At 31.7% G+C, this 288358-nt stretch overlaps 11 protein-coding genes across 25 annotated transcripts in view; 4 read left to right on the top strand and 7 right to left on the bottom strand.

Moving 5' to 3' along the window:
• The window catches only part of LOC139521066 (bifunctional peptidase and arginyl-hydroxylase JMJD5-like), a 10449-nt gene extending 7964 nt beyond the window's left edge, over positions 1-2485 (top strand). The window contains exons 5-7 of the mRNA XM_071314317.1: positions 1-162; positions 908-1019; positions 1881-2485. The exon at positions 1-162 is cut by the window's left edge and continues 18 nt beyond it. Coding sequence (XP_071170418.1) covers positions 1-162; positions 908-1019; positions 1881-2198 — 592 coding nt within the window. The 3' untranslated portion in view covers positions 2199-2485. The remainder of the gene's footprint in view (positions 163-907; positions 1020-1880) is intronic.
• A 4214-nt stretch (positions 2486-6699) lies between these two features.
• LOC139518566 (protein lin-31-like) lies at positions 6700-8060 on the bottom strand. The gene has a single exon (XM_071310052.1). The coding sequence runs from the start codon at positions 7929-7931 to the stop codon at positions 6933-6935; it is 999 nt and encodes a 332-aa protein (XP_071166153.1). The 5' UTR covers positions 7932-8060; the 3' UTR covers positions 6700-6932.
• Positions 8061-28542: 20482 nt separating this feature from the next.
• On the top strand, positions 28543-35808 carry LOC139521061 (universal stress protein in QAH/OAS sulfhydrylase 3'region-like). 2 transcript variants are annotated; one of them, XM_071314308.1, is made up of 5 exons: positions 28543-28606; positions 30887-30974; positions 33797-33880; positions 34857-34969; positions 35370-35808. In XM_071314308.1, the coding sequence occupies exons 2-5, from the start codon at positions 30896-30898 to the stop codon at positions 35562-35564; spliced, it is 471 nt and encodes a 156-aa protein (XP_071170409.1). In that variant the 5' UTR covers positions 28543-28606; positions 30887-30895; the 3' UTR covers positions 35565-35808. The 2 variants fall into 2 exon arrangements, with proteins under 2 accessions (XP_071170409.1, XP_071170408.1); XM_071314307.1 differs by lacking the exon at positions 28543-28606 and having other exon boundaries at positions 30836-30974.
• A 3634-nt stretch (positions 35809-39442) lies between these two features.
• Positions 39443-43801, bottom strand: LOC139521060 (uncharacterized). Its single transcript, XM_071314306.1, has 3 exons — positions 43481-43801; positions 42464-42610; positions 39443-40612 (listed from the first exon to the last, which is right to left on the bottom strand). The coding sequence occupies exons 1-3, from the start codon at positions 43692-43694 to the stop codon at positions 40200-40202; spliced, it is 774 nt and encodes a 257-aa protein (XP_071170407.1). The 5' UTR covers positions 43695-43801; the 3' UTR covers positions 39443-40199.
• A 2001-nt stretch (positions 43802-45802) lies between these two features.
• LOC139521059 (uncharacterized) lies at positions 45803-48974 on the bottom strand. The gene is made up of 3 exons (XM_071314304.1): positions 48577-48974; positions 47284-47430; positions 45803-46212 (listed from the first exon to the last, which is right to left on the bottom strand). The coding sequence occupies exons 1-3, from the start codon at positions 48794-48796 to the stop codon at positions 45863-45865; spliced, it is 717 nt and encodes a 238-aa protein (XP_071170405.1). The 5' UTR covers positions 48797-48974; the 3' UTR covers positions 45803-45862.
• A 3165-nt stretch (positions 48975-52139) lies between these two features.
• Positions 52140-65041, bottom strand: LOC139521058 (neuroplastin-like). The gene is made up of 5 exons (XM_071314303.1): positions 64442-65041; positions 61693-61980; positions 58114-58413; positions 57050-57155; positions 52140-54674 (listed from the first exon to the last, which is right to left on the bottom strand). The coding sequence occupies exons 1-5, from the start codon at positions 64500-64502 to the stop codon at positions 54599-54601; spliced, it is 831 nt and encodes a 276-aa protein (XP_071170404.1). The 5' UTR covers positions 64503-65041; the 3' UTR covers positions 52140-54598.
• A 16514-nt stretch (positions 65042-81555) lies between these two features.
• LOC139521056 (transient receptor potential cation channel subfamily M member 3-like) lies at positions 81556-200950 on the top strand. Of its 10 annotated transcripts, XM_071314295.1 has the most exons (28): positions 81577-81737; positions 89928-90005; positions 112002-112094; positions 134122-134201; positions 146104-146269; positions 148327-148543; positions 150746-150870; positions 152609-152780; positions 161102-161285; positions 163753-163876; positions 164992-165061; positions 167902-168002; positions 168871-169005; positions 171017-171067; positions 171412-171543; positions 172112-172126; positions 173208-173384; positions 174244-174341; positions 174637-174865; positions 176460-176621; positions 178271-178501; positions 178904-179032; positions 192142-192390; positions 193189-193363; positions 195756-195882; positions 196263-196453; positions 197185-197317; positions 198335-200950. In XM_071314295.1, exons 3-28 carry the CDS (start codon positions 112017-112019, stop codon positions 199734-199736), a joined length of 4953 nt encoding a protein of 1650 aa, XP_071170396.1. In that variant the 5' UTR covers positions 81577-81737; positions 89928-90005; positions 112002-112016; the 3' UTR covers positions 199737-200950. The 10 variants fall into 10 exon arrangements, with proteins under 10 accessions (XP_071170394.1, XP_071170399.1, XP_071170396.1 ...); XM_071314293.1 differs by lacking the exon at positions 89928-90005 and having other exon boundaries at positions 81556-81737; XM_071314294.1 differs by lacking the exons at positions 81577-81737; positions 89928-90005 and adding an exon at positions 97474-97593.
• Positions 185269-189951, bottom strand: LOC139521057 (probable G-protein coupled receptor 139). The gene has a single exon (XM_071314302.1). The coding sequence runs from the start codon at positions 188802-188804 to the stop codon at positions 187560-187562; it is 1245 nt and encodes a 414-aa protein (XP_071170403.1). The 5' UTR covers positions 188805-189951; the 3' UTR covers positions 185269-187559.
• Positions 200951-208416: 7466 nt separating the features above from the next.
• LOC139521065 (anoctamin-8-like) lies at positions 208417-250219 on the bottom strand. Of its 4 annotated transcripts, XM_071314312.1 has the most exons (15): positions 250048-250209; positions 248527-248556; positions 232260-232509; positions 228454-228686; positions 227385-227501; positions 224543-224670; positions 223357-223518; positions 222667-222955; positions 221696-221751; positions 215211-215285; positions 213852-214181; positions 213162-213359; positions 212534-212665; positions 211676-211786; positions 208417-210490 (listed from the first exon to the last, which is right to left on the bottom strand). In XM_071314312.1, exons 1-15 carry the CDS (start codon positions 250151-250153, stop codon positions 209672-209674), a joined length of 3036 nt encoding a protein of 1011 aa, XP_071170413.1. In that variant the 5' UTR covers positions 250154-250209; the 3' UTR covers positions 208417-209671. The 4 variants fall into 4 exon arrangements, with proteins under 4 accessions (XP_071170413.1, XP_071170414.1, XP_071170417.1 ...); XM_071314313.1 differs by lacking the exon at positions 248527-248556 and having other exon boundaries at positions 250048-250219; XM_071314316.1 differs by lacking the exons at positions 248527-248556; positions 250048-250209 and adding an exon at positions 240995-241156.
• A 9512-nt stretch (positions 250220-259731) lies between these two features.
• LOC139521064 (proteasome subunit alpha type-4-like) lies at positions 259732-268967 on the bottom strand. The gene is made up of 9 exons (XM_071314311.1): positions 268882-268967; positions 266716-266758; positions 266310-266472; positions 265798-265875; positions 264737-264825; positions 262386-262516; positions 261687-261810; positions 260627-260773; positions 259732-259865 (listed from the first exon to the last, which is right to left on the bottom strand). Exons 1-8 carry the CDS (start codon positions 268882-268884, stop codon positions 260634-260636), a joined length of 771 nt encoding a protein of 256 aa, XP_071170412.1. The 5' UTR covers positions 268885-268967; the 3' UTR covers positions 259732-259865; positions 260627-260633.
• A 6672-nt stretch (positions 268968-275639) lies between these two features.
• Positions 275640-278278, top strand: LOC139521055 (serine-aspartate repeat-containing protein E-like). Of its 2 annotated transcripts, XM_071314290.1 has the most exons (3): positions 275640-277285; positions 277667-277744; positions 278186-278278. In XM_071314290.1, exon 1 carries the CDS (start codon positions 275641-275643, stop codon positions 276667-276669), a length of 1029 nt encoding a protein of 342 aa, XP_071170391.1. In that variant the 5' UTR covers position 275640; the 3' UTR covers positions 276670-277285; positions 277667-277744; positions 278186-278278. The 2 variants fall into 2 exon arrangements, with proteins under 2 accessions (XP_071170391.1, XP_071170390.1); XM_071314289.1 differs by lacking the exon at positions 278186-278278 and having other exon boundaries at positions 277667-278134.
• Positions 278279-288358: the final 10080 nt, after the last annotated feature.

The following is a 288358-nucleotide window of genomic DNA, read 5'->3' as shown; positions in this document are numbered from 1 at the left end:
TTCTCATTCCGGGCGTAATTTGGCTGTGAACATTTGGTCTAACCATCTTCGTTGGTTTGACAAAACTGTATGCAAAGAAAGTGAAGACAAACTGAAGCCAAAATCATTGAAGAATACAGAGTTAAAGAATGACGAAGAATCATCTCTAGACGACGAATTACGGTGAGTGAACTGATTGATATAATGTTGTTTAATTCTTGTTTAATATATGCATTCGTATTTTGGATGTGAAGAAAACTTTATTAGTTATATCAAGAATTTATTTGGTATACAAATCCTTGGTAATATATTATGGGCCGTTAAAATGACAGCGTTAAAAAGAATAAAACTAAAAGAATTAGATAAACATTGAAAATTATTGAATTTCAAAAGTAGAGACTTCATCTGCCCACTCGAAGTTCCGACAAAATCTAGAGACCAAAACTGTGACATACAGTCCCAGGATTTAGCAAACGACTCGCTTCTAGTATACTAGTACATATAAGCTTCTGTTCTAAATTTTTAAAAAGTGTGACTAGCGTGTTTAATTTTCGTCCAACAAATATGAAATTTGAACTTAAAATCCAATCTTGTTTAGTGGAAAAGTAAGCAGTTTCTCTTTTGTTAAAAATGATGTAATTTGAGACTGCTTCTTTTATTCTTATAGCATCACGTAACGTTTGAATCTCATTTAAAAGATAGAGCTTTGATTTCGAGTACGCAAATTCATATAGATCCAATTTTTTATCAGATTTCATGACTAAAGCCTCCATGGCCTACATTTCATATACTTTAAACTTCTATAGATATATATATATAAATACAAATTTGAAAAATACCGCATCCAACCCTAAAATATTACTAACAAGTTCACATTAACGGTAAAGGAAAATGCACATTTACTTAACAAACTTCCCGCCTTTTTCAGAGATTTTTTTTTGGATGCATTGGATGAACTAACAAATGTCAATTTTGGAGAATTTGCAGGTCGTATCAGAAAGATTGCTGTAAACGAAATACCAGATGATGCCCTTACTAAGGTTAGAATAACCAAATAACTAGATATAAGAAAATGTGCCAATCAGACAACTCACCATCTACAAGTAACAATTTGTAAAAATAACATATATTGCACTAGATAAATAAATTTTCATTTTTATGGAATTTAAGATGAAGTTTAAACATGATTTCTTTGATAGAGGGTTAATGCTTCAAATGAAGCTATTGAAACAAGGAATCCGGGTTGTAAAGCTGAATTCATCCTTCGAAAGTTCTACGGTCGATCGTTAAGGAACACATTTTACCTTAGCTTTATCTCAATTTTCATAGATCCTTCCTCTTATCCTTTGTAATGTTTACCAGCCATTAGCAACTCAGCTAATGGGTCAGGATATAACTACCCGCTCGGAACAAGGATCACCCCCCCCCCCCCCCAACCCAACCCAACCCCACACCCCGGTGTATAGTTTGGTTCGTGTTGTTCGTTCTTTCGTTTTTGCCGTCCGCCTAGACGATTTGTATCTTAAGCCTCAAAATTCATATACAACATTATGGAAGCCCAGCGACGATATGATATATTCGCATTTTACCACGTTGCATATATACCAAAAGCAAACGCATGACTTTAGAAGTTGGTTTAACCACACCACGATTTCAGCATATCATTACCATTTTTGTTTGTCGGTGTTTGTATATTAGTTTTGTAGGTGCACTAAGCGCTTTATATTTTCAACCAAATTTCACATTCCGGTTATGCTTACACCGATGGCTGTCACTTTTGTCACGTTTTCGACGAATCAACGAATACACGTTTTTAAAGCACATCTTAAAAACTGTCACCATGACAATATTTTTTATATTTTTCTATTTGGGATGAATAGTGTCTTTTTTTGTAATTTCAGATGTTTGATATAATCGACAATGATAAGAATGGTATGTTAACGATGGGTGAATTTCACACCTGTGATTATGCTGAGATGTTTGAGCAAATACCAGACTTTGAATCCTTTTTTACGAACAATGATCAAGATGCTGTGGACGATAAAAATGACCAGCCTGACAACAACTATTACACTAAACAACCAATGAGGATAGAGATGGAAGATGACGTCAGTTTCCTTTTAAATCCTAAAAAGTCACTAGAACTAACATTGAATGACGAAAATATCCAAGAAGAAACAAATGATCAAATTAAAAATACGGTTAGAGAAGAACTATAACAGAAAGACAACTTCTAACTATTCGATTTAATGGTTAAATCAGAGACAATTGTATTATATGTCTCTGGTTAAATAAACATTTCCTTTTCATAAAAGTGTCGAATTATTCCATTTTTCCTTTTTATAAAAGTCGCTGAAGCGAGACTTACTTTGTCTACGGAATAAGCATGTACAACTGCCATAGTTTGTGATTGGGTCACAAAGGCGAGCCATAAATCCATGTGCTAACTTTATTTAATAACAAACATATTTATTCTTAACCTAACTTATTAAAATCGTCATCTTTATCATGTTTTATTAGTTATTTCAGCATTTTCCGCTGACATTATGATTGATTTAGTTATCATATTTCTCCAGTATTTTTTGTTTATCGTTAAAACTAAATGGAAGTATAAAAAACTCATATTTAAACTTCATGGTATTTATTTGGGGTAGAACGGCGGGTGTTGGAACGGGTGGTTCTAGCTGTATCTGTGCAATGACTTGAGAACCGTTAAACCAATGCTTTTACAAATAACTAGTGTAAAACCATTAAAACGGGAAAACCAACGGTCTAATCTGCATAAAAACGAGAAACACTTATGAACCACATAAACTGACGACAACCACTGAACATCAGATTCCTGACTTAGGACAGGTGCAAAAATCCTTTCTTGAGTAATGGTCGTTGATTGATTGGGATTTGGTATCTTAAGATGTTTTCGTTCACATCTTGAGAACTGTTAAACACATGCTCTTTAGTTCATTGTGTTGTTGCTGGTGCAAAAAAGGAGGCCAAATTCCATATCAACAATTTTCACTTTTGTTGTTGAAATTGGAGGTATGCTCCTTGGCTGGTATTTATATTGTTTTCCATACGACGAATTGACAACGTTCATCCAATTTCTCTTCAAATTCTAATCTGTCATTTTTCGGATGACAAAATGTAGTTCAATAGTTCAAGATATGTTTTGACGATTTATTACTTTGATGTTCAGGTTTCTAGCCCTTCGTTGCGTGTACAAATGTAAGATTACACCTATAAATTTCTTTCTGTTAAACAGCCTCTTCTTATTTATTTTGTTGATCGGATAAAGAAAGATTGGTAAATTCTCTTCTATTCAATAATGATCATTTACAACAACTTTATAACACATTGGAGTTTCAGAGTAAGGAAGCGGAGAGATAGTTGAGTTTAGAGCAACTAAAAATACCACAACATTTTGTCAAGCTTTAAAGTGATAAATGATACCTTTTGTGCTTCTAACGTTCTCTAAAATAAATGATCTATATCCATGAAACTGAAACCGATTTGAGAGGGTTTTTCTCTCCGGCAATGGAATACTCCGAATAGTCTGATCATTCCAAGAATTCCTTGATCATTGTATATATGATACTGATTTCAATCCTCACGCCACTTATTTCTTAACTAGTCTTCATCAGGAACCATAGAGACCAAAAGTTTTTGAAACCAGTAAAATATACTACATAAAACATCAAAATAAAAAAGGAAAGGTTTTTAAATAGTATAATGGACATATTAGGCTTACAAGCAGTTATGGGCAACTTTTTATCGGCTTTTTTTAATACAAAAATATGAATAGTGTTTTTCGCTTTATAAAACATATACTTTCTTCAATTGCTCAAAATGAACTTAATAAAGTTATCTGTGGTTTAATGGCTATCAATACACTGCAATTAACCTGGCATTCTAGCCGACTATATGGTTATGAGTTTTCTCATTGTTAAAGTCCTTGGATATTGTAATGTTTTGCCACAACTAAGGTATTTAAGCAGTAGATGTTTTATCTAGTCGTGATTTTTTCATTTGATATCTGTTTGGTTTTTTTTCTTCAAATCAAATGTTTGTATGATCTTCAGAACTGTAACACTTTTGTATGTGGATTTTTTTTTATTTCCCAATAGACATTTGAAATCATTTATCGAAATTAGGTCTATTATTCAAAAATTGAAAATGTATATTTTGAACTTTTAAACGCATTTTTGTTAATGAATAAAATCATTAGGGACATTTTTATGGCGTAAATGCATGCACAAATGAATACATTGTATTACTAGACTTTGGATAAGAGGCATTAAAAACAAACTTTTTTTCAGTCATAGCCGTTTCTGTCCAGATATTCATTAAAAATACATTTAATATCGTCACGTATTATACTTATATTACCCAATTAAAAGTAACATTTCCCGTAAATAGCTTTATAGATTCATAAGTTACTTTCGTCCTATAGCAGTATACTAATTTCAATCATTTTAGTTTTCTCTTTATAAGTCTGTATCTATGTTTCACAATAAGATAACATTCATTGTAGGGCACGGTAATAAAGTCTTGTTGTGGCCTAGAAACAATTACATGCAATGTGAAATATTGACGATTTTTTGGCAATGGAGTGGCTGCAATGATAAACTTGTGTAAGAACATTGACGCCCAATGATCATAGGCATTTAAAAAATTTGGCTTTGAGTTTTCCTATTGAAGGAAAATTCATAAGAGCGCTTCAGACACTGAATAGATGAATTGTTGTTTTCACTGCTTGTTGGGTTTTTATCACTGGGTCGATACCACTGCTGGTGGCTGGTGGACTCTCAGTTCTCCGAGGGGTTCATCATAAATAAATAAGGGTTGTTACTTCTCAATTGTTCGTATACTTTCTTCGCTTTCGATTATTTGGCAATTCACATTGGTAGATTAATCTATAAAATGTGTTTTAGCTAGAATTGGACTTTATTTGAAATCTCAGTAACCGTGAGTACATCTTGGATGCATAAATCAATACTTTGTGCTCTTAATTTATAAGAGGTTTTGTTTTAATCATGGTTAAAGCCGTGTGCTGAACTGTAGTTGTTTAATAGTCATTTATCATTTAGTTTTTTGATGAAGTATTGTTTCATTGGCAAAAACGATATTTTTACAAAATTAAACAGCAAGTTGCATAATCTTTTTTTTTTTTTTTAGATTGGACTCATTTTCATTTATTCTACGCAATTCCGTAGGACATAAATTCAATCAGATTTTCATCTTGAACAAATTATCAAGTATGATCAAGCTAACCGTGAAAAGGAACTGTTTTTCATTCACACAACACTGTATTGCTGTATACATGGAAACAGTGTACATATATCGTTATTTCATTTTCCAATACTTGATATTCTATTCTCTAAACTGGAATTGGTATACATTTACGCTACGCTCGATGGAAAAAGTGTAGTAGTCAAACGATAACCCGTTTACTCTATATATACTATGTAGCTACTGATAGTACCAGAGGTAATTGTCCTCCCGATTTTCATAGAAAATACTTTTCCTCTTTTACTTTTTTTCGTCGTTTTCTTTTTTAAGTTTTCCTTGTGTCTGTTTCTATAAATTCACTTTTTTTATTTGTATTTTTGTTGTAATTTTCTTTTCATTTTTTATTGCTTTTTGTCGCTTTTTTTCCCTCTTTATCAAGTTTTACTTTTCACGGTCTGCTTTAATAGATTCCAGCTTTTGTAGTCCTTTTGTAAATAAACAAATTTATTTAGTTTTTTGTTGGCAGTATTTAGTTTTCCTTTTGTCTGTTTTTAGAGTCCTGCTTTTATGAATTTACTTTATTTGTTTTATGTTGTAATTTACTTTTCCTTTTTTATTGTTTCTCGTCGCTTTTTTCAATTTGTATAAGTTTAGCTTTTGTCTGTTTTTTTAACTTTTATAAATTCACCCTTTTATTTTGTTTATGATTTTAATTTCTTTCCTTTTTTTATTGCTTTTTACGCTTGTTTTCCTTTTATTATCTTTTTGTTTGGTTTGTTTTTATATACAGTCCAGCTTTTGTAAATTCACCAATTTTTATATATTTTTTTGTTGGAATTTAATTCTCCTTATGTATTGATTTTCATTTTCCTCCCTTTTATTTGGTTTCCTTTTGTCTTTTTTTTAAGGTTCTAATGAAATGGTGTGTTATTTATTTGGTAACGGTATCGTATTCAGTATATCACCAGAGACATATTTTACATGTATTATATGTCTCTTGTATACCATTATATAATACTGTATACCATACTGTGTTTTTGTTAATTTATTATTGTAACGGCTTTAAATACGACACTCACTCATTTGTACCAGAGAAGCAAAAACAAAAGATCATTTGAACCAAATGATGAAATAAACCAAAAACCATGAAACCATATAGTAACCTCATGCAACTGAAATTTGAGAGTCCTCATTCAGATTTGAAGTTTTTATGTGAACACAGGACTTCTTATTGATTTCCAGAACCAACGAACAACATGTGAACGATTCCATGTCAATGAAATCATTTTAAAAAAATTGTCTTAAGTATAGATACATGTTCACTTGTAACATATTACAATTTTGGTAAATTATTTCAATTCTTAATCATCCTTGAAATATTTTTGAATATTTTTAAACAGTTTTCCTTGAAGCTTCCAATCTTTTTTAATGAACCTATGTATCTACACTCTAGACAATTTTCTGTATAATTTAAAATACATAAAATGAAAATACTGTGAAAATACCATTTATTAAAATTACAGCGAATTTTCTCGCCATCTATGCTATTTTACAATATATTATATTTACATATAAAACTTTCAACAAAAATAATCAACATTTAGCACATAAAAAAATAAATATTAAACAATATAAATACGCGAACAAAGTTCTTGCAAAGATTTACCTTGAGTTCTGAGACAGTTTGATAAACACACACGATAAGTTATAATGTTATTGTCCTATTATGTTGCTTGAAGCCGTAATTGTCCTGGATATTGCGGTGCACAGTAAGGATTCTGCTGTAATGATGAGTAGTTCGGCAAATTGTTGGTAAAACTACTTGTTAATGCATTGTTCGATGGTGGTACGGAATGAACGTTTGTACCAGACAGATAACCTCCTCCTAGAGAACCTGTCAGAGAGGAACCAAATGAAGATCCAAAAGAATTGGTGATGTTACCGGTATTGTAGTAAGATGAGTAAGCGGACGTTGATGGAGCATTCCAAGCTTCAGATTTGGGCGGAAGTCCATACTGCTGTGTTTGATGAAGGCCCTGTGGAAATGATGGCAATGCTGGCAATGGGTACGGTTTGTATCCCGATGGTGGTCCACCATACAGATTAAAATGTCCATATGAACTGACGTGTTGAATATGTGCCTGTTCTTCTTGTTGTTGTCTCTTTAGTTTAAATCGTTTGGCTCTTCTCAAAAAGCTCCCATTTCCAAACATGTCTCCACATCCGGGATGTAATGCCCAATAGTTTCCTTTACCAGGACGCCCTGGTGCTCGGGGAATTTTCAAAAAACAGTCATTCAAAGATAAATTATGACGGATAGAATTTTGCCATCTTTGTTGGTTTTCTTTGAAATACGGAAAACGGTTCATAATGAAGCTGTAGATTTCGTTCAAGGTCATCATTCCAGAAGTTGAACTTTCTATTGCCATGGTAATTAAAGCTATGTATGAATAAGGTGGTTTAACATCAGCAAATCGTCTCTTATGTTGCGACATGGTTGAAGTTCCAGAAAATTGTCCATTACTTTCATCATCCTCTTCATCAGAAGAATTTATTGGAGAAGAGTCATTCTTTTGTTGATAAATATCCTCGCTGCTTGTATCACAACTTCTGTCTGGAACTTCTGGTCGGGATGTTGAATGTAAGAAGCTGGAATCAGATAACATACAAGCTGGATTTTCGTCGTTCATGTCGAATTTTCTATGTAGATTTTCCATAACCATTCTGCACTATAAAGTTTTACTGGTTGCACTTCCAAAACGTAACTTCAATATTTTTTCAAATGTTCAAATATGTTTGTTCAACTCAAATCACTGAATTATAACAATAATGTTGTTTGGATAAGTAAAACTTTCGCTACTGAAAAAATATTTAGAAGAAGTTGTTTTAAGCTCGTTGGACAGAGGTCAGCGTGATTTTGATTGGTCGACAAGGTCGTTTTTGACTTTTTACAATTTGAATTGACTTGTAGATATTCTTTTGAATATTTTAATTACCTAATAATAGAGTTCATGAAGAGTAGCCAGTGGTCATTTGATTGACTAATCTAATCCCGCCCCTTTCTACACAACAATTGTCATGACATGTAACGGGACTTAATCCGTCCGCGGGCTATTTTGTAGGTGGACCAAGTTTTCTTCAACTTTGAGTCACAGAGTTATTGTTCCAGTTTACTTTTTAATTTTATATTATTTTCTTTATAAACATTTATTTTGCTTATTTTTCATGAAACAAATAACATTGACATTAATCATTCATTAATCATACTGAACACATTCTGTATTTATTTATTTTGAAATGAACACGGGTAAACATTAAAACAAATTGAAAAATATTTGAATTACATGTAAAAATATTTCATGATTGTTTATAAAATATTTGTTCGGTTAGAAACGATTTAAAATTCAATATTAACACTACAACTCATATTTTAGAATACATTAATCATATGTGTAAAAAAAGATGACGGTTAGAAGTGCGCAATAATTCGTTATGCATTTTCCATAGGGAACCACTAGTGATTCATATTTTACATCTTGGACAATACACAAACAAGGAAAATTGGAAGCAGTTCCTTTTACTAGCAATGTTAGAGATGTATAACAGTTCAAAAATATGTATTGTCAGACGGCAAATGTTGACTCAAAAAGCAGTTGATTAAGACCTTCTATTTTTTCGCTATCTGAAAAAGGCATTTTTTTATGACCCGACGTACATGAATTGAAAATGTATCCTGTACTTTGTACAATATAATTTAAATTTTGTGTTGATCTTTGAAAATCTAGATGGATAAGCTTCCGATTGAAGTAATTCCACCCCCGTTCAAGATTCTATTCGGAGTTCCATCGTGGGAAAAAAGTTGCCGGTAAAAAATTATAATTGCCCCCTTGTTAACTATATGTCTCTAACAAATAAATAGTTCAGTCTCCTTTTATACTATTATCATCTTTCAAACCGTTAGAAAAAGATGGAAATTTTTCAACCGTTTTTGAAGTGTTTTCTTCTATATATCGTGCAAAATTGAACTTTGGTTAAAACACCAATTTGAAATGTAAAGAGTAATAGAGAGGACTGTTTATCAGAATCTGTCCAACATCTTGTAGTATGTTTTCTAAATGAAAAGCTAGGTAGTTATAAATATGCGACTCAAAGTGTCGGTCTTTTACAATATAGGTATTTTTATTTTACACTATTATGTGTTTCGTCTGAGAATATGCATGTAATTATATGTGTGACTGGACGTTCAGCAGCCTGCAGCCAACAAATATATCGAATTTATTAAATGTTACGAATGTGAACCTCAAGGAATTGCGAGGAAATAGGCTTATATAATATGTTTTAGTTCTCCATAATTTCCAAACGACTTTGAATCTTTAAGAAGAATTGCAGGATTAGATTATGCACTTTTAGTTCGAGAACATCATCCCGCACTTCCTAATATTTATTCGAATTTTAAATTCTTTACGATAACTTAAGCTTCATAAAATGTCCCATCAATTTGTTAAAACAACTAAAGTTTGATAAAAGGAAAATCTTATCTTGTCTAAGAACCAAGTTAGTCATTCGGTTCCAGATTTCACTCGATTTTGAAGATTTTACAAAAAAAATGAATTTGATTTGCGGGCTTCAATAATTTAAAATTAATACGTAAAAAATTACCATTTAAGACTTCAGACATTAATATTTTATTTATTTTTGTCTAGTTGCCATTTTTACTTTGAATGATACAAATACAGGGTATATTGAAGCCAGCTTTCCAATTTTCATCATTTTTCAAGAAAATGGTACTTTAAAATATTACTACGTCCGTAGCACTCATGCTGCGATACTGCTGAAGCCATATCGCGGATGGTTTATATTTGTTTATTCTGGCTGGTTTGAATTTAATTTCCCATAAATTGGGGGAAATATTTTTTTATTCGACTGTAGATTTTTCATAGCATTGTCATTCGAATCGGTAAACATCAAATATTTCAATAATCTTTTTTAAGTGTTTAATATTTTATAAATCCAATTACTTTTTATGAGATCAAGATTAAAGATATTGTTTACATGGTAAACAATTTACTAAATAATGCAAATACAAAAAAGGTACTTCAGATTAATTACGATCAGTCGGATTAGAAAAAAGTTAATTTGTATTATGAACTAACAAACAAATTGGATAGAGAATTATTGCGAGTAAATGTATATCTTAAGAGTTAAGTCCAACTTTTTACACATAGATGGAAGTCGGTTGCTTTTGGGTAACAGCTTACTCTAATGCCTCAAAGAGAAAAAACTTAAAACCACAGATTTAAAAGATTTTTGTATCTACACGAATTCTTAAGCAAACTTTTTTAACGCCGCTTTGAGAAGAGATAAATTTCCCTTAATTTTGTGTGGTATATTGCTGTGATATTATGACTGAAACATATCATTTGTCAATAGCATTATTTTTTCATATATTTTTTTTTATAGAACTGTACAATATTAAATGTTTTTTTAATGAATAAGGATCTATGTCTTCATAAAGAATATCGAATATCAAGCCTTTTTACATTTAATCTGTTTACCTCTATGATTCCGAAGACAATTGTTGTATATAGACGTAAATTGAACTATTCTACAGTAAAATCTTGATAAATGAACATGGAATGTGAACATCCCTTCTGAAAAATAATGAAATAAGATGTACATGTCGTGCTTTTATTACTGTAACAGTTATTTGTTTTGTTGGTAGATTAACAGTAGATATAAGAAGATGTGGAATGAGTGCCAATGAGACAAATCTCCATACAAGTCACAAGTTGAAAAGAAAAACCATTAATGGTCAAAGTACGGTCTTCACCAAGCATATTCTTGAACAAAAGTATTTCGTTGTCCATTTTCGCCTGTATATTGAAGCTCCGATGTTTGCTTTAAAAAATGTGGTGCTAGTAGTACATGTATATGTTTATAAAATGTCCAAATATTTTGTGAAACCCACATATCAAATCAAAACCAAGACTTCAGCTAATTTTTGCGTTATTTGGTCTCTTGTGGAGAGTATCTCATTGGCAATCATACCACATCTTCATTTTTATATTTAGCAGTGTGTTTATAAACCTTACACGTATCATAATCACAGTCTGTCAAGGAGTCTTTAATAAAAAAAAAAGTTGAAAAAGGTAGACGATATCTATTGACATCATCTTGCCTAAAATATAAATATTATTAGGTTTTGTACAAAATATGCACATTTCGAAATGTGTTATTAATTATTAGTCTTGGAACATACAAATAACATTAATTTCTATCTACTAAATTCAATTTCACCTACAAAACTTCATTATTTTAAAGTAAAAAAGGTACTATTTTTATTTATTGTTTTCGAACATTGATTAAACAAACTGAAATATGTTATATAAAGGTTATAAACAATAACAGTTACGGTAAGTACGTATTAATTATTAATACAGTTATTCAAATAAATATGTTTTAATGTAAATATATGTAAATATCAAATATAAGTAAAGATGGATTATTATAATCGTTACACGCTGTTTTTTATAATCGCATTTTTACGTCTTAATAATAAAATGTAAATGAAAATTCTAAGAATAAAAATTTGATTGCAGACACCTTATGTGTTGTAAGAACACTGTCTTACGAAAAATTATATATTTATTATTTTGATATGTTTACCGACAAAGAAATATTTAATTTTAATTGGATTATTTCGTTTTAATCATTACAGACATAGCTAGACAAATGTGATATACTGATTTTCCCATGCCGCTTTAATTTTTTTTTTTTTTCAAATTAATCTTATATTGTTGAAAAAAAAAAAAAATTGCAGAACCAAGGAGATTTCGAATTTACGAATTTTTTCGTATTTTCGAGTCTTCTAATAACAGGGAAGTAACTCGTGTATTGACACAGAAGAATTTCTAGAATGTCATGTCAGAATACATATAAAAAAGAAATGTCATCAGCGATCAGCTGACATATCACACCTGTAATTATTACCTATTAGCCTGTCTTACATTGCACCTTTGTGTTTTGGAAGACACGTGGTAAAAGTTGATAAAGCAATTACAGAAAACAAGAGAGCCTTGAGGGGCTACCTGAAAATGTCATTGACCGTGAAATTACTTTAATTGTAATTCTTAATTCAATATTAAGTCATATTATTTTGATGTTTATTTAGTGATGAGTTTACAAATTACAAGCTTAAACTGGAATTATGACATAAGTATTCTTCACTGTATTTTCACAACAATTTGATGTTTATTTTATACCACAGAAATGTCAGAAAATCAAGACAGTAAAATGACAATTGTAGAAATACTGGTAACGATACAAACAATAGAAGAGAGAAATCAGAATCAAAACAAAACAAAAACTTAATAAATACCCCATACAAAAGAAAGCAATTACAAAAAAAAAAAATAACTGACACCAAAAAAAGGAAAAAAATAAAAACGTGCAGGAAAAAGAAAATTACAATAGAAAAGTATGAAATGTTTTATTTTGTTGCGTATCATACTATATTAAAGTTGTTTCTTGTTTCTGCAAATCGCAGATGAAGTGTTTTGCTAAGGTACCAGTATTTTAAAATAAAAGCAGACCCTTTCAAGTTATCTTTAACAACCATCCGATGGTACCAGACAACACAGTAAAAAGATATTATTCATGAATGTGTGAAGTATGTGAAATGCTTTCTTGATTTAGATACAAGTTACTGTAATGACAAGTTTTTGGTAATGTTTTATTTTTTTAGTTTGACTCTAAATTTATATCAAGAAGCATTCCTCTTTTACTTTGATGAGATTTTGAAAATATAAAATTGTTTTCAACGAATAAAGACAGTCCTCTGGCATTTGAATGAAGTCTGCGAATCTGTTCTTTTGGATTTTAGACTAAGTGTTAAAACTGAACAACACAATGTTAGTTTGGTCGAAATTTGTCACATTTATTTTTAGTTCTTTGAGATTTTAACAAAAGTCAGAAGTTAGGTGACATATTTTGGATATTTGCTAAAGGAATCTGACCATTGTCCGAGTCTCTGGACAAATAAAGAGACCATACTTGTTACACTATCAATGCTAAAAATATTTACATTATTAATCAGAGTAGAATCGCTAAATCACAGATTGAGTACAAATATTTGTTCAACTTTTGAAGAAACTAAATAGAAAAATTTCAATTAGTTAAATCTATGTATCAATTTGACTATATATTGTTGTAACTGCTCGTTAAGGAGACGGGAGTGCTTGTTAATAATTTCATCTCTTCGGTTTCTGATCGTTCCCATGCCCAGGTGCGAGGTCCAAATGTGTATTTAAAATGACGAAGTTTTAAAAAATGGTCTTAAAATTTAAAAGTATGTTTGTTCAGTAAACATTGACATAATTTAAAACATCTGTGGCTTTATTGATTGTAATGCTGTTTTTGTATTTGGAGGAAATGCCTGTTTTTACGAATATCAAATACTTCCGACTTAATGTACTTTGGTGTATACAAAAATATGTTGTTTTTATTATATTTGTGTAAGGAAAAGAAAAAATCATAAACAATGGAACTAATGGTCATCTTTTTTTTTAAAGAAAAATAGCCTCATATACAATGATTAGTTTAAGTAGAAGACCCTCCCCCCACAATGTTTCCTGACAAACAAAGATAACACTAAATCTCAAACTGTGTGCTATAAGTGGAACATGAGCTGTTTACCCTTCCGCAGCACCTGATATCACCCCCGTGTTTTAATGGGTTTCGTGTTGCTCCGTCTAAGGAGTCCTATGTTGTGTTTTTGGATACTATTGTTTTGTCTATGGTTCTTTTCAGTTTTAGCAATAGCGTTGCCAGTTTATTTTAATAACATGTTTGATATCTTTCTTCTCTCTTTTAATTGTTATGTCTTATAATTTTAAAGACTAGTAACATTGATTCGCAAAAAATAATACAGGTGTCAACAGATTGTAGAGCCATGAATGTGTAGATGTATATAACAATAATATTTTATAGTTTGCTTTTAATTTACTGATAACAAAATCAATATTAATACCAATTAAAACAATATTCAAAGATATAATTATAGTGATGATTTGGTAACCTTTTGGAATAAGTTTATTCAAAGGATCGACGAGATTAACAGGATCGTTTCTAAATTTCCGGGCCCGGTAAACAAAATCTCCGAAGCGAGGATGTATTATATGTTATATGAATGTCTACCTATATCTTGGCATGACAAAAGGTTTTTCTCTGACTGTTTTTGACGTCTTTACACTATATACATATGATTTTTTATGTGTACTGATTGATAATTTTGTCTTATAGATGCATACTTTTATTGAATTTGTTATTGGTTTTGAACTAGCTGTCAGTAACTGCGAGTACTCTCAGGTCTGTCCTTAGTGTTTTTTTGCGTGTAAGAACCCGGTCACGCCCACTCTGTGTTTTTGTATTTCCACTGTATCCATCATATGAGTAAAATTTTAAATTTCACTTTGAAGCAAAAGTAGCTGTTATATCAAGCAGACGATGTAGTTCCGCCGCGGACTTCCCGATAAGGACTACATCATCAGCAAATAAAAGGCAATTCACTTGGTGTGAGGATAGTTCGGCACAAAAATTGTTGGCTTCAAGCATATTTATGAGATCATTCATTAGAACAGAAAAGAACCGAAGACAAGACAACCTTGTTTCAAGCCAAATTCTTGATCAAAGAAGCCTGTTTCACAACCACCAAACAAAACTTTGTTTGATACATTACTGTAAAGTGATTTGAGCAGTTTCCAACTCTTACCTTGAATACCAGTTTTCCACAATAAATAGAAAAGTCCATCACGCCAGACTCTATCGAAAGCTTTTGATAGATCTAGAAAAGCTAAACACGTTTTAAATTTTTTAGCTTTTCGAATAGAACAAATACCTTGTAGAGTAAAAATATGATCCTCTGTTTTTCTATTTTTTCTAAATGCCCCCTGAACTTCGCCTAAAATATTATTTTCTTCTAAGTAGGTCATTACAGATACCTCCAAAATTTTTCGAATATACCTTGTACACATTAGACGTTAAACTGAGTAATCCCCCCTATAGTTATCAATATCATAGACAGACCCAGCTTTGGGTAGGGGTTTGATGATGCCATTTTGCCAATCATCAGGTACAGCTTCAAGGTCAGTAATAATGGCGAAGAGATACACGTGCATCGCCACCTAACTTTAAACACTCATTGGGAATCTCATCGATACCACTAGCTTTGTGCGACTGAAGATTTCTTATAATTTTATCTACCTGCTCTCTGTCAATTTTTACTGAGATATGCGAGTCGGTAAAAACTTCATTTTTTTCTACACTTGAAAGAAATTCCTTAACATCATTTTGCATATTAAGTTTTAAGAAGAATCTCTGCCGAAAGAGTTAAAATAGTTACTCAAAACAGCATTTATGTCTTTTTCGTCCGTAAAAAAATCGGACTTATTCTTTGGGTTCATAATTTTGATTGGGGACAATACTCTAATTTTTGCCTTTTAAAAGGTCACAGAAGCCTTTAACTTTATTACAGATACCTCCAAAATTTTTCGAATATACCTTGTACACATTAGACGTTAAACTGAGTAATCCCCCTATAGTTATCAATATCATAGACAGACCCAGCTTTGGGTAGGGGTTTGATGATGCCATTTTGCCAATCATCAGGTACAGCTTCAAGGTCAGTAATAATGGCGAAGAGATACACGTGCATCGCCACCTAACTTTAAACACTCATTGGGAATCTCATCGATACCACTAGCTTTGTGCGACTGAAGATTTCTTATAATTTTATCTACCTGCTCTCTGTCAATTTTTACTGAGATATGCGAGTCGGTAAAATCTTCATTTTTTTCTACACTCGAAAGAAATTCCTTAACATCATTTTTCATATTAAGATTTAAGAAGAATCTCTGCCGAAAGAGTTAAAATGGTTACTCAAAACAGCATTTATGTCTTTTTCGTCCGTAAAAAAATCGGACTTATTCTTTGGGTTCATAATTTTGATTGGGGACAGTACTCTAATTTTTGCCTTTTAAAAGGTCACAGAAGCCTTTAACTTTATTGGAGAAGTCAACACATTTGTCATGAAATTGTTTTCAATTTCAGAGCGTTTTCCATCTTTTTAATAGCTTCCTGAACTTTGACTTTCCTGAGTTTATAAGTATTAGTTAAAAGATTGCCCGTCTCGCTATTACAGTCACGGGTTTTGTCGTGAATTCTTTAGACGGTTACTTTTTTTTCTGCTTTTAATCAAAAGGTCAAGTTCTTTGTCCTAGAATCTACGGTATTGCTTAGAATGATTTGCTTTTCCGATAGAAAAAATCAGCAGCATCATGAACGGAATTTTTCCGTTGACCCCAAACAGTATTGATATTAGATGTTATTTTCGTGATAGGCACTGATGCGCTGAAATTTTGTTTAGGGTTGACCGAAAAGTGTGCCAATCAGTATTATCGTTTATTTTCCAAATGAAAGCAGGTTTTTTTTTTAATTCTTTATACTACACATTTTTACATTTATTTCAGTCCGTATTATTACATGGTCACTATATATATATATATGTAGACCGAAACTATAATGACACGTGTAACGTTGCGACTAAGGGCTTCTGAAAGAAGAACAGTATATATAGTCTATCGCGGACCTCTGGTTGTTAAAAATACGCGTATACAATCCTTGGCAAATCGCGAGGCAATTATTAGCATATAGCTCACTTGCTTCTATAAACTGATGAAGCCTTTTACCATTATAAGATGCCAATTCACGCATGATATTAAAATTAGTAATTTGACACTTCTCGATACATTTTCCGTTAAAGTCACCCATAAGTAAAATTTCAAATATATTTCAATATACAAAAAGCGCAAATGTCCATATCTAAAAAGTGCAAATGTTCTAGGGATGGAAGCCCAAATGTCAATTTAAAAAAGCGCAAATGTAATATGAAAAAGCGCGAACGTCCTGTGCCGATATATATAAGCACAGGGTTAACACTTAAAATTTTCATTTCGATTTTCCAAATATAAAGCGCACGGCTTTAAACTTAACATTTTATTCTGAATTCCCATATATATGATGCCAACGGCCTTACATTATTTTATTTGAAGTCCCATCTATAAAGCACACAGCTCTAATTAAATATTTAAACAAGTAAATCATATATATCACCAGACTTGATTTCTTAATTTTATACGCACCAAGTGGCGTCGTCCTGGAAAGACAAAAATAAGTGAAAGATGTCAAGTTGGACCAAGACCGGTTGTAATCCACACATGCTTTTTGGGAAAATTAAACTAAGTTAATCGTCCAAAACCAATTTTGTGATATATGAACACTTATATGGATGGACAATGATAATACTTGATGCCTTGGCATTCTTAGGATATATAGATAGTCTACGCTGAAACCGCTGAAGTATCATGTAGTTTTAAAAAAAATCAAACTAGCCAAAACGAATATTTGATCGGATTAATGGAACTGTAGAAGTACAGGGAAGATTCCAGCGACAAATATTAGAACTACTATAGTGCTAGAAACATTATGATGTGTTAACGATACTATAGTACAATGTCTACGATACTATAGTACAATGTCTACGATACTATAGTACAATGTCTACGATACTATAGTACAATGTCTACGATACTATAGTACAAGGTCTATGATACTATAGTACAAGGTCTACGATACTATAGTACAAGGTCTACGATACTATAGTACAAGGTCTACGATAATATAGTACAATAACAAACATGTAACAGGTACTTCTATCAAACAAAGCAGTCGATTGACTATAGAGAGTATATAATGTTGGAAAATCTTGTCACAGCTGCAATCGTGTAGCAGATCCATTAGAAACCTGATGCTTTATATTATAACTTTATATCAAAATATCAATATTGTCAATTATTTGTGAAAATTGTTTTTCGTAGAAACATAAATATTGAGAGCAAATGAATGAATTAAAAAGAGCTACCTAAATGTTATACTCGGGAATTGGGGAAAATATTATTGGAGAAAGTAAAAATATTTTAGCATGTTTACACCTGATATACCTACAGACTTAAATCGATTCCAACTATAGAAGCAAAAATATTTTGAGGGCCAAACAAATTACTACATGAAGGCCAGAATTCGCTACAGGGGAGAAAATTTCGTGGGAATTCTTTGACATCCGATCAAGCAGAATAGTTTGAATTTATTAATCTCTTATTTGTTGATTTTTGTCAATTAAGAAATCTTAGGGTTTAATTCCCTGTGTCAATATATTCTTGTAACTTCATTTTATCCATTTCACTTTCAGTTTTAAATTATAAACGGTCATTTCCTTTTAAACAGGTGTCTCAAATTTAATTATTGTCTTCGGACTACTGGACTTAAGCTTCATTTATTAATTGTTTCTATTGGTGAACTATATGATTCTGTTGCCCAAAGGATTGTATTAGTCATAACAGAACCTTGGATTTATTTTTCTAATGTTACTAAATGCACATCATTTAAAACAACTGCTTGGCAGAACAGATACTTTTCATAAACCCAATATAAGGATAACTTTTAACATTCATAATGATGCCGCTACATACAATACAATATACAATATATAGGTGCATTGTCGACTCGGAAGCAGAACATCTTCGCTAGCCAAAAGTTACGATCAAATGGATCCAATGGATCGTAACTCTTGGCTAGCGAGGATGGAAGCTGATACGAAATAGAGAATATAAGAGGCTTTAAATGTGCAACTACAAAAGCAAAAAAAAATATTTCTGTATACATAATAAATATTTATTTAGTTATAAGCGAAACAAGTTACCAATATCAAAATATTACATTGCCACAATAAAATAACACCAGTGTGGACAGTTTTTACACTTGCTAAATATTTTAATACACCTTCCAGAATTTGTTTCTTTATATATTTAATGCATAAAAAAGTAAGTATGGGGGTGACATTACATATGAAAAAAATTTGGGCAACGAATTTCAAGGTAAAGTTCAAAAAGCACTTTATGCTCTATACAAGAAGATACAAAATATCTCACTCCCTATTGATTTACAGTTAAAATTATTTGATGCATTGGTGGTTCCTATTTTGACCTATTCCTCGGAAATATGGGGGTTTGAAAATAAAAATAACACTGAAAAATTACATCTACAGTTTTGTAAGCGCATTTTGGGGGTGCGATCCTCTACGCCAAATTTTATGGTGTATGGAGAACTTGGAAGATTTCCACTTGAACTGCAGATCAAGTTAAAAATGGTATGTTTTTGGCACAAGCTTGCAACAAACGATAAAAAAATTATCGGGTAAACTGTACAAGTTACTTTGGTACATGCATGAGCATGAAGGTTATAATTTCAAATGGTTTAACTATGTAAAATCCGTGTTTAATGACTGTGGCTTTTGTGAAGTATATAATATTCCGGAGCAAGTTGATTATAATTATATTAAAACTAATGTGAGGCAGCGTCTCCAGGACCAGTTTATTCAAAAATGGTTCTCTGATATAAATAACTCATCAAGGGGGGAATTTTATTTACACTTCAAAGAAGAGTTTTGCTTAGAACCATATCTGTTAAAATTGAGACGGGGTCATAGAGTTAATATATGTAAACTAAGGGTATGTAATACAAAGTTTCCCATTGAAACAGGAAGATGGAGAAATGTACCACGAAATGAGAGACTTTGTCCACTTTGTAAAGCTGGTCTTGGGGATGTGTACCACTATATATGTATATGTACCAATTGAGAAGTTAAAGATTTAAGGGGGAGGTTCATACCTCTATATTATTCAAAATATCCAAACGTTAAAAAAGTACTGGGTATGCTTAAATATTGTAATAATAATGTGCTGTCTAAGCTGTCAATTTTTATTCAAAAGGTAGAAAAGATGCTTGTCTGATTTAAAATTGCAATAAACAAAGATTTATTTCTGAAGATGTATATTTAAATATAAAAATGTATACTGAATGTATAATGAAATATGTTGTGATTTATATTGTGCATAATATGCTCCTGTTACGCAGTCTTCTGCGGCTGAGTTTTCTTTAATAAACTATGAAAACTATGGTAATGGTTTGGTCCAGTCACGTTGAAAACAATAAGTATATCTGAATCTGTCATGAACTGAATTACAGACAGGGGGTCTTTAATTCAGTTCATGACAGATTCAGATATACTAATTTTTTTCAACGTGACTGGACCAAACCATTACTTTACCTTGAAATTCGTTGCCCAAATTTTTTTCACATGTAATGTCACCCCCATACTTACTTTTTTATGCATTAAATATATAAAGAAACAAATTCTGGAAGGTGTATTTGAATTACAGACCCCCTTTGATAGATTAAAATTGTCCATATTTTGAGTTTTCTATAATTTTGACATCATTTGTCCCAATAGTAGTACACTTCACGTTAACAATCATTTTTGGAAAGAGCATGGGTGCATACTTTTCAATTTGCGTTTTTTGTCTATAAGAAAATACTACGAAATAACTGTTCTCGAACGTCGGGGTCATTTATCAAGACAGTGAAGCCTGCATGGATTGTATTCAGCGACACGTATATATATAACACATCCCCGGTTTGGACATCCTATATGCAGCTATTTATTCGATCACTGCAAACAGGAAAACACTTTTAGGTCAATCTCCCGTTTTCACCTTTTCATTATGTATTCAGTTATATACTGAAAGAAAATTTTTTAACACTACAGCAGTTGTTTATCTCTTCTTTTTTTTTGCACCTAAATGAGAAAGTGCATAGGTACATTGAAAGTGTGCAATTTTTAAACCCTTAACGCATTTAAATGGAATGCATCCTTATTTGCCGGTTTTAAATAAATTTTAATACGACCGACTATGTTAAAAAAAAGTGTTTACAAATAAAGTGCATATTTCAAATCAAAATTAAGGACAGAAAAATATAATATAAGTAATTATCAACAAAAAAGTTCCGAAAATGACACCGAACATATATAATCATAAATACAAAAAAAATGATCACGCTATAGTTGAAAATAAGATTATTTTGTATAGTTTTTCTAATAAGTAAATAATTACACAAACAGTCTGCTTTAGTCTCCCTATTCTACTAGCTCTTTATGTAAGCTTTGCTTGAATTTTTAAAAATATGCAAAATAAAGAAGTTTGTGATTTCTTTCTTCTCGTCCAAGTTTCACAGAAATTAAAATCTAATTATAATTTCTTAAGTCTGTGAAATTATTTAATCAACAAGGAAATATCTATGTGAGAATAAATGAGAGTATTTTTAAAATTTGTCATCGACGAAAAATTTGTAACAAATTCCTCTAGAAGACTTTTTGTGAAATATTAATTTGTGTAAATAAGATCATAAATACGTAGCACTTTTCTTTTCTTTCAAATGACCGTTAATTTCCATTAACAGTTATATTGCTATAAAAATATGATCATTGACCAATAAAAGTGTCAAAAGTTTTCACTTAGGTCAAGTGAAATATTTGACGCAATTTTTAACCGAAAATTACGAAACAATGAAAAACATTAAGAATAGCACTATATATAGTTGATTGGTTTTAGTTTGGTGTCGACGTGTTGTTTATACAGCTTGAAACTGACAAATGTAACACAAATGTACGGAATACTACTCCAGTCTTTTCTATGTGAGAAAATTGTATAACATCTTCAAATATACTAATGTATAATACTATTATATACTTCTTGTTTACGTGGATATTTTATAAATTTTATTTAGAACGTTTGTATTGCGAAACGTACATTCTAATATTTATTAAGAAAAACATATGATAAAATATTCAATTACAAAAACCTTTAATATTCAATTCATCTGAATATTTGAAATTGGCCTTAAATCAGAATCTGAAAGTTGATTTCAAATTGTTTTACGTATTTATTGTTAGTTTTGATATTTTTTCTGATATTTCTTCTTTCTTTTTATAAAATTGCAGTTTCAATAATATCCAAAATTTCTCTCCAAGGCTCTTCTGAAATCTAAAAGAATATCATTTCGTATGTAAAATGTCATAATTGGTTGCATCTGTCAGACAATTTATTTTGAATTATAATTTTCACCTGCATGAATTAAGTAATAAATATGTTTTTTCTAAAACTTTTATTGATAATTGTTATCAAATGTTTCAATTAAATATTTTTGTAGTTTAAACAATATTTCCGATCTTTTCAAACTTAGAAATCCTGATTTAAACTTAATAAAAATATTTTCAGTTCGATTCATTGCTTCAATTTCATTCAATACACAATAAAACATATTAATTACTTGAGTGTACATGTGCATTTGTGTTGGGAGCAGCTAAAACCCTTAAGTTAAATCTTATCTCATCATGTAAACATTGACATAGGATTAAAAGATCACCATAATTAGATAAAAGTGACACTATTTTGTGATGTATCCCTCCAGCAAAAAACATTCAACGATACGACCAGTCTTGTATAGGCAGATTCTTCGTTGAAATTGACTCTTTTCAATCTGGAAATGAAATCTTGATGACATAATTAAATTTACATAAGATATGATTTAATCCTTTAAATTCTGTCCTGTCACAAACTAATTGACAGCACGAGCCAGAAATGATGATTTCATCCCGTTAGCTATATTTCTGTCTCTGTTACCCGTGCCTTTTTCATTTTGTTTGTTTGTATTTTTATTTTTAAAAAACATCATAATTTAAAAAAAAAGTATAATGATATTTATTCTGTTAATCTCCCCCCTACCAACATTAAAAAAAAAATTACTGATGTATATTAATGGAAGTACATCAAAAGTTAATTTCAACAAAAGTTATTTTGCTTTAAGACGGATAGGAATGGAAAGACTTTTTATGGCTTGTAAAAACACCTCAGATTTTAAACGATAGTTCAGTATAGATGTTTGTATGTGCTACTTCTATATACTGCTCACTGCACAGATTTATTTGAAGTCTTAACTTTAATAATACTGTTTCTCAATACGCAAGTATATTCTGAAGGAAATCAGGAAGATGGTACTAAGGAGGCAATACAAATAACTTTATACTTAAGAGATCTGTTAATGATGAAATATTATTAATGTCTCTCAAAATGCTGAACACTATTATATTTTGCTTCGTTTACACATTTTAATTTTGGGCGACTAAATGTGTACGATTTTGTGACAATGTCAAAGACGTTTCTTATACATGCATATAGCTTTTTCCTACAATAATCACTACGGAAACCAAATAAATTGTTGACTCTTCAATCAGATTTTTAAAACTAACATGAATAGTTATTTACAAGGGAAAAAATCGAATCATATAACGATTAATAAAATATTATTATTGTTAATGAATTATTAAAATGTACATTTTTACTACTTCATTAAACTTTCGTCTTATCGAAGTTGTATCTACCAAATTCAAAATGTATTAATTAAAGTATTAATCGAATCCAATAAAATTTGTATAGAAGAACATTCCAAGGGTATTTACAGGCTTTGTCGGGAGTAATGGAATAGCGCCTAAGTATGGTGGTATTAGTCAAACATATTGTCAGTTATTGTAATTAAACTCTTCAATTGACCAATGCATTGAGGGCGAAATGGTAGCTTTTGTTCTCTTAAAACTGATTATCACAGCATTACATGCTTCGGTAATACGCAACGACACTTGTGATAATATTTTTGTTTCGCATTTAGGCGGTCCTTTTATTTAACTTTAGTCCACTAATGGGTTTTAAGGTAAACAATAACCATAATAAATTTGTTAAAATGTCCTTTTTGTATTGAGGAGTAAACACTCTTATGAGATAGGTAATGCATGCACAATTCTGTACATGTTGTTCACGGAAACGTCTTATGCATGAGATAGGTAATGCATGCACAATTCTATACATATGTTGTTCACGAAAACGTGTTATGAAATAGGCCAATGCATGCACAAACTCTGCACATGTGTTGTTCACGGAAACGTCTTATGAAATAGGCGAATACATGCATAACTCTGCACATATGTTGTTCACGGAAACGTCTATGAGATAGGTCAATGCATGCACAACTATGTACATGTGTTGTTCACGGAAACGTCTTATGCATGGGATAGGTAATGCATGCACAATTCTGTACATATGTTGTTCACGGAAACGTCTTATGAAATAGGTCAATGCATGCACAAACTCTGCACATGTTGTTCACGGAAACGTCTTATGAAATAGGTCAATGCATGCATAACTCTGCACATGTTGTTCACGGAAACGTCTTATGAGATAGGCCAATGCATGCACAAACTCTGTACATATATTGTTCACGGAAACGTCATATGAAATAGGTCAATGCATGCACAAACTCTGCACATATATGTTATATCGTTTGATTGAAGTGAAACAGTTCTGTTTAAAAAATCTAAACATTAAAATGGACAAATGGACAAACGTTTGTGTTGCAGCTGTTTATTTTATTTTCGAAATTGTTTGCATGCATCCAACCTAATAATGTTATACAGTCCAAGATTACCGCCAGTAAACTTCGAAAATAAAAAAAAACATAAAACGCTAGCAGTCGGGTACCATACATTTTCGTCCAGACGCACCAAGTTTATGTTATACAAAAAAGTTTTCATTTGTTTATGCAAAGCTCTGTTGAGATATAACAAAAAATATATTTTAAAATTACGTTCGTCAAAAGCGCCTTTCTATAGAAAAAAACCATATATAGAAAGTCGAAGATGTATATATAAATACATTAACACGTGAGGCGGCAAAGGACAAACTTTGCACAAGTTGGAACCTAAGATTCTAAAGTTCACTATTTCTAATCAACGTAGATTTCAAACCATTTTTTTTACATTTTTTAATACGTTTAGTTAAAGCTTTTCTACAAAAGAAAAAAAAAATGAAAAACAAAATTTGTTTACGAATCATACAATGGTTTTATCTGAGACTACGTGACAGGTTTTTAATCAAAAGTAAATCAGAAAATATAAGGAATGTGTATTCCTTTCAAAGTCACCCGGATATTTTCTTGAATAAATACAATATTTTCAAAGTTTTCGTTGTAATATATTCCAGATAGAAACATATTGACTTAATTTTATTCAAATATTTCATTTATTTGTGCAGTTAGGAGTTTATTTAGTTAAAGTATTTCAATTGCCCTTGATAATATTTACATATATTATTGTGTATTCAAAATGATAAATACCTTTAGTTCTTCAATTTGTAGCTTAATTTAATTTTTAGAGTCTATATAAAGGAGTTCGCAGTTCTTTAAATCAACGCCACATACAATCTACCAGTTAAACAACGTTTTGGTTTATATTACGTTTAAAAAGCAACAGAAACTAGACAGAAACTTTGTAATGTCTTGAAGGTGGTGCGAAACAAATAACGTTCAGCTGATTTTTACAGAGTTGTCTCCCTGTGGTGTTATGAACCACATTAAACAACGCAACGGTCAAGCTCCAAAAGTTAAATAAAAAATGACTTTTAAAACACAATGTCGAAACACTGCCCAACGTATTCTTTAAAAAAATGGCATATTTTTTCTGCAGAAAGTTCCAATGTATATTTGCTTTCCTTATGTACCATTAAACCTGAGGCACAATACGAATATGCAAATAATTATAGAATGAAATTCAAAACAGTGTGGCTGTGGCCATTCATTGACACATTAAATTCATCCATTGACTGGGACAATTTAGGTGAACGTTTGTATGTAACGACCACTGCTCACTATGTACTTTTTAAAGAAACTTAAACTATGGGGTCACTAAAGGTTCTCAACACCTTAATAAAGTAATTCGAAATATTAATCAGAAATAACACAATGTTTTGATTTATATCAATTATATAAATCAAAACATAAAGGTTATTCCTGATTAATTTTTCGAATTATTTTATAATTAAAGGCGTTAAGAAACCTTTGGTGACCCAACAGTTTAAATGTCTATAGTTGGTACGTCGTGAACAGTGGTCGTTACAGACAAACGTTCACGTAAATTGTCCCAGTCAATGGATGAATTTAATGTGTCAATCAATGGCCACAGCCACACTGTTTTGAATTTCATTCTATCGGTATTCAAAGCAACACCCATACTAGTATAGTCAAAGCAACACCCATACTAGTAAAGTAAAAAATAACAGGCCCAATCATGACAAAATGTAAAACATTTCAATAGAGTCTTATTAAGAAACAAAAACAAAAAACAAGAGTCTCGCAGTTACTGAAAGATAGGTCGAAACTAATTCCAACTAATGATAAATAAAACATGTTCTCCAGGACTATCAATTTTTTAAATTTGATCGACGGGTTGTGGGTATTACAATGGGCACTATTGGTCCCAAATTTAATACGCATTTCGGGACCAATAGTGCCCGTTATAATACCCACAACCCGTCGATCAAATTGTAAAGGCTTCACAAGACACAACAACAATGATAAAAGGGGATTAATATAAGTTGCAAAACTGTTTTCCAATCCACTATAAAGAAATATGTTTAAACTAATGATAAAAGAATCGAGTTTCATTGCCGTTGCACATATTTCATCTCTCCAAGATACAAGGGTAATAACTATAAAAATAGCCACTTTTTTCTGTAGCGCTAATGTGTCCATTTTCCATAAATTCATTGCTCTTTAAAAAAAAAAGTCGGTCGTCCACAATTGTAGAACTTGTCATAACCCATAGTATAAGTTTTATAAAAAAATATATCAAGAATTACCGGTATACCCGCGAGAGCGCTAACACGACCGGACGGATGGACGGATGGACTCCTGATATTTCCATGTGCCCCGCAACGCGTTGGGCGGTTGACAACAAAAATGTTCCACAAAACATAATTATTGACAACAAGAATCCCAGCGGAAACTCCAAGTAAACCGGATAAGTTATTAATTCTGCTTCACTAAGTGGCAGCCTATCTTATTTCTCATGACAATTAAAACCCAAAAGATACGTCGCATTTTGCAGTGTCATAAACGAGGAAAGGTCGACCGGCCGGTGTAAACATTTATAACGATAAACATATACAAGTTTAACAGATATCATATAGGGTATAGCTAGTCACATACTTTTCAGGCCGCTTGGCATTAGAAAAGATCCCTCCTTAAACATTCCTTTGCCAACAAAGGCCTCGATGTCATTGTCGTAAGCTTTGAAAGTATCCTTTACCACAATTTGTGTCAAACTAGTTCAATCGAAAATACAAATGATGACAAATGTACCTCCCTATACTACTTTAACAAAGATTATTCTGTACCTATCATTTCTTATACCTATACCATACTGATTACAACTCTCCAAAAATATATCACGTTTTTCAAAATCTAATTCCAAGAAAAATATAATCGTGTGTGAATCACATTACATAAACAGATTTATAACGGAATAAGGTATTGCTACTTCAAAATAAAACCCCACAACCTTGAATATTCAAAGGTCTGTTCATTTCGACAAAAGAGGAATAACTCGATTTCGCTTAACCTTATTGGATACTTTGATCACACAACGTTACATGCTAGGACCTCAAAGCAACCATTTAACTTCAAAAAGTGAGGGGTAATTTTTTCTAGTTTTTCGACACTGATAGTCAAATCATATTTTTTTTTAATTTATCACCGTATATGTTTTGGAGAAATCTGGATTCAGAATAATTTATTTGGTTTTCTGCTCGACCACAATATTTGTTTTCCATCAAATTGGGAATAAGATATTTTTTTTTTGGAAATGAAAACATACCCCCCCCCCTTTAAAGTTAATTGGTCGTTTCCTTAACATTTTGTTTTTTAATCCAAAGACCTCGAAGATATTTTGCCTCTTGTAATAGTATAAGACATTTAACTTTTCTACCATTCACACATGTATAGGTATTCAGATCCAGTCCAAACTAAAAAAAAATTGAATTTGGTCCTATAATACTTTGTTTCAAATAAAAAGTACGACCAACGTAGATCTATACATATACAATGTATCTTGTTTTTGTGAGGGATAAATCGTACTGTGTAAAAACAAACAAATCGTGTTCAAACCAACATGTGTGTGACGTTTGCAGAACGTGTTAAAAAAAAACAATCAGCATGAAACATGGGGACCCCAATTGTGTATCTCTTGATTCTTTGGAACTTGTTCCTTTATACATTTGAGCTGACTTCATACAGGAGTTTGTCTTCTCACTAATAAAATGTTTGGTGACTTATCTTAGTTGAATGGATCTATCCCATCGAACTTGAAATAAAATAAAGGACACAGCATGCAGATACAGTTAAGTCGGCCTCATGTCATGACTAACATTTAGAAATTGACAGTTAATGAGGATCAGTTGAGAACATAACTTCACGAAAAGAGAATTGACCTCGGCTTCAAAATTGTGAACGTTTCATTTCTATGCAGCAACATTTCAGCGCCTGTGAAGACCGGTCCTGTAAAGTGAGTATTAATATACCACCCAGTTGATACGATTTCCCAGAGCTTGCATTTTCTATCATGATTTCTTTGATATGTGATTGTTGATAACAATGGGCTATTAAATCAAAGGTTCAAAGTTGTGAAGATGAAGATACACTACCATTATCGTAACTACAATCCCGTTATATTTTCCTTTATTACAACATAAAATTGAGAATGGAAATAGGGAATGTGTCAAAGAGACAACAACCCGACCAAATAAAAAACAACAGCAGAGGGTCACCAACAGGTCTTCAATGTAGCGAGAAATTCCCGCACCCGGAGGCGTCCTTCAGCTGGCCCCATAACAAATATATACTAGTCCAGTGATAATGAACGCCATACTGATTTCCAAATTGTACACAAGAAACTAAAATTAAAATAATACAAGACTAACAAAGGCAAGAGGCTCCTGACTTGGGACAGGCGCAAAAATACGGCGGGGTTAAAGATGTTTGTGAGATCTCAACCCTCCCCCTATACCTCTAACCAATGTAGAAAAGTAAACGCATAACAATACGCACATTAAAATTCAGTTCAAGAGAAGTCCGAGTCTGATGTCAGAAGATGTAACCAAAGAAAATAAACAAAATGACAATAATACATAAATAACAACAGACTACTAGCAGTTAACTGACATGCCAACTCCAGACTTCAATTAAACTGACTGAAAGATTATGATTTCCTCATATGAACATCAGGCACAATCCTTCCCGTTCGGGGTTTAGTATCATACCATCATAACATATATGAGAAGAACATAACCCGTGTCATGTCAACAACTGTTTTTAGAATAAATGTGTTTAGTTCCGATGCAAAGACCTTATCAGTGATTCAATATTAACGCCAAAATATGCAATCTTTACCGGATAAGACTTATCAGCGACTTTGTACTCACAAGTAACATGACGGGATGCCGCATGTGGAGCAGGATCTACTTACATTCCATGCAGAGGACATGAGAATACCGCTGGGTTTTTTTGTGAGGATCTTTTTGCTCGGTCGTAAGTTTAATTGGTATATTTCGTCTCTCTGTATCTGATTTTATGCCCTTTATGGGCCTTGTAATTTGGGAAATAAAAATATATACATGGTTATCGGTTGAACATAAATTTTATAACGATCAACCAAATTATGATGACGTAGTAAAACTATCAAAGAAATGGTCTTAATTGTACCATTCAGAATCATTAGTGGGTCCAGTAGCTCCATTGTATAATTGTACCATTCAGAATCATTAGTGGGTCCAGTAGCTCCATTGTATAATTGTACCATTCAGAATCATTAGTGGGTCCAGTAGCTCCATTGTATAATTGTACCATTCAGAATCATTAGTGGGTCAAGTAGCTCCATTGTATAATTGTACCATTCAGAATCATTAGTGGGTCCAGTAGCTCCATTGTATAATTGTACCATTCAGAATCATTAGTGGGTCCAGTAGCTCCATTGTATAATTGTACCATTCAGAATCATTAGTGGGTCCAGTAGCTCCATTGTATAATTGTACCATTCAGAATCATTAGTGGGTCCAGTAGCTCCATTGTATAATTGTACCATTCAGAATCATTAGTGGGTCCAGTAGCTCCATTGTATAATTGTACCATTCAGAATCATTAGTGGGTCCAGTAGCTCCATTGTATAATTGTACCATTCAGAATCATTAGTGGGTCCAGTAGCTCCATTGTATAATTGTACCATTCAGAATCATTAGTGGGTCCAGTAGCTCCATTGTATAATTGTACCATTCAGAATCATTAGTGGGTCCAGTAGCTCCATTGTATAATTGTACCATTCAGAATCATTAGTGGGTCCAGTAGCTCCATTGTAAGCAGTATTAAAAACATCATTTCTTACTCATTGTTTTAAAGCGCATTTACGCTAAAATATGTTTCTATGTTACTGCATATTCTGCCCCATTTATGTTTTATTAAGATGAGGCCATATTGCAGAAAGACCTAGATTGCTGAAAGACGCATAAATTAATCAAAATCAGTCATTTTGCATTAACCGTACCATCTTGGTGTGATATTAGCGACCCCATACGGGTTAATAATCTCATCGGTGTATATAATGCATACAGATACTGTATAAGGAAAACGAATATGCGTGTTAACTTAACCTACTCAAAAAATAGGACACCAATAAAACTGTAAATCTCACTGAAGAATACACCTTTATATTTACACATAATTATATAATTTTTTTATCTGATAACATATTTTTATCAACGTTCAAGGTAATGTTTGATTGTTTATTTTATAGTCGTAAAAGATGGATACAGTGGAGAAGAAGCAAAGGATATGTGTCCTGGCTGTCGATGGAAGCAAACATTCAGATCTCGCTTTGAAATGTAAGTTATATCATGATATCGGATTAACCTATAGTCGCTGGAATTCATTCAGTCTAGTGTTTCAATTTATGTTGTGGTCATTCGTTGACTACATGACAAACTTGATCGTATGGTTGCAAACTGGGTTACTCTTTACCCATATAATATCCAAATACACCGACAAAATATAAGCAGGCACAATAGATTGAAATACTTGTAAAATACTGCTAAAAGATAATAAATTGTGTTTTAAAAACAAAAATTGACCAACGGAGGTACCGAAATTTTGTGTTTTAGGCATCGTTCAAATCATAATTCGTAGATTTCTTTGAAAAATGACATCGTTAAAGCCTCGGTCACACCTTACCGGATAGCTCGAACGGACGCCTAACGGATAACTTTTTTTCAATCCGTTCATGTCCGTTAGACGTCCGTTCTTATCCGTTAGACGTCCGTCCATATCCGTTGCATGTCCTTTAAGCGTACGTTTTATCCGTCGACGTCCGTTCTGTCCGGTGGAAAATTTTGAGCATGTTCAAAACTTTGAACGGACGTCCAACGGATTAAATGTCCGTTTGGTGTCCGTTTTGTACGGTACTCGTCCGTTTCGTTTCCGTTTTGTATCCGTTATACATCCGTTGGAGGTCTGAAAGATAAATTCACCACCGGACTTCTACCGGACGTTTAACGGATAAAACGGACGTTGAACGAATAAAAAACGGACTTCTACTGGACGTTTAACGGATAAAAAGGATGATGAACGGATCTGAAACGGATAAATGCCAATTGAAAAGTTCGCGTCAGAAATGCCAATTATTTGTATGTCAGATTTCTTAAGGTTCATGCATTCTTATTATTCATAACGTAAATGCACGTCTTCACAATCAACTTCAGCTCTTATTCTGGCCAGACACTGCCCTTTGGCGGCATTTTGAAGAACAAACCAAAACCAGTTACACAGAAACATTTTGAATATTTATGCGATTTACATGTATTATTATAGTCGCCTTTAATTTTTCCGTAGATCTTGTTCATTGTTCATTCGTTTTATCCGATCGCTTCCGTTATGTGTCCGTTTTATGCGGTACTCATCCGTTGGATGTACGTTCGACATCCGTTCTGTCCGGTACGTTATCGTTTCTCGTACGTTGCATATCCGGTGTGTGTCCGTTATGCATTCGTTACACATCCGTTTTATTCGGTCAGTACACTGAGACTATTGTAGTTCAGTTTGGGGAAATTTATTACAAAAAGATTCAGATAGAATCATAAAACTTCAAAAAAGAGTAGCAAGAATTATACTGGAATGCGATATTTCTATTCCATCTAATTTCATGTTTTCTTCTTTAAAATGGCTATCTTTGACCAAAAGAATAAAATACCAACAATCAATTCTAATGTCTAAAATTGTAAATGGGCTAACACCTGATTACTTAGCAATACTAAATATTGATGATGTCCAACGCCACAACTTACGATCTGTCTCTAATAATGATCTTTTTGTTCCAAGACCAAATACAAATTTTTATAAAAAATCTTTTCATTATTCTGCAACCAAAGTATGGAATAATTTACCACTCGAAATAAAAAAATGTCCTAATGTGGAATTATTCAAGAAACATAGTTATAATCATTTTCTTGAAAATTATATGCAAGTCAACTAATTTGTTTTCCTCTAACAAAACTATATCAAATATTGTCATTTATTACCCTTTTTATATTTCAATGATTGAATTGTGTATATACTAGTAATATATATTGTAAATTAATGTATGAATGTATGAAAGTTAACTGTATGCATGTATTTTGTTTGAGGGCCTCAATGAAAATTAGACTATTTCTAATTGAGTTACCCTCTTTAAATAAAGAATTTATTATTATTATTATTATTATTATTATTATTATTATTATTATTATTATTATTATTATTATTATTATTATTATTATTATTATTATTATTATTATTATTATTACCGAGGCTTAAGGTACTAATTATTTTACAACAAAACTTGGCATGTTTAACAAGATGGGGTTTTACTTCGCTCATCTATTTGTTCTTTAGTCCTAACTTTAATCATGGAAGTAAAATTATACTTCCATGCTTTGATCAACTTTATATAGTTTGAATGCCACTCTCGCTAACTTAAGGCCATTGGTTTTGATGATTTTAATCACACATTCAACCTAACTATAGTTGAATTTGAAACTCTTTGCTGCGAAGTAAAGAATGAAAAGCAATGATCAGACCACAGAAGAACAGCATTTGGGTATTAGTTAAGTGCAACAGTCCAAATTCAAAACGACATTACCAGGATGTCTGCATACATGAAATTCAAAACAGTGTAGCTGTGGCCATTGATTGACCCATCAAAATCATCCATTGACTGGGACAATTTACGTGAACGTTTGTCTGTAACAACCACTGTTCATGACGTACCTACGATAGACGTTTAAACTGTGGGGTCACCAAAGGTTTCTTAACGCCTTTAATTATAAAATAATTCGAAAAATTAATCAGGAATAAACTTTGTGTTTTGATTTATATAATTGATATAAATCAAAATATCGTGTTATTTCTGATTAATTTTTCGAATTACTTTATTTAGGTTTTGAGAACCTTCGGTGACTCCATAGTTTAAGTTTCTTTAAAAAGTACATAGTGAGCATTGGTCGTTACATACAAACGTTCACCTAAATTGTCCCAGTCAATGAATGATTTTAATGTGTCAATCAATGGCCACAGCTACACTGTTTTGAATTTCATACTATATATAATCAGTATCAAAACTTGACTTTGAAAACATTAATTTGCATAAATCAATAGTTGTGTATGTGTTTTACAGGGTATACTGAAAATGTTCACAAATCTGGGGACAAAGTTTTGCTAACACATTGTGTTGACCACAGAAAACATCTTACGTATGGATGTAAGTATCAATAGCATAATACTTTTTTATTAGTATAAGGGCGAAATGTGTATATTGACATAGAAGATAGCTTACAAGATGGGGCTTCACAAAACATGTTACATATTATTTTCAGTAATATTTTGGGACTCAGTGTTTTATGTACGTGTTAACTACACATAGGATCTTGCATAATGTGAGGACAATTGTGTCTTCTTATAAATATCATATATGCATATATACACGACCCAACTGAAAAAAACCCATAACTTTTCAAAACCATTAACGTATTATACATGTGGAAGAAACCCTCTTATATGATTCAAAAGAAGAAAAAAGCATGTGCCCTTTTCCCAACACCATAATTGCTCTGCTCTTCCGTGACTGGTGCCATGTTCTTTCTATTTCTTTTAGAGGCAGATAATTTGAACAAATGGTGGTGTAGCTATAGTGTGGTCTAAGTTCTATTAAAAGTTGGCTCTAATCATAGACTTAAAAATGTGTGTTTTTACTAAGCACACGGAACTTTTCAAACTAAAGCAATGACTGCACGGATCGGAGTCGAGTAAAATTTAACTGCATCTGGAAAATCGGTTGTGCACTCAGAAGTTGAGAAGAGTACATCTTATACAAAACTGCAGTTTATGTCTTTAGAAGGGTGACACTTGCACAACATTGTTTGTTGTTCAGTATGACCAAGTACATACACGTTAGATTGAGGAAAATAAGATGGAACCCTACGAAAACTAGATTTAGATAATATAGCAGACAATTTGATGTTCTCATAGTTGTTGAAAATTTTCAGTTGTGGTTGAAATGGTTATTAAAAACTTTTTCTGATCTTTGGTCGTGATGAAATGAAAGCAATATCGTTTTCAAAATGTAAGGATGTGCTTTGAATAAAGAGGGTCATAAGTATAACAATTCATTAAATGACAATACACAATTTTGAGGATGTATTGTCAAATTTTACAAAGCATATAATCTACCATTCCAGCTGTTTCCATGGTACCAGGTAACCCCGATTCTATCACTCACGCTTTCGCAGCAGAAGAAAAGAAAGCCAAAGAGCTGATGGAGAAGTATGTAGCGGATTGTAAAAAGCTTGGAGTGAGTATATGTGTGCACAAACTATAATAGTAGTACTCAACAATATGCAGACCTTTTCTGGGGCAAGAAATATTTCATAGTGGGTTATTCAGTGACGGATCCAGAAGTTTTCATAAGTGGGGGCCCACTAACCGCCTTAGAGGGGTCCGCTCTGGTCATGCTCCAGTGATTCCCTATAATTTCAACCAAATTATTCCAAGAAAAGGGGGGCCCGGGCCCACTCTAAATCCGCCTTTGAGTTATTTTATCAAAGTTTCCCTCTTTTTAACGAGGTCCTGCGTTTCTATTTGGCGATGGCGTTAATCTCTGTTAATTGGACTTGCGAGTCTATATCCCTTAGGTATATTTTAGTAAGTATTTTTAATTAATTTAACAATTCATTGAAATATCTATTTGACAGCTGCATGATGTAGATTTAGTGAAAGTAATCGGCGAACCAGGAGATGGGATCATAAAGGCTGCTGAAGAAAAGAAAGCGGACATGATAATCACAGGCTGTCGGGGTTTAGGACAGATCAGAAGAACAATGGTCGGCAGTGTCAGCGACTACATTTTACACCATTCGCATGTACCTGTCTTTGTTTGTAGACATTAACACTGCTAAAATATATATGTATGATCTCAAAATACAGGAAGATTGATATTAGGTCAATACTTTAAATTATTATGAAAATATATCATAAATGTAATGCCAAGTTATTGGGTAAACTATATTTATTCCATACCGTCAGTTTTGACGATATTTATACTGATATTTTAAAGTAAGATGCAATAAATATACCCGTTTTGATAATCGATTAAACTTTTTCTGTTCTTAAAAATAAATAGATACATTCAAATCAGTTCGTTATATTGTAAACATGTTTTTGGACCGGGAAAAATTTACCATTGTGCAGTAAAACAACTGATTGTCATCTTTAAGACAAAATTCCAAGACATATTCGCAAATTAAAACACGAATGCCTTATAGACTGGCACAGTTGGTTAAGACCTAATCTACGGATCGGTGTAAGCAATGATTTGTATCCCATGTGCAACTAACAGTTGCCAGAACCTTTAAGAAAACAAAAAAATCAATTATCACAATGATCTGAGTCAACAATGACTGAACAATCAACATTCCATAACTTAATTATTTTTCCTTTTACCGGGTAATTACCTACGTCACATGATCTTATACAGGTAGTTTTTAAATGTACAGGTATATATATTTATATTTCTCTCTAATAGAATGTGTTGGCGTAGTCGAGTGGTTACTTCGAAACTTATGTTTAAATCAGTAATTTAACACATCGCGGGATCGCATCCCGTAGAAACCACTGACGCTTTCCAGCATTTTTGCACCTCTTTCCGTGTGTTTTTTCTTGTATATTGTTGTCGTTTAGCATCGAATAATAAGTTAGATGGAATAAAGGAAGCGTATTAGTGTAAGGGATAAATTTGTCCTGGTAAAATATGTCTGGGCGGACAAATATTACTAGTATAAAAAGTCCATGGTTTCAGAATATACTAGTATATTTAGTCCGATGTTAGTAATATATGTCCCCAGACTAATTTTCCTAGGTAAGCATGTCCTATAAAATCCTATAATAAATTCAATTGCATTTAAATTTTTAAGAGTTGCATAGTTATATTTTTGATAAAATTTATGTCCCCAGACTAATCATAGTTTAGTTTAAACATATTTTATTGTCCAAAAAACATTGACAATAGGATTGGACACAAGTTTTGCAACTTAGAACGTCTTCTCCATTACATACAAATAATACATATCCGAACAAATATGAAATAAATAATAATAACATCATAAACAATATTAATATGAAGACACGAAATTAACAAGAATTTATACGACATGGTTCATCGATTCCTAAAAGTCGAGTTTACCGTAAATTTTTATGAAAGATAATAGGTTGTTTTAATCTTGGAATAAATATTCACTCAAAAGGTAAGTTTTTATTGTATTTTGAACAATTAAATTAAAGTGTTGTTGTCAACTGATGGACAATAAAATCAAATGGATGATCCATGTCTTAGGAAAAAATGAACAATTGCATTCGAAGTCGACAAAAAGTAATAACATTGTTATTGGTATATATTTAACCATAATGTTTATAAACTATGAAAAGCGATTGGTCTCTTTAATATAATTCTGCACTTTTATAAAAATTAGCGTGTTTATGTTCATATTAAACAAAGCATTGCCGTACATTAAATTTTCAAAGTCGGTAGGTATATTTTCTTTTCTAAGTTCAAAAAATATTTTTTTCCTTTGCACTGTATATTTTTTACAAGAGAGGAAATAATGTTGAGCATTTTCATATAAAAAACCACATTGACACATTGCGTTAGTTTTAATATTTGCGTGATACAGATCCATGTTCAGGGCACTGCATTTGTTTCTTAATCTTGCGTGTAAAACATTTAAATATCTATCGCCAATATTGAAATATGTAGGGGGTGATTTGTTTTTAAAATATTTCTGTTTAATTTTTAATTTAAACATATTTAAAGAAAGTTCATTTCTAATACTTAAATCGAGCGAATTCCACAGTTTGATACTAGATGGAATAAATGATTCCTGATAAAGAGACAGTCTGCTAGAGGTTTGGTATATATTTTGACTGCTTCGTAGATTGTAGTTGTTCGTTTCTGCAACTGTAGGGGGTATTAAATCTAATAAGTATTCTGGGGCGTCCTCTTTCATAATTTTGTAAAATAAAGTTAATTTCTTCACTTCCCGTCTTGTCTTTAATTTTTCCCATCCCGTCTCTAAATAAAGTGATTGAGTGCTAGCATAGCTTGTTAGACCAGTGACAATACGTGCTGCTTCCAGTTGTAATTTTTCTAATCTTTCAGAATTCAACTGACCACAATTATCCCAAACTTCAGAAGAATATTCTAGAACAGGCCTTATAAAAGTTAAATATATTCTTTCTAAATATTCCCTTTTTAGTCGGAATTTCAAACGTCTAAGAACATTTAATTGTTTTGATACCTTTTCTATTAAACGGAATCAACATGCTTGGTCCACTTACAATCACTGCTAAAAAATATGCCTAAATGTTTATGACTAGTAACCGTATCTACCTGAACTCCGCCAAAATGAAAAATCAAGTTATATTTTTGAATTTTTGTTACTAAATAACATAATATTAGTTTTATTTGGATTGAATTTAACTAGCCAATCATTTGCCCAGGAATTAATAAATTTTTGTAAGATATTAGGCAAAAAAGCAAAATGAATATGGTTAAGATCGTCGTTAAAGGACAAACACTCTAATAAAGAGTCTTTTGACGATTTCGGCTAAGTTTACTTATTTGTCTTGCTGATCATTTTGCCTTTAAATTTTCTCTTTATCTTTTAAAGATTACAAGATGATAGGTAAACCGAATAGTAGAATTTGTCATTTTTAAAAGGGCACTATCTCATATAAGAAGTCGTCTGACAGTTTTGACGAAGAGAGACAAGTGGTAGAATTTTTGAACTGTCAGATTTTCTTTATTTATAGCGGCTTTCAAAATAGTAGACAAACTTTCATTTAACCGATATGTTCTATATTTAGCACTGTCGACCATTTTTTTGGCAGGCAGCGTCATCAGACATTTATTTAAATCAAGTTACACGATGATGATTGTGTCCATGTTTTGTAAAATGTGTCCAAGAAGTTTTAGAGAAGATTTTTGTAAAAGTAAACGGACGGACAGTTGATATAAATAAGGAGTCTCGTAGCAGTTAATGGCCTAAGGTAATTAAAAAGGAATACAATGCTAAATATAAAATCAAAATATTTTTATATCCTCGGGACAATATACAAGCGACACAAATACTGACCAACTTATCGCAAGACAATATTAATAGCAACACTAAAATACTTAGACTGACACCGGAATATGGGATTTCTTATATTCGAAGCCATTTTACGAACCATACAGATTGACTTCCCCTCTTTTAAGCACTTCGGTAATCAAGGTACAGTTTTTACAAAATGTCGGGAATGATTACTGTTAAAAGGGTGCCAAATGTGGTGTTAGGGGTGAGTATCTGATATGATACTTATAGGTGGTCATCGATAATTTTTTAATGAACTAAATAACTACCATATAAAAAGGAGATGTGGTTCGATTACCAATTTAAAACATCTTCAAAAAATACCAAGTGACACAGAAACCGACAACTATAGGTCAACATACGGCCTTCAACAATAAGCAAAGTCCATACAGCTGATAGTCAGCTATAAAAGGTCCCGAAATGGCAAATGTAAAACGGTAAAAAAAAACTAACGGCCTGATTCATGTACAAAATAATGAACGACATACAAATATGATACACAGCAACAAACGACCACCACTGAAACTATCATTTGCATCTGACATTTATATTATACAATTAATTTCATTGGATGAGGTTTTTTCACAATAAGGTGACGTGAACTAGTTAACTGACAACAGAAACGAATCGTGACAGTCAAATGATAGTTTTATAATATGTTTATTTAATGCAATTATACTTCAATAGGGTTGATAGCATATATGAAATTAACAATATAACACAATACACAATACATCACAAGAGTCATAAAAGTTAAAGATATAATATACGTTTTAAAATGTTTTTCTTTAGTATAACTGAGCAATGTGTCTAATCTGTAGAGGGACGACTTATAAGAATCTTTGCATTTGATGATAAACTGAAAAGTAAGATCATAGAACTGATCAACATTTTACATATATATGTAATGATAATACAAAAGTACATCAATGTTCTGAGATTAAAACACAGGTCCTCGTACATTCATATGTTGTGTTCAAATCGTAATTATGCATGTAAAATTTGTAATTTGTACACTTTATAGTACAATATCAGAGTTTTTCATAAACTCGTAGCATATTAAAAGAACCAATTCAATTTGCATTGATTTGCCGTCTTATCATTATCATGCTTAAAGGGCTACATTCTACAGTCTTGTACTTATACAAAGTTTTTATGACACTAAACGATGAATTGAGTGCTTAGTGCTTAGTGGTATGATATGTTTCGTATATCGAATCTACCCAGTTAGTCGTCATTTGCAGCTTTATTCCTCAAAGGGGACAGTGCGTTTAAATGGTATATTTTGGGAATAGAATGGCGGTGAAAGAAGGCGGATATCGGAATACTGATAACTTGTACAAAAATTCTGTAAATATCGTAAGTTGCACTTGAACATAGTATATCCAGTAACTGATATTAGTATTTTGTTGAAAATGGATTTTGCTTCAGAAAATCATATCTCGGTGGTCTAGATGGAGTTACCATTAGGGCTTTTCTATCTATTTCATCATCCATGTAAGTATCTTTCATCGAATATGGATCTTTCCGGTGAGGTTTTCGTTTCGGTTCTCTGTCAATCTTGTCTTTGTCCACATACGTGTTCTTTTTAGTATCGTATTTCCGATACTGCATATCATCAAAGAAATTGTCCGTTGGAACGATCGCCATTTTGTTGTAGTATGGATATTCTTTTAAATCTGGAATCAAGCATAGCATTGAAAAAAATGCTAATCCTGTTGCTATCATGGACATTCCAGCCGACCACGCTAGGAAATATGGAAAATCTATCTGCAGGATCCATAATACAATTCCAGCAATCGGAAATAGTACTGTAACACAACAAACATATTTATTAATCTTCATAAAGATGATAATTTCTTAGAGATATCCATGACAGACTGTAACTTTCAGTATTTCAACCCTAGTCAGTATATTGGCAAGTCCCAGTAGTTCAAAAAAGCAAATTAATAAAAAAAAAAATACAATTGATTAAACACAATAACAATTTACAAGTAATGATTTAACAAAACACGTCAAAAAATCAGGTATGTCACACTAGGGACACAATGGATTTTTACCATTTGTTCCCCCATATCACGTGACAAATAACCGGGATATATGTGGTATGATTGCAAGCAAACTAATCACCAGAACCGATTTGTTGTGGATGTAAGGAGCCTGATTGTATTTACTGAGTAAGCAGTTAAAAGTCACTGTACGGCTTTTAGTAATAGCAAAACCCAAATCATGTAGTCAACTATAATGAAAAATGTGAAACAATTCAAACGAAAAACCAACGTACTGGTCTGATTTATAAAAAAAACAATATAAAATGAAAATAGATATGACAGACAGCAATGGACGTCAACCAATAAATACATAACAGGGTTATACCAGTTTAAAATAGATTAATTCAATATAGATTGAGGTACGACGCAACAAAAATAAAAAAAAAAATTGCACAAAAGCAAAACGTTCTTTGAGATATTCTTCCGCATACTTTAAGGTGTCATACCACCAATTAAAAGTCCCTATCTGTTCAACCAAATTTTGCAATTTTCACAGCTTTCTAAATATTTTACCTTAAGTTTAACTTCATAGAAACTAGGTATATCCTGAATTGTACAGGTGTCACCTTTCTGCATGCCAATTTTCAACATACATTCAAAATCATATAAGAAAGCAGAGAGCTTCCGAAAGGAGGTACCACTAAAAATAACCCCTGGTTTTCTGGAAATCTTAAATTAGTAGACTATGGAGCGCATTAATCCTCAATTTTTAATGCAAACTCATAGGCAGGTAAATTTTGGCTCAAAATGGTCTTAATATATTTCTCTTTCAACAAAGCTTTCATTTCTGCAAATTTGTTGGTTAGTTTAGGTGAACAATGACATCAAATGCACTTTTTTTTGTCCGAGTAGGCCTACTTTCACATACGTTCTAAATTTGAGGTAGTAATTGGTGGTATGACACCTTAACACAATTTTCCGGTACGTGTGCATTGATATTATCAATAATTTTTTACTTATGTATCCAACTACAAAACATTTTAATATTATTAATTTATGTTGTAAACAAAAATATTTCTATCAGTATTTATTGAAGAGATGTATTGATATCAAACGATAAGGAACGTTAACTTATTTTGCACTCGTTTATGTTCGCGTATTTATCATGCTTATAGATCAGTTACAAACCCAAAACTAATTTATATAATGGAAATCTAGGAATACATCGGAATGACCTCAAGGTCATCGCAATGTAAAATGTACGACCTGAGGCATAGCCAAACTTCACCTACATTGTGAGAGCTCTTAACTGTTTAGCAATACATATTTGCGTAGAGTTAATCTATTATTTTCAGTTTATCAAAATCAAGATCAATTTTAGTACCGATTAAAACATTATTCAAAGATTTTACTACGATTCCAGAATCCTATCCTAATAAGTCTGAAAATTTATCCAAAACACCGAAACAGTTTTTGACAACACAAAAATAAATAATCTATAATTATTTTCATACGCATTATTTCATAGGTGGCGATTCCAAATGAAACAACAACAAAACGGACAACCAAATTTTCAATGTGATCGCTATATTTGTAGTTAAAAAGATTTCGGAAACCGGCTTAGTTGCTAGTAATCATAATAATCTATTCGTTATATCAATATGTATGTACCCGATGTGACTAGTATAATAATCAAAGATATGGCTGTTGCCCTTGTTCTGCTTCTGTCTGCTAGCACGTAGAAGGCGTAAATCACAACAATGATGAAAAATAGTCCGATAGTTACACCTTCAAATATCTTGGTCAGGGTGAAGAATACTGAAAATAAATTAAAAAACAACAACTAATATTTGTACTAACAGAATATATTGCTTGATTGTCTCTTTTTTTTAAATGAGCGTACAAAAGGGAGGTCAAACTGAAGTTGTACAATTTCTAAAGAAATAGACAATATATTTTTTTCTATAGTATGTTATAGCAGCGGAAGAAGTACGGTGACTCTATCTTTTTTTTTAGATGTATATTTTGAAAACATTTTCATAAGAGTTATCTTCTCGTATTTATTTTTCACTGTTCAATCATTTAGTTTACCCTTCATTTTCAAAATACATGATGTTTCATTTTTAAAAACCTGTAGCTTGAAAAAACGATAAGTTACCTATCATTTTTATTATTATAATTTTTATCCAATCACAATAAAACTACATTTTCGAAAAGATTGAAAAAATTCTGTCAATTTTTGTTTATTCTCACATACCTCCTAATGAGCAAATTTTGCGGTGATTAGAAAACAAATAAAAAAAAGATCAGCAACAAAACTTAAAGCATAATAAAATAATTTTTAAAGGAACAGTATTAAGGAACAAATAAAGCATCAATAAAACTTAAAACTATTAATCTGTAAGATTTCTATTCTTTCGTTCACCTCATCTACGAATTGAACATCTTTACCAGTTGCTTTAGTAAGGGGGGTTATGACCTTTACCGGGACTTCGGGATCGGGTGTTTTTAAGCTCGGGATTTCAGGATTGGCCCTTTCGGGATCCGGGAATTCTTTTTTCGAATTTCGGCCGGGATGTCGGGATTTATTTTTTTTTAAATTCGGGACCTCGGGATTTCGGGATCAGGACCCCTCCTATCCTCCCTCTTCAGTTTGAATGAAGAAAAATAATCACAAATTCTACTTACACGAATGGTAACTGCTTGGAGTTGTAGAAGTAGCACAAGCAGACGTACAATTTGTGTACCAGAGTAACCCAACTCTAATATCAAACAGATCTTTAGCTGTGTTATACACCATCCAGTAGTTCGTCAGAAAAGCAGCTGACTGCAATCCAAACGCAAGGAAGATGCAGATGAAACCAACTTTAGCCCAACCGGAAGCATCGCCACAACATGCCATCACTTTGTTTTATGAGTCTTCGATTCTTATCAAATAGTCAAGACAGCCCCAGTAAGACAATAACTTCACTTATGAAATGTGTTTTGTCATAGCTTAATTGAAACAAAAAGAATGTTTCCATTCATGTGTTATGATTTAAGGAGTCTAGGGTGAGTTTGACCTAGATATCTATTGAAATAAATTATAAAGGTGAAATAAGATATATTACGGATGAATTATGACTGACACATTTAAAGGAAAGTAAAACAATTAACTATTCAATAACAATCAATGACATAAAAATGTCTTACTTATTTGGCTACAGAATTGATTTGTTAATAAATAGTTTAAAGTGCATTTTTATATACAAAATTGTTGTCAAGGTAAATTTAGAGTCATGTTGAAACTGAAACTGTAAGACCAATTAATCATCCCAACATTATATGAAATAGCTAGAATACCAGACCAGACTGCCTTCACCATTATATGAAATAGCTAGATGACCAGACCAGACTGCCTTCACCATTATATGAAATAGCTAGATGACCAGACCAGACTGCCTTCACCATTATATGAAATAGCTAGATGACCAGACCAGACTGCCTTCACCATTATGTCGTTGGATTTTTCCAACATCTACTTGATAACTTAATTCATCGGGATGTATCAGTGACATTTGAAATCATTTGCCAGTGAAATAAATGCCGGTAAGGTAGAGTCTTTAAGTAAGATAATTTTTCATGTCAAAATTGGTGTCCGTTCTTTAACTTGATTTTTTTCCAACTAAATACATGTATGATAAAACTTACACACAATGATTACCAACACAAAATATAGACCAAGATCAAAATTAGGTGGCGTCACTTTTAATGTACATGAATTATGCTCTTTTATAAATTCAAATTGTTGAAATCGTGGTTGAAATTTTAATTTCCTATCGTGATTTCAACTTTAATGCCTCACTCAAATGTTATGAAGCTTATTACCACTAAACATAGACCAAGTTTACATTTTCGGTTCTTGATTCATGTTCCTTTATAAAAGAGGGGGAAAAAATGTGACGTGCTCGCACTGTAACTTCAGTTTTCGCAACCAAATGTTATAAAACCTTATATCCAAACTCACAAGAATAAATGGATGGATCGATTGCTGTTTCACATCGATCAACATCTTAAATACTTATAAAAAACTGAAAGAGTCAAATCAATAAGATTAGAAATAAAAGAAGAAACTCGTAGGACTTACAACAAAGTTCAAATTGACAAGAATGAGCACAACTTACAGATTTTGCCATCTTGGATTGTAAAATATCAGATATAGTCTAATGAAAAGTGCATGTTTTTAGAGAAGTATGTCATTCACTTGTTTAGACTTTTCATTATATGAAGAAAATGATGTGTTTATATTTTTGCGACTGATTTTTACAAATACAGAATGAATTGTTTTTGATTCAATTTCTAAGGGGATATTACTCAGATAGCATATTCTTTTATACTGAAATGTGTTGTGAATTTACCTACTTGTATTTTGTTTTATTTTGTTGTATAGAAAGAAAACATTTAAAGTGGCGTGCCCAATTTTTGTTTGTATATATGAAAAAAGAAGATGCGGTATGATAGCCGATGAGACAACTCTCCACAAGAGACCAAATGACACAGAATTTAACAACTGTAGGTCACCGTTTGTTTGTTTGTATTTTGAAAGCCTATTGTGAGAGTTCTCTTCTCAGTTTTTATCTAAACATTCTATGGTTAGGTTTTCTTTTTATCACACAATATTGTGTTTTCCATGAACAACATATACAAAATCTGACAATTTTGCACATGTATATATATAGCTGAAATAAAATCCCCCTTTTATTGTATTTGAGAAAGCCAAGTAAAGTATCTACATTTTGGCAAATTGTTCAAAAAATCTCTGGATTTTAGTTTAGACTTCCAATCTACACTTACAGGAATAGAATATAATTATAAACACATAATATGTCGATGTATACTTTATTTAGACAGTAGATAAAACAGCCTGACATCTACTGATACCAGTATTAATCGCTACTGACCAATAGAGAATATAAAAAATCTGTGACAGGCGAAACTAATGGATTATGGCTGAAATATTTGTAACGAAAGTTTATTTGACGTCTTTATTTCATTTAGATGTTCATACAGTCAATCTAGAAAACGTCAATTTTAAACATAAAAGTCACGTGCACCATAATCGTATCCAAAGTCCCGACTGCTTTTGACATCTGCATATGAATTACGTTGTGTATAATCAGTGCCAAGTGAGCTCCCCTTCTTTTTGTCCGTACCATGTTTCGTGTACACCGTCTGTCTTTCAAGAGGCATAGGACGTTTATTGTTTGACGGCCTCTTGCGTAACTTTTCGTATGGATATTCCTTAAGATCTGGAACTAGGCAAAGCATTGCTATGAGTGCAAATGCAGTAGCTACAACTGAAAGTCCAGCTGACCATGCAACGTAGTAAGGAAAATCTATTTGTAAGACCCACAGTACCAATCCAGCTGCTGAACTACACACTGAAACAGAAAGAACAATTTACGTAAGAGATACAGTTTCTACATGGCAAGCAAACCAAACCTTTAAACTACTCGCATTAGGAAAATAGCTCTAAAATATATTGGCGATCTTATTGTTTGTTACATGGATTTCATTTGTTAGTTTGTTCTCTAGCAAAAATCGACTGTTTACATGTGATTTACAGGGCAGTAGTGTTGTGAATACTATCCAGTGAATGCATTTATATATTTTTTTTTATCTTAAAATAGAACGGTTTCTACGAAACTTTACGAATCTCACGTTTTGTGATGTTTAGGTTTATAGTACATCACCTAACGCCCCTAACACATACATCCCATTTGTTTGGTTGGGTTCGTTCTTTTATATCTCTTCCGAGTTGTGTTTTGTGGATTGTTGTTTATAAAAAAAAAGAAAGGGAAAGATGGGTGGGTTATACGTCAATCAGTCAACAATACAAAGACAATAGAATGAAATTCAAAACAGTGTAGCTGTGGCCATTGATTGACACATTAAAATCATCCATTGACTGGGACAATTTAGGTGAACGTTTGTATGTAACGACCAATGCTCACTATGTACTTTTTAAAGACACTTAAACTATGGGGTCACCAAAGGTTCTCAACACCTAAATAAAGTAATTCGAAAAATCAATCAGAAATAATACGATATTTTGATTTATATCAATTATATAAATCAAAACACAAAGGTTATTCCTGATTAGTTTTTCGAATTATTTTATAATTAAAGGCGTTAAGAAACCTTTGGTGACCCCACAGTTTAAATGTCTATCGTAGGTACGTCGTGAACAGTGGTCGTTACAGACAAACGTTCACGTAAATTGTCCCAGTCAATGGATGATTTTAATGTGTCAATCAATGGCCACAGCTACACTGTTTTGAATTTCATTCTACTTACCAATATCTATTTAGAGGCGAACAATGTTTAATAATAGGCAGACAGACTGGTAACTTTACAATATGCCAGGCAGACATAAGCCTTGACCTACCTTATCACCAATATATACATACATATTACGTAAAGATGTATGGGGAACAGAAGGATTTTAATACCTGCTAAGACAAGAAATATAATAATGGCAGCTGCCATTCCACGCCTTCTACTACAATCTGCCGCTACATAACACCAATACATGATCATCGCTACCAGTAGCAATCCAGCACATCCACCTTCAAATCCCACAGTCAATGTGAATGTTACTGTAAAAGTATGATATTAATTGTAACTTTTTTTTCTTTCAATTTCATGTGTATTTAATTGGTTTAAAGAAATATATAGATATAGAATTATGGAGATAGGATGTGGTTGCAAGAGAGACAATTTTAACAAAAGAGAGTGTTTCGAGATACAACACTAAATATATGTCATTATGTTATATTTCTATTTTAAATTAAAAAATACGTGGAACCACAAACGTCAAAATTATTTAAACACGTAGTGGAATGAACCAATTGTGGATTCTTATAAATTCTATAGAACTTTTGGACTATTTTTAATCTCGGTCTATTTCTGATTTAATTCTTAAATACTTTTGCTTTTTAACCCTGTATGCTAACATTGCCCATGTGAAATTTTAAAATTGTTTGTATAAACATTGAACGACAAAAATATGTGACGTATAAATTTTCTGACGTCAGACGTGCGAAATTGTTTCTTTTAAAATTGTAACACGATGATGACTGCTGTACCCATATTTTGACTATTTTATTCATTATGTCTGTTTAGTTCACGCATCATTGTAAATATAACGGAGTTTGATGAGACTGTCGTACAAAGTGAGAGGTTTAGCGCTATAAAACCAGGTTTAATCCACCATTTTCTACATTTGAAAATGCCTGTACCAAGTCAGGAATATGGCAGTTGTTGTCCATTCGTTTTTATGTATTTTTTCATTTGATTTTGCAATGTGATTAGGGACTTTCCGATTTGATTTTCCTCTGAGTTCAGTATTTTTGTGATTCAAATATATTTAAATATATACAAGATCAAAAGTTGTGAAAGGTATTGGCAGAAAATTAAAAAAATTCTTAACAAAATTTGGGTTGCTTTTCCAATATTGTCAATATAACGATACTATAAACAACTGTTATACAGTTGGGAGGTTCTGCTAGCTATAAAATCAGGAATTACAGGTTCAAACAGACTATTTTCTTCCGAAAATGTCTGTATCAAGTCTGGAATATGGCAGTTGTTTTTCACTTGTACCGTTGATCGATAGCGTTTGATTTTGTCAAGTTTTTTTTTGTACTTACCCTTTTTGAATTTGCCTTGGAGTTCAGTATGTTTGTTATACCAGTACTCTTTTACTTTTGATTCATTTAAAAAAGGTGAAATTTCATACTTACACGATTTATAGGAAGCCGGTGTAAGCACTGAAAAACAACTTATTTCAGCCGAACAGTTGGTAAACCACCATAACCCAACACGAAGATCATTAAGATCAAGTACTGTATTGTATACCATCCAATTATTTGTCACATAGCCAGCTGCCTGGAGCCCAAATGCACATACGGCGCATAGAAGTCCTATCTTGGACCAACCGGAAGCACCACTACAGCATCCCATGACTAATGTGAATTATATGGAAAAAAGTGAATCTCTTATTTAGGCCTCAATGTTTGAAGATTTCCAAATCGTAATCAATTCTAATGTTGCCGTTCCAGATATATAGGTTCACTGGGTTATTACATTTAAGAAGTCGTTGTAATATCAAATACTTTAACAATTAATGAATTTTGATAATAAATAACAATTCAGAGATACGCTTTTAACATTTGTAAGACGAAACGCCACACAATCCAATGATATGCTTTACCGTTGTAAAACAAACCGTCAAACGATTCACTGCACATCTGATTTAAACAAAGCATTGAAAATGTGAAGAATTATAATCCACCAATTTAGCGCCCAAAAAATTAAAATATTACCGTTAATACATCGATTTGCTGGTAGTGTGTTAGTTGAAATTTTGTATAGAATAATATTTAGAAACAGAATAGAACTATTCCATCCGCTGTCCACCTGATTTTTTTTCTTTTTTATAAAAAAAAACTACAATAGTGCAGAACAGCGCAATAGATAAAAAAAAAACATGCTTCATTGCGCGTAACTGAAATTTAGGATTTCTTAAATATAAGCGTAACTAGATTTTGGTGATACTCCTAATCGTCATTGGGATGTTTTAGAAAAAAAATGTTTTTACTTTAGACTATTTCGGTTGTCTTTCTGGTGAATTGAATACCACAAGGAGGAAGCTTTCAATAGTGCAGAACAGCACAGATAAAAATATGTACCATTGCTATTTATTGTTAAATGGTGTAAAGTCCGATTATTTGAACGGCGTAACTAAGCAATGCTTATCGAAATCTAAACAACATAACTATTAAGATGTTCTTCCTTTTTCAAAAGAAATGTCGTCCAAGCTAGGAATTAAATTTGTAATTCAGATGTTGTTGGTTATACATTGCTGTTGTTTTTCCATTGGTGTCGAACTTGGAAAGCAGGGTTCCTTTTCAGAATGTTTCCGAAGATGTCGAGCTTCACGAACAAAGGTCCTAATCAGATTGTCGAAATTGTTTTACTCGTAGTAATGTTCAGAATGTTTCTGGAGATGGCAAATACAAATACTATTCATAAGGTTTGTGATTATGGCGAACTTGGCAAACAGAGCTCCAATACAAATTGTCTCCGAAGATGGAGAAATTGGTGAATAAGGATATTGTTAACCATTTTTTTTTTAAAGATGACGAAGTACTGGTCAGAATATTCCTGAAGATGGAGAAATTGGTGAATAAGGATATTGCTAATCAATTTTTTTTTAAATGACGTAGTACTGGTCAGAATGTTCCCGAAGATGATTAGGGTCCTAACACGTACAATTCGGAAAGTTTCATAAGATGGCGAACTTTGTCACGAGTGTCCTATTCAGAATGTTTCATAAGATGGCGAACTTTGTCATGAGTGTCCTATTCAGAATGTTTCATAAGATGGCGAACTTTGTCATGAGTGTCATATTCAGAATGTTTCCGATGGTAAGATGTTTCAAGATGGCGAACTTTGTAATGAGGTTCCTATTCAGTCCTATTCAGAATTTTCCTTAAGATGGCGAACTTTGTGATGATGGTCCTATAGACTCCTATACATAATGTTTCATTCGATGGCGAACTTTGTAATGTGGTTCCTATTCAGTCCTGTGCAGATTTTTTCCCAAAATGGCGAACTTTGTGATAAGGTTACTATTCAGTCTGAATTAGAATTATTCCAGAGATGGCGTACTTTAAATTGAATGGCCTATTCAGAATGTTTCTGAAGATGGAGAACTTTGTGACTAGGGTTCTATGCATCTGTACTATAAAATCTATACTATAAAACTTTGTGTGTCGCTTCTCTTCTTTCCACAATAAATTAATTAACACGCCTCTGTGTCCTATAGGTACAGTGCATTGTCGCATTTGTCATCCATTCGTATAATTATTCTGATTGAGTTTTTTTTAGGAGAATAACGAGGAAAGGGGCATCCGGATATTGTCCCGTCATTGGACAAAATTTTAAGTCAGATTAGACTTCCGGTTTGCGCTTTTCTGTATACTTTGAACATACATGAGTCATACATTTACTACGAATAAAGTGTATTTTCAGAATTCTATCTGCTAATAGCCTATCATTTTCAAGTTTACTATCCACAGCGGTCACAGATTTTATTAAATAGAGAGGGTCTGTATACTATATCGATGACCACCATGGATCGATTAGCAAACTTAGAATTGAAAGTAAATACACTTTATTTATATAGTAATGAATGTTCATAATATACAGATAAGCGCTTAAATTATTCATGTCAACATTTGATACCTTTTCTGAAATTCTCCAGTCATTAAATCTTTTATAAAATTTATTGATTACAAAAAAAAAGAATATGTGGTATGATTGCCATGTTGAGACAACTCTCCAGAAGAGACCAAAATGACACAGAAATTAACAACTATAGGTCACCGAACAGCCTACAACAACGAGCAAAGCCCATACCACATAAGGTCACCGTACGGCCTTCATCAACGAGCAAAGCCCATACCGCATACTCAGCTTTAAAAGGCTCCGAAATGACAATGTAAAACAATTCAAACGAAAAAACTAGCGGCCTTATTTATGTACAACAAATGAATGAAAAACAAATATATAATTAACACATAAACAAACGACAACCACTGAATCACAGGCTCCTTACTTAAATGTTTATAACATACTAAATGTACGTTCATATTGAAATTGATAGAAAACCAAAAAGTCACATTATCTCATCACTTATGACTCACTGTCGTTTTTTGTTATATCATTATATTTGTTTTTCGTTTCTTGTTTTGTGCATTTCATTTGTCAATTCTGGGCTTTTTTTTTTATAAAGATTACTTTGCGAGCGGTATGGATTTTCCACCGTGATCGTAGCAGGCCGTACAGTAATCGTAAGTTCTCTTAACTTTGACGTCACCTTCTTAACTTTATATTATATATTTTTTACCTGGCTTTTTTTTTCTTTCTCTTTCATCTCCTTTTTCCATTTGATCGCGAAAAAGGGACACAATTATATGAACTACTGAATAAGCCTTTCTGAATTCTGTAATGGGAGACCTCTGGAGCTCCTGATATGGAATGTATAGTGTTTTGTAGATTATTTGTTATATTTTTGTGACTTATATTCCTGCAGCGATGGGCCGTCTATCCTTCGAAGTATGGTTGTTATTACTTCTATGATATATGTGTTATCACAGTATGATATATGCTTAATTTTGTTATTACTTCTATAATATATGCTTAATTTTGTTATTACTTCTGTGATATATGCTCTGAGTCAATTTTAATAGTATATGTCTACGATTATACATATTTCATCTAAAAATTGCAAAAAAACAAATAAATAAAATTTCTTTTTATTTGAGAAATAAAAACAGTATTAGTCTATTTTGCAATCAAAACGGGTAAAATGCATATACAAACATTTCTTACAATAAAAACAACTATTCATAATAAAATTTCTAACAATAAAGCTAAAACATGTTGCATCATTTCTTCGATATTGAAATACACAAAAAAATGACAAATGTAAAATGTTTCAACAAACTCTGCATATAAAACTTGAAACGAGTTGTTCTATAATTTACCTCAATATTTCCCTATATGACCTTTGATAATAGAAAGACCTCACCTGTAAATTTTAAACGTTTTAGCAAATTGGCTTGGACGTCAACATGTGTCATGAACATCTCTGTACATGTGGGCAATTGCAAAATTCATGTTTTCAAATATGTTACCGTCCATTTTTATTTACAAGAACACTTTCCAATAAAATGGATTTCTTGTTCAATATTTCAACTAGTAGTTGTTGTATTGTTAGGTTAAATAATCACAACTCGTACCCTGTATGTCGCTTAAAAACAGAGAGGTTTTTGTAACAACATATTTTTTCTAATAAAAGGGAGATAACTCTAATTTATAAAAAAGATTTCCCGCCACAAAATAAAAATACATTACTAGTAAGTCAGGTCTGATCTGCAAGTAGACATTTGAGTTTCTTTTCGGGGGATTTCAGTCATAATAAATTTCCAGTATTTTTCATACTATAAAAATAAAAATGGAGTGCAAATGAATAAATAAAATTAATAAATATCCCAACTACATCAGATAAACATTACAAGTTTCTTTCATTCACTGTCAGAGCATGTACAATAGAGACATAAACAAAATACTTAAGCAACAGCACTCTTAACAGTAAGAATTTCCACAATAGAAACAATAACTTAAGTATAAAATTCACATTACATATAACGTTTTCACATTTAGGTCTAAATGTTGACCAATCTGACTCTATGAAGACAAACCTTACATTGGTATCAAACATGTGTGTTATGCTGACTTTTTTAGCTTACAAGAAAGTCTTACTCTACCCCTATATGTTTCATATCGCGCATTCGTGTTTTCGTACACTCTACGTCTGTTCCCTTTATTGAAGATAAAACAAGTAAACACAACGGAGAAAATGTCACAAAATGTCAACAATCGATGTTTAAGTTACAACAGTAGCAACAGGGTTTTTTCCTTCAAAAAAGTAATTTCTAAAATGTCAAAAGTATATCAAAAATTTCTAATAAGAAATGCCACTAAATAACTAATATATATCACGTGTTCTTATAGTATTATTTATGATATAGAGTATTAGAAACCTATTATTTTCTAAAAATTTGGACAACTATTCCGTATATTTCTTGAATATTCAGTTTGGAAATCCAATATTTTATTAAATTTTTACAACGAAGACATTTTTTTGATATAAAAGAGTTATTTGAGATGCAGTGTACATTTTATTATTCTCGGATTACAGACACATAAACTTTAACTTCTAACAAACATGAAAATCAGCAGTTACAACAATACAAGAAATAAAATAAACATTTCACTCTCAATCAGCCGAATCACAAACTATGATGCAATAGCTGGTTTTTTTTTCACTACAAAAACATTTGTATATATACAACCGAGTCTGAATCAATTTGTACAGGCAAATGTAAAATAACTGTTTTCCAGTCCACTGATAGTTAACTCTTTTCCCAATCAATATGCATTCTGTGTATTGGAATAGAAGCAATATTCACACAGGCAAATTGTAAAGTAAAAGAATGTAATTCAATAAAAAATCCAATAATGTTGATCTTTCTGCTAGGATTTCCTTTGTAACAACATAGCCGTTCAAATGAATAACACATCCAATAGAAACCCTGAGATATTATCAGAGCTACATTTAGGTGTTACAAGTTACTTATTTCACTCTTAATTGAAGTACAATATGAAGTGTGTTCTGTTTCGTTCAGTTGAAATATTTACATGCTGCATGAAAGTGTTGATGACTTTTGTTCTCGTCGGCTCTTAATTATCTAGAGAAGTTTATGTTGTAATATTCATATCCCTTTTAGTACCTCAATTATGTCTTTAAAAAGAGGGGGATATGACTGCTGGATATATACATCAGACACATTCTCGTGGGTGTATTTATCAACAGTGTAATCTCGCTTACCCAAAGCTTGTTTCTCATATCTACACAATTCAAATGTTTGCGTTCATATTACAAATATATATGTTAAACTTATACCATTTAAAGAAAATCTCGTTCACATTACATGCATATTAAATTCATACCATTTAAAAAAAATCTCAGTGCCTCTATGATTATTGCTTTATAATAAATAACAGTATTGAAGTATTTAATAATAGTACAGTTTCTTTAATGATAGCTTTGTAACCAAATTATAAAAGTAAAAAGCTGAATCCCCATTCTTTAAAAACCCTCCCAATATTTTGTCATTTAAAACATAAATTAATTCACGTTGAGGTTGTGACGTATTTTCTACGATTTCCTCCTTTCTCGTTACTCTCAGAGGTAGATGGAGGTGGAGCTCTGAAAAAAGAGAATAAATAAACTCATCATAAATATCAGGATTGAAATTTTATATTTACGCCAGACGCGCGTTTCGTCTACATTTAGACTCATCATTGACACTCGAATAAACACATGTTAAAAAGGCAAAATAAAGTACAAAGTTGAAGAGCATTGATAAACAATTGCTAAAGGCATGATGCAGGTTATGTTCTTCTCATATATTTTATAAAACATTATTTCAATTTTGTCTGATTTTGAACTATAAGGATAACGAATCATACGGAGAACGTGATGGTCTGCATCTTATCTTAAACTAGAGGCTCTAAAGAGCCTGTGTCGCTCACCTGTATTTACTGATGCTTTGGAAATCGTGTAAAATAAGTTAAAATCATAATTTATAGTATAAGATATCATTAGATACTATAATAATATCTAAGATAATAGCAAAAAACTGCAAAATTTCCATAAAATTACTAACTCAGGGCCAGCAACCCAACACTTGGTTGTCTGATTTGTCTGAAAATTTCAGGGCAGATATATCTAAATCTGATGAACATTTCTGCCACCAGTCTGATTTGCTCTAAATGCTTCTGTTTCAGAGATAAACCAAAAACTGCATTTTATCCTATGTACTATTTTTAGCCATGTCTGCCATCTTTGTTCGTGGGCAGGGTCATCAGACATATTTTTTAAACTAGATACTCTTATGATGATTGTGGACAAGTTTGGTTACATTTTGTCTTAGTAGTTTCAGATGAGAAGATTTTTGTAAAAGATTACAAATTTACGAAAACAATTTAAAAATTGACTATAAAGGGCAATAACTCCTTAAGGGGTCAATTGACCATTTTGATCGTGAGACTTATTTGTAGATCTTACTTTGCTGAACATTCTTGCTGTTCACAGTTTACCTCTATCTATGATAATATTCAAGATAATAACCAAAAACGGCAAAAATTCCTTAAAATTACCAATTTAGAGGCAACAACCCATTAACGGGTTCTCCGATTCATCTGAAAATTTCAGAGCAGATAGATCTTGACCTAATAAACAATCCCCCCCCCCCCCCCATGTCAGATTTGCTCTAAATGCTTTGGTTTCAGAGATATAAGCAAAAATCTACATTTTACCCCTATGTTCTATTTTTAGCCGTGGCGGCCATCTTGGTTGGTTGGCCGGGCTACCGGACACATTTTTTAAACAAGATACCCGAATGATGACTGTGGCCAAGTTTGGTTAAATTTGGTCAAGTAGTTTCAGAGAAGGTTTTTGTAAAAGTTAACGACGACGGACGACGATGGACGCAGGACGCAAAGGGATGAGAAAAGCTCACTTGGCCCTTTGGGCCAGGTGAGCTAAAAAGTCACAATTATTATGCATGTTTATCTTCTTAGCAATAGATCTTCACAATTTTATGACAGAAACTTGTTACCCCATGCAAGTCCGAGTCGGATAAATCCATGTTTTGTATACGGACTTCACTCTGACATCCAAAGTCACAAACAATCTAATTAAAATATTGATCTCTGATTACGTTATACTACATATGAATTAAAATATTGATCTCTGATTACGTTATACTACATATGAAGTATGTAGTATAACGTAATCAGAGATCAATATTTTAATTAGATTTAACATATTGATCTCTGATTACGTTATACTACATATGAAGTATGTAGTATAACGTAATCAGAGATCAATATTTTAATTAGATTGAGTCACAAACTGCTATATATAATAGTCCACAAAATAGACGTCAGCCAAGGATATTTTTTCAAGAAACACGTTTGATACAGACAGTCTGAGTCGGCAATCTAACTTTTACGATTCAATCACGTTTTTATATTAACGTAAACGGTTCCATTTTTTTCTGCACTAGATGCGTACAGTACTTCGACAATTAATGTCTCTTCAGTGAAAGTAATACAGACGACGAAGAGTAGATAAAAACAATAAAAATAACAAGTGAAACTGTGAGCTTCTGCTCACTGATGATACCCCCGTCCAAATATGCATCTGGAGGCAACTGGATAATAATAATGTAAAATGGTAAGTGTTCGGTAAACAGGAAGTTATCGAGTGATGAATCTGAAAACGCATCACACAGTATAGCTGACTTATATCAAGCCTGAAACCAAATTTCAGAAATCCTGGTAGTGTAGTTCCTGAGAAAAATGTGACGAAAAATATTCATGGGACGGACTGACTGACAGACTGACGGACTGATGGACTGATGGACTGATGGACTGACGGACTGACGGAAGGACAGACAGAGGTAAAACAGTATACCCCCCTTTTTTCAAAGCGGGGGTATATAAATAAAATGGAATTAAAACCTGAACTATAAACAGGATGATTTACATGTGGAAGGCTACTTATAGATAACTTACAATGGTGCGGAGTCCTTTTTCTTCCTGCCACAAAGGATGATAATCAAAAATAAAGCTAAAACTTCCACTATTATACCGATGGCTGGCCATAAAGGTGCGAGTCGACCTGGAAGTAAAACAAATTACATGAAATATGGTAAACAGTCATCATAAAAAGATCATTTTTCATTAACTTTTATCGTCCTGAACATGCCGAAATATTTGTCACTGGACGTTATGCCACCAACAATCCACATATCATTAAGTTTTACTCTAAATTAGCTTTCAATTCATACCGATTGAAAATGCATTGGCAAAGTCGTTACAATCAGTAACACAAGTGTAATGAATATTCACAGATCATTTTGTTTCATATGAAATGCATACTTTATTAATATGCAACGAAGTCCGTATTATTTTCTTAAAACTTTAAAAAAATACTTACATACAAATTGAAAGAAAGCATATGCTTAACAACATGATAGTCTCATTCACAGGTAATGCGCAAGTTTAAATGTTTGAAAAAAAGACTAAAAATGGGTTAATATTGTTTTCTATAATTTTCTTTCAGTTTTTTTTTTACTGTTATTGAGGATTTGTTCCTCGTATCATCCAATCAAACAACGTTGCTGTAAATTAAAAATCCTTGTATCAAATACTTGAAAATTATCTATAACTAAAAAGGAAAAAAAATCCAATTTCCACAAAACGATCGGAACTTAACATGTGTGCCAATTACTCGAAAAAATTTCCATAGTTTATGATAAAAATTGAAAAAAAAAAGAATCCAATAAAACAAACTTGTTTAAACCCGCTGCATTTGTATGTCCTTAGTCGGGAACCTGATGTTCAGTGGTTGTCGTTTGTTAGATTGGTTCATATGTGTTTCTCGATTTTTATATAGATTATACCGTTGGTTTTCCCGTTTGGATTGTTTTACACTAGTCATTTTTTGGGCGCTTTATTGTTTGCTGTTCGGTGCGATCCGAGGCTGCGTGTTAAGGGCAATACTTTTACGAATTGTGACTTGGACGGAGAGTTGTCATAATTGGCATTCATGCCACATCTTATATCTATTGACTTACTTTTCACCCGAACTAAGTGTTTGAATGTAGCTTCTCCTGAGTACCATTTAGCTGTACACATATAATGTCCTCGGTCTTCTGGTATAAGATCTGTTATTGTTAATTTTCCATTTGTTGTTGTTGTACCATGCACAGAATAACTTGCCCGCTCAACCATATCCAATGCAGGAGTTACGTCTCTTGACCACGTGACGTTAGCCATCAATGCACTTAATATTGGACATACCAGTGTAAGTGTTTCTCCTTCTGTGTAAACACTAGAGGTCGTCTTGAAATTCTTTTGATCTTTTTCTTTCGTATCTGGAAATATATTATGATCATTTTATATAGAAATAAAATCTTGAATTATTTTAAGACTTGTAATTTCTAGAGTATTATATATTTTTTTACAGAAAAATATGATGTATTATTTAAAAAAATGTGACAACCAATTTACATATACAAATTCCAAGTTATGAGGTATTTCTCACAGAAACAAATGAATATAATTTTACAAAAACAAAAAAGAGTCGGACGGTAGATATCAAGGGGACATTTAAATCTCGCGGAAATCTCGCATGCATATCACAGAGAAACTGACACCGTTATGAAAACTCTATAGTCGAGGAAAAGACAAACAAGTTGACAAAACATTGTATAAAAATGCCGCCAAATAGAATAATGAACACAGGTAAAAAAAAACGGTTTTGTTGTAAGGTATACAGTAGGGGGAACGGAATTTTTTTTTTACAAAAATAAATAATTTTGTTTTTAATAGTACGAGAACAGATGTGAAAATGTATAGTCATACCAAACACTTATCAAAGCTGGTATATATTATAAATCGAGAAACGAGATATAACACTACATACGTTAACATGAAATAACAAAAAAGCTTTACAAATTGTATCAACACAGAAGTACGATTTGAGAGTAATCGCGGTTACTGAACCTCGACCAATATCACCCCTCGGGCTAACATTGGTGTCTCTGGACGATACGGAATGTGATACGGATTTCCCCATGTATTATTCTCTATATACTTAATATTGTTAAAAAATTTGAAGATAGACGGAGTCTAACAAGATTTCGCATATCTGCTCACCATTTACTTATAGAAAGAGGTAGATATAGTAATACTCCCCGACACAATAGAATTTGTAAGAGATGTTGTAGTAATGAGGTCGAAGATGAAACACATTTTCTTTTCAACTGTGATAGTTTATCAGACGAAAGGAAAGACATGATAACAATGATAAATAATTGCTGCAAGAATTTTAAAAATCTTGACCTTAACCAAAAACTGATATGGTTAATGAATAATGAAGATGAGAATTTATTATCAGAATTATGTATGTTCATTAAGAAATATGAAAAGTGTTAATGGGATTTATCTCCCTCTACTACTTGTAATTTGAACTTTATATTTTCTCTATAGTGAGTTCTAGAGCACCGTCCCTCGATGAATATTGCCCAGTAGCAATGTCAACACTTGCTGCTGTGCATTAATCATGAGGAGAATCACTATTGGAGTTATCTCATGTATCTGTAGCTAGTTCTGAAGGATCTCCCCTTGATGACCTTTGCATTGTTGTGATGTAAAAGTCCCTCACTGCTGTGCACTGGTAATGAGGAGAACTACTGCAGAATGAGATACTATATTCCTGGTTCTATTTTTACTTTTTGTTTCCGTATTAATAAACTTTATATCATATTCTTTTAATATTAAATCGACCTCGTTGCACTCAATGCCTCTTACCTTAATTATATCCTACATTGCTCATATCATCAATTTATTAGGTCTTTCCACTTTTTGTGGAAAGACCTTTTGCTTTTCTTCTGATTATTTTTTTTTTCTTCTGCCGTCTGAGATGCTTTTTTGTGTTACAACATATCGAATGGATTTTTTGGCCAATAATGTTGTACAGCAATGGGGGAATCAAAACTCACCCTGTGTGACCAAACACTTATTCTTATAGGAGTTATCTCCCCACGTCCCTTTTTTCTTGTTATCGCTATATCTCTAAAACCGTAAAAGATTTTAGCAAACTGTTTTCACCAAATTGTTCGTCTGCTCTTGAGAATGATTTGTTTTATTTTGACTTGAGTGATCGGAAGCCATCTTATGGGAGTTATTTCCCTTTGAAAATTTAAGATAGTCGATTTGTTGGATAAATTCATACGTTATAAGTCGTAGAGGCCTACAGTTTTTTAATATGAAATCCTTGGTCCATTTGAAGGAAATTGAGGTCAAGGTCAAAGGTCAAGGTCATGTTTTAAATTTTGAATTTTGCTTGTTATCGTTATTCCACAGAAACTGTGAAAGTAAATGATATGATGTGTTTGCCAAATAACTGTTTACAATAAGGCGCAACTTTAACCTATTTCAGTCAAAGTGTTTTGGTTAACCCTTATAGAAGTTTTCTCCCCTTATGTATTTCAAATCAGTATTTCTCCACAACCATACAAGTGATTGACCTCCGGTCTTCTGTTTTGAGTTCACTGACCTATGACCTTGAAATTGAGATCAAGGTCATGTTATAAATTTTGAATTTTGCTTGTTATCGTTATTCAAAAGAAACTGTTACAGTTAATGATATGATTTGTTTGTCAAATTACTGTTTACAAAAAGGCGCAACTTCAACCTATTTCAGTCGAAGTGTTTTGGTTAACCCTTATAGGAGTTTTCTCCCCTTATGAATTTCAAATCATTATTTCTTCACAACCATACAAATGATTGACCTGGGGTCTTTTGATTTGAGATCACTGACCTATGACCTTGTAATTGAGGTCAAGGTCAAAGGTCATTTTGACGTTCTAGATTTTGACCTTTGCTAAAAATTCTTTCTGGTTCATTATAAAACAATTAAAAGTCTTCTGCATAAACCTAATAATCTTATTTTTTTATATCAGTTTGATTTACCACATTACATCGTTTTTTAAATTTCATTCTTATTATCGAGGTGGAAAGACCTTCAATTGTTCTCTGAAGAATTGGTTTTTAATTATTTGTGTATTACTTATAATATTGTGTATTTCACTAATGTTTATATAATCATTGTATGATGTTTTTGTATCTTGCCCGACAAGGGCCCATGATTGGTTTAATAAAAATAATGTCTAATAATAATGTCTAATAATAATAATAATAATAATAATAATGTCTAATGTCTATACTAGACCGGTGAGGAGATTTGGTGTATTTCGAGACTTTTAAATATTCTATATGTGAAATAGCTGGTATTATACATAAAAAACACTAGTGGTGTGCTATGCGATCAACTCAAATCTAGAGGCGTTTAATCATATGTGAGATGAATGCAATTGTCGCTATTAATAAACACCAAGGCATATCAAATATGTTATCTGTAACAAATAAGTGGCAGATAATATACCTGATCACGCATATAAATATTTTCTCCTGGTTTATATGTTTACTTCTTAACATTTCAACAATAATGGTGACAGTTACTTAACATTTAAAATACATACTAAGATATATCTAATTTTATCTTAATCGAGATAAATCTAAAAACAACATTACAAAATTCATTTTCGATACTTCTCTAAATTTTGAGAAAATAACTATATACAGCTTACCTCGGAACACTTCAATGGATACGGATTGTTCATCTGGTGACCCATCAAATTTACAGGTGTACGTTCCGGTGTCTCCTTCCATAACTTTGTCTTTACTTATAACTAGAGTACTTAATCTAGTAATGCCATCAAAACTTCTGGTTTTGGTATAATTTGTGTCAGTTACACTTGGAATTGAGAACATCAGTTTGTTACTCATATCTGTGCTTGTGGAATGACTACATGTCAAATTGATGCCTGCACCTTCTAAAAACGTGCGCTTTCCCTGTATACCTTCAATTTCAACTCCTGAAAAGACAACAATAAACAATATATCAGTGAACAATATATAAGTCAATGGACAATATACCAATGAACAATATACCAATGAACAAATACACCAATGAACAAGATATCAATCAATTAACAATTTAGCAGTTGTTATCAAATAGTCCGTTTCTATGTATGTTGGTGTTTGTTTTTGTAGCAGTTCAGTGTTTCTGTTGTCCTGTTGTTTCCTTATAGTCGATGTGTTTTCCTCGGTTTTGCTTTGTGACCCGGATTGGTTTTCGCTTAATCGGTTTAAGACTATTGAGCAGCGGTATAATACTGTTGTCTTTATTAGGACAGGTATATAAAGAATGAAATTGGGTTTAACGTTGTTGATATCGCCCAACCTTCCAAGTTGGGGTTTTAAATCTATTGTCCATAAGACTAAAATGAATTATTGGAATTGTTTATGGTGTAAGTCCTCACTCTAGTCTTTGGTTGGTGATCAGATGTCCATCTTACATCGTTGTCAGAATTGTGTGTTTGAATATACCCACTTCCTATAACTGTTAAACCGTGCCTGTTTCCAATAATGGTGTCTTTATATAATTAATCTGTTTAATTCAGATTCATAGTCACTCATTCTCCCGTATGCGTATAACAAATTTAAAATCAGGGATCTGTGTTCTAAATAGTGTGCTAGATTATCTTATTTCATTGCGGTAGTGTTCAACACGTATTATGGTGCCGCGTAAGCCGTTTTGTCTGTTGTCTATAGCAATAGAGAAGACGCAAACAAGCCAAAGACGAAAAAGAAGAATATTTTTTTATTTTCAAACTGTGCACTAGTTCCACTAGGGGTTTGAAAATTTAATACGTCAACAAAAAGGTAAACTTTAATAGTTTAACGAGTAAAAAGTCTTTAAGACACATATGTCTGTTGATAAAGTAAAGGCGTTTATTATCATGCAGTTGTTTTGTGTAAAATACTGTTAAAACAAGGTCACATACTATAATTCAAAATACATGTTGTTTTATCAGCTAAAATGTTGTAGACGAATGACTGTATAAGGTGTAGCCATTTTTGCTTTATTATATTCTAAGAGTATAACCTGTGTATGCATGTATTATTATCTCTTGTAAGTCGGGTTTGTGTTGTTTGATCTTTTTTCTATGTTGTTTTTGTAAACTGTAAATTAAGCTGGGGTTTTTTTACGTTATAGTTATTGCCAGTTTGTCTTGACTTGTATGAGTTTGAATCTTACTGTGATATCTTACACCTGTCGTTTAGCTATGTTGGGTGCATGCTTTTGTCATGTAACATTGTAGTCCATCTGATGTGAATCTGTATTGTGTTCTCAAGCCACATGACATTAACTCGAGCCCCTAACTACATTTCATCATGTAAATAAACTCATCATAGATACTAGGACTAAATTTAGTATACGCCAGACGCGCGTTTCGTCTACAAAAGACTTATCAGTGACGCTCAAATCCTTAAATAACCTCAACATTTTCGCATAAGGTTACAAACTGGAAAAATATGAGGAGGTAAAAGTCATTGCTTCTCCAGATGTTTCGATCGCTGATCTTTTTTTCAGAAGTTTCTCAAAATAGAAAGTTAAAGACAAGTTTTAGGCTGACTGATGCCGTTAATCACTTTATTTAACGTTTGTTTCTGATCAGAATATTTCCCCCCTGTCTCGCTAATTGTAGCGAGTGGATAGATACTACTTTTTCCACTGAACAAACCTGCATGACGAGTGCTGTCAGACAGAATATTATATGATGTGTAATTAAGAGATTAGTTAATGACTACGTATGTACGTGTGTGGAATGTAAATTGATCAATATAAATAAATGTATATGTATACTATGTGCCGGTAGAAAATACAAGCCGCATTTTTCATCAACGGTAAAAACGTAATCCGAAAAGAATAGTCAGTCGTTAGACGATGTTTTGAGAATGTACATGTTTAAGAACGGCTCAGAAGAACGGTAAAATGAACGCTTAATCCTTTTGAAGTATTCTTATTTGACTTGTTATGACGGTCTATTGTATACGTACAAACATGAATTTATACAGATTTAACGAGAAGATTTCTCTATAAAATATTATATATCCGTACAACAGGTTGCCTAAAGAGAAAAATTTAAATGACGAAATATGATCTTGTTATGGGCTGTATACAATACATGTATCGGTTGATAAGTTTACTAAAGGGGAAAACCAAATATGGAATTTCTTAAGTATTTTAAACTGTTCTTCATAACGTAGTACATACAAATCAATCATTTGGCTTGCAAATGTTTAATATTCAAATCACTGCTACATATATGTACCATGTTTAATAATTATTGAATGTATATATTTAACTTATTATTCAAGGTCATTTATCAGATATTGAAAGCTTTGACCCTTTAATATATAAAAAGAAGTATTATATCTACCTGTAATTCATAAATCTATATAGCCATTTGATGTATAAATATAGCTTACCTGAAACTAGAGATATAGCCAAGATTCCAAATGTTACAAAAACATGATATTGGTAAAACATCTTCGTATTATTATTGAGTGATAAGAAAGCTACATTTACTTAGTGACGTCAAACTGTTCTTCCTCACTCTGTTTATATTTGATATCGACCGGCCGCTTAGTTCACTTTATCTCTCCTACATAACACACGGGTAATCCACAAAATTAATCAGGGGCGGTAACCCTAATCCAGTTTATTTTCGGGTGTGAAATGATCGCTGTATTTTTTTCTCTATGCGCATCAATCTATACACACTTAACACTTGCACATTTGCATGTGCACGTTATTGTACTTGTATTTTATACATGACAATTGATGTGTTTTTGATGACATCTGACCAATATAAAACACTACAGGCTATGTATTAAAAGTGACATTTACATGTAAGAGAAAACTTATTAATTTACAAGACAGTTATATATCGTCCCGTGTTATATATAAATCAACATCCAGTTAATATTGGATAGAACTGTATTGATTCGAGCTTAAAATATCCTATGAATGAGAGCAAATTAACGCAAACTGACACCATCGTGAATATCGATCGTAAACTTATCAATGGAAGAAAATTAATGTGTATTAATAACGATATCGCTGAAATCTGTAAACTACAATCGATTTGCACTGAAAATTCACATTTTTTTATGTCTTGCTTGATACAATAGTTGCAGTGGCGGATCCAGGGAGAAGGTTCAGAGGGTTGGAACCCCCCTTTTCCGGACGATCAATGCTTTTAATTGTAGTTGCAACACCCATCCCCTTCATCATGGGTTCGGACCCCCCTTTTGAAAATGGCTGGATCTGTCCCAGAATGTTATGTTTCGACACATTTTAGACATAAACATTGTGTTACATATGCACTGTCATAATTTGCCGAAATTTTTAATAGTTACCATTTCTTCCGAAGACAAAGTTTTTTTTTTCATGTTATGGTCTAATCACAATCAGGTTGTGTATATGTTAAATTTTTGAATTAAGGACATATATATGCGTTAATAGGGTTCCCTCTCGAACTATATTTGTTATGTTTTTATTTACGTGTTTGATTGATAACATTACACAAAGTCTGGCTATAGAATTATAATTTTCTATTTTGGACCTGTAATGTGTTAATTGAAAATCATGATACAAATATATAGAATATGCTCAAACAAGAATAGTAACACTACTCAAATCCTTGGCTGAAATAATTAATCAGTAATCCCATGGAATATCAAACGAAAGTTATATGTGAAAACTGTCACATGTCAAGTTTATTTTGAAATTTAAAGAAAATTTTAATCCAGTGGCTGCAACAAATGATTTATTGCGGATAATTATAACGTGTTCTGCCAGTTAATACCATAAACTCCCGATGGTTAGCAAAACTCTATATATGGATATATTGAAGTACTGTTGTAATGAGCAGGTTACCATTGTGTTCGACTAAAAGATGTTCCCAAACATCACTGGTGGTAAGCGGATGGTCGTAACTAAAAGTTACGACCATCCGGAGATGGGAGACAACTCTACGGCCAAGTTTTCTTTTCCGATTTTCGTGCGTTAAAAGGTTCGTTTGAGCCAAACCGCTTGTCTCATAAATACTATTCGGCAGTTCGGTGATATTTAAACCAACTTTGATGCATTAAAACATTCCATTTTTCGTAAAATAGTCATTCAAAAATTCAAGCATGATGGTCGTAACTAAAAAAACAAAAATGTTGAGGATGGTCGTAACGTAAATTTGTGATGGTCGTAACTCTGTTTTAACTAATGCCGAATATTATAAGGCAAGTCAAGAGTTTTAAACGTGTCTTTTATTATATGATGTATTTCTGAAGATTTATTTTTATTTTTATTTTTACATGTTACAACGTAAAATAAAGCAATTTCAATCCGTGTAACACTTATCAATTCAAATGATTAAAGTTTGATTTAAAAAATCCAATTTTTTAAATTGTTTTGGACCAAACAATTCAAGTCAAGAGTTTTAAACTTGTCTGTTGTGATATGAATATATTATACTATATATTTGTGAAGTTGTTTTCACCAAACAATAAAAACTAAAAAGGGTGCATGAAGAGTGCATGAAGAGAGGGGTACCTGTAAAGTGCGAAACGGAAAAAAATTGGAATGATTCGAACGAATTAATACAATATGAAATGAACAGTCATATATAGGAAAATATAATGTATAAAATTAACCAAGAGGCAAATAGTTGAATTAATGTAAGCGGTTACATTCATTAACAATGTAAATTTCTTAAAAGTGGAGAACTCGTTTTAAAACAAGAGGCACAGCTCTTGTTATGATAATTCTTGGTTAGAAATAAAAAGCACGAAATATATCAAAACATTTTTTAATTACAAAATAAATGATGTTAAGAAAAGGCATTTTTAATAAATTGGACATCACATGAAATAACAGTATTCTGTTTTTTATTTTTCTTCTTTAGATTTTGCATCTATTGAAAATATAAACTTTTGAGGATGTACCTTCTAGGTGTTTTTTTTTAATCTACAATTTAAGATTGATACATTAAAACGAAAAAGCATTAGTAAGGAGTCGAAATAAGCTAAAAATATTGATAGGTGATGAAGATCGTTATCGAGACTATACCATACCCGCGAATTCGCAGGTCCGTACTCGAGTTTAAAACATACGCTTTACTTTTAGCCTGGATTTTTAGAAGTCATATTGTTGTTTCGTGAAATCAAGCTGATAATAAGGAGCAAAGTTATGTCCAATGACGAAGTCCATGAGTAGCTGGTAGCCATTCATACAATATAAAAATATAACATACACATAATTTTTAACCTGCATACCGGGGTTTGTATGTGATAGTTGCCGCAGTACCTACGTCTTTGTAATATTATCCTGGCTACAAGCTTAAGCCTGGCTACACACTAGTATTTTATTAGATCACGTGACATGTAATGGACAGTCGAGGTTTTTAGTCGAGAGACTAAAATATGATTTTATATGTGAAATATGCCCAATAAGGGAAAGAAAAGAAACAATGTAAGTGACAATAGTGCTACAAATGATCCCGATGGAAAGAAACCAAAGAAAAAGAAGGCGAAACAAAAACAAAGTAAACCTCAATCAAAATATACTAAGGAAGGCGACAAAACAGGTGACATTACAAATGTAAACAAACAGTTAATCAGTACTCACTTGGATAACGGCGATTTAAAAAGTGTATTGCAAGAAAATATGATGAACAATATGAATCAGTCTAGCTTTTCACAAGACACTAACTTTTACTGCCCTAATCCAAATAATATGTTTCCAAGTCATAGTCAAAGTCACCAGATGTGTTCAACGCCAAACACTGGAATGATTCCTATGCCTATGCAACACGTCTCGCCCCAAATGCTTTCCACTATGCAACAAAGACCACAATGGGTAGACGAACTATTTAGTAGAATAGATAGATTTGAAAATAAGTTAGACCATTTGAATTCAAAAGTGACAAAATTAGAAAACACAACAAAGGCATTAGACGACCGTTTTTGTCAGATAGAGTCCAGTACACAGTATATCAGTAACGAATTTGAAACGCAAAAAACCTCTATATCAAATATTAAAACTGAAGTTGACAAATTAGCAAAGCAGTTAAAAAACAACCATGTGAATGATGAAAAGTTGAGCAAAACAATAGACCAAGTAAAAAAGGAAAATGACAGGTTACAAAATGAGTTAACTGATGTCCATATGAGTTCAATGAGAAATAATCTTATATTTTACAATATTCCGGAAAATGAAACAGACCTGTGTTCGGATGTGGTTTTGGAATTTTGTGGTAAATACTTAAAAATTGAAAACCCTGCAGATAAAATTACAATACTTGATTCGTTCAGATTGGGAAAAAAAGCTGAAAAAAAGAGACCAATCCTGGTAAAGTTTGCAAATTTTGAGATGCGGGATCTTGTAAAGAAAAGTTCAAAGAATTTGAAAGATTCACCTTTTGGAATTTCTGAACAATTACCATTAGAAATACAAAAACGTAGAAAAGAAAAATTACCACTACTGAAGGAACTGCGCTCCAGGGATATCAAGGCATATTTTGTGAAGGACAAACTTTTTGTGGGTGGTAAAGAGTATGTCCCATAGGGGCAGCACAGGGAACAATTGAACAATTTAAAATGTTTAAGTTGGAATGTACATGGTTTAAATTCTTGTTATGAAGACAATGGTTTTTTGAATTTTGTAAATACTTACGAAATTTTGTTTTTATGTGAAACTTGGTTACAAGAGAAAAATATTATAGAAATAGAAGGTTTTGTGAAACTTATATGTTTAAATAGAAATGTTAAAATTGGTACACGAAGTGAAGGCGGATTAGCTATTTTTTGTAAAACAAAGTTATCAGATGGTATTTCTATAGATAGAGAGATAGACTGTGGTATTGTTATAATTAAACTAAATCATGAATTTTTTAATACTGCAAATGATATCTACATATGTTTTTCTTATATTCCACATGAAAAATCAATTTTTTATAACAAATGTGATGTTGATTTTTATGATATTATAGAACGTGTTTGTTTAGAGTATAAAGAAAAAGGTTCATTTTTAGTGTGTGGCGACCTAAATAGTCGTATTGGTGAAATTGATGATGTTTTATCAAATGATAACTTAGATCTGTATTTAGAAAGTGTAGACCACGTGGAAACCCCGATTGTTCCGAAAAGGCACTCCGTAGACAAAACCGTTAACGCATTTGGTCGAAAACTTTTACAGTTATGTTATAATACTGAACTTACTATTGCTAATGGAAGACTCGGAAATCGTGTTGGAAAATTTACATTCTGTACAATGAATGGCAGGAGTGTCAACGACTACCTACTTGTTTCACCTAGCAATTATAAACTTATTAAGAATTTTGATGTGCTGAATTTCAACGAATTTTCTGATCACGCACCATTATTATTTGAACTTGAATTCCGAAATTTCAGACCGGAGTTATCGTTTCCAAAGATTCGCAATTACATAAAGTGGGATATAAAAAGATCTAATGAATATATAGATATTATACAACAAGAACAAAATAATTTATTGTCTTTAGTGAATAACATTACCAATACAAATAACTTAAATCATGCTGTTAAGGAATTTACAAACATCTTATTTGATAGTGCTCATAAAGTTTTTGGTAGATCCTTGTTAATTCACCAAGATGAAATTAAAGTTAGGCCGAACAACGAGTGGTTTGATAACAATTGTGCAATTGCACGTAAAGATTTTCATGTGGCTAGAAACTTTTTCCAACATCACCCGTCAGACGTCAACCGAAAGGCATACGTTATTTCACGAAACAACTATAATAAAATGAAACGAAAAGCACAATTTAAATACAAACGTCAAAAAGGTATCGAACTCTGCGACTTAGCTAGTACCGAACCGCGAAAGTTCTGGTCGTCGTTAAAACGAAAAGTGAACAACAAGTGTAAAATTGATAACGAAACCATGATGAAACATTTTGAGTCAATACTAGGAGATAATTCACAGGATCTATGTGAAGAAGTTCGTAATCTCATAGACAATACGGTATTTGGCGATATAAATGTTACACAATTAGACTCTGATATAACTGAAGACGAAGTCGTAGCATCAATAAAAAAAATGAAGTCCGGTAAAAGTTCAGGTAACGATGGACTAATAAGTGAAATGTTTTCTGCCTGTCCTGACGTATTTGCGCCAATATTAAAGACTCTATTTAATTACATTTATAGTTCGGGAATATACCCAGATTCATGGTCAGAATGTCTAGTAGTTGCTGTCCCAAAGAGTGGTGATCTATCCGATCCTAATAATTATCGTCCGATCGTATTGATCAGTGTTTTATCGAAGCTTTATACAACTATTTTGACAAATCGTTTACTCGGTTGGTCCGAAGAAGAAGACATATTGATCGATAACCAATTTGGATTTAGACCCGGCAAGTCAACTGTAGACGCTATATTTATTTTATTTGGAATAATTTCGCATACACTTCAAAATAAACAAAAACTTTATTGTTCGTTTGTGGATTTCCGTAAAGCGTTCGACAAAATTAGCAGGAGGATTCTCATTTATAAACTATTACAGAGTGGTGTTAGCTCAAAGTTTGTAACAATGGTTAGATCAGTATATTCATCTGTAAAAATGCGTGTCAAAACTGCCGATTTACTGTCCGACTCATTCGAAAATTTTCTTGGTGTAAAACAAGGGGAGCCCTTATCACCTCTACTGTTTTTATTTTTTATAAATGACTTGATTGAAGACATGAATATTAGTCCTTCAGCTGACATAGTTAATATTAATGAAGTTCTGATATACTTAATACTATTTGCAGACGATACTATATTATTTGGGAAATCTCCTGAAATTCTACAGGAACTACTTGATAAACTACTTATTTATTGTAATAAATGGAATATAGAAGTGAATATTAACAAAACGAAAGTTGTTGTATTCAAAAATGGCTGGCAACCCGTAACTGCAAAATTTTTCTACAACAACGAAGAACTAGAAATTGTCGATTCGTATATATATCTTGGTATGCTGATACACTGTAATGGAAAAATTTTAAAAACACAGAAGCGATTAGCCTTACAAGGTTCACGATCTTTGGCAGCTCTAAATAATTCTACAAATGGTTTATACTTGACGAAGAAAAAGAAATGTGATCTGTTCGATAGTATGGTTGCGTCTGTCATAAATTATGCTTCGGAAATTTGAGGTTTCCATCGTGGAAATGATGTTGAAATTATCCATAACCGTTTTTGTCGATCTATTTTGAAACTGGGTAAAAGTACGCCAAATGTATTTTTATATGGCGAACTAGGGCGTTTGCCAATGAATGTAATTAGAAAACAAAAAGTTTTAAAATACTGGTTAAAAATTGTAACTCATAAACCACTTATTGTGTATGATATTTATATATTGTTACTCAGAGATGCAAATACTGGTAAAACTAATTGGGTTTCTAATGTTCGTGACCTATTGTTTACTATTGGTTTAAACTTTGTATGGTACCAGCAGTCTGGTATAAATATATCATTAGATGTAATAAAAACTAGGTTAAAAGATCAATATATTCAAAGCTGGTCTCCATCTATACAGGATTGTGAGAAACTTACTATGTACAGAATTTTAAAATTAGATTTTTGTTTTGAAGATTACGTAGACTATAACTATAATTCACATTTTTTCACAAAGCTACGTAGTGGTACTATGAAGTTAAATGTTGAGGTGGGGCGTTATACAAATATACTAAGAGAAAACAGATTATGTACTTGCTGTAATATGAAAAGTGTTGAAGATGAGTACCATTTTACGTTAGTGTGTCCTGTGTATAGACATGTACGACTGCAGTTTTTACCAAATTATTACTGTTCGTGGCCAAATGTGACAAAACTTATGTATCTGTATCGAACAAAATCTAGATCTTTAGTTGGAAAATTATGTAATTATTTGAAATCTGCCTGGCAGATTAGATCACATCTACTAAGTTGATAATTTTTCTATTGTAATATCTTATTATATTGTTCTCTGTTGTTTATTGTGTGTCACAATGTAAATATGTTTGTGTTGCTATAGCATGTAACTACTGCTTTGCAAATAAAGAATTCATTCATTCATTCATTCATATTTTACTCTTAAATTCAGCGCGTGTAGCAGTGTAAAAATTCATATCAACAACATTCCTACTTTCGAGGTTAATATAATGTTCATTGCGACACCATGGATTCAGTTTTCTTTCCGTACCAATACTTAGAACTAAAAAACAAATATCAATGATATACCGCAATATATAATCGTTATGTTATCGATAAAATATCGATAAAAATAAAGACACCACGTTAAAAGATCCAGGGCTGAGTTCAATATCGTAGCTGCTACGTATAAAGTAGCGGCTACGTAGCTGCTATCAATATCTATGTATAGCAACTAGTCTATAGCTACACGTTCAATAGTCAAAATCTACGTAGCCCTACGTAGCTGCCACGATATTGAACTCAACCCAGGACTCCGAAGTCTCATTTGTGGATTTAATTTCCTCATGAACGACCAAAAGCCGAATATTTGAAGGCCAATAATTCATAAGAACTGCAATAGCTGATTAAAAATTAAAGATGATTGTTCAGAATTGTGCGTTTAATAATTTCATCTGCCGACATGATTGCAGATAAAAAAAAAAAAATCGTAAATAAAATAAAATTAAAAACACATTTGAGGGAATACACGTGCAATTAATAATTTTATGCCTTAATGTACAGTAAAAAATATATTAATACACAAGCCTAACATACTTTTGGGCTTAATATAAGTTGATTAGTTTTCACTGTTGCTCCTAAATAAATGAGCGTTTGGAATACATCCGAACTGTGTATGCTTAATAATTCATTGCTTAGTTTCTGCATACCATTATCAGAGTGACAAATAATATTGTTCAGTTGTAGCAAATCATATATGACATCTGAGTATATTACTTTTACTTTTAAAGTACATTGATAAAAGTTTGTCCAAATACTCGAGCTACGGTCATCTTTCGAAGTTACGACCATCTTGTGTCGGTTACGATCATCATCCAAAATACTATAGTTGAAGTTACGACCATCACACATTTAAAGTTACGACCATCATGCTCGAATTTTTGAATGACTATTTTACGGAAATTGGAATGATTTTATCTATCAAATTGGGTTTAAATATCAACGCACTCACGATAAGTGTATATGAGACAAGCGGTTTGGCTCAAATGAACCTTTTACTGCACGAAAATCGGAAAAGGAAAACTTATCCATAGAGTTGTCTCCCATCTCCGGATGGTCGTAACTTTTAGTTACGACCATCCGCTTACCACCAGTGAAACATAAATATATCGAGCCTGTAAAGCATTTGAATCCACCACATATTTAGAATGGCTAAAAAAAGACGCAACGTTTGAGATTTCTATGTTTAGATATTTTACTCCAAATATACAAATCATTTGAATTCCTTATGGTTATTTATATGCAAAAAAAGTCTTATTGCATAATATGTATTGTTATGACAAAATTATAAAAGTCGCATTGCGAGCACAGAGTTAGAATTTTTTGGGGTATTTTTATATGATTGACAGCGTTGTCACAGTGTAAAGATAGACAGCATTTGAGACTTTTTAGACATTTATAACATAATTTCGTAAAATCAGTGTTTTTCTTATATTTGCAATATTTCACTTACAGTGTTATTGTTTTATTGTGAAAGGTTTTATGTCAAGTTAAAAGATTAAGCTTATTCAATTTCATGTTTTAAGTAGTTTTTCAATTAGCGACATTTTACTTCATCTATTATTCGTATGTTTAATTCCATTATTAGGACTGTATAGGCTGTATGTTCTATTGTTAATTATTATCTATGTGCTATTTTTTTTCTGGAACCCGTTAATTGAATTTGTCACTCATTTAGAGAAATATTTGTCATAGCTTTTCAAGTAATTTTTGGTTTGTTATGAAAACTATTTTCTCATTTCCATATGGTAGATTAGATTTAATATTACACAGAGCAGTTCCAACTCTGTACAATTGTATTCCATGCTGAACTTATTAAAGTATACATCGAGCTAACCAGAGACCGTCGGTCGTCTTTTGTTGCAAGAGTTAGTCCCAGAGTCAGAGTCGGTGCAGACTAGTCGGTATTGATTATTGTGTGTGTGTGGTTTCAGGCCAACACATAACCCAGTTTCTGTTTGTGACAGATTTGACAAATATATATAAGGACGGAGTACATAATCTGTCAATATAGCCTAAATAGACAATATAACCCAGTACAAAATTCATATAGATGTTTTATTGACGTACAGTTATAATAACTAGAAGTCAATAAAAAATTCAAATAAACTGAAAAGGCAGTAAAACAAGAATTTATGTTCCGACTCTATGTGAACCGCGAAAACTGGGTCCAACCTCCCCCCCCCACCCATTCCCATTTTAAAAAGGAATCATCATTTTTAAATTAGTCTCGATACTCAACTATCTTGTGATTTTGTAATATCGAAGTTCTTAATAAAATTTTGACAACAATTTTTTTCTTACGGTCATGCCTGCATAATTTTGTTCTTTCCGAGACATACATATGGCTCGCCAGTCTTATTAAATAAGAAGATGTGATATGAAAACCAACAGGACAACAAAATGACGTATAAGAATAGCAACTATAGGTCACTGTACGCTAGAACACTTTCATAAAACTTACAAACGTTCCTTGCTAGTAGCTCAGCGTATGATTAATTACAAAAATTCAACACCATTTCTAGATACAGTAAGATTAAGTCTGTATCAAGCCAGTTGGTCTTTTGTAAGAATAGATTTCTAAATAGCTTGACTTTCAAATCCTAGAGGTGTCATATAGATCAATGGACTATTTATTTGTACCCAATTGATGGCAGATATAGTATACCAGTATAAGGAATAACCAAGGTATTACTTGCCTTCATTTCGTTTTTGTGTGTGTCTTTGATTTTGGTTACTTGTATGGTTTCATTTAATTTATATAAGATATCGCTCTTCCCTCTCAATTATAGTTAACTAGTATTGAATTAAAATAGTTTGCATAATTTACAGGTAAGTTCAATTGAAGATAAATCAGAATAGATATATAAAGAATATAAAGAATAGGGTGAACCCATAGGCGGAAACAGCCCCCCCCCCCCCCCCCCCCTGCTTTCATGGGAAAAATTGGTTGATTATATAGAGAATCACTGAAGCATGACTGGAGCGGCCCCCCTTATTTCACTCAGCGCCCCCCTTTATGACAAGTTCTGGATCCGCCTCTGGAACCCATTTATAAACAGTTTTAAAAACAAAATAGTTGCATACCTCCAAATACCAAATAAAACCAGTACTCAAAGGGAGATAATTCAATCAGCTATTCAAATGTATTTCCACATTTTCAGTTTCATTTAGAGATTTGATCGAAATTAAGTTAAATGAAAAAATACTGAAATATTGAATCATAGTGCTACAATACTATTTTATTTGTATGCAAGAGCTATCTATGGAAATATACAGTATATGTACATTGTCGGAAAATATAAATCAAAATTGAAAATGAAAATTGGGAATGTGTTAAAGAGACAACAACCCGTCCACAGAGAAGAAAACAGCCGAATGAAACCAAAGGGTCTACAAAACAACGAGGAAATTCCCGCAACATGAGGCGTGACGATATAGAGGGCAGATCATTGTTAGTATATAAGCTTTGTTTAAAGTCAGTTCAACTGGGTAAATCTCTTTAGTGGACATTCTGAAGTCGTCATTATTGAGAGCCAATATATCATTCAAATATTTAAAAGTGTTATTAAATTTTTGTATCAGATTTTGTTACGATGGGTCTTTGCTGATTTCAGTCACATATTGTAACTCATGACAATACAGACACAGGTACGCAAAAAATGGTGCACAGTTAGTCCCCATTGGAAGTCCGCCATGCTAATTTGACGATAGTTACCTTAGTCTTAGATCGGTACTTGTGCCTTTTGTATCTTATGTGTCTTTTTATTTTTGATATCTGTTTCGTGTCGATCTGATGAGTCAAAAGCGGTTTTATGTATTTCTCAGATACAATAAGCAATATAGGGCAATGTATTTGGTGTATGTTACCTTGGCCTCATTTTCAGGGTTTAATGCTTAACTTTTATTATTCTCGGTTGTCTATTTCTCAGATACTTTAAGCAAAAGTAGGGCCACTATATGAGCCTATACTAGGTTCATGGGATAATTGTATGGTGAGCATGTTTGTCTTGAAGAGTGAATTCATTTTCATAGTTCATTGGCCAATAAAACGTTTTAGTGTTTTTTGGTCAGATACTATAATCAGATACATATAATAAAATTGAATTATATTTCTCTGCTATAACAAACACGTCAACTTTATTAGGTGACATTTTGTTGTATGGACTGATTGTAACTGTGTATCATAGTATCTGTCTGTCTGGTAGGGTTTATGTTACCTTGTCCTATTTTTTCAGAACAATCATAATGTCTTGGTGATACCGTTTAACTCCTATATATCCAAAGTACACAAAGTAATGATATTTTCGAAAATATTAGATTGTTGAAAGTTCAGACACCATTTTTGTTATGCTTTTTACGTTTTGATTGGTTTAAAGCCGTAAAGTGGTGACCCGCTATGAATTTAACTAACCCTCTATGGATCCGTAGGGGGTCAGTAGCGAACCATATAACTTATCTATCAATGCCCATGCTACGTCAATTTTTAAAGACCCAAATGTTGCAAAACACCTATCGTACCTCCATGACAAATATGTTGTTGTCCCCGCAGATAAAGCCCCAAACAACATCGTTTTAGTGTGTAAAACTCATTACATTAACAGCTTGATAAACGAATTAGGTATTGACAATTCACTTGGAAACTCAACCTCACGACACTTACCAAAGAGAAAATCCTGGATAATCATAGGTCTGTTCTATGTTCCTTTGGAATTTCAACCAAAGATGAAGAACTGGAGCTTCCATCACTGTATTGGATACCTAAACTACATAAGTGTCCTTACAAACAACGGTATATTGCTGGGTCTTCCAAGTGTTCCACGAAACCGCTTTCTAAATTATTAACATCTATTTTATCAGCAATCAAAGACGGGCTTCAAAGTTATTGTGAAACTGCCTATTCTAGAGATGGCGTGAATCAGATGTGGATACTTAAAAATTCCAAAGATCTTTTAGAATACATACAATCTAACTGTCTTTCATCTTGTAACAGTATTAAAACATTTGACTTTTCTACTCTTTACACAAGTATTCCACATTCCAAACTAAAAGACAAATTGAAAGAGTTGGTATTGCTTTGCTTCATAAAAAAGAATGGCCAACGTAGAGACAAGTATCTTGTATCCTACTCTGTAAAGGATCACTCTGATTCAAACAATAAATTCTCTGAAACTGATATTATCAAGATGCTTGATTTCTTAATTGACAACATATTTGTAACGTTTGGAGGACGTGTTTTTCAACAGACTGTCGGCATCCCAATGAGAACAAACTGTGCCACTCTACTTGCCGACTTGTTTCTTTATTATTATGAGGCTGAATTCATACAGGAACTTCTTAGGAAGAAAGATAAGAAGTTAGCAATATCCTTTAACTCTACTTTCCGCTATATAGATGATGTTCTTTCACTAAATAATTCAAAATTTGGGGACTATGTGGAACGCATGATGCCATCTATACCATCGAACTAGATATAAAGGATACTACAGATATAGTTAAGTCGGCCTCATATCTTGACTTACATCTAGAAATTGACAATGAGGGTCGGTTGAAAAAAAAACTTTACGACAAAAGAGATGATTTCAGCTTTCCAATTGTGAACTTTCCATTTCTAAGTAGCAACATTCCAGCAGCACCTGCATACGGGGTATATATCTCTCAATTGACACGATATTCCCGTGCTTGCATTTCCTATCATGATTTTCTTGATAGAGGGTTGCTGCTCACAAGGAAGCTATTAAACCAAGAGTTCCAAATGGTGAAGTTGAAATCATCCCTTCGTAAATTTTACGGACACCATCACGAGTTGGTTGACCGTTATGGAATAACCGTTTCACAAATGATATCGGATATGTTCCTTACGTCGTAACTACAATCCCCTTCCCTTCCATGAATGTGAAAAACCGAATTAGACTATTTACCGGATTTGTTATCACATAAGCAACACGACTGGTGCCACATGTGGAGCAGGATCTGCTTACCCTTCCGGAGCACCTGAGATCACCCCTAGTTTTTGTTGGGGTTGGTGTTGTTTGTTCTTTAGTTTTCTATGTTGTGTCATGTGTACTATTGTTTGTCTGTTTGTCTTTTTCATTTTCAGCCATGGCGTTGTTAGTTTATATTTATGAGTTTGACTGTCCCTTTGGTATCTTTCGTCCCTCTTTTATAATGTTTGGTAATGTATGTAGAATTATACAATTAATTTGTTTTTTGTATATGTATGATAGTTTGTATTTGTTTATGTTTTATGTGATATTCCTCCTTGTTTCCTGTTACTGTTATGGGTGTTCTATGATTTCTAGTCATACTAAGGTTATGGTACATTTTCAAAATACTCTTGATTTTGTCTCTTGTCACTGCATATACATAGAAATATGTGGTGTGAGTGCCATGCATCAAGACTACACTCCATCCAAAATTTATAAAAGTGAACCATTATATTCTGTTCACAGACTATTATTTCAATTCAAAAGCAAACAAAAATTCAGCAACAATTTTTTTGTGATCACTCGTCAGCAATTTTGGGTTCGTGTATTGCTTTTCTTTTTTTAAAGCATTAAAACGGGTTAATTATCGGAGTCATTTGATCTTTCACAGGTAGGTTTATATAAGTAATATATATTAACAATCTTAATACTGTGTCGGCGTAGTCGAGTGGTTACTTCGTACAAATACAAATTTTCAAATTGATTGAGATTTAACGGGTCAAATCCCGTAGAAACCACTGACGCTTTCCGGTACTTTTGCTTCTTACTTCGTGTTTTTCTCTTTTATTTTATATTGTAATAATATTTTCCTCTTTTTTTTTTTTTAGAAAACTATCAAATTGTTGAAGTTCCGACAATATTTTTGGGTATGCTTTTTACCTATGTTTGGTAAAGATTTTTTTTATCTCAGGGAAATACTGTAAAAGAAGAAATATATTTCATTGTCAGTTTATTTTTTAACTTATTAATTTGAATGTTCCTTTGATATATTTCGTCCCTCTTTTTTTTCAAGTTAGAGTCCCAAAGGTCATACACATTAAAGTTAACATTCAGGTTTTTTTTCAGGGCTTAGCGTAATGTGTTAGTACTTGTATAAATATATGTTAAAAATTGTACAATTAATTTGTTTTTGGAATATCATTATTATTAAGAAAAACTATTGTATGATTGTAGGGATATGGAATAAATCAATAAAAATGGGTGTGGTCTAATTTTTGTTTGTTGTTGTTTATTTTTGTAAATGAATGTCAGGGATTGTTTTCCAAGTCAATAATACCTATTCGCCTCACCAAAAGACAAAAATTGTATAACACAGCTCCTGCCAGATGTATATACAGCCTAAAATTCAGAATGATCGATGACGTATAAAGGAGGGGCGAAAGATACCAAAGGGACAGTCAAACTCATAGATCGAAAATAAACTGAAAACGCCATGGCTAAAAAAGAAAAAAACAAGCAGACAAATAATAGTACACAAGACACAACATACTAGAAAACGAAAGACTAAGCAACACGAACCCACCAAAAACTGAGGTAGAACCTGGCTTAGGTGCTCCGGAAGGGTAAGCAAATCCTGCTTCACATGTGGCACCCGTCGTGTTGCTTATGTTATTGCAAATCCGGTAAATATTCTAAATAGGTAGATCACATTCGTGAAAAGGGAAGTACAAACTGCACATATCAGATACTCATCCAGAAAACATTTGGTCCTCTTTTAACAGTTACATTCCACACATTTTTTTAAAAGGGTACCTTGATTACAGGAGTGCTCAAAATGGTGTAAACCAGTCCGTATTGGGCTCAAAAAGCTTCAGCATTCAATTTTGAGAAATCCCATCTTCCGGTTAAGATTTTGTAACAAAAAAGTTCGTTTCGGCGTGACATTTGTTCCGATATATGTTCCACCAGAGTTTATATCTTATAACTTAAAAAAACTTAAATCAAATGCAATATAGGGGGAGTCCTTGTGGTCGATGCAGCAAAGACAGTTACAAATTTTCATTTTTCTGCCAAACTATAAAAGACTGGAACAAATTACCTGATCCAATAGCCTGCAGCACCACTACTGAGTGCTTCAAGGGGAAACTCACTAGAGAGATGCTCCTTGACACTTACAAACACCTACATGTTTAATATGTATCTTGTTTTTATCTTATACCAAAAATTAAAAATAAAAATTGAAAAATATTACTTACATATATACATTTGTATTATATAAAAATTGAAAAATTATTACGAAATCAAAAATATATATTTTTAATCATTAACAATATTGTTAAACCAGGCATGCGCCGGAAAGTAATCATAAACCAGTTGATGTTTTTCTGTATACAAAGAAGAAGGAGGTCACTGTACACCCTCCTGTTTGAGAACTTGGAAATGGTTGAGATTCCCACCCTTAAACCATAAAATTATATACTCATGTATTGTACTGTATAACAAATGAAATATAGGAGGAGTTCCCGTGTGTTCACCCTACCCACTCCTGTTTGATAACTTAGAAAAGGATGAGATCCCAACCCCTAAACATTACATACTCATGTATGGGACAATTTAACAAATGAAATGAAATATAGGGGGAGTCCCTGTGGTCACCATACCCACTCCTGTTTGAAAACTTGGAAACGGTCTAGATCCCAACCCCTAAACAATATATATTCATGTATGGGTCAATATAACGAATTAAATGAGATATAGGAGGAGTCCCTGGGGTCACCTTACCACTTCCTGTTTGAGAACTTTAAAACCGTCGAGATCCCCACATCTAAACCATATACATGATATATATTCATGTATGGGACAAAAAGTTAACAAATCATTTACATTTACTATGGGCAGGTCAGTCAGACCTCACCTTTGATCCCTGTAGTAGTGAAAATTTGTCTGATTTGTGTCTCGTAACTTTTGTACTATACAGTTTTCTTTCCAGGGAAACCAGTCCATTCAAACTATTATACATGTTTGTACTAAGTCAACTTGCACTACTAACAGTCATTCAAAACCATTTTACTACCAACTAGTACAACTAACGTTATTGCGAACTTGTACCACTGCAGACTCACCATAAAAAATATACATTGATATATGGATTGCTTTTGAAACCTTGATAACATATAAATTATTTGTCACTATTATATATGAATGTTTAGTGTTGAAGCAACATTGCCACAGTTTTCATAGCTACGTTTGCCTTGGTTTTTGGTTAACTGCCTTCAGTGCTTACAGCGCTTTGATTTATTTCGTCTATTATTCTGGTTATTTTGCAAATTATTTTTTTTATATCGCCAGAAACTGAAAGATGATGAAGAAAGGTCGGAACCAGTTTCCGAACTCGTTTTGCGATCTACAATATTTCAATAATACGACCTTCACCTTTTTAAACGTGGATTGAAACACAAAAAATTGGTTGAAAGAAAGATACTTTATCGATATTTTGTATTCCATGGAGAAACCTATGGTATTTTGTTCAAGTGGTTATAAAGTGGAATTCAGCACTGCGAAATTCACTCTCAGAACAGTTGTAACTGGTAAGAATCTGATTTCCAACTATTTTTCTTCTTTCAGACGTTTGGGATTCAGAGACTGAACTGTTGAACAAAAGCCATTTTCCGATTTGATATCTAATTTCACCAACACTCAATTTTCAACACCTTTGACGGTGATACAAGATCCCAAATTGAGTAGCTTATCCCTCCAACTTCATTATATTATTTACACAATATTATAGTCCATACCAGCATGCTACTACTAGTTTTATCCAGTTTAGATATACATGTAGACAAAGAAAAAAAGGTTTCTTGTTGAAAGCCAAAAATATTATCATTATGAGTTGATTTTTACAAACATGTTGCATTGGGTATAGGACATTTGGGCAGAATTAAGAAATGCACATATCATTCGATCTGACATCATAGTACATTTTAGCGTCTGAAACTAATTTTGTCTCGATTTTTAAATACATATATAGGATGTTTGGGCAAAATTTCCTGTGATTCTTTTATTAAGAAATTAAAATATTTTTAAAAAGTAAGAAAAAAAATAAAGTAATATCTTTTATTTGATTTTTTTTAGTAATTCAACTGGTTCTGGCTAGTTAACAGTAGTATAGACCCGAATTGATCCTTTCTTATCAATCAATTAGAAATACATGTACATTTATTCATTGGCAATGTAAATTTTTAATATTCATCAAATGAAATGTCCGTTCCTGTACATTAAAAACCACAGGGCCAACTTTAAACTTTTCTCATCACTTGCTGTCCATCCCCGTCGTGTATGGTTCTCTATTAATTTTTACAAAAAATTCTGCTCTGAAATTGCTGGCTAAATGTGTTGATTAAACTTTTCCTAAACAGTTGTTAAATGATGTTGTGGATGTGTTGTATCAAATGTTTGTTCTTTAAGAATCAGAAATTGTAAGTGAGGTCACATATGCTAGAAAATACTGGTAAACTAGTGTACAGGACGTCTAAAGATTCAATAGCAGAACATTTATGAAGATTTTGATAAAAAAAGGCTTTTCTTTTACTAAAAGGTTAAACATGTTTAACTACATACATGTAAGTACATGTACACTTGTTTAAACAGTTATAATAAAACTTAGCTAGCCATTCAAGTTCAATGTACTTTTTTAATTTGAAGAATCATTTGAAAACTGAAAATAAAATTTGCCAAAAGAACATGGACTGACAATGTCTATGTTTGAAAGAAATATAATTATATATACAAAAAAAATGAAATTAAATACATTTGTACATTAAGATTTAAATATAAGGGGTCCAAGCAATTTTTAACCGGATTTTTGTGACAAAAATGTCGGTTATTGATTTGGGGATGCTCGGCGGGCGGCCGGGCGGTCGGGCAGTCGGGCAGTTGGGCGGTCGGGCGGTCGGGCGGGCGGCAATCAAATGTTGTCCGTGCATTAACTCATGAACCGTTTGGCCAAAGCTTTTAAAATTTTAATATGTTGTTACTGACAACTAAATGAAGGTCAAGTTCAATAATGGCGATTTTGACTTTTACCGTTCAGGAGTTATGGTTCTTGAAAGATTGAAAAATGGAGTTTTCAATCGTGTCCGTGCATTTACGCATGAACTGTTCTACCAAAGCTTCCCAAATTTTAATATGTTGTTACTGATGACAAAATGGAGGTCAAGTTAAATAATGACGATTTTGACTTTTACCGTTCAGGAGTTATGGTTCTTGAAAGATTGAAAAATGGAGTTTTCAGTCGTGTCCGTGCATTTACGCATGAACTGTTCTACCAAAGCTTCCCAAATTTTAATATATTGTTACTGATGACAAAATGGAGGTCAAGTTAAATAATGACGATTTTGACTTTTACCGTTCAGGAGTTATGGTTCTTGAAAGATTGAAAAATGGAGTTTCCAGTTGTGTCCGTGCATTTATGCATGAACTGTTCTACCAAAGCTTCCCAAATTTTAATATGTTGTAACTGATGACAAAAGAGAAGTCAAGTTCAATAATGACGATTTTGACCTTTACCGTTCAGGAGTTATGGTTCTTGAAAGATTGAAAATGGTGTTTCCAGTCGTGTCCGTGCATTTTATCATGAACCATTCAACCAAAGCTTTTGAAATTTTTATATGTTGTTACTGATGACAAAATAGAGGTCAAGTTCAATAATGACGATTTTGACTTTTACCGTTCAGGCGTTATGGTTCTTGAAAGATTGTAAAATGGTGTTTCCATTCACGTTGTTGCATTTACTCATGAACCATTCAATCTAAGATTTCAAATTTTAATATGTTGATACTGATGACAAAATGGAGGTCAAATTTGATATTGACGATTTTCACTTTCACCATTCATCAGTAATGGTTCTTGTGATATTGCCAGGACACAAATAAATATTAATAAATCCGGTTTGCTGTCGTTGTGACAGCCTCTTGTTTAAAATTTCATGATGCATACATGTACATGTAGCTTCATTATGATTTTGCATAATCAGTCAGTTGATTTGCTATATTTTCATTTATGTTTATATTTATTCCATTGTACCATGTGTACCATTTGAACTTGGTTTAATTTTTATCAGAGTGACAATCAATCAGCACACTTAACTTTAATTTATATACCAGTTGATGTTTTAATTACATGTTAGACAGTTGTCTTGTGTGACAATTATGAGTAGTTACAAATGACATGTAATATTGTGACAACTGATACTTGTGGTAATTGTTTAAGATGTGAAAGCTGTATAAATTACTCAATCATGTACTAATGTACAATTATCAGATAAAAAGGAAAATAAACATGTGAAGCTGTACTGATTTTTGACTCCTTACAGAATGAGAGATAATGATGCTGATCCAGCAAACAAAGTGTCAACTACTTGTATAAAGTTTTATGCTTCTGAAGGTACAAGACCTGGCTACTTAATATCTTGTATACAAAAGCCTTCTGTTATGAGGTTTCAATCTGCCATATATCCTGCATTGTCCTTGACCTCATTTTCTAGGTTCAGGGATTGCTTAATAAGACATTTTTTTATCACATGATTTTTTCTCTCAGTACAATCCAGTTCAATATTGATTATTAAATAATAAAACATGTCAGATTTGGGTTTGATTTGGAACAAGATAAATATTATGTTAACATTCTGACTTATGAACAAATCAATTTCTCCATGAACAATGTATACATTATTCATGTGCTGCTTTTTTTTTTTTTTTTTTAAAGATTACCTATTGGTTTACTGTGTTAACACATGGTTGATAGTGATTTCAAACTGAAAAATTGCCGAATGGTTTATCTACATTTTTATTACATTGATATATATATATATGCAGGTTACATGTCTCTGTCTTAAACCAAATGGGAGGTAAAAGAACTTTTTACCACAATGATTTGTGGCTTAGAAGTTAATCATTAATTTAGCTTACATGTACATACATGTACATGAATAAATGAATCTTGTCGTTGAATTCTGAAAATAGCTGGTCCTTTGTATTATTTTTTATGCCATCGCTGTAGCAGAGCTGGCATTAAGTTTTACCCTTGTCTGTTGCAAATCCATATATACATGTACCTCCCTTAATTGGGATCTGCTCTTTTAACTTTAATGTGATGAAACTTGCAGTTGTATACACAATACAGTTATACTTATTACCACAAAACACAGATGAAGTTTGAATTTTGGTAGTGTCACTTTTACTGTTCTAGTGTTATTCCCCTTTACCAATGTAAAATTGGCTTATTTTTAGCTCACCTGGCCCAAAGGGCCAAGTGAACTTTTCTCATCACTTGGCGTCCGTCGTCGTCCATCGTCTGTCGTCCGTCATCGTTAACTTTTACAAAAATCTTCTCCTCTGATACTGCTGGGCCAAATTTAACCAAACTTGGCCACAATCATCATTGGGGTATCTAGTTTAAAAAATGTGTCCGATGACCCGGCCAACCAACCAAGATGGCCGCCACAGCTAAAAATAGAACATAGGGGTAAAATGCAGTTTTTGGCTAATAACTCAAAAACCAAAGCATTTAGAGCAAATCTGACATGGGATAAATGTTCATCAGGTCAAGATCTATCTGCCCTGCAATTTTCAGATGAATCGGACAACCATTTGTTAGGTTGCTGCCCCTGAATTGGTAATTTTAAGGAAATTTTGCTTATTTTGGTTATTATCTTGAATATTATTATAGACGGAGATAAACTGTAAACAGCAATAATGCTCAGCAAAGTAAGATTTACAAATAAGTCAACATGACCAAAATGGTCAGTTGACCCCTTTAGGAGTTATTGCCCTTTATAGTCAATTTTTAACCATTTTTCTTAAATCATAGTTATCTTTTAGAAAAATCTTCTCTGAAAATGTTTGGCCAACTTAAACCAAACTTAGCAACAATTATCATTGGTGTATCTAGTTTAAAAAATGTGTCCGGTAAGTCAGCCAACAAACCAAGATGACCACCATGGCTAAAAATAGAACATAGGGGTAAAATGCAGTTTTTGGCTAATAACTGAAAAAGCAAAGCATTTAGAGCAAATCTGATAGGGAGTGAAACTGTTGATCAGGTTAAGATATATCTGCCCTGGAATTTTCAGATGAGTCAGATAACCGGTTGTTAGGTTGCTGTCCCTGAATTGGTAATTTTAAGGAAATTTTGCTGTTTTTGGTTATTATCTTGAATATTATTATAGATAGAGATAAACTGTAAACAGCAATAATGTACAGCAAAGTAAGACCTGAAAATAAGTCAACATGACCAAAATGGTCAATTGACCTCCTAAGGAGTTATTACCCTTCCATAGTCAATATTTAACAATTTTCATAAAATTTGTAGATTTTCACTAACATTTTCCATAGATACTACTGGGCCAAGTTCATTATAGATAGCGATAATTGTAAGCAGCAAGAATGTTTAGTAAAGTAAGATCTACAAAAACATCACCATCACCATAACACAAATTTGTCATGAATCCATCTGTGTCCTTTGTTTAATATTCACATATACATGTACCAAGGTGAGCGACACAGGTTCTTTAGAGCCTCTAGTTTTATTTTCCATTCTCAACTCAAGTTTGCCTCAAAACCAATTGTTATAACTCTAATACACAATGCTTACTACCACAAAACACAGATAAAGTATGAATTTGTGTAATGTTCTTTAGTTACAATACATGTCACTTTATAATGTTATAAACAAGCAGCGACATCATCTGTGTCGCTTTGACACATTCCCTTTTTATTTACCCTATCTTGCTACTGCAGTTAACTTGTATCAAAATGCTGGATAGTTAATTTTAGGTTGTTTTTTTGCCTACTTAATTTCCCCAAATACCATTGTTTAAACATATTTTGATGTTGCCTGTAAGATTTAAGTTTATCACTCTACCCGTGAAATTTCCACTGTTAGTCAATGGGGTGAATGCCTAAGTTTTGTTTCCACTGTTAGTCAATGGAGTGAATGCGTAAGTTTTGTTTACACTGTTAGTCAATGGGGTGAATGCGTAAGTTTTGTTTCCACTGTAAGTCAATGGGGTGAATGCCTAAGTTTTGATTACATGCATCTCAAAATGCTGCAGAGTTCCTCATGATGACTTAGCCACTCATAGACCCAATTTTTGATTCAGGATTTTGTAAAAGCCCACCCCCACCCCTGGTAAGCCAACGTTTGCTCTGATGCTTGTATCAAGTATATGCATTTATCATAAATATGTAGTTCCATAAGGGGTTGGGACATAAATATGTAGTTCCATAAGGGGTTTGGACACAATACATTTATTATATTTTTTCTTCACTTTATTAATTTGAATTAAAGTCACTGCTTCAAAATGGACGTATTTTGGTGTTGTTTTACTTTGTCTGGATAAGTTTTAAAATTCCACAAGTCATGATGAATTACAAACAATGTATGCATGAAATTGTAACAACTTTCCTCTAAGTTTGAATAGTCACTATCTGTAGTGAAGTACTGTACACTCACAGTACAATTATAATAGTAGTCAGGTATTACAAATTTGTAAAGAAATTTTCCCACCATTTAAATTCATTGAAGAATATATGAATGACATTTTATAAAGGTGTGTTACAGTACAGAACAACAAAGGAATGATCATTTAGAATCACTCATGTTCTTAGGCCCATCAGAACTTAAAATGATACAATTTATATCTCTTTTCCTCATACAAAAAATGGTGACATTTCAGCATTGTTTGTCCTCTAAAAAGGAAAAACCCCAAAAGCTCAGATAAACCACCTTTACAGTTGTTTTAGACAGCTTTTATCTTATATACATTTATGGCTTAAAAACTTGTGAACAGTTATTTGATTTAACAAAGGGTAAGTCTTTTAAGGTTAGTTTATGGTAATTGCAATATATAAAATTTAAATACTTCATGTAATATCTGTATTTTCTTAGTTTTTTAATTAAATCTTTTTTGAGTTTACAACTTCTGTGTTTTTCATTTGGATTGGAGTAATTTGATAGATTAAAGATAATGTTGATAGTCATGATAGTAGGTGAAATATCCTCAGATGAACTGTTACATAAATAAGTTTGTTAGATTTCTCGTTTGAATTGTTTTACATTGTCATTTCGGGGCCTTTTATAGCTGACTATGCGGTATGGGCTTTGCTCATTGTTGAAGGCTGTAAGGTGACCTATAGTTGTTAATTTCTGTGTCATTTTGGTCTCTTGTGGACAGTTGTTTCATTGCATTGGCAATCATACCACATCTTCTTTTTTATGTTAAAACTAATAATTAGATTTTGCCTCACTGCATCAAAAGTTGCAGAAGGCGATGACACTAAATTTTAATAAGGGTTAAAATGATCAAATATCCTGATTCTTTTATTTTCATGGTAAAATAAATAATAGTTTCTACACTCACTTTTTGGTTTGGCCCTATCAGTTTTCTTTAGATAACCATTTTAATTACTTTAAATATTATTTACACTTACCGATAGGTTTACCAATAATTTGCATAATATTTAATCATATACATATTTGTTGTTAGAAAAATCCAGTTTCTCAGTAATAACATGTGATATAGATCAACTTACCACTGGTGACCTTGAGTCGATTTCTTCTCTTTGTTAGGTTATGTCTGTTAGAGGCATTCCCTGTTTCCATTCTCTATTCTACTATTTGAAATGTGGATGTATATATATGGATACATTGTACATGTTGTATGATAATTCATTGCAAGAGATATTTGTTCAACTGAGGAAGCTACATTGCCTTGGCTTTGTTGTCACACTTCAGGGTTTAAACAGGATTCTCCCCAGCTATTTCATAAAGCATCCTGGTAAGCGAAGAAATTTGAAATACCATCTTGTTTCTAAAAGTTATAGCATCACATCCATAACACAATCTATAAGAATATCAAATCAGATAGCATCACATTCAGAAATATAGCATCACATTACCATGATGCTAAAAGACCCTTGGAAGAATACTGGGTTAATTTCTTATAATAAGGGTATGCCTTTGTTTCCCTAAACAGAACCCTCATCACTTGAGATCAATAATCTGGAAAGCCAAAAAACTTTTTAGAGCATTAAAACCCAATATAGCTTTGATTTATATCTATATAACAATTATTAATGGTCATTTTCCTTTCAACATTATCTGGAAATGTTTGTCAATAAAGAAACACATTGTTTTCTATTTGCTTCTCAGCATTGCTCTTCACTGCAATGAACCAGTATTTTGCCAGTATACTTACCAAGTTAACAAGGGAAATAATTCATAATCAATTGTAATTTGAAAAAGCTTTAATAGAAGTCCTTCATGAAATGCAGATCAATGAATTTATAACATTACTGCAGACAGAATGATTGTATTGACATTTTGTGAAATCTCAAGAGGTTCAAATATTTATATTTAGAACATTAATCTCCTGATCCAGCGCTAGCTGACATTCAAGGAAAATGACAAAAGTATTATAAGCATAAGGGTGTCATATGCAGACATATTATGGTTGTAAATTACCAGATAGGTATATCTCAGCATATCAGTGGATATTTAGCAATATATTACAATGTCTAAAGATGTGCATTATTCATTTTATTTCAAAAGTTTTTTTGTGAAATATTATTTTGCTGTTAAATCTTACAATTGTTAACCTCATAAAAGAGTTATATTTCCTGCTTTACCTGTCTCATTCATAATTATTATTGTGTAGTCCCTACTTGAAAAGTTTCAATTCTGTAATTGTTTGTAAGCATGACCTACATTTTTACATACAGGTAATACTTCCTGGTCCGGTGGCAAATATTTCATTCCTGTTTAGGATTAGAAAAAAAAGGAAACAATACATTTAATAAGTAAGTATTGTAAAAATGTGTTGACCCAAATGTAATTTACTTCCTGGTTAGCACACATTACTGACATTTGTACTTTGACATATTATAGTTTTTCTAGGAAAATCTGCATTTAATATGTTTTAGCATTGTTGACATCTATAACAGTAAACTTTTGTAAATTATGTTACAACATAAATAACACACAGGCTGTCCTCTCTTTCTGCTCCATCAAAAGATTTTCAATCCATTGAGAACTCTTGACTTGGATGGGTAACAAATCAATAGCGCTTTACTGTTTCTCTATCATATGTGAATGAAGTAAGGGTCTTAGGTATCCTTTTTTAGCTCACCTGGCCCGAAGGGCCAAGTGAGCTTTTCCCATCACTTTGCGTCCGGCGTCCGTCGTCCGTCGTCCGTCGTCGTCCGTCGTCGTCGTCCGTCGTCGTTAACTTTTACAAAAATCTTCTCCTCTGAAACTACTGGGCCAAATTAAACCAAACTTGGCCACAATCATCATTGGGGTATGTAGTTTAAAAAATGTGTGGCGTGACCCGGCCAACCAACCAAGATGGCCGCCATGGCTAAAAATAGAACATAGGGGTAAAATGCATTTTTTGGCTTGTAACTCAAAAACCAAAGCATTTAGAGCAAATCTGACATGGGGTAAAATTGTTTAGCAGGTCAAGATCTATCTGCCCTGAAATTTTCAGATGAATCGGACAACCCGTTGTTGGGTTGCTGCCCCTGAATTGATAATTTTAAGGAAATTTTGCTGTTTTTGGTTATTATCTTGAATATTATTATAGATAGAGATAAACTGTAAACAGCAATAATGTTCAGCAAAGTAAGATTTACAAATAAGTCAACATGACCGAAATGGTCAGTTGACCCCTTTAGGAGTTATTGCCCTTTTTAGTCCATTTTTAACCATTTTTTGTAAATCTTAGGTATCTTTTACAAAAATCTTCTCCTCTGAAACTACTGGGACAAATTAATCCAAACTTGGCCACAATCATCATTGGGGTATGTAGTTTAAAAAATGTGTGGCGTGACCCGGCCAACCAACCAAGATGGCCGCCATGGCTAAAAATAGAACATAGGGGTAAAATGCAGTTTTTGGCTTATAACTCAAAATCAAAGCATTTAGAGCAAATCTGACAGGGTAAAATTGTTTACCAGGTCAAGATCTATCTGCCCTGAAATTTTCAGATGAATCGGACATTCTGTTGTTGGGTTACTGCCCCTGAAATGGTAATTTTAAGGAAATTTGGCTGTTTTTGGTTATTATCTTGAATATTTTTATAGATAGAGATAAACTGTAAACAGCAATAATGTTCAGCAAAGTAAGATCTACAAATAAGTCAACATGACCAAAATGGTCAGTTGACCACTTTGTGAGTTATTGCCCTTTATAGTCAATTTTTAACCATTTTTCGTAAATCTTAGTAATCTTTTAGAAAAATCTTCTCCTCTGAAACTACTGGGCCAAATTTAACCAAACTTAGCCATAATTGGGGTATGTAGTTAAAAAAATGTGTCCAGTAACTCGGCCAACAAACCAAGATGGCCGCCATGGCTAAAAATAGAACATGGGGGTAAAATGCAGTTTTTGGCTTATAACTCAAAAACCAAAGCATTAAGAGCAAATCTGACAGGAAGTAAAATTGTTGATCAGGTCACGATCTATCTGCCCTGGAATTTTCAGATGAATCGGATAATCGGTTGTTAGGTTGCTGCCCCTGAATTGGTAATTTTGAGGAAATTTTGCTGTTTTTTTTGTTATCTTGAATATTATTATAGATAGAGATAAACTGTTAACAGCAATAATGTACAGCAAAGTAAGAACTAAAAATAAGTCACTATGACCAAAATAGTCAATTGACCCCCTAAGGAGTTATTGCCCTTCATAGTCAATTTTTAACAATTTTGTTAAAATTTGAAGATTTTCAATAACATTTTCCACAGAAAGTACTGTTATAGATAGAGATAATTGTAAGCAGCAAGAATGTTTAGTAAAGTAAGATCTACAAACACATCACCATCACCAAAACACAATTTTGTCATGAATCCATCTGTGTCCATTGTTTAATATTCACAAAGACCAAGGTGAGCGACACAGGCTCTTTAGAGCCTCTAGTTTATGCCCCAACTAGGTTATACCTACATCTTAATGGAAAGGGTTATGCGCATGCCTCCATCTTAGTGGAAGGGGCATTAAGTTTTACCCCTGTCAGTCTGTACATATTTACGTCTGACAATACATACTTATGTACCAAAGTTAGTTACTGTTGTCTAACTTCATCATTGGGGTATGTAGTTTAAAAAATGTGTGGCGTGACCCGGCCAACCAACCAAGATGGCCGCCATGGCTAAAAATAGAACATAGGGGTAAAATGCATTTTTTGGCTTGTAACTCAAAAACCAAAGCATTTAGAGCAAATCTGACATGGGGTAAAATTGTTTAGCAGGTCAAGATCTATCTGCCCTGAAATTTTCAGATGAATCGGACAACCCGTTGTTGGGTTGCTGCCCCTGAATTGATAATTTTAAGGAAATTTTGCTGTTTTTGGTTATTATCTTGAATATTATTATAGATAGAGATAAACTGTAAACAGCAATAATGTTCAGCAAAGTAAGATTTACAAATAAGTCAACATGACCGAAATGGTCAGTTGACCCCTTTAGGAGTTATTGCCCTTTTTAGTCCATTTTTAACCATTTTTTGTAAATCTTAGGTATCTTTTACAAAAATCTTCTCCTCTGAAACTACTGGGACAAATTAATCCAAACTTGGCCACAATCATGTACAATTATGAACCAAAGTTAGTTACTGTTGTCTAACTTTAGTTTGCCTCAATCAAATGTTATGAAACTTATACCCAATTCTTATTACAAAAATGTACCACAAACCATACATTGTAGATAAAGTTTGAAATTTGGTGATGTCAATTTACTTTCTAATACGGAAATGGAAGTTTATTTGACTTGTCCTTACTGGTTTTTCTATTACATGAAAGAGGTTGGAACATTTTCTGGAAAGACAGACAAGTCAAGCATGTTATTTCTCATTTTCCATTCCTGTATTTTTTTAAATCAAGTCAAGTCTTGCCAAAAACTACCTGAGCATCTTGTTGGCATTTGGATGAATTGACTATTTGTATAAACATGTATCTGAACAGAGCTCAGAGAAATGTTAGTTTAGGTTACTTTTTGTTGTTTATACATTGCTGTCTTAATGATTTTTTACCTTACATGCATTAAGTCTTGTTAAACTGATAGATGTATTTATCATGTTATGATGTTGAGTAGAATATAATGATTACTTTCCTGGTAGTTTGTAGTCTGGGAATCATGATAAACTAGGCATTTGCCTGACCCATGTAATTCTACCTGTGATTTTAGAAAGTAATTTGCTGATGGGATAATTGTCTTCACAAGTCTTCATTTGATGAAATATCAATGAGATCATATGATTACTGTAAACCATTGTCAGTTACAGATCAAATCATTTACTCAGTCTAAGGTTGTGTCACCTTATGGGCAAGTAGGTAGTAAAAGTCATTTGATCTCAACAAGTATAGTTGAAAATGAATAAATAGTAATAGTGCTGTTTTTGCTATAAAATATTTGTACTTGGATGAAGGATTAGGATTTGTGATTGGATTGTAGATACAATTACAGACATTATCATTTGTAATGGTAAGAGTGGTAGTTCTAGCTGTAGTAGTATTTATTTTTCAGAGGGGGATTTAGTGGTGGGGATAGGGTAGATGACTTACCCCATTTTGTAGCTTTATATACATGTACATGTATGATAAATGCATATACCTTTGACAAGTATCACTTCAAAAATCACACATAAGCTTGCAAGCCGGCCCCCTCCCCCTTTTTCAAAATCCTGGATCTGCAACTGTATCCTTGTTTTTTTGCCCCTGCCATAGCAAAGGAGGCATTAAGTATTACCCTTGTTCGTCTATACGTACGTACCAAAAATGGTTGCCGACTTGCCGTTCTCTAACTTGAGTTTACCTCAACCAAATTTTAGGAAACTTATACACAATGCTAATTACCACAAAACACAGATCAAGTTTAAAATTTTGGTGGCATCACTTTAACTGTTGTAGAGTTATGCTCTTTTTTAAATGGAAAAACTGCATTTTTTTTAGTTTCTGTTCTCTAACTTAAGTTTGCCTCAACCAAACTTTATGAAACTGATACCCAATGCTTATTACCACATAATTCAGATCAAGCTTGAATTTTGGTGGCATCACTCTTACTGTTCTAGAGTTATGTCCCTTTATAAATGGAAAAATTACAATTTATTTAGTTTCTATTCTCTAACTTTTATTAAGTTTGCCTCAACCAAATGTTATCCAACTTATACACAATGCTTATTACCATGAAACACAAATCAAATTTGAATTTTGGTGGGTCACTTGAACCGTTCTAGTAGAGTTATATTTATGTCTCTTTATAAATTGGAAAAATGCCTCATGTTTAGTTTCCTTCCTCTAACTTAAGTTTGCCTCAAACAAATGTTATCCAACTTAAACACAATTTGTTATTTCCCGAAAGTACAGATCAAGTATGAATTTTGGTGGCGTCACTATCACCATTCTTGAGTTATGCCCCTTTATAAATGCAAAAAAAATGCAAAATTTTTAGTTTCCATTCTCTAACTTAAGTTGCCTCAACCAAACGTTCTTGAATAATGTCCCTTTATAATGTTGTATGTAAGCAGGGGCATCATCTGTGTCCATGGGGACGCATTCTCCATTTATTTTGTTTGTAATGGTAGGGTCAGATAAACCTTATAAATTTCACCCAGCAGTACTGATAATTACAAGCATCTGAAAGAAGTAGGTCCGGTAAGGACCGATTTTGGCCTCAAATTTCAGGTTCATCTGAAGAATGATGTTGACCACTTTTTAATCACTTAAGTGTCTATTTAATTTGATTCAATTAATTTATGTGAAAGATTTTAACTAATTTAGTCATTAAAATCGCTCCCATTCAAGCTCAAATATGAAAAATCTACCAAATATGCTGAAAAATGTCACTTTTAAGATGGTTTTTGTCAAAAATGAAAGTGGCCGCATCCGTGTTCATCCTCGACCTTTATATATGTTATGTATTATCATCAAATACAACTTACATTTAAATATTTTGGATGAACACGAATGCGGCCACTTTCGTTTTAAAAGGAAACCGTCTAAAATTTAACTAAAATGCTAGAATTGTGAAGATTTCAGTAATTTAGCATGACTTAATGGTGCTAGTACTCGATATATGTACATAGTATTGTCAAAAACAGCCCATATTTATGTAGCAGAAGCATTCTACTGTCCAATAAATAACTAAAAGTATACATTTTAACAATTTTGTAAAACTGCTATATTTTGGGGCCAAAAAGGGGTCTTACTGGACCTACTCCTTTGCAGAATAGTCACAAATGTCCTTTTTTTTCAGAAGATCAGTAGCATGAATTTGAAAGGAGTAGGTCCAGTAAGATACAATGCACATATATCGGGTTGTAGCGCCATTAAGTCATGCTAAATTACTGAAATCTTCAAAATTCTAGCATTTTAGTTAAATTTTAGACAGTTTCCGTGTAAAACGAAAGTGGCCGCATTCGTGTTCATCCTTAATATTGAAATGTAAGTTGTATTTTATGATAATACATAACATATATAAAGGTTATGGATGAACACGGATGCGGCCACTTTCATTTTTGACAAAAAACATCTGTAAAGTGACATTTTTCAGCATATTTGGTAGATTTTTCATATTTCAGCTGGAATCGGATTGTTTTTAATGACTAAATCAGTTAAAATCTTTCACATAAACTAATTGAATCAAGTAGAATAGACACTTAAGTGTTTAAAAAGTGGTCAAAATCTTTCGTCAGATGAAACTGAAATTTGAGGCCAAAATGAGTCTTTACCGGACTTTCTCCTTTGTTGCAAAGAAAAATAACCTGTTGTTTATTCAAGCACACAAATCTGCCAGCGGGGAAGGAGCATAAAGTTTTTGGAAAAAATAAAGACTCCTGTTTTCACATCAATAAGTTCCCAAAAAAGCTGTATGATGTCAGAGCAATCTCTGTCTTATTCAGGACCAGCTCTTAGAGAAAACTGTAGTTGCTTTCAATCTCTTAATTCCAGAATTGTAGATGTAACCCATTGTAAAGTACTTATGAAATTGCAATGATAAAGTAAATAAACAATAAACAGGAAATTAAATCATCAATACACTGATCGATATTGATTGCAGTAGATTTCATTCATACATGTGTTAATTGATGTCCTGTTGTTTTTAATCAGAAGATTATAGTTTTTATTGTCAACAATTGTGTATGGACTTTAAAGTTCATGTACTAAAAGTGGATTTGATTTTTACATTGATTGTGGTGTATTGTTGCAATTCACTTTGATTCTACTAAAATAACAAGTAAGGTTATGATGTACATGTAAACCTTTTCCAATTGTTGTTTGCATGTGATGTAGGGATTGAAACATATAAGCAATGACTGAATGAGGGGACAGTTGAGATCAGGTGGCTAAAAGGTGGGTTGGAACTGTACATTCCTAAGCCTTACTGAATGCTGATGACACTTACAAAATTGAATGTATGTGCAATGTAAGCATTAAATATTATCATTCCAAATTCAACAAAAGCAAATTTGTCCCAAATTCAGTTCGGCAAATGTTCATGGTTTTGATTGATCTAGTCATTACAAAGCTAAACTTTATCAAACTTTATTCAATTTTGACTCATATTCTCATATATGGTTATTTGGAGACCTCTTGAAAGAATTCTCATTGTGGACAGATTTGATGGCATTTATGGTGGCAATGATCACAAATAGTTTTCATTCAAGTCTTTATGAAGTGACATTTTCATCTTTTACTAACTAACCATGTATAAAGATTACAGTATTGTGGTAATTCATTGCATTGGGTGAAAAGCGAGGTGCATTTTTTTTTAGACCACCTTACGTTACTTATGTTGTGTTTACATTTGCACCTTGTCAACTCTCTTTATCCAGACATATATATCATGTTTTATTTTACTACTGTATTTTCTTTTCGTTGCATTGTTTTTCCTAAACATGCATGAAATATTTGCTGCTGGACATTAAGCAAAAACAATCAATCAATCTTTTGGTTTGCAATGTATTTCTGTATTAGTGTCTTTTAATAATTCAGAAATGTTTCCTAATAGAATTCTGTAGATTTTATTGATTCATATTCTGCTGTAGTTGATGGATGTCATTGTTTTAATAAGTTTGTTACTGTTGTTAATATCATATTGTTTTGAATACTCCAAATGTCATGACTATTTGTTTTGAAAGTGGTGTTCAGTAAAGTTAAATGTAGCTGCTCTTTGGTGACATATATACAGGAGACTGACTTATATATATATAAAAGGAAGGACTTATAAACAGGTAGTACATGTAAGTACATAGTATACTTCCTGTTGCATATTTGTGTGAGTTGTGGTGTAAAATATTGAGTAGATTGGATGTATGTATGATTTTTGTAAATTGTATGGTAGACAACAGATGCTACAAAAGTAAGAAGATTGGGATGTAACTTATCAATTCAAGGTAGTCTTACAACATAATAATCATTGAATTTAATAAATAATAACAGAATGTCTATAATGTTGGTCATCAAATTTACTTTAAATTTATAAATTTTTGCAATGTGTTATTGCAAAGGTCAGGATGGAAAGATTAAAATTGCAATCATTTCTGTTTAATTGATTTCATTATTATACCTATGTGGATACCTCTCGTGTTTCCATTCTCCAACTTAAGTTTACCTCAACCAAATGTTATGAAACTTATACATAATGCTTAGTAGTTTATGAAACTTATACATAATGCTTAGTAGTTTATGAAACTTATACATAATGCTTAGTAGTTTATGAAACTTATACATAATGCTTAGTAGTTTATGAAACTTATACATAATGCTTAGTAGTTTATGAAACTTATACATAATGCTTAGTAGTTTATGAAACTTATACATAATGCTTAGTAGTTTATGAAACTTATACATAATGCTTAGTAGTTTATGAAACTTATACATAATGCTTAGTAGTAAGTACAATGTACCTCAAAATACAGATCAAGTTTGAATTTTGGTGGTGTCGTGCTATTGTTTCAGAGTTATGCACCTTAAGTTTTTTCAAGGTTATATATACCAAAAACAATAAAAATTATGAAAAAATTTACAAAAATTTACTTTAGAAAACAAATATTATTGTTTATTTAAGGGGTCATAGCTTCAGAAGGCACCAAAAATATGATTTGTTTTGGTCTAAATAGTCTTATCACAAGTATTCTATGTGATATGTGTAAAATTTTGGTCTGATTTAATAAAAAAAAACAATCAAAATCTTAGGGCCAGTTCTAGCCCTTTGGCTTTGTGAACATCCACCTTTGGGTAGCATCACTTTTTACCATTGCTCAGTTATGTCCCTTTATAACTTTATATGATATGCTAGCAGGGACACCATCTGTGTCCTATGCACACATTCTACGTTTCTTTTACATGTTTGATTTTTGTCAAAAACTTAAATAGCAATGAAAATTTTATCTAATTGAAAATGAGATACCAAATGTTATGAGATGTGTGTCATGCACTGTGCATATTTATCAAGGTGAACTTCAAAGATATTTAAAAGAAATAGATCTTTTTGATGAATAGGATACAGTTTAACTACATACATGTATTATAGTGTAATAGAATCCCAGTTATAAGGTTACCAGTCCAGATACCCACATTTGTAGCTTGAAATGGAATATTGTATGAGTATAAAATTATGTAGGTAAAGATACTTAAATCTGTAGTATATTCAAAGGGTATTTATGAAACTTTCAATTTTTGTAAAATTTGAAGTGATTCTTAAATATACAGGGTGGATGATTGTCTGATTAAATTGTCCAAATTTTATTTTCAATTTGAACCAGGAAGTTACCCCTGTCTGAAATTCCGTCATTCCGCAACAAACCATTATACAATTTTTTTCTAAACGCCTTCAGATATTGGGCTGAATTTTGGTATGTGAGTTTACCATGATGAGTTACAGGTCAAGTGTAAGTTTCGTTCCTCTCCGCTAATTTTTGCAGAAATAACAGGCTTTGGACTTTGATAATTGTTGAAAATTACAGTTATACGAACTATTTTTCTAAACTCTTTCTGATATTGGGCTGATTCTTGGTGTGTGAGTTACTTGATCATGATGAGTTACAGATCAAGTTCAAGTTTTGTTCTGCTCCGCTAATATTTGCCAAAATTAAGGGTTTACAACTTTGAAAATTGTTGAAAATCACAGTTATACAGACTTCTTTTCTATAAGCCTCCAGATTTTTGATATGTGAGACTACCATCATGTTTGTGTCCACATGTGGTATTGAAATTGCAGATTTTAAAACTTTTTGAGAAGGGGCCATTCGTTTCGCTTTGACACATGTACATCTAGTTTTATTAATTTATCATTTGCATATTTCTAAAAAGGACTGTATTTGATATTTTGGAATAAAGATAGCACTACAGTCTGACTTCTCTGATTAACTCTGTTGACATGTGTATTTTTTCAAGCTCCAAAAAAGATTTTGTTTGTTTACATTTCTTATTAAAGGAATAAAATCCGGTCAAACTTGATAAAACCTGATCAACCTCTCAAAAAGAAATAAGCCCAACAGAATACTTTACCTGAATATCATTAGTGTGATAATAAGCTTTCTTTTACTTTGATATATTGATTGATATAAATTACTGTGGTTTATTTGAGCACTGTTCCTCACATGGTATATATAAACAATGTATTTATCATTTGATTTATCACTTGTGTATGTTAGAAAAATGGTAGGATTTTCATTGTTTAAATGGAGACTATATTTATACAATGTATATGTGAGCCAAAATTTGTTCCTGTGAAAAAAGTTCCAGTGGAACTTATTTCACAGGAAATATGTTCTGGGAGAACTTTTTTCACAGACAATATCTATATAATTTGTTCCATCTCTATGAAATAAGTTCCACACTTTACCTGGTGAAATAAGTTCTGGGTTGGTGAAATTTGTTCCTAACCATGTGAAATAAGTTCCATGTTTTTGAGATTTATTCCTTACCTGGTGAAATAAGTTCTGGATTTGTGAGATTTGTTCCTCACCTGGTGAAATAAGTTCCTTGTCTGTGAAATATGTTCCAATGGTTAAACAAGCTATCTTATATACTGAGCACTTGTCATCAGTGAGTTTCAAGTCATTATAAAAAACATGTATTACATTGATAATGATAAATAAAAAGTGTAATCATCCAATTTGAATCATTTGGAGTAAAGCAAAAGTTTAATAACATACTCAATTAATAATATAATAAAAAAGACAATTATGAACCAGGAAAGAGTAGAATAAGAAATAATAATATAAGTCATTCTAAAAAAAAAAGTATTATAGTTAAAGATGAACATTTGTACTTTTTTGAAAAGGACAAAGTGACTGATCAATTATATTAAAAGACATAAAGAAACAAAAGACACATTCTTTAAAAAAAACTGTGCAATGACCATAGCTAAGTACATGTATGATTAGAACACCCATGACAGATCAACAAGAAACAAGGAGGTCGAATACCACAATAAAACAGAGAAACAAATTATGATACATTATCATTGCTTTTATTTTTTATATTCATCCTACAGTCATGCCTTCAATTGCAAATTTACCCCATGCAAGCACAGTACTTATTTTCTTTGAAATAAGTTCGAGCAGAACATTTTCATTGATTTCTATAAAATACCTTTGTTCAAAACTAATATCACAGGAACTTATTTCACTTTTTTTTTATTTTAATGTTGGAACAAAACTCATGGTGCTGTGATTTTTGTTTCAGAACTTATTTCACACTTGGTTAAAAAAATAGTTCCGGAACAAATTTTATAGTGCTGGAACATATTTTCTTTGATATAAGTTCTGGTGGAACATATTTCCTATGAAATTTGTTCCGGTGGAACAAATGTCACGCCGGAACATATTTTTTGTTACATATATTAGTTCCGGATTTGAAAATTACAACATGCACTTTACATAGCTATATGTATTGCTGTTCTTCATATCCAAGTCACATAAAGAATGTCTTTAGATATGAAGAATTATGTACATTTCCAGTGACTGATTTCGGAAGGGGGATATTCCCCCCTTTTTTATAGATCAAACTTTTGAAATGGACATATGAAGCTGGTTGGATCCCATTTCAAAAATGGCTTGATCCGCCCTCAGTCCAATTACACCTAAAACAAAAGATGTAAGAATACAAAGATATGCATGAAATAAGATAATTTTATTTAGACAAGCATTTAAAGGGTTAATTGAGTATGAGGGCAACTGTTGACTTAGCAGTTATGTTTGTCTGTTTAGCAGGAAAACATAATTATTATTTATAGATCATAATACCTGGCATTAGTAGGTTAATTATGTCAACATTATTGTATTTATAGACTTGGGTACTTTTATATCTTCATTGACCTGGTTCAGAACAGGGGTATTGAGTTTTTATTCTACGTTGTATTCTAATTTCTACTTGAGATGACGTAGATGTTTGTTATAGAACCTAATGGAGCTTTGAAGCTTTATTGTTTAAAAAGAGAATACTGGAATCTCAGTTTAGTAATGATGTTACTGTAAATAATAGATGTATTACTTGATATTTATACCATTGAATCTGTTTTATTGTCTTGGAGGTGTCATAAAAGGATATTAATTCTGAGAATGTGAGATATATTGGTTCTTCTAGATTAGCCCTAACAGTTATTCCTTCCACCCACGATTTTATATACCTTGTGAATTGTAAAGTAAATTACGATAATTTGATTTTATTCTTTCTACTATAAATGGTCATATCAATAACAATGTTTCCATAAATTTATGGAATTTTTCTTTTCATAATTTGTGTTCTGTTTATGCTGCAGTGTATAACTGTTTTTGTTGCTGATGAAAACAACGTAGAAAAAGTGTTGAAGGACATAAACAACTGCTTCATTTATACATATATATCGCAATACAAAATGTGAAGTAGGGTATTGTTCTTTTATCATTACAGGAATAAAAAACCAAAACTGTAAGTACGTTTGTACTTGTGGATCTACAGTACTGTTTTTACTTGAAAAGACATATTTTTTCAGCTAAATTTAACAGGATATTTTTGTTTATACAAACAACTGTGAACGCTATGTACAGATGATGTAGTCATATCTACTCTTATCTATAGTATTTTCACTACTCTGAACCGGTTTTTACTTGACTGGAACAGTGCTAACGGTAAAAATAGATATTTTTGTCAGTTTAAACTTTGTTCAAGAAAGTCATTTCTACTATAAAGTGTACCGTACTATGTATTCTTTTGAAAATTGGATTATTAGACTGTAAAAATATAGGAAATGGTATCTTTCTTATGCAAAGGTATTGTTTATTGACCTGGCTAGTATATTTATCCAATTAACAGGATGAAAAGCTATTTTTGCCTTTCGTGCAGCCTTGACCTTCACATGCCTTTAGACTCCTAAGGGTAAAGCTATTGAAATTCATCATTCCCTGTCAGCCTTGTGAGTCCTGACTGGAAAATTATGGAGTGTTTTATGATATATACATTACTACAGAAAATATTCATAAGCCACAAGGACTGACAAACTCCAAATAAATTTCATCATCTCTGTGCCTCATATTTATTATAAAGCTCTGTAAAGGGACGTATTATGCTATACCATTGTCCGTCTGTCAGTTTAATGTTATGCGGTTTAATTCATTGAAAAAGGGTGGACTTTCCAATTTTCAGACAATAACTCAAAAATGCTTTAAACTATTTTCATAAAACTTTGATAAATTATTTATATCTATTGCAATGATTTGACTCCATTTATTGTTGAGCCTTCGACTTTAGTTGAAAAAGCGAGACATAGCGATCCTACATTCCGTCGGCGTCGGCGTAGGCGTAGGCGGCGTCCACAAATATTCACTCTGTGGTTAAAGTTTTTGAAATTTTAATAACTTTCTTAAACTATCCTTGAATTGTACGAAACTTGGACAGAAGCTTGTTTATGTTCATAAGATAGTATCCAGAAGTAAATTTTGTAAAAATAAAATTCCATTTTTCCCGTATTTTACTTATAAATGGACTTAGTTTTTCTTCCAGTTAACATTACATACAGTCTGCAGTTAAAGTATTTAAAACATTTTTAAGATTCTTAAACTAGCCTGGATTTTTACCAAACTTGGACAGAAGCTTCTGACAATCAAAAGATAGTATCGAGAGGAATAATTTTATTGATTTTTTCATCATTTTTGATGAGTGTGTGATTAACAGCAAAAGTAGGCGAGACACTGGGTTCCGAGGAACCCTTACAAATTTTATAAATTTTAGATTTTACCCCTCTGAGTTATGAGGTATTTTTTTCATTAAAAACAGGGGATTTTCCTGGTTTAGGACAAAAACTCAAAAGTGCTTCGAGCAGTTTTCCTGAGACATTCTGGTGAGTGCTTAATTTCTATTGACATCAGCTCCCTTTAGTTCTTTTATAAATTTGTGATATGACATTTAGGAGTTATGGAATGTTACACTTTGAAAAAACACTGGCCTATCATACGCTCATGGCGCAGCTGTTTATTACATTTCCTTATGAACTAGATAGAAGATAAAGAGATCCAGTGAACAGAAAAAATTATCAGCATCTCAAGAAAATTAAGTTTTTAGCATTGATTTATATTCTAGTGTATATTGTTGGAGAGTTGACATTGGGAAGGTACACATTGAATCAGTTGATCAACATTGGCTCTTCAGAGCCTCCAGTTAGCAAGATCTGTGTTCATGCTGTAAAATAATAATAAGATTAATATTACAGTGACTTGACTGTTAGTGTTGCTCTCAAACAATTGCAAATTAAATTGCAATTTGTTTTATAAATTCAAATTGTTCAACTGGTCAGAAATTTGAACTTACTGCTGTAGAAAACCACAGCCAAGTCACGAAAGTGCAAGGTGATAAAATAAAACATACCTACAATCCTTAAAGACTTTAACTCCACTTTAATGATGTGACAAAATCAGTCTATCAGTTTGTATAGGTATAGTATAGTCATTTCCATGCTGAAGGAACTGTTATTATTTTGAATTGCTTTAAAAATGTCCAAACTAAGCTTTCATATAGTTTTTCTTTCTAAAAGTATTCTATATTCATAAGAATCAGACATTATGTGAATTAAAACATTTCATATTCAGTAAAATATGTGTAAAATTGCAATATGTTTGTAGGAAGTTTCCATGGGGAGATAATCATTTTTTTTCAAAAAGTCTTTCTTCAAAAAAAATATTATTTTAGGTTATCTCCCCATGGAAACTTATCAATAGCATATTGTTATTTCACACATATTTTACTGAATATATGATGTTTTATTTAAAATGATATCTGATTCCTTTGAATATAGAATACTTTTAGTAAGAAAAACTATATGAAAGCTTAGTTTGAACATTTTTATAGCAATTCAAAATAATAACAGTTCCTTCTGCATGGAAATGACATATATACCTATACAAACTGATAGACTAAATTTGTCTCAACATCATTAATGTGGAGTTAAAGTCTTATAGGATTGTAAGAATGTTTTATTTTATCACCTTGCTCTTTTACATTTTGACTGAATAATTTGTTCAATATTCCGACCAGTTGAACAATTTGGTTTAATAAAACAAATTGCAATTTGGTCAAAATTTTGAATGAGTTGCAATTGGTGGAGATCAACACTAACAGTCAAGTCACTGTAACACTATTTTGAAATTGATTATTCTAGTGAAAGCAAAAGGTACAAATCATTTTGTTTTCCATTTGAGTTCTGAAATGTGTTGTGACAAAAGAGAGTAGTTTTATCTTTTTCCTATTTACATCTGTAAAAAAGATCTCTGGAGAATTTGAGATTTATCTCATTCTTCAGAGTTTTGGCATTGCAATATGTTTGTATAAGATATTGGTACATTGATACAATGGGAAAACCAAAGACAAAAAATTGTCACTCTTGGAAATGAAACTATTCTATGGTCTGGACTTATTCCTCAAGGGCACTATATTGATTATATGTTTGTTAGAAAATGTTCTGGGAAATAAAAATAATGAAAACAAATTTACAATAAAGACAGTGATATTATTATGTTGTATTGTTTTTCTTAAAATACAGCAAATAATGAAAACAGAATCGAAGACCATAGGAGTTTCTGTATAATTAGTTTTAGATGTTTCATTGTGAACAAATCTCACTTTGTTTCTCATATCACTGTATATATGAAACAAGAATAAAACAATTCTCGGTACACAAGAAGCTGGATCTGAAAAGTTAAAACGGAAAGGTCAACAAAATTAAATAAAATGCAGCAAAAATTAAAACTTAAATTAAAGTCACTAAGCAAATTGGAACAGATTTTATTCTTACAACATTGTTTTACATTTGTCATTTAAGGGCCTATTATAGCAGTCAGACTTATTGTTATATGGATTTTGCTCATTGTTGAAGGCTGTACAGTGGAACATAGTTGTTAATTTCTGTGTCATTCAGTCTCTTGTGTAGAGTTGTCTCATTGGCAATCATACCACATCTTCTTTTTGTCGAGCCTTCGACTTAAGTCGAAAAAGCGAGACTAAGCGATCCTACATTCCGTCGTCGTCGTCGGCGGCATCCACAAATATTCACTCTGTGGTTAAAGTTTTTGAAATTTTAATAACTTTCTTAAACTATACTGAATATCTACCAAACTTGGACAGAAGCTTGTTTATGATCATAAGAAAGTATCCAGAAGTAAATTTTGTAAAAATAAAATTCCATTTTTTCCGTATTTTACTTATAAATGGACTTAGTTATTCTGCGAGGAAACATTACATTCACTCTGTGGTTAAAGTTTTTAAAATTTTAATAACTTTCATAAACTATCCTTGATATGTACCAAACTAGGACAGAAGCTTGTTTATGATCATAAGATAGTATCAAGAAGAAAATGTTGTGAAAATAAATTTCCACTTTTCCGTATTTTACTTATAAATGGACTTAGTTTTTCTGCGAGGAAACATTACATTCACTCTGTGGTTAAAGTTTTTAAAATTTTAATAACTTTCATAAACTATCCTTGATTTGTACCAAACTTGGACAGAAGCTTGTTTATGATCTTAAGATAGTATCAAGAAGAAAATTTTGTAAAAATAAATTTCCACTTTTCCGTATTTTACTTATAAATGGACTTAGTTTTTCTGCAAGGAAACATTACATTCACTCTGTGGTTAAAGTTTTTAAAATTTTAATAACTTTCATAAACTATCCTTTATTTGTACCAAACTTGGACAGAAGCTTGTTTATGATCATAAGATAGTATCAAGAAGAAAATATTGTAAAAATAAATTTCCACTTTTCTGTATTTTACTTATAAATTGACTTAGTTTTTTTGCCAGAAACAAAACATTCACTCTGTGGTTTAAGTTTTTAAAATTTTTATAATGTTCTAAACTATCCTGGATTTTTTACCAAACTTAGACAAAAGCTTGTTTCTGATCATAAGATATTATTCAGAAGTATTTTTTGTGAAAAAAAAAAATTCACTTTTTCCGTATTTTACTTATAAATGGACTTAGTTTTTCTTTCAGTTAACATAACATACAGTCTGCAGTTAAAGTTTATAAAACATTTATTAGATTCATAAACTATCCTTGATTTTTTTTACCAAACTTGAAAGCTTCTTTCAATCAAAAGACAGTATCGAGAGGGAAATTTTTATTGATGTTTTTCCTCATTTTTGTTGAGTCTGCAATTAACAGCAAAAGTAGGCGAGACACTGGGTTCCGTGGAACCCTTACGAATTTTTTATATAAACAACTAATGCAAATAAATTGTAAATTGAGAAGACCTTACATATAGGTGCAAACATCTTTTTTAATACCCCCACCTTAGTGGAGGGGGCAATAAGTTTTACCCTTGTCCATCTAAACATGTGTATCTACATACACATGTATGTCCTGTTCATCCCAATGATGGTGAAAGATGTGACTACTTAAAAAATTATTTTGCTAAGAACTATAAGAAAAACCCTAAATATTGATTATTAAAAAAAACTTATACTGATTTGCTGTATTTTTTGTTGATTTTTGTCTTGCCTTGACGAAGTCAAAAAGTGAGACATAGATATGCTGTTTCCGGCGTCGGTGACGGCTGCAAAGGCGATGGCGTCAACAATGTATTAGTTTGTGATTATGTCTAGTTTATGGTAAACAGCAAGTGGTAGATTAATCATATTTGGTATTCAGTTGTATAAGCATTGGCACATCTCATTTCCATGGAGATCATTTGGCCCTGCCCCCTCAGTCATGGTCTATTGACTTCAAAACTTTTGCTTATTTTACATCTATTAGTTTGTGGGGAACTACAAGTGGTAGGTCAATGATATTTGGTATGCAGTTGTATAACCGTTGGCATATCTCGTTTCCATGGAGATAATTTGGCTCCGCTCCCTGAGTCATGGTCTATTGACTTTGAAAATTTTTCTAAGTAATCATGTATTAGTTTGTGATTAGGTCAGTTCAAGGGGAACCATTAGTGGTAGGCCAATGTTAATTGGTATTCAGTTGTATAAGCTTTGGCACATCTCATTTCCATGGAGAATATTTGGCCTTGTCCCTCAGTCACACTCTAATGACTTTGAAACTTATCTTAGTTTACATGTATTAGTTTGTGATTAGATCAGCTTAAAATGAACGGCTTATGTTAAGTCAATGATATTTGGTATGCAAATTTATTGGCATTTGCATGTATTGTTTCCATGGAGATTATATAGCCCATCTCTTTCTTCATGGTTCATTGACTTTGAAACTTTTACAAAGTTTACAAATTAATGTTTGTGTTTAGATTTGGGAACAACTTATAATAATTAAGTCAATGGTATTTGGTATGCAGTTGTATTAGCATTGGCACATTTCATTAACATGGAAATTGTTTAGCCATATAACTCAGTCATGGTTCATTGACTTTGAATATTTGCATAACTTGTGGAAGATGTTAGAGTATTGCTATTTGGATTTCAACATTTGCATACAATCAAAATTACAAAAAGGCGAGACATATCTCTTTGATAACAGTTTATTTGTAATGGTTTTATTAACCCTTTCCTCCATAATGACGCCATTTGACGCCACCCCCTTTACTCCATAATGCCGCCTTTTTACACCAGTGTAGTACCTCAGTTGAAACGCTATGTCTCCAAAATGTCTGCATCAGACTTAAAAAAAATTGTATCCAATATGAAAAGGAGATTCATGAGAATATCTGACTTCAATTTCATTGATGAAATATTAGTTTTCACAATGCATTAACACTTTAAACCTGATGATTTTTTTTACTGAAAAATATCCTATGCGAATCAAGTATTTAAAAATAAATATCCATGGAGTAAAGGGTTAATAAACTATCATTTAAATAACTGGTTACAGTTTTATTAATTAAGGATTGACTGTAATATATTTGTTGCAGAAAGCTCGACATAGGGATAGTGATCCGGCCGCGACAGCGGTGTTAGCTAACTTCTTAAAAGCTTTATATTTAAGAAGGTGGAAGATCTGGATGCTTCATACTTTGTATATGGATGCCTCATGTTACGAAGTTTCCGTCATTCACATGTCCAATGTCCTTGACCTCATTTTCCTGGTTCAGTGACTACTTGAAAAAAAAGTTTAGATTTTTGTAATGTTAAATTCTCTCTTATTATTAGTAATATGATAACTATATTTGGTATGTGTGTACCCAGCAAGGTCCTCATGCCGGTCAGACAGTTTTCACTTGACCTCAACCTCATTTCATGGATCAGTGAACAAGGTTAAGTTTTGGTGTTCAAGTCCATATCTCAAATACTTTAAACTATAGGTCTAGTATATTTGGTGTATGGAAGGACTGTAAGGTGTACATGTCCAACTGGCAGGTGTCATCTGACCTTGACCTCATTTTCATGGTTCAGTAGTCAAGTTAAGTTTTTGAGTTTTGGTCTTTTTTTCTAATACTAATTGCAATAAGTCAACTATATTTGGTGTATGGAAATATTTAATGATCTGTTTGTCAAAAGCGCAGGTTTTATTTGACTTTAACCTCATTTTCACGGTTGAACCGTTCATTGCTCAGTGTTAAGTTTTTGCGTTTTGGTCTGTTTTTCTTAAACTATAAGCAATAGGTCAACTTTATTTGTTGTATTGAAGAATTGTTAGCTGTACATGCCTGCCTGGCATGGTTCATCTGACATTGACCTCATTTTCATGGTTCATTGGTCAATGTTTAGCTTTCTTGGTTAATTAAGTTTATATGACAGAATTACTTTGTAATAAAGCTTTATATTTAGGACTATCAACATAATATCAATGATTTCAGCGTGTGCACTTTTGTTTCTGTCCATTATAGTATTAAACACATTTTTTCTAGAGGTTATTGATGTGTAAACCGGGGCGATTAACTCACAAACTTTTATGATGTTAAAATGTTAAGTTTGTGAGTAAGAGGTTTACACATCAATAACCTCTAGAAAAAATGTGTTTAATCCTTATGATTCTTCAGCCAAACATATGCCATTATTAATTCACATCATTTGTTTGCAGCTACTTTATTTACCATCAAAAGCATAATGGCATGTCGTAACTAAGGAGTACGCCGCCATCTTGACTTTCTAAAAACCATAAATGTCCGATAAATGCAACAGAATCTAAAATGAAATAGCACCTACCTCAAAAATTTCATTTTAATTAGATATTATCCGAATTTGAAGTGTACACATAACGAAATAAAGTTTCCCTAGTAAATTTTCATTCGTGTGATGTCGTGTTTTGCCATGACGTAAATTCGCCAAATCCTTCACGTCATTTCGAGGAATTTTATGAAAATTTGATTTTTATACATTTTCGAAGCTTTAGGGCATTTCTTTTTTTTCTTTTTTTGTTATATATGCATTAGAATAGAATAAACTGTTATGCAATTGTTTTATAATCTCAATTTGCAGAAAATCCCAGTATCCTTGCAAGAATATGTATCGTGCATGAATAGATTACGAAAGTAGTTTTGGAAACATGGTTTATCTAAGTGTAAACCAAGAGAAAATTTCTAATTTACCTTACCAATCCAATTCAAGTATTTATAGATATGCAAATGATATAAGAATTACGAAGAAATAACATATAAAAATGTGGTGCACACTGAATAAACTGTGTAGTGGGTTATTTTAAAGTGTGCACCACATTTTTTATGTTATTTCAAATAGACAGATAGATATCACAGTTATTTCCTACAATTTAATTCTAAATTCCATTTTAAACCGGAGTAAACCATGAAAAAAGGTTGATTACGTTATGGTCACATGACTAAATTATGTATATGGGCTGTTAAACAAAACAACATCAGCCAATCAGAAGAGGCTTTACATCCAAAATTAAATTATTAAGCTATCATTTAAATAACTGGTTACAAGATTCTCATGCAATTTCCTTGATCTTTAATGAAATTAAGACCCAAGTTCATTTGTATGTTCAGTTTCAACTTTTGTACTTTGGTATATATATATATATATTTCCTATAAAAACACTTTAAACTATTTTGATCTGAGCGTCACTGATGAGTCTTATGTAGACAAAATGCACGTCTGGCATATTAAATTATAATCCTGGTACCTTTGATAATTATTTAAAAAAAATCATATTGAAGACATTTATTGTTGGATTTATATATATTTATTATTGTGAAAATAGTGATAAATTACAAGTGAGGAATACTTTTGACTGTATTCTGTATAAATCAAAAGGTTAGATTGTGATTTCGGAATAACTTAGTAATCACTGTACATATGCTTACAGAAGTAAATCAAACTATTGATTTCCCACCATAATTACTTTCTAATGGTATTGACTCACAGGTTATTCCACTGGGTATCTGAGTGAATGCAACAAATAAACCAATTAACACTTTAAAGTTATTATCATTGACTCATTTTGTTAAAGGTGTCATACCACCAATTACTCCCTCAAATTTAGAACGTATGTGAAAGTAGGCCTACTCGGACAAAAAATAGTGCATTTGATGTCATTGTTCACCTAAACTAACCAACAAATTTGCAGAAATGAAACTTTTGTTGAAAGAGAAATATATTAAGACCATTTTGAGCCAAAATTTACCTGTCTATGAGTTTGCATTAAAAATTGAGGATTAATGCGCTCCATAGTATACTAATTTAAGATTTCCAGAAAACCAGGGGTTATTTTTAGTGGTACCTCCTTTCGGAAGCTCTCTTCTTTCTTATATGATTTTGAATGTATGTTGAAAATTGGCATGCAGAAAGGTGACACCTGTACTATTCAGGATATACCTAGTTTCTATGAAGTTAAACTTAAGGTAAAATATTTAGAAAGCTGTAAAATTGCAAAATTTGGTTGAACAGATAGGGACTTTTAATTGGTGGTATGACACCTAAAGTATATGGATAAACAGATTGCTACTGAATGATCTTCAGCTGATAATTATGGTCAGACTTATAAACTTGAAAATAGTACCAAAAATTTAACCAGAATGATTCCAAATGGTGCATGTGGCACTTCATTTTTAATAGATTAGTGTACATGTATTTCATTTGGAACCATTGGATGTATTTCCAATACCTGATGTTCTAAGTGGGAATGAACAAACCATTTTGTCGGTATATTGACTAGGTCATTTGATGACAAATTCTTCTCTTATGAAGCACCTATTTTATTTAATGTATCTGTTTGTTATATATACATGTATAAGCACATAGGTTGTATTTTCATGTCTACAAAGACCAAACTGTTTGTATAAAAACATGGTAGAACTGTCTGACATCATAGTACAGAGAGTAGACAATCGTGACTAGCGGTATGAATGGTGCAATGTTTTATGATGTTTGTTTAGTGTTTTTTTTAATCAAGTAGTTTATAATTTCAGATATGTTAGCCTGGCATGGCGTTATTCCGAACATCAACCCATAAAGACGCTCCTGAACAGGTATCCCTTGTACGTCAATCAAGTGTATATCAGGTAGGTACCAGGTGTTTAGCTGTCATGTGACAGTCATATTTATATTGTTGAATCATGTGTTAATTGACCATACAGATATTTTTCATTACATAAATGAAATTGCTTGTGCATATAAATAAGAAGAGGTGGTACGAGTGCCAATGAGACTAATCTATTTTCAAATCACAATGTATTAAAAGTTTACAATAGTTAGTACCGCCTTCATTACAGAGACTTGGCTCACACTGAAGGGCCACAATTTGCAAAAATAACTAGTTAAAACTAGTTAAAACAATTCAAACACGAAAACCAACTGTCAATCTATATAAAAAAAACAGAAACACCTATGAACCACATCAACAAATGTCATTCAAAAACTGTACAACAAGCTCCTGAATTAGGACAATGGCATACAAATAATCAGGATGCAGTCTTAGTAATCTCGCATATGATGCTTTTTGGAATCTGTATTAAGATTGTAATATAACACTATTTCTAAAATGTTCATCATGGTCAGATAATAAAAACAGACAAGGTACATAAGATTACTTTATATATTAATTTCAAGATAACTACGTGTATTATTACTGTATGTTATGAATACATCATTTACCGTAGATCCAAGTTGTCTCTTTATATGAACTTTTATGTAGATTAATTTATATTCATGGGTACTTATGTTGGCAGATCATTTAATGGATCAGAATGGATCACTAGGAAAGCACTTTTTTCATTAATACCATCTCATCCCAAAACCTTTTTGCACCTCAATTTGATTCATTGATGGTTTAATTATATTAATTATAAAATATGCAAGTCATTGAAATTTGTACATTTTGTGTATTTCGTTGGGTACTTATGATTTGTGAAAAGAAATAAAAAGAATGTTACCCCAATAATAATTATAATTTTGGAATAACAGAATACATTTTTTTGTGCATTTGAAAAGTCTTTAGCCTTTTGTGACATTTTTTGTTATCAAATACCATTAATATAGGATAGAATTAGACTATTTATAAGTTAAAAATTAAATTAGATTTTGATAGTTTGAGACAAGATAGAGTTGTCTCCATTTGTCTGCTTAGATGTAATTGTGGATAAATAGAAAGCTGATGATTAGGCCAATGATTTGTTCTTTTAAATTGTTTCACATTGGTTCTCCTGGGGCCTTTTAAAGCTTATTATATGGTATCAGTTTTCCCCATTATCAGAGGGTTTACAGTGACACATTGTTTAACATATGTGGTGGATAGTTGTATCCTAAGCAATCATAGCACATCTATTTTGTTTAAATTTTATAGGAATAGTTTAACTGTAATATGTATTTGAAAGTAATTAATTATTTAGAAAGTAGACAGAATGATTAAAGAATAATTAATTGTATAATTAATAATGACCACAGTTGAGGAATATGAATACAGTAGACCCCACCTAATCAGATAATGGCTAAACGAATATATGGGCTATTGTAATATTATTTCAAAACACCAAACCCTTCCCTATATGTTTAATGTTAATTTAATCATGTAATCAAATATGGGAAATAAGAATATATTGGCAAATGTGATAAGAATATTTAAGTAAATTTGTTCAAAACCATGCACAATGAGATATGTTCAATGTTTTTCTGACAGGAAATGGACCCAGAAGATATGAAATTATATAATCTTCCAGACAACTTGAATTGAACAGCAACCAAAAAACTAATTACAACAGATATTATTAGTTACATAGTGTGCTAGTGACCTAATACGGTATATATGGGGTCAGTAAATTCCATATGGGGTGAGAGCGAAGCTCGAATCCCCATATGGAATTTACTGACCCCATATATACCGTATTACGTCACTAGCACACTATGTAACGAATTTATCTTACCGACTATCTTAACGTGTGAAATTAAGACTAGTGATTCTCAAAATGAGAAAGTCTACTAAGAAAATACTTCCATTGATCCTACAAAAACAGATGCCAACAATAACGACTTGTAAGGTTTAATTGGGTTTATGAATTTTTTTCAATCTTAATCATCAATTTCTTCGTCTGTTGGAACTTTTAAGATTTTTTCTCAGTACTGTTTTGTTTTTTATAAAGGGACATAACACCTTTACTAACCGTGTATGAAATAAGCCCCGCCCCCTTCTTACCTAATAAGGAATATAAAGGGACGTAACTCCACTACTAACCGTGTATGAGATAAGCCCCGCCTCCCTACTAACCTAATATCAAATATACACGGTTTGCACGCGGACGCTTTTAACCAATCATATTCCTGGAAATGTATAGGAGGTAAGATAATAATGCATGCATTTATTATTGTAAAACTAATATGTGAGATTTAATTACCCACCGGTAATGCAATTGCTAAAAATTTGTTACAGCTTTTACATTAATGCTAGCAAGACAAATCTTTGTTTGGCTTGCTTGCTTTGTTTGTATCAATGTTTGCTCAAGCATGGTAATTAAGATAGGCGGGGCTTCAGCTTGTATACATCATACTTAAATTTTATTGGACGTTATGTTGGAGGTTAAGGACACTAAATTTTAAACATCACATGATACATATTCTCACATGTTTCCTTACCTGTAAATATACAATACAGACAGGATTCTACTTCGTCTAAATTATCTTCCTATTACACCAGTTCATTTTCACAATCGTAGAAACGGAAGACAATTTTTTTTTCAGAGATCCAACTTAAAGACTGTCGTCAAGCACTTTTAGTAAAATAGCTATTCGAACACACCTACTCTGATTTTGTGATCCATTGGATAGGTATTTCACTTGACCCTATATTTCATCTTTTAGTACTGTGATTTTTTTTATGTTATAAAGTCAACCTGTAGCTTTACTATATAAAATGATAGCGAGATGATGCATCAAATACTCTTGTTTTGTACATTTTCAAGACAAAATATTCATCTCAAACACACCCTAACATAAAAAAGGTGCACTCGATTTTCTCTTTTCGATACAATTGTTTCCCATTTTGGAATATTTTCTTGAGTTGCATAATCGAAGGACAGACATGGAAATAACTGACTAAACTAATAGATTGATATGTTATAAAAACAATATTAGGTCAATTAATGTTGAAGGCCAGTTTCTCAGCCTCATACAAGAAAAAAGTTTATATTTTTCTTTCATTGACAAATTATTGTATTTTTACAGGTGAGAAAACATGTGAGAAAATTTGTCAAGTGATGTTATAAAATTAAGTGTCCTTAACCTCAGACATAACGTCCAATACAATCTAAGTATGATGTATACAAGCTGAAGCCCCGCCTATCTTAATTACCATGCTTGAGCAAACACTGATACAAACAAAGCAAGCAAGCCAAACAAAGATTTGTCTTGCTAGCATTAATGTAAAAGCTGTAAAAGGAAAATCAGTACTGAAATGATGCATGGAAGTTTTTCTTTTTGTGAACCTAATACTGTTTTTCACATTAATAAAAACATTACAATATTTCTGAATAAACAGTATTCAGGGGTTTAATTAGTGAGCAGTGGTTGATAGTACAATTTGGTCTTAATGAAATGAATTCATCCATAATGAGTGCGCTTTTGGGATTAATAACCTGAATCTGTATTCACTTAGACCTAACATTTTGGAAAGTCAATGATCAAAGTATATACATAAATAGCTTGAAACATGACAAAAAAGTGCCTGAATATAGATACATGTAATATCGTTTATTTAGTCTAGTGGGAGTTGGAACCTGATGACAAACGAAACAACTCTGTATTCTTCAATGAAAGATGGAAGTGCATGTAAAGCTGCTGCAACCCCAAGGGCATGCTTTTTATTATATTTCAAATTTTTGTTTTTGTAGAATTTAGATGGACACTTATCTTTTATTTACTACTTTTGATGTCAGTTATATGAGTCTACTATGATGTGTTACAGATTTAGTTTACATTTAACTCCACTGTGCTGTGTTATGGGCTTTGAACTTGGAAAATTTAGCGAAAATAACCATAGTTCTCAAATTTCCATGTCTTAAAATGGCTTCATTCTTCTATTGCAAAGTCTATGAAATATTAACATTTACACATGTTCTGAAGGCATTTTATAGTTAAATTGGTTGTCAATATACATAATATTCCATATTAGTTTATATTATGCCTATCCATCCAGAAAAAAATGTCAAATTAAGTCCAAATACTGCCTTATTTTGAAAACTTTATTTAAGTACTTTGTGGTATTATTGATAGGAAAATTTATTTAGGAAATTACAATCCAACTTGGAATTAAATATATTTGACTTATGGAAGTTCTTGATTAGGCATGGCATATACAATCAGATTGTCCGAGATTTTCATTCTAAAGACTAGCTGTGGTTAAAGAAAGCTCATTACAAAGTATTACCCATTGATTTAGTGTCTTAATGACATATCAGGGATTGGCAGACTGTTGCTTCCAAGAATTTTGATCAAATTTACACATATGAAGTCCTTGTTTCTTTTCGTTTGTTAAATTGCATAAAGAAATCCGGTAATAATACGGTAGACTTGTAACGACAGTTGATTAAATAAGAAGTCAAGCTTATGGTTCTAAAGTCAAGGCCTGGTGGTAACTGAATACTTTCTCATTTATTATATGCTAATGCAATATACTCAATGGCTGTATCTCAATCTATGAATGTTGAACTTTTTAAGTCATACAATAATCACTATTGCATTGTTACAATAGATATTTTCTCTTACAATGTCAAAGTTTTACTGGAATGTCTGATGGCCAGCATTTGTCCTCTTTGTGTTTGTCTTATTAAAAAGGAGATATGGTATGGTATGGTATGATTGCCAATGAGACAATTCTTCACAAGACACCAAATTACACAGAAATTAACAACTATAGGTCACCATATGGCTTTCAACAATGAGAAAATCTGATACCGCATAGTCAGCTATATAAGTCTAAAAAATGACAAATGAAAAACAATTCAAATGAGAAAACTAAAGTCCTAATTTATGTACAAATAAATTGTCTTATTTATTAATTGTCTTGTTTGTGTCAGACTTGTCTTTTCCTGCAATTTATCTGGCAATTTATTTGAAAGTAGATTATTATGACAACAACAGGAAAAGAATATCTTTATATAAGGATTATGAGAGACTTATTTTCATTTCCTGTTAGTTTTTTTACTAATGAAATATATTGTTTTCTTGATGTCACCTTGAGTCTTTGAATTTGATATGAAAAGATTCACGAAGAATACAATGAAAAGATCATTTTGAAATATTTCAAGAATATGAAAATATTATGAGTTGTACTTCCAATGTTAAATATTGAATTGAATATCATTATTCTTTAGTAATAAATTTTAAATTGTTCTTTCAGTTAAGAAAAAAATGTTCTCATATTACAGTTGTCTGATTTTCCCTTGTTAAAGAACTATTAAGGCAGCAGTTTTCTGATGACCAATCAAAGTAGACACTCGGACCGGTGCAAACAAAAATAAGTTTTAAAAAATATGTCCACATCCATAGATCATAGCTGTGTTCCAGTTCATGTATAATAAGTTAACTATGATACTTAAAAAACATTTTTTGATGCCAACTTTTCAACAGGGTCACCATAAGACATTGAAGGTCATAGTCATTGCACAAATATCACCATACTTTTATTACCACAAAATTTTAATTTTGAGATGTAAAAAAATGATAGAAAGTATTCAGGGAGTTTACTAGATTTACTAAGCTATATGTTGGAAAAGTGTGAATTCAGCAGTCATGATTCTGTAGTCTATGATTCTGTACTCTGTATTCTGTAGACCTTGTTAGGGGACAACAATGGACAGCTGTCAATCAAACTTGGATGATATATAGTGGAAATCTATCACTCATTTATATTCATTAAGATGTCTTTTTTTGGCTGAAATGACAAGTTATTGGTGTTTGAATTAATTGGATGTAAATGTAATATTATATGACAATAAGATGATTTCAGATAGCCTAAGGTATATTTACAATAAAAAAGTGTCTTTAAATGTCTAAAATAAAGATAAAATTGTCACCTTATGAATTATTAAAATGTTGATATTTAGATCATAATATAAACTTCTTTCACTTGAGATGGTGTTTTAATATATGCAACATTTAAATAAATTTTACAAATAGGGTATATCATATATTGCAGTATTTTCGTCCTTTTCTAATGAATACATTTAAATTACTCAAATGACAACGAATTGATTTGTCTTGACTTTGAATCCTGCTTATGCTTTTCTGCACCATTGTGGGGAAAAATTGCTGTTGGCAGTGAAATATCAATGACTGGGCTCATTTTAACTACTAGTACCTTCTTCTTCAAATAATTTGCAGACTATTATCGCAAATGACTTTTTACACATTCAATATGTTCATTTTTGTTAAATATATCACTTGCCTAATATATCTGAACAAATTATTTTACTGGCAACGAGTCTGGTCATTTACATCTCCCTAGGTTTCTGTAATGTTTCCTTGCCAAAACATTTCCTTTGGATCAACTGATTTTTAAACCTGAAGAAACTGTTTCAATTGTTTGTGGTGTTGTTTGAACAGATTGAGAATCTACCTAATTAACCTCTGGGTGCAGGATTTGTTTGTAGCTTTGAAGACCCATTGATGGCTGAGTTGGGTTGTTTTGTATTATTTGGTCAGGATGTTGTCTCTTTGATATGTTTGCTGTATCCATTCTCTATTTTATACACTGACATACTTATCCATTGACCTGTAACCTTCAAGCAGGACAAGGTCATGTGCCACTAAATATATCTGTCAAACACATATCTAATTTGATTTAGCAGTGCCATTGGGGAACTTTGGCTGTAAAAAGGCAGCCTAACCTTGAAATATTACAAGTTCTGTGTATTTTATTATTGGTTATTGATTTATAGAGACAAATCTACCCATTCAATCATGTTACTAACAAACTATAGTCATATCAAGTAAAACAACTGTCGATTGTTAGTCACTTAATGTCCTGTGGCAAGTAGTACATGTATGATCAAGATGAGAACAAATTAGACAATAGATTATAAATCAAATAGATAAGTACACAGGAGGTGAAGGGTAATTTATTAAGGCTCATTTGATTTTTTTTTCATATTTAGAAATACTGGTACTTCAAATTTCTTCATAAAATGAGGGATATATATGAAAAAAACACTAAATGCAAGATTAGCAATTATTTCATGATACTCATGAACATGCAGCTTTAACGAATTAAGCACTGATTTTATGCAGTTTTGCATCTATATTTCTTTTAGGAAAAAACGTTTATTGAATTCAGCAAAATAACACGAAAAATGATATCAAAGAAGCTTTTCTTATATCTGTGTATTGTTCCAACTAAAACTAAAAAGTTCTTGTTTTTTATGTGCTCATACTTTTACCATCCAAAATATACTCTTAAAGATATAATCACAACAGGACAATTAAAGCTCAGATATCAAGTCAAAAGTTCATATAATTGTAACCTAATTTAGAAATAGCCAAACATTAATAGTGAGGAATTATTCTTAAAATGGGATAATCCTGACTATTTATTCCGTATCCAACAGTTTATAAACTGGAATTCAGTAATTTATTTGGCAGCTGTAGACACTGTTAATTAATTATAATAATAAGAATAATCATTGATGTAAGTCTTACAGTTGACTTATATATAAAATCAATGTCATTTATTTTGTCTGATTGTCTGGTCATGTTTCTTTTTTTTATGCAAATATTAAAACATGACTTAAATATATTGAAGTAGTGTAGGTCAGAATATTACATAGTTGGTAAAATACCATTTTGCACAGTAATCAAACTACACTATGGCCTTACAACTATACAACACTGACTTAAAAATAACAGGGAAAAAATCAGTGATAATCTCTAAACAACACTATTGTACTGACATAATCTCCAAACAACACTACAGCACTAACAACTATACAACAGAAAAACAGTGATAATCTCTAAACAACACTACAGCACTGACAACTATACAACAGGTAAAACATTGACAATCTCTAAGCAACACTTGTATTGACATGATCTCCAAACAACACTGCAGCACTGACAACTATAATTCAACAGAAAAACAGTGATAATCTCTAAACAACACTACAGCACTGATAACTATACTACAGGTAAAACGTTGACAATCTCTAAACAACACTATTGTATTGACATGATCTCCAAACAACACTGCAGCACTGACAACTATAATTCAACAGAAAAACAGTGATAATCTCTAAACAACACTACAGCACTGACAACTATACAACAGGTAAAACATTGACAATCTCTAAACAACACTTGTATTGACATGATCTCCAAACAACACTACAGCACTGACAACTATAATTCAACAGAAAAACAGTGATAATCTCTAAACAACACTACAGCACTGATAACTATACTACAGGTAAAACATTGACAATCTCTAAACAACACTATTGTATTGACATGATCTCCAAACAACACTGCAGCACTGACAACTATAATTCAACAGAAAAACAGTGATAATCTCCAAACAACACTACAGCACTGACAACTATACAACAGAAAAATCAGTGATAATTACTAAACAACACTACAACACTTACATAATCTCCAAACAACACTAAAACACTTAAAACTATACAACAGAAAAAATCATTGACAATCGCTGAACAACATTTTTTTACAGACATAATCTCTAAACAACACTACAGCACTTACAACTAGACAGCAGAAAAATCAGTGATAATCTCTAAACAGCACTTTTGTACTGACATAATTTCCAAACAACACTACAACACTTGCAACTATACAACAGACAAATCAGTGACAATCTCTAAACAACACTACAGCACTTACAACTAGACAACAGAAAAATCAGTGATGATCCCTTACCAACACTATTGTATTGATTATAATCTCCAAACTACACTACAACACTTCCAACTTTACACAGACTTAAATTCCTTAAAATAATAGGACACTGATAAATCTCTAAACAACATGTGTTTGCAAAGTGCTGATAAAAAATCTTGAGATAAACTTAAGATTCATTATTAGTTTGATACAAATTTTGAGGATTTAATTGGTATAGGTAAACCATACATTCTAATGCAACAACGTTTGTACCGTTCATTTTGATTGGATTACGTCACTTTTGTACATGGCATCAATTGACAATTGATGCTATTGGACGTACACGCAATCGCAGAAGGCATATGCAAGATTTTAATTACATGTTTTAATGTTGTTTTCTGACAGTTTCATTAGAATGGAGATAACAATATTGTATTTTAAGCTCCGACAGCATCAATTGGGGATTTGATGGTCGCAAATTACCCGTTTTCTGTCTCCGCTAACGCGTCGCCAGTAAACTTAATTCGCGACCATCAAATCCCCAGTTGATGCCGTCGGAACTTAAAATACAATACAGTTATATCCTAATTTGAATGTTCAACAAAGTATACATTTTCTATAGGCTTCTGTCCAAAGTCTGTAGAATTTGGGAAAATGAGCAATATCAAATAGCCACGAAAATAGATAGATCCTCTGACAGGTTTGTAGAACTTTAATTACTACCTAAGAACAATTGTGCAACTCTTAGTGCTAAAGGCCATTATATATTTTAATTGTTTGTCCAGCAAAACTTAGAGTGGAACCAGTAAAGAAAGATTACCTACTAATCAAAATGTTCATTGTAATGTCTTATACCCTCAAAGCACTTCTGCCTTGCAAGTAAAAACAATCTGTTGACAAAATTGTCTACAGAATGATAGCTATCCAAGGTTTGTTTTATTTTCCTTTGACATTGTTTGTCCTATTGGTTATTCATGGACTTACATATATATGTCAAACTTTGCATTCAGATGTTGTCTGAGAATTTTTTGTATTATACAATGATTCATGAGCAATTTAAGTGACGATCTTTAGGGACGGAAATTTAATCTCTTTAGAATTGTTGGAGATTAATCTGACTAAAAACTACTAATGCAATTTAATGGAACAGATCCAATTCATTACCAAGCCAATCCTTAATTACTCTAAAGAGAAATTACATTTTAAATATCTTGAAACTGAAATGCATACTGAAATTTAAAGTCTCAAACTGTACTGTTTCAAAACTATTTTAGTGAAAATGTTTGCCATGTGGATTAACAGTGAATCTATGGCTTTATGAGTGTTACATCGCTGAAAGCTGCTATACCTATTTATGAACGTTCCAGAATGCATAATACATGTTTTACCTTTTTTGTAAATCAAAGTTTGTTGTGCTTTCTATTGGAAGGCCCCAGTGGCTAGACAGTTCAACAATGTTCATTAATGCTTAGTTGTGTGATTAGGTTTGAAGAAGTTCTAATAGTAGCTATAGACCCTTTCAAGTTATAATATGCTATATCATTACAATATAGTTTGGGGCAATAAAATGAGTTGAACCCTTTTGCTTTATTCCAATGAGTTTGAAATATCAAAATTTTGTTTGAAGCTGCATGGTCATTTTATTTATGCTTTTTCCAGACACATGTACATTTCTCATCCTCATCTCATGGAAAGGCAACAATTTGTTTATTGCTTATTTACTGGGCTACATCAGTGACGTAATGCTGACCTTTTCCTACAGCTTACATCTTCTGTATGTGTATATTTACTGGGCTACATCAGTGACGTAATGCTGACCTTTTCCTACATCTTACATCTTCTGTATGTGTATGTTAGGCTGACCTTTTCCTACATCTTACATCTTCCGTATGTGTATGTTAGGCTATCCTTTTCTACCTGCTAACAGCTTCCATACATGTGTAATTTTCTGACCTTTGGCTTCTGCTTGCACCTTTTGTACATGTGTACTTCTCTGACCTTTTCCTTAATTAGCTGCTTACATATTCTGTATATGTGTAATTCTAACCAACCTTTTTCGAACTGCTAACAGCTTCCATACATGTGTAATTCTCTGACCTTTTCCTTCTGCTTACAGCTTCCATACATGTGTAATTCTAACCAACCTTTTTCTACTGCTTACATCTTCCATACCTGTGTAATTCTCTGACCTTTTCCTTCTGCTAACAGCTTCCATACATGTGTAATTCTCTGACCTTTTCCTTCTGCTTACAGCTTCCATACATGTGTAATTCTAACCAACCTTTTTCTACTGCTTACATCTTCCATACCTGTGTAATTCTCTGACCTTTTCCTTCTGCTAACAGCTTCCATACATGTGTAATTCTCTGACCTTTTCCTTCTGCTAACAGCTTCCATACATGTGTAATTCTCTGACCTTTTCCTTCTGCTTACGTCTTCCATACCTGTGTAATTCTCTGACCTTTTGCTAATATTGATATATCTATTAACCACCATTTTATTGTTAAATAAAGGATTTAATTAATAAATTCCATCATTACTAATATGTTGGATTAATTCTAAAGCCTATCAGTCAGGATATTTACCACATTATTTGAAATAATTGCTTTTTATAGAAAACTTTATTGGAACCTTAAATGTCTTCCATGCATGTTTCCTATCAAAGTTTTCAGATCACTGATTTACCACTGAAATAAATTGTGACAGCTACCAGAATACCATGAATTACATGTTTATTACATTCTGCACTTTTCCCTTCATCGCCATTGTCCAACTTTGTTGTATTGATGTGTTGATGATTCCATTGTATGGCTATATTTCATTTGCTTGAATTTATCATGACTTACGCCATTCTAAACAAAGAATTGCAATAGTTGTCTATGATTCTTTTCTCTTTTTTAATACAACAGTAAAGGTTACCTTTTATAGAGATGTGGTGTACTAGATTGGTCTTTAAGAATTGGATACAGGCTAAGAAAGATGTTTGTTTATTATAAAGTAATGCCATCATATGTTATTATTGATACTTATAAAGTAATGCCATCATATGTTATTATTGATACTTTTATATCAATACTTGATTACTCAGACTAAATAACACATGAGGTCTTTGTGTTTTACAGCAAACATAGCCATTTATCCTGTAATCAAGCATTTTACCATACAAATAAGGTTTACAGATAACCTTAAGTGATATATGTATAGTATAATATAGTACATTGTATCTTGTTACTGTGCTTCTATTGTAACCAAGCGGTTACATTCAAACACAGGTCAATTTCGCTACTCTTTTGAATTAAAGAACAAATGGCTGGGAAAGATTTAAACAAATAATGTTAAGTTGCAGGATTAAATAAAAACCTTTTCGACATACCCTGATCTTTTAGTGTATAAACGTGTCTATCATTGAATTCATTGTCCTCTATCATCTTTGTTGCTGGTCTTTTATGTAGAGGTTATTTTGCTGCAGTTCTTTGGTGTAGAGGTTATTTTGTTGCAGGTCTTTTGCGTAGAGGTTATTTTATAGCAGGTCTTTTGGTAGAGGTTATTTTGTTGCAGTTCTTTTGGGTAGAGATTTATTTGTTGCAGGTCTTTTCTGTAGAGGTTATTTTGTTGCAGGTCTTTTGTGTAGATGTTATTTTGTTGCAGGTCTTTTGTGTAGATGTTATTTTGTTGCAGGTCTTTTGGGTAGAGGTCATTTTGTTGCAGGTCTTTTGGTAGAGATTATTTTGTTGCAGGTCTTTTTGTAGAGGTTATTTTGTTGCAGGTCTTTTCTGTAGAGGTTATTTTGTTGCAGGTCTTTTGTGTAGAGGTTATTTTATTGCAGGTCTTTTGGTAGAGGTTATTTTGTTGCAGGATTTTTGTGTAGAGGTTATTTTGTTGCAGGTCTTTTGTGTAGAGGTTATTTTGTTGCAGGTCTTTTGGTAGAGGTTATTTTGTTGCAGGTCTTCTGGGTAGAGGTTATTTTGTTGCAGGTCTTTTGGGTAGAGGTCATTTTGTTGCAGGTCTTTTGGTAGAGGTTATTTTATTGCAGGTCTTTTGCCTAGAGGTTAATTTGTTGCATGTTTTTATGTGTAGGGGCTATTACTAGTAAAAAGTTAGCTAAAGAGGTCCAATTTAAAAAAAAAAAATGTAAATTGTAATAAGTAGTCTACACTCCTCTTTCCATTTTCATTGTAATGTATGTTGGTACCGTGTATAGATGTGGAACAAGTTTGATTTGAAATAAGTAGTCTACACTCCTCTTTCCATTTTCATTGTTATATGTTGGTACCGTGTATAGATGTGGAACAAGTTTGATTTGGAATGTTACTTCAGGGTTTAAACCTGAGGTTTAAACTTTTACGTTCAAATGTCAAACTGGTAATATTGATCTAGTTCCAGATTGATTGTTATTCTTATCATAATTAATAATTCTCTCAGGGGGTTCACTTTGGAATCTGTTGAAAAAATGTGACGACTATTTTTTACTTTTATCATTTAGATGATCCTGAGTGACTGACACTTTACAAGAACTCTGTTATGGAGTATATGTCATTTTAATACATTTATATCAATAAAATGCCCATATATTATATCATGATAATTTGTGTTTATTCTCACGGTTTGAATGATATATAACCCATAAAATGGCTAATACTTTCAAGTTGATTAGAAAGTACCAACTTGAGGAAAATTTGGATGTGAAATGGTTTTATTCTATATTAATATCATTAATAAATATATATATGACAGAACCATTCCTCCCTGATAACAGCTGGCCTTGATCTGGTTATCCATATATTGGAATATCACAATATAAGTCTGATAGTCAAGGCTAACAAGTTTTTTTTTAATCAAATAAACCATAAGGTATACATAATCATAAGTACTAGGATTATGGCTTCATTGAGACTTTTCATGTCCTAGTTGTGTGAACGCAAAATAAAGTAAAGGCCCTTCTAATATGTTTTATACTCGAATTTAACCTTTGATTTTAGTGACTAATACTGCCAGTTTCTCATGTGTTGAGATACCTGGTCAATATTATGACAATAGAACCTAAATAAACTTCTTAGTACAGTTTGAATTTTTTTAAATTAATTTTTTAAGGAAAATGGTGTTTTCAAAACCTTTTTTTTTAGGTTTTTGAATTACTGTGAAAGTACTTTAATTCGTGGGTATCAATTTTCGTGGTTTGAGAAATATTTACATGTTCGTGGGTTTTTAAATTCGTGGATTTTAGTTTTCTAAAAAAAAAAATGGAAAATTGAAGCTTTAGAAACGAAGGTTCCACATTGTCTTGATTGAGGAAAATTGCAAAGTAAACATTGACCCGGTAAAATGGTAAATCGTAGTGACAACACTAATTAACCCTAGATAAAGTGATCAACAGATTTAAGACCATCAAAGGTGTTAATTAGGCCATAAACATGTCACCTAAAAAAAACAGTACACAAAAACAAATGCTATAAACATATCTTAATGCTAAATAATTCTTATCAAAATTAAGCTCAGCATAAAATTATTATTTCCGATATGTACGAGAATTTTGAGGATATAAAATGAACACTTTATCATACAAGCATACCAATACCGGAAATCTGACTTTCATCGATCAAAAATATTTTTATGAGAATTAAAAGATCAAAAGTTGTACAGTTAATGTTCTGAAAGATTAAATGGGTATACTCCTTCATGGAGTTGTAGTTCATAGCGCGTTTGCCCTATGACTACTATGTAGCATTTTCAGATTTGGCGTTATTCAATATATTCTATAGATCATATCAGTAGTCAAACCTACATGGGATCTTTCCATGTCTTGATTTGGACAATGTTTGTTTTATTTCGTTGGACACTTAAATTCGTGGATAACGTCATCCACGAAAACCACGAAAATTGGTACCCCACGAATAAAAGTACTTTCACAGTATACATCATTAAAGTTTAAAATCGTTGTTTGAAGTCGAGGCTGGATAGAGGTTTATCAGGTGCAGTACTTTGGATGCACACCAACAGTATCATAGAGAACCTTGTTCTATCATAATAATGTCAACCTGTCGCACAATAAAGTCAATTTTGTTTTTTAAAATATAATTAGGTGCTTTTTAAGTCCTTGATAAACTTGCATTAATTAACACATTCAAACCTATATTACATATGTAGTTCAAACTGTATGTTTTGTGCATCACATGTAACAATTTAAAACTTTCATTACAAAAAAATGATAAGAATATCAAACTTGTTATCTTTTTGTCTGTAGATAAAGTTTTTCTAGAAAATTTACATAGAATAAAGATGGGTTTATAGAAAAATTGATTAATTAAAAAAATATGAACCCAGTGATTTTTTTACCTGTTAAATTGAAAAAAGATACTTTAGTTATAGGATTGATCTATTGGCATTTTAAAGACTTATATCCCTAACGATAGCTTGCAGGCTTCTGAAGGTATATACAAAGGACATTGTATTGTAACATGCATAATGATTAGTAAATTTCCATGTATGACATTTGGTGTTGTTTGATTGTCACTGTTACGATTGAGTGACAGCTCATGAAATCTTTTCAAGAAAAATGGTTTATATGGGATTCGACTGTCACAGTGTGAAGTACAGCCGTGTGGTAGATCTGTTCGTTTCTTGATAAATTTATTTATTGACAAGGCAATTAGGCCGTCCAGTGTCTCTCAATAGTTCTTACTTAGAGACTAGCTAATGGATAGAGGAATATAATTAACGTGGTGTTATTATTTAACACATTTTATTTTAATTTATCTGGGCCAGAGTTTTGTTTGATGAAAAAAGACAATTGTTATTAAATGATGCTCAAAGTAGAAAGTAAATTGGCCAACCGGTCACGGACAAGTATAACATCTATTTTAGAGGATTTTGTCAATTTACGACGGAAAAAAGAGTCGGATGCAGTGGTAAATATTTTATTATATATCTTAACAATTTACTTGCCTTAATAGCCTTAATAGATTTTTAAAACTAACAAATAATAATGGTTTATGCTAGAATTGAAGAAAAATTGATTTGTTGATTTGTTGATGTTCTGAAAAGTAGTTTGATATTTTTTATTCTTGAAAGGCTGTCTTATTTTTTTTCAAATTTTTCAAAGCTTTGTAATCTCTTTATGAAGCCAAGCATTTCTCTTTCAAAGAGCATTATATAAATTCCATGTAGAGAAGAAAAGTAGGTTTCTGCTGAAAAAAAGAACTTGTTGAAAGAAATTTTTTAATCCTCTGTCTTTAAACTTGAGGGAATAATTTTATTCTTTTTGTTAACTGTATGAAAAAGAAAACGGAAAGATATATAAAGTAGTAGAAACAATAAATTTATCAGAGTTGGCAGGAATTCTCTTGGGGTGCATTGGAATATATACATATAAAAATTCATTCAAGAAATTTGTTCGAAGATTAATTGTGTCCCTGAAGATTTTATTAAAGATGAAGGTGTTTTCCTAATTTTGTTTTTTTTAACCCTGTAATTTTAGCTTACCAGGATCAAAATGTTTATGTGAGCTTTTGCTTTTGCCTTTATTCTGTGTCAACATCGTGGGGTATCACTTTTTTATATTTTCCTTTGAAACTATTGGGTTGCAGGTTAACAAATTTGAACTGAACTGAATATTCCATAGGACCAGAGGTTCCAGAAAAATCATATTTGCCAGTCATGACCAATTAAAATTACAAATTGCGAAAAGAAATTCCTAATTTCTGTAAAAATTAATTAAAAAATTTACCAAGATGGGATAATTTCAAAGCCCATTAAAGCCCAATTTTGAAAATTTACCAAGATAAGATGTTTTCATTTTTTTAACCCATAAGCCCATTTTAAGAGAGTGGTTGTCCATCTTGAATTTCGATTTTTTATTTCAGTAATAAAACTGCCACTCTGTATTGGACAGTAATTTACAGGGCCCTCCGTTACTGTTTAAAAGCCTCAGGAGATATCAGATTAATAACAGATTATTACTTTAACCTGAGTTGACAATTGACAAGACAATTTATTAATCATGTTCAGACAATCAGATTTTTAGCAAAGACCATAATTTTAAAACTAAAAACCTTTTATTTAATTTTCTAGAAAAAAGAAAATTATTTTTCACAAGTCAAGCATTATCTTATTTACTTTGCAATATATATGTGTTATAGTGTCCACCTTTGGATAGTCAGAAGAAATCCCTTTTCTAAATCGTAGGTCTTCTTTACTTTATATAATCACATAAGAACTTATGATTTATATTTCTTTTCTCAAAATCTGAATTTGTTCGATTGATTCTTGGGGAAATTTCAATTTCAAGTCTTTAGAATTATCATTGCTCAGATGCATTCCGCAAATTACTCTTTAAAAAACTTGTACTAAATCTGGTGGGAAATTTCACATACCAGTAGTTCATGCTGTAAAAACTGTTGATGCACACTCATTTATCTTGTGACTTTTGGTATAAATTTAACAGTAAGAAAAGAGTTTTTTGACCAATTGTAAAGTCCTCAAAAAATATTTACAGCTAGCTAGCTAGACCCTTGCTTTTAAGGCATTTGAAAAGTGTATCCAGAATTTGTTCCATCAGCAAACATGGCTTCACTGTTGCTTAAATAGAATAGAGGGGCCATCATATGTTTGTGTTTTATATCTTAAAAGTTATGAGAGTTAAGTATTTATTTACTGTAATTTTGTTTCAACAAAGAAGTTTCCAATAACTTAACAGATTAAGTATTGAATTAATTAAGCAATTTAGCATTAAATAGGTCAGTTAAAATTGTTAAATATATTAAAGTCCACACTAGACTAGGAATCAAATTGTATGATAATGGCAAGAAAATTTCTAAATCAACTGTTAACTTATTTTAGTTGTCAAATTGTAGGATTAACATAGCGATTTCTTTGGTTTTAGGATGTGTCATAATCTTGACAGTATCAATAGTTACAAGTTATAGTTTTGATGGTTACAATCTCTGTAACAACACCATATGATGTAATACATATTGTTTCTTTCAGAATACTCAATTTATACCATATTCCTACAAATTGAATTTAGGAATACTCCAAAGCTTGTTATAATTAGTTTTACATAATGGCAAATTATCGTTGTTGTATCTTTGGAAGAGAATCTTATCAAATATGTTTTGCTGGTGGTGTTTCCATTTTTTTTTTGGTTGATTTGAAATAGATTGCACCATACATGTTCCGTAAAAGCCTCTTTCTGAATGATGAAATTATATAATTTTTAATTGAGACAGTCAGTCTCCACTGCTTACTAAGATATGACTTTACTGTGCACTTTACAAAGCATTTTACATGTTCTTGTTTCATGTTCACTGTCTAGCTGTTGTCATAAGTCCCTGTATTTTATCACACTCCCCCTCAAAAACATAGCTGACAAGTGTTCATAACCAATGATTACATCCTACAACAAGCTTCGAATCAAAGCAAAGTTTCTGTAGTTTAAGTTAGGGGATGCAAAATATAATTTGATGTTGCCTGAAACAGTTCAGAGGAGAGATTGCATTATTATTCAGTCTGGATGTTCATAGTTACAGTGTTGCCTGAGTATTCCAGCATCCCGCTTTAACCAACACCTTATTTTGGTAAAAAAATATGCCTATCCTTGGAAAAAAAAACCTGAATATCCAACACCCTGCTTAATCTGACACCCTGATTAAGCTGACATTTTTTCCTGGTCCCCCAGTGTGTCATATAACACAGATTTCACTGTATAATCAATATATTAAGAGTGATAAAGATATGATATTTGACCATTATCTGACCATATTAACCATTGAATTGGGAGTTCTGTTTCTGATTACAAATCTTAATTAACTATCTTTTTCAATAACGTCCATTCCTTTATAGTTTGAAAAAGTATCAAAAGGACACACATTATGTCCTCTATAATACAGTGGAAAAATCAATATACTAGTCAATTCAAAATCTTAAACTATCTGTATACTGTTTTCAGCTATCTCATATGCACATTAATCTAGTTCCAGTTTTCATTTTGTCTTGATTTATAGTTGCATACAACTTTGCAATTTTTTGTATATTTACCCCAAAATACGATGTCATGAAGGGTATACAATATATGCAGTGGAGGTAATAGTAATAGCCTTGCTAACATTAAGTGTTACTTTCAGGACGTCACACCATAACATATCACAAATGATGCATTTTTTGACTGAATTTAACCATAAGCTTGAAAACAGTATGCACATTACTTTTTTGTTTCGTTCACTTAAATTTTTGGTGTCATTTCACAAGGAATAAATAATTGATGTGTTTAGTATTAAGATTCAAACATTTGTTTTAAATTCAATTTAAAAAAAAAACCCAACAGATAGCTACTTATACAGACTTGGTCCTCTTTAACAGGTAACACCTGCCTCATATTATAGTGTGTGAAATTTGACAATATCATGAATATGAAAATGTATAAGTTGCCTTTAGGCGCTAGAGTTTTATGCAGTGCAAGAAGTGATATTTTGTGTTTTAAGAGTTTTAGTACTCTACGAGAACAATCTTATCTTATGAAATATTACGATCACGTCCTATCTTATATAATTTAATTACATAGTTTCTGACAGTTTCTCTTGTGATTTTCTGTAACAGTTGTCAGACCACTGACAAAAAACTGTAATAATCTTTTTAGATACTCCCTTAAATAGTATTTCCTGGTAATTAGATGCACATGGGTAACTTAAATATTCAAAACAATATCAAAATGCAAAGAAATAGTGTTGATTAAAATAAAGTTTATATACTAAGGGACCTACAAATGATATAACTTGATGTAAGAATGCATTTAGAGGAGAATAACTGTGCTCAAGCCAAAGTAGGTATTTATGACTAAAAATAAGAAGATGTGATATAATTACCAATGAGACAATTCTCCTCAAGAGACCAAATGACTACAGGTCACCCTACGTCCTTGAACAATGAGCAAAACCCATATTGCATAAGCTATAAGAGTCCCTGAAATGACAGATGTAGAATTATTATTGCTTGTTTTAATGTTGTGTAAAAAGGGATTATTTTAGCCTACCAAATAGGAAAAATTTCTGAATTATATATTTTTAAAAATATTTCCAACAAAAAAAAGCAAGTTACTCTGACCTATACATTGGGCCTTGTTGACTTCTTATATGAAAAAGTTTATCCCTAAAGATATATTATGCAACCTACAATCAAATTTATTGCTTGGCAAGTTACTTTAACAGCTTCCTATTAAAAGTAGGTCGCCCTGTCATCATTTACCCCCCAGTTCCTTATTGATAGTTAGTTTCATGTTTGAGGTCATTCTTGAATACTAAAACACCTTTTATTACACTTTGTTGGTGAAAGATCATCCAAAAACATTAAGGTACCGGTAACTCTGGCTGTATTTGAAGCAATGAAATGGGGGGAAAAAGGTTGAAAGTTATTTTAAAAGCTGATTGGTTAGATCTGTATATGAATTGTTGTTTAATTCTGCTGGTTGCAGATACTAACTAAACTTGAAACTTAGTACACATGTTCCCTATGATATTATCTTTCTAATTTTAATGCCTAATTATATTTTTTATCCAATGTCACGGTCCATTGAACATGGAAAATGATAGTGGGAGTGGGGCATCCGTGTACTTTGGACACATTCTTGTTTATTAAAACAAATAATTTCATTCATGAATAACAAAGCTGGGAGGTTATTGGCTCTGAAATGGCATTGTTTCTTAACGATTTTTTTTTTTATAAAAGTATGTGTCTTTTCTGTTGTAATGACATAAGTAATATAATAGCTGGCTTATAGAGGTTTTTTCTTATGTTTTATGACACATACAATATATAACTGACACTGGCTTATGGAAGTTTCTAATCTGTTTTATGACATATAATATTTAACTGGCTTATGAATGAAGGGGAAATGAAAAGTAAATGTGAATAAATATTTTGCAGAATTATAACTATATATTAAATAGGTCCATTTGTGTCCAAGCTTGTCGAAAGGATTGGTCAGAAGTCTGTAAAAAGGTCTGTAAATCACCTGTCAGACAAAGTGTAAAAAACGTTTGACAATACTTCAGTTGACTATGCAAAGCAGTGCCTAATATGTTATTTTGGTATATTGGTATTTTCGAGATAAGACATTTCTAAATTATAAGGTTTCAGTTCTACTGTGATAAGGTTAAACTATGTGATCAGCGGTTTATAGCACAAATAATTGTGGTCAAAATGTCATTGTTTCCTAAGATAATTACCTACCGCTATAGATAAAGTTACATTAACCATTCTTTGTTTTTAGTACTCACTTAATAGCAAATTGTCTGGTTTGTAATTCAGTTCTGATGGTCAAGGTTGCTTTTGCATCTTTCAGACAGAAAATTGAAACTCATAACTAATTGATTACATTCAGTATGTGTGTGTGAGTGTGGAGGGGGAGAGACATTCATTTGATCACATATGATATACTGATAACTCAATCCATATAAGATTCAACAAATAAGGTTTTAAGTTCACTTAAAGGGTATCTTTCTGTGAACTCCAAAAATTGAGGAGCCCATTGTAACTTTTAGATTGCATTACGAAGACAAGTGTTCATGTATATGGCACAAGTTTCAATGATTCAGCAATCCAAAAGCAAAAATTAAGTAAGATATAAGTCCAGATTTTGATCTAGTTTAAATTATTGTAATTCAATTTGGTAAATCTGGCAGAAATAGTTATTTTAAAAACTTTCCTTAAATTTTCTGATTTTTCATTCAAAATGTAGCATATGGGAATTGTTAATAAAAGTTTCTTGGATAGTGTTATTACATATTTGGATATATTGCCATTAAATTTACTAGCTACAAGCCAATAATCAAAGTTTTATAGAAAGCTGAAACTTGGATAATCTTAGTGAAGTTTATCAATAATCATCTAAAAAACAAACACTGATTACAACAAGGAAACAGTAGAAATTAACTTGATATGGATTGAAATTTGTTTTGCAAATGCTTCTGTTATGCTTTTCTATCTCTAGGGGATTACTATATCAAATTGTCTATATGGGTTTTATGTCAACGAAATACACTGCATACATATTAGATTCAAAATTTACTTGTCACAGAAACCATTACATGTTCTTGTACTTGCTGTATCCACTAGAATCTCAAAGTTTGTCATTACTCAAACGGAGCTGTTTATGAGTAGGCAAAAAGCAGATATCACATTTGTAATAATAATAAAATGAGTTTTAAACCTTTCTATTTTCAGGGCCAGAAATCATGGGTTGAAAGGACTTTTTTAAAGCGTGAATGCACCAAGTTTATTCCTAGTCCCAAAGATTCAGCAAAGTAAGTTATGAGATATGGTTTTCATGCTGTTTGCCTTATAGGCATGTATGAAGGAGTCAAACATTTGCTCTATCTGACTAGGGGCCAACATATCTGTATAGAGGACTGTCATCAGCAACTTAAACACATTAAATGACTATAATCAGACTCATTCTGATCAGTGATGGTATAATTTTTGACTAACATTAATTCTACCAAGCTACAGAGTACCACTATGACATCACAAGGGGTGCATGACACAATGTCTCTGTAAATGGGAAATTTTCGCCCTTGGGTTATATTTGTTTATTTGGCAATCTCATATGATGCACAAAGCCATCACTGGCATTAATAGTGGTATGGTGTGCAAGGGCTTCATCTTGTCAATTTATCCACAACAAGAAAAGATTACTGTATAATGAATGCATTGAAACAGTGAAAAAAATATGTTTTAAGAATGTTTTACCAACCAAAAGTTCATTGTTCTAAAACTATGAATTAGCTCATCAAAAAAATGTTTCTCATTTAATAGAAGGTTAAAAAAGTCTTGGTTTAAAAATAGGCAACAAAATACTTATCTGAAGGGAAATTGTACAGATAAAGTTAGAAGATTTTAGTTAAACTGACACTGCAGATTATAAAACATTTTCTTACAACACTCTTGGGATGATTCCTATTGATAAAATAGTTCTCAATGATAAACTTGGTAAGGACCATATGGATAATGTGATTTACAAAAAACTTTAGGAGAAAAATGGTCATATGGGAATATAAGAACTATTTGTAATACACCAGTTATTGAAGAAGTGAAGAAATTGTTTTCATTGTAGATTTCAGGTTCATTTCATGGTTATCTTTTGTATTTTAGTAATTTGTGCATATCTGCTCTCTAGTAGGATATCTGTTGTATTTTAGTAATTTGTGTATATCTGCTCTCTAGTAGGATTTTAGATATCAAATGACAATAAAAAAGTGACTCCAGGAAAAAATAAAAACACTGACACGGGTTATGTTCTTCTCATATATGTTATGATGGTATGATACTAAACCCCTAACGGGAAGGATTGTGCCTGATGTTCATATGATGAAATCATAATCTTTCAGTCAGTTTAATTGAAGTCTGGAGCTGGCATGTCAGTTAACTGCTAGTAGTCTGTTGTTTTTTTTTTTTTTTTTCATCCAGCATTTGTTTGACATGACCTCCCCTCGTTTCTATTCGAGTTATCAAGACCAAATATGGACCATCGGTAGACCTCATCATGAAGTATTACCAGATGAGGCTGTGTAGGATTTCATCATCCCCTATAGAAGTTATCTCCCTTTTATTGTTTTTTTTTCGATATGGCCCCCCACTCGTTGTTTTTAAAGATATCATGACCTTATTTGGAAAAAAGTTAGATCTCATCATGATGTGTTACCATATGAGGCTGCTAAGGATTTCATCATTCCCTATGAGAGTTACGTCACCTTGAAGCAATTTCTTTTTTTTACATTTTTCTCAAAAAGTATTCAAGATAGAATCGATTTGAAAACGGCAACATGTACAAGACCAGATGGCAATGATAATAAACATATACAATCATTTTGTTGTTAACCCGTATAAGGAGTTATTTCCCTTGAAAAAATATACACAATTTTTGAAAAATTGTATCTCGAGAACCGGAAGTCGTAAAGACTTGGGACCTACACCAATAATCTTAAGTTCATGTGACCTTTAATTTGCACCCAAGGTCAAAGGTCACCAAGTGCAAAAAAAAAATTACGCTGCAATTTCAAGCTTGCATATTAAGAAAACGATAAGAGTTTGCTGCATACTTACAGCGTATAAAATGTTCCTCTCGACGAGCTCTACATTTTATACACTGAGCTCAAAAGATTCCGACTGTCTGTACAAACGTTACGACGGGATGATTCTTAAAAGTATAGTATTGTGTGTATATCTTTTTAAAGGTAACAGATATCAACCTACTATAAACTGCAAAGATGATCAGTAGTTTAAGACCTTCAATTTGAGGTCAATGTCAGGTCATGATGAAATTTCACCTTGACCTTCACAGTATACTATGACCTTGACCTTGTGACATTTGAAAGGTCAAGTGGTCCTGAGTTGAATGGTGATAGTCCCATGTCTCCGGTTTTCAAGTTTTGTATTGCATCATATCTTTGATGATTAATTGTGATCTTGGTGAACTTTGAAATTGTCCCAATTCTTTTTCTATAATGTTGTCCTTTAACTGTAGATCATTTATCATTTAACAGATTTGAGATATCTATTGTCGTTTTAGAGAAAATGCAGTTTAAAGTTTTGCGAGCGGAGGCATGTATTTCTGAATCATCAAGAGCCTACCACTTAAAATGTTTTAGAAATTGAAGAAGTTGACATAGTTATATGTTTGACCAAATACCAAAAACATTCCATGGAAAAAAACACCAAAAAATCAATTTGAAATTTTCATGTTTTGCATTGACTTTGTAAGTTTCATAACTTCTATTTATATAGTTGATATTGCATCATTATTTGCACTTTGTCAAATGGGGTCATCTGATATATCAAATTGAAGGTCTTAATAAACTCTACTTAAAAATGAAAATTTTAAACCCCCTTTTCATCCCAGGGGGAAGGGTGGGGTCATTTAGTGCAAAAATTCAAATTCCTCAGATGGTAAGGTTGTCGCATATCAAATGAAAGAACATAAAGCGTACATTTCAAATTTCAAATTGACGTCCCCCAAATATTTGTTGGATGGGGTCATTGAGTGCAAAAAATAAAATTTCTTTTACGATAGGGTTGTTGTATATCAAATGAAAGGTCATGATGTATACATTTGAAATATCAAATTCCCAACCTCCAAAAATTGGTTGGATGGGGTTATTAAGTGCAAAACTCAAACTTTTTAAAACATGGCGTTGTCGCATATCAAATGAAAGCTCATCTATTCTGTGTTACATATATCATATTTCCGATCTCAAAAATGTGGGCGGATGAGGTCATTAAGTGCAAAAAGCGAAAAGTTTCAGAAGGTATACTTGTCGTATATCAAACGAAAGGTCGTACAAAGAACATTACGAAAACATCACTTTTACAGGAAAGACCTTTCAATTGTTTTACAAACAATTGAGATACTAGTGTTTTTTTTTTTTCTTTTTTTTCTTCCAACATTTTTTTGACATGCCCGCTTCTTGTTTCTGTTGAAGTTATTAACACCAAATATGGACCATCGCTAGACCTCACCAAGATGTATTACCAAATGACTCTGTTAAGGATTTCATCATCCCCTTTAGGAGTTATCTCCCTTTTATTGATTTTTTTCAACATGGTCCCCCCTCGTTAGTTTTAAAGATATCATGACCTTAATTAGACAAAATGTAGACCTTATTATGATGTATTACCATGTGAGGCTGAATAGGATTTCATCGTCCCCTATGAGAGTTATATCCCCTTGAAACAATTTCTTTCCTTTGCATTTTTCTCAAAAAGTATAAGAGATAGAATCGATTTGAAAACAGCAACATGTACAGGAACAGATGGCAATGTTAACGAACATGTACAATCATTTTGTTATTAACCCTTATAAGGAGTTATTCCCCTTGAAAAATTGTACATAATTTTAGAAAAATTGTATTTCCAAAACTGGAAGTCGTAGAGACTTGGGACCTTCACCAATTATCTTTAATTCATGTGACCTTCAATACGCACCCAAGGTCAAAGGTCACAGAGTGCAAAATAAAATTACGCTGTAATTTCAAGATGTCATATTAGGAAAACTATAAGACTTTGCTGCATACATACAGCGTATAAAATGTTCCTCTCGACGAGCTCTACATTTTATATAATAAGCCCAAAAATGTCCGACCGTCTGTTCAAAAGTTATAACGAGATGATTCTTAAAAGTATAGTATTTTGTGTATATCTTTTTAAAGGTAACAGATATCAATCTACTATAAACTGCAAAGATGATCAGTAATTCAAGACCTCCAATTTGAGGTCAATGTCAGGTCATGATGAAATTTCACCTTGACCTTCACATTATACTATGACCTTGACCTTGTGACATTTGAAAGGTCAAGTGGTCCTGAGTTGAATGGTGGTAATCCCATGTCTCTACGACTTCCGGTTCTCAAGTTTGGTATTGCATCATATATTTGATGATTAATTGTGATCTTGGTGAACTTTGAAATTGTCCCAATTCTTTTCTATAATGTTGTCATTTAACTGTAGATCATTTACCATTTAACAGATTTGAGATATCTATTGTCGTTTTAGAAATAATGCAGTTTGAAGTTTTCTGAGCGGAGGCATGTATTTCTGAATCATCAAGAGCTTACCACTTAAAATGTTTAAGAAATTGAAGAGGTTAACATAGTTATATGTTTGACCAAATACCAAAAACATTGCATTTAAAAAACCACCAAAAAATCATTTTGAAATTTTCATGTTTTGCATTGACTTTGTAAATTTCATAACTTTTATTTATATCGTTGATATTGCATCATATCTGCCACTTTGTCAAATGGGGTCATCTGATATATCAAATTGAAGGTCATAATAAACTCTACTAAAAAATGAAAATTTTAAGCCTCTTTTTCATCCCAGGCGGAAGGGTGGGGTCATTTAGTGCAAAAATTCAAATTTCTCAGATGGTAAGGTTGTCGCATATCAAATGAAAGAACATAAAGCGTACATTTCAAATTTCAAATTGACGTCCCCCAAAAATGGGTTGGATGGGGTCATTGAGTGCAAAAAATAAATTTTCTTTTACTATAGGGTTGTTGTATATCAAATGAAAGGTCATGATGTGTACATTTGAAATATCAAATTCCCAACCTCCAAAAATTGGTTGGATGGGGTCATTAAGTGCAAAAATCAAACTTTTTAGAACATGGCGTTGTCGCATATCAAATGAAAGCTCATCTACCCTGTGTTACATATATCATACTTCCGATCTCAAAAATGTAGGCGGATGAGGTCATTAAGTGTAAAAAGCGAAAAGTTTCAGAAGGTCTGCTTGTCGTATATCAAACGAAAGGTCGTACAAAGAACATTACGAAAACATCACTTTTACAGGAAAGACCTTTCAATTGTTTTACAAACAATTGAGATACTAGTTATTTATGTATTATTGTCATTTTGTTTTTTTCTTTGGTTACATCTTCTGACATCAGACTCGGACTTCTCTTGAACTGAATTTTAATGTGCGTATTGTTATGCGTTTACTTTTCTACATTGGCTAGAGGTATAGGGGGAGGGTTGAGATCTCAAAAACATGTTTAACCCGCCACATTTTTGCGCCTGTCCCAAGTCTGGAGCCTCTGGCCTTTGTTAGTCTTGTATTATTTTAATTTTAGTTTCTTGTGTACAATTTGGAAATTTTCTGCAGCAGTCCCTAAAGTGTTGTTGTTATAAGACTCTCTACATTTTATGTTTTTATCATAACGACCCTGCATACCCTCGGGTATCCACTTTATGGACTCTACCGTACTACAGACTCACCAGGCGTTGGTTCACTTTCGTTTGTAATTTGGAAATTAGTATGGCGTTCATTATCACTGAACTAGTATATATTTGTTTAGGGTCGGGTTGTTGTCTCTTTGGCACATTCCCCATTTCCATTCTCAATTTTACTAAAAATTTACAGTAAAAAGCTACCAATAAAAATAACATTGAACATAGGTAAAAGTTTTAAATACATATATAAACATTGAAAAATAAAGTGAGACAAATTCAGCAGTTATGGCAGTGCCGGATAAGATAGATTAATAACACTTATTTTTCATGTGTCCAAATAACTGACATTTTTATAAATCAGCAAGTTATCTCTCTTATTTGTTTTTGTGAGGTCATTAAATGAAGAAACTTTGTCATGACTTTAGTTTAAGTTTTAGTGCTATAGCACAATACTGCGCAATAGCAAGAAATCCCTAATTGCATAGTATTGAGCAATAGCAAGAAATATCCAATTGCACAGTATTGCGCAATAGCAAGAATCTTCAATTGAAAATTAAATACAAATATTTCAACTAATTTCAAACTTTTAAGATTACCACATTTATTTTGTGTCAGAATCCTATATTATCAAAAATGTTATCACAATTCAAATACAGACAGTATCAATCTTAAAAATTGTGTCCAAACTTGCACCAACTGTTCAGGGTCGACCTCTGCGGTGGTAAAAGGCTGCGCTCGGCCAAGCATTTTATTAGGACAAAAAAAAAAAGACTTGCAATTCTTTTATTTGTTTTGTTATTAATAAAAACAAATGGTTGAGTAAATGATTTAAAAAAAAAACAAAAAAAAGCAACGATAATCTAGCAGAGAAATTTTATTAATTGAAAAAGAAAACGGAGAGAAATCAATTGTCTAGAAAAGCTATTTGTAAATACAGCTGTTAATCAGAGTGATAGTAATTCCATCTTAAAACAGTATTTACAGTAAATTTCCTGTCTGACCCGAACAAATATGGGAAGGAATTTGCTAATTACCTGAAAATTAGGTAAAACAGAGAATTTTTCCGGTTCTTGTGGGAGGAAAATCCTGTGAAAGGCCCAATCATTTCAGAAATTGATTTCGATTTATAGTTCACATAAAAGGTTAATAGGACCATCATTTTTTCCTGTATTTATATTGTTGACGTTATTGATTATAAATATTTACCTGTGTTTCAATAATATATTCCTCTTCTTCACATACAATTTGTTATTCTTGCAGTAAAATATTATAAGCAGCTATAGATATATTATTATATTTGAGTGAAAGGACAAAAACGATAACCTAAAAACATTATATATTTTTGTGGCTGCTCCATGTTTGAGTTGTGGAAGAAGAAACAGATTTCAGATGTTGAGTTTATCTTAATCTTTTAATCTTATCATTCTCACTTTTCAGTTCACTCTCAAACATAAAACTGTAAAACGTAAAAATAAAATTCCCTTCATTTGATTTAATTTATAATATTGAAATATGATTTCATTAAAAATAAACCTCAGCTTCTGTAACTTGTGTAAATAAAATAAGCTAGAAGCAGAATAAATTTCTTGTAACCATTGTGTTATTAGCTTTTTGATTTTTTCATTAAAAGGATTTTACAAAATCAAGGAAGTTTTTTAGCCTTTGATCTTCGACTTTTATTGCTTCCATGATTCTTTTCATCTCTGAATTCAGTGATATTGATGGTTGGTAATTCGGAATTGGTAATATATCTATTTTCTTCAGCATGAATTTTTACATCATTTCTGCAGTTAATTAAAATATTTTATATATTAATTTCACATGATTGGAGATGACATTAATATAAAAATGCATGGTTTGTTTGAGAATAGAAATCTGTGGGACAGTAATCATAACAATTCATTATCCCCAGAGTACCCTCCCCTTTTGTCAATTTATAAGTTCATTCCTTCTCTATTTTGGGTTCTTAATATAAAAAATCAGGATCTAAGCAACTAAACTTTATAGAAGAATTATGTTTTTGTCATTTCATAAATCTTGTGCTTTGATAAAGGTCAACATTATGAATATGTGACATTGACCTTTATTTGACGCTTGACTGACTTTTATTAAATTTTCATTGAGGTCCAGATCTAAGCAACTGTAAATCATGGTGGGAATGATACTTTATGACTGTTGATACATCATATTCAATGATGAAGATGAACTCTGATATAAGGTTATCTTGACCTTCATCATCTTGACCTTCATGTAACTCATGAGTGGCACTAGTTAAAACTTGAGTAAAGGTTTATATCTAAGCAATTATAAATAAAGAAGAAATCATTTGTTCTCAATTGATTTATCATAATTAATGAAATAGGACCCCACTAAATTTAGATTACCTTGACCTCTATAAATGATTTGAATAATAATAAAAGGAAAATAAATATGTACATGAGACAATCATCCACCAGAGTTCAAATGAAGTTGATGTAAGCAATTATTAAGGCAACCCTATGACCTTCAACAATGAGGGAAAACCCCATACCATATAGTCTGCTATAAAATGACAATGACAAGAAAAATGTGACAGTGAAACATTTCCATCAAGAAAAATAACAACTTAATTTATAACAAAACAATTCACCGTAACCAAATATAACGGATATTAACCAATGACCACCACTGAAGTACAGGCTCCTGACATTGGACAGGCACACAGAGAATGTGGCAGGATTAAACATGTTTGTTAGAGTCAAACCCTCCCTCAACTTGGGAGAGTGTTGTAACAATATAACATAAGAACAAAATATAAAAATCAGTAGCAACTTGCTTTACCTAAAAGATTGATACCAGGCAACTAACTTAAAAGCAAATGACATCAAGCACTGAAATAAGAGTACTTGCAGTCATGAAAGCTTAGTTCAAAGCCAATTACAACTGTTTTGTTTGGTGCAATCAGCTGGCCATTTGTAACTTAGTAACTTAATCATACCTAGGTTCTGATGCCAGGATGATGACTCTGGCTGTGATGATTATATTGCTTAGCAAAGTCTTAACATAGTTCCTGTAATTATTTTCACTGTTGCAGGAAAAATAATTTCATTTGTAAAAATAAATAATTGCATTTCTTTGATATGACTTGTATTTTAAATATGAGTTCATGTGCAAATCCATTCTTCTCAGTTTTGAATAAACCTCATTGTTGTATGTTGAATATTGAGAAGGAAAAATAGCAATCAATAAACTACATATGGTAATGCTTTAAAACTAACAGAAAATAGACATTATCTTAAATGATGTTGGTGCATTAAGTCCTGTGGGCTTCAGTAAGATACTTGATACTTTAGAAAAAAAAAATTTCTGACAAATGCACATCGTCAGATAAGATGTAAGTGTTGAGAATCAAGATATATTACATATTCTGTCTGCAGCTATAATCTAGCTAAGTGTTAAGAATACACCACAGAAAACCATGCTGACAAATTATTTTCTATAGACTTCAGTTGATTCATAATTCTGATGTATAGCTTTTCATCTTGTTCAAAGATAGCAGCAGTTATGAACAACACTTTTTAAAATCATCAGAATAAAAATGGAAGTTTTTATTCTGAATTGATGCTATGATTTCTCTGTTTTACTTAGTTATTAATCCATTGTGTTTGATATTTTTATTTTCAAGGCAAAACATACTAAATATTTGCAATGAATTTACATTCAATAAATGTCTCAATCCCCTTAGTGTACATAATACAAGCTTATATTTACAAATAACCAAATATAACATGATATCTAGAACAATAACTTGGTTTAACTCGTGTATCATACTATTGATTGTGCCTATGCAACATTTTAGGGTTAATTCCTAGAAATCAAAAGTTGATCTACATTTATACTGTAAAATGATGCTTTAACAATAGAATAGAAGAAGTACATGGGTTTGGTTAGGAATTTGAAAGGACAAGCCTTTCGTGTTAATTGGTTTTAAATTAAATTTCATCATATTTATTTTGATATGGTATGATTGCCAATGAGACAATTTTCCACAAGAGACCAAATGACACAGAAATTAACAACTATAGGTCTCCATACCACCTACAACAATCAGCTATAAAAGGGCACCTAAATGACAAATATAAAACAAGTGCAAGTCGTTTGCTTGTTTACAAACAAAAAGGGAGGTTCATGGAAGAGCCTTCTCAAACGCTGTACACTTATACACATTGGACATACAAATTACCTTAATTGTCCTTATCAGAATCGAAAAGATGCAAGCTATTCTTGATTGTAGCTTTAACATGCGTAGGCATTATATTATTGTTATTTTAGCCCTCACTATTGCTCGGGCAAAAATAATTACGATTATAATGCCTAACCATGTTAAAACTACAATAAAGTACAGCTTGCATCAATTATTTTTTAAACAACAACCACTGAAATAGAGGCTCCTGTTTACTTATAAGAATTTAAGATCCATTATATTTATAGTTTATTTGAGAAATGTGTTCATGTATTATTTTATGCACTGGCATAGTTTTACTTTAACTCTTCTTCACTCCTTTCAAATTAAATTGATGGTATATTTAAGACACAGCAGAATCAGACAAAATTGAACTCAATGCATCTGTCTTCAAAGGTTTTGTTTATTGCTTAAAAAATATATAAGCAAATAAAGTTGATATCATTCTGCTTAGTAAAAACATTGCAGCCTTGACTATTTCTGGAGATCTGTATTTATCTGATGAGTTCACTTATCTCCTCCAATTAATAACTAATGAAAGGTTATTGTTCAGTTTTACCCATCCTGATAAAAGTTAATTACTAAGCTAAAAGAATATATAATGGAAATTCCTTCTTCAAGTTTTACCCATTATATGCAGATGACACTCGCACCTATAAGTGGCCAATACTTGTTTCTCACTGACTGAACTATTGAATTTGCTGAGAATTAGGATGATTTTTCTCACTAGATACAATCATGTATAAAGTTTTGGCAGAACACCGTCCTCTGAGATAGGATAATGTCCTCAATGATATTTTTATGCCCTCGTTGCATGGTGAAGGGTCCTCTGAGATAGGATAATGCCCTCAATGATATTTGTATGCCCTCGTTGCAAAGTGAAGGGTGCATTAAGTGTTATCTTTGACTGTCATTCTGTCCGTCCCATTTTCGTTTGAAAAGCAAGCTTAAGCGAATGCATTGATTCAATGTCCTAAGACACATTCAACTTTTATTTTATAATAAGTAAACTAACACAAACACACATGAAAAGGGAAAATGATAAAAAATAAAATCAAAATATATGTTTCTGAAGACACTTATTCGTAAATGATTAAATTAACTTGATGACTATCTTCAACTCATTTTCTCTCTATTATGTAATATCTATAGACATATTTAGTTTGAGATGTGAAATAAAAATATCCTGATGCACTAGCACTAATGGATTTTTAGCTTGATAATTTGAATTATGCAAAAAATTATTTAATGTTGACTTAATTTATGCAAATGTGCTTCCTCGTACTAGAATTATAGAAATATCACAAGATTCATAACCAAATTGAATCAGGTTTATTTTCATTGAGTTTTCTTAAAGAAAAAACCTAAAAAAATACAATCAAGTTTGTGATAGTCTTGTGGCTGTGCCATGTTATTAACTTGCGTGGTTGAGGAAGATCTGGAGATTGTTACTGTAAAAATGTTACTTTTATATCTCAGATAATTGGAATTTTTAAAGAGATGATAAAGGAAATGAGATCAACCAAAAAAAAAGAGTTTATGATACAATAAAGATAAACTTGGTATTACAAATCAGAGTGAGTTTACAGTAACTTGTGAGAGTTGGGTTCTATCAAGTAAGGAATCTGTTATGTCTTTTCCATTTAGGGAGTAGGCCTTTTGACAGTTTTTGCATTGAAGACCTGTTGGTGACCTTCTGCTGTTGTCTGCTCTATGGTCGGGTTGTTGTCTCTTTGGCACATTCCCCATTTCCATTCTCAGTTTTATGATTTGTATTGTAAAATGTCCATTAAAACAAATATTGTTTGCATTTTCAACGATTAAATAGATGAGCAAAAATCTTTGAACAGTAGCTTTGCTGCTTTGATTGAAAACTTATCATCCAAGTATAGGAGTCATATTCAGAAAATTCACTTCAGTAATTAATTCAGAAAATCATTTTAAGCCAATGACCATATATGGACATAAACACTAATTAGTTGCTGTAACTTGTTAGAACTGTGAACCATGTATTATATCTCTGGCACCCATCTGACCCTGCAAGACCCTCTGGGTAGTCAAGGTTGTTACCCCGCATCATCATCGTCTCTCTACCTTTAACCACTGCTGTGTGTAAACCAGAGGGGTGTTGGGAATGATGTGTGTATACTTTGCATGTAGAAAACTGTTTTATATTATAATACATGTACTATAAAACTGAAAAAAAATATTTGAAAATGGAAGTTGTTCTAAAATAAAATATTTTTATTTGCTAGGTGTTGTTGTGGAAGACTAGAGAATTGGCATGACACAGTCCCTAAACAGTTAGAGGTACCTCCTGGACCAGAAAGATGGCATCCATACGCACATACGGAATCCAAACCAACAGATGCCTATGGTACAATAGAATTTCAGGGAGCACCTCATCCCAGCAAGGCACAGGTTAGTTAAAAATAAAGAGTATGAAAAGTAGCAATATGTCTCGGAAAAGACAATAGAGAAAAGAAAAAATAATTTTTAAATGTACTACATCATAATAGAAAAACAAAGGATATGGGTTATCCATCCATGACACAAAATTAGAACATAGAAAAACAAAGGATAGGGGGTATCCATCCTTGACACAAAATCAGTACACAGAAAAACAAAGGATATGGGGCATCCATCCAAGACACAAAATTAGAACATAGAAAAACAAAGGATAGGGGGTATCCATCCTTGACACAAAATCAGTACACAGAAAAACAAAGGATATGGGGCATCCATCCAAGACACAAAATTAGAACATAGAAAAACAAAGGATAGGGGATATCCATCCATGACTCAAAATCAGAACATAGAAAAACAAAGGATATGGGGTATCCATCCTTGACACAAAATCAGTACACAGAAAAACAAAGGATATGGGGCATCCATCCAAGACACAAAATTAGAACATAGAAAAACAAAGGATATGGGGTATCCATCCTTGACACAAAATCAGTACACAGAAAAACAAAGGATATGGGGCATCCATCCAAGACACAAAATTAGAACATAGAAAAACAAAGGATAGGGGATATCCATCCATGACTCAAAATCAGAACATAGAAAAACAAAGGATATGGGGTATCCATCCTTGACACAAAATCAGTACACAGAAAAACAAAGGATATGGGGCATCCATCCAAGACACAAAATTAGAACATAGAAAAACAAAGGATATGGGGTATCCATCCATGACTCAAAATCAGAACATAGAAAAACAAAGGATAGGGGATATCCATCCATGACTCAAAATCAGAACATAGAAAAACAAAGGATATGGGGTATCCATCCTTGACACAAAATCAGTACACAGAAAAACAAAAGATATGGGGCATCCATCCAAGACTCAAAATCAGAACATAGAAAAACAAAGGATATGGGGTATCCATCCAAGACACAAAATCAGTACATAGAAAAACAAAAGATATGGGGTATCCATCCATGACACAAAATCAGAACATAGAAAAACAAAGGATATGGGGTATCCATTAATGACACAAAATCAGAATATAGAAAAACAAATCCATCGATGACACAAAATCAGAACATAGAAAAACAAAGGATAGGGGGTATCCATCCATGACACAAAATCAGAACATAGAAAAACAAAGGATATGGGGTATCCATCCATGACACAAAATCAGAACACAGAAAAACAAAGGATATGGGGTATCCATCCATGACACAAAATCAGAACATAAAAAAACAAAGGATAGGGGGTATCCATCCATGACACAAAATCAGAACATAGAAAAACAAAGGATATGGAGTATCCATCCATGACACAAAATCAGAACATAGAAAAACAAAGGATATGGAGTATCCATCCATGACACAAAATCAGAACATAGAAAAACAAAGGATATGGGATATCCATCGATGACACAAAATCAGAACATAGAAAAACAAAGGATATGGGGTATCCATCCATGACACAAAATCAGAACATAGAAAAACAAAGGATATGGGGTATCCAACCATGACACAAAATCAGAACATAGAAAAACAAAGGATAGGGGATATCCATCCATGACACAAAATCAGAACATAGAAAAACAAAGGATATGGGGCATCCATCCATGACACAAAATCAGAACTTAGTAAAACAAAGGATAGGGGATATCCATCCATGACACAAAATCAGAACATAGAAAAACAAAGGATATGGGATATCCATCCATGACTCAAAATCAGAACATAGAAAAACAAAAGATATGGGATATCCATCCATGACTCAAAATCAGAACATAGAAAAACAAAGGATAGGGGGTATCCATCCTTGACACAAAATCAGTACACAGAAAAACAAAGGATATGGGGCATCCATCCAAGACACAAAATCAGAACATAGAAAAACAAAGGATATGGGGTATCCATCCATGACACAAAATCAGAACATAGATAAACAAAGGATATGGGATATCCATCATGTACTTATATAATGTGCACTATATATTTGTTTATCTTTTCAGTATGTTAGATTGAGTAGCTTCGACAGTAAACCAGACCAAGTTTTACAGTTGTTACAAAAACACTGGGGACTAGCATTACCAAAGTTACTGATTACAGTTCATGGAGGAATATTGAACTTTGACCTTCAACCTAAGTTAAAGCGAGTATTCCGTAAAGGATTGTTGAAAGCTGCCAGAACTACAGGTGCTTGGATCATTACTGGAGGCACAAATACAGGTAGGGAATCAGTACAAATACATGTAGGGATCCAGTCTTTGAATCATCAACCTCTCAGAGAAGTTTGCATAGGGGAAATTTATGATCAAAAAGGGAAAATCTATGATCAGAAACATAGGGAAAATCTATGATCCCAAACATAGGGAAAATCTATGATCACAAACATAGGGAATATCTATGATCACAAACATAGGGAATATCTATGATCCCAAACATAGGGAATATCTATGATCCCAAACAAAGGGAATATCTATGATCACAAACATAGGGAATATCTATGATCACAAACATAGGGAATATCTATGATCACAAACATAGGGAATATCTATGATCACAAACATAGGGGAATATCTATGATCACAAACATAGGGAATATCTATGATCACAAACATAGGGAATATCTTTGATCACAAACATAAGGAAAAACCAAGGCAAAAGTCACTTTTGATCTACAAAAGAGGAATTTTGAGGATACATATTCAATTTTGTTTGCCACTGTTAAAATATTTGATGACCAGAATAATTAGCAAGCAAAAAACCATCAATCAATCATTTTGATAATTTATTTTAATAAGAAAGAAAGGTACACAGACACATAATTATAGAAGTAAAGATATACTGAAATTTACTCTATAGTATTTTGTTCCTCAGTAAAGTGAAATTAGGTTCATGTGGAGTATTTCTGTAAAAGAGTCATATTTAGACAGATAATTGAATACCACAGAAACACGGATGTTAATCAATTATACAAAGAGAATTAATCTCCCCGATAAGATCACTTGGAAGTCTAATTATAGCAAAGATAAATCTCTTTTAAATAGAATTGAGAGGTTTTTATTGTCAGTTATACAAATATCTGTCTGCTTATTGCATCATCCCAATCAATAAATTTTGACGTTCTATTAATTTTCTTGAATTTTTGTTCTTATTTTATAAAAGTACTTCATTAGAAAAACATGATTGATTGTGCTAGCTTTCATGAAATAATTAATATGTATGTGAAGATGTTCGAAGTTATTGTATAGGGAATTTCAGATTTGAAAGTGTTATGTCTGATTTGATAAATAATATCCATCAAGCATGTGAATTTGGAACTAAATCTCATGAACCTATGAATTTAACTAGGATAACTAAAGTATTTTCTCTGTAAATGAAATACTTAGCAATACCCTTAAGGGCATCCGATACAGTTTCTCGATATAGTCATTTTTATAATTTTGAAATATGTTGTAGGCCTTGGCGAGTTATAAAATAAAACACGAAATAAAACATAGGACACCGTGTTTGTTTTCGAGAAAATTGAGGCTGAAAATTGGGGATTTGTGCAATTTGTAAAAAAGTTAGTCAATGTTATAAAAATTTTGAAGCAAATATTCTTCGTCGTAAATTATTAAGATCGGGTTCAATCTGAAGCTGTGATAAGTGCCAATAAGGGAAAATATCAATCCTAACAAGAATGACTATATAATTGTTCAAGCCTTGCTTGTCATTGCGGACCAGGTGCTCAAAATGGTATTTTATGGAAATAAACTGTTTCTGAAAATGTCATTTTTATCATTTTTCTGCATAAACTACATTTTGTCATACTTTCTCCAAATCTCAAATAAAAAATATATGTCACCGTGCTGGATTCTATGATAAACGCGATATATCCTAAAAGTTGCGTCCCCCTTTTGTAACCCCAACGTTAGTGCTAAAGTGCATGACGTCGTTGGCAGACAATTTCGACGTTATCTCTGCAAATTACCGGCAACATTTTTGAGATGATAAAATCTCAGTTTTGAGAATGCTCACTAAACGATATTTTGTTGAAAATCTTACAGAAACAGTAATGTGTTTTTATTTTTTTATTTCTTATGATTTTATTGGACTGTTATTGTGTTAGAATCAAATGCACAGTCTAATATTAATGGTAGAAGTAAGCGTTAGAATTGGAAATTGGAACATCGAAAAATCCACATTACGTTTCTTATTACGGAAAATTACACACATTACGTCCCACAAAAAGTGACGTTTTGCGGGAATTCAAACGCTTAACGTGGCGCCAAGTGTTAACTCCCTTGAAACTGTATAGGATGCCCTTAAAGTACTCAAATCCGATATCCTTTGAAACTTATATATTAGATGCTAATATTCATAACATATATGAAATAAAATGTTTATGGATTTTGAAAATCCTTCAAATTGTTGATTTGATTTCAGGTGTTACCAGACATGTAGGAGAAGCTATTAGCGATAGAACAACCAAAACCAAGAACAAAGTTGTAGCTATTGGACTAGCACCGTGGGGAATTGTAGAAAATAAAGAAGATTTAGTCGGCAAAGATGTAGGTTTTATTGTCAGTTTTCATATGTAGACAAATTGATGCACTTTTATTTACTAAAGACATGCTAACAGAAATCATATATTAAACAAATAGTATGTAAGAAAGTTTTAAGTGCTATTTTTATACAGACAGTCCTTGCTTTATTTATGGACTGTTTTATCATTCTGTTTGACATAAAAAGTATAAATAACACAAAAAATATGTAAAATCAATATGCATGGTTCAAGTATAAACAGTTATGAATTGTTAAAATCTTAAGAAACTATTTTGAGATGAGAAAAAGTGAATCTGTATACTCTCTGTGCAAGAAAGATCGCAAAATGAAAATCATTCAAAATATAGAAAAGTAGAAACATAAAAAAAGAGGACTACTTGATGACTTTGAAATTAATTATTAAGTTTGAATTATATTATAATTGAGTTATACCACTGCAATTGTTATTATCCACAACAGATGAACAAATTGTCAGCTAGCTAATGACATTAAATGGTTCCTTTTACAATTATTAAGGTATATTAACTGTATACCACCATCTTTGAATGTAAACTAGCAGTTCACAATAGGTGTAGTTCTTTGGTCAAGTCTGCAAATTTTGACACAGACTGGCAATTAATGGGTTAGATTGTTTATTGGAATAAAGTAAAATAAGTGAATTGTTTCATTAGTCAACCTCATTTATCAAATACCAAATATTTGTGTTTGATCTAATGAAATTGTGAACTTACGTAGCCATTTAAGGGGAGATAATATAAATAGTAAATGTTTTACTTGTAGCAAGAAAAAAAGGTTGGTGACAGAATTTTATTTTTATTTACCTATCCTCTGGTATTTTATTTCAAAATTTTATCACATAGATTTCTTTTTATTTGCAAAATAAGTGCTTTTCATGAACAATATTTGTCAATTTATGCAATTTTGCACGACTTGTAGCTTGGAAAATAGCATGGTGTCCCATATTTTTTGTTACATTTAAAAAAAAGCTTGGACAAATCTGCATTCTCACAAATTATAAGAAATTTCTATCTTAGGAAATAAATACCAATGATAGGATCCTTCTAGTCTTCTTGAATAAGACAGGCTCAAAGAAATTATACTTATTATGATTTCAGTTTAATCTGTCATATTTATTTCAACATTGTTAATATAATTTAGACCACATAGAACTTCTATTTTGTTCTTACAATTTTCCTGCATCAATTTTTAATAAAAAGTATTCCCTAGCTACTTCTTGTTTGATGAAAACTCATATTCCACACCATTTTCAAACTCCAATGAAAACAGTCTTAATAAAATATAAATAATCAAGCATGTTAAAATATTCAGTCATGTTATGAAAATATGAATACTACATCATTTTTTTTAACCTGTCCAAGCTTCATATTATATCATTAACCCACTTTCACTTATTTATATTTTCATTTAACAGATAAATGTAGATAAAAGAAGGGTTTTTTTTTTTAACAAGAGGGCTTTCTCAGCTACAATTTCATTAAAGGGCTATAGCCCTGAAATAAGATTTGACAGAAAAACATACCGGAGCCTGAAAGACCATTTATAATCTATTTATCATTTTTTGCTGATGTGTGCCTTTCTTGCATTTAATTTGCTATCTTAAGCGAGGATATATACAAAATTATCGCTAAAAGATCAAAGGAAAAATACACGAAATATTGATAATACAATTTGTTTGCCTAATAAATATCATGTTTTATAGATTTATTTGAATTCTATTTGCAGCTAACTGTTCCTTACCATTGTGTTTCTGCAAATAAGTCCAATTATGCAGTTCTTAACAGATCACATTCTTACTTCCTGTTGGTGGACAATGGAACTGTTGGAAAATATGGTGGAGAAGTCATCTTTAGAAAGAGGCTGGAGAAATATATTGCACAACAAAAAATTTCAATTGGTAAATGAAATGATATGTTCGCACTATTCAAATGAATTTGATTGTTATGCCCCACCTACCACCTACAATAGTAGAGGGGCATTATGTTTTCTGGTCTGTTCGTCTGTGCGTTCGTTCGTCTGACCCGCTTCAGGTTAAAGTTTTTGATCAAGGTAGTTTTTGATTTAGCTGAAGTCCAATCAACTTCAAACTTAGTACACATGTTCCTTATGATAAGATCTTTTTATTTGAAAGCCAAATTAGACTTTTGACCCCAATTTCACGGTCCACTGAACATAGAAAATGAAAGTGCCAGTTTCAGGTTAAAGTTTTTGGTCAAGGTAGTTTTTGATGAAATTGAAGTTCAATGAACTTAAAACTTAGTACACATGTTCCTTATGGTATGATCTTTCTAATTTTATTGCCAAATTAGATTTTTTACCCAATTTCACGGTCCATTGAACATGGAAATTGATAGTTCGAGTGGGGCATCCGTGTACTATGGACACATTCTTGTTCAATGATTTTTCAAGCGTGTTTTTCATGGGCTTCTTTTGATTTAATTTCATCTAAATTCAGATTTTTTATCTCATAATATTTTGAAAAGGACTATGACATTTATGTTAAAGTACATTGGACTACAAAATGTATTTCAATAAATTGAGGTCAAAGCAATAATATAAGAAATCACTAGTTTATTTTGAGTCATTGTTGGTACTTAAATTGAAAATAGTAAAACCTCCTTGAAAATTTCCATATAACATTTTATGATCACAGGATATGCAATCAAACACATTATAAAACAAGTAACATAAACTAAACATGTTTTACGGGAGTTAGATGGTGTCAATTTGATTTTTACAAATTTTACTATATGAAACATGAATGAAAGTATCATATATACACTAAACTGTTTGATACTAATCATTTGAGCGTTTGATCTTTTATCCTAATTATCGATATTTAATATTCGAAATAATTATACATAAAGATCAAATTGTTTTTAATAGTTACATAACCAAAACTTGAAATTTACATCAAATGGAAAGGAAATGTATATTCAAAATGCAAAGATCTAGGTCAATACAAATTAAACATCTCTGTTTTACAATGTTTATCAGGTGTTTAAATTCAGGTCTCCAGAACTTCTCGTTTTGTTTACAACATGTGAGTTTGAATATTCTGTTGGTATCTTTTGCCTCTTTTTGACATCACTGGCTGCATCATACCCAGCCTCTTTTTGACATCACTGGCTGCATCATACCCAGTGGAACATGATTGGATATAAGAATTAAAAGAGGTTCTTAGGAAGTTTATTGTGATATTAAGTTTGATAAAGAAATTCAGTAATTTTGTAATGCAGATTACAGGCGTACTAAAGGTTATTCCAGTAAAAAGGGTGTAGGAGGATACGAAGGGACCTCCAAAATACTCCCACAAGGTTATTCCACTAAAAAGGGTGTAGGAGGATACGAAGGGACCTCCAAAATACTCCCACAAGGTTATTCCACTAAAAAGGGTGTAGGAGGATACGAAGGGACCTCCAAAATACTCCCACAAGGTTATTCTACTAAAAAGGGTGTAGGAGGATACGAAGGGACCTCCAAAATACTCCCACAAGGTTATTCCACTAAAAAGGGTGTAGGAGGATACGAAGGGACCTTCAAAATACTCCCACAAGGTTATTCCACTAAAAAGGGTGTAGGAGGATACGAAGGGACCTTTAAAATACTCCCACAAGGTTATTCCACTAAAAAGGGTGTAGGAGGATACGAAGGGACCTCCAAAATACTCTCACAACAAACTTTATTTTGTTGAGTAATTTTGCATTCATTAAATTGATATACATGTACCGCTATAAATGGCCCCAGATCCATATCCCTAAGTAAAACTTCTCTTTCTACCTCCCACATTCATTTCAAGGAAATATCACTTACACTTTATTTATTTTCAGAAACACATCTATGATCACCTTTTTATCATGGCTTTAAATGTTAGAAGTTTTGTATATGTCAACAGATGGTCTTTTTCTAGGACATACATATTTTTGGTAACTTATGTTCTAAATATAGACCATATGTTTGTTTGATTGATGTTGGTAATAACCTGACTCTGAACCTTTAACTTGTCTCTTAAATTAGATGGTTTTTGTCTTAATACTGAAAAGAAACATTAAGTATTTAATTAATGGTTGTAAAAAACATTCATAGCTGAAGTTGCATTTTACCTTACGTTTTTATAGTCCTTTAATTTTGGCTTTGTTACAGACCCCATGAAAACTGCTTTTTAAGGACAAAATGTTATCCCGGTGTATTTTGTAAACTTGTCTTATGAATAAGAGTAGGGGGAGAAACACCATTAAGACTTTATGTTTAGAATAAAAGGAACATCTAGATTCTATTTCTGCATCGATATAATATTTCTCCACTTGACACAAAATTAACTGTTGAGAGTGAAGAAATACCATATTGCATGAGATAAGTTGGTGGATTATGATTCTCTAGCGATTTATAGACACACTTAATACTCTTTTTACCAATGATCTGCAAAAAAGTATGTTTTTTTCTGAGTGACAACAAATCTAACAATCAAACATGGTTTCATTTTTTGTGACATCACAATATTCAGAGGCTATCAAGTAAATTTGTGATATGATTAAAATTTGACTAATGAAGAACTGAATTGATAAAAAAAAAATTAGAGAAAAAATAACAACAGGTCAGGCAAAGGACAAATCAGCTGAAACTTAGATAAGCTAGTTTATATATTTTTTCATAAGATCTTCTTGAACCTAGTCAATTACAAAGAAGAACATGTGCACTCTTGGTGGAGCTGTTTATTTGTATTTGCACCGAAATTAAAAAAATATCTTGTTAAATGAAAATAGATTTAACCACCATGAAATTGATTAATATGTAAATGGCTTCTTAAAATGCAGTTATATAAGTTATATAAATAAAATTAACAGCAAAATAGTGTAGTTTATTATCTCCTTGAGGACAATGTCATTAGAATAATTATTATGTAATATTTATAAGACATAACTGATGACTTTGTCATGTATAAGGTGCACAAAGTGTAGTGTGACTGTCCAATGTATTTACTCTCCATGTAAGCATTTTAAAGAATCATACCATGTTAAAATGTCAACATCAGCAGAAACTATCCCCTCCCACTACAATATTATGTTTATTTTCATATCCTTCTGATAATAATCTGTCACATGTGATGTTTTTTATTGAAATCTTCACCCAAGCAAGGTAATCAAATTGTTAGTTTCATCTAACTCTTAGCCTTTGATCTTGAAGTTTATGATACCTTACCTGTAGGGAATATAAAAACTGTACCATCATGTGATACATCTGTATGTGAACTTATGATCAGGAATAAAAGGGACATTACTTAAAACTCATTATTTGATTCTTTGAATTATACCATTTGACAGTGTCTGTAGTAATTTTTTTAAATTTCTATGAAAAGAGTCTATGTATAAAAAGTAAATCATTTAAACTGGGATTTGAGTATTTTTTTATTTCGTAACCAAAAATTAGTCGAAACTTTTAATAAGTTATCAAAATTATTAAAAGTAATGCTCTTCTATTATTATCAGTCAGATGTCACATCCTCAATCTAAAGTGATGTTGTTTATAAAGCTCATCAATTCAGAAATGATTCATGATTTTATTGCTTTTTAGCAAACTTTAAAATGTAGTTAGATCTTTGAATGTCCTTTTTATCAAACTCACATTGATTATATTTTTATTAGTATAGCACATAATTAAACATGCATTGCTATTCATTTGTTGACACTAAAGTCCTAGAGAGTGCCAATACCAATGGTTTGGCATTGCATGTACATGATCATCTTGGTTCACCTGAACCTAACATTAATTACCTCATTTTACAATCCATCTCAAGATCTAAAATTTGGCAATGCATGGTGAAACTGTATGAAGTACCTTCAAGTAGTCATTACAGTCCGTTAAGGAATTGATACCATAACTTGCATTTCAATTAAAATTTCAGATATTTAACACAGGGCAAATTCAATATTAATCAAGTTAGAATTCAAGTTCCTCAGATGTTTATCTTAATGGCAGTAATTATAACATAAACACAGAAATTATCAATATAAAGTGCATTGTAATTGATCTGTAATGCTGTTAGGGAATATATATAAATGTTTCATTATCTAATGCTGTTAGGGAATATATATAAATGTTTCATTATCTAATGCTGTTAGGGAATATATATAAATGTTTCATTATCTAATGCTGTTAGGGAATATATATAAATGTTTCATTATCTAATGCTGTTAGGGAATATATATAAATGTTTCATTATCTAATGCTGTTAGGGAATATATATAAATGTTTCATTATCTAATGCTGTTAGGGAATATATATAAATGTTTCATTATCTAATGCTGTTAGGGAATATATATAAATGTTTCATTATCTAATGCTGTTAGGGAATATATATAAATGTTTCATTATCTAATGCTGTTAGGGAATATATATAAATGTTTCATTATCTAATGCTGTTAGGGAATATATATAAATGTTTCATTATCTAATGCTGTTGGGGAATATATATAAATGTTTCATTATCTAATGCTGTTAGGGAATATATATAAATGTTTCATTATCTTACAAATCTTTATGCAAATGTAAAAGTTCAAGAAACATTCAGTATGAAACTTTTTAACTTTTGATACAGCAGCTGGTACCATTCATGAGCAAATTATAAAAATATGATGTTTTAGTAAACATTTATTAATTATTTCAATGAAGTGAAATGGGTAAGGGGGAGTTAACCCTGTCATTCATTTGTGTGTATGTCTGTTTATAGGTTCATGTTCAAATGCACCTTAGAGCATCCAGTCTTTATCCAACATAATTAATTACTATGCATTTCTGAGAGATGGTGTTTTATTTTTTCAAAGGTCAAAATTGTGATAGGCCCAAAGTAAAAATTTGTAGGCTAGTTATAATTCAACTCCTGCCAAATACTCACTACAGTAGATAAAAAACCAATGCCAATCATTGGGAGGATCAGGTCAAGGTCACAAAATGACAAGCAATTAAATGTCAGATACTTTACCATAAAATGCTATTGATGGGTAGTTTATTTTGAAGGTCAGAGTCAAAAGTTTAAGGTCACAACATGATTTAGGAATTAAACACTTGTAGGCATAGCATTGCTCAAGCCTTGCATCCAATCTTCTTCATTTTACTGTTGTTGTCTAATGCTTAGCACCAAGTAAAACATATTTTTAACCGATTTTTTCGCAAAAAGAAATAAAATGGGTTATTGATTCTGGGGATGTTTAGGGCTGTATTTATTTTTCATTATTTCTATCCTGCCTGATTTGCCAGCTGTGTGAATTAATTTACAGGTTTTAGATTGGAATATTTGTACTTTATATAATAATGCATTACATATAAACCAAACAGAAAAACAGATGAATATCTATGTCACAAGATTTTGTAGTAGTTTTCGCTCAAGACAAAAAAAAGCTTGTAAAACAATTTCATTTACATTTAAAATGTGAAATGTAAGCCTACACTAATGTATAATATTAAAAGTGCTCCATTATAAGTTTATTAATTTGTATCTTTTCACTTTTGATGATTGATGTATCTGTATGCAGTGACATTTCTCTTTATTATTTATTTATGCCTGTCTTGACGGTAGGTAGACACTACAAGATAACCTTTATCTAATTTACTCTTTAACCACTCAGAATAGATATTTCATTAAAAAAAAGTTTTTGGGGAAACCATTCTAGAAGATTGTTATTCTTCAAAGGACATTACCCACTTAAGTTCAAATGAAGTGGACGTAAGTAATTTTTGGCAGCCGTACAGCCTTCAACAATGAAAAAAAAACTGCTATAAAAGGCCTATATATAAAAAATGTAAAAAAATTTAATTAATAAAACTAGCGGCCTGATTTATAACAAAACATTGTATGAAAAAACAAATATCACACACACGAACTGCAACCTACAGGCCCTAACGTCCTTGCTTTGAAATATTAATGATATTGATGAGAAAAATCCAATAGAAGGATGTAGATGAGCCATGCAGTATTTAGTGACAATTTGTTGAGTATTAATTAAGATGGAATTTCATGGAAACTTTGAAATTTGATATATTCAACAGTTGACTTTGCTGTGCCATCAAAAATATTCATTTTACATAAAAAAAATATGTCAATACATTTTCTTTAGATATCATCACATAATTAGTTGTTTTTCCACATTATGTTTGTTATCTGTGTCTCATCTTTAAAAATAAGCTGTATGTATCCTTCTGATAAGGTCACTTAAAAATCATATGGTGCATTATTAAATTTTAGTGATGAATATCAATTTATTAAAGTTTTTTGGTTTTTTTTTAAGTCAGATCTCAAATTATTACATATTCCAAAATTTTTAGATACCTACAATTTTTTCTTTTTTTTTTTTCTCATAGACTTTCAACATACCTATAAGAAACACCCATTAGGCCATTTGACCAATTGGGTGTATCTCATTTACACCAAGATATTATTGTTTATGCTGAAAATTAGATATTTTCAATAATTCAGGACAAGAGCCTTGTTGTTTTTGAAAATATTGCGGGAGTTACAAGTTGTGTTTGAGGTATTGCATTTCGGGTGACATGTGCATTCTTCATTATGATAGTTGATTTTGCCCAGACATTTATGATCCTGGTCACGGCACCATAAGTGTCTGGTCTAATTCAACTATTGTAATATAGAAAGCAGACCACAATCATACTATTTTACTTTTTATTTCAAAGATATTTCTGAGTGTAAGGCTATGTCCTTCCCTGACGTCAACCCTAGATACAATAGGTAAAAACTGACGTCATAACTCTCGTCATAACTCTCGTGATACATGTTTATGAAAAAGCATGATAAATGTAGGACATGTTAATTGCATTTAATGACATCTTGGTGTAAATGTAGTTACAACGCAATTTACAGACAATAACATTCCAGTATATCCACTATTGTTTAAAATATTAAATTATGAATATTTGACCAAATATGTATTCCTATTATAGCTTCTGTAATTTGTTTTGTTTATATGAAAAAGCCACCTACTTATTGTTTTATTTAGTGCCATGACACCAATTAAACAAATTAATTTGCAAGGCTAATAAATATATTTATTGACTTCTTAACATGTTAAGTGTTGCCTCAAAGGCAAACTTCCAATTAATTAGATGTTATTTGAACAATTATTCAGGTATTATTGACAGGTCATCATCAAGTGGTAATTGGACAAGCATAAATAATAGTAACAAAACAAAAACGAAATTTCTAATGGACCATAGATTTGTCACTTAATTTTTTCAAATAAATGTTTTAGAAAAAAGTTTACATTGATTTTTGTCATTTACAATGTCAAACGTGTGTATTTATCCTTCATTGGGAGAGATAATGATTGATATTTTCTTTTCCTGATGTTGTATGTGGGAAAACAACCCAATTATTGGAATTCAAACGTGTTTTGCAGAATTAATGTTGCATGTTTCATGTTTGAATTTCATAGATATGGAAAAATTATGCAATAAAAATGCTGTTATTGCTTTGTAGTTAATTAGAATCTATTACAGTACATCTTATTGTAATATAATGCATTCATCAATACCATGGACAAATTGTATCAATGTTGTTTTGGATGTTCAAAGATCAACTTGAATTATTGATGCTAAAAAATAACAACAGGAAATTTAAAGTCTGATGAATTTATTTTGAAGCTAAAACAGTTTACAGAAAGTGCTTCATTTCAATCTTGATACTTAAACAAAGTTCCTTAAGTTGTCGTCAGACATTAATGTAATTGGGACAATGATTTGGGAGTGATCTCGAGAGAATGTGTAGATTAATTCAGCTTCTCATCACACCCTACCCCTAATCCCCTTGCTTATCTAGACCTCATATTTTAAAAGTGATCAGAAAGCAATAAAACGTTCATAGTCCAGCTAACAACAGGAATGGGTGAAATGCTCAAAAACATCCCTCTTTGGTTAATTAGACCTTATGTTTTAAAAGTAATAAGCTAGCAATAAAACATACATAGTCAAGCTCCCAAAAGGGATGACCACTTACTTGAACAACAATTAACAATTTTGGCATATACCAAGTATTTGAAATGTCATTTTGCTCAAAAAATGTTTTTTCCGTTTCTTAGATTATAGCTTGTCACAATGTGGTATACCTGTTATACATGTATTGATTTTAATTTTTTCTGATTGTTTTATTTTACTTTTTCCGTATGAAGACAAAGTATTAAAAAGTAACATTATTTCCCTTTTGTGTTTCAGCTAGTGGTGTAAAAGGTCGAGGTGTCCCTGTGATATGTGTAGTATTGGAAGGAGGTGCCAACACAATACGTTCTGTGTTAGAGTATGTTACAGACTCACCCCCGGTACCTGTTGTTGTGTGTGATGGTAGTGGCAGAGCAGCTGATCTGTTGGCATTTACACACAAGTATACTCTGGAGGATGGGTAAGACATTAGTATTAATGTAACATTATGTTCTCTTATTTTAGCTAGTGGTGTACCAGAGTTCTAGAGTTATGCCCCTTAAAAACGTATATGCAAGCAGTGGCATCATCTATGTCCTATGAAAAATGTGCATAGATAAATGAAGTTGAAAAGTCTTCTCTGAAATAATTCCTACTCATGTAGACAAGTCAAGCACAAACTTGATATTGTAAATTCAGTACTTATTGCGAAAAATGCGATAGGGTTATAATCGCAATAATTTAAACTTGCATTTTGAATTTTTTTATATGAAGTAAACAGGATTTTTCAATATCGCAAATACTGAAATCGCATTTTAGTTTTAGTATAAAATGACAAATTGCCAATATAAATTGCACTCAACAATTTCTGAACTTATAGTAAACAATAATTAAATTGTTTAATTGATATTGTGACTCATCTGCAGAGTAGCCCATACCAAAAGTTGGGTGCTTTCAGGGAATTTCCCTACCAGTACTTAATGACAATAGCATAGTACTATTTGAATACAAATTTAATTTCTATAGATACAGAAGTCTTTCATCTTAATAGCAATAAGTGTAGGACATGCATAAACATAGGCCTAAGTGACAGTTTATAACATCATAAAAAACTCATTATTAATTCTACTGTTGTCATAGATGTCACAGTCTGATAACTAACGATGATTGACAAGTTATACCTCTGTAAGGTACATAACAAATAGTGTTAAGCTATCAGTCAGCTGTTCTTGTTAGATGTAAACATTAAAGGTTATTGTTGACTAAGCTTCTATGGTAATCCCTCCCCAGGCTTTTTATAATGTGTTCATTTGAATAACAGTACTTAAATTACAGGAAATGTTCATTAAATATACATGTACTTGAAATAGACCTGTCTTCAAATATGAGTAATGGAAAATTTACGAAATGTATAAAGCACTTGTATGCCATTGATGGTGGCGGCTGTTTGCATATTCATTATTTATATGCAACCCTGAACTCTGAACCCTGAACTCAGTTTCCCAAAGTATGATCATGACTTTCATGCATGTTACATTAAGCAAATGCATTTGCATGTGCAAGTTTTATAATAGATGACATTTATGCATTTTCTGATGTAACAATGCTCATGTCATTATGTCACAAAAAGAATCTATTGCTTATTTTGAACTCCAAATTTGTCTATTGTTAAGTATTTTGCATTTATTGAGGTGAAGATGCACTTTATACAGTGCTGTACAATTTCATCAATAGCCCTGAAGTAGGAGATTTAGTTGCTGCCATCACTTTGTGTTAGTTGTTTGTCCATTACATTTTTCTTGTTTACATAATCTTCTCTAAATTATGATGCTAGTATGACAGTTTGACAGGATGAATGCCTGTGACTGGTTTTAAATAGGGGGAAATATAATCCAAGCTATGGGTTGATTCTGATTGGTCATTTCCACAATCTAATCATCTGTCTATATTTTCTTAAACTATGAAAAAAGAAATGATGATTTGTAGACCCTTATCATCCTGAACATGTATGAAATATTTTACACTGGATATTAATCAAGCAACAATCAATCAGTCTGTTGGACTTTAAGCATTAAGTTGTTGTGTAGGACATAAACCACCCCCTAGTATTGTATTTTAATGACCCTCCACACAGAATCCTCATGTAGTTTGATGGTAAGCATGACTTTGTTACATGGATGCCACTAAGTACTTGTATGCAACAGGTGTAGACTGACCCACATTGACCCCCTCTTAAAAGATTCCTCATTTTTTCAGGCTATAAACTTACACAAATAAATTGTTTATTCATTGAAAAGAATGAAATAAAAAAGATCTAAGTGGTTAGTCGTATTTGTGTCAGACAATATATTTGAATGATGTGAAATTTTCCGCTATTTTCTATGAATGATTTTCCAATGTATTGATTGTTAACATCTGTGTACAATATCCTTTATCTCAGTGTGTAACACAGTAGGTTGCATGCAGTAAGTCATTTTACTAAATTATATACCTCACAACATTTCTTTTGGTTTTCATTCAAAGATTCAAGTATTTTAAAACTACTCTCAAGTTCTCTGGTTCTATATCTTGACCTCAGTATTGGCAGTTAAAGGATCACTAAGGTGGTACATTTGTACTTAGACAAACAGGGAGGCCCCTCATTTCAATCTTTTTACTTTCATGCAGATTTCGGTTCTTTTGTTATATCTTCTACTAGAAAAGGACCACAATCAAACTACTTCTGTGTCAAAGTTGATAGAAAACAAAAACACTCAAACAAAGTAGAAAGTGTACGTCTTATTGTAGGTTATAAGTGGTGCTTAAGTGAAACAAATGGCATTCACTTAAACCAATGTCAGCTTTAGAAACTTATATTTTTGTATAATATTGCTGCTGTTATGGATTTATACAAAATAAACAAAGTAATTATCCTGTCTTATTACATGAACTGTATTTTGTTATTACAGAACTATGCCAGAAAGTTTACGTGACCAGCTGATACTGACAATACAGAAAACATTCCTATACAATCAGGAACAAGCCGAGAAGTTATTTATAGAGCTGATGTTATGTGTTAAAAAGAAAGAACTAGTAAGTAAAGGGTGGTTTGATAGGCATTATAAAGTCAGTTTTCATTTAAATGTTAAACACTGATGGTGATATTTGTTTAACAAACCTTGCACTTCTCTCAGGTTAAGTTGAGTTAATAGATATAGGAAGATGTGGTATTAGTGCCAATGAGACAACTCTCCATCCAAGTAACAATTTATAAAAGTAAACTATTATAGGTCAAAGAACAGTCTTCAACACTTGAAAATGGTGACCTCTCATTTATGAACAATAAAATTTAAAAAAAATAAATTAAATCATATAAGAATTCTTATAATCTGATTAATTTCAGATTTTAATTAAACAACTAATTGTTTGTCAGCCACAATGTCAAATGAAAACATTAATTTGAAACATGGTTATAAATAGATATGAAATAGTTAATCATCTGGTAAACCATGATGAGGAAGAGAACATCAAAGAAGAAGTTCATTATATTTGTCTAGGGCAAAAATCAATATTAAAACTTATTTGTTGATGTAATCTGTGTTTTTAAATTAATAAGTACCAAAAGGAAGTCATCAAGATACCACCAGTCATTCAATTTGTTATGTTCCTGTCTTTTGTAAGCTTTTAATCTAAAGAATACTCATTGTGTTATGACATACTGGATCAGACCTTTATACTTTTCCTTAGTCTACAATGCTTATCATATCACATTGTTCAGTGGATTTATTACCTCCTATCATAAAAGAGCAAAACATCAAATAGAATGCAATATTATCATTGTAGATTTCTACATCTGTGGCAAAGGTCATTAATGCAATGATTTAAATGTACTCACTAAGCAAGACTCCTAGCTATAAGATAGGATGATCTTATAAAATAGTTGTACTTTGGGCTCACAACCAACCAATTTACTTCTTAAAAAGTTTTTATGGCCACAAAAAATGGAATCAGAAATCAGATGCAGATCGCTTTGTAATAAATTGATAGAACCCTCCACAACAAAGGTGTGATAATATATTAAAAAGCAATCAAGAAATGAGTAGGGAAGGCTCTATCAAATATCAATTGAAAGTTAGTATTTATTTCATTATGTATTATATACAATGCTGTGTTTATTTATTGCATAAATATAAATATTGATTTTTTAGATAACAATATTTAGAATGGGAGAAGGTGCTCAGGACATTGATTTAGCAATTCTAACAGCTTTACTTAAAGGTTGGTATATTTTATATCATTTATGATTTGATAGTACTTACAAAAACACAGCAGTAGATAAAGTACCCCAGCTAACCTCTCAATTACTATCAATCGCCACAGAAAGTGCACCTGATTTAACAAAAAAAATATTGTGGTGTCAAAATCTATAAGAGGAAGTTATTTGTCAATATTTTGGTCAGGTCTTCAAAAACCCTACCTAGCCTTAAAGGTAGAAAAAATACCAAGATTTGAAAGGGAAGGACTACAGTACAATAATGATAAGAGCATATCTTGCCTTCTCGTATAGGATTGAATGGAAGGTTGGTAAGGATGAAATAGACTTGTTTTCTAGTTTTATACGAAAATCAAGTTTAACAAATGGAAGTTTTTAACGACCTTAACTGGCTATACAGCCCTTGCACAGTCAGTAAAATCAAGTTTACAACTAACTATTGTGATTTTATATTAGTTAGATGAGAGACATATGTTGTAGTTGTCAATGAGGCAGCAACCCATTTATTAAAACTAAATCTGAACCCTATAACAAAGTTGTAAAATATTAGCTTTGTCATTAAAGGATAACATGTTGTAAATCAAAAAATAAATGCATGCTCTTATCCAGCAAATATTTGACTATTGAAGAAATTGTAATATCAATTGCTTGCAACCTTCACAATTATATATATCTAATGTAAAGGAATTCAGAAATATAAAGGTACATGTATTAGTACCAAAAGTAAAATTGTGAATCTCTAGGTATACAATTATCAATCTGTTGCTTTTATCGCACCAATAGATGCATTGTCATTATTTCTGAACTATTGCATAGTAAAATAGCTTTTACAATGTTTTTATTTGCCTGATATAAAATTGAGAATGGAAATGGGGAATGTGTCAAAGAGACAACAACCCGACCAAATAAAAAACAACAGCAGAGGGTCACCAACAGGTCTTCAATGTAGCGAGAAATTCCCGCACCCGGAGGCGTCCTTCAGCTGGCCCCTAAACAAATATATACTAGTCCAGTGATAATGAACGCCATACTAATTTCCAAATTGTACACAAGAAACTAAAATTAAAATAATACAAGACTAACAAAGGCCAGAGGCTCCTGACTTGGGACAGGCGCAAAAATGCGGCGGGGTTAAACATGTTTGTGAGATCTCAACCCTCCCCCTATACCTCTAACCAATGTAGTAAAGTAAACGCATAACAATACGCACATTAAAATTCAGTTCAAGAGAAATCCGAGTCTGATGTCAGAATATGTAACCAAAGAAAATAAACAAAATGACAAAAATACATAAATAACAACAGACTACTAGCAGTTAACTGACATGCCAGCTCCAGACTTCAATTAAACTGACTGAAAGATTATGATTTCATCATATGAACATCAGGCACAATCCTTCCTGTTAGGGGTTTAGTATCATACCATCATAACATATATGAGAAGAACATAACCCGTGTCATGCCAACAACAGTTTTAAAAAAAAAAAAAAAAAAAATGTGTTTAGTTCCGATGCAAAGACCTTATCAGTGACTCAATATTAACGCCAAAATATGCAATCTTTAATGACTTGACAACAGTATCGTAATTATATCCCTTCTTAATAAGTCTATTCAAAGGTTTTGTAAGTTTCTGAGGTGAATACTGACACCTTTGTGCTTTATAAAGAATATTACCATAAAAAATTGGATGTGAAATACCTGAACGTATTAGAAGTCTGCATGTTGAGCTATATTTACGAATGATGTCTTTATACCGATGATAAAATTTAGTAAATGTTTTGACTAGTTTGTGATATCGAAAACCCTGGTGTAATAATTTTTCAGTAATACATAAATTTCTCTCGTTAAAATCTAAAACATTGTTACATACACGAGCGAATCGTACAAGTTGAGATATATAAACACCTTGAATACTTAGAACCAAGGCTATTATTAGATTTATTATTTCTCACTATAGAAATAAAGTGGTACAATTAAAGCTTACGTCTGGTTCAATCGTAACAATTGGATGTGTCGTTGCTGTTTACAATGGTGTTATATTTTATACTTATCCGTTATACTATACTTTGATATGTGAAGATTGATTGATGCATGTCAAAAATACACAAATTTAGTTGACAGATTCAATTCACATGAGTTGTTTTGGTTGGATTTTGATTAAAATTCAATGCCATTGTCTACTAGAGTGTGAATAAATGGACGGATGGTTTTCAAGAACTCTGAATTGATGGGATAGATTTAATGTGATGAATTATAAATCAATGAATTGATATTTTTAAAGCTGTTTAAACGTCAACTGCAGAGAGGACATATTGGATTCTAAGTCTCATTGCATCATTCAATTACAGCAACTTAAACTTGTAGATTTGTTATAATCAAAGTTTCGTTTCAAATTTAATTATCAAGTTAAATACATGTTGTCAACTGCTTGTTTGTTCTTCATTGCACCAATGCAAATAGTTAAAGTGATGTGGAGAAATTATGTCACAGAAATTGTTCACAGTAGTTTTTAATTAAGTTGAATTCCAATTTACTTGAAACTTAGTACACATGTTCTCTGTGATATAATCTTTCTAATTTTTATGCCAAATTAGAGTTTTGACCCTAATTTCATGGTCCACTTAACATAGAAAATGATAGTGTGTGTGAGGGGCATCCCTGTTCGATGGACACATTCTTGTTTGGTATTGTTGTTTGTTATTTAATGGAAAGTCTGTAATGTTCTTAAAATTGTTGTTTGAATTCAGAAATTAAAACTTTTTGTAAAGGTAGATGAGTGTCTAGTTGATTAAGAGAGTTGAATGTTCTTCACATTAAACTTCAAATTTTTACTATTACTTTTTCAGGAACCAATGCCAGTGCTCCAGACCAGTTAAGTCTGGCATTAACTTGGGACCGGGTAGACATTGCACGTAGCCATATCTTTGTATATGGACAAGAATGGCCGGTGAGTTGAGCAGTTTTAAAAGTGTTTATAAGTTGTAGTTAAATCGAAACCCTGTCTTAACTCATCAATTCTTACATGGCATTTGTTTTAGCTAGAACGTTAGTGTCTTATTAAGGAATCATGTGTCAAAAATAGTGTAAATGTCCAACTATTAAAGTTGTAATAAGTAGGAGAGTTAATTCATTCATTACCCTTGTATATATACAATTAATAAGAAATTCTTTAAATCTATCTCAAATTAATTAGTAATTTTGTTTTCAAATAAGCATGAACATATATCTTGGCCATTTCAGTCACTGAGAGGTCTTAAACATGTCAAATTTGCTGTAATTGACTACATATGGTCATTTTATGCATATTTTTTGTATAGAATTTATTATTAGCTGCCGCCTAACCAAAAGATATATATATTTGAATAACATCTGTATCTTTAAAAAAACAAACACATTATGTGGTTGTTAACTTTTATGCACTACAACATTTATCATCACACTCCCTCAATAAGCACTGATATATGTTTTAAGGTCATCTCAATGTCATACTTGTTTATTAATATAAAAATATGGCTACTTTCTCTGCACTTTGAAGTTCTCTTGTATGTGTCTGTAGGTGGCCAATTCAAACATGCCAGTACTTTCGAGTGCCAATCCAAATGTCTTGCCTTAATTCTGGTCACCCTAAACCCAGCTGTTAAATTATTTGTTATTTTGTTCTCATCCTGTATTCATCACTAGACATTAAAAAATTAACAATTAACAAATAATCTATAACAAGCTAATGAATGTTTTAATGAATGACCTTGTATTTGTAGAAATGTTCCTTGGTATGATGGATGCTGTAAATAATGACCTTATATTTGTTTTTGTAGGAAGGTTCTCTAGAACAAGCTATGATGGATGCTCTGATTAATGACAGAGTGGACTTTGTAAAGCTGTTATTAGAGAATGGAGTTAGCATGAACACTTTCCTAACAATAGCCAGATTAGAGGAATTGTACAACACTGTAAGTGGCATTTTTCTAAATGCATCTTAGAAATATTTCTGACGTTATATGCAATAGCTAATTTTTTTGTCTGATCAGCAACAATCATTTCTGGATGACATGACATCACTCATTTTGAAATATTTGAAAACAAGAGCCAATCTTTCCTAAATTCAATATATATTCAAGTCTTGATAAATTATTTATTAAGCTTCTGACGAGACTGGGAGTCTGCGATTACATTCCACTTTGACTCAAATTCAAAATGCTCGATATCTATGTTCCTTTTATTTATTACTTTAGCCACATATATCTCGGCTTTTATACTCAGGAATAATTTAACATTTGGTGTACAACTTTATGTTTAAAATGTATTGTGTAAGCTTTTTTTGTCGAGACTAAGCGATCCTACATTCCGTCTCCGTCAGTGTAGTCGGCGGCGGCGTCCACAAATATTCACTCTGTGGTTAAAGTTTTTCGAAATTTTAATAACTTTCTTAAACTATCCTGATTTCTACCAAACTTGGAAAGAAGCTTGTTTATGATCATAAGATAGTATTCAGAAGTAAATTTTGTAAAAATAAAATTTGATATTTTCCGTATTTTACTTTTGGATTTGTACCAAACTTGGATAGAAGCTTGTTAATGACCAAAAGCTAGTATCTAGAACAAAATTTAGTTTTCTTCCAGTTAACATTACATTCAGTCTGCAGTTGAAGTTTTTAAACATTTATTAGATTCATAAACTACCCTGGATTTTTACCAAACTTGGACAAAAGCTTCTTACAAGCAGAAGATAGTATCAACAGGAATATTTTATTGATTTATTTCCTCATTTTTGTGTAGCCTGCGATTAACAGAAAGAGTTGGCGAGACACTGGGTTCCGCGGAACTCTTACAAATTTTTAGATCTGTGGGCCAGTCATTTTTTCTTCTTATTTGATGATACTTTAAATTTCTAAAATGAGTATAAGACGCCTCCGGGTGCGGGAATTTCTCGCTACATTGAAGACCTGTTGGTGACCCTCTGCTGTTTTTTTTTTTTTTATTTGGTCGGGTTGTTGTCTCTTTGACACATTCCCCATTTCCATTCTCAATTTTATAATGGTTTACTTTTACAAATTGTTATTTGGATGGAGAGTTGTCTCATTGGCACTCATACCACATCTTCCTATATCTATATAGAGTCTTCACATATTTCTTAGCACTGTATTCAGGAATGTTATGATATATTTTGGTCTGAAAGTTTTAAAGTTGAACCCTGTAAACAAATTTGAGATCTGCCATCTAAAGTAGCATTAAGGAGACAATAAATTTAGTTCTCGTTAATATATTTTGTAGAGAGACGTCCTGTATTGTTATTGTTATCGTTAATTACACTAAAGAATTTGTATACAAACAAATTAACATGTATAAAACATGCTTAAATTACAGATGTGAATATTGATAAGACCTTCATGTCTAACCCTGCCACATTCTGTAACAACCTGTCCCAAGTCTGGAGCCTTTAATTCTGTGGTTGTTGCTGTCCTATTTCTTATTCATTTTTTACATAAACTGTTAGTTTTCTCTTTTGTATTATTTAAATCTATCATATGATGGCCTGTTGTGACTTACTAAGCAGTACGGGTTTGGTTAAATTTTAAAAAAGAAGACAACTCTCCACAATAGACCAAAATAACACAGAAAATAACAACTATAGGTCCCCGTATGGCCTTCAATAATGAGCAAAGCCCATACCGCATAGTCAGCTATAAAAGGCCCCAAAATGACAATGTAAAACAATTTGAATGAGAAAACTATATCCTAATGTATGTACAAAAGTTAAGAGAAAAACAAATATGTAACACATAAACAAACGACAACCACTGAATTACAGGCTCCATACATACAGAATGTGGCGGGGTTAAACATGTTAGCGGGAGCCCAACATCAAAGCTGTATGATGACCTTTATTTGCTATTTTCTATTTAAGAATTCTGATTATTCTGAATATAATGTAAATAATTTTTGACTGTATTATATTTTACAGAGACAAGGTCCATCGAATACGCTACGATATCTAGTCAGAGATGTAAAAAAGGTGAGTACATCCACAATGCAAGTATATAAAAAGTTATATAGTCACTATGATAACCTTTAAAATCTAAATATTTGAGCAGCAGAGTTGACCAAAATTCAATTCTACATTTGAATCAGTAAATGAATTTCTTCAGTTGTTATGCATTAGAAAAAATGAAAAATTTGTGTTGCAAATAAATGCAATCCTATAACTTGAAAATTTAAACCACAGAAAATTTATTTCTGATGTCAAGAGGTTACTTCTATAACAAATTACCTGAAAATTTTAGTTAATTTTATTCTAATTATGAAAAAAGACATATGATTATTATGACCATTTGACATTTGTGTTATTTTATTTTGTAGCATGTCCCCTCCAATTATCACTACACACTGTTAGATATTGGTTTAGTTATAAATCATTTGATGGATGGTGCCTTCAGATCCACATATTGTAGGAAGAGATTCAGACAGAAATATAATGCTATTAAAAGAAATGTAAGGTTACACACAGAATACAGATCATATATTATTTATATTATTTATCATTTTAGTAGACTAGTCTCCAATACTCAAATTTGATGATAAAAAACATATGTAGAGGTTCCCTTAACAAAAAGCGAGTATGATTTATTTTGACAGAGGAGCAGAAAGACCTATCTGGGGTTGTTGGAATTGGGAATTTTTTTCTGTGGCAACTTGCTTATTGGGACTATTTTTGATATCCAGCAAAGGATGCTTTAATTTTTTAAGAGAATAGGGGAGTCTGTGTTTTTTTATGAGAAGGGTGACACCCACTTCTACCACTTCTCTTGATAATGTTGTTTGAGTTGGGTAATCCACATTATGTTGAGGTATTTGGAATTAACTTTCAATGTAAAGATGTGGTCAAACATTTATTTGCTGGATTAACAATTATAAGAATAAGTCTGTACATAAGTCATGATTTCTACAGCTCATATGCAGATGTTAATTGTATGGTAATTATTAAAGTGTAGGAGATCATACTCTTTAAGATAAGATGATATATGTAGAATATTTAATAAACGTTAAGTAAATATTTCAGCTCCATTCAATAGCTGTAAGTAGTGTGTCAAGTGCATAGCCGAGAGAGCTATGTAGATTTTAAACTAATTCTTCAATAGTTGCTAAAACAATTTTATACTGTGGAAAAATCCTTCCTGTATTACTTTCAAAGTAGCTCAAACTTGAGCAAATTGCTTGCATATAAAGATGACAAAACATGCTTGATTCAGCCTTCATAACACTGTGCATAACTGAAAAAAGAAGGCATGTTTTCAGCTTACTCTTTAAAATAGCTTTCAGAAATATTTATTTGTAAGAAATTTCATTTTTTTCTTGGAAAAGATGTTGAGAAAATACACTAATTTTAAAGATAAGTTTGCATAGCTGACAGTTTGTGCAAACCAGTTCAAGGTTGTTATGCATACTTTACATACACTTTTATCATGCATATTATCCTGTTCCCAGACGAGTGGACTTGTTGCATGTAACTTTCAATTATTGCCATATCATGAATTGTTTCTACACGAAAAAGCTCATTTCAACTAATAATTCTAAAAACAGTTTTTATTAATTGCACTCGTTTTGATTGATAATGGTTCCTTGTTTTCTTTCTTGAAATTTTTTCTGTATTTGCTCGCTACAATTTTCAGATAGAAAAATAACAGATGGAAAAATATAAGATATATTAAAAACAAAATGTAATTTACATATTTTGCATTAATTTATATACTGCTTTTATAATGACATTTTCTAATTCTTTTCATTAAACTTCATCTGAGTACGAAATATGGAATAATCATAGATTGTCATGGAATGTGAAAGATTTTATTAACAGTAAAACAGAAAACATCACAAAAAATAGTATTCTTTTTAATAATTATTAAAATACTTTTCAAGGTTGAAAAAGTGCTTGTTAATTAATTATACATTTAGTTGAATATGAAACAAATTGCAATGATTTTTAGTTTATAACCAATAACATTTGTAATTTAACAGTAAAATGAGCAGTGGTTTTAGTAAACCTATCTATAACAACTGTAAACTGTCTACTGACCTTTGCCAAGGTTATGCTATGATAGTAGATGAATCAAGGGCGATTACTCTTCAGATATATTGATATTCCTGATCTCTTTCAGGGTACTGTCGGTAACATGGGAAACCTTGTAACAATGTTACCTGTCATCATAAATACGAAGGAGGCACAGGAATTGTTCCCTTACCCGTTCCATGATCTGATGATCTGGGCTGTCCTCATGAAGAGACAGCAGATGGCACTGTCTATGTGGCAGCATGGGGAAGAAGCTATGGCTAAAGTATGTAATATAACATTTATATAGTACTGGAAATATATCAATTGGCAACTTGAACTGACCTGTCAGTCATATTATTTGTTATGCCTGTTGTTTTAGCATACATTAGATAATTGGTATCCCTATTTTACGAAATTTTGATCTTACTGACTGATAATTTCCTTTCTCAGCCCAGTAGAATGATATGATAAATTATCGCTAGAAACTTAGGGCTCACATGCCTGTTGTCAATGAAAATAACAACGCCATCATAGGTAAAGTAGCAATAAACAGATTATCATTGGTCATCAACTCGATTGCTTTTCTCATTTTCACTGTATCGGCTCAAGTGAGACAATCAATCTTGTTCAGATGATCAACATTATAGTTCTTGTCTAAATATTTTATGGTTAAAGTTTTTGAAATTTTAATAACTTTCTTAAACTATACTGGATTTCTACCAAACTTGGACAGAAGCTTGTTTATGATCATAAGATAGTATCCAGAAGTAAATTTTGTAAAAAAATAAATCCATTTTTTCCATATTATACTTTTAAATGGACTAAGTTTTTCTGTGGGGAAACATTACATTCACTCTGTGATGAAAGTTTTTAGAATTTTTATAACTTTCTTAAACTATCCTGGGTTTGTACCAAACTTGGACAGAAGCTTGTTTATGATCATAAGATAGTATCCAGAAGTAAATTTTGTAAAAAGAACCCTTACACATTTTTCGTTTTGGACCCTTTCATAACTGTAAAATATGAAATGGGTTTTACTTGTTGTTGAAAGCTGCACTGAATATTGTTTCTAAAATCATGAATTTATCTTTTTAATTACTCGCAATGTAAGTGATAGCATTTATATATATATATAATTTCAGTCTCTGATGGCAGCTAAGCTATACAAAGCCATGGCAATTGAAGCTGACCAGGACGATTTAGAAGTAGATATTTCTACTGAACTGGGATCATATGCTGAGTAAGTAAAACAAGCAACACATATTTAGATATATGATATGAAAAAATTAATTAAATGATCTGTTTTATTCCTTAAAGACAATGTTTAAATGAAATTCATAATTTTGACTGTCAGATGAAAAATGTCAAAAATTTTAACATCATGGATATCTCAAAATTCTGATATAATTTCAACTTTCTTCAAATAAACATTTTTACTGATTTTATTACAGTGAAGATGACAAGTAATATTGATTTTTTTTCTCACACCCAATGTAGTGTAGAATGTTATATCATAGTTACTTAATATTTTACAGAGAATTCCGAAAGTTATCACTTGAATTGTTGGAACATTGCTACAAGATTGATGATGACTATACTCAGCAATTATTGACCTATGAACTGAAGAATTTCAGTGATCAGACATGTCTCAGTCTTGCTGTGGCCGCCAACCATAGAGCTTTTATTGCTCATACATGTTGTCAACAGCTTCTTAATGAAATGTGGATGGGTGGATTACAGATGAGGAAAAATAGCAGCTTAAAGGTAGGTCAAGATTAGGGTGGGAGCTATAAGCTTTACAATATGCATACCTGTCAACTCACCCGTTTTTAGCGGGTGACACCCGTTATTTTCACCCGGGAGTTTTTCTTTACCCGGCGGGTCCCGGGAATTTCTAACATTACCCGTTTCACCCGGATTTCTGACCGGAATTGTTTCTGGTATTTAGAAGTAATACGACCTTCGGTTTTATCGGTCTTTTTCAATGTAACTAAAAGTCAAAATGTAGGACTGTTTACCTGAGCTACGTAACGATATGAAGAGACAACACAGCTACAAGATGAGTTCAGTGACTATCAGTTGACCCCATTAGATGAACTTCCACTTTGCACTTCCCCTGAAACTGACATTGGTACATTTTGGGGAGAAATGTCCAAGTTGCATGACATTTTTCTTAACAAGCCAAGATTTTTTGTTTTGTCAAAACTTGCTAAAACATTACTGGTTTTGCCAAACAGCAATGCAGACAGTGAGAGGGCATTTTCTTTAGTAAAGAAAATAGCTACAGAGTTTAGGGCTGATCTTAATAAGGATACACTGTGTGCTCTTCTTTCTTGTAAAATGAATACACATTTGCATTGCTATGAACTGAAACCAAGTGCAGTTCTTTTAAAGAATGCCAAGTCTGCTACTATGGAATATAACAATAGTCTGAAATAAACTTGTATACAGGTTCTAACTGTTTCATATACATATTGACTATATTGACTATATAAATTATATGTAAACATATTTTTGTTCTTCAATTGAGCCCGCAAAATGTCGTACGCGTTATGACCTGAGATTTTTTTTCTCAATGCAGGTCATGACCTGACTTTTCATTTTCAGAGGTTGACAGGTATGAATATGCCAAGATTAGGTCAAGGTTTTTAAGCTTAAAGGTAGGCCAAGATAAGGGTGGGAGCTATAAGCTTTAAGATATGCCAAGATAGGTCAAGGTTTATAAGCTTAAAAGTAGGCCAAGATAAGGATGGGAGCTATAAGCTTTAAGATATGCCAAGATAGGTCAAGGTGTATAAGCTTAAAAGTAGGCCAAGATAAGGGTGGGAGCTATAAGCTTTAAGATGGGCCAAGATTAGGTCAAGGTTTATAAGCTTCAGGTTAGGCCAAGAAAAGAAAAGGGTTTATATGCTGAAATTTATGCCAAGATAAGGACAGGACCTTTAAGGGAGCTATACTCCTAAATGTAGGCCACAATTAGAGAGGATTTATGCTTCAAGGAAGGCCACAATTAGGGACAGAGCTATATGCTTAAAGGTAGGCCACAATTAGGGAATGAGTTATATTCAGTATATTTTAAAATATATAAGTAATGATTATGTAGCAACTTATTTCTGCATTTCCTTTCTCTAGCAACTACACAATTATTATTATGTTTTTTTTCTGACAAGCTTATAATTTATCAATATAGCATTTATATACCTTACTTAAGTTTCTTCAGAATAATAATTTAATAATTCAATGAATGTTTTAACGATTCTCACTTGGTAATTTTAAATTTTTTCGCATCATAGGGTATAAATTGACACACACTTTTTTCTATCTGAATGAAACGTTTACAATGATTGTATATTTTCAGGTGATCATGGGTGTCCTGTTTCCTCCCGCCATTTTATGGTTGGATTTCAAGAGTAGAGAAGAATTACAACTTATGCCTCAAACAATGGAGGAACATTTAGATGAACTGGAGTCGGAAGCCAGTGATGCTGAGATGTCATTCTCTATCAATGATGAGCAGGATGTAAGTCAACTGTAACTCATATATCAAAAGGAGACATGAGTATAATATACTGTAAATTCTGAAATTATTGCGTACATTTATTATTGTGATTTTGACATTTCATACTAAAATGCTATTTTAATTTTTGTAATATTGAGAAATATCCTGTTAAATTCATATTAAAAATTTCAAAATGCAAATTTAAATTATTGCGATTGTACGCAATTTTTTGCAATTATTAAAACATTGCAATAATTTCTGAATTTACAGTACATTGGTTGATCTTGAAGAATAGTTCTCATTTTCCTTCTCTTCCTTGCTTACACTAGTGAATTCTGATGTCTTGTCAGTGTAAAAATGATTACCCAGGAGGGATGCTCTGTATCATTAGATAAAATACTGAAAACAAGAAGCTCAAAGTAGGAAGAAAAAGGAAGAAGGTGACAGAAAGCATAAATGTTAAATTCTTCTTGAATATTTTAAGGCAAGATCAAATGATTACATATTTCAGAATTCCTGAAATAATTTTAAAATAAGTTGGTGTTGATTTTAACTATAAGGATGAAATGATTATTTTGTTTGTGTGTGTGTTTCTGCATATTAGATTCTTACAATATAAGCCTTTACTTTGTAGAGTTGGGATGTAAGTAATTCAGCATGTACATGTATTAAATATGCTGTGCATGGTCCTTTTACACTTTTCTCATGGAATATGTCACAAATTTATCAAAATGCCTCAAGAGGGATATTCATTTTAACGAAATACAGTGTTGACTAAGAAAAGTCTGAGTGTTTCTGATGAAAAATAAAAAATAGTACTGCAAATGTCAGTTATTTGATGAGTTCATTAAAATCATTTTCTTTAATAGGAATTTTTAGACATTTAAATTGGAAGTAGCACAATGAGAGATATAAATATCATCTTTAATTATATTATATGTTCAATGCCAGACATTATTTAAACTATTTTATTATTGTATCTAGATGTTTACAAAGTGTGATTATACTATCCCTTATCCCTTTTATGTTTACAATATTTTTCTGTGGAAATTCTGACCTCTAATCAGTTTTGTGGGGGAAATGAAATAAGAATGATAACAAATGTATAATTTTGCAGTTTGCTTGTTTAGATATGCTGTCCCATTATGCTAGAGCCAGTTGTTTCCCTTTTATCTACAAAAGATAGACTTTTATCATAAAATATGATATTGTAAAATGTATTCACAAGAGAGTTCACCAATACTGACTTAGACTTAGAGTCACGATAGAATAATAAAGTAAAATCTTGCATATTAACCTGTATTAAAGGTTCATTATAAATTTAAACCTACATTTTTGTCATGTTTTAGAATTTTAAGAGAGGGAATTAAATGTTTGTGTATGAATTATACTTTTGTAATAATGATATATTTATTTTATTTAGAGAATATTGTGTTTTATAGACTGGCTGATCAAAAGCTTAATATTTTGTATAGACACCTGACTAATGTTAAAATCTGTATGTTGTCCAATCAATGTCTTCAGGATATTTTTGTTGTTGGTTTGCTGACTCTTTGACATACAGCTTGTTTATTCTTTAATTCAAACTAATAGTTTAATTATATATACAAGTGTAAAGGAGGTGTGGTATGAATGCTTATTAAATTATTTTGATTTCTTTCTATTTTTAGATGTTTTCGGACGATATGAATATTGGGTCCAGTAAAGAGTCCATTGCAAAGACCGTACAAGACAAACCAGCCAATGGGAATCTGTCTCGACAAAATTCTCTGATGACCGATAATAGCAATAATCAAGAATACTCTCACTTTGTTCTCAGGAAAAAGAAAAGTTCTCTTCGACTTGGGAAGAAAATATATGAATTTTACAATGCACCTATAACCAAATTCTGGTTTTACACTGTAAGTGTTAGAATTTATAATGAATTTAGTCTTCTGAAATATCCTATAAGCTTGTTTTCAAGATATATATATATTTTGATATTGTATACTACATTAATTAGAAGTACTACATGTAAGATCTTTAAAAGCCAATCTTTCTTTTGGAGTATTTAACTCAAGATTTTTTTGTGATGAGTAATCTTGTATTTTTTTTACATCTATTTGACAAAGAAAAACTACATACATTGAAATATAGGATTGGAGTAGTCCTTTTTTTTTTGTATTTTTCCAAGTGAAGAAAAACAAAATTCCATAGAAAAGCAGACATGCACTTGCTCCATATGTGTTCTCTTGAATAAAACCACTATCATATTGAGTGTAGATAACATTGACATTTAAGCAAACATTTGTGTTCTATTTCAGATCCTGTATGTGTTTTTCCTTCTTTGCTTTATGTACACAGTATTAGTGAAGACTTATCCACAACCAAATTGGCAGGAATACTTCATGATGTGTTATGTTTTAACCCTGGCATTTGAGAAATTCAGACAGGTTTGTAAATAGTATAGAGTTATCTTTCTTTTTATAGTGAATATCAAAGTTTGTGTGTAGAATCCTCTGTGATAAGTTTAAAAAGAATATATGAATATGGTATGGTACATAAGTCATGTGACTTTGTGATTGTTTATTAAAGAAAACTACTTTTTAGAAGGTCCATGATAGGACAGATAGGGTCACAGTATATCTACTAAGTTTATGGCAGGGAGATAGAATACATGTGTATAGGTACTTGCTAGACCTTTCTGATGAGAACTATTTTATATTACCCCATACTATTTCAATGTTGTTGTTGTTAATAATATGTATAGATACCCCAGTGATATTTTTTGTACGATATCTGAGAACAGTTAATGTCTGAAAATCATTGACTAGTTCCTGAACTGTTGATATGGTTCAGGGTCTATAACTTTCTAAATTTGAAGATAATTGTTTCAATCTGTCCAGGACAATAGCAGCAATGTGTAGATACCATATAAAAATAAAATTGAGAAAGGAAATGGTGAATATGTCAAAGCGACAACCACCCGACCATAGAGCAAACAACAGCCGAAGGCAACCAATGGGTCTTCAATGTAGCGAGAATTCCCGCACCCGTAGGTGTCCTTCAGCTGGCCCCTAAAATATGCATAATAGTACAGTGATAATGGATGTCATACTAAACTCCGAATTATACACAAGAAACTAAAATTTAAAATCATACAAGACTAACAAAGGCCAGAGGCTCCTGACTTGGGACAGGCGCAAAATTGCGGCGGGGTTAAACATGTTTATGAGATCTCAACCCTCCCCCTATACCTCTAGCCAATGTAGAAAAGTAAAACAATAACAATACGCACATTAAAATTCAGTTCAAGAGAAGTCCGAGTCTGATGTCAAAAGATGTAACAAAAGAAAATAAATAAAATGACAATAATACATAAATAACAACAGACTACTAGCAGTTAACTGACATGCCAGCTCCAGACCTCAATTAAACTGATTGAAAGATTATGTCTTCATCATATGAATATCAGGTACAATCCCTCCCGTTAGGGGTTTAGTATCATACTATCATAAAATATATGAGAAGAACATAACCTGTGTCATGCCAACAACTGTTTTTTTAGAAATAAATGTGTTTAGTTCCGATGCAAAGACCCTATCAGTGAATCAATGTTAAAGCCAAAATATGCAATCTTTAATGACCTGACAACAGTATCGTAACTATATCCCCTTTTAATAAGTCTATTTAAAGGTTTTGTTAGTTTCTGAGGAGAATACTGACATTTTTGTGCTTTATAAAGAATATTTCCATAAAATTTTGGATGTGAAATACCTGAACGTATAAGATGTCTGCATGTTGAGTTATATTTACGAATTATTGTCTACAAATACATAAAGTTGAAGCTATAATATATAGCATTTTAAAATCACCTTACCTTAATGGCAAGTCTGAACAACAGTTCTCACTTTATATCTGCCATTAAGGAATGACTGTAATTTTTTTTCTGTCTATTAAAAAATAACATTAAAAATTTGGTGCACACTGGATAACGCGCGTAGCAGGTTATTTAACAGTGTGCACCACATTTTTTATGTTATTTCAAATAGACAGAAAAAATATTACAGTCATTTCTTATAATTTAATTCTCAATTCCATTTTAAACCGTAGAAAACCATGAAAAAACGTTGATGACGTCACGGTCACATTACTAAATTATGTCTATGGGCTCATAACAAAATAACGTCAGCCAATCAGAAGACGCGTTACATCCAAAATTAAATTATTCATAAATGAAGGAGATGAGAATCAAGGAAACAGCAATCCAATAATAATAATAAAAAAAAACCAGAAGACATTCATTAATTTTTCCCCTCAATAACTTTAAATTTTTCACAACACACTTTGTATAATTAATCCAGTTTGATCTCATTTTGTTCTGTTTGACAAATTAAATAGTTTCCAAAGTAATTTTCATACGACCGCATAAATTAAAAAGTTTTTTGGTCATATATTGGTATGACGTTGGCGTCGTCGTTGTCTGAAGACATTTGGTTTTCGCACAATAACTTTAGAATAAGTTAATCGAAATCTATGAAATTTTAACACCAGGTTTATAACCACTAAAGGAAGGTTGGAATTGATTTGGGAGTTTTGGTCCCAACAGTTTAGGAATTAGGGGCCAAAAGGGGCCAAAATTAAACTTTGTTTGATTTCATCAAAAAATGAATTATTGGGGTTCTTTGATATGTATGCCAAATCTAACCGTGTATTTAGATTCTTAATTTTTGGTCCTGTTTTCAAATTGGTCTACATTAAGGTCCAAAGGGTCCAAAATTAAACTTAGTTTGAATTTAACAAAAAATGAATTCATGGGGTTCTTTGATATGCTGAATCTAAACATGTACTTAGATTTTTGATTACGGTATGGGCCCAGTTTTCAAGTTGGTCCAAATCGGGGTCCAAAATTAAACTTTGTTTGATTTCAACAAAATCTGAATATATGGGGTTCTTCAATATGCTGAATCTAACCATGTATTTAAATTTGTAATATTTGGGCCCGGTTATCAAATTGGTCCACATTGAGGTCTAAAGGGTCTAAAATTGAACATTATTTGATTTCATCAAACATTAAATTCTTGGGGTTCTATGATATGCTGAATCTAACCATGTATTTATATTTTGAATATTGAACCATAATAGGTAAATGTCCAATCTAAAAATTTTAATTTTTTAAGCTTAAGTTCTTAGACCACATTCATTCTGTGTCAGAAACCTATGTTGTGTCAACTATTTAATCACAATCCAAATTCAGAGCTGTATCAAGCTTAAATGTTGTGTCCATACTTGCCCCAACTGTTTAGGGTTCGACCTCTGCGGTCGTTTAAAGCTGTGCTCTGCGTAGCATCAGGTTTGATTCTGATATGTTTTCAAGTTTATTCTCTGAAGGAAATATACAACCAAAGGTTTTCAAACTAAAAGTTACACTTACCTTGCAGACCTTGTGCAAAACTTTCTACAGTACATCTGATCCATACATGAGAGAAGCCATGCTAAATAAGTTTCTATTCACAATTCTCTTCATTGTAATAAAGGAGAAAATCTGAACCCAACTTCTATTAAAGGTGAAATATATGGCATGGAATGTCTTTTACTAAAATTTATCATTTCATTCCTTTGAGATAATTCACATGTTTTTTGAACCAATTTCTACATTTAATTCTAATTTTATATTTAAAAAGATGTAATCAATGAAGCAGACGATACCAAAAGAACAATAAAAAAATCTTGCTAAAAACATACCATTGCAAGAAGACAAATAATGGTCCATAGTGCTTATTATATATTTAGACAGCTCATGGTCTAAAGTTTCCTTCTGGCATACATCTTTTGTCCTTTTCCTCATTTTCTTGACTTTTTTTTAAGGTAGGAAAGCAGAATATAATGTGTCTATCTTTTCTGATATCAAGAAGAAATAATTAAAGTTTTAACACAAAACAGGTTTAACCCGGTCGCATTTTCAAGCTTGTGTTAATTCAGCAGCCTCTGGCCTTTGTTTATCTTGAATGTTTTTTAATTTTAGTTCATTTATATGTTTTGGAGTTTTAAGTGTGATGTCCATTTTCATTGAATTAGTACACATTTTTGTTTGGAGGCCAGCTGGCTTTTCTTGCTGTGTTGAAGACCCATTGGTGGCCTTTGGCTGTTTTCTCTTTGACCCATTCCCCATTTCCATTCTCATTTTTTGTTAACATATATATATATTTAATACCTTTCAGTCTAGGTAAACAAAGGGGGTAATTCCCTAACTCATTTTATTGATTGAATTTAAAAAGTCTTTTACATAGCTATCTATCAGACTTTGTCCTCTTTCACAGGTAGCACCTATTTCATATTATATCAGCTACATTTATTCAGTGTAAAGAATGTAACAGGGACATTTGTTTTTGATAGGATTAATCTGGCATTGCCCTTTATCATCTCATTTATAAAAAACAAAGTTTTATGGAGAAGCGCTGTTTTTATGACCCTGCAATGAAGTTGTCGGTGCCATATAGTTTTACCCTTGTCTGTAATTCCGAAATTCCATAATTTCGAAATTCTGAAATTCTGTAATTTTCCGTAATTCCATCATTCTGTCATTCCGCAACAAACCATTATACAGAGTTTTTTTCTAAACGCCTTCAGTTATAGGGCTGATTTTTGGTATGTGAGTTAACCATGATGAGTTACAGATCAAGTTTGAGTTTCGTTCCTCTCCGCTAATTTTTGCCGAAATTACAGGCTTTGGACTTTGATAAATTGTTGAAAATCACAGTTATACAGACTTTTTCTTAGCACTTTTAGATATTGGGAAGATTTTTGGCATGTGAATTAGCCAAGATGAGTTACAGATCAAGTTTCAAGTTTTGTTCCGCTCGGCTCATTTTTTGCCAAAATACGGGCTATGGACTTTGATAAATTGTTGAAAATCACAGTTATACGGACTTTTTTTCTAAACGTCTTCAGATATTTGGCTGATTTTTGGCATGTGAGTTAACCATGATGAGTTACAGATCAAGTTTAAAGTTCTTTCTACTTTGCTAATTTTTGTAAAAACTAAGGCTTTCCAACTTTGAAAATTGTTGTTAATCACAATTATACAGACTTTTTTACTATACGCATCCAGATTTTGAGCTGATTTGTTTGTGTTCACATGTGTTATTGAAATTGCAGATTTTTCACCTTTTTGAGACGAGGCCATTCGTGTCACTTTGACACATCTATTTTTTTTTTAACTTTTTATAAATTTTAGATTTTGAGTTTTCAAGTTTTGGTGGGGTTTTTTTTCATGAAAAAAGTGGGATTTTCCTGTTTTTGGACAATAACTCAAAAATACTTTCACCAATTTGCAAGAAACTTTGTTGAATTGTTTATATCTATTGAAGTAAGCTCCCTTTTGATTTTTACAAATTTTTGATTTTATGTTTTGGAGTTATGTGATATTATTTGTAAAAAAGGGGGGATTTTCAAGTTTTCAGACAATAACTCAAAAATGCTTTCATCAGTTTTCATCAAACTTTGGGGAATTTTATATAGCTATTGACGTAAGCTCCCTTTTTGATTTTTATAAATTTTAGATTTTATGTTTCAGACAATGCCTTGAGCTGCATCATTACGCTTTGGTGAATGGTTTATATCTATTAATATCATTACCTTTAGTTTTTCATGAATTTCTGATTTGATATTTAGAAGTAAGAACTTTATTCTTTAAAAAAGTGTTGGGTGTATCATGTGTTCATGGCGCAGCTGTTTATTGTGATATGGTCACTTCATACAGTGCTTTTTCTTGTATTTTTCATGGCATGAGAAGAAAATAAAGGTTTGTTGTAAGAAGTAAAATGAATCATTACATACACTTATAGGGGTATGTCAATCCTTTCTCTAGTTCCCTTTCACTATGAAAGATGGTTCTTCCAGGAAAAATATTTTTGTTTATAACATCCTGAGAGGATAGTCAATCATTTATACTCCTGTGAGTTATTAGACATGAATCTGTAAGCAGAGCAGAATCATCCTACTCGATAAAACAGCTAGTTTATGATGTACAAGCAGGAAGAAGTAGATATTATTGGAAATCATTGCCAACCCATAATTGTGCTTGATTAAGAAACCTTTCATGAATTGTCAGTTTTTTGATAATCCAAGGAAGCAAAAGGATTACCATAAGCTGTTGTTTATGTGTATAGTTTATAACTAGGACAGAAAAGATAGTTTTTTTTTCTTTTTAAAATATTCTTACAGCTTTAGAAAGTTTTTCTTCTACCACCAGATAATGACTCATTTTGTATATTTTTTTGGCTGAACTACAAAATGAAGCATTTACATGCATACTATTTTTAGCTCACCTAGCATGTTAGTCTTATTATAATAAAACAAAATAGCCTCTGGTCTTTGTTAGTCTTGTATGTTCTTTAATTTCAATTCATGTATATGTTTTAAAGTTTAGTGTGACATCCATTTTCATTGAACTAGTACACATTTTGTTAAGGGGTCAGCTGAAGCCCTCTTCTGGGTGCCGGATTTTCTTGCTGTGTGTAATACTCATTGGTGGCCTTTGGCTGTTTTCTACCCTTTGTTTGGGTTGTTGTCTCTTTGACACATTTCCCCATTTCCATTCTCAATTTTAAATATTAAATGTTTTATGTATTTGGCTGTCTTTGGGAATTTGTACTTAGAGAACAATTGCACTTTTGGAATAAATCCATGGTTAACATCTGAGATTATTTCTGTAGTCCCAATATCCTGTATTATTAATTTATTTGTGTTTTATGTCAATAGTGAAATTAAAATTTTAAATGCGACTTTTAATATTTCAAGATCTAATTCAATAGAATAATCTTTGAAACTATTATCATTAAAACATTTGTACTTGTTATTTATTGACTGGTATTGATCAAAGAGCTGATGATGACACCATTTATTTATTTGATTTAAATATCTGTCCATTTAAAGTTTGTATATGAATGTTAAGTATTTTTTTTACCATCAGAATGCCAACAAATCAATGATTTTAAAATGCTGTAAAGTGATAAATGTATAGAAAATATTTTAAAGTTGAAATTCTATATTTAATGCTTTGATTTGGATAAATAAATATCAGGAGAAAGGTCCATTAAAATGGTTGTTTGTTGTATGTAGATATATTTAATGTTTATGGGAACCTTTCAAACACAAGTACCTGTATCTTTTTCAATTATCCCTTTGTCCTACTTTTGTTTCCACATTTTCAACCTTATTACTGGACAGAATTTGGTGAAACTTTCACAGAATCTTGCTCACATGATTTATGTATGCATTTCTTATTTCTTATTTATTTCTTCATCTGAATAATTTTTGGGGTTAAATTTGGGATGACATGGACTTCACTATATCTACATACTATACTTTGTGTACACATGTGTATCCCCTTCTTCTTAACATTATTAATGTAACCTGCTCAGAATCTTTACTGCAATCTATAGTCCTGAAGACGCCACGCTTGTTGACGAAACATGTAGACCACATTGAATTTTTACCATGCAATAATTGATGGGTGTTATTGTCTTTATTGTCGTTTATTTTACTCATCTAGTGAAGATAACTGTGAATATCTTGCTGTATCCACCCGCTATTACCCAAATATAGGATTGCTACTGAAGGTTCACCATATATAAATTCATGTAAACTAAAGTGTCAACACAAACATTCAACAAAATATATTTTCTTGTAACCTTAATACTTGTATATTGTTGTTTTTTCCCTATTGTTGGGTGCTGTCTCATTAATGTACCAGTATCCTTAAATTAAATATTTAAAAAATAATTGTAGATTATTTTCGGAATATTCACTCTTGTTTTCAATACATTGCGTTTAACAGAGCTTATGTTTTGTATGTCAAAAGAAAGTTTATTGCGTGCAGATAAGAGTAAAATAAATTCTGGTTTTTTTTTCTGTAAGGACATAATAGTAAACCATTATTGTAGCTGAGGCAGTGAAGTAGTAGATAAACAATATATAAAAGTGCCTATTATTCTTGTCGTTACCCAATCAATAATGGCGTAATAGACTACTTTACAGCTTGGATGTTATAAAGTGTCCTTTATGTTGTTATAGTGTGAGTGGGATAAGGAACGTGATTCTAAATCCTTTTTTCAGGAAAATTATGTTTGCTTTGAATCATGTGTACGTCATTATGGCATCAAAGATTTCTGTTTGTATCGCACTGTGCAACAACTGCATTGTTACATTAAACCAATTAGCATTAGGAAATCTCTCAATATATAATTGATTGAAATAACACCACTTCCTTCAAATACATTGCCATGGTTCAAGTTTTATCAATTTTTGACCAAGTTACTAAACAGTGGGAAAATATGTTAGTTTGGTTTTCAAGGGTCACTCTAATTTGGTTTCCTTTGATTGTAATGGTATTATACACTGTATGTTATGAAAAATATAGTCCTGTGAATTTTCCCGATTTTTTCTGCTGAATTTTATTTTAAGGTACAGAAATTTGTTATATCAGATTCATGATGTGGCATTTAATAGTTGAATATAGTACTTTATATTGTCAGGTGTTTGTCTCATTGGCATATAGTGGTGTTCCAAATATCTTATTTTATTCATGAAAAATAACAATTAGTTATGGAAGCTTGCTTGTCATGTTTTGGATTTTTTGTCAGATTTTCGGAGTCCTCTAGTTTTATCCTTTTGAATGCCTTGAAAAAATATGCCATATGGACAACAGTGCAAGATCATTAATGAGATATCAGGAAATTCTGAATACAGATGAATATATCAGATATCAGAATGCAAACTCTTATTATTGCAATACTAACCAGTTCAAACTGTTTGCATTAATAAAATCCTTGCAATAATTTCTGAATTAACAGTATATTGATAACTAGAATTATCTAGTATTTATATGTATGAAAATTGAAATCATAAGTAGAATGTCAGTCAATTCATAAGAATATAAGCATTTTATTCTTTAAATATATGAAACAAAATCCAGCCCTAGTTTTCTAAATCAAACATTGAGATTTCTATAACAGGAACTGACACTAATGGAATTGAGCTGTAACCATCTTGTCCGGTTGAGTTACTGCCACTAGATTTAAATGTTAGTCTAGCCTTTGGTGGTTTTCTCCTGCGACACAGTTGGCATAAAAACTTCTTGAACTGGATACGAAACTTTTCTCCAGAGAGGCAGTACAGAAAAAAGTTAACTGCATGATTAATATACATAAGTTGATAACATATAACTCTCCACATAAGCGTGTCTGCCATGTCCTCGTATGTTTTTGGTTTTGAAGCAAACAGCCCATATAACGGCCGTGGTGTAGTTGTAATAATCCAGGCAAATGATATGAAAATTAAAGTAATAGCTAACTTCCTGTGTGTGTTTCGGATCTGACAGTCATCTTTGGTCATGGTATTTGGTATATGTTTTGTCTTCATCAAGCAAATTATTATCAGAATATTAAATATAAGAAGTGTCAAACATGGTAAAAAAGAATAGAGAATTAGATTTATCCATGGGAATATTCGGCACACAAAGTTTTCGTATGCGTAAGCAGCACACATGAAATTAGAACCATCTAGTGATTGTTTTGTTGGAAACAACTGAGCTGTCCAAAATATATGAATATTTACAAGTATGAAAATCATGGCTGTCATAAATGTGATGAATCTAGCTCTGGACAAGTTACACATGGAGTTGGCCTTCAGAGGAAACCAAACTGCTAAGAACCTTTCAATAGTTACTGCCACTATCAACCAGGCTGAAAACTGGATACTAAAATGTACCAGGAACATAGTGAGCTTACAGCTGAAGGCATTAATGTGGCTAAGCTCAAAACCAGATACTGTCCTTAGCCAAGTCTTAAAGGCACTGACAAACAGTACTAAAGTATCTGCAATGGCCAGCATCGCTAAGTAAAAAAACGTTGGAGTCTGTCTCATCTCCCTACGTAACATTACGATAAAGCTGAATATATTTCCGACAGTTCCCGTAAAAATAATCAAAGGCATCACCCATTTGATAAGATACATTGCTGTATTATAACTATCAAATGTTTCAAGTATTTCAGCCAGACTTGGTCCCTTTGTTATGTTTCTAGATGACATTGTGATGCCAGGGTCTCTAAGCAGCTTTATGTTTTCAGCTATGATAAAGTGAGAACTATTGGGTGATGGATAAACTGTAGTCATCTTGATAGGGGTCTTTACCGTCTTTATTTCATGGTTTCTTGTTGACATTCATGTATATATTCAATGTAGATTGTTTCCTTCATTTCTGAAATAGAACTATTAATATAATGGATGTTGTTCAGCATAGATTCTTATTGGGAGGAGTGCTGGGGTGTATTTACAATATTATACCATCATTTAATGGTTAAATGCCATAGTTATTTTTGTCAGCTGTGTTTTTATTATGATTTTTATTCTAATCGATCAGTCTTTTTGAAAAGAACAACATGTCTATTGAAACAAAACAAAAGCTGGTATTGATTTTTCACTTCCGGTCTAAAAGTGAAAAATTTCTGCTGCATCATATAGAATATCACATTTCTCTATCTGTCAGAGATGGATTTTTTTAGAAACTGTTTGGCCATTAGTTTGTTACAGCATTTGTTAATTAAGAATTTGGCAATAAAAGTTTGATTCCTGTGAATGTCCACGAAAAATCTAAATCAATTATAGAATTTCTCCAACCTTAAAAAACAAACTTTGTATAACAAATAGTTGTCTTCCTCGAAGTGAACTGTCAACTGGCTTATGTAAGACTTTTTAGAGAAATGAGAACATGCATTTCATTGGTTTGATCTAAGTGTAAGACTTTTTTTAAACTTCCCAGGACAACAAAAAAATGAAGATATGACAAAAGACAATTATTCACAAGGTTCCTAGCTGAGAACCAGCACATGTATGACCCTCTATACATCTTGTTCATCATTGAGGTCTCTCATAATACAGCCACGACAAGCAACTTGTATAGGATTGGATATCACAAGCAGGCCTTTTTTATGAAAATTGTCTTGGATTTGAATTATAAGACAAGGCAAGCTTTTCTTTGATTTTAGTTTAGAAAGTTTGTTCATGTTTTAATCCAATCTTTGTTAGAATTGTAAGAAAAGCAGTTAGATGTTTGTAAACAATAATTTGCATTGTTCCCTTAATGTTGTTAAAGATGTGTAGTTTTGTTCCTTCGAATTTGAGTTGTCGAATTAGCAATTTTGCAATATTGGTAATAATGAGAGAGCAATATAAAATTACTTGTCTACAGTTATGGACTGAACAATTGACATGTGGCTTATTAATCTTATCTATCATGTCTATGTACAGATAATAATCAGTTTTTCATTAAAAATGTAAGCCCTTTGTATTAACCCATTACAAGACCTAACCCCACCTAGAAAAAAAGAATAAATGAAAAAAAAAAAAAAAAATATATAAAAAAAAAAAGTTTCAATGATTTTTTTTTTTTATTGTCTTGTATTGAACATATTTTAGTAAATAATTGAATGGTCATTTAAAATATTAAAATATAGTAATCTGACAGTTTCGAGAAAATCTATGCATATTAAGATAGACTTATTAAATAACTCCTTACCTGTTTTATAATATACAAGTTGTTCCCCTTTTCATATTGCAAGTTAGTTCATTCTAAGTGCATCAACATTCAACATTGATTTCACATTTAGCAATTAGCAATTAAACTGTCTAGTAACTCTAGTTGCTTACTTTAATTTCCAATAAAAGTTGTTGTTTTTCACAAGCGAACTGGAAAAATCGGAAGATGTTTCATTTATTTTTCTAGAACAGGTTGTATACAAGTTGATTAACTAAAGATAACTATACAGAATGATGATTTAAGCTATTGGTTCCATATATATAAATCTGTTAAGAGCCACATGGATTTTATAATCAATTGCTGTGAAATGGTTTGATGACATTTGTTTGTTTTATTAATGGAGGAATTAGCTGTGTCCATTTCTATAGCGTGTTTGGGATTGGCTTTGTTTTAAATGTTTTTATTAATTGATTAATTATTAATCTTTAGAGGGACAATTCTTTTGAATGAATTTCTCCCCCTAGACTATCTCAATATTTACTGTTAACACCTTCATGGTTTGTTTTGTCAGGAAAAATTCTTTATGCATTTGTTCTATGGTAATGAGCTATTATATGAAAGTACTCTAACAATTGGAATTCTTGATTAATTAGTTAACTTTTATAAACACTGCATTGAGACTGACAAAAGCAACTTTTTATGCCCCACCTACGATAGTAGAGAGGCATTATGTTTTCTGGTCTGCATCCGTTCGTCCGTCTGTTCGTCCGTCTGTTCGTCCGTCTGTTTTTTCGTCCGTCCGTCTGTCCTGCTTCAGGTTAAAGTTTTTGGTCAAGGTAGTTTTTGAAGAGGCTGAATACCAATCAACTTGAAACTTAGAACACATGTTCCTTATGATATGATCTTTCTAATTTTATAGCCAAATTACACTTTTGACCCCAATTTCATGGTCCACTGAACATAGAAAATGAAAGTGCAAGTTTCAGGTTAAAGTTTTTGATCAAGGTAGATTTTGATGAAGTTGAAGTCCAATCAACTTGAAACTTACATGTTCCCTATGGTATGATCTTTTTGATTTTAATGCCAAATTAGATTTTTTACCCAATTTCACGGTCCATTGAACATGGAAAATGATAGTGCGAGTGGGGCATCTGTGTACTTTGGACACATTCCTGTGAATAATAAATCATGGTACCCTTGTAATATATACCTATGTATTTGACTCTGACATTCCTAAGTTGAAGATGTGGATTCCTGTTTATACACCTGTCTCAGTCAGAAAGATGCCCCTAAACATATTACCAGCCTGACTCTTCACAATACATGTACATAGGCTACTATAAATGAGTCAGATGTTTTTAGCTCAAATGCAACTTCTGATTTCATATTTTCATACTAAAAATAACCTGCAAATTTTCTTCCTTTAAAAATTGAAACCTCATCACTGTTTATAATCCTCCATAGTCAAGCAGAAAGTATTGTAAAAAGCAAAATCACAAAAATACTGAACTCTGAGGAAATTCAATTGTGAAGTCCCTAATATATAGTTAGATATTTTGATGTTTGTCAAACTATCTTGAATTGACACAATGTTTTAATGCAATTACAGAATGCAATTTTCTTCTCTTTTTATGCCCCACTTGTGGGCATTATATTTTTGGTCTGTGCATATCTGTCTGTCCATCTGGTTGACTTCAGGTTAAAGTTTTCGGTCAAGGTAGTTCTTGATGAAGTTGAAGTCCAATCAACTTGAAACTTAGTAGACATGTTACCTATGATATGATGTGAACATGGAAAATGATAGTGCCTGTGGGGCATCCATGTACTATGGACACATTCTTGTTTTATAAGGGAAGACCCAAGTCTTGCACATTCACATTTATATTTGAGGTTTTTTTTCAAGTCATTAAAGTTAATTGCTAACAAAAAATGAGTTGGTTTACAGTAACACAAAACTAAATTTTACTTTACATGACAATCATTGATTGAACAAGAATTTAAACTTATAATTTTATTTTCCAGGTTATAGCGGCTGAACCGGCAAGGTTTTTGATGAAACTGAAAGTACACTACAGCCAGTTATGGAATGTATGGGATAGCATAGCCATTTGGTTCTTTATGATTGGCGTAGGGTTACGATTCCATCCTTACACCCTTCAATCCTCCAGGGTTGTCTATACAGTTAACATCGTATTGTGGATAATGAGAATCTTAGAAATTCTGTCAGTCAACAAGTACTTAGGACCTTATCTTAAAATTATCAGCAAACTTGTGAGTAAAATTAAAAATTAGTACCTTAATAACATATTGCCTGTCTACAAGTTATATGCATTTTCCTGAATAGCTATAACAAGACAATTAGAGAAATGATTTCTCCAGCCTCTGAACGATATAGATAACAATGGGAAGAAAGTTAGCATTCATATAATGTTATGAAATGATCTGAAAGATTTAGATAACATGGAGACTTTATACATTGAAATGATAAATAATTTATAAGCTGCATTGAATAGAGATCAACCGTATGCATGTATAATACTGATTGATTTCAAATTTTCAAATTTCAAATACAAAATAGTAGATGAATTTTCAACTGTTTTATGTAGGGGTCTTATAACAACTGTTCCGTAGAGATTTGTTCAACCCAAATTAGGTTAACCGATGTATAGATATTCATTAGGTGGATTTCTATCTGAAGCAGCTGGTATATTACATCTATATTTGTAATAACCTATTCTAGTTATTGAAAGATTATTTTTACTATTTATTGTTTTGATCAAATTAACCAGGAAACTTGAGAGACTATTTGTTGATATATAGCTGTCTTCAAAATCTGATATCCTCTTTAATATTTAAAAAAAAATTGTCAGTTTGTTGGTTAACATGTAAAACCAGCACTTATCTACAGTACATGTAAACCAACACCAAACGTGCTCTTTTTCATTTCTAATCTCAATTTTATGTGTATGCCCATGTTGTTCTTACTGCATTATAAACTGTTTATTTCTTAAAAATATTTCTGTTTATTAAAGAGAGAGAAGTTTTATAAAAAGTTCATTTATTTTTCAGCTGAGAGACATGTCATATTTCATCATCATTGTGACACTAGTTCTGATGAGTTTCGGTATAGTACGACAAGCCATACATTTCCAGAACGAGGAATGGCGCTGGCATCTTGTTAGAAATGTATTCTTCTATCCTTATTGGATGATATACGGAGAATTGTTTGCTGATGAAATTGACAGTTAGTATTGCATTATAAAAAGCTGCTTAGTATTCACATTTCAAAACAACTGCATTAATATCTTTCATGTTCTTGAATTCCAATTTTCATGGACATTTGATTTCATGGTTTTGCCCAAGTTTGGCTTTGCATACAAGTCTATAGAATATTTGTACCATGTTGCAACATTTAAATTAGTGTTTTATCTACACCTACCCAATCCCTTTCTTGTCAAGTGACATGTTTTTGTGGGTCACTACCTGGGAATTTAAGGGTCCAATAGAGATTTTTCAATACCTGTCTGGGGCATAACAAACCAGCGATGTCATCAAATGCTAATTATCTCTATTTGTACACCAGAAAGGTTGAAGGAAGCCTATGAATCTTGACATGCAATTGTGTTTCCAGATTTATGGAATTTGCAAATATTAATTATACTATAAAAATCATTTTAAAAATTTGAGCCTCTTTATTACATATCTGTTAAAGAGATATAAATCCCTGAACTTTTTTAAACTGTTATCATTAGGAGTCGAAATACAAAGATTTCTTATGGAAAAAAATTTGGACCACAAGAAAACTTGGATTTTTCCGAAATTTTGAGTGAACAGAGTTCGTAACAACAAGAATTAACTGTATATAATGAAGTTCAAATGGAAACATTAATTAAAATTTTGAATAACTTTTAGGAAATATTTCACAATTGTGAATATTTGTAAGAAATTGGTATATGTTAAAAAATATATATAAAAAATAAATAAATATGTCTGTTCGTTAATATGTTTTTCTTATCCCAGGCATAGATTACCTTAGCCGTATTTGGCACAACTTTTTGGAATTTTGGATCCCCAATGCTCTTCAACTTTGTACTTGTTTGGCTTTATAAATATTTTGATATGAGTGTCACTGATGAGTCTTATGTAGACGAAAAGCGCGTCTGGCGTGTTAAATTATAATCCTGGTACCTTTGATAAATATATTATGACCTGAAATTTACTTCCTGAATGCTGCAGTTTCATATTCAGAGGTTGACAGGTATCAAATATTTTTGTTTTTATCACAAGTAATGATGAATGTAGTTTTAAGTGCAGTGCTTATAATCATTTTGTTCCTCAAAGGGCATATCATTTCTGTGCTTTAAAGAAATCCTGAAGGAGTTGTTAAAGTGAAAACAATCGTGACAGATTTACATAATCAATGATGTTTGTCATGAAATTCATATTGTCCTGGAACATCAATAAGAATAAGAGTAGGATGTTAGAGTATATAAGTTGATGAATTATCAAACAGCTATGAATATAATTTATCTTTAATCCATAAATAGCAACTTCAACTTCTTCATGTTTAGTTATATATACCAAATGTTGGCTGAAAGCGTTTAAGAAAAATGTCATTTGCATGATTTAGTTTCAGTTTGATGCTTGTTTCTACTATTAGGTCAAAAGTACTTCCACATTTATAAAAACATATGTATTTTGCAACTTCACACACTTCGTTTACTCTTTAAGAATATTAAATTGAGTTTATACTTTATATGAACTCCCCTTGGTGATGACTGAACTAAAAACATTGAGAATGATTAGAGAACTCTCATTATCATGATTACAGCCTGAGAATGATTAGAGTACTCTCATTATCATGATTACAGCCTGAGAATTAGAGTACTCTCATTATCATAATTACAGCCTGAGAATGATTAGAGTACTCTCATTATCATGATTACAGCCTGAGAATGATTAGAGTACTCTCATTATCATGATTACAGCCTGAGAATGATTAGAGTACTCTCATTATCATGATTACAGCCTTGGGATATGTATCATTTGATTATAAACCTGTTAGTTCTGTAAGTCATCTTGATGCCCAATCAAATATTGTATACCATATAGCAACAATGCTCGGTTATATGGTCACAAAGTTATGTTTAATGGTCAATGTCATTGGTACTAAAATTAGACTCAGATTTGTACAGACAAAAGGTTTTCTGAACGTTTGTATGTAACGACCACTGCTCACTATGTGCTTTTTAAAGACACTTAAACTATGGGGTCACCAAAGGTTCTCAACACCTTAATAAAGTAATTCGAAAAATTAATCAGAAATAACCCGATGTGTGATTTATACCAATTATAAAAATCAAAACATAAAGGTTATTCCTGATTAATTTTTTCGAATTATTTTATAATTAAAGGCGTTTAGAAACCTTTGGTGACCCCACAGTTTAAATGTCTACGTAGGTACGTCGTTAACAGTGGTTGTTACAGACAAACGTTCACGTAAATTGTCCAGTCAATGGATGAGTTTAATGTGTCAATCAATGACCACAGCCACACTGTTTTGAATTTCATTCTAAAGAGAACTATAATGATAGTTGTATTCTGTTTTTATGTAACATTACCTTTGTCTGTTTCAGCATGTTACGACCCTGATCGGCATCCTGATGGGTGTTCCTATGCCTCTTGGGTTTCTCCATTATTGATGACACCTTATCTGCTGGTAGCCAACATATTATTGGTTAACCTTCTCATTGCCAGGTTTAAGTGAGTATTATAAGATTACACAAAAAAACTCTATAAAGTTTGAAATATTTTTGTGTATTGAAAATTTTAATGAATTCAAAACTGCAACAAAACATTAATTAAAATTCTGTTTAGCTGATAATTCCTGGAACCAGTATATATACATGGTTAACAATACAGTCATTTTATGCTTTATATTTAAGGTATTATTTGTGATTATATCACTTTCTTTTAAACAGTGCAACTTTTATTAATTCTTTCTTTTTTACAGTGCAACTTTTATTCATTCTTTCTTATTTTACAGTGCAACTTTTATTAATTCTTTCTTATTTTACAGTGCAACTTTTATTCATTCTTTCTTTTTTACGGTGCAACTTTTATTCATTCTTTCTTTTTTACAGTGCAACTTTTATTCGGAACAATGCTCATTCAGAGGCTATATGGAAATTCCAAAGATATCAGCTGATCTTAAACTATGAACTTCGACCCATACTACCTCCCCCATTGATTATGTTTAGTCACATTTTCCTGTCTTTGAAGTTTATAGTGAGACGATGCAAAGGAAAGAGAGACTTATTTGACAATGGACTGAGTAAGTGAAATCATTGTGGTTAATACATTTCAAATTAAAGCTTTAGAACATGCTACAGGTAAAGGTTTCCACACTTACAAATCTTTAAAAAAAATATTTCTTGATAAAATCATTTTTATGCTTATATAAATATGCAATCCTTCCTCATGTCTTTTATACACAAACATTGATATACTTGTAAATAGATATAGGAAGATGTGGTGTGAGTGCCAATGAGACAACTCTCCATCCAAATAATAATTTTAAAAAACCAAACCATTATAGGTCAAGGTACGGCCTTCAACAATGCATTTATGAGAACTTATTTAATATGTCATTTTTGAAATCAGTTTAATATGCCTTTATGAAAACCAACTGGATATACCTTTTTGATATTTTGATTCATGTGGAATTGTTGAATTGTTTAGTTTACGGAGGGCAAGTATGCATCTGAGAAAATAGAATATGTATTGAGCTTTTTCAGAGTCATACACAGCAAACTTATAAATTGTGGCACTATCCAGCTCTTTTCTTGTCATTTAACTACATTAAATGGTCTTTTGGGCTGTAAAATTGCCTTAAATTTTGAGATTCTGATACACAGATTTGAACGTAGATAGGCTGTTCTAATCTGCTTTGGTTCCCCCCCCCCCCCCCTCTCAAAAAAAAAGATCTTAAGTTTATCACAGAATACTTTAAACAGCTTCCTCCCAAGATATGTCATGGATAGTAAAGTTATGAATTTATTTCAGAGTTGTTCTTGTCTCCTGAGGATACAGAGAAGTTACATGACTTTGAAGAAGAAAGCGTGGAGGACTTCTTCAGAGATAAAGAACAAAAGTTTCAATCATCCTCTGATGAAAGAATAAGAGTCATCAATGAAAGGTATGCAATGTTTATTTGAAAAGGATGTTTTTAATGTCTGATTTAAAAAAAAAATGAAACAATGCCATTGAGAAAATGAACAGCCTAATTTATAATAAAAAAATTACAAAAACAAATATGACAGATATGAACCAACAACAACCACTAAACTACAACTCCTGGCTTGGGACAGGCATAAACAGAATATTGCAGGGTTAAACATATTGGTGTAACAACACAACTCAAGAACAAACTATAAAAATCAGTTGAAAAAAGTCCAACTCATCAGATTAATACAAATAGAAATACATCCTACAAAAACACAGAAAGGGTATATATATCCATCCCCAATCCCTAACAACAAAAAAGACACTAAGTACAGATCAGTTTGATATGAGAATAATCTCATCATGTGAGAAATAGATAGATGTAACAGGCCACAATCATAAGAGAATCATCATTTTAAAGTCATTTGACTGTTGTCTAGACTTAAACAATGCCATATAGTTATGATGACATTGTTTATGTTCATATTGGGGGTAAAATTTGTCAAATATTCCACTGCTGTTTGAAATATATCTGACTGACATCTCTGTGTAGTTATCCTATCAGAAAACTGAACACATTTGTTATTCGTAATATTATCCTATCAGAAAACTGAACACATTTGTTATTCGTAATATTATCCTATCAGAAAACTGAACACTTTTGTTATTCGTAATATTATCCTATCAGAAAACTGAACACATTTGTTATTCGTAATATTATCCTATCAGAAAACTGAACACTTTTGTTATTCGTAATATTATCCTATCAGAAAACTGAACACATTTGTTATTCGTAATATTATCCTATCAGAAAACTGAACACTTTTGTTATTCGTAATATTATCCTATCAGAAAACTGAACACATTTGTTATTCGTAATATTATCCTATCAGAAAACTGAACACATTTGTTATTCGTAATATTATTCAATATAGCTAATTAATATAGACAAAATTATTTATATTCATGGCAATATTTATTTGCGTTACAGGGTTGAGGGTATGGCAATGAGAATGGATGATTTTACACAGAAAGAGAATACAATCAAGTTATCTCTACAGACTGTCGATTATAGATTAAGTAAACTAGAAGATCTATGTATCCACACTTCAGAGATGACACAACAAATTAGGAACTATATAGCAAGGAGCTCAAGAAATGTTAGTATGTCAAGTTCAGGAAGTCATTGTCGTTTAGAGAGTGAAGATGAAACGCCACTTGCACCTGGTGAATTCACATTTTATCAAGATTTAACTGTAAAAGCCGATACTGGACAGGGTAGTGACAGATCTTTAAGTGTGACAGAAGCAGTTCGTAGTTTACCTTCACCTCTACTAGTGCACTCAAGGAGACCAGTGAAAGATGACTTCCTTCGTAAATATACAGACTATACAGTACAATCTTCTCAAGTCTCACCAAGACATTCTACTGAAAGACAGTGGAGCCAAAAAGTGAGGAGAAGTTCCATTCCAATAATCAGTCTAACATCAGAAACCCATTCACCTCTTCATCTACGTAGACATGTACCAGACACTCTCACTGTCAATGTAGAGAAAGCTAATGTGTATAGTCCTCAAGGATCACCGTCACAAACTCCTGATTTACTGATGCAACAGAAGGTTACACCTCCAACAGCTGAAGTTGCAGTTAGCCAAGACTCTGAGGTGGACACAAATGTCAATGCATCATTGTACTCTACGGCACATCTCAGTTCTAGTATGGTAATGACTACATCCAACCAATCAGATGTGCCACGTGTGGAGGTGGAACACACAGAAGTTCCGGTAGCGCAGATTCCACATTATGAAGAAAAGGAGCAGATTCATCCACCAACTTCTCCCGAAAAATTATTTGTACATTCATCTTCAATATTTACATATCCAACATCAGGTTCTTACACCACTTCAACATCGGTAGTACCTATTCTTACCTCGTTTCATACAGCAGAATATACAACGATTACTGATGAAATAGATACATCTTGTATGATTGACCGTAGCCCGCCCGGTAGCCCTACGTCTGGTGGGGCTTTCTTTCCAGATGGATTTTTTGATCCAGATAAACAGCATCATCAGAAGTACAACAAAGAAGCAAGAGAAAAAGAATTCAAGAAACTGAAAAATGCTGAAGAAACTGAACATCGTAAGATGGAGAAAGTCATTCGAAATCGGCTCCGTCAAATTTCTTTGGATGAGACAGATAGCATTAGTGACATTGCCAAGTTAGTAGTGACAGAACTAAACATGACTGAAGAAGAACATAACGGTCATTTCGAAGAAGATAATGAGGAATTGCATAGCTCTACTGAGAGTGTTGTCGAAAGGGTTGTCGATAAACTACAAAAACCAGTAGATATAACAATCGGTGATTCCTCCTCAGATATAGAATCTTAGAGAATATAGGGTGCTAATTTGTGACAGATATGTTAATTAATTAATGTTGTATTAGACAGTCATATGGTAATATAACAATTATTTGTTTTGTATAAAATGTAAATGAATATGTTTAACATTCAAGGGATATTTTGGTTTTGTTTAGTTATTTTGTTTAAACTACATTTTATGTATCAGCATTACAATGTAAGATACATTACTGCATAAGAAATTTTTCTTTTGTTATCATGCAATAATCATTTTTTTACCAATTTCCATTGCTTTGGTTTGGTTTAAACTTTCAGTAAAGAGGGATAGAAAGGTACGATTAAGTATAGGTCAGATTGTTTGATATCAGAGCTACGTATATTTATATTGAATTTGAAAATAAAGGGGCAGTTATCATAAAAATCTATTGTTTTTTATTCCAAAATATTGTGAGAATTATTTTTTTTATTACAATGTATTGAAATATTATGAAATTAACAATAACCAAATGCACATTCCAGCCATACACAAAGCCCTTACTTTGTTGTCATGGTACGGTAGGAAATATTACCTATGTTTTGCTGGTTTTTTTCCCTTTTACATAAAAAGTCTTGTTTTCAATATCAACTAATTCCAAAATGGTAGGATATTTTTGTTGAGATATTAGTACATCAAACATTATTTAATTGCAATACATAAGCTTGGTCATTCTGTTCATAAGTTTGTTGAACAATCATGACCACAAATCAGGATTTCATAGTCAGAAGTTTAGTTTCCCCCAGTACTAAGAGCTTGTCCTCAATGCAAGAAAGTCTTGCCTCGTTTTAGTATTTAATTAGCCTGTTGTGTTCATTTTTCTTTACATTGGTTTTGCTGATGCTGTTTTATCTGAATCTCATTGCCCAAGAAGTTAAATAATTTTTTTTTTTTATTTTGTGCCAAAAATCGAGAATCTCAATGTATTATGCATGTTATTAAAGGCATAATATTTCAGTTTTTCTTCAGGAAAGCAGTTGAAACTAACAAGGCTTGGTTTTCTGTATCCATTATAAAATGATTTATACCCATCCTACCATTTCCTATGGTAATAGATCATACTTTAATATAGGGCTATTAAGTAGTGCTTCACATAAAGTTCTTAAACCAGTTACAAGAAAAATAGAATATTGTGTTGTCTATTATTGTTGTTACAATTTATTTCTGGGTAAGTCATTACAATTTGTTGCATTAAAATTTGTTTTCCTGAACATGCATGAAATATTTTATTCTAAGTTATGAGTTTTTTTTACAAGTTAGTTTTACAATGCCCTTCATGCACCTAAAAAAATCATGTGATTTGCATTTTATTAAGATGCTAGCCAGTAATTTTGAATGTCAGGTAATTCTGTTCATTAAAACCAAAAACAAAAAATTTCTTGGCCTAGGGATATTTCTAAAAAAGTTAGAAGTAGAGGTGGTTGATTTATTTGAAACTGAATGCTTTATGAACAATCTGAATGCTTTATGAACAATCTGATTGCTTTATGAACAATCTGAATGCTTTATGAACAATCTGAATGCTTTATGAACAATCTGAATGCTTTATGAACAATCTGAATGCTTTATGAACAATCTGAATGCTTTATGAACAATCTGAATGCTTTATGAACAATCTGAATGCTTTATGAACAATCTGAATGCTTTATGAATAATCTGAATGCTTCATGAACTAATTGAATACTTTGTGAACAAACTAAATGGTTTGTGAATAACTAAATGGTTTGTGAACGAACTGAATGCTTTGTGAACAATCTGAATGCTTTATGAACTAATTGAATGCTTTGTGAACAAACTAAATGGTTTGTGAACAAACTGAATGCTTTGTGAACAACCAGAATGCTGAATGAACAAAGTAAAAAAAATTAAATACGTCCTTGACAAGCATGGAACAAATAATCAATTATGTGAGTCTCTGTTCCTGTCTCACTGTAATACCGTAAAATGTGTATTTATATATAGAGTGATTATAGACATGAGTTTAATGTTGGAGTATTAAAGTGTATCATAATACTTAAAGAGGATGTCAAATGTATTTTGATTTATCTTTTTGTGATGTCATTGTAACATTTTTGACTGGATGACAGCACATTTTAAGCTCAAAGTGCTTTCATGCTTTGTACCAAATGGGCTTAGAGCAGTTCTTTAACACCCAAATTTATCAACAGGAAGATGAAGTATTGGAATTGAAAAAGAAGGAGTTGAATCAATAGAAAGAGTCAAAGTGTGAGTTATAATTTTGAAGTAAAATTAAATTTAAAAGGAAACAGTTTCTATGAGATTTCATATATATTGTAGTACGTAATTATATGTTTTATAAATCACATGACAATTTAATAAACTGTGATACATAAAATAGACAATGGGTTTGTTAGTGTTTGTTACACTTTGTGATGCAATAGGTAATAGATTTCATTACCCTAATTGTATTTTATTTATGTTAAATGTGTTCATGTATAATGATCAATTTGTTGTGAAATTGTATAAAATTCTGTACAAAAATACAAACACTAAAATTTTATTTTGTTACACTATTTATATCTTCATATATATATTTTTCCAGATTTTTAAAAAAGCTATATGTAACTGGTCAATAATTTTTATCCTGTACATTAGTAATATTTTTTGCTGCTGTCTGTTGAACTAAGAGTCTTTAAAAATGAACTTCTTATAATCATAGATTTTTACCTATACATATTATTAATTATATTTATATTTGTAATTTTTGTCTTTGAATATACAAGAAAGTCTTTTTTCTTCAAATTTTTAACTCCAATGAAAGCTCTTTACATCATTCATATCCGCCAACTGTCACTATTTGCGGGGGATTCCCCCCATGGAGACTCCCAAGTGGAAATTTTGTAAGAACAATTTTGTCCACTATTTTAAAGAAAACAATTAATTTAACCATGGTTATGAGCTTGTTAAACCATGAAGAAACCAAAAAACCACTTTAGAACATATTTGAAGGCCCCCTTGAAGGTTTTGTAGGACTATAAGAACCATCTTTCACGTAAAACCCCCATGGGCATTTTGAAAAGTTGGCAGGTATGATCATTGAATTATAAATGTCTTCATCCATTAATTCCAGTTTTGGGGAATAAATGAGTTAATTGATTCTAAAGTAAATTAATTTAATTGTGAAATATAAATTGTATTTATTTGCTCTCCAAATTTTACATATTAAACTATTTTCTTGACCCAGTTATGTCTTGATATTTATACTATACTAAGATCTGATTTAATAACCTCCTTAATTTTATTTCTAAACTATGAACTACTGTACAGTAATAAGAAAAGTTTTCTCTCGCATGAATTTGATCTCTTGATAAATATCAGAATTAGAACCCAGAAAAAACAGGAAAAGAACACCTCAGGAGCATGTTTGTTAATCGAGAATGAACAGAAAATGACCTTCGCACTTAACCATTATAGCATTGTTGTTAATTTTGTTTGACCTTGTAATGACCAATCAGCATTGTTTAAAATACTGATTATGCATACCGGTAATTGTGTATATTATTATGATGTAAATATTCATGAAAGTGCTACCCTGATTTTATTTATTAAAAATACCTGTGATTATTTAGAATGGAGCAAATTTTTATGCAAGTATTTTTGATCAGATTTATCATCTAACGAACAAACTGGATTAGCAAATAAAAGTGTGAAATATTATTACCTTGTTTTATTATTGTTTTGTCAGTAGATTAAAGAATAAGTCAATAAGACAACAACCAGACCAAAGAGCAAACAGCTCACCAATAGGTCTTCAACTCGACGAGAACAGGCTGCACCCAGAATTGGGCTTCAGATGGGCCCTTAAAGAACAATAATGTATATTTGTTCAGCAAAATGGATGCTACCCTTAACTGACTGAAACAAACTAATAAATTTTTTGAAAAATTAAAAAGACACAAGACTGACCTGGAACAGGTGCAAAAATATGGCGGGGTCAAACATGATATGTGATTCTCAACCCTCCCAACCTTACCTCTAGGCTATGTGAAATAAACAACACAGAGCGAAACGTACAGTAAAACTCAGTTTACAAAAAGTCTGATTCTGATGTTAGAATAGGTAACAAAAGAAACTAACTCAATGACAATGGTAAACATAAACTAACAAAGGAAAACTAACAGTTACTGACATGCCAGCTCCATGTACGTGCAACACAAAGTTGGTTTTCGTTCTCTAACTTTAGTTTGCCTCTATCAAATATGAAACTTGTACACAATGCTTTTTACTACAAAACATAGATCAAGTTTGAATTTAACCATTCAAGAGTTATACCCGTTGATAAATGGAAAAATTGCTGAATTTTTAGTTTTCCTCTGCCAAATGTTATGAAACTTAAACAATGCTTATAACCACAAAACATAGATCAAGTTTGAATTTTTGTGACATCACTTTAAACGCTCTAGAGTTATGTCCCTTTATAAATGGAAAATTGCTAAACTTTTAGTTTCTCTTCTCTATATTTGGTTTTACTCAACCAAATATTATGAAACTTATACACAATACATATTACCACAAAACTCAGATCAAGTACAAATTTGGGTAGCATCACTTTTACTGGTCTCGGTTATGTCCCTATATAACTTTATATATGATATGTAAGCGGAGGCATCAACTGTGTCCCACGGACATATTCTCAATTATTTTTCATATTTCAAATGATGAGATGAGTGAAAATTGATAAAGAATGGATGATGAAAAGTAACCAAATTTAGCAGGGTTAGCCTTCCATGATTGTTAAAGGGAGTTAGTATGTACTGTAATATCAGGGAAAGTAATCTGAACTGTAGCATTGCCTGCATACCTTATTCTCCTTAGTTTTGTTTAGTTTGCAGCATACATTCCTTATTAACTTTCCAGAATTTATCATTATTCATATTTAAATAATTCCTTGTTTAATGGGTAATGTCGCCTTAACAAAGGTTTTCACGAGGGTGAGCGGGTTAATATAATAAAGTGGAAATATGTTAAAACACACTAAACCACAATAACCTAACATTGACCAATGATCCATGGAAACTAGGTCAAAGACGGATGTTACCTGCCAGACAGAAATGCATGCCTTGCAATCATTTCATCGACAACTTAATAGTCATACTACTGATAGTGTCTGAGAAACAGAACCTAATCATGTAACTTTTAACATTAATCAGTGATTTGTGAAATGAGATCAAGGTCAGTTGAACCCTACATCACCAACATATACTGTCCAAGGACCCAATATACCAAATACAGTTAGCTAATGACTTATAAGACAGATTTTCTCATGAAATAAAACTTTTACATTAATTTTAGCAGTTGAAAATGAAGTCATGAACATATGACAGATGTAAACTTAGTAAATGAAAGCATCCGTATAAAAGGTATGAAGCATCCAGGTCTTCTACCCTATAAAATACAAGGCGTAACACCACTCATTTAGGGCCAGCCAGAAAGTACATATCAGAAAAAAGTCCATATTTAGCACAAAATAGTTCTTACACATGGGTGTAACTTTCGAAAATGTAGAATATTTAGGTAAATTTGGTATCAAATGAAAGCTGAATGATTGATTACCATTGTAGAACACTTCAACTTAATTTTGAATAATAAAAAAAATTGCAAGCAATTTTAAATGGAGGGCAAATTTTGCCTATTTGTCAGATCTGAAGTACCTGTTGTGGTAAATCTGAAGTTATAAGAACCAGTTCTTTCTTATATGCTATTACAGTGAGTTGACTGTTAGTGTTGCTCTCCACCAATTGCAACTCATTCAAAATTTTGACCCAATTGCAATTTGTTTTATTAAACCAAATTGTTCAACTGGTCAGAATATTGAACAAATTGTTCAGTCAAAATGTGAAAGTGCAAGGTGATAAAATAAAACATACTTACAATCCTATAAGACTTTAACTCCACTTTAATGATGTTGTGACAAAATTAGTTTATCAGTTTGTATAGATATATTATAGTCATTTCCATGCTGAAGAGGAACTGTTTATTTTGAATTGCTATAAAATTGTCCAAACTAAGCTTTCATATAGTTTTTCTTTCTAAAAGTATTCTATATTTATAAGAATCAGATATCATTTAAAATAAAACATCATATATTCAGTAAAATATGTGTGAAATAACAATATGCTATTGATAAGTTTTCAGGGGAGATAACCTAAAATATGCCAGCTCCAGACTTCAATTAAACTGATTGAAAGATTATGATTTCATCATATGAATATCAGGCACAATCCTTGCCTATTTTAGGTTATCTCCCCTGAAAACTTATCAATAGCATATTGTTATTTCACACATATTTTACTGAATATATGATGTTTTATTTAAAAGGATATCTGATTCTTATAAATATAGAATACTTTTAGAAAGATAAACTATATGAAAGCTTAGTTTGGACAATTTAATAGCAATTCAAAATAAACAGTTCCCCTTCAGCATGGAAATGAATATAATATAACTATACAAACTGATAAACTAAATTTGTCACAACATCATTAAAGTGGAGTTAAAGTCTTATAGGATTGTAAGTATGTTTTATTTTAACACCTTGCACTTTCATGACTTGGCTGTGGTTTTCTACAGCAGTTGGTTCAAATTTCTGACCAGTTGAACAATTTGATTTTATAAAACAAATTGCAATTTGGTCAAAATTTTGAATGAATTGCAATTGGTGGAGAGCAACACTAACAGTCAAGTCACTGTAAAGGTGTGTTGATTTTTTCAGTACAAGACACCATAAAGTGTTGCTTTGACATACAATAAATATCACTTTATTTGAACTTAAAACAAGAGCTGTGTCTGCTTGTAATTGAGGAATGTAACATAGAAAGTAATAGGCCATGAATTAGTGGTGTGCTTCCACAAAGTGCTTATGTTATTGCCTGGTTGTCATTTACTACTTTTTCCTTTATGCCAACTTCTTCACAGTTGAAACAATAGCAAACATACAAGCTTAGTGTGTGAGGTTTTCAAAAGTAGCAGACCTCACACAAATTTTAAATGACCGTCTATAACAAGAGTGCCTCATAGGTTTAAAAGGCTGCACGGTATTGAAATTATATAATTATTAAAAGGTTGCAAAAAAATAATTTAACCATTATAAAACATATAGGGTACAACTTTAGCCTTTTAATTTATTGAGGTTTTCATCTTATAAAGGGAGACCACCCACAGCATTTGTCATAAACATATCAGAAACAATATGAAAAGTAAGATATGTATATTATTAATTTTATTAATTTATATATATATGTCATTATTTAACATATTAAACATGAATAACAATAAAAGCATGTATAACAAACAGATAAAACAAAAGATCAACATTATAAAACTACATAACAAAAGTAATAAAAAAATAAATGCAAAACATAGTAAAAGAAATTTTAGTTTTTAAAATGATCTAGAATGTTGTTAAATTATTTATATCATTCATTGTGTAAAAGTAAAATAAAATTAAAACTTGTAGCAGATAGAATAATACACTGATGAAAGATTATGGATTGGTGTGAAGAAGCATCAGAGGATATTGTAAACAAACTAATTTTTTTGACAACTTGTTTTTCTCTCTTTAGGATGTATAAAATGAAGCAAACAAATCTACACAAACCAACAAAATAAGAAAAATGTGTCTCTATTAAATTGGATGAAAAGAAAAAAAAGAAAAGAAGTTTACAAAAGCACACGATCTTAGTATCAAATACCAAAATGTTAAAAATTGTTATTCATGTAACTGACCAAAATAAAACAAAAACACTTTAAAGCTATGTGCAAAATATTAAAAAGCTAGAAAATCCCAGAGAAAATTGTTATGAATGAACATTGGCAGACAAGTGAACAGATGTTAACCTGTATGTTGGCAAATTAGATAATGTTATTGAACTCTACTGTTCTTGTACTGACAGTATACTTTAGTGTTGATGTTAGGATAAGGCTTATAGTTAGCGATCAAGCTTAGCTGTTAGGGATAGCGGTCATGCTTAGCTGTTAGGGATAGCGGTCAGGCTTAGCTGTTAGGGATAGCTGTCAGGCTTAGCTGTTAGAGATAACAGTCAGGCTTAGCTGTTAGGGATAACAGTCATGCTTAGCTGTTAGGGATAACAGTCAGGCTTAGCTGTTAGGGATAACGTCAGGCTTAGCTGTTAGAGATAGCAGTCAGGCTTAGCTGTTAGGGATAGCAGTCAGGCTTAGTTTTGGATAGCAGACAGAATTATCGGTTTGGGTTAGGGTTTACTCTTTTTATAATTTAAATTTGCTTGCACTTATTATCATACGAAATAAACAGGATGAAATCTGTTTTCCATGTTTTCTTGATACAACTCATAAACTATCATCCCGGGACTTTTAACTATTACAATTGGAAAACAAACACTGTCTATTTTTAAATTAAAATATGGTCATTCAAAATAGGTAAAGTTTTTGACACATGACAAACTTCAGATCAAGTCAGATCAGGAAGACTTGGATTTACAAGAATTGTAAAATTAACATTACAAAGATCATTGAAAAAACTTCAAATATAAAAAATAAATCTTTATGTACCGGTAATGGCTCAACATAAAATATCACAACAATATAACAATAACATATTATCAAGCAGATTTTAACATAAAAAGTTAGTACACTCAATAAGTTTCAGTCAAAGTAACAAACAAAACACAACAAAAAGTTAATAAAAAAACGGAGATTCTTGTATTGCACATCAAACGTATTTACAGAAATTACTGCAAAACTGTGTTTTAATCAGAATCTTTGTAAAATGCAATGAACACATAATGTATGTATAAAACCTTTGTTTATTATACCACTCTATTGTAATTTGTAATTAACACTACTGGGATTCCCGTCAGCATAATTGTTGTAGCACTAAGCTACCCACAAATGATGAATGGTCTTGCCTATATAGTATAATATCTTTATTTATATGAAAAAAACATTTAGAGTAAAATCCCCAGCTGATTTAAGTCAGGGTATATGTTGTACTGTTAATATATGGCAATACACATTGTTAACTGGATAGTGATTGTTGTTATGTCAACCTTGACTATACCTGAGAGTTTTGTATTTTCTTTGGGACTGCAAGGTTGAGATTACTTTTTGTTGACCACATACACAAAATGATAAGAGCTTTAACAATCATACACCCAAAATTCCAAATCAAAAACAAATATATAAAAAAAAATGTTAGTCTCAATATCATAAAACACAATTACAATATATAAATGTATATTTTTTCAAATGTAAAATGGATATATTGAATGTATAAATAAATATATGAAATAAAAAATATGTATTTAAGGGGGCTCGCGCGTCTAAATCAATTTTTTTTATGAATATAGGATTTCGCTATATTTTTCTATAAATTAACTTTATCTTATACCTAATAGAAAAATGAAATAAAAAAATGGGGTCACCGTTCATTTACGCTCACAATCTGCCTTCGAAAGAAGCATACATTTTTGTTTATGTCCTTTTTTCTGTTGAACTAAGAGGAGAAATAGCAGTAATATCGAAATAAAAAAAGAACTAAATTACAGAAATCTCTTAAATTTTACATTTATTTAGTTTGTGTACAGCTTTTTCGAAAACAACAATAAAAAATATAGGTCACCGATTAGTTAAAAAAGATATTTCAATTTTAATGCCAAAAAATGGCATTTTTGCACCAAAGGGAGATAATTTGGAGCTTTTTCAATGACATCTACATTTGAAAAGTCGCCTAGGGCCAACACGAATTGATTTTTTAGATTGATTTTTGTACCATATGACAAAGTACCAACTACTAAAGATAATTAATAAAATTTGTAATGAAAAAAAAAAAGTTTAATTTTTTTCTGAAAATCTTATACCCACGAGCCTCCTTAAATGCACATACATGTATTCAGTACTTTAAAAAGATATGATTTGACTTTTAATACCACTGATCATAAGCTTGATTCCTTGTTTACATTGTCAATTTTTCCTGATCTAACTGAATGATAACCTTTCGTATCTGTTGTTTTATTATGTTCCTCCCGATCATGCTGTAAATGTCTGTCTGATGGAACAACATGAGATGACTGACCAGTTTTTACTACAGAAAAGATAGTTTTTCTCTGTGTTGTAGAATTTAAAGGTATTGTCATAGATGACACATATGTCCCTGAACGCCTCCTTTCGGCATTGGCTATCAATTTTTGTATTTGTTCATCAGGCATATATTGTTGTCTATTTATAGTACCTGTACTACGATCGATGTACTTTTCAATGTGGTCACTGTCAACGGAATAAGACCTTGATAAATATCTGGGGTTTGTATTCTGGTTTGCACCTTGTTGACTTTCTGTTGATGGAATAACTTTATGTCCAGTTCTTAAACCTGAAACACTGCTCCTAGACATTGAATCATTTATATGATTCTTCTTCCCTTCACTCGCTGCATATGGATTAGTGATAAATCGTATTGGATCTTTTTTGGGCATAGTTTGAACTGGATTTACTTTTGCAAAGATTTTATTTGGTGTTGAGAAATCTGTTTTTTCCATTGTGTCTTCTTCAGAGGCATTAGATTTATTATCCGTTTTATTTCTCTGTGATGGATTATTAGATAAATTGATTTTTAAACTTGTATATGTGGTAGGTTGTGATGAGGCTTGGCTTTTAGAATCAATACTCCCAAGTGGAGTAATATTATTTTTGGATATCTGTCTTGGTAAACTGTGCACTATTCCAGAACCACTGTTGGTAGTTTGGGATTCTAATTTCTGAAATAACATTCAATTGTACATTTCATATTCAAAATAAAATTCTAAATAAAATTCAAAATATTATCCTGAAAGCAATTCATTTAAATATTACAGTAAAACCTGTATAAACCGGCCGGCTACAGGACTATGAAAAAGGGCCGGTTTGGACGGTGAGCCGGTTTATTCAGGTTTTCGTTTTTACCGGAAGTTAATGACTTGTGACGTCAGATATTTTGCATATAAAAGTTCACTCTGATTGTAAATTATATCTGATAAATTAAAATACTTCACTTTTTCATTGTTTGCATTTGCATCATAATGCTCGCGTTTTTTGGATTGTCAGACGAGAGTTTCGATTTACTTCCATGATCATTAATTTGAAATGTTGGAATGACCGATTAAAAAGCCAGAATATTATCAAACGTAATTTCATCACTATCGAAACGTTGTCGTACAGCGTACAATATCCATTGATTGTTGTCATCCGGGTGTTTTTCATTATCAAGGTCATTTGTTTAGGGGTTCACAACAGGGAATCCGGGACTTTGAAATCACGATGTAAATTTCTTACTCTGCCATTTAAATTTGTTTATCCAAGTTACAACATAATTTCACTCCGAGATATATTCGTTGTGTCTTTTCGTTTAATTGACACGTTTATAATGTTTTAATAAATAATACAGCTCACTACTGAACAATTGTAAGTTCACAGTTTAGCACCTGACTAATTGATTACCTGAAAAGCCATATTGTATAAACAAATATGTTTTGATTGCATATCGATCATTGAAATTAATAAGACAAACCGGTTTTGACAGGTAATAATTAATGTAATTAAGAGTATTGGAACTTCATAATTAGACCGGAATTCGGAATACACAGGGTCCGGTTTACAAAGGGTATTTTAACAAAGACTTTGAAGGAGAAAAATTGGGTCTTTCATTTTCGGTCGGAATGGACAGGAAACCGGTTTATTCAGGGTCCGGTTTAATCAGGTTTGACTGTATCAGGCAACAGTTTTTCTATGCAAGTTACAAAACAAAATTTTAATGTTAACTTTTTCATTTACATAGTATATGCTGAGATGCAATAAACATAGAATATGTATTTAAATCAAAGTGATTGATAAATTGAGACATTCAGGATAAGAAAAAATAATGCAATATTGAAAAAGATTTAAAATAGCATTACTATTTCACCAACCTTGAGTGCTTCCCTTCTGAGAAATTCTAATTTTGCTTTTTTGGTAGCAATGGCTTCTGGTACATCAGGAATGGCGTAGGCTATCAATAATTTTAATGCTAAAATGACATGCTGAAAAAAAGAAATATTCATTTTGTTAATCACGTCAGAACACATATACACATCTATTTCAGTTTGTACGGTAATTTGGGCATAAAATGTACTTCAATGACTTGTACTTGTATATATATGGACCTAAATATAAATAAACATAAACATTTCAAATTAGTAATGTTTGATGTAAGTCAATGTTACCAAATTTTGTATTAACTTTCAGTTCTATTACAGGTACACTCTATAATGTGTCATTAATTTGATCTTGGAGTTTTTTGTGCCAATACATCATTTCTAGAATCATGTCTTTCACCGCAAAAGATTGATTTTGCACGCCTTTAAGACGTCATTTACAAGATAGAAGGCGTGTCTGTATCCATGCTCTATCAAAAGTTTCAAGCACTTTCAAAATCATTATGTAGGGCATTGGGAAATAATATATGTTCCATAAGTCTTGATTCCTGTACAACTGAGGGAGGGTGACCATGTTATTAGATTTTAATATCCAAAATTTTTTGTGCAGTATTAAATCAAACTTTTTCATCCGTTTGCTCAGCATGTGTTGGAAGGGACGATGCATACATTTTTGTCACATAGTGATGGAAGTCACATGACAGATTCGTCTAAAAACCGTATCCCAGAACTGCCGTATCTTAACAAAAAGTTTATAGCCATGGCCAATAATGTCTTTCATGATTATTTGTCCTGATGGACATTTTTATATAATTTAATTTAAAAGAAAACACAGCTAGAGTTACTCCATACCTCTAAAACAACAATGATAATTATAGTTGTTGACAGTTCTGTCACTGGAAGCAGACGACCAATTTGTCCACTTACACCAATCAGAGCACAGTTTACACCAACAGCTATTATTCCCATCAGTTCCAAAGCATCCTTCAATATTTTTGATAGACAGTTAATCAATAAAAGGTCTTATAAAATGTATAATAAAGAATGTAAATAAATGGGTTTCTGAACTTTTTTGTACAAAAATTTCAAGGTTTTTCAACACATTCAATATTTTGATGGATAGATTTTTATAGACAAATAAACTGTAAGTTATTATTTACTGTAAGACATTTAAGTTTGGAACTGTTACAAACAAATGACAGCTATTTTACAAACACTTCAAATTCATAACTTGGGGTCAATAACTAGAAGCTATAATCATAAGCATAAAAAAAACTTGCCTCTCAGAAAGGTTCGGGGTTAAACAGGTAATTCTGGATCTGACACTTAATTTGGAAGGGGAAATAACTTCAAATATAAAACATGTGTCTGAAGTAGAAATTGTGATGGTTTATTCAAAGATTTTTTATTTTTTTTATGTACTTTGTTTATTATAGTCCTTTTAAACAACTTCAGATTTGTTTATATTAAAAACAATTACCTGCCAAGTCCCAATACTCTCTACACTCTTGCCAAATGGTCTCTGATGATGCATACAAAGTTTGAATGCATCACTACGGATTTCTATGATATTGTTTAACAAAGCACACAACGCTGCCAAAGGAAACGCTGAGGAAAATAAGGTCACATATCCAAACTGTATCAACATCTCTAAATGGTCTTCTAAGGTGTCTTCATACTGTAAAATAAACATTACCAATTCAGACACACACAAAAGAAGTTTATTATTATTGTTGGATAATTTACAAATTGGAGAAGATGGTTGAGTTTATATAAGAACAATGAATTCAAGGTTATTCTAAATTCTAGTTTTATAAATGGTTTAGGCCGTAGAAAAGGCAGTCAGATTTTAACTGTGTTTGTTGTTAGTTTTTGCTATGGCATTCTTCAATGCTATCAAATGAACAGTGAAATGTTTGTCAAGGATAAATTTTGTGGTAAGATGACAACTTTTTTGCAAATTATTTTACTATATCATGTATATAGAGTAGTCTGTTGATCTCTGGACTCATTTTCAAAGTTACCTGCTTTGTATTTTGTTAATGTCCTGGACATTTCAGGAATTTTAAAGCATCACCTTCATGTAAAAAAGGGAAATTCCAATTAACTATAAAAGTGTTTCCCGTATTTTATTTATAACAGACATCAGACAAATAACATATTTTTTCACCTTTTTCATTTCACTTTCCACCTCAGCCTGAGTTAACTTTAAACTTCTTTTAACATATATACTGTGTCTTCTGTCTCCTGGTTTTCGTTTTGGGATATCTGTATTTTCTTCCTTTGAACTATCCTGAAAGGTGACAGTCCTTTTTCTTATTTCTGATCCTTCTGAGGGCTCATCTTGACAGTTGTCTCCCTTAGAAGAATTGCCAGGAGACAGCTCACTGACCATTTCATAACCAACTTTACAAAGTCTGGCTTGCCATTGTAGATAAGGTAATAGAGCTTCTTTTATATTACCCAATATCTGTCTTGTTATCAAAATAGCAGCCAATTGCTACAAGAAGTAAGTCATTGTATACTGTAAATTCAGAAATTATTGCCTGGATTTATGATTCTGTTTTTGTCATTTTAGACTAAAATGCTATTTTAATTTTTACAATATTGAGAAAAATTCTGTTTAGTTCGTATAAAAAAGTTCATAATGCAAATTTATATTATTGCTATTATAACCCAGTCGCATTTTTTCGCAATAATGAAAATATCACAATAATTTCTGCATTTAAGTATTAGAGATTTCTACAGCAATATATACAATACAAGATTTTTTTGATTATCTGTTAAACATAAAGTAAACCACTTACAAATGAAATCTTGCCTTTACCACCCATATATACTGATGTAAAAATGTATTTAAGTTAAAGATAAAAGCATACAAAACTTTGCAAAATAACAAAATAAATGGTAAAAGTTGAATATAGACAAAGATCTTAAAACCAAGAGAATGGTCTAAAAAATTAAAATTTCCCTTAAAGGTTAAAAGAAAAATTCTGCACTCATTCTGATAAATTAAAAAGCTCAAAACCGTACTTTTATGAGTGTCCCCTGCTACTCATACAATAAAAACTTATTTCTGATGTAAAAACTGATGTTTACTGCTAATGATATAATGGAAAACAGTTCAAAATGCCAAACTGCAAATTATATCAAAAGTATTCCCAAAGCTACAGCATTTAATTTGTTCATCAGCAAACTAGTTTTATCTATCATTTCAGAAATACTTCCCTAGAGTTCAACATTCATTCTCTTAGTATAAGTGACATTACAAAATATCATTTATTATACATAATATAAAGCCTGATAAATAACTCATTTTATGAGTCATCATCATGGATGACCTTATCACAACATATATACTGGTAAATTATATCCATATGCTAGTTCACATCTTTTTAAAATTACATTTCTTTAAAAAAAAAAAAAAAAAACGTGTAAAAATCATGCAAAAATATCATTCAAATGAACACTTGTTATACAGGTAGAAGTTTAAGGAAGTGTTTAATCAAATAAAGCAGAAAATACTTACATCTCTGAGTCTGTCCATGTCTTGTAGGTAAAAGGCAATGTAAAACAGTGACAGAAAAGAATTCACAAACTGAAACTATATCAGAAAATATTGTTAATTCAATAAATTTATTAAAGCAAATTCTTTATCTGTGATATTCTGGCAAGCATATACATTTTTTAAATTATGTTTTTGCTAAATGAATGACCAAGAGTGAATAACTCTGATTAGGATTCATCTGACAATTTTGTTTCAAATGGACAGTAGGAAGAATTAGACACCCTTTACAGTTTTACACAATAATAAAAGTATCATACAATTTCCACATTTAATAATAAGATTTCCCCTTCATCTGATCACAAAATATCTAATTTTATAGTGTGGACCCCAATTGATTGCTGATTATATATATGTAAGACTCAGATCTACGTCCGGCCTCTAATCAACGTCTGTTCCTCAAATCGACTTCCGTTTCACAAATCGACGTCAAATATTTTGATACCCTAATCGACGTTTAAAGCCATACGATACAGTTACAGGGGAGGTAATGACGTTGCTAAAGTAAAATGTTATTTTCGCAACGTCAAACTGTGACATATCGGGAAAAGATGCATTTTTCGACTGATTTTTATCATTCAAACTGATTTAGTTTGAAAACGAGTGCATGGACCCCCATTTTTTAAAACGACATTTTGTTTCATTTTGCAGATATTATGTGGACCAAATGTTATAAAACTGTAAATAGTGCAATTTTTTTAATTTTGAAAAATATACAGTAAAAAATGATGTTTTTTTCTCAATTCTTGACCATTTGATAAATATGAGTAATTTCTGAACAAAAAATGCATAAATTTTTAGAATTCTTATACAATACAGAAATTACAAATTATTTAACAAAAAACAATTTGTGTTTATCTTTTAAAACAAAAAAGTTATGGCTTTCTTTCGAAAGGAAAAATACGGCCACAAATCCGAATTTTGAGCAAATATACAAAATTTCAACCTCATTTAACTCAAAAAGTAGCACATGAAGGTATATTTTTTATTACATATTTGATTAAATCAGGTAAAAAAGAGCCTATAAGCAAATTTTCATCAACTTGTAAATACAGGATCAAAACTGTATCGTATGCCCTTAATGTGACGTCATGTATTGCCAAAACGACCGATTGATTGTAGTTGTCTTTAATCGATGTCCAATATCAATAAATAATAAACTACTGGACTTGAACTTATACTTATACATGTACATGTTTTGTATGGTAATAATGACAACTAAATATTCAAACCTTTATACATACTTTCCATAATGATTTTTTCAACTCGAAATAGGTAAAATGCATATTTATATTTATCTTTATAAAAAGTTAATCCAATCGATTTACACAATAGTGTGTATTTCCTATTCATATTAATAAATTACATGCATGTAAGTGTAGGTAAATGAGAAAGCAACCCAACGAAATCTTAGAGGAACATTATTCAGTCTACAACAATAGACAATATATACAGAAGTACAGCCAATTGTTTTGAAAGTATTATAACTTGGACTCTGTAAGAAATATTTTAACAAATTTCTGAGTTTTACACCTGGAGTGAAACATATTTGTTTTTCAGAATTTTTTTTAATGATTAAGACTGGTATTTTTCTAATTTGAATTGTGTACATTATTCATGTCACGGCCTTTTGTAGCCTTTGAGGTATGGGTTTCTATCATTGTTGAAAGGCGTACGGTTTCTAATAATTGATCACATTCCCTTTTAATTGAACTTTGGTGGTTAGTTGTCCCATTGGAAATCATACCACATCTCCTAATTTTTAAGTAAAATTGATATCCCAACCTGTTTACATTCTTATTCTAGTACGTAATGAATTATTGATTTTTTTTTTAGATGTTATTTGTCACACATAATATGTTTTAAGGTCTAAATGTTTCCACTGCTATTGTTTCAGTTCAGTTTTGTATTCTGTGTCCACAATGGACGTTGACTAGAAAACCTAATAAACAGCTGCGCCATGAGCGCATGATACGCCAGACTTCTTGTGTGGAAGTTTTATGCAATAATCATAAACAGTTTCTGAGAAAGTTTTAAGCAATAACCATACATTGTTTTTGAGACACAGCGGGACATGTGAAACCCCCCACCCTGTTTTTTTTTTTTACAAAAAAAAAATTTTGAATCAAAACCAAAAAGTATACAGATCTTTAGATAATATAACAAAGAAGTGTGTAAAGTTTTAAGCAATAATCATAAATTGTTTTTGAGATACGGCACAACATGTAAAAATCAAAGAGCTGAATCTCTGAAGAAAAATGACGCCACTGTCTCTAATATTGGAATAGTTTTTATGCAAGTCTTGATTTTCACATACCTTAATTAGTTTAACAATGCAACATGTCTCGTAAGCATATAATTGTATATGTGTGTGTGTGAAGTGAAGGTGACAACTGGCTGTTTTTTTAAGATAAATGAATAGGTCAAGACTACCTGAATTTGTACAAATAAATACCGTAGAAAGGCTTGTATATTTCTCACTGGTACATAGTTTGAATCCGGGTCCGTTCGCGCCCCATTCACGTTTGTGCCCACTCATGTTCGCCCCCTTTCACTTTCACACCCTACATGTTCGCACCCAATCTTAATTGGTTTTGTGTTTAATAACTCTGTAAGCAAGTGTTTTCTTATAAGTATAATTGTTGTCATTGTCTCAAAATAAAGTGTTGAATAAATCTTAATCATGTTTTGGATAGGGTATTGTTAAAAATAATAATAATCCTTTCTAAATAAAGTGGTATTTTGTCAACGTTTTATTTTGTGTTGAATAACTCTTAATCATGTTTTGGTTAATGTATTGCTATAACTTTGTTTCATTGACTTGTTTCAAAATGAAGTGAGATTCTGACTATGTTTTTTTCTGTTTGTTGAATAAATTTTATCATGTTTTGGTTATAATAGTGGATTGCTATATTTTGGTTCCTATATTTTATTGCTTCGTTGTTTCAGATCAAAGGGATCAAGCTGTTAAAAACAATTATCTTTTGTGTTTTTCCTTTAAAATCTTCAATGTTTTACTCATACCAAGCTATAAATACATTCAGTATTTACACCAAAGCAATTTAAAACAACAATCATGATTTTCCAATTATTCAACTTGAATTTGAATTAAAATTGGGCACGAATGAGTAGAGTGCGAACAGACCTTGGGTGCGAACGTGTAGGGTGCGAAAGTGTATTGGGCGCGAACAGACCTGATACCACAGTCTGAACCCCCTTCTCCCACAAAATATTAAGTAAATAATCTTTTTGTTACTGTTATCAAAGGTCTAATGAAACTCAGGTAATTTCAAACATTTGTCAAAGAATTCTAGTCAAACCAGCACCTGGTTAAATTGGCACCTGGACAAATCAGCACCTGGTTAAATCGACACCTGATATAGTCAATTCGTCACCCATGTTAAATATATATTTTTAACAGTATTTTAAGCAAAAAGAGTAAAAATAAGAAAGGGGTTGCCAGAATTTTTTCAGTATTTAAGCAAAAAGAGTTAAATACTAACTTTCACATTTTTGGGTGTTCATGTACATTTTGTATATATATTAATTTTTCTCAACTAAATGACTTTTTTGGTGTATTTTTAATGTAATATATATGAGTAGTCCAAATAATTATTACGTCTGGCAAGGCTTTTTTAATTTTATTCTGGGACACCTTTCTATGACCGCAAGGCTATGTTAATTATTTTCTGGGACGCCTTCCTACGAACGTCGTAGGAAGGCGTCCCAGAAAAAAAATAAAATATCCTTGCCAGACGTCATAATTATTTGGACTAATACATGAGATATTGGATATTTTTATGCATTATTTTAACCAGTTGAGCATTTTACGGGATTTTTGGTTTAATGCTGTTTAAACTTTACTGAAAAAAAACAACTTAAATTTGCTAATTATTTGGCATGAAAGTTTGATTTATTGAAAGGGACTCATAGTTTTCCATTTTATTTTAATAATTGTCTAATTGTTAGAACAACAGTTGGGTAAGGGCTTCGTTGTTTACCTTTATACACAACAACATATTCACTTTGGTTTCCTTGTTTACCTAAATACACAACAACATATTCACTATGTACTTGGTAACAGTTATTAATTAATTGAATAGAAAATATTATAACAAATATTATTGGATGCCGAATTGACGTCAAATAGGTGCAGATTTGACTAGATGCCAATTTAACCAGGTGCCGACTTGACTTGTACGTTTCAATTCCTCTGCGATCGTTTGCGGTATTTTCTTGAGAAAACCTATTTTCCATCATCAAAGAGAAGAAGAAACTGCTTGAAAATGATTCTGGAACGCTTCATGATTGTAAAAATAAGTGTAATTCACTCAAATAACAATTTTGAAACTTGCGATGTTTATAAACAGGAAGTTTCAAAAGCACGTGTAAAAGAAGAAATTAACCGGTGAGAGTGGAAATCCGTACATGACAGATATCACTATAGTACGACTTTGAAAGTAAAACAGTTCCATCCTTTTGTAAAACAGTCTTTAATATACCTATCACATTAATGTTTGAAGGGTCTTAAGCTTATTCAAACCATATAAGTCGGTATGAAACACCAAAACGGAATGAACAATAACCGATTACGTTTTGTAGTTTACAAATTCTAAACTGGTTCCCGTCAAACTACAACACTTTGTTCGAGTGTAGTGGAATACAAGCAGAAACCAGTTAGTTTGTATAGTAAATATGAAACCGAGTGTAAACTGGTTCCTGGCTGATAACTACACAATGATCATGCATAATGATAACACAAGCAGATTCCAGTTTGTATGGAAAATAGTAAATACGAAACCAAGCGCGGTAGGCAGAGAAATGTAATGAAGTTCAGGTCGGCAGTAATGGAACAATGACTGCGTCATTTTCCAAAAACCCTCCCCTTTTTTACAAAATACTCAATAACTCAAAAATAAAATTTTGAGTCATCACCAAAAAGTATACAGATCTTTAGATTAATATAACAAAGAAGTGTGTAAAGTTTTAAGCAATAATCATAAATTATTTTTGAGATACGGCGCGACATGTAAAAAACCCTCCCCTATTTGACAAAATACTCAATAACTCAAAAATAAAATTTTGAATCATCACCAAAAAGTTTACAGATCTTTAGATTGATATAACAAAGAAGTGTGTATAGTTTTAAGCAATAACCATAAATTGTTTTTGAGATACGGCACAACATGTAAAAAAAAACCTCCCCCTTTTTTACAAAATACTAAATAACTCAAAAATGAAATTTTGAATCATCACCAAAAAGTATACAAATCTTTAGATTAATATAACAAAGACATGTGTAAAGTTTTAAGCAATAATCATAAATTGTTTTTGAGATATGGCGCGACATGTAAAATAAACAGCTGCGCCATGAGCGCAAGATACGCCCGATGTCTTCTGTGGAATTTTTATGCAATAATCATCAATAGTTTCTGAGAAAGTTTTGAAAAATAACCATTTATTGTTTTTGAGACACGGCGGGACATGTTAAAACCCCCCACCCTGTTTTTATTTTTACAAAAAACTAAATATCACTAAAATAAAGTTTTGAATCAAACCAAAAAGTATACAGATCTTTAGATTAATATAACAAAGAAGTGTGTACAGTTTCAAGCAATAATCATAAATGATTTTTGAGATACAGCGCGACATGTAAAAAAAACTCCCCTTTTTTTACAAAATACTCAATAACTCAAAAATGAAATTTTGAATCATCACCAAAAAGTATACAGATATTAAGATTAATATAACTAAGAAGTGTGTAAAGTTTTAAGCATTAATCAAGAATTGTTTTTGAGATACGGTGCGACATGTGAAAAAAACACACCCCTGTTTTAGTTACAAAGTGCCGTAACTCAAAAAGTTTAAATCTTATTTTCACCAAAAAGTATACAGATCATTTGACTATTATAAGAAACAACTATATTAAGTTTCATGAAATTTGGATAAGTCGTTCTCAAGTTACGGTGCAACATGTTTACGCCGGACAGACAGACAGACACCGGACATTTGTATACCATAATACGTCCCGTCAAAATTTTGATGGGCGTATAAAAATTGGACGTCTATTAGAGAAGCAAAACAATGGACATCAATTAGATAGGCATAAAATTGAACGTCGATTTAGAATGTTATTTTATTATAACGTCAGATTTGGATGTCAATTTGAGGTACGGAAGTCGATTAGAGACCGGACATTGATCTGAGTCTTACATATTTAAAATTTGATTCAAATACTGTTGTTTAGTGACTATATTTGATGTGGTAAATAAGATATATTGGAAAAGTTCATTGCCTTTATATGTTTTTACTATTTGTTGATGGGTTGCTCTTAATTTTATACCACTCTATTACAAACCTTTTTTGTATGTCAAAAGAGGTAAATATTTGCTGTATTGTATTCATGAAATGTTTTGGTCACCTTTGTTTTTTTTAAGTTTTGTACTTACAGTTGCTAATTTTGTGATGAGATGATTTTCATATGCTTCATCCATTCTGTAGTTTTCTTAAATACAAATAAACAATTAGTTAGATATAGTTAGATACTTTCATATAATCATTAGTTTTAATAAATAATCTCAGTTTACCATTTGTTAGATAATTGTAGTTTACCATTTGTTAGATTATTTCAGTTAACCATTAGTTAGATAATTCTAGTTAAACATTAGTTAGATAATTCTAGTTAAACATTAGTTAGATAATTCTAGTTAACCATTAGTTACATTATTTCAGTTTACCATTTGGTAGATAATTCTAGTTAACCATTAGTTAGATTATTTCAGTTTACCATTTGTTAGATAATTCTAGTTAACCATTAGTTAGATTATTTCAGTTATTATTAGTTAGATAATTCTAGTTAACCATTAGTTAGATTATTTCAGTTATTATTAGTTAGATAATTCTAGTTAACCATTAGTTAGATTATTTCAGTTAAACATTAGTTAGATAATTCTAGTTAACCATTAGTTAGATTATTTCAGTTAAACATTAGTTAGATAATTCTAGTTAAACATTAGTTAGATTATTTCAGTTAAACATTAGTTAGATAATTCTAGTTAAACATTAGTTAGATCATATAAATTAACCATTAGTGAGATAATCTAATCTTCAGTTAGATAGGATCAGATAGTGTCAGTTAAGGTCAGAAAACAGTAAATGGGCTATGTTGCAGATTTTGCTAAAATTTTGCATACAACCTTGGCTCATTGAACTACAACTGAAAATCAAAAACATAATGCACTTATCTCTTTTATTATCTGAAATATTGCAGATTGGGTGAATATTTGTATAGAAAGCACATAAAATAGGCAAAAAACCTTCCAAAATTGGTCTTAAAATCGCCAAATCTAATTTTACTCAACTTTACTGGACTAAAAATTAAGAAACACATTATTGCAAAACAAATAAATATCTGTTATACCCATGTCATTTAACCAGAAGGCTATCTTCTTGTAGATCTCATCAGATATTCCTATACATATAGCCAATAGAATCTTAGGAACGAAAGTGAGGAATCCTGGGTAACTGTCTTCTGCTACTTTCCTGTTGATCCATTCCTGGAACTGGAAGATCAGTAACATGACCACAAAGACAACCAGTAAACAGAGAAGGACCACAGGCAAGGAAACAAAATAACGAAATAAATTCCTCTTCCACTGAGGGTAATATGGTTCTTGTCTGCCCGTAACTGGACTTTCTCTTAGGTCTCCCTTTTAAAAAATATAAATAGGATAATGTTAATACAATACATAGATAAATAGATTACATCAATATCTGTATTTCTACAGATATATTATAAGGAAAGGAAAGTGAAGCTTGTAAAGATATTGTCTCTAGTTTTTTTTTGTCAGAGTACAAATAAATGTATTCATTGATTTTATCCTGCAATGCAAATTTATATGTAATATAGATAAACTATTTCTTTTAAGCTTTCAAGTATCAGCTGTTTCACTCTTTTTTCTTTTAAATGAACAACATGCCTGAATGCAGACTAATTGTGGTTTTTTTTCTAAACAAGAAAATTATGTCCTTGTCAATAATTCACTTTTTGTCATCCTTGGAGTAAAACAAGAAAACCTTTAAACAATTGTAATGTGTATGCTATACTTACTGTAAACAATGGTCTTGGGTCTTCTAATAGCTCATCCTTTTTATCTAATGTTCCCCACTCATAGGCCAGCTTAGAACTTCTCCTCTTCCAGTGTTCTAAGTATAATGTAGCCCATATAGCATTAAATAAGGCAAATATCAATAAATCCAAGTCGTCTGCTCCCTAAAAACAAAACAAAGAGATTCTACCATTAGCTTAGCATAGCAGAAAAGAAGCAAAGGAAATTATGCAAATTTAGGAAGTAACTAATCGGTTTTTTGTAAGGTGTACAATTAATTGTAAGTTCTAGATAAGTCCAAAGATTTGTACAACAATATGAATACAAGATATATACAAATAAGATGAAATAGTATCCTATCAAAGGATAGATATTTTGGTACAACACATGTCCTTGGTCAGTTTAGATCTAAAATTCACAGTGGAGTGTAAAACAGGGTATATTTATAATCTGTTGATTCAAGTCAAATAAATGGTACAATATTAGATTTGCTATTCTGTGCCCTATTACTACTTAATACATATTGGGTATGAGTTTTGCTCTTGCTCTTGTTGAGGGCTGTGTAGTGACTTGTAGGTTACACAGTTTTGCATAATTGTTTTTTTTTGTTTTGTTTTTTTTTTTGGGGGGGGGGGTGGGGGGGGGTCTTTGGTGAAAAGTTGTCTAATAGTTGGCAATCATATCACATCTTTTTTACCTAGTGAGGGAAATGTGTAATGCATAAAAAGCCCCAGAGAAGCAAGCCTGCACATATGAAACAAGCTGTTAACCACGGTCGTTCGAATCTTTGTCCTTGGGTGTTTGGTGGATATTTGTCCCATTTGGAATTCATACCACATCTCCATTTTTTAAATGAAAAGTTAAAAAAACATTTGGTGCAAATTGACAGCAATAGTTTACTAGGGCAAGTCAAATAATGATACGTTTTAAAGCTACTATAAAAATGTCACAAAACAAAGTGATAGACATGATAGAACTAGATATGTTTTTAAAATAATGCTGTAATGTATTATAATCAATTATGCATCATTCAAGTTCCAAGAACTTGTAGAATTTTCAGGTATCAAAGTTTCATAATTATATCAACAAAGTCTTTCAATTTGACTGATATTCATGTTTCAAAAGGCACCACAAAAAAAAAAAGACTATAAAATTTGTAGTTTACATTTATTTCCGCTAGATACAAACCTCATCTTCCCCTTGAATGAACCAGATAAGAAATCCAATGAGTGCTGGTAGACACAATGCTACAGTGTAATGTCCCAGGTAGGCAAAGTACATCGCAATCTTTACTCCAAAATAATTACAAATCTTATCTGTAGGGGGGAAAAAATGATTAAACATAGAAATTAATTGAATAGTCAGAGTTTTAATATCTCTATAATATAAATCTATGCATAATGTTGTCACAGGAAAAATAGCCTAATCCCCTTGTTAAGGTAGATGGGGTGTCTAAATCATAATCCATAGAATTTTTTAATAATTTGTCAAAATGTAGTTTATATCATGCTTTTTTTTTTTAAATTATAAAAAGGGTCACCGGGCGTATTTTCACGCTACACAGTGTTCAAAATTTACAAATTTTGTATAGATTATGCATGGAAAACCCAATTTTCTGCAATACAGCGTAATCTACACCATAGAATTTTGAGATATCATATGGGAAGATGGCTTTAATAGAATACTTTCAGTTAAGAAAAATAAACAATGGGGTCACCGGACCCGTTTTCTTGCTACATTATAAAATAGGTAAATTCCTAACAAATTCTATTGTAAAAGTACCTTAATCTGAATTATCTGCCCTTGCATTTAAGTTGCCTCCCCTTATTTCGCAAAGTTGGAAAAAAATTGATCAGACAAAAGTTTTCTGTTTTTTGTAAAATACAACCAGTAATGTAATAAAACATGTCATTTTCTATATCTAAGTGGAAGTTCTTACACATGAATTACCTACTACTCTAAAAATTTGCACATTTTATTGAAGATCTAGACCTTGCTTTCTGGTACAATACTATTTCTAAATCCAAGATGGAGGAAGACACCCAATCAACCTTTAAAATATTATTTTTACTGTAAAATAAGGTATATCTAAAAGATCAATCTTTAAAGGTATTCTGTAATGTTAATATTCTTTCCTGTTTATTGTTTAGTTTTGTTCTTTATTTGTCAATTCATGGATAATTCTCTCATTGATATTTTAATCATTTCCTAATACACAGGAAAATTTCAAATGCTAACTGAAATAAAACTCAAATAGATTTTTTATATAAATATGCACAATTGAAATAAAAATGTGTGTTTAAAATGTGATCTGAATCTCGTTTTATATTAAAAAACATCAAATCAATATCTAGTTTCCAAGAACCATCTTTTAAACATCAATAAACGATATAGGAAATAGTACAAACAAGAAACAAATTAATTTAGAAATTTCATATTGATAATATGAGTGAACAAGAGGCTGTCACAACGACAGCAAACCGGATTTATTAATATTTATTTGTGTCCTGGCAATATCACAAGAACCATTACTGATGAATGGTGAAAGTGAAAATCGTCAATATCAAATTTGGCCTCCATTTTGTCATCAGTATCAACATATTAAAATTTGAAATCTTAGATTGAATGGTTCATGAGTAAATGCAACAACGTGAATGGAAACACCATTTTACAATCTTTCAAGAACCATAACGCCTGAACGGTAAAAGTCAAAATCGTCATTATTGAACTTGACCTCTATTTTGTCATCAGTAACAACATATAAAAATTTCAAAAGCTTTGGTTGAATGGTTCATGATAAAATGCACGGACACAACTGGAAACACCATTTTTCAATCTTTCAAGAACCATAACTCCTGAACGGTAAAGGTCAAAATCGTCATTATTGAACTTGACTTCTATTTTGTCATCAGTTACAACATATTAAAATTTGGGAAGCTTTGGTAGAACAGTTCATGCATAAATGCACGGACACAACTGGAAACTCCATTTTTCAATCTTTCAAAAACCATAACTCCTGAACGGTAAAAGTCAAAATCGTCATTATTTAACTTGACCTCCATTTTGTCATCAGTAACAACATATTAAAATTTGGGAAGCTTTGGTAGAACAGTTCATGCATAAATGCACGGACACGACTGAAAACTCCATTTTCAATCTTTCAAGAACCATAACTCCTGAACGGTAAAAGTCAAAATCGCCATTATTGAACTTGACCTTCATTTAGTTGTCAGTAACAACATATTAAAATTTTAAAAGCTTTGGCCGAACGGTTCATGAGTTAATGCACGGACAACATTTGATTGCCGCCCGCCCGACCGCCCGACCGCCCGACTGCCCGACTGCCCGACCGCCCGGCCGCCCGGCCGCCCGCCGAGCATCCCCAAATCAATAACCGACATTTTTGTCACAAAAATCCGGTTAAAAATCTATGCAAAAACTGCCTGATGCATATCAATTACAAGAAGTGTTATTATTTTATTTATGCATTAATTTATTTTTAGTCGGTTCTCATTTCATGATTAAGATTTTTTTTACTTTTAAAGCTTTACACACGTTACACTTTCTGTGTTATATGTATTTTTGAAGATAAGTGTTTCTAAATGTATGGTTAAAATTACGTTATTAGTTTGTAATGAGTTTCTGATGATAATAGTTTTAAGAAAATTTTTGTCAGTTTTCCTTCAAAATATGTTTGTTTTAACACAGTTCTTCCTAAGCTTGCACTTGTGCAGTTTGGTTATCAAATTTTAAATTTCTAGTTTCTTAAGATTAGTCATACAAAATGTTGTCAGCAAATTAGAGTACTGGAAGCTAATAATTCAAGAGCATTACATTTCCTTAATATTTGCATAAAATAAAGGATTTGCTTAGCTTTCAAAAGAAATCCATGTACACATTTAATTTTATTTATCAAAACTTAGCCACTTAATTATATAAAACTTATTGCTCCTTTTTGTTACTTGGACGGATCATAAAACTAATTTCCAAATACATTTTCAAACTTTTATAAGAATATCTTTTTCATTACCAAGAGGTTGCTTGCTGAAGAATTTCTGCATCCATGTTTCTTTTAATTCCATCAGATCATCTGTACTGTGTAGTGGGAAGACTTGTGATATGACTTGCTCTGTTTCTAAAAGAGGAACTGAAATAAAAAAATAAAACAAAAATTTACTATTATATAATAATGTATCTTGATTTTTTAACATACTGTACATGTAGTAAGTGTATAACTTTATATTTTCTGACATATTGATTTTTCTTGAGATCCTATTATTCAATCTTGAAGCAACTTCTATTAATTATTTGTGTTATTTATCATGTAAATGTCAAACCTTTGAAATAAAAGTTTGACTTAAGTTCACTTTCTTACAATATCTAATCATCAAATCAAAACATTTCTAAATCTCAAAACATTGGACTTTAAATCAAAGCAAACTGAAACCCTTTATCAAACTCCTTTATTGATGTCTAAATAACATAACAATATTTTTTTTAATATTTTTTTGGATATAACCTAACATAGACTTAATCATAAACAGGCATGTGTCATAGTTCTATAAAATTCTGTGACAGTTTGACCAAGTCATTGATGTATTATGAAGAAACTTTAACCTCAGACTGAACCTTGATGTTGACAACACCAACAACAGGGTTGCTTTCAATATTGTAGCGGCTATGTAAGGCTACCTAGATTTTTGTCTACTGAATGAGTAGCTAGCCTAGCTGCTATCAATATCTTTGTAGCAGCTAGGCTAGCTACTCGTTCAATAGTCATAAATCTACATAGCCCTATGTAGCCACTACAATATTGAACGCAACCCAGAATGTTGTATCACAGTGTCTTGTTATATTAAAAAGTCCATATTAACAGTATAAAAAAGAGATAAGAGTAAAACATTCTTATTTGATGATTTAAGGAACTTTTTTTAGCTTAATTCATAGATCTCTAATAATGACAGTCTCCTTATAATAGAAACTAGAGTTGTCTATTTTTAAGGGAATGATTTAGATTCTAATTCTCTAGCTCATTTTTTCTAGAAAATCTTTTTCCCTTGGACTATCTCTCTCAAGATGTTTTCTTTTCTTTCACTTACTGATAGACTGCCCTTCTAGAAATGTTGTATTTCCCAGCTTTTCCCCTTCATTGGACCTTAAATTATTTAACATGTAATGTATGATGCTCTGTCTTTCCTGACTACTAAAGAACTCAGAATCACTGACTCCAGAAAAACATTCATGGTCCTCATAATTAAATTCCTTCATTCCTCCTCCATATTCTTCTTTCAGTGGCTTCCTGATCCCTAGTTCCTCAGCAACTTTCAAAAGACTACAAATAAAAACAAAACTTGATTGTAAATATCTAGATATAAGAAGATGTGGTATGAGTGCCAATGAGACAACTCTCTATCCATGTCACAATTTGTAAAAGTAAATCAATATTGGTCAAAGTATGGTCTTCAACATGGAACCCTGGCTCACACTGAACAGCAAGCTTTGAAGGGCACCAAAAATGACTAGTGTAAAGCATTTCAAATGTAAAAAAAACAACAATATAATCTATATTAAAAAAAAGAAACTAGAAACACTAATGAACCACATCAACAAAAGACAACTACTGAACATCAGATTCCTGACTAAGGACAGGTGCAAACATTAATGCAACGGATTTAAATGTTACAATAGGTACCAACCCTCGGCCTTATCTGAAACAATAGTGTAACATCACAACATAATAAAATATCAATTGTTCACTTGTATTTACATGTATACCATTAAATTCTTTGAGTCAATGATTCTGATCTGTTTAATCATTTTTTAATTTTTTTTAATCTCCATTTATTCCAAACAATGTACTCCATTGTATATCCACTAACAACTACAATTCATAACAGTCTATAGACACATAAAAATAAAATGGAGAATGGAAATGGGGAATTTGTCAAAGAGACAACAACCCGACTATAGAGCAGACTAGAAATGACTAGACAAAATGCCCAAGGATAATCTAAGTCTAAGACATTATACCTCACTTGTATGATGAGTGTTAGAAGAGGCATACAGTCATATACATTTTGAATAGTTCTCATTTGATGCTATTTTGTAATGACAATAAAAATCTGAATTGATTTAAGAAAAATAATATTTTTCTTCTCAAAAGCAAGCAATCTTTTTAAATTATTTTCTTTTATAAATGTATTTGTAGTCACTTAGATTCATTTAATATAAAATATCAATTCAATCTACAACACAGTCATAGAATACCAGTTGATCCAACATGTCATGGACAAAAAATGAGGACTAGCTGCTGTGAAGTATGGCCAGTTTTTCAATATATGTTTACTCTAAACAAAACAATAAAACAGTCTAACTCTTTTACAATTGAATGCCAATATATCTTTTAACACCAAACGATTACATGTAATGTCTCCCTTAGTATTGAATGCCATATATTTCATTACCCCCATGTGATTTCATATAATCTTTTTATTCCCCTGATATACATTGTGTTACATCAACAATACATAAACCCAGTTTAACTCCCATACAAAGTTAACTGAAGCTGACATTAGACTGTTTATTGATTAACTCCAGGATGAAGAATATTACAGTACAGATTTAATGATGATCAATTATGGGAGACACTACAAGCATACTGTTTTATAGCTGATAAATGGTTAAAGAACCTTACAAAACACAATTATTATTAGCCTCCAGTGGAATTTGTTATTTCAATTCCTTATGAAAAGGCCATCAAACTGATTTGTCAACAAAAAAGACAATTTCATATTTGTTGCTTGATTCAATCAATATATTATTGTAGAACACGAACATTTAGTGTTAGCTGCTATTGAACATTGAAGATATTGTGCTGTTTTAAGTACCTTTTTTAATTTATAAAGAAATTAAATTAGCTTTCAGAGGCAAATTTATGGGGACAAGGAGGGTTTTGCCCCCCCCCTCTTATTGAGCTACAGCCTACATATTTGGTTCATGCATAGATTTTTTAAGTGTTAGTCCACTCTTTGCCCCCTCCCTTTTCATAATCCTGGTTTTTAAGACTCATATTAATCAGAAAGTCTTAGAAACTTGACCATAAATTTTGCAACTCTTGACCTTGGCAATACAACACTCACTTTTGAACAATGGCATCTAATTTGTTGTATAAACTATCATGGAACTTGTGATGTACAGTCATGTCAGATAAATAGCAAAAGGATGAATGAATATTGGTGTTGATTGGGCAATGAGCAGGATATCTGATGTACAAAATATGTATTATGTATAGGCATATCTAAAAGTTAGCCCATCAATTTCAATTATAAACATATCTAAAAGTCAGTTCATCAATATCCATTCTGAGCTTTTAAACTGTCTTGATTACATCATTATCTGCAGCATCTGGTTAATGTGTGATCAACTTACAGTCAACTTTGTGTTTTGTGTTTGATGTATAAACAGCTTTCACAATGTCCTGGAAGAACAAACATGGTCATAGATTTCTATGCTCGATAGACTGATTTAATAAGTATCTATTGGCAAGGGAAAGAGCAGTCTTTATGATCATTTTCATCAACTTCTCATTAAGAGCACAAATTTACATTCTATGCATAATTATAGGCTTTATCAAATAAAGAAAAATGTTTAAATACAAAATAACAACATGCAGAGCATCAGTCTGAAAAGTACTCTTAGATCTTTTTCTTTTTTTTTGTTGTTGTTTAGGGATGTATAAATACCCTGCCTTTTCTGATCTGTGTATTTTTGTTACATGTTTTAGTGCTTTGCATCGATCTGATGAATTAATTTTATTACAAAACTTTTTTTTCTTTTTTTTAAATATTCATAACCACAAATCTAAAGCATTGTAACTATTTTAATATTGCTTTCTAAATAAAATCCCTCATAAATTAAGTTAAGCAATTAAAACAACAACACTTCAGGGATTCCTGCAGTAATAAATGTAATTGACATATCTCACTGCCTAGGGCACCATTATAAGGATAAAAAACAATTCAGAAAATTGCACTGAATTGCACCCTACAAATTGGGAAATTAAATCGTTACCATGGTGAGAATAAATAGAAAGTGAAGGTTTAATGTATTGAAGTGAACTTGTACAAGGAAGTCGAATAAAATGTGTACATTTCATTGAAATCTTAAAAAAATTTTGTCAACATTATTCTGCCAGTCTGTAATTAACTAGCAAAAAAAAATTAAACATATTCATCTTGAATAATGGAACTTAAATATTTAATAAAAGATTTTATAGACTGTGTACATTTTTTTACCCAATTTTTAACAGCACTTAAACAGTTAAGCTATGATTTGTGTACAACAGGAACAATTGTAGACAAACAGGGCAAATAGTATAAATTGTGTGTCATTGACAAACATATAAAAGCGAATCTGAGGAAATTCTGTGTTTAATAAACAAGTGAAACTTTGAGCTACTGCTCACTGATGATATCCACAATCCGCTAAAGATTTGTTGTTGAGTAATGAATCTGAAAACGCACCACACAGTTAAACTGAATTATATAAACCCTGAAACCAAATTTAAAAAATCATTATGATGTAGTTCCTGAGAAAGATGCAACATAAAACAAACTATGGGATGGAGGAACATATGGATGGACAGACACTGCACATTTGCAAAAAGAAACATGGAGGTCCAGAAATTATTGTTTGAAAAAAAAATACAGACATGTTTCATGGAACAAGACATTTATGTCCATTCCTGTCAATTTGAAGGTTTAATTGCTAGATAATTTGGAAACTATAGGTGCAAAAAGTGAAAAAGATTTTATAATTCTGCTCACCTGAAAACAACTTTCCAAATAGAGAATTATATGCAGAGCATTTTGTAAGGCAAAGAACTAATGATATATGTAGTATTTACCTCTGATGTGTAGCTGTCAAATGAAGAACTGGTCCCTTAGTGTTGCTGTGATGTCTTACATGTACAATGATATCTGGAGTTCTCTCCCTTAGTTTGTCCAATAACCACATGAGGACATTAGTGTCTGGTTCTGAGGGAAATGTAACAACAACATCACAATCATCGGTTGGTATGGCACTATTCGTCAAAACTTGTGTTGAAGCAACTAGACGACTGGTTTTCAGCAATTTTTTCCCAAAAAGTTTGTATGCTGAAAGATACATTGTATTAAAGTTTATGATTTTGTTAGAGAACTCACATCAGGACCCTAATGGTATATGGTTATCTATCTTTTAATAGATTAAATCACAAACAATGTTGCATCATGGGTAGATTTCTATTTTGGATAATCTCATAACTCTAATGTTCACTTTTATGAGGATACTGAGATTAGTTGTAAACTTAATTTACAAGGGAGAATTAAGCAGTAAGTTATATTATACTAATAGATCTAATTTAAATGATGAAAATGTCAAAACAAATAATTAAAATCCAAATGTTCAAATTATAATTTAGTCACTAGTCCAAAAGCACATTAAGTTTGAAGTCCAAAATGTTCCAAATTTTCTAAGTTAATGTTGAACTTATAAAGTCTGGCTTGAACAGTTTCAGTTGTGTTGAGCTGTCTTTTCAGTACACTCAGGTTTGTCCTGAAGTAGTTGAGCCTGGTTGGCTGGATAATACCATCAAGACTACACTGATGAATATCTGTTCGACCCCGATATTTAGGTGAATGCCATTAACTACTCATAAAATGACAGACATGGATAATTGTGATAATTGGAATAATTTAAGTATTAATACTATTGTTAAAAAATGCCCAAAGGTGAAATATGAATAATGTCAATTACAGAGATACAAGTTAATTACATTTATAATACTAATTAAAATATAATATTGCTCAGATTAATTAATGACAATTGGCTATTAAAATAACAAAACATTGCTCAGAGCAAAAATATATAGGCAATATGTTTTACAAATTTTACCTGAGTAATTAAATTCATATTTGTCATACAATTATTTCATAATTTCATATTTTCTAAAAATAATATATTTTCTCAATAAAATTCATTTTAAAAACTTTTACATAAAAGAACACCTATGACAACTGTCTAATATATGTGCAGGATAATGGTTTATTTTCACAAATTGTGACTTGGAGAGTTGTCTCATTGGTACTCATACCACATCTTCTTTTATCTTTCTGTGATGAAATTGTTTCAAATTATTCATATTGCCTTTTATTCAGAAATAAAGGCCATAAGACATTGTACATACAAAATTGAATTATTCAAATCCATGCATCCTTTTATTCGTCTTTTCTATTTATTAGGGAAACCAGTAACATTTTCTTGTCCAAATTTAAGTTGTAGCATGTGTTCAATAAGTAAAGAAAGTTTGGTTATTATAGTTAAGCAATAACCAATTGCTATAACAAAATCAAAATGTTTTAAAGTAAAATTGTAATAATTTATTTTAAATAAGCAACTGAACCACACACACCAAGTACCCAAATTGCACCTTTTTAGCAAATAGCAGTGAAAAGTTTCCCCAGAGAATAAACAATTTGTATTTTTATGATTTGAAAATATGCAGGTCTTTCAACATAGGTAAATATATCTAAATATACCAAAACGTTCAGTCTATATCAGAAAAAGTAAAATGTACTGAAACATCACCATGTGACCTCCACAAAAAAGTCATCTTTTAAAAAATAGCAAATACAATATGTTACAAGCATCCATGTCTTAAAAAAAAAAATGTAAGCATGGACTAATGTCAAAATGTTTTAAATATTTGAAGAAATAAAACAAGATCTGTTTTGACTTTTAAGGATGTGAATTTTAGCATGGATCCAATTTGTGTACTCCTTTTACAGAATCATGGATCGTTTGGAGGTCAGTTCAAACCCATTTTCTATGATTCACTATGGATTCAAAATTAAATTGGTGGAACTATATAGTAAATAATGAAACAAAATAAACACAGAATGGAAACTTTTGTCTAGATCATAAATAAACATAGGTAAAAAAAACTTTAAAATAGGTGCAATTTGGGTAGCCTCGATCATGTTATAACTTACTTAATTCAACCTGAACAATTAAATTCCTGTAACGTTAGAACTTTAAAGAAAGGAAATTTGATGAATTCTAAATAACTCAAGTCAATTAACTGTAGTCCAAGATTTCTCTGGAATCTGACAGTGTATTTGGACTTGCTGTATAATTTATTTGCTTGACAATGGATATAATACAATTTCAACACTAATACTTGCAGTCAAAAGTTTAAAATATGGACTTCACTCCCTAGTCCTGGGCCACAACAAGTAGATTAGAAAAGACTGTCAGACTACATAAATCTATTATTACAAAAAATCTGAAAAGTTGTTAAATACACTCAGGTAAGCAAAACAATGTATAAAATTGTAGGGATTTGTTTAAGCAGACACTTAAAGGAAAAACATGGTTAGGCATACACAAAAATAGAGTTACATATATTATGTCTGTCATTTAAAGGCACATAAAAAGCTATTCTTCTATAATGGAAAAACATCCAATTATCTATAAGATAAATTGACTAAAACATATTTAAAATTCTAAAAATAAAAAATGTTTACTTGTAAATATTGTTCCAACCATATCAATTATCCTTTCTCCATATTTAGCAGTCATATTATGGAATTCAGAAATGTCCATCTTTCAAGCAATACAATTTTACCCACAAATTCAAACAAATTACACAATTTATTATATTGGTATATTTCTGTGAAAGTGATCCAACGACTATTCAATTCTCTTGTCATTTGAGCTTCAATGGCTTCTATATTTGTCTAGTCTCAAATTGCTTTTTCCAAATGTCATAAGTTTAAAAGCAAAACTTCACTAATTATAACTGATAGTTTTAATTACCAAAGTGTCTGGCATGAATTAAATATATTGAAAAAGAAATATTCATTACCACTTTTTTTTCATTTTCAGTTTCCTTCAATTTATTTTGTAGATTTCTTCATTTAATAAACTTTCCGGCATAATTACATCATGCTTTTCTAGTGAAATCATTGATATGTAGTTCTATCTTTAAAATGACAATCAAAATTATGACAGTTTCTTAATATTTTCATAATCCTAGCAACGATATACAAAGAATATATTTTGAATTCTCATCAATCTTCCGGTGGTTTTAAAAATATATCCTTATTTGAACGAGTACCCACAAGAAAAACCATGTTCCACAGTAAAATTTGAAAACAAGTGCTAGACAGAAAACATTAATACTGATTATGAATTATTTTAGCCTATTCTAAGCAGAACTTTATTGGTTCTGAGCTGAAATGTCATGGCAGTCTTTAGCTACCATGCAATTAATGTAAAATTAATGACATTTTCTGTTGTCAGTAATCCTCCTTCTAATAGGATTTCTGTTAAGTACTTATAGCATATTCAGTGTTTAAATGTTAATTAGTATTAGAAAACAAGAAATATTGAAGTATCCTTTAGCATATTCAGTGTTTAAATGTTAATTAGTATTGGAAAACAAGAAAAATTGAAGTATCCTATAGCAGTATGAAGAACTTTTGGAACATCTTATTCATTTATCAAATTTAGAGAACACAAATAATCAATAATTACAAGATAAATTTTCCATCGTCTTAATACTAATGGGCAGTGTATAATATATATGAATATATATAGTGCCATCACTTCTAAAGTAAAGCAATGTTGAACTCTAATGGATAGTTGCCTCTGTTCATTAACAAACTCTACGGTTGCTATTAGTCCTTGGGTATTGGTTTATCTTGATATTAAAGCCATTTTACAAAATATTGTCTTGTATGAAAAGGATTAAAAAATGAAGTACTATTTTGTTACAAAACTAGAGGCTCTCAAGAGCCTGTGTTGCTCACCTTGGTCTATGTGCATATTAAACCACACAGATAAATTCATGACAAAATTGTGTTTTGGTGATTATGATGTGTTTGTAGATCTTACTTTACTGGACATTCTTCTTGCTACAATTATCTCGATCTATAATGAACTTGGCCCAGTAATAACAGTGGAAAATATATTCTAAAAATTTACAAAAATTTACAAAAAATTCATGAAAATTGTTAAAAAAGGACTATAAAGGGCAATAACTCCTTAAGGGGTAAACTGACAATTTTGGTCATGCTGACTTATTTTTAGCTCACCTGGCCCGAAGGGCCAAGTGAGCTTTTCTCATCACTTGGCGTCCGGCGTCCGTCGTCTGTCGTCGTCCGTCGTCCGGCGTCGTTAACTTTTACAAAAATCTTCTCTCCTCTGAAACTACTGGGCCAAATTTAACCAAACTTGGCCATAATCATCATTGGGGTATCTAGTTTAAAAAATGTGTCCGGTGACCCGGCCAACCAACCAAGATGGCCGCCATGGCTAAAAATAGAACATAGGGGTAAAATGCAGTTTTTGGCTTATAACTCAAAAACCAAAGCATTTAGAGCAAATCTGACATGGGGGTAATATTGTTCATCAAGTCAAGATCTATCTGCCCTGAAATTTTCAGATGAATCGGACATTCCGTTGTTGGGTTGCTGCCCCTGAAATTGTAATTTTAAGGAAATTTTGCTGTTTTTGGTTATTATCTTGAATATTATTATAGATAGAGATACACTTTAAACAGCAATAATGTTCAGCAAAGTAAGATGTACAAATAAGTCAACATGACCAAAATGGTCAGTTGACCACTTTAGGAGTTATTGCCCTTTATAGTCAATTTTTAACCATTTTTCGTAAATCTTAGTAATCTTTTAGAAAAATCTTCTCCTCTGAAACTACTGGGCCAAATTTAACCAAACTTAGCCATAATCATCATTGGGGTATCTAGTTAAAAAAATGTGTCCGGTAACTCGACCAACAAACCAAGATGGCCGCCATGGCTAAAAATAGAACATGGGGTAAAATGCAGTTTTTGGCTTATAACTCAAAAACCAAAGCATTAAGAGCAAATCTGACAGGAAGTAAAATTGTTGATCAGGTCACGATCTATCTGCCCTGGAATTTTCAGATGAATCGGATAATCGGTTGTTAGGTTGCTGCCCCTGAATTGGTAATTTTGAGGAAATTTTGCTGTTTTTTTGTTATTATCTTGAATATTATTATAGATAGAGATAAACTGTAAACAGCAATAATGTACAGCAAAGTAAGAACTAAAAATAAGTCAGTATGACCAAAATAATCAATTGACCCCCTAAGGAGTTATTGCCCTTCATAGTCAATTTTTAACAATTTTCTTAAAATTTGAAGATTTTCAATAACATTTTCCACAGAAAGTACTGTTATAGATAGAGATAATTGTAAGCAGCAACAATGTTTAGTAAAGTAAGATCTACAAACACATCACCATCACCAAAACACAATTTTGTCATGAATCCATTTGTGTCCATTGTTTAATATTCACATAGACCAACATTATTGCTGTTTACAGTTTATCTCTATCTATTATAATATTCAAGATAATAACCAAAAACTGCAAAATTTCCATAAAATTACTAATTCTGGAGCAGCAACCCAACAATAGGTTGTCTGTTTTGTCTGAAAATTTCAGGGCAGATAGATGTTGACCTGATAAATAATTTATCTCCTGTCAGATTTGCTCTAAATGCTTTGGTTTCAGATCTAGAGATATAAGCCAAAATCTACATTTCGCCCCTATGTACTATTTTTAGCCATGGCGGCCATCTTGGTTGGTTGGCAGGGTCACGCCACACATTTTTAAAACTATATACCCAAATGATGATTGTGGCCAAGTTTGGTTTAATTTGGCCCACTAGTTTCAGAGGAGAAGATTTTTTAAAAGAATACTAAAATTTTAGAAAAATTGTTAAAAATTGACTGTAAAGGGCAATAACTCCTTAATGGGTCAACTGACAATTTTGGTCATGTTGACTTATTTGTAGATCTTACTTTGCTGAACATTATTGCTGTTTATAGTTTATCTCTATCTATAATAATATTCTAGATAATAAGCAAAAACTGCAAAATTTCCTTAAAATTACTAATTCAGGGGCAGCAACCCAACAATAGTCCAAAAATTTCAGGGCAGATAGATCTTGACCTAATAGATTATTTAACCCCATGTCAGATTTGCTCTAAATGCTTTGGTTTTAGAGTTATAAGCCAAAATCTATATTTTACCCCTATGTTCTATCTTTAGCCATGGCGGCCATGATTTTTGATGAAATGGGAATTAAAACACAGACTTTATTCTAGATACCCAAGGAATCAATCAGATGAAGTTTGGTTTGAATTGGTTCAGTAGTTTCAGAGGAGAAGATCTTTGAAATAGTTTACGACGACAACGACGAAAGACGGACGACGACGACGGACGCCAAGTGATGGCAAAAGCTCACATTTCCTTTTAGGAAAGGTGAGCTAAAAACTAATAAGAATTCAGTGGCAAAGAGTAGAAGATATTTTCCCAAAGTTCGATGTCAATTGGCCATTTACAGGATATTCCGATTTTTCAGTTTTCTATTTTCATTGACAGTATAACATAGGTAGCATACTAAAGATACTGTGGATTTATTCATTTTCGTTCGAAACCAATTTTCGTAGATTACATGGGTACAGTTAGGTAAGCCATTGAAATGTTCAATGAGTTGCAAATTTTCAAGTGACTTGTATGCAGTCTGGCAAAATCACAAAATTAAAACATTCACGAAAGTGTAAGTTTTTCTCAAATCAAAAAAATTGGTACCCATGAAAATAAATGAGTCTACAGTATATAAATCATTAGCTGATATCATAGACAATATATATAAATTGTCAGTTGATACCATTCCCTAGATTTTACTGAGTAGATATTGACCAATACCTATATAGTTTACTTTTGGACTGTTGTCTGTGACATTGCTTAATACTGAAAAGGATATATCAATAGCCTGTGCATATGTATCAGGCAGTGCATTTCAAAATAAAACAGTATACAAATAAGGGGATGTTACATTCTTGCCAGAGACAACTTCTCATTAAAATCTAAATGCTGTGCAAGTGATGTGCATGTAAATAACTAAAGGTCACCTTACAGCCTTCAACTATGAGGAAAACCCAGATTCAATTCCTGAAATTAGTAACAAACATTTTGCACTCTAAAATAGTTTTGAAGTATAAAAATGGAGTTATGTGTTAACTTATATAAATGCATTATATTTTAGAGAATATATATTGTTCAGATTATCTAGTTTGCAGATCAGGCTCATTCAAAAGAAGACATGCAGGCCTAACATAAGATAAAGTCCTTGATGCATCTGATAAACAATATCTGAGAAATTCAGTAAATAATCAGAGATAAAAGTCAGAAGATTAGGACTGCTGAAATAAAAATAATTACTAATATATAAATTGATCGAAAACAGTATATCTCAAAATCATTATTTGATAGACTTGATAATCACATACATTTGAAATCTAGCATACTAAAGATACTGTGGATTTATTCATTTTCGTTCGAAACCAATTTTCGTAGATTTCGTGGGTACAGTTAGGTTAGCCATTGAAATGTTCAATGAGTTGCAAATTTTCAAATGACTTGTATGCAGTCTTTGGCAAAATCACAAAATTAAAACATTCCCGAACTCAAACCAAGAAAATTGGTACCCATGAAAATAGATGAGTCTACAGTATATAAATCATTAGCTGATATCATAGACAATATATATAAATTGTCAGTTGATACCGTTCCCTAGATTTTACTGAGTAGATATTGACCAATACCTATATAGTGTACTTTTGGACTGTTGTCTGTGACATTGCTGTGAGCTTAATACTGAAAAGGATATATCAATAGCCTGTGCATATGTATCAGGCAGTGCATTTCAAAATAAAACAGTATACAAATAAGGGGATGTTACATTCTTGCCAGAGATAACTTCTCATTAAAATCTAAATGCTGTGCAAGTGATGTGCATGTAAATAACTAAAGGTCACCTTACAGCCTTCAACTATGAGGAAAACCCAGATTCAATTCCTTGAAATTAGTAACAAACATTTTGCACTCTAAAATAGTTTGAAGTATAAAAATGGTGTTATGTGTTAACTTATATAAATGCATTATATTTTAGAGAATATATATTGTTCAGATTATCTAGTTTGCAGATCAGGCTCATTCAAAAGAAGACATGCAGGCCTAACATAAGATAAAGTCCTTGATGCATCTGATAAACAATATCTGAGAAATTCAGTAAATAATCAGAGATAAAAGTCAGAAGATTAGGACTGCTGAAATAAAAATAATTACTAATATATAAATTGATCGAAAACAGTATATCTCAAAATCATTATTTGATAGACTTGATAATCACATACATTTGAAATCTAAACCTTTTTTAGCAGATGTCTTAATAAGTAAATTTCAAAAAATCTTTTTTTTTCACATTGCAAATCAAATGTAAATTAATAAAGAACACCTCATTAGGTCAAAAATATCTAATATATAGACAATCAAATTTACATCTTTAGATTATTTTTTTTTTCTTTTACTTAATTTTCCATAAGCAAGAGTTATTTCCCATTCTCAACCAGTAATTTAGCTGCAACCTTCTATCATAGACATATATAGCTCTTATAGATTGGAGATTAACATAGGAATTACAGAGGCAAACATCAATAATATAATCACAAAATACACTGATGAAATAAAATGTTAGCAAAGAATCTTACTTTCACTTTTGTTATTCATGGTCATCAACGAAAGTTTTTGTAAAATAAAAAAATTGCACACGAAAGATATTATCCTTTACAGCTACACATGTACACAGTAAGTTTTTATTCAATAATAAATTGAAATATGAATCATAGATTCTTCCTCGACACAGCTGTTCTAACAATAACACAGTACATGTTGATCAATTGATTCAGGTACAGATAATAAATACGGGAATATTGAACACTGAAATGAATTCTTTATGCAAATCATTAATGTAACAAATTACTTAACATACAAAACAGTTCAATTTTGTCAAATTACTTTATTTTTGTCTTCATTCCTAGTACATGAAGTTGCAGCAAAACTGATGCACTTTTAATAGTCCAAAGACACAAGGCCATTAGAAAACAATGACACAGAGCACATGTAGATTATATAAGGAAAACCATTACTAGCCCTAGGGCTGTTTACAATCCTCTTTTGAATAAATAAAGCACTAAATTAAATTAAATGATAGCAAACATTTTAATGGCATTTCATATTTTACCATAACAAATTCATTTTCATAATTTCATTTTAATGTCGACATCCATTATTTTCTTTTTAGTACTGAAGCAATTTTGATGAATTTATTTTGATTGCAGTTGTCGTTATGAACCTTGTCCATTCTAAGAGAGTACATAAATATAATATTTGTCTAAATCTATAAGCAATATGATCTTTTAATCACATATCAAGGTATTTTCATGCCCCTTTTATGGGCATTATGTTTTCTGGTCTGTGCGTCCATCCGTCCATCCATCTGTTCATTCATTCGTTTGTTCATTCATTTGTTTGTTCGTTCTTTCTTCTGTTCATCTGTCCATCTGTCCCGCTTCAGGGGTTAAAGTTTTTGGTTGAGGTAGTTTTTGATGAAGTTGAAGTCCAATCAACTTGAAACTTAGTACACATGTTCCCTATAATATGATCTTTCTTATTTTAATGCCAAATTAAGAGATTTTCATGGTTAACTGACTGATAGAAAATGATAGTGCAGATGGGGCTTCAGTGTACTGGGGACAGATTCTTGTTTTCATAATTATTTAAGAACAATTTCAGAAAGATAACTGTTATTAGCTTTAATCATAAGGCTCAAAGATTAAATAATGATCTCTTATGTAAACTTCTCTCCTCACGCTGTGTCTCATGTCTGCCCACTTTTATCTCTTAAATATATCATTTTTTAGTGTATACTGCATATATATAAAGCTGCAGTTTTTTCCACAAAACAGGTTTCATCTTTCCTTGCCCAAGTTTGCCAACCAAGCCACCATAAACTATGAGAATATGTTTAGCACTTTGTGCAACAAGACAACAAAAAGGAATTTGATCTTGGTGATATTTAGATGAAAAAATATCACTACCCTTCAACAATTTTCAACTTGGATAATTTCAAGAAATTACTGTGGATTCATAAATGTTCGTTGGATACCAATTTTATGCGGATTTCATGGGTACAAGAGAACAACGAATTGAAATGTTCAACAATTTACAATTTTTTTAAAGGAAGGTGTGCAGAAATATGAAAGAAAAGAATCCAAAGTAACAAGTTTAAAAAAAAAAGCTTACTTCAGTTATAACCTTATCCTATCTCATATAGAACAAAAATCTTACTTCAGTTATAAACTTATCCTATCTCATATAGAACAAAAATCTTACTTCAGTTATAACCTTATCCTATCTCATATAGAACAAAAATCTTACTTCAGTCCTATCTCATATAGAACAAAAATCTTACTTCAGTTATAAACTTATCCTATCTCATATAGAACAAAAATCTTACTTCAGTTATAACCTTATCCTATCTCATATAGAACAAAAATCTTACTTCAGTTATAAACTTATCCTATCTCATATAGAAAAAAAAGCTTACTTCAGTTATAACCTCATCCTATCTCATATAGAACAAAAATCTTACTTCAGTTATAACCTCATCCTTTCTCATATAGAACAAAAATCTTACTTCAGTTATAACCTTATCCTATCTCATATAGAACAAAAATCTTACTTCAGTTATAAACTTATCCTATCTCATATAGAACAAAAATCTTACTTCAGTTATAACCTTATCCTATCTCATATAGAACAAAAATCTTACTTCAGTCCTATCTCATATAGAACAAAAATCTTACTTCAGTTATAACCTTATCCTATCTCATATAGAACAAAAATCTTACTTCAGTTATAACCTTATCCTATCTCATATAGAACAAAAATCTTACTTCAGTTATTAACTTATCCTATCTCATATAGAACAAAAAAGCTTACTTCAGTTATAACCTCATCCTATCTCATATAGAACAAAAATCTTACTTCAGTTATAACCTCATCCTTTCTCATATAGAACAAAAATCTTACTTCAGTTATAACCTTATCCTATCTCATATAGAACAAAAATCTTACTTCAGTTATAAACTTATCCTATCTCATATAGAACAAAAAGCTTACTTCAGTTATAAACTTATCCTATCTCATATAGAACAAAAATCTTACTTCAGTTATAACCTTATCCTATCTCATATAGAACAAAAATCTTACTTCAGTCCTATCTCATATAGAACAAAAATCTTACTTCAGTTATAAACTTATCCTATCTCATATAGAACAAAAATCTTACTTCAGTTATAAACTTATCCTATCTCATATAGAACAAAAATCTTACTTCAGTTATAAACTTATCCTATCTCATATAGAACAAAAATCTTACTTCAGTTATAACCTTATCCTATCTCATATAGAACAAAAATCTTACTTCAGTCCTATCTCATATAGAACAAAAATCTTACTTCAGTTATAACCTTATCCTATCTCATATAGAACAAAAATCTTACTTCAGTTATAACCTTATCCTATCTCATATAGAACAAAAATCTTACTTCAGTTATAAACTTATCCTATCTCATATAGAAAAAAAAGCTTACTTCAGTTATAACCTCATCCTATCTCATATAGAACAAAAATCTTACTTCAGTTATAACCTCATCCTTTCTCATATAGAACAAAAATCTTACTTCAGTTATAACCTTATCCTATCTCATATAGAACAAAAATCTTACTTCAGTTATAACCTTATCCTATCTCATATAGAACAAACTTCTATATATAAATACAAATACATGCAAATTCAGTATCCATTTTTGTGCAATCAACAGTATAACAAATGTATTTTAGAAATTATCTAATTTTTATTACCCTTAAATTTTATTCTCTATTCTTACTTTTTATTCTATTTGAGTGTTTATGTTAAAGTGAAGAGTTAAAATTAAGGTTGCTCCTCTGTTACAAATTAACAAGATATTAAAAGACAGGTATAAATTCATATCACATAAATAAGGAAAGAAAGCAGTTACAAATGCAATGTCAATAAATGCATCCTTGTTTTTAAAAGAGATATGCCATTGAAAATTTGACAAGAAATGACTTACTTTGAATTTTTTCTTTTGAAAACTATGAAAAAATGACAAGGAGTTAATAAGATTTTCAAAAATGTCTTTCTTTGGCAGGAAGCAAAACACCAGAAGCCAACATCATTAAATACAATTTTTCTCCTTTTTGTTAGCATTTAAAGATAACATTTTGTTACCGTTTTTTTACTTTCAGATTAATAGTATACATTACTTACTTTTTCTTATCATTCTCTTTATTATAGATCATAAAGAAAATAAAGATATTCAGCTGGTCATTTCCTTTGTATTATTTTGATTTTTTATAAAACACCAATTATATAATATTACACCAAGTATTTCATTTTTATAATTTTGGATTAAACAGATTTTGTCACACTCTTTAACTTGTTTTAATACTTGTATACATAACTTGTTTTGAAGGACTTATAATAGAATTTAGACCATAAAATTTATACATTTATGTATAACAAAAAAATAAGGAAATGAGGTATGTTTGCTAATGAAACAACAAACTATAAATGAATCCACACAATTTCAGTAATGAAGTGGATGTTTACTTAGCAATAATCCATTATCGGCCACTGTACAGCCTTCAACAATGACATGAATGAAAAAAAACCTACCATATGTGATATAATTGAGTCAGCTATAAAAGGTCCCAACATGAAAAATGTGAAACAATTCAAGCCAGAAAACTGTTGAGTACTTAATTCCAATCAAATTGAGATTTTTCAATCAAGAGTCAACTACTTTTAAAAAGAGTTTTTAGATGTACTTTAGTGTTCAAAACAATGTATTGTAAAATTAAAAATATTAAAGAATCTGATGTTTTTTTATCATTCTTTAAAATTGTGACAGGAAGGGTTTAAAGAGAGAAAAAAACTCTCATTCAAAATTTTGATAGCATTAAAAGTGATTAATTGTATGCAGCATTACAATAATTAATATATATAATAATTAGTCTTACTAATTTACACTTTTGTTCAACATTTTCTGTACTAATTGCATGCAAAAATTTCTGAATTTACATGAGTATGCAATTATTGCAATATACATATTTTTAGAGACTATCAAATTTTCAGAAACAGGCCCTTCATCCTAGGTTGATTTAGTTTGCCAGACCTGATCATCCCAGAAAGACCCAGTTTTCCTGACCTACTCATTCTAGAATGACCCAGTTTGGTTGATCTACTCATTGGATTTCTGTTTCAATTAGTTTCCTTTTGATTATGCATTGAGATATTTTCCCCCTAGATGGTTTACCAAAAAACAATCAATCATTCAGTCAGAGTTTTAATTAAAATTGAAATGATATATCAAAAGAACTTGAAAAGTATTACAACAGTATATTTTAACTATTCATTGGATTATTGTTTGGAGAAAAAATGTTTGGCCTTTTTCACCAGTAACAAGAAAGGACTTTTTGTCTTTCAACTTTGATATACCTGAACTAAACCCAGACATCTGCACTTTTGCCTATAATTGTATTCCTTTAATCTTTTCCATATTTACCAAAGTCATGTACCTTTAATCTTAACCACTTTTTTCAAAGTCGTATACCTTTAATCTTAACCATATTTATCAAAGTCAAGGAAAGATGTCAACACATTCTTTGAAAGTTCTCCCATACAAACCACAAATTTTAGCAGAAAATATAACCAATAGAGAAAACAAAATATTTATGGCTGTAACATTTACATTTTGTTCTTATTCTTGAAACAGCTTAAAACACTTTTGGGATTTAAAAATGGACAAATGGACACCATATGTATACCCTCTTGTGTCTCTTCTATTGCATGAAATGTCTTCTTGTCTTTCAAATTTTTTATTACATGTGCTTTGTCTATAGAGTGTCTCTATAATGCCATTTTGTTTTACTTTGTTGACGAAGTTGTTTGTTTTTAAATTGATTATGATTATTATACAATGCTGACTGCTGTTCCCCAATTTCATCTACAAAACAATGGTTTGAACTATCTATTTATAAAATCTGTTTATGATAGAAGTTTCCATGTCAAAATTAGACCTTCTTATTCAGTGACCCATACTATAGTAAGTCATTTTTGTGTTTGAAACAAATGACAAAAATATCAACTAACTGGATCTGGATGGTAAGTATTACTTTTGATTTCACAGCACTCACTTCATACTAACAACATTTCACTTGAGCAATCTGCTAAAACCTTTTACCAGTTGATCAGTTAGTTGGAGAAGAAATCTAACTGCAATTTGGTAAACCGTTTTGGCCATTGCTATTGTGATACCCCAAAGGTCACTGGATAAGCACAGTAAGTGAAACTTTAAATAACAACAATTACAAACGAAAGTGAACCAACGCCTGGTGAGTCTGTAGTACGGTAGAGTCCATAAAGTGGATACCTCGCCGGGTATGCAGGGTCGTTATGATAAAAAAACATAAAATGTAGAGAGTCTTATAACAACAACACTTTAGGGACTGCTGCAGAAAATTTATTGATCGACATGTTTCGGTGCCTAGGGCACCGTCATCAGGATAAAAACAATACATAAAATCATGCTGAAGAACAAAATCGGGTTGTTAAAATTTAAACGTCACAATGTTACAATGGTATATATAAGTAACGTTATTAATAGCAACTGAAAGTGAAAGTGAAAGTTCATTGTAAGTATGGAAGTAAACTATAAAAAGAAATTAAAATAAAATGTTTTTGTTGTGAAAATGTTTGTTAAAATTATTCTGCCAACATGTGTTTGTCCTCTTGCATCGTGGAAAGAATAATACAATAAGTTGTCAGGCTGTGTATAGACTGTATAGGTTGTGTGGTCTGAATGTTCATTTAACTTTCTTCCCCAAAATAGACGACATTTTATCAGCAATTCCGTACCATTTCGACTGGCTTCCCTTGGCCAGAGGTACTGCTTCCAATCGCGTCAGGAATGCTGTAAAATGTTTCGGTCGCCGAGAGTAAAGGACAAAGTATAAATATCGCTAGTCTATATGTTGAATTTGAACTATGTATCGTTCATCAAACTATCGGGAATGGCCAGTTTTCTGTAAAAATGGTTGTATCTCGAGGGTTGTAATAACAACATATCAAAATTTGAAAAGTTTTGGTTGAACAGTTGCATAGACACTGTTTGGCAGTTGCCCGCTGTACATCCCCAAAGCAATAACCAATTTTTACTTAATAAATGTATTTTTGACAAGTATTGTAATTCCCATATATATCATACTGTAACTTAAATATCAAAGTTAAACATATTACCAATAAATTACATGACATTGACTGGATAGGACCTAAATAATGATTATTTCACTGCACTATTTTGTTTGAACTATCAAAGTAAGTGATATACCTTGGAAGATATAGATATAAAGTTAGTACCATAGGGTCTGATTGCACTTCATGTAATCTTTACCAAAAAAAATGTAAATAGGAACAAATGTAGGTCATGTAGGTAGTTATAACACTTATTGGTAAACCAGCTTTTCACTTTTCAGACATTGAATCCAATTGTGAAAAGAGAATAACTATCCATAATTTCTGATGTAAATTTCAAAGTGTAAGTAAATATAAACAGTTAAACAAAATTATTTTTAATGAATGAATACACAAAGAGGAACCTATATTACATCTGTATAACCTACAATTCACAATGTACATGTATTAAATATAAACCCTAAAATCATCATTGGTGTTAATCCAAATATTAGGCAACACATACACATCATACACAAATCAGGTATATATACAGATGTAATATATTAATGTTATTGATGCTGGTGAACCAACAGCCCTCAAACATCTTGAAACCTCCTGCACATGGAAATTATCAATCAAAAGAAACTATATCATTCCTGTCTCATTGTATCATTTTCCTCCCACTACCATAATATTCAAAACAATTAGATCTATATGTGAATTTTCACTGGAAGTTTCAAAATTTCTGAACACTGTTTATCATGTTAGTAATTTCAATCTTAAACTTCATAGAAAAAGTTTATTTAGATACACATATATTCCAGTTATTTTCATTTTAGAGATACACAGAGAGAGTTGTACACAAAAGATGTGTTTATAAGTGTTCATATACATGTACATAATATGATGTAGGCATACCTGATTGTGATAGTTTTCGGTAACCATTGCCTAAAAGGAAGTGTATTATACAATGAAACATGCACATAAGAATAATAACACAAAGTCTGAAAAGAACAACACCAAAAAGAATTTGTGCCAGTACAGGTTAAAAAATCTTAATTTCAAAATTATATAGAAACTGATTTTGACTTCAGTAATGTCGGGTGGACACATTTGCATAAAAGTTTAATACTACTAATTACTGAATGTGACCAGGAAAAATATTTATCAATACATTTTGAAAAGGACTGATATGGTGTTTTGTTACCAACCAGGAATGTGAGAATAGTCTCCGTAATTACTTTATACTCAGGACACAAACCAATTGGATTTGAATGAGTGGAAGCAGGACAAATCGCCCCACTGGCAAAACGCCCCACACCAAATCGCCCCACTTTTTCACCAACTCGCCCCACTATTACAAAAATTTTAAAAATCGCCCCAACCTGTTTAACCAACTCGCCCCACATTTTAAAAAAATCGCCTCACTTGTGAAAAGGGTTAAATCCAGTTAATTTTTCCCCTGTCAACTCGCCCAACTTATTGAACAGGGACAAAGATATACAACGGGATTGCATCTTTTTTATTAGTGGTTTATCTATTTGTCATGAGTGGGGCCAGTTGACAGACCGTATTTCAGAGGGATTTTAACCCTTTTCATAAGGAGAGCATGTTATCATAACTATTTGCAATGGGTGTTTACCCTTTTCATAAGTAGGGCGAGTTGGTAAACAAGAGTGGGGCGTTTTTTTAGAAAGTGGGGCGAGTTTGTGAAAAAGTGGGGCGATTTGCCGTGGGGCGAGTTTGTGAAAAAGTGGGGCGATTAGGTGTGGGGCGATTTGCCAGTGGGGCGATTTGTCATGGATTCGAATGAGCATTAATTGTTTTGTTTCTTCCTGCAGAGATGTAAAAATAATCTAAATTTATAGATTCTCTTAAGTTATTGTATTATATTGTATTATTAATGGAAAAGGTTCAGACCAAATATAAAAAAAGTAGATGTGGTATGATTGCAAATGAGACAACTCTCCACAGCTGTGAAATTCAAATTCATCTCCTACAGTCTTTTTGAAATTACCTGTCTTCGCAGTATGTTAAAATAATGTAGTTAACTTTGCCGGAAGACATTGTTTTATTTCGAAAATGTTAGTGAACAATCTCTGTGTTACATGTATTTAGAAGTCTCAGAATACACCAAATATAAAAAATAAGATGTGGTATGATTGCCTATGAGACAACTATCCACAAAAGACCAAAATGACACAGACATTAACAACTATAGGTCACCAAGTATAAAATAAGATATTAGTCTTGAAAGTCTTAGTCTGCAATATATTTAGTGATAGCTTGTCCTTATCCCCCTAACTGCTCAGATTGGTCTGTATCCAGAGTAGTTTTTGAGGTGACAACAGCTATTTCTGTCTATTTGCTATGACGAACCTAATTATCATGTAATTATAAATGAATTAATGTAAATAAAACTATCGAAATGAGACTTACGTAGTCTTTGCACTTTTGTTTCATTTGTGCAAGTCTTTGATGACTTAGATGAAACACACTGCCACTTTGATTGACTAATATTTGTTGCAACACTCATTCTTATCATGTATCTGTTTCACATTGCAACACTTTCAGTTTCGTTTTCCTTCAGTTCACCATTTTGAACAGTCACATGACCAGTAGTAAAAATGCGGGAAATATAAATATTTGAAAGTCTGTAAATCCAAGGATTTGTGTCCCAGGCACTTGTCTCAGAAAATATATATAACTTAATATAAAACAAGGTACTTAACTGGCAAATTGTTATATTAAGGTATATAAGGGGGAAAAAATTCTGAGACAAGTGCCTGTGATTTGTATAGAATTAGTATCTTTCACAGTTTCTACTATCCCCGAGGAACCAGTAATGACGCACCTAACGTTGTGTTTGTCTCTGCATTTAATCTACCATTTAAAAGAAAAAGAAACACGGAATAGAATGAAAGATTGATCACTTGTTAATGTATTTCAATCATTAAACAGTTGATTTTTGAAACAGTAAAAGCAATAAAAATCATGTTTGCTAACATTACAAACGGACTGTCAACTTATGATGGGTACCAGTAATGACGCACTATAAACAAACCAGTAAAAACCACTTGCAGTGTACCTGATGTTCGAAAAATTGCTTCAATCCGGATAATTTAAAGTTAACACTATTCAACAAATTTAATTTTAATAACAAATTTTGACATTTACAGTCACTTTTATGATCATGTTGATAGCAACACAATTTTTTTCATTAATTTAATTGTAACCTATATTTTATTTCAAATTTTATATAAAATTGTTCAAAATTTATCAAAGTGACATATATATTCCATATACTTGAAAATAAGAAGTAATTGCATTCATAAAACAACATTGACATTAAAACATTTATCAATGTATACTTCGTACAATGAATGAAAAAAATCGATAAAAATCGATAAACAATAGAAAATTATATAAGCGACGATCATTTGTTCTACAGTGATTCCCGCTTAAATGTAAAACCATGTCACATGACAGTCATATGATTTGAAAAACACAAACTGGGGCAGCATGTGCATACATACTTTTGCCGGCCAAAGTGGATTTAGGACTGATAATCATTCTGGGAAGGGTAGACTGTTTTTGACCTTAATAAAATGGCAGAAATTGCATTATCTTTACTAATTCAAGCAATAATAACATTTCTGGACAGAGTTTGAGGCATCTATGTTGTAGTCATATGACCTTCACCATCATGTTATGAATAGTAATTATCGATGACGTCACATCTTTTGTTTAGAAATATAAAACCCAAAACTAAATTGGTGCGTCATTTCTGGTCCGCGTCAAAACAGGTACCAAGACGATATAAGGCAGCAACCATTTGATTTTCTGGGGGAGTCTATGGTTTTTTTTGGAAAAAAAAGTTAGTTTCCAGTTTTTGGAGAAAAAAAATAATTTGTTTTTGATTCTGAGAAAAAAAAAATGTTTGTTTCACCCTCAGCTGCCACTATATGTAATGCTAAAATTGTAAGAAAAAAAATGTTTTCGACTTGTCGCGAAAAAAATATATTGTTTTTCGCTGCAGGCGAGAAAAAAAAATTTGTCCAGAAAAAAAAACCATAGCCCCCCCCAGAAAATCAAATGGTTGCTGCCTAAGTGAAGTTCTTTTTATCTTAAAGAAGATTTTCAGTGGCGGATCCAGAAATTTTCATAAGTGGAGGCCCACTGACTGACCTAAGAGGGGGTCCGCTCCAGTCACTCTTCAGTGATTCCCAATATAAGCAACCAAATTTTTTCCCAAAAAGGGGGGTGCCGGGGCGCCCCCCCCCCCTAAATCTGCCTCTGATTTTTACCCTTTGATACAAATCATATCGAGTCGTAGAAAATTTTTCAGATGCAGAAAAAAATTAACACCCGAATATTTATAATTTCCTAACAATGTGTGGCGGAGAGCCAGTTTTTAAAACAACATTACTTCCTTTGAAAATAGACTGTTGTGAAATTGAACATTTAAATATTACTGTTGATATAAATTATTGATAAAAATGATTGTTTTACATGTCATTATATCTATTTACTTTATTGCGCTTTAATTTGTTGAAGATATTCACAGATTTTGATAAATTTGCAACTTATCATTTACTTGTAGAGCTTTTCTATTGATCTTGGCAAGTTGCTCTATTAACATTAATTCTGAGATAACAATTGGTAAATATACACCGGCTGTGCAAGGGCTGTATAGCCAGTCAATGTCGTTAAAAACTTCCATTTGTTGTAAATTTGCTAAATCATTTAGAGAGCTTATATAGACTTTTTACGGTAGGTGCTTTGTGAAAGAAAAGCTACGTAACATTGCTTGTCGACACTAGTCACTCTGCTGTATAGCTTTACATATATAGAAAGCTTGATGGTCTGTGCAACCTTAATTACCACTAACTGTAAGTTAACATTGTTATATATAGAACAAAATGTCTATCGTCAGTCTTGCTGGTCTTGCACAGACCTCACCATATTTTGTCACTTTTCTGTGAGTTTTAACTTATTTACATTTGAATACTTTTATCTTTGTAATATTGTTGATATTTGCTAAATTGTAATTTAATATAATAAACTACGAAAACTTCTAATGTTAAGTCATACAAAGCCACATGTGAAGGATCAGAGACTCAGGATTCCGATACCTACTCTTTACAAGGTCTGGGGTAAAATATGTAAAAGTTGACACAGAAATATTCAACGTAAAATCCCCTCCGGCTACAAATGCAATGTGTTTTTCAAGAGTTTTAATTAGAGTCGATATTCAATAAACTACATTATGTAACACAATCTCTAGTGAGATTTTCAAATCAACTTAAAAAAAAAATAATACACAGATGGCAAAAGTCATGACCGAAACAACACAATTTTAAACAGTTAGTTACATGTAGTGCACCTCACAACTAGGCACTAAACCAGTGTTATATTAAGGTATATAGGGATTTTTTTCTGAGACAAGATTGAAGTGCCTGTGTTATATTAAGGTATGTAGGAATTTCTTTTTCTGAGACAAGTGCCTGTGGTGCATAAAAAAACAGAAAAAAGTGGTTGATTATATATATAGGAAATCACTGAGGCATGACTGGCCGGATAGCCCCCCCCCAGGCTTAGGCAGTCAGTGTCCCTCCCCATTTATGAAAATTCTGGATCCTTTCACTGACGTTAAAAAAAAAATCACTAAATTTACATGTTGAAAAATGTAGTATTATATTATTTATTCATATAATTCTTAGTCCTGAGTGTTAAAATTGCATTTAATTTATTTGTACTGTATTCATCATCACCTATAACTGAGACTATTAAACTGTAAAGTAGTGACTGTAAAGTAGATATTGAGCCCAGTGATGTACTAGCCATCCACAGAATACCTGGGAAAGATGGTTATCAGAAGCCTGTCATAGTTAAGGTAAAGAATACTGAAACTAAAATACGGATAATGCGACAAAAAAGATCCCTGAAAAATGAAGTGAAATTGCATGATGACATATCACAACGCAATCTTGGACTAATGGCAAGACTTAAAAACACTGAAAAATTTGAAAATGTATGGTTTTATAACTGTAATGTGTATGCCAAAACTGAAACTAGTAGCAGAATAAGATTTGATCTATTTGACAATGTAGAAGAAAAAATGAAAAAGAAATTAAAAGATGGAAATTAATTAGTTTTCATATAAGTCTGTTACACTTGTTAATATTTTTTGGAAAATGTACAGTTTTTATCAGTATAAATAGATAGATATAAATGTGAAAGATAAATACTGAAGTGTGTCATGTCAACTCCAAATTACAAAATCCTGGATACATATATAGTAAATAGTATAAGAGATTTTTTTATTATTTTTTTTTATTAATATAAATTATACTGTCACTATAGAGTATAGGGGAAATAACTCTAACATTTATTATGAAATTAATATAATCTTATCTCCCCTTAAAACATCTATTCCTTTGCTAGATTTATTCATAACTATATAATGCCATACTGTAAATTAGTTTATACATTCTATGTTGAATGAAGAAAATAATATGCGACATCTTATGTTTGTATGTGTGTATGTTTGTGTATGTCTTATGTGTTACAATTGTATATTTGTACTTATGAACTTGCTTATATGTTTTATAAATCATCCCTTCAGATATAATCATGGATAATAATGTAACGATATTATCAATGAATGTGAGGGGTCTTTTTTCAAACTCCAAAAAGAGGGCAGATGTTTTTGATTGGGCTAGGAGTAAAAATACTTCCATAGTGTGTTTTCAGGAAACTCATAGCAATAAAGACATTGAAAAATACTGGGAGGATGAATGGGGAAATAAGTGCTTTTTCAGTCATAAAGACAGTAAAAGTGCAGGTGTCTCTGTTATGTTTAAAAAGGGTCTGGATTTTGTTGTGCATAATTCTATTATTGATGATAATGGTCGTTACATTATTTTAGATATAACAATTTTTTCACAAAGATTAAGTCTTGCATGTTTGTATGGTTATAATACAGATGAACCTTCATTCTTTGACACAATAATGCAGAATATTTTAATCTTTAAAAACACCAGTGTTTTACTATGTGGTGACTGGAATGTTGTATTAGATAAATTTATGGATACATATAATATCAAACATAATAGAAACCCTAACTCCCGTAAAAAATTGATGAAATCATTGATGTTTTTGAACTACTTGATCCTTGGCGTACATGCTATCCAGAAGATAGGAAATATACCTGGCGTCAGTCCTCACCAATAAAACAAAGTCGCCTTGATTATTTTTTAATTTCAGAAGACCTTTTTCCACTTATGAAGAATACCATTATCATTCCTGGTTATAGAACAGACCATTCGGCAATTCTTTTCACCTTCTCAGCTTGTTTAGAGAAACGGGGCAAAAGTTATTGGAAATTTAACTCTCAGTTACTTAGAGATGCAGATTATATAAAAATGGTTAAATCATGTATTAATGATACTATTTTGGAATACCATCTGTCAGGTGATATGGAAAATCTTCTTTCTGTTGAGTTGTCATGTAATGATCAAACATTTTTTGAAATATTAAAAATGAAGATTAGATCCTTGTCAATAAATTACAGCATTAATAAATCCAGAGAGGAAAAAAATGTCACTCTCAAACTTGAAAATGATATTTTAAATTTTGAAAGTATTATGAATCATTCTCCAAATGATGAGGTTCAAAAATCTTTATTTGAAAAAAAACTTGAACTAGAAAATTGTAGACAAAAGAAAGTTGAAGGCTTGCTGCTTAGATCCCGAGCTAACTGGCATGAGAATGGTGAAAAGTGTACAAATTATTTTTGTAAATTAGAAAAGAAAAATTTTATTAAGAAAACCATAACAGAACTTATTGATGATAAAGGTCAGCATATTTCAGAGCAATCACAAATTCTGATGGAACAACAAAATTTTTATTCAAGCAAAAAATTAGATTGCAATGATACATCATTTTTTAATCATAACATTAAGCTTACAGAAGAACAAAGTGATCTTTGTGAAGGAAATTTAACTTTTAAAGAATGTGCTGAATCTTTAAAATTTATGACAAATGGTAAAAGTCCTGGTTCTGATGGGTATTCTGTAGATTTTTATAAATTTTTTTGGAAAGATATTGGCCCTTTTGTCTTTCGATCTCTTCACTTTGGATATGCGGGGGGTAAATTTTCTGATTTTCAGTATCAAAGTATAATAACTTGCATTCCTAAAGAGGGAAAAGACAGACAGTATATTAGTAACTGGCGTCCTATTAGTCTTTTGAATACTGATATGAAAATAGCTTCTGCTGTTATAGCTAATAGACTTAAACCCATTTTACCATTTATCATAAGTGACACACAAAAAGGTTTTATTAAAGACAGATTTATGGGTGAGAACACACGCCTTTTATATGATTTGATGCACTATCTTGAGGAAAATAATAAGACAGGTCTTTTATTACTTGTTGATTTTGAAAAGGCATTTGATTCCTTGGAATGGTTATTTTTAAAAAATACTTTGAAAAGCTTTAATTTTGGGCCTTCTTTATGTAGATGGTTTGAAACTTTATACTCAGGGGCATCAAGTTGTGTTATAAATAATGGACACATGTCTAAGTTTTTTCATTTAGAAAGAGGTTGCAGACAAGGAGATCCTCTATCTCCCTATTTATTTATAATTGGGGTTGAATTATTATCTTTGAAATTAAAAGGTAATCCTGACATAAGGGGAATTACTATCAATGATGATGAATCACTTTTAAGCATGTACGCAGATGACACATTCCTTATGTTAGATGGAAGGGAAATATCGTTGAGGGAAACACTTTCATGTTTTGAATCTTTTTATAAAATTTCAGGTTTGAAAATAAATGCTTCAAAGACAAAAGCACTATGGGTTGGAAGTAAAAAATATTCTGATCTTATTTTATGTCCAGACTTAAAACTTCATTGGTCACATTCAAATTTTAAACTTTTGGGGATTGAATTTTCTTTAGATTTAAGCTGTATCACAGAAATTAATTTTGCTAAGAAAATTAAAGAGGTCTCTGCAATTTTGAAGAGCTGGCAACATCGAAAACTCACATTATTAGGAAAAATTACAGTAATTAAATCACTTGCTCTTTCAAAGTTGGTCCATTTATTGACTGCATTACCAAACCTATCACACTCCAGGTTAACAGAGCTCACTTCATTATTTTATGATTTCATATGGAATGGAAAACCAGACAGAATTAAGCGAAACACACTTGTTGGTAATATTTCACAAGGTGGACTTAATATGGTACATCTTCATTCATTTAATATCTATTTGAAAATTAGTTGGATAAAAAGACTGCTGGCAAACCCTAGCGGTGGCTGGCAGCAGTTGTTACTGGCAGACCTTATGAAGTATGGGGGTGAAAGGGTTTTAAATCTTCAGAAAGAAAAGCTGATTGAGATTGCTAAAAGATGTAAAAATTCTTTCTGGAAGGATGTTTTACTATGCTTTTCCGCTGCAAAACCTATTACTGAGATTTCTGTCAGTGACATTTTATCCTTAGATATTTTGAACTTTTCTTCTTTGGATGATTTCCCATATTACATTCAATGGGAAAAGGGGGGTGTGCAGTCAGTAAGTGACCTTATTAATCGTGAAAATATGATTTTTTATAAATTTGAGCAATTTCAAGAAAAAGTACAAACCAACAATTTTATTAAATATTATGGTTTGATATCAAAAATCCCTAAAGCTATGAAAAAATGCCTTAAAGATAACTGTCTAAATCAAGATTTAGATAAGTCTAACACTGGTGATACTTTCTTAAAAAAAATCAGGTGTAATGTGAAAGCCAAATTTGTATACAAAAACTTAGTAGATGAAGTTATTCAACTACCAACAATTAAATTTTTGAAATGGGCAGAGCTGTTAGTTATTGATACTACAGAATGGTCAGAGTATTTCATGATAACAAAAAAGTCTTGTAGAGATGCTTATTTAAGAACCTTTCAATATAAATTTTTGCATAGAATTATAGCAACGAATACCTTTTTGTACAAAATCAAATTAAAAGATACCAAGTTATGCACTTTTTGTAAACTTGGAGAAGAAACCATTGAACACCTGTTTTTTGAATGCCCAATAACTTTTCAATTGTGGCAGTCTTTTTTCAATATTGTGAAACTTTTTTTTGTAAATTTTGATCTCAACAAAGAGAATGTGTTTCTGGGTTGCAAACATGAAAGTTTATTATTGAATCTGCTAATCATAATTACAAAGAATTATATATATAAATGTAAATTAAATGAAACAAAACCAAATATGATCGAGTTAAAGAATAAAATAAAGAAATACCAATTTCTTGAAAATCATATTGCAAAGAAAAATGATAAAGTCCAAGTCTGTGAAAAATTTTGGTCTCCTTTACATGTAATATTTAACTAAGTGTTGTTTTCATATTATCTATGTTTAGTTTAGAGAAAAGAAATAATTTATAAATTATGAGCAAATTTATTTCTTTAAAAAAATTGTATTAAAAAGTAAGTCATGATACATATTGTAACAAAACAGATGAGTGAAAGTATTTAGTGTTGTATGTGAGTAAGTCAGAGAGAGAGAGAGGAGAGAAAAATCAAATACAATTTATATGTAACCTAAAATATTTTTATTGTTAAAAATTAATTAGTCAGAGATTCTTTTTGTATATATTGCTATATTTTTTTCTTATATATTCTGTATTTACCCCTTGATACCATTGTCAGGTGGTAGTGTAATGGGGTGTGTAAAATCCTGACTATTGAAAAACAAATAAAAGATAAAAAAAAATAACTGAGACTATTATACCGTAATATTAGAATAATAGTCACAGCCTATAATGTTATCATTTTAGCAGTAGTTTTACCATTGTCACATAAGCAGGTTTGGCTAGCTATAAAACTAGGTTTACTTTTTTCTTAAAATGTCCAGTATTAAGTCAGGAATATGGCAGTTGTTATCAAATAGTCTGTTTCTATTTATGTTGGTGTGTTGGTTTTTGTAGCAGTTCAATGTTTCGATTGTTTTTTTCCCTCTTATTATTGATGTGCTTCCCTCAGTTTTGGTTTGTGACCCAGATTTGTTTCCGTTAAATCGGTTTATGACTATTGAAGAGATGTATACTACTATTGCCTTTGTTTACCACCTTTTGTTAAATAAAACATTTCTTTGCTTTCTATAAAGATTTTAAACCTGGATACACCAGTTTTTTAATATTCTTCAAGTATGGTGGTGACTATGATAAGTTGCAGAAACAGACATAGAAAAGGCTGAGCATTTAACCGATATTATTTGCAAGTGTTCCCCGAGATCGGTGTACACTTCTAGCTATAAAACCAGGTTCAATCCACTATTTTCTACATAAGAATATATATGCCTGTACCAAGTCAGGAATATGCCAGTTGTTATCAATTCCGATTTGATGTGTTTGAGCTTTTGATTCTGCCATTTGATTGGGGACTTTCTGTTTTATTTGCTAGCAAATAACCCGGCACATGAAATTCCCTAATGACAAATACCCGGGCAGAGAAAAGAAAATCTCAATACCGGTACATAGAAATTGGTAAAAAATACCATGTCTCTCATCCAATTAAAATACAGCATTATTACATAAGGTGGAATAAGATGTTACACCTTATAATGGAACATCACTATCAGGCAATGTTTTAGTCCACTAATAGTTTTGAATATTAAGGTAAGCAATTAATAATTTTCAGTAGCGATACTTTTTAAAACAAGTTTGAACAAAATTAATATTTAAAACAACTGTCTTGTGCAAACTTAAATATAATACTAGTATTTTTCTAATGTTTGCATTTATATAGAAATATGTACTTTTGCTGTATCAATTTCAATATGAAATATATTTTTAATAGTTTCTTGTGTCTGTTGATTTGGTTTGTTTGTTGGTTTACTTGTGTGTGAATACCATACAAACTTCACTCTCAGTCAGTGGTCATCTTGTTACACTGAGAGAAATTGACATGACAAAAAAAAACATTTTCAAAGCTGTCACTGCAGCCTTAAAATAAAATCAAGAACACTGGAAAGCATGACAGACAGAAAGTTTGAAACAATTTATCTTCAGTTCAAAATTGAACTGAGGGTATAATAAGCAATATCATCAACATAATCAAAGATTTACAAAACAAAATTTAATGTAGTATTTATGAACATTCATGTTGTAAATAAACATATGTTAAAGTCTAATAGCACTTAAAAAGGTCACTATGTTATTTTCATCGTGTTCATTTTCTGTTTCTGATGTATCTGAAAAACAAACAAAAATATTTGTTCAAACATTTCATCACACTGAATTAATGTCCATACATCAATCAAGTAATAAGAACACAATAATTAATTCTCAACTAATTTTAATTATAGAATGAAGTCATTTTGCACAGCTTTTCATGAAACTTTCAATTTTGAAAGAATTATCTTGTAAATAATGTAAACTTAAGCTTTCACATTTATATACCATTTTTTATGAACATGAAAACACTGAAATGTCTTTTTACCTGCCTTCCCCAAAAAAATAGATAAATTATATGATGAAATTCCTTGAGATGCAGGGCTTGCACTGGTTTTAATTTAAAACATTGATTACTGAACCAAGAAAAGTAGTTCAAGATACCTTGAATTGTGTAAGAATGTATTTTTGTGTCATGATTTTTATTGTATTTTCTTTATGTCAGTTCACAGATCAAGTTTAAAAGACAGAGGGGTTGAGATATCAAACAAGAGTAAACATAAACTGTCTTGCTCACTTAACATGTATACTGTGCAAATTATTTCTTCTAAAAATTGTCATTTCATAGTAACTGAATGGAAAATGTGATATAAAAGATATGAATCATCTAGCTTTTTTATCTTCCATAATATAAAATGTTATACAGATAGTTTATACTGCTGACTGATTATGCAGCATTTGTCACAGGTGAATCAAATTTTTTTTTTTACACTATACAATTAATACATGTTTGTTATCAGTGGAATGGCCTAGATATAATTTGTTGTAAACAAAATCTTACAATGTGACTATGACTTCTCTTTCTTTTTCTCTGCCTCAACCTTTGCTTCCTCAGCTTCATGGATTTTAATCAAATCTTCTACCTGTGCAGCAGGTAAGATTGTTATCTGTGTTTTGTTGTTCACTCTGGTCAATGTGGCAATTTCAACTGTTATGAGAAAAGATAACATCTTGGTTAAAGAAAAGATAATATGGTATATCAAAATAATAAATCAATGATTGTATAATGGAATGTTATACACATTTGTGGGTAGGCATTTGATGGTTTATTCAAGGTCATGTTTTGCTTCTGTTATTTTTTTTTAATCTCTTCTGCATGTAATAGGGGGATATTTTAAATGTACCCATGAAAACAAACTCTGTCTAATCTAACCTACTTCAAATAGGTAAACGGACAGAAAGTCACAGGACATAGTCACAAATTTGGTAGGACAAAAAGTCACAAATAATCTGTTGACAACTGTTTGAATATGTTAGAGAAATATCTTGAAATACTTACTTTTTTATACATATATTCATATTAAAATTTAGGAAATGTGTCATTATACGTGAAAAATAAAGATTTATTGAATTTTAATCGTGCAAAAGAAAGATTTCTTGGCACTATAAAGCCATTTATAAGTGCCAAGCCACTTTGACATTTTGTTTTTCTAACAATTATTTAATTATGTTTGACAAATTTTATTTACAAAGTTGGTTAATGTACAATAGTTCAAGAAAAATACAAAAATATTTTTGTAGAAATAAGCATTTTTTATTCAAAGAAAATAATCAGAAAAAATGAACTGTGACTTTCTGTCCTACATTCTTCAAATACTGTGGATACCATTGTACCCAAACAGGTTTCCAAGAAACTTAATGGGTAAGGGGGGACAACATGTTTAAATGTTCAATGAATTACAATTTTTTTGTAGGAACATAAACAGACTATGTTACTACCAACAAATTAAATACATACAAAAAAGCAAGTTTTCTGCAATACAAAAAATGGTACTGATGAAAACAAATAAATTGGCAGTAGTTTATACATGAGATTATTTAGGTTGATGAATGTATGTTACCTTTCTCAGCTGTCAGTTTAGTCATATCTAGAGTTTTACTCAGAATTTTTATAGCTAAATTGAGGGCATCTTTTAGTTTAACTTCTCCTTCTTTGTATTCTTGCTTCAACATTGATACAGCATTCTGAAATTAAACAAATACACAAACACTTTACTTTCCTAGTTCTAAATATATCCATTTATGACTATAAAAAAACATATATAAATGACAATTGCTTCAGGCTTTCAACTCTTGTTTAATAATATTTAAACCTGTTTGCTTTTGCCTAGAAAATGCATTTACGACTTTTGCTCATCAACTTTTATTTCTAATATCTAAAAATAAATCATACACACTACTGACAAAATATTCTGATTTTTCATTTTAGATTTTCCATCCATTAAACATACATTTTTTCAAAAAAACAGATATTCCTTTCTGCCAAAAGTATCATTTCAAATGCTTGTACATTTATCTAAATATTTGTATAAATATTTAATGCAATGCACCCCATATTGTTAATTGCATGGTTCTTGCAACTTGATTTGACCAACTTCAACCAATCAATTCAGAAATTGACCAAAATTTTCAAAACATGGGGACAAATTTTATATAAATGGGCTTTTGGAGTCTGATTACCAAATCCCAATAAACTAACTTATAATGAATCCAATATCTATTATTTTTTTTTAATTACAACATGATTTCTGATGACTTACAGCACTGTTATTTCCTATACATGTGGCTTTCCATCCACCATAATTACCACTGGGATCACTCTGATATAACTGGAATCCATAATGTTTGTCCCATCCTACATACAGTAATGATACACCAAAGGGTCGTTTACCTGAAATAAAACACATACAGTAACGATAAGATAAGATAAGATAAAGATAAATAATAGTTTATTAAAGTGTCACATATTGATCTACATTAAAATACATAAAAACGTTAACATCATAAAAAAAGGATCAATACCCAGCCTATAAAGACTTACGAGACACTGTATATACAAATAAAAGCTATAACAGTTATACTGAAGGAAAATGTTTTTATAAAAAGGCATAGTCATGCATTACATGATTTAAAACTCATTAACGATACACCAAAGAGTCGTTTACCTGAAATATAACACATACAGTAACGATACACCAAAGAGTCGTTTACCTGTAGTAACGATACACAAAAGAGTCGCTTACCTGTAATAAAACACATATAGTAAAGATACTCCAAATGGTTGTTTACCTGTAATAAAACACATACAGTAACCATACACCAAAGGGTTGTTTACCTGAAATAAAACACATACAGTAACGATACACCAAATGGTCGTTTACCTGTAATAAAACACATACAGTAATGATACGCCAAAGAGTCGTTTACCTGTAATAAAAAACATACAGTAAGGATACACCAATGGTCGTTTACCAGTAACAAAACACATATAGTAACGACACCAAATGGTCGTTTACCTGTAATAAAACACATACAGTAAGGATACACCAATGGTCGTTTACCTGTTACAAAACACATATAGTAAGGACACCAAATGGTCGTTTACCAGTAACAAAACACATATAGTAATGATACACCAAAGGGTTGTTTACCTGAAATAAAACACATACAGTAACGATACACCAAATGGTCGTTTACCTGTAATAAAACACACAGTAATGATACACCAAAGGGTTGTTTACCTGTAACAAAACACATATAGTAACGACACCAAATGGTCGTTTACCTGTAATAAAACACATATAGTAAGGATACACCAAATGGTCTTTTACCTGTAATAAAACACATACAGTAATGATACACCAAAGGGTCATTTACCTAAAATAAAACACATATAGTAAGGATACACCAAAGGGTCTTTTACCTGTAATAAAACACATACAGTAACGATACACCAAATGGTCTTTTACCTGTAATAAAACACATACAGTAACGATACACCAAATGGTCTTTTACCTGTAATAAAACACATACAGTAAGGCCAAGAAAAAATATATGTCTGTTTCCTGCTGCCAAGGCAAAAAAATCAGGGTCGGTAGGTCGGCATTTTTTTTGGTTTTTTTTTTTGCACTCCCTGTCAGATTTGCAGATGGTTAAATGTCATGTTTGGTTAGGGTCCTGTACCCTAAAATCATTTAATCTCTTTAAAGAAGCTTTAATTGATTAATCCTCCCAGTGCCCACATTTTTTAAACCTTAATTGTATCACATTTGTGCTGGGAGCAGCCATTTTGATTGTTTGGTTATAGTAAAATACGGAGCTGGATCAGATCGGAAACGAATTTTTCCAGACCTGAAACGATTTTTTTCCGGAATTGAATAAAAAGATCTAGGGTCGGGGGCTTTGAGTCAGGGTCGGTCGGGAAACAGGAAACAGACATATATTTTTTTTTTGCCTAACAATACACAAATGGTCTTTTACCTGTAATAAAACACATGCATTTACAGTAAGGATACACTAAACAGTCATTTACATGTATAAATCATACCCATACAGGAACAATACACCAAATATTCTTTTACCTGGAATAAAACACATACAGTAACGATACACCAAATGGTCTTTTACCTGGAATAAAACACATACAGTAACGATACACCAAATACCTATAGTAATATATCATACAGTAAGGATATACTATATGGTCGTTTACATGATATACAAAAACAATCCAGTTACATTTACCGGTAACTTGAAACAATATATGATTTTACCTGTTATCCTTAAACCTCTCTCATGGTCTTCAGTATGGTGTTGATAAATATTAAATCTTCCCTTAGAATCATAGTGCATTTTAAATTCATTATTTATTTGTGAATCAAAATCTCTGTAATTAATATGACAAGTGACGTCCTGAATACATATCTCAAAATTTTGCAGAGTCTACTGTATACTAGTACACCATATACTTAAAAACTTTAATATGTCCTTACTCAACTTAAGTTTAGGACTCCTCAATGTAAGTGTAAGGATCTCTGTAATTTGTGATATATGAATTTGTAAAACAAACCTAGTGAGCTTGAAACTGTGTAATACAATACAAGTTATTTACCTCCAAACTGTGTATAAGCCTGTTTGATATCACATAATGTACTAACAAGCTGTTCACATGGTATTGGTTCTTGGTACTGTAATAAATATCTGTAATGACAAAAACAACATATTTTAGTATAAAGTGCCTGTTGTTAAATCAGTTCATCACCTTGATTGTAAATTTCGTAGTCAAAGTACTATTAGTTACATATTATGCTAGTGACCTAATATGATATATACGGGGTCAGTAAATTTCATATGGGAAGAGAGCAAAGCTCGAACCCCATATGGAATTTACTGACCCCGTATATATCATATTAGGTCACTAGCATAATATGTAACAAATTTATCTTACTGACTCTTTATTTGTTGAATTTAGACTAGAGTGTCTCATTTTCTATCATAACACATCTTCTTATTTCTACCTTAAAGTTTTCAAGTGTTCAATTTTAAGAACCTTCTTCAATTGGTCTGCACTAAAAAAAAAACTATTTATTATCAACAACCTTGATATAACAATATTAAACAGAACTTTCAATACTTTAAAAAAATCAAACAGTGCCAAAGTCGTAAATCCATTACTAACCGTGTATTGAATTAAGCCCCACCTCCCTACTAACCTAAAATTTAATATACACGGTCTCCATGCAGACGCTTTTAATCAATCATATTCCTAGAAATGTATAGGAGGTAAGATAAATATAATTACATGGTATACTTCCAATAACAGATCAGTGAATACCATGGTCATTTCACTTGTTTGTCATTTAAATATAGATATTTCAAGTCTGTACAATCATACAATGTATGTAAATAAAAGGAGACAAAGGGGTATATATAAAAGAGACAACAACCCAAGGAAAAAAATTACCCAAAGACATTCAGAGGACAAAATACAGTCTTCCAAATAAATCTTATATATAGATCAACTATTTTCATGTCAAGTCTTAAATCTTCCTTGTGAATTTATTTAAACAGAAAATCTAAAATCTCCCATTACCACCCAACCTATACCATGTATACCTTATTTACTGGATACACTAAATAAATGTAAACATGTTTCCAGTTGAATATTCTTACCTCTGTGCTATAAGTCGTAGTTCATTGGTCAATACATTTGCATCTGATGTTATTCCTGCTACGCTACAGGCCATATCACTGTCAAATATAATCAAACATATGTTTGCTTCATGCTTTACTTTCTTATTCCCTATTTCATGTAAAAACTAATTACATAACACTGAAAGATTTTAAGTTCAATCACAACTGAACTAATAAATATTATGTCAAAATGACTTCAACCATAAAGACCAACCAAGAAATATGCAGTTATTTCTTAAATGCACATATTTAAAGGTATATAAATACATTATTATTTCATTTTCATTTTTCAAACTCATATCTATCTAAAAAGCTAAAGTCTTGTACAAAATCTTTTATTCTTTTAAAACAGGATACACAGGAGAGACCATGTGTCGGTTAGTGTATGGAAACGTTTATACTATGAAATCTATGTCTTCATTGTTTCTATATTTCATAATCTGGTATCTTTAAGTCACAATATAATTCTTGATGTGCAGGTTAAAACTTACTCATTGAGATTATAGATTTTTTCTGAATATGAGACTTCATCCAACAATTTGTTTGTGTTTCTTCTCTCTGCGGCTAAAACCACTCCATCACTGGCTAATATCCCTAAACAAGTTCCTGCATGTCCTATTGCTTCCATGGCATACTCCACTTGGTACAACCTCCCTGTATTACATAAATACTCACATCAAATCCATTCTTTTATTATACAAAACAAATATAAACTTGGTACAAAGCCAAATTTGTACATTCATCTTGCATATGTGTGCAAACAATTTAACATTCATGTACATAATTATGAAAGTACAAACGAATAATAATACATGTACACAATTATGATAGTGCAAACAGTTTAAAATGTGTTTTATTAAATATATATATGTAGTATGTTTCACTTTCTATTCTTACCTTCTGGGGAAAAAATAGTTGTTCTGGAATCATATCTCCTAGACTGAAAAGAAAGAAAGAAACCAATTACATTTGAAACTAGACTAAATTATTGCTTCTATTTTCATAAATTGAAGTTTTGCACAGGTTTGTTTTGGGCATAGTACATAATCAGGTCTTCTTGTCGATGCAGTATGAAATCTACATGTAGTTTGAAGCACAGCCAATTAAATTAATGTAGAATGGTATGGTTTCATATCAAGTTGATAAAAGGCTTTGAGCTTGAAGCCTTTCTTTTAATTTAAAAACTGTTATAATTAGCATTCTTTGGTACTACATGTATGTTCTATGTCTTGCCTTATTATAATCATTGGTTTGTTTTATATGTTTTGTTATCTTTTAGATAGTTTTAAGTGTACTGTACTGATTTGTATCTTTTGTAATGTACATGTATATTTTGAAGAAATATAAAACAATCATTGTTAAAAACCATTCCAAAAATGGTCTGAAAAGTTTTAATCCTGCAAAACAGGAACAAATCTTATTTTATAACAGATAAAACAGGATCACAATAAGAAGCAATTCCAGGAATAAATCAAAACATGTTTTTAATCAGAATTATTTTTTCTTTATAACAGTCACACTTTCAGAATTCATTATATATTAATTAATTATGACAAAAATATACCTTGGTCATGTTGGTCTAGATTATAGGTACTGTTCTTATAATTTTTTTGTAAGTTATTACTTTGACTGTTTAGTATATCTTTTTCTGTATTTTGTTTTTCGTTTTTGCTTATGTGCTTTGATTATAAGTTTGTTCACACATTTGTTTGTTTTATAGTGATTAAGGTTTGTGACCCCTTCTGTAGCCATGTGAATTATGAAATTTTAAAACTGCAATAGTGTCAAAACAGTCAAAAAAATATTTTTTGTACATATTCCAAATGCAAAGGCATTATTTATATTTATACTGCACTCGTTCTATTTGAGCAGTCAAAATGCGTTGACTGTATATTTCTATGCCATATACAGTCACTGACCTGATATCACTTTTCCTCATGAATATTTTAAAAATAGAAATTGTCGAAATTATATTTAATTATTCATACGAACTCTTCAACCTGTTCTTGTTTTCAATGTAAACAACGATGCGTTTAACGACTCAAACTTGTTTCTTTTGCAATTTTTGGGAAAACATATTTCACTTATTAATATTTTTTTGTTTGCAACCTTACCTATAAATCATTATGTTTTATGTTTATTGTTGATATTTTAGTCTGCAACGAATTCGTTCATCATTGATTGCGGTAATTATGTACATTTCATCGTGTTTTATATTTCTCCGTCTGTGTGATATGAGGCCTTTTCTTGTCCATTCGTATTTGATGCGTTTTGTTATTTGATTTTGCCATGTGATTATGGACTTTCCCAATTGATCTTCCTCTAAGTTCAGTATTTTTGTGATTTTACTTTTTAAAGGGGGATTTTTCCCAATATTTAAATCAAATAAATAACATTAACACAATAAACAACAATTGAAAATGTTTTTTTAGATTGCAGTATAAAAACAATAATAGTGCATTGACTTGACATATCAACGATATAAGGATTCGGCCCGAAACGGGGAAAATGCTCGGCTGTATTAATGTCTATTTATTGTTTCCTTGCATTTAATCATGTTAATAGTAAAAGGAGATTTTGTGGCAAATAAAAACCAAGATTTTTCCTGAGACAATTTGTTTAATCTTTTAATATTGATTCCGAACTTTCACATTGAATTTCACATTTTAAATTTTCTTAAGAGTTTGATATTTTTCTAATTTTGGTTATTTTTGTTATTTTACCTTTTTCTACTTCTACTACTGTTATTTTTTTTATACTTGAATGTGTATTCATGAACTATCTAAACTACCAGTCAGTCATTAACTTTAAAGGTTCATCATAGCAAAAAAGCTGAAGAAGGACTCCGGAGTAAAAATTAACAAAGTAAGTTATGTCCAACCGGCATAGTCCCCCCTTTTTTTCATTTCCCGTGTTAATTTGGACCTCATATTCAAAACTCCTATAGAAATTGTATTTTAGTGAATCTCATGATCATATGCATTAGAAATTTAGAACAAAAATCACTAAATTTCTGCTAGGAAAGTGTATTTTACTTCTTTTACGATGATAAAGCAGACCTACCATCTTTGAAATACAGAGCTGTAAGTTTAGTTTCGTATTTAAACTAGTGTAAAGTGTAGATTTCTATTGTAATGTCGCAACACTGATAATTTTTTTTAAAATCATGCTGTCTTTTTTACCCGTTGTCAGTGGCAAAATAAATAGCAAAAACGAGAAATGTATAAATGATAATAGTATGAGGAAGGCGCTACCTTAAATGTCAGCTAATCAAGACTATGTCCTACAGTTGGTTTGCTTAATTAAAGTCCAGTGGCAAATATTTCATGTATATTCAGAACGAATGTCCTACATATATTTTTTGACTAATATGATAAACCTAAATTTTGAATAATTGTGACAGAGTATATTTTTACGCATTTCATTTATTAGTATTTTACATTTTATGATATGCCAGATATTAGACTTAATTACTTCACTTTGATTATTTGATCTTTTGATTTATAGTTCATTATCTCTTCACACTTTAAAATGTATGAAAGTTCTAGTCAGTCATACTTCATTGGGCATAGTTGTAATAGTATCTACCTGTCCAACTCATTAGTAAATTAATTGTCACACCTTGTTTACCTTTATGGTCAGTTCTTATTGGTCATTCTGGACACACCTCAGATTTTGGAAATAAAGTAATGGTGGTTAACTCTTGAAAATTGGAGACATACAAATTTAATATATACTTATTGTTTAAACCGTATATAGTGATAAAACTTATATAGAAACATTATATTCAGTGCTCGTTATTATTCACTGAAGTTTCCATACTTTGGAACAACTGTAGTTATTGGAAATTACATTCTTTATATCTGGTAAGTAGATTTTATATTCTTTGTGGTGTATGAAAGGCGTATGCAGTGCATGCTATACAATTCTGCCCGTTTATAGGTAAGTATGCCCATAGACCTTAGATATGATAGGAGTAAGATAGTTGATGTATTAATCTGAGAATATATGATTTGAATCTGTAGTTTGAATGTAGAAAGGGAGATTTATGAATGATTTTGAAAGTGACCTTGACCTTTCGGTTATGGATCTATGACGTCACATTGACAATTGCATTCATATTGTCATATATGGTTATTCTGTGTAATAGCTTGATTTTATTATATCAGTCTTTAATATGCTGTATTTTATGTAAGGGATCACTATTTTCCTAGATCCTAGTATTTACTATTGTGTATTATTTTCAGGACACATAGATTATGATGTCCCTGTAACATACTGGTTGTACTGTAGATGTTAGATATATAACCTGGTTCCACAGATTGGTAAGGGTCATATTATATTATATTGTACCTACATAGATATTATACATTACAGTAGTGCATACGAAATTAAAAGAATACTATAGTGAACAGATAATAACCTTTGTATGTTAAAGGTTTTATGAATGACACTCGTTTATGAAGTACAGTACATTCGACTTGTTTATAATACGCTTGGTTGATTATAATGATATACTATTTGATACGACTTATCAAAAGCATGCATTTGTATTTAGAAAGATATAATTGCGAGTGTATTGCATATTGTGAATGTCACCGCATTCTTGATACTCAGTATAGATTATTGTATACGGAATAGAATATTATATGCGATCTTGTAACATTGTTATTACGCCAGTATAATATTTATATGTTTATAGTATAAGACTTTGATAAGACTGTGATATTGATAATTGTAATAACTATATGCTGTTGTTATTGCAGGGTTATTTATTTATTCCTATGTTAACTTAATAAAGTGATGTCAAAGAACCCTAGACTTGTCGTTTATGGAACCCCCGTAAAACACGACTATCACAATGGCGCCCAACGTAGTTTTTCTGGTAGATCAGACGTTTTTGGTGGATAATGTAGATTATGAAGAATTGATCGTATTTTGGCAATACACGATACCCGTAGATGTCGATACACTTCAGAGATTACCGATTGACTATAGATGTTACTATTAAACTGAGTTGTATTTATACACTGTGTGTGTTTTGACTTTATAAATAAACATCATTTAGTAAAACTTTTGATATATACTCATTAGTTGATTGACATTGAATGTATTTGTTTATTTGTACTTGACTTGTAATACACATTTTGTTGTGTCACTTAATTTTTTTTTTAAATAAATTTCTTTGATTTTTTTTCGGAAATTATTTGAAATTATTTCAGACATATTAGCTGTATTTGGATTTAAATTTTTGTTGTAAATTTTTGTTGAAATTACTTTAAACTTTCATTCAGAATTTGATTATATAATTAGCTTTCGAACTCTTTTACAGTTAGTTAATTTACATTAGAATTTAAAGTGTGACACATAGGTAGAAGAATAAACAGTTGCTACTGTTTGTAATTGATATATTATATTTGACTTTGTAAATACATATATATTGTGTTGATATTTGCATATTATTCTGTACATATTAAATAGATTCATAACTGCCCAATCCCCACATCTGTCAGTTAGGATTATTGCAAAGACTAGAGACACGACAAATACTCTTTTACTCGTAAAGTTCCACAGAACTTTGCTGTCGTAGATATTCACCTACAAAAAATTTGAGGGTAAGTGAGGAATATAAGTACAGAAAGAAACCGACTGGAGTAATTTGTACATTTGAAGAAGTAGGTATAAAGCTCATTGAAGAACTAGAAGTATACATAGTTAAGTAAGTATACGTGTTGTTTGATTGATAAGGTTCTGGTTATTGAGGTACTTGATAGGTGTCTACATTGTGTTGTATAGGTAGATCTGTTGCTTCGGTTCTTGTTGTTGACTGACTGATTCTTTAATACATTTTAAGTTTCAGGACTTTCAGCGATTTCATTGATGATATATTGATATTATTTACAGCAGCAGCAGTACCAGTTTCTACTTTACATTACATTGTATTATATATATTCCCCTATATAGTTACATATATTTTGATTATATGTAGCAGCTAGTCATACTCAGTAAGGAATAAATTGCACACATTTTGGTGAGTATTAGGTGTGTGTGATTTGCAGAGACATAGCTGGGTAGGAACTTTAAAAAAGGTACGTACGTGTATATTGATACTATTCATATTTGTTTTTATTATACATACTCATTGCTTTTCAGTTGTGAGGTATTGTTAGCCACTGTGTACATTATACTTATATATAGTGTTTTCTCAGATCCATTTTTGTGTATACATATAGTAATCAGAATTTTGATTTCAGTATATTGATTTACCATTGCAGAGTTGCATTTACCATCTAGTCTGTTTATTTCAGAGGAGTTGGTCATTTCAGTCCAGTATTATATCACTCTATATTTATTTAGGCACTGTTGTCGAGTTTGTTGATACTTAATCATAATTTTGATTTCAGACCATAGAGTTACTAATCTTTTTTTTTTTTACAGGATATTTCTTTGAGATTTCCAGATTATATTGTATCATATTTGGATTTGCATTAATTCTATCTTTATTGTAGATTAGACATTAGACTGCAGATACTAATCTTATTGTTTTCTTTTAGTTTTCAGGTACTTAATCTTATTTTTTTCTCTATTTGATTTCAGAATCTTTATTTTTGTTATAGGTACTTAAAAACTTTTTGTTTATTTAATTTATTCCAGATAATTTCTTTGTATTTTAGGATAAATTAATATTATTCATATATTTTTTTATTTCAGATACTTTGTTTCTATTGTAGGTACTTAACATTTTTTTTTTGTTTTAGCATTAACTTTTGGTATATATTGGTATTCATTTCAGACATATTTTTTTCTTTTAGGAACTTAACATTTCTTTGTTTCAGAAGCTTTTGTTTATTTCAGATTTCATCTCAGCATTTTATTTTTACAGTTTAGGTATTATTATTTTGTACAGCCATGTCGGATTATCTATCTAAGGATGAGATCAGCAACATAGTTATGGCCTTCAAGGAGATGGATCTCAAACCATGCGCTCAGACACCAGATGATTTTAAGACCTGGATGGAAGATTACAAAGAAACTGATGATGATTTATGTAATGCCTATTTACCGCGGATATCAGCGTTTTCCGGAGATGTGAAGACTGGTACACCATACGACCTATGGAGATATGAGGTACAGTGTCTCATCAAGACAGGACATACACATGAAACCATCACGATGGCTATTAGACGTTCTCTACGTGGAGATGCTAGCAAGGTTCCCATGAGACTTGGTCCTGAAGCAACCATTGACGACATCATTGATAAGATGGACAGTATATACGGATCTGTTGATCAGCCTGAAGCTTTACTTGGCCAATTCTACACGGCTAGACAGCAAGATGATGAAGACGTTGCAACATGGGCTTGTCGATTAGAGGAAATACTAAGCAAAGCCAAGAACAGAAAGAATGTCACAGAGGAAAACATCAACGATATGCTTACGTCAAAGTTCTTTGATGGATTAAGACCGGAGATGAAGAATATTGTCCGCTACAAGAAAGATACCATCACCGATTTTCACTCATTACTGAAAGCTACAAGAGAAATAGAGAATCAACATAACCTCAAACCATCTTTGAAAAAGAAACCACCTACACAGGCTACGAGTAAATCAACGACAACAACAGTAGAAAATAGGCAAATTCAGCAACTTACAGCATTGGTGAAACAACTCTCACAAGATGTCAAGGCTTTGAAGGAAGATAGAAATTGTGACCAACCATCTACTAACATTCAATGGTCACGAAGAGATACATCATGGACACCATATCATCCAGATGAAACAACTATATATAGACCAGTAGAACAACATAGAAGACGCAAACAGAATGATTTCACATGTTGGCGATGCAGACAGCCAGGACACTACTCTATAGACTGCACTGTACGACTTGATCATTCAAGAAAGACACAGCGTGCTCTGAACCTCCAACAATCATTCATCATGAAACAATCAACACAACAAACTGAACAGAAATCACCTATATCAGGATTACTTGGTTCATCAAATGAAGTTCCTATTACTGTTAATGGAATTAACACAACAGCACTTCTCGACACAGGTTCAACTGTATCAACAATAAGCGAAAGTTTTTACAATCAACATCTTTATTCTACACCATTACAGTCACTCAGTTTTCTTTTGAAAATAGAATGCGCCGATGGACAACGTTTACCTTACAAGGGATACATTGAAGCTGATTTGCAACTTCAAGGAGCAAATGATAACAAGATACAACCTGGTTTATTTCTCATCATACCCGATAGCGAATATCATCAAGAAGTACCACTACTTATCGGAACAAACATCTTATCTGAAGTTATGAAAGACATCAAACAAGAACATGGTACACGTTTTCTACAAGATGCTACTCTGATAACACCATACTATTTAGCCTTCAGATGTATGACATTAAGAGAGAAAGAACTTGAAAGACAACATAACCGTTTAGCACTGGTGAAATCAGCAGAAACAAAGCCGATTATCATACAACCTAACACAGAAGTAGTTATCAAAGGCTATATGGACAAGATGTTACCGTATCCATCCACCGTTTCCATGCTTCATGCAACTTCAAACTCAGTAATACCTTACGACCTAGATATTGTACAAGCTATAATCACATACGACCAGAATCAACGAGATGATATTCCAGTTCACATTTCGAACATTTCTACAAGAACCGTAACCGTTGCACCTAGATCTCTTTTATGTGAACTTCAACCAGTAACCATAACAACAGAACAAGTAAAACCAGATGACAACAATCAGATAGATATTCTCAAGGATATACACATACCAGACGATATGAAACCAGATGAACTTAAACGAGGAAAGAAATTGATAAACCGATATAACGATATATTCTCCAAGAGCGATACAGACATTGGTTATACGTCGTTAGTGAAACACCGGATAGATTTAACAGATAACACTCCATTTAAGCAACGACACCGACGAATTCCACCGTCAATGCTAGATGAAGTCAGAGATCATCTTCAGCAACTACTGTCAGCAGGTATCATTAGGCGTTCACATTCACCATGGTCGTCCAACGTCGTCTTAGTACGGAAGAAAGATGGGAAACTCCGCATGTGCGTTGATTATCGCCAACTGAACAATCTATCCATCAAAGATGCCTACGCACTTCCGAGAATTGAAGAAATCCTTGACTCGCTAGGTGGCAATAAGATATTTACAGTGCTTGATATGAAGTCAGGCTATCATCAAGTGGAGTTAGAGGAGGAACATAAGAAACGAACAGCTTTCACAGTAGGACCACTTGGTTTCTTCGAATTCAACCGATTGCCATTTGGGTTAGCAAATTCACCAGCTACATATCAACGATTGATGGAAGAATGCCTTGGTGATCTACATGCAAGAATTTGTTTCATCTACTTAGACGATCTAATCATCTTTTCGAAAACCTTGGACGAACATCTAGATCGCCTCGAGAGAGTTTTCCAGCGTCTCCGAGAAGTTGGCTTAAAGTTATCTCCAAAGAAGTGTTCTTTCTTTCAACGAAAGGTGAAGTACATTGGTCACATCGTATCAGAGAAAGGAGTTGAGCCAGACCCAGATAAGATCAGCAAAGTCACTAATTGGCCAAGACCAACAACACCTGAAGAAGTGCGCCAATTCCTAGGCTTCGTTGGTTATTACAGAAAGTTCATCAAAGACTTCTCAAAGATTGCCCGTCCTTTGACGGATTTGATGCCAACAACAGGTAAAAAGATTAGAGGAAAGAAACCGAAGAAAGACCATAAGCAACAACCATGGCAGTGGAATAAAGAACAGGAGAAAGCCTTTCAACAGTAGAAAAGTATGACGAAGTATGTTGAAGATCTGAGACAGAAGTTAAAGACATCTTATGAACTTGCATCATCAGCTGCAGTAAAATCACAGGGTAAACAGAAGCAAGCTTATGACATCAGAGTTAAAGGAGCGATTTTACATAAAGACGATCGAGTACTTGTGAAGATTCTTGCCTTCGATGGAACCCACAAGTTACAGGATAAATGGGAAGAAGAACCATATGTAATCCTCGATCAGCCTAATACAGAACTACCTGTCTATGTAGTTAGGAAAGAAAATGGTCATGGAAGAAAACGAACGCTTCACAGGAACCATTTACTACCTATTGGAAGCATCAACGAGGAACTTGTGGAAGAGAACACAACTCACCAGATACCAGTTCCTTTGCCAAGAAGAAGTAAACGAAAACCAGCATCACCTAAGAAGAAACCTGCTCCAGTAGAAGTTTCAACAGACTCCAACACAGAGAGTGAGGATGAATCAATGGTGTATGTCGTGGTTGAAGAGCCTCAACAAGAAGTTCAACAAGATATTCAACCGGATGATGTTATCCAAGCAGATGATGAAATAGCATCGGTTGAGGAGGAGGCTACTGTTCCCGGTAACGCTGATGACGATCAGGACCGCACCGAGGAACATTCTGAATTAGAGGAGGACGCTTCTTTGCCTGAGGAATCGGGAGGTTCAGAGCACGAAACATCACTAGATGATCAAGTACATGATTTGGCAACAGATGCTTTACATGATGTAACAGATGATGATAGCACGGAAGATGAGAACATTGATGATGACGAGGAAGATAATGATGATACTAGTACACCAGAACCACAGCAAAGACGATCTACTAGAACTAAGACATCAACAGCTACAACCAAGTACAAGGATTTTGTTGTACCACCAGTCTCCAAGAGTGCACAACCAGAATGGATGATTCGTGCTGACTACCTTAGGACTGCAGCATCCTCTGGAATGTTTATCAACATGGCTGATGAAGTATCTAGAGCGATGTTGAAGCTGATCACTAAGCCAGATGATTAGATGATTTTTGTATTTCAGTTTTGTCCAGTATTAGACGAGGACGTCTTTTCCTCACACAGGGGGAAGATCATTGTTATATATTTTTGTTTATTGTCACTATGATTCCAGTTATGTCTTGGAAGACATTCTCGCAGCAGGGGGAGAATGTGACAGAGTATATTTTTACGCATTTCATTTATTAGTATTTTACATTTTATGATATGCCAGATATTAGACTTGATTACTTCACTTTGATTATTTGATCTTTTGATTTATAGTTCATTATCTCTTCACACTTTAAAATGTATGAAAGTTCTAGTCAGTCATACTTCATTGGGCATAGTTGTAATAGTATCTACCTGTCCAACTCATTAGTAAATTAATTGTCACACCTTGTTTACCTTTATGGTCAGTTCTTATTGGTCATTCTGGACACACCTCAGATTTTGGAAATAAAGTAATGGTGGTTAACTCTTGAAAATTGGAGACATACAAATTTAATATATACTTATTGTTTAAACCGTATATAGTGATAAAACTTATATAGAAACATTATATTCAGTGCTCGTTATTATTCACTGAAGTTTCCATACTTTGGAACAACTGTAGTTATTGGAAATTACATTCTTTATATCTGGTAAGTAGATTTTATATTCTTTGTGGTGTATGAAAGGCGTATGTAGTGCATGCTATACAATTCTGCCCGTTTATAGGTAAGTATGCCCATAGACCTTAGATATGATAGGAGTAAGATAGTTGATGTATTAATCTGAGAATATATGATTTGAATCTGTAGTTTGAATGTAGAAAGGGAGATTTATGAATGATTTTGAAAGTGACCTTGACCTTTCGGTTATGGATCTATGACGTCACATTGACAATTGCATTCATATTGTCATATATGGTTATTCTGTGTAATAGCTTGATTTTATTATATCAGTCTTTAATATGCTGTATTTTATGTAAGGGATCACTATTTTCCTAGATCCTAGTATTTACTATTGTGTATTATTTTCAGGACACATAGATTATGATGTCCCTGTAACATACTGGTTGTACTGTAGATGTTAGATATATAACCTGGTTCCACAGATTGGTAAGGGTCATATTATATTATATTGTACCTACATAGATATTATACATTACAGTAGTGCATACGAAATTAAAAGAATACTATAGTGAACAGATAATAACCTTTGTATGTTAAAGGTTTTATGAATGACACTCGTTTATGAAGTACAGTACATTCGACTTGTTTATAATACGCTTGGTTGATTATAATGATATACTATTTGATACGACTTATCAAAAGCATGCATTTGTATTTAGAAAGATATAATTGCGAGTGTATTGCATATTGTGAATGTCACCGCATTCTTGATACTCAGTATAGATTATTGTATACGGAATAGAATATTATATGCGATCTTGTAACATTGTTATTACGCCAGTATAATATTTATATGTTTATAGTATAAGACTTTGATAAGACTGTGATATTGATATTTGTAATAACTATATGCTGTTGTTATTGCAGGGTTATTTATTTATTCCTATGTTAACTTAATAAAGTGATGTCAAAGAACCCTAGACTTGTCGTTTATGGAACCCCCGTAAAACACGACTATCACATAATAATATTCAACCTTTTAACCCATGTGTTGCTTTTTTTGTAGCATTATATATTTGTTGAACTAAACTTCCTTCTGACATGGTCCCAGAATTTCAAGTACTAGCCTAACATTATCTTATTTTTCAAAGGCAGTCTTGCAACTTCGGAACGGCATGCATCATTCGAGGCCTTACAGTGTACTCCCTAGATTTCTTTAATATATGCAACTTATATATATATATATCAGAGACATATACAACTCGTCTAAACATCAACCCAACAATGTGATATCAGAGACATAATATATGTCTCTGTATATATAGAATGATCATACTAATGATGTTATACCCAAATGAGCCTCCTCATAAGGATTTTCAGTTGACGGCTGATGAGTTCAGTGGCGGATCCGGGGGGGGGGGGGGGGGGGAGGGTCCGGGGGTTGGAACCTCCTTTTTTTTGGCCGATCAATGCATTTGAATGCGAACATATAGTTGGACCCCCCTTTTTGTCCAAGGTTAGGAACCCTCCTTTTTAAAATGGCTGGATCCGCCACTGTGAGTTACAATAGAAAGTAAAACAGAAGAGTGTGGCATGATTCCCAATAAGACAACTCTCCACAAGGGACCAAATGACACTGTCAGATTAACCATGTCAGACAGACATCTATACACCTCACAATCATTCAATAACAAAACTTAGTAGTCAAATCGATAATAGAACATGAGAAACAGGCGGCAATCCACAAAATCTTAACATTGACAAATGAAACATAAAAATGAAGACATGGGCAAGAGAACCCTGCCTGACAGACATGTACACCTTACAATCATTCCATACACCAAATACAATTGACCATGCAGTTGCTTATCATTTATGAGAAATAGACCAAACCACACAAACTAAACATAGATGGTAATGAACCATGAAAATAAGGGCAAGGTCAAATGAACCTTGTCAGACAGACATGTTGCCATGATCTTTCAATCAGTTTCACTGAGGTCTGGAGCTGGCATGTCAGTAACTGCTAGTATAGTCCTTTGTTAATTTATGTATTATTGTCATTTTGTTTAGTTTCTTTTGTAACCTATTCTGAAATTGGACACGGGCGTCTCTTCAACTGAGTTTTACTATGCGTATTGTTGTGCGTTTGTTTTTTCTACATTGGCCTGAGGTATAGGCCAAGGGGGAGGGTTGAGATCTAAAAAAAAACCATGTGTAACCCAGCCGCATTTTTGCGCCTGTCCCAAGTCAGTAGACTCTGGCCTTTGTTAGTCTTGTATGATTTTTAATTTTAGTTTCTTGTGTATTATTCGGAGTTTAGTATGACGTCCATTATCACTGAATTCGTAACATATTTGTTTAGAGGCCAGCTGAAGGACTTCTCTGGGTGCGGGAGTTCCTCGCTGCATTGAAGACCCATTGGTGGCTTTGTGGTGTTGTCTGCTCTATGGTCGGGTTGTTGTCTCTTTGACACATTACCATTTCCATTCTCAATTCTACGTTCAACCCACATGTATTCCATATACCAAATATATTTGACCTTTTCCTTATGGAATAAAAAAACTAAAAAAAATATGAAAAATATCATTGACCAATAATCCATGAAATGAGGTCAAGGTCATATGTACCCTGCCAGACAAACATCTTCACATTACTATCATTATATATACCAAATATATTTGATCTGTTACGGATAATGTCTTTTAAGTAATATACTGTTTAAGGTTCATGATTTTAAAGCCAACCTAGCTCTCTGATCACTGCCAGGTATCCACAATGTTTAAAGGTTAACTGTAAATGTAATGCAGTGCAAAAAGATGTTCACTTTATTCCAAACCAATATATATGGGAAGAAAATTTTGCAGAGAAATTCCAAAATGCACTAGCTTCACCACTGATTAAAGAAATAAGAAAACCTTTTAATAACACAAACTATACTGGTGACTCAAATATTATGATACACGATCTGAATAATATCCTTTATGAGGCAGCTAATATTTCCATCAAGAAAAGGGTTATGAAAGGTAAATGGTACTGCTACAGTAAAGAAAAGTCAAGTCTAAATGGTTTGACCTACCCCTTATAAATATGAAAAAAAAACAGTTATGCGACTACTACAGTAAAGAAAAGTCAAGTCTAAATGGTTTGACCTACCCCTAATAAATATGAAAAAAACAGTTATGCGATAAAGAAAAGCTTTTTAAAAAATATAACCGAGATCCTTATATTAGATCCTCATTCCTTGTTTTACTGAAAAAATACAGAAAAGCGAGAAAAACAAACTAAATATAGACAATTCCGTATATTTGACCTTTTCCTTATGGAATAAAAAAACTAAAAAAAATATGAAAAATATCATTGACCAATAATCCATGAAATGAGGTCAAGGTCATATGTACCCTGCCAGACAAACATGTTCACATTACTATCATTATATATACCAAATATATTTGATCTGTTACGGATAATGTCTTTTAAGTAATATACTGTTTAAGGTTCATGATTTTAAAGCCAACCTAGCTCTCTGATCACTGCCAGGTATCCACAATGTTTAAAGGTTAACTGTAAATGTAATGCAGTGCAAAAAGATGTTCACTTTATTCCAAACCAATATATATGGGAAGAAAATTTTGCAGAGAAATTCCAAAATGCACTAGCTTCACCACTGATTAAAGAAATAAGAAAACCTTTTAATAACACAAACTATACTGGTGACTCAAATATTATGATACACGATCTGAATAATATCCTTTATGAGGCAGCTAATATTTCCATCAAGAAAAGGGTTATGAAAGGTAAATGGTACTGCTACAGTAAAGAAAAGTCAAGTCTAAATGGTTTGACCTACCCCTTATAAATATGAAAAAAACAGTTATGCGACTACTACAGTAAAGAAAAGTCAAGTCTAAATGGTTTGACCTACCCCTAATAAATATGAAAAAAACAGTTATGCGATAAAGAAAAGCTTTTTAAAAAATATAACCGAGATCCTTATATTAGATCCTCATTCCTTGTTTTACTGAAAAAATACAGAAAAGCGAGAAAAACAAACTAAATATAGACAATTCCGTATATTTGACCTTTTCCTTATGGAATAAAAAAACTAAAAAAAATATGAAAAATATCATTGACCAATAATCCATGAAATGAGGTCAAGGTCATATGTACCCTGCCAGACAAACATGTTCACATTACTATCATTATATATACCAAATATATTTGATCTGTTACGGATAATGTCTTTTAAGTAATATACTGTTTAAGGTTCATGATTTTAAAGCCAACCTAGCTCTCTGATCACTGCCAGGTATCCACAATGTTTAAAGGTTAACTGTAAATGTAATGCAGTGCAAAAAGATGTTCACTTTATTCCAAACCAATATATATGGGAAGAAAATTTTGCAGAGAAATTCCAAAATGCACTAGCTTCACCACTGATTAAAGAAATAAGAAAACCTTTTAATAACACAAACTATACTGGTGACTCAAATATTATGATACACGATCTGAATAATATCCTTTATGAGGCAGCTAATATTTCCATCAAGAAAAGGGTTATGAAAGGTAAATGGTACTGCTACAGTAAAGAAAAGTCAAGTCTAAATGGTTTGACCTACCCCTTATAAATATGAAAAAAAAACAGTTATGCGACTACTACAGTAAAGAAAAGTCAAGTCTAAATGGTTTGACCTACCCCTAATAAATATGAAAAAAACAGTTATGCGATAAAGAAAAGCTTTTTAAAAAATATAACCGAGATCCTTATATTAGATCCTCATTCCTTGTTTTACTGAAAAAATACAGAAAAGCGAGAAAAACAAACTAAATATAGACAATTCCGTATATTTGACCTTTTCCTTATGGAATAAAAAAACTAAAAAAAATATGAAAAATATCATTGACCAATAATCCATGAAATGAGGTCAAGGTCATATGTACCCTGCCAGACAAACATGTTCACATTACTATCATTATATATACCAAATATATTTGATCTGTTACGGATAATGTCTTTTAAGTAATATACTGTTTAAGGTTCATGATTTTAAAGCCAACCTAGCTCTCTGATCACTGCCAGGTATCCACAATGTTTAAAGGTTAACTGTAAATGTAATGCAGTGCAAAAAGATGTTCACTTTATTCCAAACCAATATATATGGGAAGAAAATTTTGCAGAGAAATTCCAAAATGCACTAGCTTCACCACTGATTAAAGAAATAAGAAAACCTTTTAATAACACAAACTATACTGGTGACTCAAATATTATGATACACGATCTGAATAATATCCTTTATGAGGCAGCTAATATTTCCATCAAGAAAAGGGTTATGAAAGGTAAATGGTACTGCTACAGTAAAGAAAAGTCAAGTCTAAATGGTTTGACCTACCCCTTATAAATATGAAAAAAAAACAGTTATGCGACTACTACAGTAAAGAAAAGTCAAGTCTAAATGGTTTGACCTACCCCTAATAAATATGAAAAAAACAGTTATGCGATAAAGAAAAGCTTTTTAAAAAATATAACCGAGATCCTTATATTAGATCCTCATTCCTTGTTTTACTGAAAAAATACAGAAAAGCGAGAAAAACAAACTAAATATAGACAATTCCGTATATTTGACCTTTTCCTTATGGAATAAAAAAACTAAAAAAAATATGAAAAATATCATTGACCAATAATCCATGAAATGAGGTCAAGGTCATATGTACCCTGCCAGACAAACATGTTCACATTACTATCATTATATATACCAAATATATTTGATCTGTTACGGATAATGTCTTTTAAGTAATATACTGTTTAAGGTTCATGATTTTAAAGCCAACCTAGCTCTCTGATCACTGCCAGGTATCCACAATGTTTAAAGGTTAACTGTAAATGTAATGCAGTGCAAAAAGATGTTCACTTTATTCCAAACCAATATATATGGGAAGAAAATTTTGCAGAGAAATTCCAAAATGCACTAGCTTCACCACTGATTAAAGAAATAAGAAAACCTTTTAATAACACAAACTATACTGGTGACTCAAATATTATGATACACGATCTGAATAATATCCTTTATGAGGCAGCTAATATTTCCATCAAGAAAAGGGTTATGAAAGGTAAATGGTACTGCTACAGTAAAGAAAAGTCAAGTCTAAATGGTTTGACCTACCCCTTATAAATATGAAAAAAAACAGTTATGCGACTACTACAGTAAAGAAAAGTCAAGTCTAAATGGTTTGACCTACCCCTAATAAATATGAAAAAAACAGTTATGCGATAAAGAAAAGCTTTTTAAAAAATATAACCGAGATCCTTATATTAGATCCTCATTCCTTGTTTTACTGAAAAAATACAGAAAAGCGAGAAAAACAAACTAAATATAGACAATTCCGTGCTGATCATATAGATCGACTTGATAACTTGCGTGAGAAAAACCCCAAAAGTTATTGGACTTTATTAGAATCCCTTAAAAATTCTGACAAAAAAAACCCAGAACAATCATCAAATATAACAAGCACTTAGTGGGCTGAATATTTTAAAAATCTGAACAAAAAACCAGTAACTCCTTCTCCTAATATAATAGAATTTTTAAGTCATTTGGAAAATTCAAAAGTTTTTACTGAGTAAGATATCCTTATCACAGATAACTTGAGAAATTTCTGGTGCAATTCATGCATCAATGAATAAAAAATCAGGGCAATATTTCAAATGAGATTATAAAAAAACAGTCAAAAAGTTTAAATCTTGTTTTTTAGTTAGTAGTCACTGAACCATGAATATGAGGTCAAGGACAATGGACATCTAAAAGACGCAGACTACGTAATATAAGGCATCTATATACTAAGTATGATACATCCAGGTCTTCTACGTTCTAAAATATAAAGCTTTTAAGAAGTTAGATAACATCGCCGCCACCGGATCACTATCCCTATGTCGAGCTTTTTGCGACTTTTGTCGTAGGGTCGACAAAAATAATCAATCAGTAACTGAACCATGAAAATGATTGTCAAGAACAATGGACACGGAAACTTCGTAACATAAGGTATCTGTATACAAGGTATGCAGCATCCAGGTCTTTTACTTTCTAAAAAAAATAAAGCGTTACACAAATACTTTACGTCGCCACTGCCGGATTCTAATCTCTGTCTCTTCTGTCGTAGGCCAGACACAACGTCACACGAAGAACCACCGTAGCCGAATTCGTTTTTCTTTTTATGCCTCTTTTGGACTTATAGCTAATAATGTGTATATGTGTTTATACACCCCTGGCTTTAAAATGTTACAATAACAATCCTGATAGAGTAAAAGGAGAAAAGCCTGATAATTGTTCAGAGAAAATTGTGTCATTTTGAAATGATTCAGTTGTTCAATGCTGTATATGACGCATTGGTCGGGTAATACATGTTTTTCCTGTGGTGTAGTCTTCTTTTGTCGTGTTATGTATAGTCTTTTTGTCGTGTTATGTATAGTCTTTTTGTCGTGTTATGTATAGTCTTTTTGCCTCTTTGAAATCATTAACTTTGCTCTGCAACTCTTCATTTCATATTGACATTTGTTTTCTGTTCAGTTAATTCCAAAATGTTTGGTCTCGACCCGCACACGCTGAAATCAGTATCGGCATATGTTTGTAATCAATTCATGCTACAGTAGTAAAAAAAAACAGAAAAAGGGGCACCAGACATATCTTTTTAACTAGATACACTAGGGTAACTCTGAAACTCTCACTCAATTATAAAAGAATTGAAATTGGAAGCCAATGGTGAACAAGACATAAAACTTAGGGAGCTATATATGACCAACATGAACCTAAATTGAGTAGCCTTTATCTTGGACCAACCTTGACAGAAGGAGTTAGAACCTCAGTTATTTATCCAGCAAACAATTTAGAAAAAAACCTATAAAATTTTAATGATGTCAGTACAAAAGGGCAGACTACGGAGCCGATGTCATTATAACCTTGGAGACTAACATTCCACCAGCACCGATACCGACCTGGTAGCAGTTAATGAAAAGAACTCTGTTAGATTTCGAGTGTGGCTTCGGAGCGTTTTTCTGGATATACCTTAATCATGAAAAGCACATGGCTGTAAACTGTTTTGTGTATCGCTGAAGCACTTCCAGATGAATGCGCTGAACTTTTAGTTCACTGATTATTCATGAAAAAAGAATTCAAGACACACCAACAGTAAAAAGAAAACATTAGCCGTTTTTGTTATATCTCTCCAGAATTTTCGGTTTTAAATGCTCAAATTCCTCTTTAAAATTTGGACAACTTTATAGCGCCAACCGATCGAAAATTGGTATTACTGCACGATTAAACTTATCTCGAGAAACTTATATGGTCTTTAATAGACTTGATTGAATCAGAATCTTATTTTGTTGTTTAAGACATGTTTTGTATCTAATGTTTTACTTCTAAGATTTGACATCAGAAATCAAAATGAATCTCTCTTTCTATATATATCATTACTGTGGAATAAAATAGGCCAATAAAATACGTTTAAATTAGAAATGTTTAACTTAATAGCTTCAACACCTCGTCAGCTTAAATATTTAATCCGTTCCGTTGCTTCCTTTACCTTCTGAAAACGTTATTTATTTTGGTCAGGCTGAATATGCAGTGATAAAAGTTGGTATATTTCGAATTGTTTGACATCTATGAACATAGACAATGTGCATTTTCGTTGATGACATGTATCAAATCTAACAAATAGAATATAATGTTATTAAGTGCAGTAATTGCTGTTCCAAACGGTGTAAGGCTAGAACAAGGATGTCAATTCCAAGTATAAATAGCCTTCTTAACTACCTTCCAAAGTATTAACTATGTCGATTCTTTCTAAGGATAAATTTCTACCAAACCGATTGCATTGTGCTTGTTGCAGCTTGGACAAGTATAGTATAATAGTCGCAGATTGCTCTTTAATACAATATGGAAGGGTGAATAAATGTTTATTTGTATTACTATATGGGTCTGTCTTCTCAACTTTTCTAATGATCTATATTCATTACAACTATTTCCCCATGATTATGTGCTTGCGAACGGGTAATTACAATTAACAGGAACGATTCCGACTTTTTCATGAAAAGAACCATGAACTATTGTAACTTGTAACCCAGTGATAGTCTTTACTAACCTGGTATCGACTGTCCCTGTGTAACTAAAAAATGTCGAAAAGGAACAGGTTTGTTTCCCTGATCACTCGAATTTTAAGCTTAAAAAGTATAGTTAATCTATCACACAACTCAGTGAAGTCAATGAGATATTAGTCTGTCACTCAGGCAGTACAATTTAATGTCAATGAGATATTAGTCTGTCACTCAGGCAGTACAATTAAATGTCAATGAGATATTAGTCTGTCACTCAGGTAGTACAATTTAATGTCAATGAGATATTAGTCTGTCACTCAGGCAGTACAATTTAATGTCAATGAGATATTAGTCTGTCAATCAGGCAGTACAATTTAATGATTTTGTCAATGAGATATTAATCTGTCACTCAGGCAGTACAATTTAATGTCGATGAGATGTTAGTCTGTCACGCAGGCAGTACAATTTAATGTCAATGAGATATTAGTCTGTCACTCAGGCAGTACAATTTAATGAATTTGTCAATGAGATATTAGTCTGTCACTCAGGCAGTACAATTTAATGTTAATGAAATATTAGTCTGTCACTCAGGCAGTACAATTTAATGTCAATGAGATATTAGTCTGTCACTCAGGTAGTACAATTTAATGTCAATGAGATATTAGTCTGTCACTCAGGGAGTACAATTTAATGTCAATGAGATATTAGTCTGTCACTCAGGTAGTACAATTTAATGTCAATGAGATATTAGTCTGTCACTCAGGTAGTACAATTTAATGTCAATGAGATATTAGTCTGTCACTCAGGCAGTACAATTTAATGTTAATGAGATATTAGTCTGTCACTCAGGCAGTACAATTTAATGATTTTGTCAATGAGATATTAGTCTGTCACTCAGGCAGTACAATTTAATGATTTTGTCAATGAGATATTGTCTGTCACTCAGGCAGTACAATTTAATGATTTTGTCAATGAGATATTAGTCTGTCACTCAGGCAGTACAATTTAATGATTTTGAATATGTCTTACATGATTTCTTCAGGCAATATTTAGAAGAATTTTAAGTGTTATAAAAAAAGCATCAACAGAAAACACAAACCCTTAAAAACCAAATATCTTAAAATGGTCCTCAATACAAATACAAATCAAACTAAAAGAAGTATGCAAAACGAACAAGTCTTCAAATTAGAAATAATAAAAAGAAAAACAAAACAAAACAGAAAAGCAAAACGCAAATCAAACAGAAATACAAAACACAAAACGTTGTACATTTTTCAGTATTAAACTTCTCCATTTTATTAAATTTGAGTTCTAAAAATTGCACTACATTGCACTACAAGTAATATTCATTATGTTAAAATGTGAATACATAAACTAATGTAGTTAAATCCTGGGACTATCATACTTAGTATAATATTCCCAGTTAAAACTCACATTGCCAGGCCACCAACAATCAATCATCACATGTACAGGAATTGATTAACTTAATCTCCTTATATTTAAGGTGACAGATTTTAAATAATAAATGCATCTAACATTAACATTTATAAACATTTTTCTACTTTAAGGTAGTATTAAATAAGGTATTTAAAGCTAATTTAAACAGGTTATTAAAAGCAACATTAGTTGAAATACCCCTACTCTCTTTGAAGACCCCCCTTTGAAGCAAACTGGATATCTTTTGGATATCTTTAAGTTAAAGTATAATAAATGCATTTATCAGTAGCATTAGGACATATTTTACTGCACCAGATGAGCATTTCATTAATTAATGCCTCTTCAGTGACTTGTTCAAATTCTGTATTCTCATTAGTTCCTGTTCATACACATTTGTTTGACTTACTAAGGCTGAATTGCCTCAATATGCTAGCATATGTAATTAACAGATTCTGTTTTGGTAATAATCATCATCTATAATTTTGTTTGTTTGAAATATGAAAATAACTGAAAAATAAGACAGACATGTACATTATAAATAAAAAAAAATACAAAAAATACAAGAAAAGAGAAAACAGGAG

Source organism: Mytilus edulis, chromosome 4 (assembly GCF_963676685.1).
Source record: "Mytilus edulis chromosome 4, xbMytEdul2.2, whole genome shotgun sequence".
Classification (NCBI taxonomy): domain Eukaryota; kingdom Metazoa; phylum Mollusca; class Bivalvia; order Mytilida; family Mytilidae; genus Mytilus; species Mytilus edulis.
The sequence above is the reverse complement of the archived record's forward strand: the minus strand, read 5'-3'. Positions and strand labels throughout refer to the sequence as shown.

Excerpts from the sequence above, each read along its gene's own strand:
- LOC139518566 (XM_071310052.1), bottom strand. The coding sequence starts at position 7,931 with ATGGTTATGGAAAATCTACATAGAAAATTCGACATGAACGACGAAAAT.
- LOC139521061 (XM_071314308.1), top strand. The coding sequence starts at position 30,896 with ATGGATACAGTGGAGAAGAAGCAAAGGATATGTGTCCTGGCTGTCGAT. Across the intron at positions 30,975-33,796 it reads TTCAGATCTCGCTTTGAAAT|GGTATACTGAAAATGTTCAC; the intron begins GTAAGTTATATC and ends TGTGTTTTACAG. Across the intron at positions 33,881-34,856 it reads AAAACATCTTACGTATGGAT|CTGTTTCCATGGTACCAGGT; the intron begins GTAAGTATCAAT and ends CTACCATTCCAG.
- LOC139521060 (XM_071314306.1), bottom strand. The coding sequence starts at position 43,694 with ATGGCATGTTGTGGCGATGCTTCCGGTTGGGCTAAAGTTGGTTTCATC. Across the intron at positions 42,611-43,480 it reads TCCAAGCAGTTACCATTCGT|TATTCTTCACCCTGACCAAG; the intron begins GTAAGTAGAATT and ends ATTTATTTTCAG. Across the intron at positions 40,613-42,463 it reads TATTATACTAGTCACATCGG|TACTATTTCCGATTGCTGGA; the intron begins GTACATACATAT and ends GTTGTGTTACAG.
- LOC139521059 (XM_071314304.1), bottom strand. The coding sequence starts at position 48,796 with ATGGGATGCTGTAGTGGTGCTTCCGGTTGGTCCAAGATAGGACTTCTA. Across the intron at positions 47,431-48,576 it reads ACCGGCTTCCTATAAATCGT|TAACATTCACATTGACTGTG; the intron begins GTAAGTATGAAA and ends ATACTTTTACAG. Across the intron at positions 46,213-47,283 it reads TATATTTCTTGTCTTAGCAG|TGTGTAGTTCAGCAGCTGGA; the intron begins GTATTAAAATCC and ends TTTCTGTTTCAG.
- LOC139521058 (XM_071314303.1), bottom strand. The coding sequence starts at position 64,502 with ATGTTTTACCAATATCATGTTTTTGTAACATTTGGAATCTTGGCTATA. Across the intron at positions 61,981-64,441 it reads GGCTATATCTCTAGTTTCAG|GAGTTGAAATTGAAGGTATA; the intron begins GTAAGCTATATT and ends TTGTCTTTTCAG. Across the intron at positions 54,675-57,049 it reads AAAAAGGACTCCGCACCATT|AGCTCCACCTCCATCTACCT; the intron begins GTAAGTTATCTA and ends CTCTTTTTTCAG.
- LOC139521056 (XM_071314291.1), top strand. The coding sequence starts at position 127,707 with ATGATGCTCAAAGTAGAAAGTAAATTGGCCAACCGGTCACGGACAAGT. Across the intron at positions 169,006-171,016 it reads TAGAGGAATTGTACAACACT|AGACAAGGTCCATCGAATAC; the intron begins GTAAGTGGCATT and ends TATATTTTACAG. Across the intron at positions 176,622-178,270 it reads CTATCAATGATGAGCAGGAT|ATGTTTTCGGACGATATGAA; the intron begins GTAAGTCAACTG and ends TTCTATTTTTAG.
- LOC139521057 (XM_071314302.1), bottom strand. The coding sequence starts at position 188,804 with ATGTCAACAAGAAACCATGAAATAAAGACGGTAAAGACCCCTATCAAG.
- LOC139521065 (XM_071314312.1), bottom strand. The coding sequence starts at position 250,153 with ATGATAAGAATGAGTGTTGCAACAAATATTAGTCAATCAAAGTGGCAG. Across the intron at positions 248,557-250,047 it reads AACAAAAGTGCAAAGACTAC|GCAATGGTTACCGAAAACTA; the intron begins GTAAGTCTCATT and ends ACTTCCTTTTAG. Across the intron at positions 214,182-215,210 it reads ACATGGACAGACTCAGAGAT|CAATTGGCTGCTATTTTGAT; the intron begins GTAAGTATTTTC and ends TACTTCTTGTAG.
- LOC139521064 (XM_071314311.1), bottom strand. Across the intron at positions 266,473-266,715 it reads AACTATTTTTTCCCCAGAAG|GGAGGTTGTACCAAGTGGAG; the intron begins GTAAGAATAGAA and ends TATGTAATACAG. Across the intron at positions 262,517-264,736 it reads GGCTTATACACAGTTTGGAG|GTAAACGACCCTTTGGTGTA; the intron begins GTAAATAACTTG and ends GTTTTATTTCAG.
- LOC139521055 (XM_071314290.1), top strand. The coding sequence starts at position 275,641 with ATGACGAAGTATGTTGAAGATCTGAGACAGAAGTTAAAGACATCTTAT.